General features: G+C 37.0%; 1 protein-coding gene and 1 pseudogene across 1 annotated transcript; both read right to left on the bottom strand.

Moving 5' to 3' along the window:
- Window positions 1–18,189: 18,189 nt before the first annotated feature.
- On the bottom strand, window positions 18,190–18,665 carry LOC133052724 (ferritin light chain-like; annotated as a pseudogene).
- A 34,799-nt stretch (window positions 18,666–53,464) lies between these two features.
- On the bottom strand, window positions 53,465–287,021 carry CHM (CHM Rab escort protein). The gene is made up of 15 exons (XM_061137379.1): window positions 286,952–287,021; window positions 263,236–263,302; window positions 214,166–214,238; window positions 208,495–208,619; window positions 172,773–173,160; window positions 170,368–170,484; window positions 167,688–167,808; window positions 165,725–165,950; window positions 121,468–121,545; window positions 111,833–111,937; window positions 111,364–111,427; window positions 102,044–102,140; window positions 70,759–70,857; window positions 63,087–63,247; window positions 53,465–56,166 (listed from the first exon to the last, which is right to left on the bottom strand). Exons 1-15 carry the CDS (start codon window positions 286,998–287,000, stop codon window positions 55,975–55,977), a joined length of 1,962 nt encoding a protein of 653 aa, XP_060993362.1. The 5' UTR covers window positions 287,001–287,021; the 3' UTR covers window positions 53,465–55,974.
- Window positions 287,022–288,358: the final 1,337 nt, after the last annotated feature.

The following is a 288,358-nucleotide window of genomic DNA, read 5'->3' as shown; positions in this document are numbered from 1 at the left end:
AAGGTAGATGTTGAAATAGTACAAGTGAGCTTTATAGCCTCATCTAGGAGAAGAGAAAGTCAAAACAAAACACATTGTAGAGGCAAAACCATATAATTCAAGCATGGAGGTAAATTCTAAAGAAATAAAAACAAAAATGATTAAAAGTGTTGGCATCTGGGAGCAAGAGTAGAAGTGAGAGGGGCCTATCTGGCAGTTCTTAATTTTCAATATAGTCTTTCCTACTATTTGGTTATTTAACTTTGTGTTACTTTTTAAAAATACTAAAATCTTCTCAGAGGCAAAAGCAGAAATGACATTCCATCTTAGCTTTTTTTTGTTTTTGTTTTTGTTTTTTTTTTTTTTTTTTAGGTAAAAAAAAAATCAAGTTGGTTTTATTTGGAGACCTGAGGGTGCATCGCTGGTAACAGTTTTATTTACTGATTTGAAGTATAGTTGATTTGCAAGGTTGTGGTAATTTCTGCTGTACTGCAAAGTGATTTGTTTATATATATGTATAAAAACACACATTCTTTAGAAAAATTTTTCCTTATGGTTTATCATAGGATATTGAATATAGCTCTCTATGCTGTACAGAAAGAACTTGTTGCTTATCCATTCTATTTAAGAGACACGTACATGCATGTATGCTTAGTTGCTCAGTCATAGGGTTGACTCACTGCAACCCTATGGACTGTAGCCCGCCAGACTCCTCTGTCCATGGGGTTTCCCAGGCAAGAATACTGGAGTGGGTTGCTTTTTACTCCTCCATCGAGAGAGATAAGTAACCTTAAAATAAGTCAGCATACAAAATTTCAGCCTTGATGTGCTGTTTACTGACAATGTTTATTACATGTATTTTAAAATAATTCCATATATTTCTGATAAACTTTTGGCAAATATACTAACAAAAGGGTGCTTCTGCCAAAGCCTGACTTATATTTTGAACATTCTCAGGAATGATGAGAGGGGGGAGCAGAATATACCTACATAAGCAATACTCTACAAAGATAATTCCTCAGGAACAAGGGATATAAGCACATATAGGATAGTTATAATAGTATTTGGTAAGTGCTAGGAAATAAAAGGAGTAGCAATATAGTAACTTCAAATTAGTCAATAACCCTATATACAAAACAGAAAAAGAGACACGGATGTACAGAACAGACTTTTGGATTCTGTGGGAGAAGGCGAGGGTGGGATGTTCTGAGAGAATAGCATTGAAACAAGTATACTATCAAGGGTGAAACAGATCACCAGCCCAGGTTGGATGCATGAGACAAGTGCTCAGGGTTGGTGCACTGGGAAGACCCAGAGGGATGGGGATGGGGAGGGAGGCAGGAGGGAGGATCGGGATGGGGAACACATGTAAATCCATGGCTGATTCATGTCAATGTATGGCAAAAACCACTACAATATTGTAAAGTAATTAGCCTCCAACTAATAAAAATAAATGCTGATTCATGTCAATGTATGACAAAAACCACTACAATATTGTAAAGTAATTAGCCTCCAACTAATAAAAATAAATAAAAAAAATAAAAAATAAATAAATAAAAATTTAAAAAAACAAGAAAAAAATTAGTCATGGGAGCACACAAAATATAATCGAAATTTTGGTAAATATATAAATAAAAAAACCAACAGAGAAATAAATTAGTGCAATTGAGCAATTCCTAGGATTATGTTTTAAAATATGGGTTATATGCCTAATAATATGTTTCCTTTCCTTTATTCATTTTACAAAGGGAAGGGACATAAATTTCAAAGCTAAAATTGTAAAATTCTTAGAATAATAGGGGAAAATATTCACACCATTGAATTTGGCAGTGAGTTTCTCGACTATGACAACAAAAGCATGGGCAGAAAGAAAAAAATTTGACTTCACCAAAATTAAACCACAAAATGGAAGAAAATGTTTGCAAAGCATATATCTGATTAGGGATTAATATCCAGAACATAAAAAAAAAAAAAAAACTCTTACATCTCAACAATAACAAGCAAACAACTGAATTTCAAAAGGCTTGAAGGGATGTATCTCCAAAGAAGATACACAAGTAACTAATAGGAACAGGAAGAAATGCAAATCAAAACTACAGAGAGAGATATCACTTCAAATTTGTGAAGGACAGACTGTTTATGCCTCCCTCCACAATACAAATGTTGAAATATTAACCACCAATGTGGTGGTATTTGGAAGTGGGTTCTCTGGGAAATGATTAGGTCATGAAGTGGAACCCTCATAAGTGTGATTAGTGCCCTTATAAAAGAGGCCTGCCTCTCTTTTGAAAGAGTTTTCTCACCTTTCTACCAAGTAAGGTTACAATGAAAAGACAACCATCTATGAATCAGGAAGTGGGCTCTCACCAGACCCTGAATGTATCAGTGCCTTGATCTAGGACTTTTCAACCTGCAGAACTATGAGAAGAAAATTTCTGTTGTTATAACCCACACACTTTACTGTTCTTTATTTTTTCCCAGCTTTATTGAGACATATTTGACACATAACATTATTTAAGGTGTACAATGGGATGATGTAATACAAGCATATTTTGTGAAATGATTACCACAGTACAGTTAGTTAACATTTTCATCACCTGATATAATAACCATTTTATTTTTTTAATATTTATTTTTAATTAGAGAATAATTCCTATACAATATTGTGATGGCTTCTACCATACATCAACATGAATCGGCCATAGGCATACGTATGTCCCATCCCTTTTGAACCTCCCTCCCTCCACATCCCGTCCCTCTAGGTTGTCACAAAGCACTAGCTTTACATTCTCTGCATCATACAGCAAATTCTCACTGGCTATTTATTTTACATATGGTAATGTATATGTTTCAAATGCTGTTCTCTAAATTTGTCCCACCTTTTCCTCTCCCACTGTGTCCAAAAGTCTTTTCTTTATGTCCAGTCTCCTTTGTTGCCCTGCAAGTAGGATCATCAGTACTATCTTTCTAAATTACATATATATGCATTAATATACCATATTTGTCTTTCTCCTTCTGACTTACTTCACTCTGTATAATAGTATATAGGTTCATCCACTTCATTAGAACTGACTCAAATGCATTCCTTTTTATAGCTGAGTAATATTCCATTGTATACCACAACTTTTTTATCCATTCATCTGTCAGTGGACATCTAGATTGCTCCCACATCCTGGCTATTGTAAATAGTACTGTAATGAACATTGGGGTACATGTGTCTTTTGCAGTTATAGTTTCCTCAAGCTATATATCCAGTAGTGGCATTGCTAAGTCATATGGTAGTTATATTCCTAGATTTTAAGAGATCTCCACACTGTTCTCCAGAATGGCTCCATCAGTTTGCATTCCCACCAACAGTACACCACACCTTTGCACCACACCCTCTCCCACATTTATTGTTTGCAGACTCTTTGATGATGGCCATTCTGACCAGTGTGAGATGATATCTCACTGTAGTTTTGATTTGCATTTCTTTAATAATGAGTGATGCTGAACATCTTTTCATGTGTTTATTAGTCATCTGTATGTCTTCTTTGGAGAAATGTCTGTTTAGGTCTTCTGCCCACTTTTTGTTTGGGTTATTTGTTCTTCTGGTATTGAACTGCAAAAGCTGCTTGTATATTTTAGAGATTAATCCTCTCTTAGTTGTTTCATTTTCTATTATTTTGTTATTATTGAAAGGGTTGTTTTTTCACCTTGCTTATAGATTCCTTCGTTGTGCAAAAGCTTTTGAATTTCATTAGGTCCCATTTTTTAATTTTTAGTTTTTATTTCAATTACTCTAGGAGGTAGGCCATAGAGAATCTTGCTGTGATTTATGTCAAAGAGTGTTCTGCCTATAATTTCCTCTAAGAATTTTATAGTTTCTGGTGCTACACTTGGTCTTTAATACATTTTAAGGTTATTTTTGTATATGGTGTTAGGAAGTGTTCTAATTTCATACTTCTACACATAGCTGACCAGTTTTTCCAGCATCATTTATTGAAGAGATTGTCTTTTTTCCATTCTATATTTTTGCCTCCTTTGTCAAAGGTAAGGTGCCCATAAGTGCATGGATTTATCTCTGTATTTTCTCTCTGGTTACATTGGCATATATTTCTGTTTCTGTGCCAGTACCATACTGTCTTGGTGACCATAGCTTTATAGTATAGTCTGAAGTCAGGAAGGTTGATTCTTCCAGCTCCATTTTTCTTTTTTAAGATTGCTTTGGCCATTCAGGGTCTTTTGTGTTTCCATACAAACTGTGAAATTATAAGTTCTAGTTCTGTGAAAAATACCATTGGTAGTTTGATAAGGATTGCAAAAATCTATAGATTGCTTTGGATAGTGTAGTCATTTTCACTCTACTGATTCTTCCAATCCAAGAACATAATTTATATCTTCATTTGTTTGTATTGTCTTTGATATCTTTCATCAGTGACTTATAGTTTTCTACATAGAGGTCTTTTGTCTCTTTAGGTAAATTTATTAGTGCATATTTTATTCTTTTTGCAATGATGAATGGGATTGTTTTCTTAATTCCTCTTTCTGATTTTCATTCTTAATGTATAGGATTGTAAGGGATTTCTGTGTATCAATTTTACACCCTGCAACTTTACTATATTCACTGATTGGCTTTGCTAATTTTCTGGTGACATCTCTAGGGTTTTCTATGTAGAGAATTATGTCATTTGCAAACAGTGAGAGCTTTATTTCTTCTTTTCCAATCTGTATTCGTTTTATTTCTTTTTCTTCTCTGTTTGCTGTGGCTGGGGCTTCCAAAACTATGCTGAATAATAGTAGTGAGAGTGAGCACACTTATCTTGTTTCTGATTTCAGAGGAAATGGTTTCAGTGTTTCAACACTGAGAATTATATTTGATATGATATGATATTTGATATGAGAATGATATTTGCTGTGGCTTTATTATGTTGAGGTATGTTCTTTCTATGCCTACTTTCTGGAGATTTTTTAAAATCATAAATGGCTGTTGAATTTTGTCAAAGGCTTTCTCTGCATCTATTGAAATAATCAGATGGTTTTTATCTCTCAATTTGTTAATATGATGTATCACATTGATTGATTTGCTAATATTGAACAATCCTGCATCCCTGCAATAAAAGCCCACTTGATCATCGTGTATGATCTTAAATGTGTTGTTGGATTTTGTTTGCTAAAATTTTGTTGAGGACTTTTGCATCTAGGTACATCAGTGATATTGGTGATATTGGCTTGTAACTTTCTTTTTTTTTGGTAGCATCTTTGTCTAGTTTTGGTATCAGAGGGATGGTAGCTTTGTAGAATGAGTTTTTGAGTTTTCCTTCCTCTGCAATTTTCTGGAAGAGTTTGAGCAGGATCAGTGTTTGCTCTTCTCTGAACTTTTGGTAGAATTCTCCTGTGAAGACATCTGGCTCTGGATTTTTGTTGTTGTTGTTGGAATATTTTGGTTACAGTTTCCATCTCTGTGTTTTTCATTGGTCTGTTCACATTTTTTATTTCTTCCTGGTTGAGTTTTGGAAGGTTATACTTTTCTAAGAATTTTTTCATTTCTTTCAGGTTGTCCATTTTATTGGCATATAGTTGCTCATAGTAGTCTTTTATGATCGTTTGTATTTCTGTGTTGTCTGTTGTAATTTCTGCTTTTTTATTTCTTAATTTTATTGATTTGAGCCTTCTCCCTTTTTCTCTTGATTAGTCTGGCTAACAGTTTATCAATTTTATCTTCTCAAAGAGTCAGCTTTTTAATTTTATTGATCTTTGCTATTGTCTCCTTCATTTCTTTTTCATTTGTTTCTGGCCTGATTCCTATGATTTCTTTCCTTCTAACTTTGAGGTTTTTCTACTCTTCTTTTTCTAATTGCTTTAGATGTAAAGTTAGGTTGTTTATTTGATTTTTTCTTGTTTCTTGAGGTAGGCTTGTATTGCTATAAACTTCCCCCTTAGCATTGCTTTTGCTGAATCCAACAGGCTTTGAGTTGTCATGTTTTCACTGTCATTTTTTTCTAGGCATATTTTAATTTCCTTTATGATTTTTTTTTCAGCAGTCTGTTGGTTATTCAGAAGCATATTGTTTAACCTCCATATGTTTGTGTTTTTTTATATAGGTTTTTTGTTTTCCTGTAGCTGATATCTTACAGCATTGTGGTCAGAAAAGATGTTTGAAATGTTTTCAGCTTTTAAAAATTTACCAAAGCTTGATTTGTGGCCCAAGATGTGCTCTATCATGGAAAGTGTTCCATGTGCACTGAGGGAAAAAAAAAGTAAACTGTTGCTTCTGGATGAAGTGCTCTGTAGATATCAATTAAGTACAACTTGTCCAATGTATCATTTAAAGCTTGTGCTTCCTTCTTAATTTTCTGTCTGGATGATCTGTCTATTGGTGTGAATAGGTTACTGAAGTCCCCCACTATTATTGTATTACCGTCAATTTCCCTTTAGTGGATGTTTGCATTTGCCTTATGTATTGAGATGTGCCTATGTTTGATTCATATATATTTACAATTGTTGTATCTTTTTTCTTGGATTAATTCCTTGGTTGTTATGTAGTGTCCTTCTTTGTCTCTTGTAATGGTCTTTATTTTAAAGTGTTATTTTATGTGATATGAGTATCACTACAGCCACTTTCTTTTGATTTATGTTTTCATGGAATATCTTTTTCCAGCCCCTCACTTTGGGTCTGTATGTATCCCTAGGTCTGAAGTGGGTCTCTTGTAGACAGCATATATAGGGGTCTTGTTTTTGTATCTATTCAGCCAATCTGTGTCCTTTGGTGGAAACATTTAGCCCATCTACATGTATGGTAATTATTGATATATGTGAACCTATTACCATTTATTTTATTGTTTTGGGTTTTCTTTGTATGCCTTTTTTCCTATTTAGAGAAATTCTTTAGCATTTATTGTAAAGGTGGTTTGACAGTGCTGAATTCTCTTAACTTCTGCTTGTTTGTAAAGGTTTTGCTTTTTCCTTTGAATCTGAATGAGATCCTTTTGATAGAGTAATCTCGGTTGTACATTTTTCCCTTTCATCACTTTAAGTATATCCTGTCATTCTCTTCTGGCAGGCAGAGTTTCTCTTGAAAGATCTGCTGGTAACCTTATGGGGATCATTTTGTATGTTATTTGTTGCTCTTCCCTTGTTGCTTTTTTTTCTTTTACCTTTTTTTCCATTTATTTTTATTAGTTGGGGGCTAATTATTTTACAATATTGTAATGGTTTTTGCCATACATTGACATGAATCAGCCATGGATTTACATGTGTTCCCCATCCTGAATTCCCCCTCCCACCTCCCTCCCCATCCCATCCCTCTGGGTCATCCCAGTGCACCAGCCCCAAGCACTTGTCTCATGCTCTTAGTGTTTAACTTTTGTTAGTTTGATTAGCATGTCTCTTGGTGTGTTTCTCCTTGCATTTATCTTGTATGGAACGCTCTGGGCTTATTGGGACTTGGGTAGCTATTTCCTTTTCCATTTTAGGGATGTTTTCAATTATAATATCAAATATTTTCTCATGCCCTTTCCTTTTTTCTTCTTCTTCTGAGACCCTTATGATTTGAATATTGTTACACCGAATGTTGTCCTAGAGGTCTCTGAGACTGTTCTTATTACTTTTTATTCTTTTTCCCTTTGTTGTGTTCCACTTCATTTATTTCCACCATTTTATCTTCCAGCTAGCTTATCCATTGTTCTGCTCAGTTACTTTACTGTTTGTTCCCTCCAGTGTATTTTTTTAATTATTTTTTTTATTGAAAGATAATTGCTTTACAGAATTTTTCTGTTTTCTATCAAACCTCAACATGTATCAGCCATATGTATACATATCTTTCCTCCCTTTTGAAACTCCCTCCCATCTCCCTCCCCATTCCACCCCTCTAGGTTGATACAGAGCCCCTATTTGAGTTTCCTAAGCCATACAGCAAATTGTCATTGGCTATCTATTTTACATATGATAATGTAAGCTTCCATGTTACTCTTTCTATACATCTCACCCTCTCCCCATGTCCATAAGTCTATTCTCTATGTCTGTTTCTCCACTGCTGCCATGTGAATAAATTTTTCTGTACCATTTTTCTAGATTCTGTATATATGCTTCAGAATACGATAGTTATCTTTCTCTTTCTGACTCACTTCACTCTGTATAATAGGTTCTAGGTTCATTCACCTCGTCAGAATGGACTCAAATGTGTTCCTTTTTATGGATGAGTAATATTCCACTGTGTATATGTACCACAACTTCTTTATCCATTCATCTGTCGATGGACATCTAGGTTGCTTCCATATTCTAACTGATGTAAATGGTGCTGCAAAGAACAATGGGATACATGTGTATTTTTCAATTTTGGTTCCCTCAGGGTATATGCTTAGGAGTTGGATTGCTGGGTCATATGGTGGTTTTATTCCTAGATTTTAAGCAATCTCCATACCATCTTCCATAGCAGCTGTATCAATTTACATTCCCACCACAGAGTACATCATGGGAAATGCCAGGCTGGATAAAGCACAAGCTGGAATCAAGATTGCCAGGAAAAATATCAATAACCTCAGATATGCAGATGACACCACCCTTATGGCAGAAAGTGAAGAGGAACTAAACAGCCTCTTGATGAAAGTGAAAGAGAAGAGTGAAAAAGCTGGCTTAAAGCTCAACATTCAAAAAACTAAGATCATGGCATCCAGTCCCATTCAGTTCAGTTCAGTTCAGTTCAGTTCAGTCCAGTCGCTCAGTCGTGTCTGACTCTTTGCGACCCCATGAATCACAGCACACCAGGCCCCCCTGTCCATCACCAACTCCCGGAGTTTACTCAAACTCCTGTCCATGGAGTCAGTGATGCCATCCAGCCATCTCATCTTCTGTCATCCCCTTCTCCTCCTGCCCTCAATCCCTCCCAGCAACAGGATCATTTTCAGTGAGTCAACTTTTCCCATGAGGTGGCCAAAGTATGGGAGTTTCAGCTTCAGCATCAGTTCTTCCAATGAACACCCAGGATTGATCTCCTTTAGGATGGACTGGGTAGATCTCCTTGCAGTCCAAGGGACTCTCAAGAGTCTTCTCCAACACCACAGTTCAAAATTACTTCATGGCAAATAGGGAAACAATGGAAACAGAGACAGACTTTATTTTCTTGGGCTCTAAAGTCACTGCAGATGGTGACTTCAGCTATGAAGGTAAAAGACGCTTGCTCCTTGGAAGGAAAGCTATGACAAACCTAAACAGTGTATTAACAATCAGAGACATCACTTTGCCAACAAACGTTTGTCTATTCAAAGCTATGGTTTTTCCAGTAGTCATGTATGGATATGAGTGTTCGACCATAAAGAAGACTGAGCACCAAAGAACTAATACTTTGAACCGTGGTGTTAGAGAAGACTCTGGAGAGTCCCTTGGACAGCAAAGTCAAACTAGTCAATCCTCAAGGTTAATTTTAATACTTGTATTTTATTAATTTTCAGTTCAGTTCAGTTTTGATGTTACTTTAAATGAGATTGTTCTTTTTATTTCTTTTTCAGACATTTTGTTTAGTGTACAGAAATGCAACTGATTTCTGAATCCTGATTTTGAATCCAGAAGTTTAAATTTGTTAACAAGTTCTAGCAGTTTTTTTTTAGTGGAGACTTTATATATGTTCGTCTTCAAACAGAGAAATTTTGCTTCTTATTTCTCAACTTTGACATCTTTCTTTTTCATGCTAATTTCTCTGACTAGGACTTCCAGTACTCTTTTAGATAGCAGTGGTTAGAGTGGGCATCCTTGTCTATTCCCAATCTTAGAAGAAAAAATTTAACATGTCACTGTGGAGTATGATGTTAGCTATGGGTTTGTCATATATATCTTTTATTATTTTAATGTACATTCTCTCTATACTGTTAGTTTCTGCCATGAAAGGCTGTTGTATTTTGTCAAACTCTATTTCTGCATCTACTGAAATGATCATATGATTTTAATATTTCATTATATTAATGTGCTCTGGTGTATCACATTTATTGACTTACATATGTTGACGTTTCCTTGCATTCCAAGGATAAATCTCAGTGGCTGCTATGAATAATTACTTTAATGTGATTTTGATTAGTTTGCTAATATTTGGTTGAGAATTTTTGCATTTATATTCATCAAGGATATAGTGTCCTTATCTGGCTCTGGTATCAGGGTAGAATGCTGGTCTTAAAAATGAATATGGGAATGTTCTCTCATCTTCAGTATTTTGGGAGAGTTTAAGGAGAATTTGCACTAATTGTTATTTAAATGTTTGGTGTAATTTACCAGTGAAACTATCTGGTCTTGCTCTATATTTTGTTGGGTGGTTTTTTACTATTTCCTTGCTCATTTCCTTGCTCATTATTAGTCTGTTCAGATTTTCTCTTTGTTTATGATTCATCTTGGTAGGTTATATGTTTCTAGAGTGTATCCATTTTTCTAAGTTATCCCATTTATTGGCATATAATTGTTCATAGCAGTCTCTTATAATACTTTTTATTTCTGTGCTATCTGTTGTAATGACTCTTCATTCATTTCTGATTTTGTTTGAGTGTTCTGTCATTTTCCTTAGTCTAGCTAAAAGGTTACACAATTTTGTTCTTTTTTTTTTAAGTTCTCAATTTCATTGATCTTCTATAATGTTTTTCTGGCCTCTATTCCATTTATTTATTCTTTGATATTTGTTATTTTTATTTTTTTCTAACTTTGGGTTTTCTTTGTCCTTTTTCTAGTGGTAGTGTTAAGTTTATTTGAGAGCTTTCTTTTATCTTACTGTAGGCATTTCTTGCTATAAACTCCCTCTGAGAACTGTTTTTGCTGTATCTTATAAGTTTTGGTATGTTGTGTTTCCATTTTCATTTGTTTCAAGATGTTTTTCAATTTCAATTTTGATTTCTCTTTTGGCCCATTAGTCGTTCAAGATTTTGCTGTTTAATTTTTGTATATTTGTGAATTTTCCAGTTTTTCTCCCATTATCAATTTCTAGTTTCATACCATTGTGGTCAGGAAGATAGTTGGTATATTTTCAATCTTCCTAAACTTGTTAGGACTTGTTTTGTGACCTAACTTATGGTATATCTTGGAGAATCTTCCATGAGTACTCAAGAAAAATGTGTATTCTATTGTTGATAAGTGGAAAGTTCTATATATAACTGTTAAGGCCATTTGCTCTAAGTACAGCTCAACTCTAGTTTTTCCTAATTGATTTTCTGAATTGATAACCTATCCATTGTTGAAAGTGAAGTATTGAAGTGCCCTTTTATTATTGTATTATTGTCTATTTCTCCCTTCATATGTCTTAATATTTTCTTAATATCTAGGTGCTATTATTTTGGGTATACATGTATTTACAGTTGTTATTATCCACTTGATGAATTGACTATTTTATCATATAATAACCTTCTTTGTCACTTGTTACAGCTTTTGAGGTGAAGTCTATTGTGTCTTATATAAGTATTGTTATATTTTCTTTCTTTTGGTATGTCTATCAATTCATTTTGAGCCCATGTGAGTCTCTTATAGGCAGCATAGAGTTGGGTCTCATTTTTCTATCCACTCAGCCATTCTATGCCTTTTAATTGGAATAATGAATCCATTTATATTTACAGCAATTATTGATAGGTGGGAAGTTACTAATGCCATTTTATTGTTTTCTGACTGTTTTGTTTTTCCCTTGTCTTCTTCTTCCTCTCTTTCTGCCTTCTTTTGTGAATTTGTTTTTCATAGTGGTATGCTTTGATTCCCTTCTCTCTATCTTTTGTGTATCTACTGTAGGTTTTTGTTTTGTGGTTAGCACAAGACTCATATAAAGCATCTTTTACATCTAACAGTCTAATTTTTGGCTGATTGAAACTTAATTTTGAGAATTTCCTGGTGGTCCAGTGGTTAGGATTCCACACTTCCACTGCATGGAGCCTGTTCAACCCCTGGCTGGCAAACTAAGATCATGCAAGCCATGTGGCATAACCAAAGTAATAATAGTAATGATAATAATAATAATTTCAATTGCATACAAAATCTCTGCCCTTTCACTACCCCTTTTATGTTTTTGATATTACAATCTATTCTTTCAGTATATTGCCTCCATTAACTAATTATTTTAGCTATAGTTATTTTTAGTACTTTATATCTTTGGAGTCAGTACTGGAAATTCATTGTGTTTCATTGGTTGTGTCCTATTTTCTTGATTTTTCATGTTCTTTGAAGTCTTACCTTGTTGTCTTCTCATTTGATGTAGCAATCACCTCCTCTAGTCCTAACTGACTGATTTCAAGAGAGAAATGCCTTTCATCAGCTCTGCTAAGGATTCTCAGGCTTTCTCAGACCTTCTGTGGATAGGCCTGCTCCACACTCTTGGCTCCCTCCTGTGGCAGAATTCTTAAGCTTGTGTGCCTTTTCTTGAACCTGCAAAGCCAAGCTTAAGCACTGATTGCTTCCCTTCTGTTCTCCCAAGGTTGATGTTAAATGCTCAAGTTTGTGATCTCTCTCTGTCCCCCAGATCCAGACATGATATCTGCATGTGCAATATTTGTTGTCTGAAAAAAGCTCAATCTTATTTCCATCAAGAGTGCACACAGAGGTCAGATCACAGGTTGGGGGATGTGTAGGGGTGAGCCTAACAGGGTCTTGGGATTTCCTGTAGACCAGTTGGAGGAGGGGGCGAGATTTGCAGGTGACATGTCCTGAGTGGCTTTTGGGAGGCTCTCAATGGAGGCTGTGATATGGCTAGTAGGATCCATGTCCCTTTGATACAGATGTTTCATTCAGAGCACTGGCTTCTGTTCTCCCAGCTTCTCACTGCCCCCAAGTCACACAGCTCATGACTCAGTACTCTGGAAGGGCAGGAGAGAAATGGGCCCCTTTGGCAGCATTCCACATGGCTGAAGTAGCCAAGTACTCATTCCCATGCTCTCATATTCCCCTCTAGAAGAAATTACAAGCCAACAAACACTCTCTTTCACTGAGGTGTGCCAGCCTGGGGGAAGGGTAATGAAGGTAAGATCAAAATATTCCTTTTACTATCTCCAATGTGTCACATCTTTGATTTTTATTTTACTCCTGTGGTATGCTGGAACTTCTCCACTGGACTCCTAGATTTCCACAAATGTCCTCTCATTTGTGGTTTATTGTCTAAATTAGAGTCCTCTGGAGGTTCCTAGATCATGGCTAAGAGGGGCTGGAGTTGGTTCATGGACCACTTTAGGGTCCACATCTGGCACCACGGTCTGCATACCTATTACCTAATGTGTAGGTAAGCAAGAATCCTTCCATGCTCCTTATGTATGGTACTAGATCCCACAGCTCCCTCAAAGGTACTTTTGCTTGTGGGTGGATGCCAAATTTTGTTGTTGAGGGGTAGATACTTGCAAGGAACATCTTGTCCAGCCATTTTGCTGATGTCACTTCTATGTAATTTTGTTATAGCAGCCTGATTAGACTAAGACACTACCCATTTAGGTCACTATTATTTAAGAAAATAGGACAATAACCAGTGTTGGTGAAGATGTGGGGAAATTAGAGGCCTCATGCATTGCTGTTGAAAATGTAAAATTGCATAGCTGTTGTGATAAACAGTTTGGTTGCTTCAAAAAAAAAATAAACATAGAATTACCATATGACCCATCAGTTCCATTTCTAAATATAAATACAAAGAATTGAACACAGCGACTCAGATACATGAACATCCATGTTCCTAACAGCATTGTTCACAATAGACAAAATGCTAAAACAGCAAAATGTCCACCAAAAGACGAATGGATTAAATAAAATGTGGTATAAACATATAATGAAATATTATTCAGGCTTAAAATGGAAGGATGTTCTAATATATGGTGCAACAAGGCTGAGCATTGAAAGCATTATGTTAAGTGAAAGAAGCAGATACAAAAAGACAACTATTTTATGATTCCACTTATAGGAATTACGTAGAATGGGCAAATTCATAGAGACAGAAAGTGGAACAGAGGTTATCAGAAGAGAAAGGAAAGAAAGTGAGGACTTCTTGTTTAATGCGTACAGAATTCCAGTAAGGCATGACGAAAATTCTCGAAATGGATACTAGTGATGGTCATATATATTATTAATGTACCTAGTGCCACGAAATTACACACTAAAAATAGTTAAAATGGTACATATTGCATATTTTTTACCACCGTAAAAAAGAAAAATTTTTAAAGGGAAAAGAATTATTTTTAAATTATACTTCTTTTTCTTTTCTCTTAAGCAGTCTATGGTGTTTGGCTTTGATGTTTTGTGGTATAAAAGTTAAAATATCTAAAATGCTGATTTCAGAAGTTCCCTGGTAGTCTAGTGGTTAGGACTCCATGCTTCCATTCCAGGGAGCAGAAATTCAGTCCCTGGTGGAGGAACTAAGATCCTGCATGCCATTCCATGAGGCTAATAATAATAATAATAAAATGCTGTTTCCTAATGAATTTATTTCATTGTACCTTGGCATTTGTGGATACAGTTCCACTGCTGTGCTGAAAATGGAAAATGGACATATGCTATAAAAAAATAAACAGATAACAACTCTGAAACTGCCTTAGATGTATACTGTGATTGAACAAATAAGCATAAATGAATGATGAATAGTGAGAGTTAGGTTTCCCACTGTTGAAAAGGGGTTTTAAAAGGAAACAAAGGGAGAAGCCCAGAGTGATCCATGTGCTACTGGATTGTGCATGCATGAATGCTAAGTCACTTCAGTCATGTCTAACTCTTTGTGACCCCATGGATCATAGCCCACCAAGCTCCTCTGTCCATGGGATTATCCAGGCAAGAATACTGGAGTAGGTTTCCAGGCCCTCCTCCAGGGGATCTTCCTGACCCAGAGATCGAACCCATGTCTCCTGCATTGCAGGCAGATTCTTTACCCACCAAGCCACCTAGAGTTAGAGATCTCAGTATGAACTCATGCTTTTCTTAATAGATACATATGGATGCATATACGCATATTTATAGATCTGCATGTATAACTGGGCTAGTACGTACACATATATTTTCTTGCTCTGATAGCTGAGAGTGCCTAGAAGCAATGACACCCCAATTAACACACTTAGTGTCTAGAAGTTAATATCATTCTTCAGTGAAAAGAACTGTGAGTCTTTGAAAAAAATAACTGACTGATTCATAGGCGAAGTAGGGAATATACAAGATAAGCCTGAAGCATTTTGTAATACCATAAAGTAAGGAAGTTCTCAACACACTCACAAAGGGGTAGTGGGGCCAACTGAAACAGCTTCCATGCAGTCATAGAAAAACAATCATAAAATGATATTTTTCTAACAACTTTATTGAGATATATATATAGAGAGAGAATTAAAAATTGTCCTAATATTTTCTTCAAACTTTTAATAGTTTTAGCTACTACATTTAGGTCTATGATCCATTTACAGTTTAATTTTTGTGTATGATATGAGATAAAGGTAGAAGTTAATTTTTTGGATGTGGATATCCAGAATCATTTGCTAAAAAAATTATCTTTTTCCTCATTTAATTGCTTTGCAACCTTTGAAAAAGATCAATTGACCATAAAGTTAAGGGTTTATTTCTGGACTCTATTTTTGTTCCATTAATCTATATATTTATTTTTAGGCCAATACTACACTGTCTTCATTACAGTAGTTTTCTAGTAAGTTGAAGTTGGGTAGCTTAAGTCCTCCAACTCCTCTCCTTTCCAAGATTGCTTGGATTTCTGGGTCTGGGTACTTTGTGTTCCCATATAAAATTTTGGATCAGGTCATCAATTTCCTTAAAAAAAAAAAAAAGAAAAAACCTGCTGAGATTTTGATAGGAATTGTGTTGAATATATAGGTCAATGGGGGATGTAAGTCTTTAAGTTTTCTTTGTAATATTGTGTCATTTTCAATGTATATATGTCATATACTTCTTTTGTTAGTTATTTCTAGTTTATTCTTTTTGATGTTATAATGAATAGAATTACATCTTACTTTCATTTTCAAATGTCCACTGCTCATGTATAGAAACACAATTGAATTTTCTGTCTTGTATCCTATGATCATTTTGTGTGCTATTAGTTCTAATTTTTTTTGGTAGACTACATGTAAGATCTTACCACCTACAAATAGAGTTAATTTCACTTCTTTTCAAATTTAGATGCCTGTTACTTAATTTCCTGCCCTTATTGCTCTAGCTAGAATATCCAGCAAATATTGAATAGAAGTGGTGAGAATGTGGATCTTTTCCTCGTTCCTGATTTAAGGGGGAATCATTCAGTCTTTGATCATTAAGTATAATGTTAACCATAGGGTAAACATATTGTTTCTCTGTATATGAGGAGTCATTTGTCTTTTGTTCAAGATTTTGTTCTTGGCTTTCAAAAGTTTAACTACGATATGATTACACATGCATCCCTTTGTGTTTATCCTACTTGGGACTGAGCTTCACTGACCTGCCAATTAATATTTTTCACCAAACTTGGAAAGTTTTTGAGTATTTCTTCAAATATTTTTTCTTTCTTGTCTCCTCATCTTAGATTCCTGTTACATGTATGTTGGCATGCTAGAAGTAGTCACAGGTCACTGAGGTTCTGTTCATTTTCTTCAGTTTTTTTCTCTTTGTTTTTTAGACTGGATGACTCTTCTCTCTGCCATTTCAAATATGATGTTTGAGTAAATATAGTAAACTTTCATATCAGTTATTGTAATTTCAACTGAGCAGTTTCCATTTGATTCTAAATTTCCTTTTTAAAATTGAGATTTGGTCTCTTTTTGTATCATTGTCATCATGTGTTTCTACTTAGGCACTCAGTTGGGTCTGACTCTTTGTGACCCTGTGGACTGTAGCCAGTCAGGCTCCTCCATCCGTGGAATGGGATTTTTTTCAGGCAAGAATACTGTAGTGGGTTGCCATTTCCTTCTCCAAGGGATTTTCCCGAATCAGGGATAGAACCTGTGTCTCCTGCATTGTAGGTGGATTCTTTACCCGCTGAGCCATTGGGGAAGCCCCATTGTCATCATGTTGTTGTTGTTATTGTTCAGTTGTCCGGTCATGTCTGACTGTTTGCAACCCCATGGATTGCATCATGCCAGGCCTTTCTGTCCCTCACCACCTCTGAAGTTTGCCCAAGTTCATGTTCATTACATCAGTGATGCCATCCATTTCATCCTCTGACATCCCCTTCTCCTTCTGCCCTCAATCTTTCCCAGCATCCAGAATTTTTCCAATGAGGCAGCTATTGTCATCACATTTTCCCTTAATTCATAAATAATGGTTCCTTTAATTCTTTGAACATATTTATCAGTGTTTTGAAGTCCTTGTCTGCTAAATCCAACATCTGGGCTCACTCAGGCAGTTTCTATTGACTTTTCCCCTGAGTTTGGGTCACTCTTTCCCATTTCATGTCTTGTCATTTTATCTTTGAAAACTAGACATTTTATACAATGTATTGTAGGAGTTCTGGATTCTTTATTCCTCTAAGGGTGTTGCTCATTTTGTTTGTTTCATTTATTTGTAGCCGTCCTAGGCTTAATCTGTGGAATTTGTCTCCTCCTGCTTTCTGGTATCTAACTGTTCTGCTTATTTTTTTAAATTTCATTTTTCCTTTTGAGTTTGGCTTCCTAGGAGTCACCTCTGTGTTTTCTTATTTTAATGGTTAGAAGCTGTGCTCAACCAAGTTGAGTCAGTAAGGTATCCACCCACTGCTGATGCATTTGCATGTGATTTTAAGTATGTGTACAAATTCAGGACACTTTCAGCTATTAATTTTTATCAGATCTTCTCAGGTCTCCCCATGCATTCATTCAGCCTCCTGGACAGCCAAGGATAGTTCCTCTGTGCTTCTCTCATAACCGGAATTTCCCTATTAAATCTCAGCTTATTAGTTTGTCTGCCACTGACTCCAACCAGGACTTCACCCTGAGGCTAGCATTGTTCCTGGTTTTCCTTGCTCATTTCTGCCAAATTTGGTACTTTATCAACAATACCATTGGACATAGGTTTTTTCATCATCTATTCCAAACCAAGTTAATCCCTTCTACCAGCAAATCTGCTGATTTTTCACTGCCAGCCCCATTGTGATAGAACAACCTCACCTACCTCACCTGATATGGAGGTAGGATGGGAGTAGTTCCAGGAAAGAACACAATAGACTTTCACTGTTCATACCTGAAATTCAGTTTTTCATGAATAAATATTTCTTTCTTTTTTTTTCTTTTCTTCTTGCTTCTGTTCAAGCTCTGAAATGGTGATTGCTTTTTTTTTTTTTTTTTTTTTTTGCTGCTGCAAAAAACTTTATTATTTCCATTGTGTTTGAGACTTGAGAAAGGGCTCCATCTTCTTGATGAGTTTCACCTCCTCATCTAGGAAGTGGCTCTCCAGGAAGTCACAGATGTGGGGGTCTGCAAGGGCAGCACCCAGGCCATGCAGATCCAAAAGGGCCTGGTTCAGCCTCTTCTCTATGAGAAGGGAGGCTTCCATAGCACCCTGGGTTTTACCCCACTCATCTTGGGATGACTTCTCTACATCCAGGAAGAGGGCGAGGCCGCCACTCTGGTTTTGCATTTTCAAGAGACCGCTCTACACCCTCACGCTTCTCCTTGGCCAATTCATAAAAAAAAAAAGTGGCCCACACCCTCCAGAGCAACATTGTCACTGTCAAAATAGAAACCCAGAGAAAGGTAGGTATAGGAAGCCTGCAGGTGCATGTTGAGCAGGCGGTTGATGGCAGCCTCTACCTCAGTGGAATAATTCTGACGAATCTTGGAGCTCATGGTAATAAGCAGTTAAGCTCAAAAAGTGATGGCTGGCCCTGGTGATCACGGACAGCTGAGTGGCTGATTCTGAAGTTTGCAACTGGAAAAAAGGTTGAAGGCTGGAATAAGGGGCATCCCTTGGTCTGTTCTGCCCAAGCACTGTTGAAGCAAGAGACAGATCTGAAGGACCAAGAAGTGCACTTCAATGACTGGTTTTTTGAACAATGTTGTTGAGTTTTACAGTTGTTTGGGGGCAAAGGAATTTTGTTGTCTTCATCACTACATCATAGCCAGAAGTCCCCATGTTTCCTTTTTAAAATAACCTGTGGTTTTGAGCTTTCATTAGTTCAGATGGCTTCTACCTAATTAGTCTGAACTAGTAAGATACTAGTAAGATTTCAATGCATCAAATATTTGTTGAGCACCAACAATGGGCTTGACTAGATTTACATCCCTAATTACAAGCCCAAACACAATAACTTCTCCTAGTATTACAATTCAATGTGTCTAAATAAAATAGAATCATGGTTCTGGAGCTTTAATGTTCTTAAGAATCACCCAGATCACCTGCTAAAAATGTAGATTCCTGGCCAACAGGAATTTGTTTGTAGGTTCATATTTAGCAGATTTAGGATAGAACTCAGGAAGCTATATTTTAAACAAGATTCCAAAATAATTCTGGTTCAGTTGGTCCAAGGACTGTACTCGAGAAATACTAATTAAGAATCATACCTGAATAAAAAGTGGGCATATATTCTTCCTATATTTTATTAATATATCCGGGTAATTGAGACTGAAGTATTTTACTTTGCTTTTTGCTACACTCATATCATATGTGCCCTTATCACATCAACAGTTTGATCATACTGCTGGTGGTATATTGTGTTAGCTATGGTTTTGTCTGCCCAATATGACTTTCTCCCACCTCATTCCTCCTGTAGTATTAGAACCTTTTTTGGGGGTCAGGTTGACTCCTCTAACTGACTACAGGAGTGGTAAGACAATGGGCATTTCCAGTAGTATTTCATCCCCTTGACCCAAATGTTTAGTTCAGGAATGGGCAAGTGATCTTCACCAGTCACTGAGGGAAAGTTCTAGAACTTTTACTGGAACTTAAGTAAGAAATTCTATCTCTGCAATTGAGAGATATAAAGATGGTAGAAACCTATACTTGTTGCTACCATAGGAGATTTCCCAAAAGATAACATACACACACACAGGAAATCAGAGTCAAAGAGGGAAAGTGAGAGCCATCCTTTCAGTGTCTGGAACCAGATCTGCCTAAAGATTTGGACTTTCAGACTTCTGTTTGTACAAACCAATAGATTTCTCTCTTATTTGAACTAGTTTGAGTTGAGATATCCTTCACCTGAAACTGAAATTGTCAAAACAAAACTTGCCTTTGAGTTGAATTTCTCCAATTATACCATCAATTCCCTGCTTCTGATCACACACAGATACACATACTTACTTATTCTCCCTTTGTCAGAAGTTCTGGGACTAGTTTCCATATTAAAGACATACAAGATCTCTGTTTCTCAGATCTTAATACAAGTTTACCAACATATAATTTTGATAAAAATAAATACTAATAACTAATGGCCAAAGATATATAAAAGATTTTAATTCCCCAATTTAGCCCAAACTCTACTCTCTTGAATGCTAAATATTTCATCCTTAATAAATGAAAAGGTGGAGGCATCCAAGATGGTGGAGAAATAGGATGGGGAGATTACCTTCCTCCCTACAAATACATCAGAAATTCATCTCCATATGGAACAACTCCTACAGAACATCTTCTGAAAGCTGGCAGAAGACCCCAGACTTTCAAAAAGGCAAGCCAATCTCCTTAGAAGAAGGTAAGTCAAAAGATGAAGATAAAAAAAGAGAAGGATTTCATGATGGGAACCTGCACTTCAGCGAGAGAGTTGTGAAGGAGTAAAAGTTTCCACACACTCAGAAACCCCCTCATGGTTGGAGGCAGGAGGGAGCTTTGGAACTTCAGAGGGCAGTTCAGCAACAGATGCTCAGAAGACAAAACGGGGAGAATTCACCACAGAGATCGTTGCCAAACAGCACTTCCCAGAAGAGAAGTGGCTCACACGCCTGCGCCAGCAGCAGAGAGTAGGGGCAGGGTGCTGAGGCTCAGTCAGGTTCAGGTATCTGACCCCAGGGAGAGGACCTAGGTTGGGTGCCTCAAGGATACTCTGAGGGGGCTGGTGAGATGCAGCTGAGGGGGTCTAGGGTGGGGATGGGGCATCTCAGAGAGGCAGGAGATTGTAATCACCAGGACACTCTGACTTCACCAGCGGCCACCAAAACCAGCAAAACTGGTGGGAGCACCACCAGCAGAATTGGACACGACTGCAGTTTATGATCCCAGAGGAGGAAATGTAAGCCATTAGCCACTGCCAAAGCAGCTACCACCAGGCTGTGAGCAGACACAGGTTACTGCCCACACCTTACTGGGAGCCTAAGCAGCTTGGCCCTTTCTAGGGACCTATAATCTGGGGCCAATTCTTCTGGGAGAGTACACAACCCACCTGACTATAACAACATTCAGCGGGTTTCTATTGCCTCAGGCACTCCCTGTTACATCCCAGTTGTGGCTGCCATACCCTTCCCTCTCCCCAGCCCAACTGAGCAAGTGAGCCCTAATAAGTCTCAGCCTTTTGCCCCCTCTTGCCTGGACGGGGAGCAGACAGCAGAGGGCAGCCTACAAGCAGAGCTGGGTCCAAAACCAAAGTGCAATACCAGGGGCTCTGTGACCCAAGAAGAGAAAGGGTATTAGCACCCGCAGCCACAGGTGCAGTGGATTAAATCCCCACAATTACCTTGAGGCTATGGACTTTGGGGACAACTATGGACTTTGGGAGCAAGTACAAGCTGGAGTAAGGCCAGATCTGAGACTGAGTGAACCCCACATTGCCCACAACAAGTCCAGAGACCTTCCTAGAAATATTGGAGGACTTTCTGAGTAGGCAGATTGACTGGAACACACCGTGTGGAGTGGAAAAAAAGAGGAATCATGAGGACCTTCTTACCACCACTCTCTATATAATTTCCCCCCTTTTTTCTTTTTCATATTGTTCTAAGGTTGTTCTTTCTATATTATTCCCTTAATTTTTATTTTTATAACCTACTTTTTCCTTTTTTAAAGCATCTTAATTTAAATAAATTCATTTTATATTGTTTACCTCTTATATAGTACCCTTTAACTACATTGCATTTTTTCTATTTTCTAAATTGTGTGTTTTTGAAAGTCTAGTTTTTAGTATTCATTTTTATGTATGGGTTTGTTTATTGGTTTGATTGCTGTCTTCATTTTTGGCTCCTGTTTTTATCATCTTTTCTCTCTTCTTTTGTCTTTGAGAGTTTGAGTTTCTTGGGTATTCTAGGCTATTGAGTGTTGCTTTCACCAATCATCCTGGGGTTTTGTCTTCTGTGCTGTGTAGCCAAAGAAGTCTTGGTGCTACAATAAAGGGTTGGGCCTGAAGCTCCAAGGTGAGAGACCGGAGTTGAGGACTTTGGACCAGAGAAATCCCAACCCCATGGAATATTAATCAGCAGGAGCTCTCCCAAAGGCCTCCATCTCAACACTAAGACCAAACCCTACCTAAAGGCCAGCAAGCTCCAGTGCCAGATGCCCTTTGCCAATCCTTCAGCAAAACAGGAACATAATATTGCATATTAGCAGACAAGCTGCCTAAAGCCATACCAAACCCATAGACACCCCAAAACACACTACTGAATATGGCACTGTCCTTCAGAGAGAAAAAATACATCTCCATCTATCAGAACACAGGTATGAGTCCCCCAACCAGGAAATCTTCACAAGGCACTGGCCCAACTCCACTCATGGGGGTGAGACTTCACAATTAAGAGGAACTATGGCCCACCAGCCTGCACAAAGGAAACTACAAACACAGTAAATTAACCAAAATGAAAAGACAGAGAAACATGCAGCAAATGAAGGAACATGGTAAAAACCCACAAGACCAAAAAAAAAAAGAAAAAGAAAAAGAAAAGAAAAGAAAATAGGCAATCTACCTGAAAAAGAAATCAAAGTATTGATAATAAATATAATACAAAATCTTTAAAATAAAATGCAGGCACAGATAAATAGACTGGAGGCACAGATTGAGAAGATTTAAGAAATGTTTAACAAGGACCCAGAAAAAATAAAGAATAGACAATCAGCAATGAACAACATAAAAACTAAGATTAAAAATACACTGCTGCTAAGCTGCTAAGTCACTTCAGTCGTGTCCGACTCTGTGTGATCCCATAGATGGCAGCCCACCAGGCTCCCCCGTCCCTGGGATTCTCCAGGCAAGAACACTGGAGTGGGTTGCCATTTCCTTCTCCAATGTGTGAAAGTGAGAATTAAAGTGAAGTCACTTAGTCGTGTCTGACTCTTAGCGACCCCATGGACTGCAGCCTACCAGGCTCCTCCATCCATGGGATTTTCCAGGCAAGACTAATGGAGTGGGGTGCCAAACTAGAAGGAACCAATAGCAGAGTAACTGAGGCAGAAGAATGGATAAGTGAGCTGGAGAACAGAATGGTGGAAATAACTGAAGCAGAGCAGAATAAAGAAAAAAGAGTAAAAAGAAACAGGGACAGTCTCGGAGACCTCTGGGACAACATTAAGCTCACCAATATTCAAATTATAGGGGTCCCCAAAGAAAAAGAGAAAAAGAAAGGGTATGAAAAAATATTTGGGGAGACTATAGCCAAAAAAATTCCCTAACATGAGAAACAACTAGCCACCCAAGTCCAGGAATCCTAGAGTCTTAAATAGGATAAACCTTAGGAGAAACATGTAAAGACACATATTAGTCAAACTAATTAAACACAAAGTACAAACATTAAAAGCAGCAAGGGAAAAGAAACAAATAGCATACCATATGGATCCCCATAAGGCTACCAGCTGATCTTTCAAGAGAAACTCTGAAGGCCAGAAAGGAGTGGCAGGATATACTTAAAGTAATGAAAGGAAAAAACCCACAACCAAGATTACTCTATCCAGCAAGGATATCATTCAGATTTGAGGGAGAAATCAAAAGCTTTACAGACAAGAAAAATATAGAGAATAGAGAAATACCAAACCAGCTTTACAACAAATACTAAAGGAACTTCTCTAGACAGAAACACATGAGAAAGAAAAGGTCTACAAAAACAAACTCAAAAGAATAAAGGAAATAGTAATAGGATCATACATGCCAATTATTACCTTAAATATAAATGAATCAAATGCTCCAACCAAAAGACAGAGTGGATGAATAGATACAAAAACAAGACCATATATATACTTTCTACATGAGACACACCTCAGACCTAGAGACACACACAAACTGAAAGTGAGGGACTAGAAAAAGATATTCCACTTAAATGGAAATCAAAAGAAAGCAGTAGTATCAAAACTCATATCAGATAAAATAGACTTTAAAGTTAAGGCCTTTACAAGAGACAAGGAAGGACACTACATAATGATCAAGGGATAAATCCAAGAAGATATAACAATTATAGTTATATATGCACCCAACATAACAGCACCTCAATACATAAGGCAAATGTTAATGACAATTCAAGGGAAAATCTACAGGAACACAATAATAGTGGGGGGGGGGTGGTCTTTAGTAACCTACTCACACCAATATACAGATTATCCAGACAGAAAATTAATAAAGAAACACAAGCTCAAAATGATACATTGGGGAGGTAGGACCTAATTGATATTTACAAGGCATTTCATGGAAAAATGATAGATTTCAACTGTTTTTGAAGTGCACATGAAACACTCTCCATGATAGATCACATCTTAGGTCACAAATCAAGCCTTGGTAAGTTTTTAAGTACTGGTAAATTTTGAAATCATTTCAAGCATCTTTTCTAACCATGATGCTGTAAGATTAAATATCAGGTATGGGGGGGAAACTATTAAAAAACACAAACACATGGAGGCTAAACAATGTGCTTTTGAATAATCAATAGTTCACTGAAGAAATCAAAGAGGAAATTAAAAATACCTAGAAGCAAATGATACTGAAAACAAGACAACTCAAAACTTGTGGGATGCACTAAAAGCAGTGTTAAGAGGGAAGTTTATAGCAATACAAGCCTGCCTCAAGAAACAAGAAAAATATCAAATAAATAATCTAACCTTACACCTAAAGCCACTAGAAAAAGAAGAACAAAACCCCCAAAGTTAGTAGAAGGAAAGAAATCATAAAGATCAGAGTAGAAACAAATGAAAAAGAAATGAAGGAGACAGTAGTAAAGATCAATAAAACTAAAAGTTATTTCTTTAAGAAGATAAAATTGACAAACCATTAGCCAGACTCATCAAGAGAGAAAGGGAGATGACTCAAGTCAATAAAATTAGAAATAAAAAAGCAGAAGTTACAACAGACAACACAGAAATACAAAGGGTCATAAGAAACTACTATGAACAACTATTTGTCAATAAAATGAACAATCTGGAAGAAATGGATCAATTCTTAGAAAAGTATAACCTTCCAAAACTGAACCTGGAAGAAATAGAAAATGTAGAGAGACCAATCACAAAAGTCAAAACTGTAATAAAAAAATCTTCCAGCAAACAAAAGTCCATGGCCAGATGGTTTCATATATGAATTCTACCAAAAGTTTAGGGAAGGGAAAACACTGATCCTGCTCAAAGTCTTCTAGAAAATTTCAAATGAAAACTCATTAATTCATTCTACAAGGCCACCATCACCCTGATACTAAAACCTGACAAAAATGCCACAAAAAAAGGAAAATTACAGGCCAATATCACTGATGAACTTAGATGCAAAAATCCTCAACAAAATTCTAGGAAACAGAACTCAACAACACATTAAAAGGATTATGCATCATGATCAAGTGGGCTTTCCCCCAAGGATGCAAGGATTCATCAATTTACACAAATCAGTCAATGTGATACACCGTATTAACAAATTGAAATATAAAAACCATACAATCATCTCTATAGATACAGAGGAAGCTTTTGACAAAATTTAACATCCATTTATGATAAAAACTCTCCAGAGAGTAGGCATAGAAGAACATAGCTAAACGTAATAAAGGCCATATTCGACAAACTCACAGCAAACATTATTTTCAATGATGAAAAAGAGTAAGCATTTCTCCTAAGATCAGGAACAAGACAAGGTGCTCACTCTTACCACTGTTATTCAACATAGCGTTGGAAGTCCTAAACACAGCAGTCAGAGAAGTAAAAGTAAGAAAAATGACTCCAGACTGGAAAAGAAGTAAAACTCTCACTGTTTGCAGATGACATGATACTATACTAGAAAACCTTAATGATGCCACCAGAAAATTAGTAGAGCTAATCAATGAATATAGTAAAGTTGCAGGATATAAAGTTAATACACAGAAATCCCTTGCATTCCTATATACTAACAGTTAAAAATCAGAAAGAGAAATTAAGGAAACAATCCCATTCACCATTGCAACAAAAAGAATAAAATATCTAGGAATAAACCTACCAAAAGAGATGAAAGATCTGCATGGAGAAAACTATAAGACATGAATGAAAGAAATCAAAGAGGACACAAACAGATGGAGATATATATATATATATCCCATGTTCTTCGACTGGAAGAAGCAATAGAGTGAAAATGACTATACTACCCAAAGCAATCTACAGAGTCAATGCAATCCCTATCAAATTACCAATGATATTTTTTTAGAGAACTAGAGCAAAAAATTTCACAATTTGTATGGAAACAAAAAGATCCCAAATAGCCAAAGCAATCTTGAGAAAGAAAAATGGAGCTGAAAGAATCAACCTCCCTGAATTCAGACTGTATTAAAAAGTTACAGTCATCAAGACAGCATGGTATTGGCACAAAAACAGAAATATAGACCAAAGGAACAAGACAGAAAGCCCAGAGATAAACCCATACACCTATGGGCACCTTATATTTGACAAAGGAGGCAAAAATATACACCGGTGAAAAGACAGCCTCTTCCATAAGTGGTGCTGAGAAAGCTGAACAGCTACACATAAAAGAATAAAGTTAGAACTGTTTCCTAACACCATACACAAAAACAAACTCAAAATGAAATAAAGACTCAAATAAAGGCTGTAAAGTATAAAGCTCCTAGAGGAAAACATAGGTAGATCACTCCTAACATAAATCACAGCAAGATCCTCTATGACCCACCTCTTAGAATAATAGAAATAAAAACAAAAATAAACAAATGGGAAAAAAATAAACAAATGGCATCTAATTAAACTTAAAATCTTTTGCACAGCAAAGGAAACTATAACCAAGGTGAAAAGACAACCCTCAGAATGGGAGAAAATAATAGCAAATGAAACAGCTGACAAAAGATGAATCTCCAAAATATACAAGCAGCTCACACAGCTCGATAACAGAAGCACAAACAACCCAATCATAAACAGATATTTCTCCAAGGAATACATACAGATGGCTAATAAACACATGAAAAGATGCTCAACATCACTCATTACTAGAGAAATGCAAATCAAATCTACAATGATGTATCATCTCACACTAGTCAAAAATAAAAATCTACAAACAATAAATGTTGGAGAGGATGTAAAGAAAAGGGATCCCTCTTGCACTGTTGGTGTGAATGTAAGTTGATACAACCACTGTGGAGAACATCATGGAGATTCCTTAAAAAACTTGGAATAAAACTACTATATGACCCAACAATCCAACTACTGGGCATATACCCCGAGGAAAACATAACTGAACATTATATGTGTTCCACAATGTTCATTGCAGTACTATTTACAATAGCTAGGACATGGAAGCAACCTAGATATCCATCAACAGATGAATGGATAGAGAAGTTGTGGTTCAGATATACAGTGGAATATTAGTCATAAAAAGGAATGCATTTGAGTCCATTCTAACGAGGTGGATGAACCTAGATCCTATTACACAGACCAAAGTAAATCAGAAAGAGAAAAACAAATATCATATATTAGCACATATATATGGAATCTGGAAAGATGATACTGATGAACCTATTTGCAGGGCAGCAATGGAGATGCAGACATAGAGAACAGACTTGTGCGCACAGCAAAGGAGAGTGAGGGACGAACTGAAAGAGTAAAATTGAAACCTACACATTACCATATGTAAAATAGATATCCAGTAGGAATTTGCTGTATGATGCAGGGAACTCAAACCTGGTGCTCTATGACAATCGAGAGGGGTGGGAGGTGGGAGTGAGTTTCATAAGGGAGGGGATATATGTATACCTATGGCTGATTCATGTTGATATTTGGCAGAAACAAACACAACATTGTAAGGAAATTATCCTCCAATTAAAAATAAATTTCCCAGTGCACAACTAATAAAAAATAAATGGGGAAAAAATAAATAAACAAATTTCCTTTAAAACTAACTAAAGATTTAAGAATACGCTTGTTTCAGCTTCCTCACCACCTTATGCTGTTCTTAGTATCCTGACTTTTTTCACTTTGTAAAATGTTTTTTTTCTCCCCTCTGTTTCAAAACCTGAGGATATCTTTCTGTATTCTGGCACATCTTCATCTATATTCTGAGCTCCTCCAATTACTTGACACTATCTTATTCACAGTACCTGAACTCTGGAGGAGGAAAAGCAGTCAAGTTGTAATTTCTTTCTTTCTGTATTATTTCTTCTTTAAAAAGACATGACTCCTTCCTAGTCCCAGAAACTGGAAAATCTTCCCCCATCCCCTCTTATACATACAAAGGTCTATAAATAAGCATGTCTGTGAACCGAAATCTTTTGCATGGTTCTAATAATAGAAAAATATATGAGGCTCAATGGCATTAATTCTCATAAAAATGTCAGTTCATTTCAAATATAAAGTGAATATTTTAAAAAATCTAATTTTCATAGTCATAAATATTGTAGTATAAGAATGATATAACTTTTTTAATCATTTGGTCAAAAACAAGAAAGCTCAAAGCTTTACCAAGCCAAAGTATAATGACATTAGCATTTGGACCTAATTAAAGAATAAAGCAGTTTTCCCTTTGCTAGCAAATCATGTGCAGAAATTAAACATATTTCAATAAATGATCATTTTGCATTGCATTTTAATTACTTCTGTCTTTTAAACCCTAAACAAATCAATGTTTCTGTGAGTCAGTGAAAGTGGCCTAAAAATAAGGAAAGCATTAGTGATGGAAGTGGTACTTGTTCTGGGAAACATCTGCTGTTCTATCACATATCACTACAGCTATATCTGAATTTCCACGCAGAAAATTGTTTGCACCTGTCATCAGTATTTTTTCCAGGACATATTTACAGCATATTGTTAACATTCTCTGTTTCCTCTGCTAAACAACACTTCACACTGTTGAATCAGTGCTGCTATTCATGTCAGAAGAAGATGATTTAGCCATTTATCATTATTCTGGCAGCATTTAAGTGTCAAGACTCAGGTATTCCCTTCAGAAGGCATTAGGATACACTGTTTGCACTGAGTGTTGTAAACCATGCTGTATAAATAAACCAGGCGGAAGAAATAGTTTGAGTTGCATAGTGAGAGCATACACTCTCAAGAACACACTGGTACCATTGGTTGTGTTCTATTATCACATTATAACAGATTAAAGAGCCTTTGGGAAATATAATCTTCATATGCTTGTTTTGAAATCTCCAATTAAGATCAAGTAGTGCCACTTGGACTTCCCAGGTGGCTCAGTGGTAAAGAATCCACCTGCCAAACAAGAGACATGGGTTCAACCCCTGGGCCAGGAAGATCCCCTAGAGAAGGAAATGGAAACCCACTCTGGCATTCTTGCCTGGGAAACCCCATGGGCAGAAGAGCCTGATGGGCTACAGTCCATGGGGTTGCAAAGAATCAGAAATGGGCAGAACTGAGTAACTAAACAGCAACAATAATGAAAATGTCACTTAGCTCAAATCGCATCTTTTTCTCGCCTCTCAGTGCTTTTTTTTTTTTTTTTTTTTTCACTTATTTTTATTAGTTGGAGGCTAATTACTTTACAATATTGTAGTGGTTTTTGTCATACATTGACATGAATCAGCCATGGATTTACATGTATTCTCCATCCCGATCCCCCCTCCCATCTCCCTCTCCACCCGATCCCTCTGGGTCTTCCCAGTGCACCAGGCCCGAGCATTTGTCTCATGCATCCAACTTGGGCTGGTGATCTGTTTCACCCTAGATAATATACATGTTTCAATGCTGTTCTCTCGAAACATCCCACCCTCGCCTTCTCCCACAGAGTCCAAAAGTCTGTTCTGTACATCTGTGTCTCTTTTTCTGTTTTGCGTATAGGGTTATCATTACCATATTTCTAAATTCCATATATATGTGTTAGTATACTGTAATGGTCTTTATCTTTCTGGCTTACTTCACTCTGTATAATGGGCTCCAGTTTCATCTATCTCATTAGAACTGATTCAAATGAATTCTTTTTAATGGCTGAGTAATATTCAATGGTGTATATGTACCACAGCTTCCTTATCCATTCATCTGCTGATGGGCATCTAGGTTGCTTCCATGTCCTGGCTATTATAAACAGTGCTGCGATGAACATTGGGGTGCACGTGTCTCTTTCAGATCTGGTTTCCTCGGTGTGTATGCCCGGTCCAAGAAACCCAGAGAGTCCCAAACATGGTAAACCCAAGGCTAAACACCCCAAGACACATATTAATCAAATTAACAAAGATCAAACACAAAGAACAAATATTAAAAGCAGCAAGGGAGAAACAACAAATAACACACAAAGGGATTCCCATAAGGATAACAGCTGATCTATCAATAGAAACCCTCCAGGCCAGAAGGGAATGGCAGGACATACCGAAAGTAATGAAAGAGAATAACCTACAACCTAGATTACTGTACCCAGCAAGGATCTCATTCAGATATGAAGGAGAATTCAAAAGCTTTACAGACAAGCAAAAGCTGAGAGAATTCAGCACCACCAAACCAGCTCTTCAACAAATGCTAAAGGATCTTCTCTAGACAGGAAACACAGAAAGGTTGTATAAACGTGAACCCAAAACAACAAAGTAAATGGCAACGGGACCATACCTGTCAATAATTACCTTAAATGTAAATGGGTTGAATGCCCCAACCAAAAGACAAAGACTGGCTGAATGGATACAAAAACAAGACCCCTATATATGCTGTCTACAAGAGACCCACCTCAAAACAAGGGACACATACACACTAAAACTGAAGGGCTGGAAAAAAATATTTCACGCAAACGGAGACCAAAAGAAAGCAGGAGTCGCAATACGCATATCAGACAAAATAGACTTTCAAATAAAGGCTGTGAAAAGAGACAAAGAAGGACACTACATAATGATCAAAGGATCAATCCAAGAAGAAGATATAACAATTATAAATATATATGCACCCAACATAGGAGCACCACAATATGTAAGGCAAATGCTAACGAGTATGAAAGAGGAAATTAATAGTAACACCTCTCAGTGTTTTTAAAGAATTGAGCAGGGCCATATATCTTGCACTAAGTGAAGAGGGATGTGATGTGTCTCTCAATTCCTGGATATAATCCAGCCCCCTTAACAAGCAAACGGGGCCTAATTGATTCAGTTTTCCTGTCAGGGGTCCAGTTTTCATGAGCACGATGGCCCACTTAAGATGGGACTCATTTAATGCTGTTGGAATTTTAGACTGAGCATGCATTTATTTGATGGTGTGGTATACTCTACTAGTCTGTGCTAGTGAAAACTATACCCATAAGCCTACGTTTCTTTCTCAGCAGCCTACATTACTAGACTGAAAGATTCTAAATATGATATATGTTACATTCTCTTAATGGAGGTCAAATAAGAGAACTCTGCCACTGTGAGGTTATAGATGGCTATTGTGACATTTCTACTCTTAAGTTGTTGGGTAAAAAATTCTATAGAAATTGCGCTACTAAAATTGTCCAGTATGTTGTGTTTAAATAAGTGAAAGAGATTTGCATCAAATTCAAGCATTTAAATAGTGCTCTCTTTTTAGTTTAACTCCCTGAGCTACCACCAAATGAAGGAGACAATACCAGGGTGGTAGGGGAAAGGGGGCAGGGAATGTGCGTACTCTGCATTTAGATTTATCTGTTGCTTTTATAAAATCCAAATTACCCCTAAAAATCCAAATTACCGTATTTACACATGTGTTATCATTGTCTTGGCTTTGGAATCAGATTGTCTGGGTTCAAACTGTGGCTTTTCCACTTAGTTGTGTTGATATCGGGCAAGTTATTTAATCTGTCTGTGTCTCAGTTTCCTCATCTATAAAAATGGGGATAATAATAGTGTCCATTGATTTGGATTAATGTATATGAAACACCTAAAAAATGCCTGTTACAGTGTATGTGCTATGGGTTAGCTAATAGCTATCTATTAGTTTTAATATTGTAAAATCTAACTAATAAAAGTTAAACTTGGCTTTAAAAGCACATTTTTCATTCTAAAGAGAAGATTGCTTTGCTTGTTGTGTTTTTCCTTTGACCTCATTTATTTACATTTTCTCTGACCTTTCTCCTGCCATCATGTTGAGATTCCCCAGAAATAGAAATCAAATTCCACTTTAGCAAGCTTATCATAGATATCTCTCAGCATGCTCAAGCAGAAAGAGAGCAGCATTTGTAACATACTGACCTCAGTACTTGGATGCTGAGTCTCAAAAACGACAGAATGATCTTTGTTTGTTTCCAAGGCAAACCATTCAATTTCACGGTAGTTAAAGTCTATGCCTTGACCAGTAAAGCTGAAGAAGCTGATGCTGGACGGTTCTATGAACACTTACAAGACCTTTTAGAACAAACACCCCAAAAGACATCCTTTTCATTATAGGGGACTGGGTTGCAAAAGTAGGAAGTCAAGAAACACCTGGAGTAACAGGCAAATTTGGCCTTGGAGTACAGAATGAAGCAGGGCAAAGGCTAATAGAGTTCTGCCAAGACAATGCAATGCTCATAGCAAACACCCTCTTCCAACAACACAAAAGAAAACTCTACACATGGACATCACCAGATGGTTAATACTGAAATCAAATTGATTATATTCTTTGCAGCCAAAGATGGAGAAGCTCTATACAGTCAGCAGAAATAAGACCGGGAGCTGACTGTGGCTCAGATCATGAACTCCTTATTGCCAAATTCACGCTGAAATTGAAGAAAGTAGGGAAAACCACTAGACCATTCAGGTATGACCTAAATCAAATCCCTAATGATTATACAGTGGAAGTGAGAAATAGATTTAAGGGACTAGATTTGATAGAGTGTCTGATGAACTATGGACAGAGGTTCGTGACACTGTACAGGAGACAGTGATCAAGAACATCCCCAAGAAAAAGAAATGCAAAAAAGCAAAATGGCTGTCTGAGGAGATCTTACAAATAGCTGTGAAAAGAAGAGAAGCAAAAAGCAAAGGAGAAAAGGAAACATATACTCATTAGAATGCAGAGTTCCAAAGAATAGCAAGGAGAGATAAAAAAGCCTTCCTCAGGGATCAATGCAAAGAAATAAAGGAAAATCTTAGAATGAAAAAGACTAGAGATCCCTTCAAGAAAATTAGAGATACCAAGAGAACATTTCATGACAATGTGGGCTCAATAAAGGACAGAAATGGTAGGGACCTAACAGAAACAGAAATTAAGAAGAGGTGGCAAGAATACACAGAAGAACTGTACAAAAAAGATCTTCATAACCCAGATAATCACGATGGTGTGATCACTCACCTAGAGCCAGACATTCTGGAATGTGAAGCCAAATGGGCCTTAGGAAGCATCACTACGAACAAAGCCAGTGAAGGTGATGGAATTCCAGTTGATCTATTTCAAATCCTGAAAGATGATGCTGTGAAAGTGCTGCACTCAATATGGCAGCGTATTTGGAAAACTCAGCAGTGGCCACAGGACTGGAAAAGGTCAGTTTTCATTCCAATCCCTAAGAAAGGCAATGTCAAAGAATGCTCAAGCTACCGCACAATTGCACTCATCTCACACACTAGTAAAGTAATGCTCAAAATTCTCCAAGCCAGGCTTCAACAATACCTGAACTGCAAACTTCCAGTAGTTCATGTTGGTTTTAGATAAGGCAGAGGAACCAGAGATCAAATTGCCAACGTCCTCTGGATCATCAAAGAAGCAAGAGAGTTCCAGAAAAACATTTATTTCTGCTTTATTGACTATGCCAAAGTCTTTGACTGTGTGCATCACCACAAACTGTGGAAAATTATTCAAGAGATGGGAATACCAGACCACCTGACTTGCCTCTTGAGAAATCTGTATGCAGGTCAGGAAGCAACAGTTAGAACTGGACGTGGAACAACAGACTGGTTCCAAATATGAAAAGGAGTGTGTCAAGGCTGTATATTGTCACCCTGTTTATTTAACTTATGTGCAGAATACATCATGAGAAATGCTGGGCTGGATGAAGCACAAGCTGGAATCAAGATTGCCGGGAGAAATATAAAAAATCTCACATATGCAGATGACACCACTCTTATAGCAGAAAGTGAAGAAGAACTAAAGAGTCTCTTGATGAAAGTGAAAGAGGAGAGTGGAAAAGTTGGCTTAAAGCTCAACATTCAGAAAACTAAGATCATGGCATCCAGTCCCATCACTTCATGGCAAATAGATGAAGAAACAGGGGAAACAGTGGCAGACTTTATTTTTTTGAGCTCCAAAATCACTGCAGATGGTGACTGAAGCCATGAAATTAAAAGATGATTATTCCTTGGAAGAAAAGTTATGAACATCCTAGACAGCATATTAAAAAGCAGAGACATTACTTTGCTAACAAAGGTCTGTCTAGTCAAGGCTGTAGTTTTTCCAGTAGTCATGTATGGATGTGAGAGTTGGGACTATAAAGAAAGCTGAGCACTGAAGAATTGATGCTTTTGGACTGTGGTGTTGGAGAAGACTCAAGGGTCCCTTGGACTGCAAAGAGATCCAACCAGTCCATCCTAAAGGATATCAGTCCTGAATGTTCATTTAAAGGACTGATGTTGAAGCTGAAACTCCAATGCCTTGGCCACCTGATGCGAAGAGCTGACTTATTTTAAAAGACCCTGATGCTGGGAAAGATTGAAGGTGAGAGGAGAAGGGGACAACAGGGGATGAGATGGTTGAATGGCATCTCTGACTCAGTGGACATGAGTTTGAGTAAAGTATGGGAGCTGGTGATGGACAGGGAAGCCTGATGTGCTGCAGTCCATGGGTTACAGAGTCTGACACAACTGAGTGACTGAACTGAACTGAACTGCCCTCAGCTCACTGACCCAATTTAACTTGAAAGCATAGGCAGTACAATCTTGCCATCACTCTCAGAAATGTTTTTTGGATATGCCTCCTCAGGCAATGGAAACAGAAGCAAAAATCAACAAATGGTAGTTATCAAATGAAAATGTTTTGCACAGCAAAGGAAACTGTCAACAAAATAAAAAGGCAGATTACTGAATGGGAGAAGATATTTTAAAATGATATATCTGATAAAAAGTTAATATCCAAAATACAAAAATTCATAAAATTCAACATAAAAAAAAACTCAGTTGAAAAATGGGCAAAGGATCTGAATAGACATCAAAGAAGACATACAGATGGCCAACAGACACATGAAAAGATGCTTATTATTATTCAACAGAGAAATGTAAATCAAAACCACAATGAGATATCACCTCACACCTGTCAGAATGGCTATTATCAAAAAGACAATAAATAAAAATTGTTGGTGAGGTGTGGGGCAAATGAATACTTACATATTGTTGGTAGAAATATAAATTGGTGCAGCCGCTATAGAAAACAGCATGGAGGTTCCTCAAAAACTAAAGGTAGAACTACCATATCATCCAACAACTCCAGTTATATCTGGAAAAAATCAAAACCCTAATTTGAAAAGATACACAAGCCCCAATTTTCATAGCAGCGCTATTTACAATAGCCATAACATGGAAGCAATCCAAGTGCCCATCAACAGATGATTGGATTAAGAAGATGTGGTATATATACCCATGGAATATTACTCAGCTATAAAAAAGAATGATATAATGCCATTTGCAGCACCATGGATGGACCTTGAGAATGTTGTGCTTAGTTTATTAAGCCAGATAGAGAAAGACAAATACTGCATGGTATCATTTACATGCAAAATCTAAAAATAATACAAATGAATGTATAATGCAAAACAGAAACAGATTCGCAGATATGAAAACAAACTTGTGGTTAACAGAGAGAGAAGGGGAGAGGGACAAACTAGGGGTATGAGAGTAACAGATACAAATACTATATATAAAATAAATAAGTAACAAGGATATACTATATAACACAGGAAATTTGACCCATTATCTTGAAATAAGCTATAATGAAGTATGTACAAAAAATACCAAATCACTACACTGTACACTTGAAACTAACATAATATTGTAAATCAAATATATTCAATAAAAAAAGATTATAAATAACAATTGTTGGCATGAAGAAAAGGGAACCCTAATGCATTTTTGGTGGGAACGTAAATTGGTGCAGCCACTATAGAAGACAGTATGGACGTTCCTCAGAAAAATCAGATAGAGAACTACCAAACAATACAGCAATTCTACTTCTGGATATTTATCTGAAGAAAATAAAAACACTAATTTGAAAATGTATATGCAACCTTATCTTCACTGCAGCATTATTTACAATATCCAAGATAGGGAATAAACCTAAGTGACCATGGATGCATGTGTGCTATATCGCTACAGCCATATCCAACTCTGTGCAACTCTATGGTCCTTTGTCTGTAGGATTCTCCAGGCAAGAAAGCTGAAGTGAGTTGCCATGCCCTCCTCCAGGTGATCTTCCTGACACAGTGATTGAACCCATGTCCCTTATGTCTTCTGCAGTGGCAAGCAGATTCTTTACCACTGAACCACCTAGGAAGCCCACGTGTCCATGGATAGGTGAGTGGATAAAGAAGATGTGTGGAGTAAATAATATTCCATTATAATAATATAATATTTAAATATACTAATATTCCAGGGGAATATTATTAAGCTATAAAAAGAAGGAAATTCTGCCATTTGCACCAACATGGATAGACCTACAGGGTATTATGCTAAGTGAAATAATTCAGACAGAGAAAGACAAATACTATATGATTTCACTTATATATGGAATCTAAAAAACCAAAACAAATAAACAAATGAAAAATAGTCATAGATACAGGAAACAAACAGATGGTTGCCAGAGGGAAGTGGGGGTAAGAGGAGGAGAAAAATAGGTGAGGGAGATTAGGGGTACAAACTTCCAGTTACAAAGTAAACGAGTCATGGGTATGAAATGTACAGAATGGGGAATACAATCAATAATAATGTAATATAAGGTAAATTAGAGTTATTGTGGTGAACATTTTGGAATGTATAAAAATAATGAATCACGATTTTGTACACCAGGAACTAACATAGTGTTGTAGGACAATTAACAAACAAACTTGTAGAAAAAGGGATCAGATTTGTGGTTACCAGGCTTCCCTGGTAGCTCAGCTGGTAAAGGATCTGCCTGCAATGCAGGAGACCCCAGTTTGATTTCTGGGTCAGGAAGATTTCCTGGAGAAGGGATAGGCTACCTCCTCTAGTATTCTTGGGCTTCCCTGGTGGCTCAGTGGGTAAATAATCCACCTGCCATGTGGGAGACCTAGGTTCAATCCCTGGGATGGGAAGATCCTCTGGAGGAGGGCATGGAAACCCACTCCAGTATTCTTGCCTGGAGAATCCCATGGACAGAGAAGCCTGAAAGGCCATACCGTCCATAGGGATGCAAAGGATTGGACATGACTGAGTGACTGGGCACACATACAAAGAGCTAAAGGTTAAACAATATCATAACAGTATTTAAACAACATATAGGACTTATTTTCATAATATCAAATTGGGGAAGGCTTTCCTAAACAAGATGCAAAGCCCAGAGGTCATAAGAGTAAATACTGAGTGATTTGAATACATCAAAATTTAAAGTTTCTATGTAACAAATCACCCCATAAACAATTTTAAAATCCAGAATGGGAGGGGAATATTTACAATGTATATAACAAAAGTAAGTACACAGAATATAAAAGGAACTGTTAACAAATTATAAAAGCAGCAAGGGCATGGGTTGGTAAATCACAGAGGAGGTGATTCAAAATCACCAATAAACATATGCTCAGATGTAAAAGTAATCAGAGAAATGCAAAGCATAAAAATATGATGCCATGTCTTTGCCCATCTGATTGGCAGATAGTAAAGGAATAATAACATCTAGTACAAATGAGAGTGCAAATTGATAAAGTCTTTTTGGAGTACCATTTGTCCATTTCTATCAAAGTTTTAAATGTACATATTCTTTAACCCAGGAATTAAGTCTCTAAGAATTCACTCATCAGAAATATGCATGTGAACAGAAATATGAATATGAAATGTTCATTAATCACTGCTTGCAGTAGCAATAAAACTAGAAACACCTAAATGTTCAATAATAATGACTGGTTAAATGAATTTCATACCATGGAACACTAAGCAGCAATGAAAAAGGGGTAAGTGGTTTTTTATTTATTGGATTTTATGGTGTCCAAGATACATTGTTTTGTAAAAAACTATTACAGAACTATGATATAAGCCAATTTATTTTTAAATTTTTTACAAAGGTTGTGTACCCTATACTGAGTGTGTCAGTCAGTGTGTGCATGTGTGTGTGCATAGAAAAATATCTGAAAGAACAGAGTTACACATCTGGTGAGAAGTGATATTAGAAGTGCTGATGAATGAATATGTCAAAAATGTAGAAAACTCAAAAATTATAAAGGGCAAACATTATTAATATATTTGTACAATTCAAAAATAACTAATGTCACCATTTTGTGTGCATTCTTGTAGAGTTCACACAAACATACACATATGCATGTAGACTGCTCTCTATTCTTTACACAAAATGAGATGTGCTATACATTCTATTTCTGTAACCTGCTTTTTTAATTTTAAAATTAAAAAATTGAAATATAGTTTAACATTGTTGAGTTAGTTCCAGATGTATAGCTGTAACTTGCTTGCTTTTTTTGTTGTTGTTTAACCATATATTGTGGATTTCCCCCGTGACATTAATTACCTATTTATTTATAAAACATTTAGAGGGATTACTACATTTCAATAACTTTCCAGATTGCTTGCTTATATAGACATCTATATTCTTTTAATGTTTTTTTTAAGAGTTTATTTTTATTACTGAAGAAGCATTAACTTTTGTGTATACAATATCAACATTGCTCATTCAGACAAGTATTGTGATATTTGAAGAAGCAGGAGGGAAAGAGTGCCCATTAGTGTGCTCAAACTGAGATATTTTTCAAAGAACTTTCTATGCAGAGGTTGAAGTTTTCATAGAAAATAGCTGTAAAATGTTTTTTTGGTCTGGACTGCAACATGAGCAGAAAAACAAGTCAATGACTCTTGTTACAAAACTTTATTTAAATATATACCACGTTCTTGATATGCATCCAAGTAGATATTCTTACCACAAATGGTGTTGTTAGTCAAATATTTATTGTCTGTCCAAGTTATGGCACATGTAGTGCTTTCTATTCCAGTTCCCTTTGATCAGACCTCCTATGCAGACAGCCACTACATCTGTTTGGATCTTCCTTGTCAAGTTCTAAGTCCCAATTGCTGCTGAGATTTACAGTATTTCCATGAAATTTCCTTTTCAGCTGGTGATGCACCAATCACTATTAGAATATGGGTAAAAGGCCTGTAAATAAAGCTGGTGATGGAATCCATAACAAATGCTTTTCCAACAACAAAAGCTTGAATGTTGCATTCTCCCTGAGTTTCCTGTGTCTCATGACTAAATTTTAGGTATTCAGAAGCAGTTTAGTTTATAAAGTGCAACTTGGAGAGTATATTGTGCTGTTTCTCTTGGGATTGAAACTGAATATTTAGATTTAATTGTCTCTTTTAATGGAATTATAGATGTCACTTTTTATCTTGTAGGTGAAAATATCTAAATCCACTAACTGGTAATGAGAGGAACTCTGGCCTGATTAATGGGGTACAACTATAAAATATATGTTCAAGTTTACTAAAGATTCTCTAGCTGTTATGCTGTTGCAGTCATGGTGAAGAGAACAGTGGCAATTAGGAAACCTGGGTCCTAAACCTGACTCTCATTAATCACATAACAGCAATGCTGCCGCTTATTGAGGGCTTTTCTAAGTGCCAGGCACTTTGTTGAGTGCTTACATGATTTTTCTCATATTCATTCTTACAAAAAGCCTATGCAGTAGGTACTATCGTCATTACCAATGAACAAACAAGGAAATGGATAACCAGAGAGGTAAGAATAGTTTGCCAAGTGTTACAACTAATAAGTGGAGAAAAAAGTGAAGTGAAAGTGTTAGTTGCTCAATCGTGTCAAACTCTTTGTGACCCCATGGACTGTAGCCTACCAGGTTCCTCTGTCCATTGAATTCTACAGGCAAGAATACTGGAGTGGGTTGCCATGCCCTTCTCCAGGGGATCTTCCTGATCCAGGGATCCAACCTGGGTCTCCTACATTGCAGTCAATTCTTTACTGCTGAGCCAGTGGTTGCAAAAGTCACAGCTCATTGAAATCATTCCTTTGATATGCATGTCAGCTACCAGGGGCCAGTATCTGACTTCTCATCCTGAGTCTCCTTAGGGTGCACTGTCTAGGGGGTGGATGCCTCAATTGACTGCTTGATAGTGGGTATCCTGTTTCTATCCCAGGTTCCCTCAGGGCTCACTCTCAAGGCAGCTGTAATATGGTGGCTTGATCGCTACAACATCCTTTGCTTACTGATATGGCAGGCAACATTTTTTTCATTGATACTGCCAAGGTGTTCCTGCCATTGCACCCTCATACTACTTATCACCCGAAGGGTGAAGGTGAAAAAAGAAGGGATATGGCAGGGGCAGCAGAAGCCACCCCAATACTCCATCAAGAGTGGCTACTTAGAATCATATGGCCTGAACCATAACTTTAAGATCCTACCCCCAGCTCTGCTTGGCCCCCTCAATCTTAAGTATATACTGAACATATTATATTTCACATTTACAGAGGATAGTATTCCCTTTTCCATTTGTGAAGTAGGCTTACACAGGCAGACTTCCCAGGTTTTACTGAAGAAGATCAACATTTGCTTATTTATAAGGCCTGAACCATATTGCAAATTCCATGGCTTTACAAATTACTCTTAGACATCTAAGAAAATGAGGGGAAAAACTATTCACCATATAATCTTTTGGTCAAGAAGATTTTGGCCATGCGGTATTAATGAAATATATGAACCAAGTGTAAGGGGTATTTTTGAATGGCAGTTTCATGTAGACTTACTGGGGGCAAACTGATTGATGGGTTCTACTATTAGGAACCCATCTACTATTTGGGGAACTGTAGTCCCCAAAAAATCTTCACTTTAAGTGCAACACATGTTATACCACACATGTATTTCTGCAAAGTTGTTCTCAAACCAGATTTCTGTCAGTCCATATCTTCGCCTTTACTTCCACAATCATTTTAGAATTGCTTTATTCTCAGTTTGATCTTCAGTTGGCAGTGGTTCTACCTACCACACCTACCTCTTTCTGTCTAGAAGTTAATAGAATATGCAGTGTTGATATATACCATCAGGGAACTGCTAGGAACTCCTACTTAAAAGCAGCTTGAATTCTTTGGTAAAACAAAGAACTACTTTGTAATGGGCACAGTCACCCTCCAAAATGTGCATTATAAATCTAGATATTCTTATAGACTCTTCTTTTAAAACAGGATGTATCTGAATATGGATTGTATGCTAAAATCACTTTAGTTGTGTCTGACTCTTTGCTACCCTATGGACCATAGCCCACCAGGCTCCTCTGTCCTTGGAATTCTCCAGGCAAGAATACTGGAGTGGGTTGCTGTGCCCTCCTCCACAGTATCTTCCTCTTCCCGACCCAGGGATTGAACCCACATCTCTTATGTCTCCTGAATTAGCAGGACAATTTTTTACCACCAGCACCACCTGTTAGCATCTCAAATTTAGCAGTCAAAAATTACTTTCAGAATATCTGAAAGACAAGTGATGTTCAAGGTTCAGTTTATATGTCCCTATAATTATCAAATCAAGATTTAGAAAAGGAAAAACCCTTCCTGTAGGCAGTTTTTTCCAGTCATAATAAAGATATATCAAAATAAGTTTTAAGTCCTGCACAAATCTTTTTGTTGCTATTACATAAGCTCAACCAAAGGAAATCACTTTCTGGTACTTTGCCCATTTTTGACTTAAAAATTCTAAGCTCCTTAGGGTATAGCTTATATTTAATGCTTTGCAAATTTAACTATCTGTAAAACTTAAATGTTTATATATTATGCAAATAGCTTCCATACCAAACAAAGGTGAACTTCTGTGAAACTGTAGACCATATTTGAACTTAAGACTCTTGTTTTAAAGTATTATTTTGGAAATATATTTCTAAGATAAATCCAAATAAAAAAGATAACTTCACATCACATGTACTAAAGGTTTAGGTTTCCAAAGTTGACTTCCATCATAACAACAGTTGCTTTTTACAGCACATACTTGTTAGTGAGTATTGCCTCACCTACGGTTTTTCTCAGAATAAAAATAGTGGTTAAAAGTGCCTAGAAGTTAACAAGATAATCCTTTGCTGAAGTTCCCAAGTGTAGATAACATTTTCTTTCTTCCTTAATTTACTCCCCCTTCTGTGTAGAGCTTTGGACCTGAACATTTTATGACATTTCCTAATCAGTAAAAGTCTAAATTCCCATGGTACACAAATGCATTCACAAACCTATACACAGAATTACAGAGATAGAGGTAGTTTGGAAGGCTCTGATAATGACATTTCCCAGGTGTATTTATTTAAAATAAAGATTTATAATTTAGTTTTTGTAAGTATCAGAATTCAACATGTATATCTTGAACATCAAAATAAATCTGATTATAAGAAAGGAATGTCTCAAAAAAAAAAAAAAAAAAAAAAGCAATGGCAAGAATGATACTGGGCCTCAGGGAGGACCTGATTGTGGATTTAGAAAGCTCTCAAAAACCAATTTTAGGTTCATCTGTCAGTTCTGTGTCTCATCACTGCTTCTTTCTTTGCAAACTGTCTTGGCTTTCCTAGCAACACAGTAGAATATGTAGCTCTCCGTAGCTAAACAGTGTCATATATATATATATATATTTTTGCCTTTTCATATTGTTCATGAGGTTCTCAAGGCAAGAATACTGAACTGGTTTGCCATTCCCTTCTCCAGTGGACCACATTTTCTCAGAACTCTCCACCATGAGCCGTCTGTCTTGGGTGTCCCTACACAGCATAGCTCATAGTTTCATTGAGTCAGACAAGGCTGTGAACCATAAAGAAAGCTGAGCACTGAAGAATTGATGTTTTTGAACTGTGGTGTTGGAGAAGACTCTTGAGGGTCCCTTGGACTGCAAGGAGATCAAATGAGTCAATCCTGAAGGAAATCATTCCTGAATATTCATTGGAAGGACTGATGCTAAAGCTGAAGCTCCAATACTTTGGCCACCTGATGCGAAGAACTGACTCACTGGAAAAGACCCTGATGCTGGGAAAGATTGAAGGTAGGAGGAGAAGGGGATGGCAGAGGATGAGATGGTTGGATGGCATCACCAACTCAATGGACATAAGCTTGAGGAAACTCCGGGAGTTGATGATAGACAGGGAAGCCTGGCGTGCTACAGTCCATGGTGTCACAAAGAGTTGCATATGACTAAGCAACTGACCTGAACTGAGAGCTAAACAGAGGGCTTCTCAGGTGGTTCAGTGGTAAAGAATCTGCCTGCCAATGCAGGAGACATGGGTTCGATCCCTGGGTCAGGAAGATCCCTTGGAGAAGGAAATGGCAACTCGCTCCAGTATTCTTGCCAGGAAAATCCCATGGACAGAGGAGCCTGGAGGGCTACAGTCCATGGGGTGGCAAAGAGTTGGAAATGACTTAGCGAATAAACAACAGCAAATAGCTGAAGAGACTTTGTGTTATGGGTCAGCTACTCAGAAAGTCAATCTCTTTATGAGTCTCAATTCCAAAGAGGAGCAGGAGCATGTGTTTACCCAAAATAGAAACCACTGTAGTCATAGAAGCAGGGTTATGCAGGAGATGTATGGCCATAGCCAGGTGTTGTTAGGTGGTATAGATGCAAGGAGGGCACCTGCCCTCAAGTTGCTTACTATCTAGGAGACAGAAACAAAATTAAAAAAACAAACAAACAAACAAACAAAAAAAACTTGGATTCCTATGAGATAAGGGCTTTATGATCAGTTCTGGGTGGGGAGCACAAAGGAAAAAGTAACTTTGATTCCTCCAGCTCCATTCTTCTTTCTCAAGATTACTTTGGCTATTCGAGGTTTTTTGTATTTCCATACAAATTGTGAAATTCTTTGTTATAGTTCTGTGAAAAATACCGTTGGTAGCTTGATAGGGATTGCATTGAATCTATAGATTGCTTTGGGTAGAATAGCCATTTTGACAATATTGATTCTTCCAATCCATGAACACGGTATGTTTCTCCATCTGTTTGTGTCCTCTTTGATTTCTTTCATCAGTGTTTTATAGTTTTCTATGTATAGGTCTTTTGTTTCTTTAGGTAGATGTACTCCTAAGTATTTTATTATTTTTGTTGAAATGGTGAATGGCATTGTTTCCTTAATTTCTCTTTCTGTTTTTTCATTGTTAGTATATAGGAATGCAAGGGATTTCTGTGTGTTAATTTTATATCCTGCAACTTTATTATATTCATTGATTAGCTCTAGTAATTTTCTGGTAGAGTCTTTAGGGTTTTCTATATAGAGGATCATGTCATCGGCAAACAGCGAGAGTTTCACTTCTTCTTTTCCTATCTGGATTCCTTTTACTTCTTTTTCTGCTCTGATTGCTGTGGCCAAAACTTCCAACACTATGTTGAATAGTAGTGGTGAGAGTGGGCACCCTTGTCTTGTTCCTGATTTCAGGGTAAATGCTTTCAGTTTTTCACCATTGAGGGTGATGCTTGCTGTGGGTTTGTCATATATAGCTTTTATTATGTTGAGGTATGTTCCTTCTATTCCTGCTTTTTGGAGAGTTTTAATCATAAATGAGTGTTGAATTTTGTCAAAGGCTTTCTCTGCTTCTATTGAGATAATCATATGGTTTTTATCTTTCAATTTGATAATGTGGTGTATTACATTGATTGATTTGTGGATATTAAAGAATCCTTGCATTCCTGGGATAAAGCCCACTTGGTCATGGTGTATGATTTTTTTAATATGTTGTTGGATTCTGTTTGCTAGAATTTTGTTAAGGATTTTTGCATCTATGTTCATCAGTGATATTGGCCTGTAGTTTTCTTTTTTTGTGGCATCTTTGTCTGGTTTTGGAATTAGGGTGATAGTGGCCTCATAGAATGAGTTTGGAAGTTTACCTTCTTCTGCAATTTTCTGGAAGAGTTTCAGTAAGATAGGTGTTAGCTCTTCTCTAAATTTTTGGTAGAATTCAGCTGTGAAGCCATCTGGTCCTGGGCTTTTGTTTGCTGGAAGATTTTTGATTACAATTTCGATTTCCTTGCTTGTGATGGGTCTGTTAAGATCTTCTATTTCTTCCTGGTTCAGTTTTGGAAAGTTATACTTTTCTAAGAATTTGTCCATTTCATCAAGTTGTCCATTTTATTGGCATAGAGCTGCTGGTAGTAGTCTCTTATGCTCCTTTGTATTTCAGTGTTGTCTGTTGTGATCTCTCCATTTTCATTTCTAATTTTGTTAATTTGGTTCTTCTCTCTTTGTTTCTTAATGAGTCTTGCTAATGGTTTGTCAATTTTGTTTATTTTTTCAAAAAAACCAGCTTTTAGCTTTTTTGATTTTTGCTATGGTCTCTTTAATTTCTTTTGCACTTATTTCTGTCCTAATTTTTAAGATTGCTTTCCTTCTGCTAACCCTGGGATTCTTCATTTCTTCCTTCTCTAATTGCTTTAGGTGTAAAGTTACGTTATTTATTTGGCTTTTTTCTTGTTTCTTGATGTAAGCCTGTAATGCTATGAACCTTCCCCTTAGCACTGCTTTTACAGTGTCCCATACGTTTTGGGTTGTTGTGTTTTCATTTTCATTCATTTCTATACATATTTTGATTTCTTTTTTGATTTCTTCTATGATTGGTTGGTTATTCAGAAGCGTGTTACTTAGCCTCCATATGTTTGAATTTTTAACAATTTTTTTCCTGTGATTGAGATCTAATCTTACGGCACTGTGGTCAGAAAAGATGACTGGAATGATTTCAATTTTTTTGAATTTTCCAAGACCAGATTTATGGCCCAGGATGTGATCTATTCTGGAGAATGTTCCGTGTGCACTTGAGAAAAAGGTGAAGTTGATTGTTTTGGGGTGAAATGTCCTATAGATATCAATTAGGTCTAGCTGGTCCATTGTGTCATTTAAGGTTTGTGTTTCCTTGTTAATTTTCTGTTTAGTTCATCTATCCATAGTTGTGAGTGGGGTATTGAAGTCTCCCACTATTATTGTGTTACTATTAATTTCCTGCCTGACTTCAGACTCTACTACAAAGCCACAGTCATCAAGACAGTATGGTACTGGCACAAAGACAGAAATATAGATCAATGGAACAGAATAGAAAGCCCAGAGATAAATCCACGAACCTATGGACACCTTATCTTTGACAAAGGAGGCAAGGATATACAATGGAAAAAAGACAACCTCTTTAACAAGTGGTGCTGGGAAAACTGGTCAACCACTCGTAAAAGAATGAAACTAGAACACTTTCTAACACCATACACAAAAATAAACTCAAAATGGATTAAAGATCTAAATGTAAGACCAGAAACTATAAAACTCCTAGAGGAGAACATAGGCAAAACACTCTCCAACATAAATCACAGCAAGATCCTCTATGACCCACCTCCCAGAATATTGGAAATAAAAGCAAAACTAAACAAATGGGACCTAATGAAACTTAAAACCTTTTGCACTACAAAGGAAACTATAAGCAAGGTGAAAAGACAGCCCTCAGATTGGGAGAAAATAATAGCAAATGAAGAAACAGACAAAGGATTAATCTCAAAAATATACAAGCAACTCCTGAAGCTCAATTCCAGAAAAATAAATGACCCAATCAAACAATGGGCCAAAGAACTAAACAGACATTTCTCCAAAGAAGACATACAGATGGCTAACAAACACATGAAAAGATGCTCAACATCACTCATTATTAGAGAAATGCAAATCAAAACCACAATGAGGTACCATTACACACCAGTCAGGATGGCTGCTATCCAAAAGTCTACAAGCAATAAATGCTGGAGAGGGTGTGGAGAAAAGGGAACCCTCTTACACTGTTGGTGGGAATGCAAACTAGTACAGCCACTATGGAAAACAGTGTGGAGATTTCTCAAAAACCTGGAAATAGAACTGCCATATGACCCAGCAATACCACTTCTGGGCATACACACTCAGGAAACCAGATCTGAAAGAGACACGTGCACCCCTATGTTCATCGCAGCACTGTTTATAATAGCCAGGACATGGAAACAACCTAGATGCCCATCAGCAGACGAATGGATAAGGAAGCTGTGGTACATATACACCATGGAATATTACTCAGCTGTTAAAAAGAATTCATTTGAATCAGTTCTAATGAGATGGATGAAACTGGAGCCCCTTATACAGAGTGAAGTAAGCCAGAAAGATAAAGAACATTACAGCATACTAAACATATATATGGAATTTAGAAAGATGGTAATGATAACCCTGTATGCAAAACAGAAAAAGAGACACAGAAGTACAGAACAGACTTTTGAACTCTGTGGGAGAAGGTGAGGGTGGGATATTTCAAAAGAACAGCATGTATATTATGTATGATGAAACTGATCACCAGCCCAGGTGGGATGCATGAGACAAGTGCTCGGGCCTGGTGCACTGGGAAGACCCAGAGGAATCGGGTGGAGAGGGAGATGGGAGGGAGGATCGGGATGGGGAATACGTGTTAGTCTATGGCTGATTCATATCAATGTATGACAAAACCCACTGAAATGTTGTGAAGTAATTAGGCTCCAACTAATAAAAAAAAAAAGTAACTTTGCCTCATGGAGCTGCCCAAATATTAGCAATTGAAGCAACATTAGAGCTGGGTTTAAAAGTATGAAAAGAAGGATAAGGCAAAAGGGGTGTGGTGGTAGCACAGAGAGGCCTGGAAATTCCAAAAATGAAGTGATATATTCAAGCAGTCAAAGAGTTTGAAGATACTGAGAAGTTCATCGTGTGAGTTGGGGAGGGAGGTAGAATGATAGATGAAGCCAAAGAGGAATATTTTGGTTTTCGAATGGTGTGGTTTCATATGGTATACTAAAGAGATCAAACTGTATTTAATATGGAAAAAAATTTTAAGGATAAAAATTATAAGATCTGGGATTTTACGTGTATTTATTTTTTAGGTGAAACTCTACCACTAGTAGGGCAAGCAGATACAGCTCATTATGATGAGAAAGAATATAATCTTACTATTAGTAGATCACAAACATGTTTCAGTGCATACTGAATTAGGAGAAACAATCACAGACTTTCTAACTGTGCAGTATTGGGCAAGTAATTTTATCTCTGTGCTTCAGTTTTCTTGACAAGTTCTCAACTGTAAAATGGAGAATGATAATAGTACTCACAGGTTTAAAGTTTTGTTAATAATTGAATAGTGCCTGGTACGTAATAGGCACTACACATGTTACCTGTCAGTTTGTTTTCTACTCTTCTCTCTGCCCAAGCTACACCCTGACACATTTGGTGTAGGTTGGAAATGAATGCCCCCTCAAGGGCTTTATTCTTCCTTAACTTTGGTGTGTTATTGTGCTAAATGGGTCCCTTCTCATGATATTTAAGCAGGAGAAGGAATCCATGCAGTGGTTTCTGCCTCAGTGGGTAGTTGGAATAGAATGAGGAGCCTGGTGTCAGAAAGACCGATTATAATAATCTGAAAGAGAATGAGAATAGAGGGTTGTGGAAATAGAGAGGAGGCTGTGATCGGTAAAATGTAGCTTCAGTGGTGTCTGACTCTTTATGACCCTATGGAGTGTAGCCCGCCAGGCTCCTCTGTCCATGGGATTCTCCAGGCAAGAATACTGGAGTGGGTTGCCATGCCCTCCTCCAGGGGATCTTCCCAATCCAGGGATCGAATCTGTGTCTCATGTCTGCTGCATTGGCAGGTAGGTTCACCACTAACGCCACCTGGGAAGATGTTCTGAGATAAAAATCAATAAGATATGCTCAACTGAATGAGGGAGTTGAGGAAGTGAGGAGTCGTAATTTAACATGTGTGTATTCAAAGCGAATAGATCTTTTGAATCTATTGATTCTATCTTTTAATTCTTCAATTAAAAAATAAGTCCACATTTCAATTTACATACTCATTTGTTCCATCAGTAGCTCTATTTGGATAAAAACCACTGGCATGATCTCCACTCATTAGTTTTTTTTTTTTTTTAATTGAAGTATAGTTGATTTGCTATACTGAAACAGTTTCAAGTGTACTATATAGTGATTCAATATTTTTACAGATGAATAATGAGTCCATTTGAAATCATTACAAAATGATGGCTGTATTTCCCTGTGCCACACAATATATCCTTGTTGCTTATCTATTTTATACATAGTAGTTTGTTCCATATTTCTCTCTTGCTCCACGCCTGATCCCTCTATCCACTGGTAACCAATAGTTCGTTTTCTATACCCAAGAGCCTGTTTCTCTTTCATTGTATACCTTCATTTCTTCTTCTTTTTTCAACAATTATTTATTTTATATTTGTCTGCACTGGGTTTTCATTGATGTGTGTGGGTTTTCTCTAGTTGTGGCAAGTGAGGGCTACTTTTTATTGCGTTGCCTGGGCTTCTCATGGTGGCTTCTCTTGTTGCAGAGCATGGGCTCTAAGCATTCAGGCTTCAGTAGTTACAGCACTTTGGCTCAGTAGTTGTGGCACACAGGCTTAGTTGCTCCGTGGCATGTGGGGTCTTCCTGGACCAGGGATCAAACCCGTATCCCCTGCATTAGCAGGCAGATTCTTAACCATTGGACCACCAGGGGAGCCCCACATTCCTTTCTTTGTCTTATTTCACTAAGCATAATACCCTCTAGGTCCAGGCATGTTGTTGCAAATGGCAGAATTTCATTCATTTTTATGACTCAGTAATATTTCATTGTGTATGTATATCTATATATACCACATCTTCTTTATCCATTCATCTATTGATGGATTAGGTTGCTTCCATGTCTTGACTACTGTATTGAAATATATTGAAATAAATAATTCTGCTATGAACATTGTGATGCATGCATATTTTTGAACTAGCATTTTCATTTTCTTTGGATATATATTAATACCCTGTAGTGAAATTGCTGGATCATATGATCCTTCTATTTTGCTTTTTTGAGGAACCTCCATATTGCTTTCCATAATGGCTGCACCAATTTACAATCCTACTAACAATGTACTAGAATTCTCTTTTCTTCACATCCTCATCAACATTTGTTATTAGTAGACTTTTTGATGATAGCCATTTTGACTGGTGTGAGGTGATAATCTCACTGTTGTTTCGATTTGCATTTCTCTGATGATTGGTGATGTTGAGCATTTGTGTGTGTGTGTGCCTGTTGGCTATTTGCATATCCTTCTTGGAAAAATATCAATTCAGAACTTCTGCCCACTTATAAATTTAATACTTATGCTTTATAGTCTATATATGTATTTTGAATATTAACCTCTTGGTCATATTATTTGCACATATTTTCTCCCATTCCATAGGTTGTCTTTTCATTTTGTCAATGGTTTCCTTAGATGTGCAGCTTTTTTGTTTGATATCTCATTTGTTTGTTTTTGTTTTTCTTGCTTGAGACAGATCCAAAGAAATATTGCTAAGACTGATGTCAAAGTGTGTTTTTACTTATGTTGTCTTCTAAGGGTTTTATATTTTTAGGTCTTACATTTAAGTCCTTAATCCAGTTGTAGTTTATTTTTCTATATAGTGTGAGAATGCCGCCCAATTTTCCCAATATCATTTGTCAGAGGCTCTCTTTCCCCCATTGTATATTCTTGCCTCCTTTGTCATAGATTAATTGACCATGTAAGTGTGGACTTATCTCCAGGCTCTCTATTCTGTTCCATTGATCTATGTTTCTGTGCCACTGTGTTGTTTTGTTTACAGTAGCTTGGTAATATAGTTTGAAACCAGGGTGTGTGATACTTCTAGCTTTGTTTTTCCTTCTCAAGACTGTCTTGACTTTTTGGGGTCTTTTGTGTTTCCATACAAATTTTTGTATTATTTGTTCTAGTTCTATGAAAAATGCTATTGGTGGTTTGAAAGGGATTGCACCTACACGGTATGACACTCAATGAAATAAAGCAGGAATAAAGGTGGGAAATACAAATACTATTTTATTTCACTTATATGTGGAATCTAAAAAACAAATCAAATGAACAAAGATAACAAATAGGTTTGTAGATACAGAGAAAAAATAGGAGATTGCCAGAGAGGAGTGTGGGGAGGATGAGTGAAATCAGTGAGGGAGATTAAGAGGTACAAATTTCCAGTAAAAAAATAAATCATGGGGATGAGATGTATAGCATGGGGAATATAGTCAATATTGTAATAATTTTGTATGGTGACAGTTGATAATGACTTACTACAGTAATCATTTTGCATTATATAGAAATATCAAATCACATGTTGCATACCTGGAGCTAACATAGTGCTGGATGTCAACTATACTTCAACTACAAAATAAAAATAAGTGAAAATAAGAGAAAAATGCTATGTTGATAAGATGAAGAGTAATAGTGTCTAATATATATTTGACTGTGAATAGAAAATATAAGCTAGTATTTCATCTTTTCAAGCTCTACAAATTCTCTGCTGAATTGCTATTTTTTTCCACACATGAACAATTTGAATAGGACAGTTCACTAATGTTTCTAGAGTAAAACTGTCCATCTCTAAAGAATATTTCTTTCATGGGTCAACTGTCTCACTGACAGGAAGAGGATTTACACATGCAAGTCCTATTAACATTAATAGGTGTTACCAACATAAATCGCCCTGTAGTGATAGGCGATAAGACCCTCCAGTCTACTAGAATTCAAGTTCTATTGATTATCTGTCAAATGGTCCTAAGAGTCATCATCACCACAAACAGCAGATGTGGCAACTTGTATGGGAAGGGCATCTCATTGCAGCCCCATAGCTAAACTATAATAGAAGAAAAAAAGTGGTTTTCAAAGTGTGACCTGGGATGTTAAGGGTTAAACCTTTTGCATTTAAAAAAAGGCATCATTAAAGAAATCAAACATATCAAAGCACTTGTTTAAAAAAGTGTGAATACTCTTGAGTTTCAACATGCTTGAAGGATAATATAGTTACTTGTTTAAAAATTCAATTAACTTTACCTTTTAAAAACTTGATTTATTACTAATCACAGATAAATTGCCAGTTTTGAAATACTGATGTTATCTTTTGAATATATCCTGTCTGAGAAGCTTTAGAAACTACCTGGAATTCACAGAAATTGTCACTCTGCTTAAATTATTTGATTCAAGAACAAATCAGTTCAGTGAATGATTTCTGCATGAAAAGAACATCAACAGTCTCTTATCTGTTGTAAGTAAGCTACTGGGGACTCAACCAGCACAAAGAAAAACATTTCAGATTCTCATTCATGAAGTAAATAAGAAAAACATTTCAGAGTCTCATACACTAAGTGAGATGGGGAAACAGTTTGCAGGTAGCGTATTGTAAAGCCATACCCCATGCCTCAGAACACTGATTTCAAACAGAATGAAGTTTGATGCTGGCATCTAGAACAGTTTGCTAAGAAAATCATACCCATGTATCATTTGATTGCCTTTTTCAAAAGCCTGACACAGTCGGCAGATGCCTAGAAATAAAATCAAATATATAGCTGGAAAATTAACTGAGAGGTTAAATAGTAGACCAATATCAACAAATAAATCAATTTCAAGACAATCTTTAATTTCTTGGCATATATACAAAATTTTAATATTAAAAAATAGGATACCACACCTGAAAGGCATTAAAACAGACTTTATTTCCTCTGAAAACTTACTGTTACAGTGTGCAAATTATGAATAACCATATATTCATGCTTTCTGAAATGCACTTAAGAAAACCAATCAAGAGTTGAGAGAAATTATCCTAATAGCAGTAAATGTATGTTGCTATTTTTCAACCATATTAAATATTTTTAAAGAAAAAAAAGATAATTGCTTTGAAGGATCATTACTATTTAGCAGTAATTTCAACAAAAATTTTTTTTTGAGGTTTTTAGGACTTTAGACATACTTTGCTTTCTCCAGAACTATAGCTGTAACAGAAGTTAATCATTAGCACGGCCATTATTTTGGGCAGAGGGCTGCCAATCTCAGAAATTACTATTCCAGAAGTTAACCATTAACATGACCATTTTTCTATAAGCAGCTAAATATAATAGTAGATAGGGAAATTATAACTCAGTTTTCCTGTAGAAAAATATATGTTTATTTTATATATATATATATATGTATGTATGTATGTATGTATGTATGTTTTTCTGGGTAGGCATACCAACTAGACAAAAATACAGTAGCAACATAGGGTTAGTAATCTGTTTTCATATTGATGACTAAACTGAATGGTATTATCACTCTTGGCTAATAAGCATGCATAACACAATATTTTAAACACAGGAATAACAATTCTTTGATAATAGCAATTTTCAAAATTTAAAATTAGCTAATGAAATTTCTGCATCACGTACAAATATCTAAATTTTATTAATATGACTTCAGGCTTACAGTTTTACAATAAAACCAAAAGGCTTTTCTTTAAAGCTATGAAAACAAGTATTTGCAGTAAGACAGCTGAAAAGAATGTTCTTAGAATAATTTCTATTACATTCTGAGGCAAGAGGAAGTATCTAAAGTTATCTAACACAAAGTTTTAAACAGCTGTGTATTATCTTAATCATCACTAATGATGTTCAGGAGCTTTTAAACATTTCAACAGTATTAATAAACAATCCAGAAGAGAAATTCTGATACTGGCTAATGGATGAAATAGGGTACTGTATAGATTGGGCCACAAGACCACAGAGTATCTCCTTCATTGTTCAGAGAACTGTAGTAAAGCTATCAGAATTTTCCTAGTTATTCTGGGTGTACCCTGATTGGCTGTTTACATAAGTGTGCATGATTTAGCAAGAGGTCTTAACTCTAAGACTATAACAAAGTACAATATTTTAATTGGTGCAGCTTACTGCATTTGTATTCAAACTCAATGCTCTCATATAGTGGAAACTTTTATATTGCTGGTACTGCAGGGCAGGGCCAATACCCAGTGCTTATAGGTGTGTATTGTGCATTTAGTGCATGCCATAGTTGGGTTTCAGGAAATATAATTTAAGACAGATCTGAATTCAAATAACGAAGTAGGTTTAATGTAATTCTATTGTCCCTGATTTGTATAACATTATAAATAGGGAAGAGAGGGATAGAGGGGATTAAAGAGATCAGGGAAAGGCTGTGCAATGGGGAGAGGGGTTAGGAGTAGCCTGAGAGGCTTGGGAGGTTTTCCTCTGGATTCAGCTATATCTGCTGAATTTAAACCCTGCTGGGGGTTTAAAAGGTGAGGCAAGAGCTACATTCTTTCCGTTTCTCATGAGTCTGTGACCTGAAAGAGCCGGCTTCCTTTGAGATCGCTGACATCTGGAGAGGTCAAAGCCCTGCTGCAGCTGAAGAATGTAAGAACTATGTGCTTTCCACTGTAGCCATGGCTCTCTGATCAGCAATACAGGCCAGACTGCACGACAATCCACTTTTAATGAATTTATTTATTCAAATAAATTGTTAAGTCCAAACTATTGCTCAAAGAAGGTAAACCATCAGAGCTCAGCATTTGGAAAAATTTTAATATAGGCACTCACTGTACCTAGATTTGCCGTCTATTCACAGCCTTTATATTTTTATGCTAAGTGCATATTAGGGTTTATCAATTGTCATATTCTGTTTAGAGTCCTTGGTGGCTTCAGGTCTAACTACTAGAAAAGGAATATGAAGAGTTTATAGAGTGTTTTCCTTATTAAGATTTAAAACCACAATTCTATATGTTACTTTGTTTACTTTTATATAAGACTATTAAATACTAATTTAAGAAATAGATTTTTATTTTAAAAGCTTAATGCAATAAAAACACTATGATTTATTGTTGGGGGAAGTGACAGCGAACAATTACTTGCTGCATGAGATCTGATATTCACCCCCAAGTCAATGAGAAAATTCTGAAAGAACTTTTATTCCAGAAAAATCATTCTAAGGATAGCACTGCATATATCTTCAAAATCATTCTCACTCAGTAGACATGTAGAGAAACTGAGGTGCAGAAAGTAAATAATTTGCCTAATATTAGGCAATTTGCAAATATCATCAGTTAGCAAATATCATCATCACATTTGCCTAATATCAGCATAGCTAGGATGAAATTAGGTCCATAGACAATCAGGTTAGTGCTCCAGGTACTCAACTAGAAAGAATTTCCAAACACCAAAGGAGCCTATTTAAATCTTTCCTTCCATTTCTCCAGTACTGAGCTTTCGTAGAATGTTCAGGACTCAAATATAAATACTATTAACATTTAAAAAAAAACAACACTGAGTAATAGACTCATGACCTGTTTGTAAAAGTGTCTACTTTAATATAGTATCTTCAATTCTCCTCAAGATAGAGAACAAAACAAACATCTATTTCAAACATAGGCTCCTGCTTGGATTATGACACTTTAATTTTTTTCAACTATATCTACATATACTTTCATCATTTGTGTCACGATGCTCACACCCATAGAGAAAATATAACTCAAACAATCAAAGGAAATTTGTGAGCCAATTCCAAATATGTGGCTTTCAAGCAAAGTGGCAGGCAAAAGCTGTCCTAATACCACAGAATTACTAACAATGCATAGGATCACTTTCATAAACATAGCTGTATTTCTGGAAATCAATCCACTTTATAATTTTTATCTGCTAATTCCACAGATTTGGTATCTTAAAGCAGGCAAGTCAATGTGCTTTACAAAGTATTTTGTGGTCTTAGAATGTCCTCTTTAAGGAAAATCCCCTTTTGGATCTCTTTTATTGTTTTTCTTGGTAATTCCGCATGTTAACTGGCTGCTGTTGTGTAACATTTTTCAAACAGTTCTTCCATCAAGAAGACTCTCAGGCTAGGAGGATTTTCCACAGTGTGGTATCCAGTTTGGTATACACTGGTTATTCAGAGGGCTCCTCTGGGTTTCTCAGATTTGAGCTTTCTTTGGGAGTCTCTGAGTTGGCCTCTGCTAAGGCACTGGATTCTGAAGCCTCTGGTTGTAAACTGTCTCCATCAAGGATAATGTCTTCAGGATTCGGTGGGGGTGGACAGAAGTCTTCATTGGGGCAGATTTGTTGGAAGAGTGCTTCAGCCTGGCCAGGGAAGAAAGGGCACAATAGTTTTTGAACGCTAACTTAAAATGTATGAACCTTTTTGGAACAGTTTAAAAAATGAAGTATCATCCTTATAATCATTAAGTTACAGAACTTTACACAGCATACATAACCTTCTAAAATCTGCTTTCAGAACTCAAATACATTCATTCAGACCCACCCTTCAAATATATCAGTACTTGATCAGGTGCCCAGCCAAGACTTTAAGGTCATTTATTCTATGTGTCAATAGAAATAAAATTTCCTTTAATATTCTTTATATAATTTCTTTTTTTTTTCCTTGTACTTTTTTATTTTTATTTTTTTCTTAATAGAGATTATCTGTGATATCTGTAGTCTAATTTAGCATATACCAATTTTAACAACTGTTCAAATCAAGAACATTCTTCATTGTTCAACTATTTGCTTTTCTAGTTTTCTTCCCTCTGTGCTTTGAGGAGTATTACATAATCCAAGACTATGGACTCTGAATAGAAATCCATGACAAATGCAGTAGTGATGTGATCTAGCTAATGTTTAATTAGCATCTGAGCCTTGCTCTCTTTGTCTAGAGCATAGAAGAGACTAAGCTTCTTTATATGGTAACTGTTATCACTGTTATTAATAATAACAGAAATTAAAATGTCAAGATATAAGCTGAGCTTAGTCTGGCAGGGTAAGAGAGTAAGAAAGTAAACGTGATCTTAATTAACAACAACAAATAGATACACACATACAAGAAAGTAAATGTGGCAAGTAGCATTGCTATTCTATTCTAAACATATTCCTAGTTTTATTTAGATGAATACACTTCTTTGTTAGATAGGGGTCCCTGCCAGGTTAGGTAGCTTGCATGCTGCCCTATTGGTAAAAGAAAGTCATTAAAGGGTTTTAAGATATATGCTTGTTTTGCTTTAAAGTTTACAACATCTGTCTGTACCACTTCAACTCTCCATCCCAATGTACACACAAGGTCGTCCATTAGGCCAGGAGTTGACAACTACGGCCCACAGGCCAGATCCAGCCTGTTGTCTGTTTTCATAAATAAAGCTTTATTGGAACACAGTCACTCTCCTTTATCTATCTATAGCTCCGTTTGCACTGCAATGGTGGAGTCAAGCAGCTGCAAAATACACTATATGGGTTGCAAAATCAAAACTATTTGCTAGCTGGCCATCTATAATTGCATACTCCTGCATCCAGTAAATAGAACAGTTTCTTTCCTTCTTAAGTATAATTCAAGGGTACATTTTTGGACCTGCCATTTAACTATGGTTATTTTCAAATTAAATATTTGAAATGCCTGCTTTGCTTGCTTCCACCCAGGGATCACACCTTTGCTGGAGACACTCAGTCTCTAGAAACAGCAGGACTGGTGTCAGACAGAGCCTCTACCTCACACTTTAGTTACTCTAATAGTCATTTTGTCTTTTATCTCTATCTAGTCTACCTGAAGAAGTTCTTCTTCCCCTTTAGTCTCTGGATGTAATCACCAAATCCTATTGATTTTCTCTTAGTTCTTGACTCCATCTGTTCTTTTCCTAGAGACACAGCCCAGACATGCACCATCTTTCCCTGGGACGCCTGCAACATCTCAGAACTGGACTAGTTACTTTGCCTCTAGGATTTTCCTGTGTAATCCATCTTTATGCTGCCCTCAGACGGGTCAATGGAAAATGAAATTCTGTTTATGCCTTGTGCTTAGTCACTCAGTAGTGTCCAACTCTTTGCAACCCCATGGACTGTGCCCCGCCAGGCTTCTCTGATATGGGAACTTCCAGGCAAGAATACTGGAATAGGTTGCCATGCCCTCCTCCAGGGGATCTTCCCAACCCAGGGATCCAACTCATGTCTCCTTTGTCTCCTGCATTGCAGGCAGATTCTTTACCTGCTAAGCCATCGTGTTCTGCCTTAAAACTCTTCTAATAGGATAAAAATCCAGGATGATTATGGTGAACAAAACTCTTCAGGCCTATCTTCTCTGGTCTCATCATCATCTACTTCACCCCATCTCTGCCTCTCAGATTTTTTGCTACACACTCCTACCTGTTTGTTGGAAGTTTCAACAGTATGTGTACTGTCAACTTCCAGATGTTCAAGCTGGATTTAGAAAAGGCAGAGGAACCAGAGATCAAATTGCCAACATCTTCTGGATCATCAAAAAAGCAAGAGAGTTCCAGAAAAACATCTACTTCTGCTTTATTGACTATGCCAAAGCCTTTGACTGCGTGGATCACAACAAACTACGGAAAATTCTTCAAGAGATGGGAATACCAGACCACCTGACCTGCCTCCTAAGAAATCTCTATGTGGGTCAGGAAGCAACAGTTACAACTGGACATGGACTGACAGCCTGGTTCCAAATTGGGAAAGGAGTATATCAAGGCTGCATATTGTCACCCTGCTTATTTAACTTATATGCAGATTACATCATGAGAATTGGCCATCTGATATGAAGAACTGATTCACTGGAAAAGATCCTGATGCTGGGAAGGATTGAAGGCAGGAGGAGAAGGGGATGACAGAGGATGAGATGGTTGGATGGCATCACCGACTCAATGGACATGAGTTTGAGTAAATTCCGGGAGTTGGTGATGGACAGGGAGGCCTGGCGTGCTGCAGTCCATGGGGTCAGAAAGAGTAGGACACAACAGAGCGACTGAACTGACTGACTGACTTCTTAAGCATACTATGTTTATATCTTAGGCTGGTGCAAATGCTATAATGTATGGAATGTTTCAATTTGACTGTCTTCCATTTGGATGAAGAATTGCTACTCATCTTTTATATCCTTCTGTGTAAGGTTCTCTGACTCCTAGATAGAACTTGTGGCTCCTCTATATTACCTTTGTACTTTCAATATCATTCCTTTTTTTTAAAAATCTATTGTTTATTTGTTTATGGCCTTGCCATGCAGCATGTGGGATATTAGTTCCCCAACCAGAGATTGAACCTGCACTCCCTGCATTGGAAATGCAGTCTTAACCACTGGACCATCAGAGAAGTCCCTCAGTATCATTTGCTTATTGCATATACCACACTGCAATGTCATTTGTTCACATGTTTTTCTCCTTTACCAGACAGTGATTCACCCAGGAATGATGACTAGGTTTTAATTAACTCTGAATCCTTAGTGCCAGGCATGGAATAGAATCTCCCTCTCTCTATATATATGATGTACGCATATGTATGTACATATATGTAATGTATGTTGTAATATTTATATGCAACATCTGTACAATACAGTTTACACACACACACACACACACACACGTAGCTATACATGTAAGTATATATATAAATGGAAGAATTTTAGAAACTGTATGTTGTGCAAATATTGAATATAAATACTATAATTATTATTACTCTTTCTTTTACTTCTACTCCAGTTCCTCTGTATCTTACACCTTGTCTCCCTTTTGCCACCTCTCTATAGGATAGATTCCCCTGAACCCCAGTTTCCGTGGCTAGATCCCACTCAATCTGTTTCTGTATATTCCTGTTATGAACAACGTGTGTCCTAAGACTGCCAAGCAACTACAGGTTTTGCTGTCCTGCCCTTATTTGTACTCTACCTGATGTGGAAATCCCCCTTTAGCCCATCTGCCACTGGCCCCTGCTGTTGTCAATTTCCCACGGCCAAACTCCGGCCTTTCCCAAGTCTCTCCTCTCTTTCCAACTGCTGGAACATTTTAGGGCCAACTGTCACTTTCTGGAAGGTCTTTCTGGAAGCTTCTTGGTGTGCTTCATTTCATTTGCCAACTAAGTCACAATTCTGAGAGTTATACAAAGAAGTTGGTTCAGAGTACTTAACTGTCAACTTTTAATCTTCCTCGTCCTTTTAAAGCAAGGAGTAAGCTTAAAGGGTAATGCTTTCATGTAGTTAAAATAATTAAAAAGGGCTAATTATATTGTGACTTAGTTTCCTTATACTGGGAAGTACAGAGAAAACAAGCTGAGTAATTTAGATATTCCTAATGTTTACTTAACATTGTGTGTGTTAGTCACTCAGTCGTGTCCAACTCTTTGTGACCCCATGGACTGTAGCCTACCAGGCTTCTATGTCTATGGGATTTTCCAGGTAAGAATACTGGAGTGGATTGCCATTCCCTTCTCCAAGGGATCTTCCTGACCCAGGGATCAAACCTTGGTCTCCTGCATTGTAGGCAGATTCTTTACCATTTGAGCTACAAGGAAGTCTAAAAACAAACAAATATTTTGTCAATCTAGCAGTTTAATGTATTTAGGATGCATCTACATTAACAAGATGAAAGCACTGTATACTACATGTGTGTACAAGCAGTGGGGTCCAACAGACCTAAGGTTAAATCTTGGGTCAAAATTTATCAGCTATATGATCTTTGGCCAAGTTATTTAGCCCCTTTGGGCTTTAATTTCCTCATCTGTAAAATGGGGATGCAATAGATACTTACCTCATAGGGTTGTTGTGAGGACCAAATCAGATAATATACATAACATGCTTAGGACAGTGCTTGGTATATAAAAAATGCACAACAATGGAAGCTTCAGGAAATATGACACCTAAAATTGCCCTCTCCCTCAATAGCTTGAGAAAGTAAATGCTACTGCACTATGTGGGCAACTTGACAGTTCTTATAACCAAGAAAGCTCATCTTCAACTTATAAATTATGTACCAAAAGTCATAAGCAATTTGCTGATATCTCCATACAAACAACATTCTAATGGTGGTTATACTGCCAGTCCAGCATCAGCCAATTTAACCCATTTCACACCTGAAGTATAATACGGAGTACAGCACTATTTAACTATTCTTGTTCCTAAGGCAGTGGCGGTTCCAAGGCAATGGGGACTCCTGAAAGAGGAGTGAGCTATCACTGCCTTGGGAGTATAGACCAGTAGGGACTACAGACCAGTCTGCTTATCAGTATTCCTCATATAAGAAAAGAAATATCTATGTGAGGTTCAGAAATAAAATAGAACATAGACCACAAAACCAGCAAGTCACAGAAAGAATTACATAATCAGGAATGTCTTGGTATGCTCCTGCATCCAACTTTAACTTGTGAGTATTAAACACAGATTACTTCCTATTTTTAATGTCTTCAAATCATAGCTTCAAATGAACACAAGGGAGACAGGTCTATGTTATTCAACATCTATACATTTACAAATAAGAACAGCAGATGCAAACTTGACAAATAGTAAAATGAAGCATTTTACTTAAAAAAAAAGGAAAAAGGAAATCTCCAAGTGCTTATGTTCCTACACAGGCAAAACTTAGGTGATATTCTGAGGGTTTTATAGACAATTTGGAAGACAGAAGTCATCAATTAGCATTTGGGATGAACACGGTGTAATATACTAAAATTAGAACACAGTTTCTCTGAATAAACTGGCTATTTTTAAAAGTTATTATTGATGCCCTTTAACGTAGGCATTATAATATTTTTCCTAAAACTTATTTGAGGTTAAGAGCTATATAACAAATATAAGCCTACTTATAATTAATAGCATATAATAATTAGCACCCAAACTAGCATTATTGTTTTCTTCTGTGGTAACATTGTACTCAAGTCTATCTTCTTGGGAAGCAAATTACTTCATGATAAAATTATCCTTTAATTATAATCTTCTAGCTTACAGCTTAGATCACATTAGCATTTCTATACTAAGTCCTTATTTAAGGCCTTTCATTTTGGTTAAAAACATTAAAGTTCACTGAGAAATAAAGTTATCTGGCTGATAACTTGTTGGTAATTTCTGCTTGGGAAAAAATGGAACTTCAAAGCAAAATTATCTGGCCATTTTAAGCCATAAATGTAGATATTGAACTATTCTGGGTTCCTATTAAACTAACAGAACAAAAGATGGATGAGAGACGTGACTTCCTGTTTTTGTTTGTTATCATTGACTAAATCTGATTATCCTGGATTACCATTAGACTCTGAGGACTAAAAACAAAGAATCTGGCAAAAAACTATAAATGTATGGGTCACGGCCTTGCTGCTATGCTGAAAAATTAGATTAAAAGCTTAAAGAAGCCATTTGTTTCTATAAGATCCTTGCCACTAGTGGGAATGAAATTTCCACCTGTAGTCTTAGAACAATGTTAAATTATCCATTTACTGATTCAATAGATAGATGCACTAACTATACTGGTGAAAAGTTTAGACTTACACCTCAAAAACAGTATTTTCTGCTCTTCTTTTTCAGTCAAGTGCAGAAAAGTATATTTGTACATGCATATGAATTTTCAATTTGTAGAGTCATAGTTCACTTTTGGCATTTTGTGTCAGCTACCTTGTACCTCTATAGCCCTGTTCAGGAGCGCTATCACAAATTCCACCCTGATTTAACATACTCCTCAGCAGTTACTATAGTAGCTTTGGGACACCAGCTTGTGTCAAAACATTAAAGGAATCAAGTTCATTGTGAAAAACTGTATGTTCTTTTCCATGATAAGAATGTGCCTTAAAAATGCCATTTAAAAAATACATTTTGTGTGCCTTACCAGTTACACTCCTTTTGAAATGACTCAAGTTTAAAGAGGAAAAAAGTTCATGTATTTCAAAATACACTGAAAGACCACAATTTAAATTAGAAGCAATGTCTCTTTAGAATATTGGCATTATAAATTCATTTTCTGGATATGTATTTCGAAGATCTTCTATCCTTATTCCCACAATGGAACTCATAAACAATCTCTTGTATTTCATCATTATATTCAAGACCATGACAATATTTGATACTACATTTAAAATATATTTAATGTGGCTTTGTTGTTCAGAGAGAAAATGTTTAGGAGCAAATTACAGAGATAGTATTAAATGAGAGAGATGCTTTTTTAGTCTCTTTTCCCACCTCTTAGAGGAAAAAACAATTCACTTTCCCTACCACACCAACTTAATCTAAAACTGAGAAAGACCAACAGCCTTACCTGTTTGACTGCATTATCATTTCCTAAAGCACAGTCTGGGCCAGAGCAGACATAAACGTTGGATGGTAAATCATTATAAGAGTTCCTGCTGACATCTGAAGAATCTCTCATATTGAAGTAAAGACCCCATAGAAGTCTTGGCTTTTCAACTTCTTCATTTTCTAAGTGTAAACATAAATTTTATGTATATCTAAAGCACAGCATACCTCTCAATTACTATAATATGTAGCCAATTACTAACAAAGCCGTAACTATACATTGTAGTAAATCAGAGCCTTGTATTTCAATAAAACTATATCTGCATACACATACTCTAATACATGTATACAATATTTCAAGCAATGATGGCTTTTTAACCTAAGACAAGTTAGATTTAAAATTTATTTTGATTATCAGTAAGTTACTTGGATTTAACTCCAATCACATTTTCTTGGACTTTTCTTATTTCTCATCACCAGTATCAAAGTGCTTATGATCATATTCATCTTTAAATTATGCCAGTGAAGTGAGAAGTTAACATAAACTGATTTTCTTGTTTCACATGGATAAACCAACTTAAAATATTATAAAGTCAATACTATACATAGGATTATGAGATGATCAGAATAGAGAAATCTATAGACAGGGAGTAAGGAAATTCCCTGGCAGTCCAGTGGTTAAGACTCGGTGCTTTCACTGCTGTGCCCCAGGTTCAATCGCCAGTTCGGGAATTAAGATCCCATAAGCGCATGCCACTTACCTAATAAAGAAAACATATGAAGTAGATTAGTGTTACCTTCAGTTGGGGAGGAATTCACGGAAAGTACAGGTTAAAGGCATTGTATAGGAGACAGGAATCAAGACCATCCCCAAGAAAAAGAAATGCAAAACAGCAAAATGGCTGTCTAGGAGGCCTTACAAATATGTGTGAAAAGAAGAGAAGTGAAAAGTAAAGGAGAAAAGCAAAGATATACCCATTTGAATGCAGAGTTCCAAAGAATAGCAAGAAGAGATGAGAAAGCCTTCCTCAGTGATCAATGAAAAGCAACAGAGGAAAACAATAGAATGGGAAAGACTAGAGATCTCTTCAAGAAGATTAGAGATACCAAGGGAACATTTCATGCAAAGATGAGCTTAATAAAGGACAGAAATGAGAGGGACCTAACAGAAGCAAAAGATATTAAGAAGAGGTGGCAAGAATACAAAGAAAAACTGTACAAAAACAGTCATGACCTAGATAATCACAATAGTGTGATCATTCACACTCACCTAGAGCCAGACATCCTGGAATGTGAAGTCAAATGGGCCTTAGGAAGTATCACTATGAACAAAGCTAGTGGAGGTGATGGAATTCCAGTTGAGCTATTTCAAATCCTGAAAGATGATGCTGTGAAAGTGCTGCACTCAATATGTCAGCATATTTGGAAAACTCAGCAGTGGCCACAGGACTGGAAAAGGTCAGTTTTCATTCCAATCCCAAAGAAAGGCAATGCCAAAGAATGCTCAAACTACCACACAATTGCACTCATCTCACACACTAGTAAAGTAATGCTCAAAATTCTCCAAGCCAGACTTCAGCAGTACATGAACCATGAACTTCCAGATGTTCAAGCTGGTTTTAGAACAGGCAGAGGAACCAGATATCAAATTGTCAACATCTGTTGGGTCATCAAATAAGCAAGAGAGTTCCAGAAAAACATTTATTTCTGCTTTATTGACTATGCCAAAGCCTTTGACTATGTGGATCACAATAAACTGTGGAAAATTCTGAAGGAGATGGGAATATCAAACCACCTGACCTGCCTCTTGAGAAATCTGTATGCAGGTTAGGAAGCAACAGTTAGAAGTGGACATGGAATGACAGCCTGGTTCCAAATCGGGACAGAAGTATGTCAAGGCTGTATATTGTTACCCTGCTTATTTAACTTATATGTAGAGTACATCATGAGAAACGCTGGGCTGGAGGAAGCACAAGCTGGAATTAAGATTACCAGGAGAAATGTCAATAACCTCAGATATGCAGATGATACCACCCTTATGGCAGAAAGTGAAGAGGAACTGAAAAGCCTCTTGATGAAAGTGAAAGAAGAGAGTGAAAAAGTTAGCTTAAAGCTCAACATTCAGAAAACTAAGATCATGGAATCTGGTCCCATCACTTCATGGCAAATAGATGGGGAAACAGTGGAAACAGTGTCAGACTTTATTTTTTTGGGCTCCAAAATCACTGCAGATGGTGATTGCAGCCATGAAATTAAAAGACGCTTACTCCTTGGAAGGAAAGTTATGACCAACCTAGATAGCATATTAAAAAGCAGAGACATCACTTTACCAACAAAGGTCCGACTAGTCAAGGCTATGGTTTTTCCAGTGGTCATGTATGGATGTGAGAGTTGGACTGTCAAGAAAGCTGAGTGTCGAAAAATTGATGCTTTTGAACTGTGGTGTTGGAGAAAACTCTTGAGAGTCCCTTGGACTGCAAGGAGATCCAACCAGTCCATCCTAAAGGAGATCAGTCCTGAGTGTTTATTGGAAGGACTGACACTGAAGCTGAAGCTCCAGTACTTTGGCCACCTTATGCAAGAGTTGACTCATTGGAAAAGACCATGATGCTGGGAGGGATTGGGGGCAGGAGGAGAAGGGGACGACAGAGGATGAGATGGCTGGATGGCATCACCAACTCGATGGACATGAGTTTGAGTAAACTCCGGGAATTGGTGATGGACAGGGAGGCCTGGCGTGCTGTGATTCATGGGGTTGCAAAGAGTCAGACACGACTGAGCGACTGAACTGAACTGAAGTGAATACAGAATGTAGTATACAACAGATATTCAATGAGTAATTCTTTTTTTTTTTTTAATGAGTAATTCTTGAACTAATTTTAATTCTGTTTTCAGGTACAATCATAGTATGATATTTTTATTAAATGTTATTAATCTCAATAACTAAAGCCTATTCCTTGCTTTCAAACTGTGAAATGATGCTTCCAAACTGTGGTGCTGGAGAAGACTCTTGAGAGTTCATGGGCAGCAAGGAGATCAAACCAGTCAACCTTAAAGGAAATCAACCCTGAATCCTCTTTGGAAGGACTGATGCTGAAGGTGAAGCTCTGAAGCTCCCATACTTGGCCACCTGATGTGAACAAATGACTAATTGGAAAAGACCTTGATGCTGTCCAAGACTGAAGGCAGAAGGAAAAGAGGGGACAGAAGATTAGATGGCTGGATGGCATCACTGACTCAATGGACATGAACTTGCGCATACTCTAGGAGATGGTAAGGGACAGGGAATCCTAGTGTGCCACAGTCTATGGGGTTGCGAAAAGTCAGATATGACTTGGTAACAGAACAACAACATTCCTTGCTATCTTAATAATTATTTTTATGCCACTCCTCCTTGGAAATGTTATAATTACATTTTCTTTGGTTGAAAACAGAAAACATTACTGTTAACGTATTTATTGACTACAGTGTTGTCTTAGCCCGAATTTGAAGAAAAATGGTAATAATGGATGTACATGACAATTATCCAAGACCATGAGGCACTATGGGAATCATAAAGAAAATTCTAAAGGTATAATTATCTAGTTAATTAAATCTTATTTGTTAATTTATAATCAGTGTGGAGAAGTTAGCTAATTGTAGTATTCAGTTAAAAAGAATATCCCATCCCCCAATTCAGGACAAACAGGCATTTATTATACTTAACTCAAAATATCTCCACTATAAGAATACCAAATATGCTCTTTTCCTTGTTCATTCTGAATAATCCATAATTATTAATGTGATAGGACACAGAAACTTTGGATGAATTGATTCTTTAACATGTCTGTTTTTAATGCCAAGATCTATGAGTCTAAGGTATCACCAGCTTTGTGTAAGCACACAGAAGATGGCAAAGACTACTTACTAACAAAATAAAGGAACATAAGATACTCATATTTCACAGCTAAAACCATACGGCTCTTGGTAAGTTTATTGGTGAGTTTAGTTTCATTAAATGTTACAGAAGATAATTAAACATAGCGCCTAAAACTTGTGAAACCAGACTCTAGGAGCATTGAAGAAAAGTGGGCTAAGATCTGGAAGTCCCTTAATATTGCTCATTCCATTTCTAAGCATATACTAAGAGAGCTTATCTTATATTTTATGAAAGTTCCAGCTCAGAGGAGGGCTTTCACTCAATACAAGTTGGGGAAAATGAATAATCCAATCAATTTAGGAAAGGAATTTCATAGAGGTTGAAGCTTTGAAAAGAAACCAAGAAGATGAAAAGTTAACATAGGCTGAAGATAAATGATCTAGATACAAGGGACTTATTGGGCTTTGACCTTAAAAGCCTGAAAGAAACATATAATTGCTTCATCTTTCTTTGAGGCCAGCTTGAAGGCAGAGAGCTGGAAAAATAACATGCAATTGTGCAGTGCACAACTGTCAAAAAATATTAAAGCTGCCAAGGTTTGGATAGGAATACATCACTTGGCCAGAAATAGAACTGGTTTTCTGTAAAAGCTCATTTCATTCAATTAGACTGTACAAAGACTAAACAAGGGATAGGTAATTTAGAATAAAATCTTGCACAAATTAAACTGAGGCAAGTACAGAACAAAGTAGCCCAAAGAAAATCAACAATGGCACACCAAATAAAAGCAACAAATAGTCTACAGTTGCATGTCATGTTTAGGGAGAGAGTGAACTACTTTAGCAACATAGCTAACATGAGACCAAGACAGTAGGAGACTACCACAGATACCACCTAGACTCAACACAGCAAAATACAAAAAGGAATTAAGATAAGGCATTTGACTTCTCAGTCCAGCAATTCTGAACACCCTCATCAGCCACCTTTTTCACAATGACATCTATAAGGGGAATTCCTGTTTTTAGGCAGTGCTGCTTTTTGAGATAGGAACTGAATGAGATGGAATGAGGTAACTCCACATGTTGTGCCCAATGTAGGGAAAAACAGAAAGAAGATGGTACAAGTCATGATACTACATTGCACACATTTGAAGATACTGTACTAATGAAATTCCTGCTTCAGTTTGTATGGAAAAGTATTAATTTTCTGAGTAAAATAAGTAATACTTAGGAAAATTCTACCAGTGCTTAGAAGGATATTATGGAATCTAGGGACTTCCCAGGTGGCGCTAGTGGTAAAGAATCTGCCTGCCAATGCAGGAGACGCAGAAGATATGGGTTTGATCCCTGGGTTGGGAAGAATGCCAACCCACTCCAGTATTCTTGCCTGAAAATTCCATGGACAGAGAAGCCAGGCAGGCTATAGACCATGCGGTCACAAAGAGTCAGACATAACTGAGCGACTGAGCATGCACGCATGCATGGATTATTGAAGAATTAATGCACCTATGAATGGTGAGCAATCACCTCATTTTCTCACTCATAGAATCAGGTTTATTAAGCATAAAACATCTGAAATGTCCTTGCACTGTGAAGCAGGGAAGAATTTAGAGATCTCTGATGTTCTTAAAGGAGCCTGGGAAGTAGGGCTCTTGGAAGTATTACTACAACTGCTTCTTTAAGGCATAGCATATGATAAGAGCTCCAGCAGAAACCTTAAACATGAACAAGGAAGAAGGAGAGAGAATAGAAGGCATACCTTCACATGGACATTGAATTTTTCAGATACAAAGGAAAAGAAGTACTGTGTTTGAGAAGAGAACATTACCTTTTACAATAAATAAACTTCATTAAAGTGACTAGACTGACTTTCACAGAAGCTTATGAAGCACAACACTACACAGAACATAGAACTTGAATAAAAAGAAAATAAGTTAAATAATGTTATTCTTCTGGCATGCATTTTAAGACACAATATTTATAAAGCTCTAAAGCATAAGGTTTCATAGCATTGTCAGATAATTAAAACATTAACAATACAAGCCACCAATCTGTGAAAACAGGGGCTTTTGCTACAGAGAATAATGTGCTTTAATGTATTAAAAGTTCATATTGTTCATAAAGTTCCTTCTTCCTCATTTAGGCAGGAAAATGAATTGAGTTCTCTTCTCCAGGTGACTTTGCCTCTTTGACCTGCCATGGCCCAGTGCTCACTTTATCTGGTGATTCATTTTCAATAACTCCAACAGTATTTGTTCTGACATTTTAATTAAAATATGACCACTACCTCATCCTGATGATAAAAAGGCCTATGTGTCAGTGAAAACTAGCTTTTCAGTGCCTCAGTGCACCTGACGACCCCTCTGAGCACATAGTTCTTACTGAAGAATTTCACTCAGGTTCTGAACAATACATCATTTCAAAATGGGATCACATTAACCATTAAGATTAATGTTTAAAAATCTAAAATGGCTAGAAGATGCTAAGGAATGAACATGTAATTTCCCCATTTTGACTTTTAAAAAAGAAAATTATATGCATTTATAAAATGAAGAGCAATGACACAAGACTCAAATTTAGTGTATTATTTGAGACCACCACACAATGAAATTACAAAAAAATTATGAAAAACCTCAGAAAAAAGAAGGAATTCAGAGTTGTTATAAGCAAGGTAATTAAAGCCAAAGATAAAACTGATTTCATATTACAGTTAAGAATATTATTGTGTACCATAACTCTGCAATAAAATTTTTAACAATAATACTAATATTTATATGGGATGTTTAATTAAAGAAAGTAAATATGGAACAAATTAAATTCTAAACTAAAGTGAAATAAATTTTCAGGTTGCAGGATTTGATTCAGACAGCTCGAAATGAAATTAATTATATTGATATTAGCTCCTCAGAATGGATCAGTTTGTTTTCCTATGTAAATGCCCCTTTATGCACTATCTCTGCAAAGAAAACAAGCAAGACACACAGGAGATGAACTAAAAGGAAACACAATAAGTAGAGAGTAAATAAATTGTTGCCTGAACAAACATAGCATTCAAAGAAAATGAAGACATATGAATCAATGAGGAAACTGGCCAGAATTCAACTGGACATGCTAATCCTATAAAGAAAATCACTATCACTTCATATAAATGAGTAAGATCCATTAGGCTATGTTTTGATCAATTATATACAAGATTCACTACAATTTGCTCCATTCGTATCTATAAGAACTGCCCTATGATGTGGGGAGAAAAGTTACAAAATTTATGGCTGAACAGCATTTTTCCACCATGAGTAAGTAGCAAAGTGATATATATATATTTTGAAAGCTAAATGTCACATCACTAACATACTATACATTAAAAGACAATTATTGGTCAGGAAGGATTCCTGCATTTGCCAATTAAGAGTTTAATCTCTCAGTCGAACCAAGTTTTTTTTCTTAATAAATTAAGAAAACTTGCTCTGATAAAGGAATATATGCTTGCTGTACAACATCTATAAAATAAAGAAAATTAAAAAATAATTACCTATAATTTCACCAAGATTGACAGATTTCCTGACAGTCTTTTTCTATGCAAGTATGTACACATATAAATGTATAATTTTGCACTTAATATATACATTGTGTGTGAGATGTATATTTTCCTTTATCCTTACAGACACTACCCCATTTTTAGGAAGAGAATATGCTTAATCATCCTAGTAAAACATGTAAGTACTGGTGCGGAATACAACATATTTCAGTTCAGGCTACAGAAACCTTCAAGATATCTCTAAGAAGAGTAAAGCGGTCACATTACCTTTCCATCATGAATCACTGATTATGGTTCTTACCTATCTCCGTTTCGGTATATGGAGTAAACAATTTCTGCACAACTGGTTCTAAATCTTCTCTTGCTGTTTTAGAAGATGTACAAGTCAAATGAACCAAATCTGTTTAAAAAAAAATATTTTGAGTTCCTGCATATCACAAATTTCACTGTGTACTAATATTCAAGGCACTAAGCTGGTGTCATGGGGGAAGAGTCAAGTAAGTCATGGCCCCTGCCTTTAAGAAGTTTATAATCTAGTGATGGGGACATGTAAAAACCAAAGCAATAGGCTATGTGTGTTAACTGTATAGCGAAAATACATGTTAACTAAGAGGGAGCCTATTGAGACTCAAGAAGTACCAGTGGATGGTTTTGTCAAATCAGCACAGTAAAAAAGCTTAGGAAACCATGTGTTCATAGAAAGAGCTTAAGCTATCCTTAAAACAGTCCCAACGAGAGTGGATAAAGGATTGCTAAGCAAAATATTGTATTAAAAAAAAAGACTAAAAGTGGACTATCTATTTACTTTAGAGGACACACTTCATATTCTTCAGACTGAAAAGACTATTTATGCAAACTTTACTGATAAGTTAAGAACAAATCATCTATTCATTACAGGGTTCTCTAAGAAAGCTTTTGGGGAACACTGTTAGCTTAGTTTAAATCATACATATATTTAAAAGTCTATAATATTGCACAAGTCAAAACAGTCTGTAATATTTTCAGGATTTCCAAATCATTTTGTTTTGCATTTACAGATTCATGAGGCCTAGACCTCAAAGAATGTTTGGATTAGAATATCATGTACAAAAAGGCCCTTCACAGAAGTGAAATACTGCAGCCTAAGGCACTTAGAATTCCTAAAGGCCTACATATTAATACATAGGGTAAAGGAAGGACAAAAGGGTCTATGTACTGAAAGGAAGAACTAAGGGGATCCCTAAATGGGAGTAATTCTTTGGTTCTGGAAAGGGCTTAGGGCAGAACAGAACTATGGAAGAAGAAAATACATATTAGAGAAAAGTATAAGAACTGAGACATTCCTGCTCCTAAAACCCTAGTAGAGAAGTACATGTGCTTCTTTTCTAAAAGTTTACTTTAGGCTAGTAGACTTTTTTAAACCTCAGGAAGATAGTTCAAAGTTTACAACAGAAGTGTAACATCAGAATAGAATTCTCTTTAAATATATCTAAGCATAGAGGGACTTTTAATAACCACGTGAGCTAAAATCAAATTTTGTAGTATTTTTTCCCGGTTTACCAACTAAAATGATATTCTAAGGAAGTTCCTGTTTTATGTATGGCCAATAAAATACCCATCCTATTTAAGCAATGTTTTTATATGAATGTAATAATGATTCCCATTGGTTCTGGGATATTGACAGATATATGGTACTAATTACTTAAAAAGGTAAACAACCTTCACAACAAAATTATTCCTAATGAAATTAAAATTTTCAACTGTTATATAACTTTGGTGGGAAGTTTAAAGTCCCTAGATAAATTCTAAATTAAACAGAATATATAACTATAAAGGTAGAAATCTCTGATGTAACACTCAACAGAAGTTGTCCTGTCTCTCATCTCAGTCTCACAAAATACTAACATTCATATCCAAGTTCTCAATTTTCCAGTTCTTTCCTATTCAATTAATGTGTACTAGAGGAAAAGCAGGTGAATATGAATATAAATTAAAAAGTATATTTAAAAAATATCTTAATAGTAAACTACTAGTTTTGTAAATCAGGATATATAAAAGAAATACACCAAGTAACTATATCCTTATGTTTCCTAACAATGTAAGAGAGTTTAGTTCATGCTACGATAGCAAAATTTTCTAGCAATAAAGTCAGATTAGCATCTTGTACTTAACAAGTTTTATTACAATTCTAGAAGACAAAATTAAAGACACCCATAATTTGAATGCTAATATATATACCTTGATTCTGCTTAGATGCTACATTGTTATTAATAAATGATTTACAATTTTAAGGTGTGAACAACTGTTTTTTCGTCCTGCTTCTTGTTACCTGCTTTTCCTGTTATCTATATTACTTTCTTCTTTAGGTCACTTTGAATTTACTGCTTCTTTTCAAATCAGAGAGGTTGCAATTTTCTTTTTTTTAATTCAAATTACTTTCAAAATTGGCTTATTAATCTTCATACATCTCATAAGTCTTTAGTGAGGGCAAGTTTTAGAGTCAGTTTTCCTCTTCTTTGTTAAATATAACTTTCACTTTTCAATGGGTGTTTAACAAATATTTGTGGGTAAAGACAATTTGCTTCCCTGCCATCAGTAGACATTTGCTTCCCTGCTATCAGTAGACATTTGTTTCCCTGCCATGAGTAGACATTAAGTATTCACAGTCTTAAGAAGACATATGTGTGCATACAAATATATGTATGCATATACATGCATTGGAAAACTTTACTAGCTTCTTGTACAAAATGTGGAAAATTATTTGACCGATCAGGGTAGAAGTAAGGAAAGTATTAGTGGATAATCCTTAAATTATTTAAATCTGCCTGAGAAATGCTCACAGACACTTTAAGATACTTACATGAAACTCTCAAAAGAATTGAAAAGATCATCAGAATTTACTGTACAGCAAACTTTCATATGTCAGACACTACCCTAAGCATGTCTGATGTATTATTTCATTTTACCCATGCAACAGTCAATCACTATTTTCATTTTACAGGTAAGAGTTAACAGTGGAGTTAAGCAGATCTCCCAAAGTCTGCAATTAGTAAAAGGAAGAGCTGAGGCTCAGAGCTGAAATTCAAGCCCACATGGTCTGCCCACTCTCAGTCACTAAATGATGTTGAGTAATTGTAATAATATCTTGTAGAAGATGCTGCAAGTAACTTAAGGCAGCAATCTTTAAACTGGTATGTGTATAAAGATACAAGAGGACTTTTCACAAGGTAAAATAACTCCTGTGGTGCTGGAGAAGACTCGAGAGTCCCTTGGACTGCAAGGAGATCAAACTAGTCAATCCTAAAATCAACCCTTAATATTCATTGGAAGGACTGATGCTGAAGCTCCAATACTTTGACTACCTGATACAAAGAGCTGACTCATTGGAAAAGACCCTGATGCTGGGAAAGACTGAAGACAGGAGGAGAAGGGGATGACAGAGGACGAGATGGTTGGATGGCATCACCGACTCAATGGACATGAGTTTGAGTAAACTCCAGGAGATGGTGAAGGACAGGTAAGCCTGGTGTGCTGTAGTCTATGGGGTCGCAAAGAGTTGGACACAACTGAGTAACTGAACAACAACAAAAAAAATAACTCAAAGAAAGTCATTGTCTAAATGCTCAACTTCTTCTCCTTCCACTTTATTAAGCAATGCATTTCAAGAAATTTAATTTGTGTTTAATCATTTATCAAAACTGTAATGTATTTATGATACTTTGATTAATTTTACACAAATAATAATTGGAATTACTGAATCCAGAAGACAGTTTTTTTAATACTGAGAAACTGTCTTAAGAAATTTTTAAAAAATCTGTTTCCATTAATTATTTGAAATGGGTGATAGTGGCAATCAAATATTTCTGATACTTAAATCCCATTGAATATATTTAAAGGGGTGATGTTACTGTTTTATTATGCCACATCAACATTTGTACTGTTAGAAACTACATTCTTGGTAATTATTTGAATCTTATGATGAAAAATTATATAGGCCAACTTCTAAGTGTTTGAGGGGTACATGAGCAAAAAGGCTTCAAGACCTTAAGGGGTTAAAGTAATCACAAAACCATACCCAGAACATGTCATATTTCTATTAAAATTTGAATCTCTATGTAAAATGCTCCTTCCTATTCTGTGACCAATTCTAATTCCTTTCCATCAAACTAATTTGCTGAATAAATGCTAAAAATGATCACAAATTAGATCAGTGGGCCAACTGTTTTCCTAAAAGTATTACATTCATTAGTACCAATTAACAAATATAACTTAAGATTCTGGAAGATGCAATAGGACTGGAAATGTTGCCCACTGGCGTCATGTGAGATTATAATTGACTTGAAAATTGGTTTAAATCATGAATCTACCTTTTATAAACTAAGTTCCTTTTTACTTTCATTGGCCACGTAGCTTAGTGGTGAAGAATCCACCTGCCATTGCAGGAGACACAAGAGACTTGGGTTTGATCCCTGGGCCGGGAAGATCCCTTGGAGAAGGCAACAGCAATCCACTCTAGTATTCTTGCCTGGAAAATCCCATGGACAGATAAGCCTGGTCAGCTACAGTCCATGGGGTCGCAAAAGAGTAAGACATGACTGAGCACAGCTCAGCATAGGAATAAAGGCTTAATGGCATAAAAGATGACAAAATGTGTTCTCTGTCACAAATTCCTCTCTTGGCAATATATTTACCTTTGTATTGGAATTAAAGAAACTGCAAAATATCCTAATGAAATTTTTCACAGCAAAGAAAATCACAAGCAAATTGAAAAGACAACCTATGGAATGGGAGAAAATATTTGAAATGATGTGCCAATAAGGGCTTAATTTCCAAAACATATGAAAAGCTCAAACAGCTCAATATCAAAAAAAACAAAAACAAAAACAAAAAACAAACAATAAAAAATGGGCAGACCTAAATAAACATTTCTCCAAAAGACATACAAATGGTCAACATGCACATGAAAAAATTCTCAACATCACTACTTAGGGAAATTGAGGATCACCTTGACATATAAGCCAAAGGTTAGTAACCATAAAAGGGAAAATCAACAGTAACACAATAGTGGATGACTTTTTAATGACCCATTTACACCAATGGACCCAGACAGAAAATCAGTAATGAAACATTGGCTTTAAATGACCCATTAGATCAGATGGAATTAATTGATATTTTTACATCATTTCATACACAAGCAGCAGAGTACACTTCTCAAGTGCACATAGAACTTCTCTAGAATGTATCACACACTAGGCCACAAATCAAGCTGCAGTAATTTAAAAAAATTAAGATTGTATCAGGAATCATTTCTGACCACAACATTGAGATTAGAAACAAATTACAGGGAAAGATAAACTGTAAAAAACACATACATGTGGAGACTAAACAACCAATGGATCACTTAAAATCAAAGAGGAAATAAAAAATACTTAGAGACAAATGACAATGAAAACACAATAACCCAAAACCTATGGGATGCAGCAAAAGCAGTTCTAAGAGTAAAGTTTACAGCAATACAACCTCAAGAAACAAACAAAAAAGCCTCAAACAACCTAACCTTATACCTAAAGCAACCAGAAAAATCCAAAATTAGTAGAAGGAAAGAAATCATAATGATCAGAGCAGAAATAAAAGAAATAGAGACAAAGACAATAATAGAAAAGATCAATGAAAAGTAAAAGCTGGTTCTTTGAAAATATTAAAAAAAAAAAAAAATTGATGAACCTCTAGCCAGACTCCTCAAGAAAAAAGTGAAAGGGATAAAATCCATAAAACTAGAAATAAAAATGGAGAAGTTACAAAAGACACCACAGAAATACAAAGGATCACAAGAGACCACTACAAGCAACTTTATGTCAATAAAATGGATAACCTAGAAAAAACTGACAAATTCTTAGAAAGGTACAATCTTCCAAGTCTGAACCAAGAAGAAACAGAAAATATGAACAGACTAACAACAAGCACTGAAATTGAAACTGTGATTTAAAAACTTCCAACAAACAAAAGTTCAGGATCAGATGGCTTCACAGGTGATTTCTATGAGATATTTAGAGAAAATTTAACATCTATCCTTCTAAAACTCTTCCAAAAATTTTCTGAAGAAGGAAAACTCCCAAGTTCGTTTTACAAGGCCATCATCACTCTGGTAACAAAATCAGACAAAGATATCAGAAACAAAGAAAATTACAGGCCAATATCACTGATAAACACAGACATAAAATTCTCAAAAAAATATTAGCAGATCAAATCCAACAACATATTAAAAGGATCACACACCATGATCTAGTGGGCTTTATCCCAGGGATGAAGGGATTCTTCAATATATGCAAATCAATGTGATATACCACATTAACAAACTGAAGAATAAAAATCATATGATCATCTCAATAGATGCAGAAAAAGCTTCTGACAAAATTCAATACTCATTTATGACAAACTCTCCATAAAGTTGGGCAGAAAAAGCTTCTGACAAAATTCAATACTCATTTATGACAAACTCTCCATAAAGTTGGCATAGAGGGAAACTGCCTCAACATAATAAGGATGATATATGACAGACCTTGAAGAAGAAAATGGCAACCCACTCCAGTATTCTTGCCTGGAGAATCCCAGGGACAGAGAAGCCTGGTGGACTGCTGTCTATGGGGTCACACAGAGTCGGACACAACTGAAGCAACTTAGCAGCAGCAGCAGCATGACAAACCTACAGGTAACATCATACTCAATGGTGAAAAAATGAAAGCATTTCCTCTAAGATCAGGAACAAGACAAGGAAGTCAACACTCATCAATTTATTCAATGTATTTTTGGAAGTCCTAGCCATAGCAAACAGAGAAGAAAAAGAAATAAAAGGAATTCAAACATAGAAAGAAGTAAAACTGTCACTATTTTCACATGACATAATACTATACATAGAAGACCCTAAAGATGCTACCATAAAATTACGAGAGCTCCTCAACAAATTTGGTAAAGTGGCAGGATACAAAATGAATACACAGAAATCTCCTGCATTCTTATACACTAACAATGAATGATCAGAAAGAGAAATTAAGAAAACAATCCCATTAATCACTGCATCAAAAATAATAAAATATCTAGGAATAAACCTACCTAAAGAGACAAAAGAACTGTATTCCAAAAACTATAAGAACCTGATGAATGAAATAAAAAAATGACACAAACAGATGGAGAAATATACTATGTCCTGGACTAGAGAATTAATATTGTGAAAATGACTATACCACCACAAGCAATCTACAATTTCAATGCAATCCTTATCAAACTACCAATGGCATTTTTCGCATGTCTAGAACAAAAAAAAATTGAATTTTGTAAGGAAACACAAATGACTCTGAATAGCTAATGCAATCTTGAGAAAGAAAAATGAAGTGGGAGGAATCTGGCTCCCTGACTTCAGACTATACTGCAAAGCTACAGTCAACAAAACAGCATGGCACTGTCACAAAAACAGAAATATAGATCAATGGAACAGCATAGAAAGCACTGGGAAGACCCAGAGGGATCGGGTGGAGAGGGAGGTGGGAGGGGGGATTGGGATGGGGAATACATGTAAATCCATGGCTGATTCATGTCAATGTATGGCAGAAACCACTATAATATTGTAAAGTAATTAGCCTCCAACTAATAAATATAAATGGAAAAAAAAATAATATTGAATAGCTTAAAAAAAAAAAAAAAGAAAGCCCAGAGATAAACTCATGCACCTATGGTCAACGAATCCATGACAAAGAAAACAAGAATATACAATGGAGAAAAGACAGTCTTTTTAATAAGTGGTGCTGGAAAAACTGAATAGCTACATGAAACAGGGACATTCTCTAACATTATACACAAAAACAAACTCAAAATGGGTTAAAGACCTAAATGTAATGATACATAATACTACACAACTCTTAAAGGAAAACATAGGTACTCTCTGACATAAATTACAGATCTTTTTTGATTCACCTTTCAGAGTAATGAACATAACACAAAAACAAACAAATGGGACCTAATTAAACTTAAAAGCTTTTGCACAGCAAAGGAAACCAGAAACAAGACAAAAAGACAACCGTCAGAATGGGAGAAAATATTTCCAAATAAAGCAACCGACGATTTTGGATTAACCTCCAAAATATACAAACAACTCATGCAGCTAAATAACAAAAGAAACAAACAAAACACCCAATCAAAAATGGATGGAATATATAAACAGACATTTCTCCAAAGAAGGTATATTGATGGCCAAACTGTACATGAAAAGATGCTCAATGTCACTAATTATGAGAGAAATGCAATTCAAAACTACAATGAGATACTACCTCACACTGGTCAGAATGGCTATCGTCAAAAAAATCTACAAACAGCAAATTCTGGAGAGAATTCTACAGTGTTGGTGGGAATGTACATTGGTATAGCCACTATGGAGAACAGTATGGAGGTTTGTTAAAAAGCTAATACAGAGCTACCAAATGATTTAGGAATCCTACTCCTGGGCATGTACTTGGAGAAAACAGTAATTCAAAAAGATGCATGCATCACAATGTACACTACAGCACTATTTACAATAGCCAGGACATGGAAGCAACCTAAACTTTAATCAGCAGATGAATGGATAAAGAAGTTGTGGTATATATACACAATGGAATATTACTTGGCCATGAAAAAGAATGAAACCATGCCATTTGCAACAACATGGATGTTCTTGGGAGATGATCATTCTAAGTGAAGTATGTCAGATAAACATAAATATCATATGATATCACTTTATAGAGGAATCTAAATAATGACAAAAAACAACTCATTTACAAAACAGAAACAGACTCACAAACATGGAAAACAAACTTAAACAAACCAAAGGGGAATGGTGGGGGAGAGATGAATTAGGAGCTTAGAATTAACAGATACAGACTATGAATTATAAGACAGATAAATGACAAGGTTTTCCTGTATAGCATAGTTAACTATATTTAATAGTTTGCAATAACCTATAATGGAAAAGAATCTGAGAAAGAAGATGTATATATGTGTTTGTATGTATATGTGTATGTGTGTGTATACACACATCTAAAACTAAATCATTTTGTTGTACCCCAGTAAAGAACACATTATAAACCAACTATCCTTTAATCAAAAAAAGAAGCTGCAAAATAAGCTTTAATTCATTTAGTTCATAAGGATAATAACTGAAAAATTTAGCGAATCAAGTGCCAGTCACAACTAGCACTACTGAAACAAGAGCATCTGAAACTCAGATGTCAGATGTTACTCAACACAAAAGTAGAAATAACAACACACTTTTGGTACTTTAAAATTGGGTTTGGAATACCCATTTCTCACATAAGATACTGCCTTCTTACAAGTTGTTGTTTTGAAACACACGAGAAGTGGGATTTCTACTCAGAATTTGCACATCAATAAAAATGTATGCACTTAAAAGTGACAAGTCTAATGTACAGTAGCAGGGTGACACAGTAGAGGATGGTTATGCAGGTCTGGTATTACTTCTGCCCTTTGTATCATGGCATCCAGTCCCATCACTTCATGGCAAATAGATGAGGAAACAGTGGAAACAGTGACAGACTTTATTTTCCTGGGCTCCAAAGTCACTGCAGATGGTAACTGTAGCCATGAAATTAAAAGACGCTTGCTCCCTGGAAGAAAAGCTATGACCAATCTAGACAGCATATTAAAAAGCAGAGACATTACTTTGCTAACAAAGGCTTGTCTAGCTAAAGCTACGGTTTTTCCTATAGTCATGCACGGATGTGACAGTTGGGACTATAAAGAAAGTGGAGTGCCGAAGAATTGATGCTTTTGAACTGTGGTGTTGGAGAGGACTCTTGAGAGTCCCTTGGACTGCAAGGCGATCTAACCAGTCCATCCTAAAGGAAAGGTCCTGAATATTCATTGGAAGAACTGATGCTGAAGCTGAAACTCCAATACTTTGGCCACCTGATGCGAAGAACTGACTTATTGGAAGAAACCCTGATGCTGGGAAAGACTGAAGGCAGGAGAAGGGGATGACAGAGGATGAGATGGTTGGATGGCATCACCAACTTGAAGGACATGAATTTGAGCAAGCTCTGGGAGTTGGTGATGGACAGGGAAGTCTGGTGTGCTACAGTCCATGGGGTCACAAAGAGTCAGACATGGCTGAGCGACTTAACTGACTGGCTGATGAAACCATGACCACAGAAAGACAAAGACAGTATCACCATGATATTAGACTCCAGAGAAAACTGATTAAAATGAAATTTTTTATTTCTTGGGAACTGCAGAATCAGTTCTTTATTGCATATGTACTTAAAAATAGTTAGCTTGTTTAAAAGGCCTGCCTAGGGAAAAGCTTGAAGTTAACCCTTGCCATGTCCTTGAAATACACAGCCCAGTTTGCCTGAGACCTTACTCTTGGGCAAATTAGAGATTCAAGCTAAAAAAAAAAGTGGGGAGAGGGCAGAGAGACATTTTAAATCTCAAACAGAAAACTAAGAGATCTCTGTAATTATGTATGCTTCAGTGTGTGTCTTTGTTTTTGGATAATATTGCTGAGATCAGTTTGTAAATGAGCTGCAATCTAACTGGCCTAAAGAAAAGTAAGTGCTTTTAAATCAAATAATTCTAAACACAAGAGAAATTAACCTAAATGAATTTCAGGTTCATGTGAACTAGGGAATATTCAGTATTAAATATTTGGTATTAATGTTTGTTTGTTGATCTATAATATAGATATGTCTAAGAATCATTAACATTAGGCAGAATATTTTCATTGTGCCTAGGTTTAATATAAGTTAAATATTATTATATCTGTTACAAGATTGTCAACAAAGAAAGTTCCTCAAGTACAGAAACTTCTAAAAAATGCAAATAAGATATGAACTTTTAGATAGATAAACTCTATTAAAAATAAGTATGCTTTAGGAATGTCTGTCTAAAACAGTCTCTCCAGATTGAGGTAACTTGAATTTCTAAGGGTTGTGGTAAACTAAGTGATGAAAAGTCTATTGAATAGTTAGGTCATTTCCAAATAAAATAAGAGTTTTAAATATTTATTACTAAACATTAATTTTCTCTTACAGAGAATCTAAAGAGATTTGGGACTATTAATGAATAATGTTTGGTGCCATCTTGAGATTTTCTCTATAAAAAAGCAAATATTTTTAGAAATTATCACTGGTATTTATGTGCACCAATCTACAGAATGCTAATATAAATGTCAGTTCTTGGTTGCTTAAGGAAAATAGAATGTATGTTTTCAGTAAAAAAGGTATGAGGAATGGAATTGGATTTTATGAGGGGAAAAGGAAGTAGGTCTGACTTACAGGTAGCTCTTTCAGGATGGGAGAACAAAGTAATGGGTACAGAAAGTGGTAAGAAGGTTTGTGGAAAGTAGACCCTGAGAAAAGTTTTGTGCATGGTCAGGACTGACTAAGTTTAAAATAAATTTAATTAAGTTTATTTTTAAATGAGCTTAAACCTAAGCTGGTGCAAAAACTTGAATTTGGCTTTTCTCTCTGTGAAGAAGACATCTTTTCTTCAGATATTGAACTGCCTTTGATAACAAATTTACGTTTATCTCTTAAATGATCTGTTCTGAAATCCTTTATTGTTACTTAGGTTAAGTGAATAGCTATTGTTTCACAATGACCTATAATCCTATCTGACTGAGTGTTCTAAATCTGTTTGATATTTGTTGAAAAATTTCGTGAACCATTCTAATGAAGCACTTTTGACTTCGAGCTAACTTTGGGTTGCTTCAGAGGGCCCCTAAAAAATCCCAAAGAGAGATATTACACTAATTAGGTTAATTTTGAACGCAGAATTACATGGGAAGTATTGTCAAGTGAGTAATAAGTTTCAGGTTACATTGAATCTGCCTGTAATGCAGGAGACCTGGGTTCCATCCCCGGGTAGGTAAGATCCCCTGGAGAAGGGAATGGCAACCCTCTCCAGTATTCTTGCCTGGAGAATCCCAGAGGAGCCTGGCGGGCTACAGTCCATGAGATGGCAAAGGGTCCAACACAACTGAAGAAGTAACTACCTACATAAAATTCTTGATTATCAAGTATACATATATATACATATATATATATATATAATACATATATGTATATATATTCACACTGCTGTTGCTGCTGCTAAGTCACTTCAGTCGTGTCCATCCCATAGACGGCAGCCCACCAGGCTCCCCCATCCCTGGGATTCTCCAGGCAAGAACACTGGAGTGGGTTGCCATTTCCTTCTCCAATGCATGAAAGTTGAAAGTGAAAGTGAAGTAGTACCTCAGTCGTGTCCGACTCTTTGCGACCCCATGGACTGCAGCCTACCAGGCTCCTCCGGCCATGGGATTTTCCAGGCAAGAGTACTGGAGTGGGGTGACACTGCCTTCTCTGATATATTCACACTATGTATTCATAAATATATAATAATGTCACAGAAAAACAATACCCTGTAACATCAAATCTCAGAATAAGACAGCTGTTACTGATGGATTATTTATAAAAAAGAGATTTCAAGTGGCTTAGGATACGAATAAGCACTGTAAAGAGTGTGAAACTGTTAAATGGAAGGGCTACAGAGATGATGCTTTGCACATTTACAAATTATTTTAAAAGAAAATAATTAGAATCATTTAGGATATAAGGTGGAGAAGGCAATGGCACCCCACTCCAGTACTCTTGCCTGGAAAATCCCATGGACAGAGGAGCCTCGTGGGCTGTAGTCCATGGGGTCCCAAAGAGTCGGACACGACTGAGAGACTTCACTTTCATTTCCCACTTTCATGCATTGGAGAAGGAAATGGCAACCCACTCCAGTGTTCTTGCCTAGAGAATCCCAGGGATGGGGGAGCCTGCTGGGCTGCCGTCTGTGGGGTCACACAGAGACATGACTGAAGCAACTTAGCAGCAGCAGCAGCAGCAGGATATAAGGAAGGATGAGTAGACAATAAAGATGTAAGGTATGTTCTGAAAGATGCATTATGTATACAAAAAATATACTTTACCTTTGGAAAACACAATAAGTAAATTTCAAATATTCAACAAACTTAAAACTTGAACCAAATTATCTGTAGGGAAGGGAAGTTAAATTGACTTATAGATTTTAGAAAAATGTAACGTTACTACTTTAAAAAGATAAAATAACTAGACTAACCTAGATTTGCTATCAGTGTATCAAATACACTTAGCTAATGCTGACCACTGTTTATATAACAAATATAGTAATACCTCATCTATTCAGAAGTCTTTTATCTACCATCAAGAAACAGGAAGTGTGCACCCCCATTAAAAAAAAAAGGCTTCAGCACCCAAGGTAGATGTTATAATACGCACAGACTAACATGACCAGTTTGGCTAACTTTTCTGGCCCTCTGCAGATTCCAAGTAGGAAATAAGGGGGAAGGGAAGTCAGTGGAAAGAGCTGCCAGAAAGAACATCCTGACTGCTGTATGAAAACAGCTGGAGGAAGACATACAAAATGTAGATGCAAGAAATGATAAATGCTTGACAGAACAGGGGCATTTAGCATAGGAACAAGTAGACCTAAACCCTTCAACAGGCCTTAAGGGCATTGCTAGATTACAAGGAAATACAATAAATAATGTTCATAATATTCCTAAATTATAAGAAAAAAGTCAACTATATATAAAATGGATAACTAATAAGGACTTACTGTATAGCACAGAGAACTCTACTCAATACTCTGTAATGGCCTATATGGGAAAATAATCTAAAGAAGAGTAAATATGTGTTTACATATATATGCACATAACTGATTTACTCTGCTGTACAACTGAAAATAACACAACATTGTAAATTAACTATACTCCAATAAAAACTTAAAAAAAGAAAACAGTTGGGACCAGAAAACCAAAAGAGAGAAAAGAAAAAGGTTAAAATGTTTCATATATTTAGTAATAGTATGGTGAAGGAAATGTGTGAAACACGCTAGGAAGGTTAATTATTTAAAAACTCCAACCCTAATAAATTTCAATCCTAAAAGGATACATTTCAAAAGAAAGTATTTGTGGAGACTACAGCACCCTACTAGGTACTAAATAAACAATGTAATATTGACCAGTATTTACAAGCTAATGGGTATTTCTAACCGGCTCTCAAACTTTTCCTGTTTAGCATCAATTTCATTGTAATGAAAATTCATTTAACAAATCACTTAAACTATTTTCATTTTGAACAATAGGTATCCCCAGTTTCGGCATCTCTGCTAGCCATTTCTGGTCTGTACACAGATCAGAAGTCTACTTTTTGACTAGGATATTGTACTATGCTTTCACTTCAGTCATATCCAACTTGTTGTGACCCTGTGGACTATAGCCCGCCAGGCTTCTCTGGCCATGGGATTCTCCAGGCAAGAATACAGGAAGAGGTTGCCATTTCCTTCTCCAGGAGATCTTCTTGACCCAGGAATTGAACCCTCATCTCTTACGTCTTCCGCATTGGCAGGTGGATTTTTTTTTTCATTTATTTTTATTAGTTGGAGGCTAATTACTTTACAATACTGTAGTGTTTTTTTGTTTTTGTTTTTTTTTAAACAATAGTGCCACCTGGGAAGTCTCGAGTAGGAAATTATTCTGAAATAAATACAAGATAATCACTGGCTCAGCTCACCAAGACATGTGTCTAACTTTTGGAACACATCTCTATGATTCTTAGAGTTCTCTCTAACTCTGGTGATCAGTATTTAAGTGAAAAGTAGTATATATTGAACACTTATAAGTGCCATACACTATTCACATGAATTTGATTCTGATAACAATCCAGAGGTAGGTACTTCCATCATCCCTATTTTATAGATAAGGAAGCTCTGGTAAAGAGAGATTAAGTAACTTGCCTAAAGTCAATCAAACTAGAAAGACTTGGGATTTAAACCTAGATTGTTCTTAACTGCAACATAATACTGTATCATTAGAATGCATCTTTCTTGTTAACTGAACTATTTAGTTGCCTTGCAACTACCTTTCATAAACACCATCCCCATACTGTATGAAGATTAACTTCAATTGCACACTTACAGTTTTACAAATTCTAAATCAAGCCAAATATAAGCCATGAAAAATGTTAAATTAAGGAGACTAAAAGGTGAAAGTGAATTTAAAGTATTTGCCACATACTTAGGACTATGGTGCTGCTACAGTACTGACACAGCATTAGATGAAGAATTAAAAAGTCTAAAGCATGTGATTTATAAAAAATAAAAACTAAAATACAAATTGAAAACACTGAGAAAATTATATATTCTAGCTTATTTCATAATGTCTAAAACATTAAGATTGTCTTTAACAAAGATAACAAAATCAATTTTATGTCTACTTCACTGAATGCAATATAGCAATTGAATACTATTTATTAGGTTGGTGCAAATGTAATTGTGGTTTTGGACTGTGAATTTTAAATCATTATAACTAGACTCAAGTAAGTTTGAGTAAACTCCAGGAGTTGGTGATAGACAAGGAGGCCTGATGTGCTACAGTCTGTGGGGTCTCAAAGAGTCAGACACAACTGAGCGACTGAACTGAACTGATCTAGATTCAAATACATCTTTATTAATGAAATCAGGAACCATTACAATCTTCACATTTGTTTCTTTATTTTCTGTAGTGTAAAAATCCATGCTTCAGGATTTGACGAACTCTTGGAAAACATTTTCTGCCTCCTGCTGGTTGTGGAAGCATTTTCCCTGCAAAAAGTTGTCAAGATGCTTTAGGAAGTGTTAGTTGGTTGATGAGAGGTCATGTGCATATGGCAGATGAGGCAAAACTTTGTAGTCCAATTCTTTCAACTGGTAAAGCGTTGGTTGTGCAACGTGCAGTCAGGCACTGTCATGGAGCAGAATTGGGCCCTTTCTGTTGACCAATGCCAGCTGCAGGCACTGCAGTTTTTGGTGCATCTCATCGATTTGCTAAGCATACTTCTCAGATGTAATGGTTTTGCTGGGATTCAGAAAGCTGTAGTGGACCAGACAGATAGCAGACCACCAAACAGTGACCATGACTTTATTTTGGTGCAAATTTGGTTTTGGGAAGAGCTTTGGAGCTTCTTTTCAGTCCAACCACTGAGCCGGTCACCACTGGTTGTATAAAATCCAGTTTTTGTTGCATGACACAATCCAATCAAGAAATGGTTCATTGTTGCATAGAATAAAAGAATACTTCAAAATGACAATTTTTTTGATTATCAGTCAGCTCATGAGGCGCCCATGTATCAAGCTTTTTCACCTTTCCAATTTGCTTCAAATATCAAACCATTGTAGAATGGTTGACACTGAGTTCTTTGGCAATTTCTTGTATAGTTGTAAGAGGATCAGCTTTGATGATTGCTCTCAGTTGGTTGTTGTCAACCCCCAATGGCCAGCCACTGTGCTCCTCATCTTCAAGGCTCTTGTTTTGTTTGTAAAACTTACTGAACCACCACCACACTATATGTTCGTTAGTAGTTTCCGGGCCAAATGCATTGTTGATGTGAGTTGTCTCTGCTGCTTTACAATCCATTTTGAACTTGAATATGAAAATCATTTGAATTTGCTTTTTGTCTAACATCATTTCCCTATTCTAAAATAAATATAAAATACACAGCAAGTAGTAAGTCATTAGCAAAAAAACATAAAGCAAGAAATGCACACTAAAATGATGTATAACATAACCACACTTATTTAAGAATGTATTCCAAACTCAAACGGCAAAGTTCAACAATGCAAAACTGCAATTACTTTTGTACCAACCTAATAATATAAAGTACAAAGCAACTAAACAACAGAAAACCATAGTACTGGTCAACCGTGAATTATACTATAAAAGGTCTAAAATGTCTATCCTGTTCTTAGCGGGAAGAAAGTGAAAGTTAGTGCTAATTCAAGAATGAGAGTTTGATTTTTTTTTTAATTTAATTATTTTAATTGGGGGCTAATTACTTTACAATATTTTAGTGGTTAAAAAAAACAAACAAACAATGAGAGTTTGATCAATAGATATTGAACAGAGGTAACAATGAATTCAGTACCAGAATTAGTCAACAAGTACTTAGTATGTGCTCACAAATAACATAAAATCTTCCTTAGCTAAGAGCACAGTATCTGTGACAAATTTAAATTCCTTTGTCTTCTCATGTTTACTTAAATGGAGAAAAACACTTTTGAAATCAACAACATCATTAAAAGGAAAATAAATCTTCACATATAGATTGTAATGGCTAATGAAGAATTGATTATACTAGAGTTAGACTTTAATAAAACCCAAAATTTAAAGTAAAAAATACTTAACAATGACTGACTGTATCATACAGGGAACTATATTCAATATCTTGTAATAACCCATACTAGAAAAGAATCTGAAAAAGAATCACTGAATCTCTTTGCTGAACTTATGAAACATTGCAAATCAACTATATTTCAATTTAAAAAGACTTAAATTTTAACTAAACGATTTCTATTTTTTTCTCTAGAAGCCATAATTTTTTTTACAAGTATGTCTTACAAACAAGCTAGTTTGCTCATCAACAATGTATCTTTAAAGTATTTCACTGTTAAAAAACTAAACTATAAATCACCAAACCTTAAAGGCGGCTTTTTCACATACATGCAAAATCTGGAGCATTGAGGGTGTTCCATTTGTATTGTAGCAGACTGGAAATAAACACTTCAAACTGTGGATTCAACTGTACACAGTCAAAATTATAATGAACATCTGGTATAGTATGTTAAATTTTGGTCATACTATTATATGATCCTTTATCCTTGTGGCATAAACAGTTAAATCTGTTTTTAATTCATACTGTAGAAAAATCAGAAAATCAAGGTAAATAAACCAAAAAACCCTAAAAGTTAGTTTACCTGTCTTCCCATCATTTAGGGATAACCACTCTTATCCACTAAACATTCACTAAACATCATGTAGTGGATAACCATTATTTGGCATGTACTCTCTGGAATTTGTAACCTATAAATACACTGATGTACTTATAAATACACACATATGTGTGTGCATGTATATATATAAACTCATACAAATATGCTCATCCCTCACAATACAAAATTAGTTAAAAAAATTTACTGATAACATAAAACTTATATAAGCAAGCTTTATATTATCATTATACTTAACATGAAACCACAAAGTTTCTTTTTTTTTTCCCCACAAAGTTTCTTATATACCATTTTTAAGGCAAGGATCATATTCCATAATTTTCTTGAAGAACTCGTAGATCATATTAGACCACAATGGCTTCTCCTCCCTTTAATATTCATTGCTTGCATCCTTAGTTTACCCTACTGTGCTTTGCTTACTGTGTTTTTGTTTTCATTTTTAGCTTATTTGTTGTTACTTTGCTCTTCCCCCATAAAATCAAAGCTTTTGGAGATCATGAATTATTTATCATTTTCTGCCTTATTCCCAAGACCTAGGGTAATGCCCTCTATTTAACCTATGTTTTAAAAAATGCTTAGTGAACCAAGAAACAAACTTGCAATACATAAGACAAAGGGTTGATACCCTTAATGTTTATTTATTTAATTTCCTACGGTGAAATTATCAGGCTTACTTTTTATTTTTTAACTTAATTTTCTTATTGGCGTACAGTTGATTTACAACATTGTGTTAGTTTCTGCAGTAGAGCCAAGTGAGTTATACATACATCTATATCTACTCTTTTATAAATTCTACTCCCATATAGGGCATTAACAGAGTATTGATATGTGCTACACAGTAGGTCCTTATTAGCTATTTATTCTATATATAGCAATATGTATATGTTACTCTCAATCTCTCAATTTATTCTCTCCCTTCCCCCCCTGCCCCATTGGGCTTCCCTTGTGGCTCAGCTGGTAAAGAATCCACCTGCAATGAGGGAGACCTGGGTCCAATCCCTGGGTTGTGAAGATTCCCTAGAGAAAGGAAAGGTTACCAACTCCAGTATTCTGGCCTGGAGAATTCCATGGACTGTATAGTCCATAGTGTCACAAAGGGTTGGACATGACTGAGCAACCTTAACTTCCACCACTGCCCCGACACGTTTGTTGTCTCCATCTGTGACAGAGAGTCAATTCCTAGGAAGATTGATAAGAACTCCAGGGTCACCAAGGAGGAGAAAGGGGTGAGGGCTCTCAAAGTGGAGATAGGGGTCTGGAATTCTCGAGGAGGAGGAAAGGACAAACTTTTTTTGTCTACATTCCTTCAGTTCAGTTCAGTTCAGTTCAGTTCAGTTGCTCAGTCGTGTCTGACTCTTTGTGACCCCATGAATCGCAGCACGCCAGGCCTCCCTGTCCATCAAAAACTCCCGGAGTTTACCCAAACTCATGTCCATCGAGTCGGTGATGCCATCCAGCCATCTGATCCTCTGTTGTCCCCTTCTCCTCCTGCCCCCAATCCCTCCCAGCACCAGGGCTTTTTCCAATGAGTCAACTCTTCACATTAGGTGGCCAAAGTATTGGAGTTTCAGCTACAGCATCAGTCCTTCCAGTGAACACCCAGGACTGATCTCCTTTAGGATGGATTGGTTGGATCTCCTTGAAGTCCAAGGGACTCTCAAGAGTCTTCTCCAACACCACAGTTCAAAAGCATCAATTCTTTGGCGCCCAGCTTTCTTCACAGTCCAATTCACATCCATACACGACCACTGGAAAAACCATAGCCTTGACTAGATGGACCTTTGTTGGCAAAGTAATGTCTCTGTTTTTAATATGCTATTTGGGTTGGTCATAACTTTCCTTCCAAGGAGTAAGCATCTTTTAATTTCATGGCTGCAATCACCATCTGCAGTGATTTTGGAGCCCCCAAAAATAAAGTCTGACACTGTTTCCCCATCTATTTCCCATGAAGTGATGGGACCAGGTGCCATGATCTTATTTTCTGAATGTTGAGCTTTAAGCCAACTTTTTCACTCTCCTCTTTCACTTTCATCAAGAGGCTTTTTAGTTCCTTTTCACTTTCTGCCATAAGGGTGGTGTCATCTGCATATCTGAAGTTATTGATATTTCTCCCAGCAATCTTGATTGCAGCTTGTGCTTCCTCCAGTCCAGCATTTCTCATGATGTACTCTTCATATAAGTTAAATAAGCAGGGTGATAATATACAGCCTTGACATACTCCTTTTCCTATTTGGAACCAGTCTGTTGTTCCATGTCCAGTTCTAACTGTTGCTTCCTGACCTACATACAGGTTTCTCAAGAGGCAGGGCAGGTGGTCTGGTATTCCCATCTCTTTCAGTTGTGGATGTGACTGGTGATAGAAGCAAGGTTCGATGCTGTAAAGAGCAATATTGCATAGGAACCTGGAATGTTAGGTCCATGAATCAAGGCAAATTGGAAGTGGTCAAACAGGAGATGGCAAGAGTGAACGCTGACATTCTAGGAATCAGAGAACTAAAATTGACTGGAATGGGTGAATTTAACTCAGATGATCATTGTATCTACTACTGTGGGCAGGAATCCCTTAGAAGAAATGGAGTAGCCATCATGGTCAACAAAAGAGTCCAAAATGCAGTATTTGGATGCAATCTCAAAAATGACAGAATGATCTCTGTTCATTTCCAAGGCAAAGCATTCAATATCATGGTAATCCAAGCCTATGCCCCAACCAGTTATACTGAAGAAGCTGAAGTTGAATGGTTCTATGAAAACCTACAAGACCTTTTAGGACTAACACCCAAAAAAGATGTCCTTTTCATTATAGGGGACTGGAATGCAAAAATAGGAAGTCAAGAAACACCTGGAGTAACAGGCAAATTTGGCCTTGGAGTACAGAATGAAGCAGGCAAAGGCTAATAGAGTTTTGCCAAAAGAATGCACTGGTCATAGCAAACACCCTCTTCCAACAACATAAGAGAAGACTCTCATAATACATATGAACATCAACAGATGGTCAACACCAAAATCAGATTGATTATATTCTTTGCAGCCAAAGATGGAGAAGCTCTATAACAGTCAGCAAAAACAAGACTGGGAACTGACTGTAGCTCAGATCATGAACTCCTTATGGCCAAAATCAGACTTAAATGGAAGAAAGTAGGGAAAACCACTAGACCATTCAGGTATGACCTACATTCCTTCAGTTCAGTTCAGTCGCTCAGTCGTGTCTGACTCTTTGCGACCCCATGAATCACAGCATGCCAGGCCTCCCTGTCCATCACCAACTCCCGGAGTTTACTCAAACCCATTTCCATTGAGTCAGTGATGCCATCCAGCCATCTCATCCTGTTGTCCCCTTCTCCTCCTGCCCCCAATCCCTCCCAGCATCAGGGTCTTTCCCAAAGAGCCAGTTCTTCACATCAGGTGGCCAAAGTATTGGAGTTTCAGCTTCAACATCAGTCCTTCCAATGAACACCCAGGACTGATCTCCTTTGGGATGGACTGGTTGGATTTCCTTGCAGTCCAAGGGACTCTCAAGAGTCTTCTCCAACACCACCATTCAAAAACATCAATTCTTTGGGGTGCAGCTTTCTTCACAGTCCAACTCTCACATCCATACATGACCACTGGAAAAACCATAGCCTTGACTAGATGGATCTTTGCTGGCAAAGTAATGTCTCTACTTTTTAATATGCTATCTAGGTTGGTCATAACTTTCCTTCCAAGGAGTAAGCCTCTTTTAACTTCATGGCTGAAATCACCATCTGCAGTGATTTTGGAGCCCCCCAAAATAAAGTCTGACACTGTTTCCCCATCTATTTCCCATGAAGTGATGGGACCAGATACCATGATCTTAGTTTTCTGAATGTCGAGCTTTAAGCCAAGCGACCCCATGGACTATACAGTCCATGGAATTCTCCAGGCCAGAATACTGGAGTGGGTAGCCTTTCCCTTTTCTAGGGGATCTTCCCAACCTAGGGATCGAACCCGGGTCTCCTGCATTGCAGGCAGATTCTTTACCAGCTGAGCCACAAGGGAAGCCCCAAGCCAACTTTAGTTTTAGTCAGTTACACAACTCAGTTTAAACTCTGTACTAGGGATTATACACCAACAATGTATCCTGCTTGAAGACAGTTTCTCCTTTCTGAAAACCTTCTGACTAATCCTGATATCGCAGAATGTATGTTATGGGAGTGGATCTGGTAAAATTTTCACAAACTTGAAGACATTCTTTTGATTCATTGTAATAACTAATTAAAAGGTATATAACTCCATTGCTAACCCTAGCAAGGGGGTATTCTTTCTGCCCCCTTCTGATGTCTATGTCAGAAGCTTTCTCTGTCTCTTTCATACTTTAATAAAACTGAATTACACAAAAGCTCTGAGCAATCAAGCCTTGTCTCTGGCCCCGGATTGAATTCTTCTCCTCCAGAGGCCAAGAATTCCAGTGTCTTTTGTGGTTCAGCAACAACCTTTCATATCTTAACTTCTCTTTTGTAAATAGGTTCACCTGTACCATTTCTTTACATTCCACATTTAAGTGATACCGTATGATACTTGTCTTCCTCTATCTGACTTACTTTACTCAGTATGACAATCTCTAGGTCCATCCATGTCACTTCAAATGGCATTATTTCATTCTTTTTTTAAGGTTGAGTAATATGCCATTGTATATATGTATGTACCACACCTTCTTTGTCCCTTCCTCCAGCAATGGACATTGAGGTTGCTTCCATGTTCTAGCTTTTGTAAACAGTGCAATGAACACTGGGGTACATCTATCCTTTTGATCTGTGGTTTTCTCCAGGTATGACCAGGAGTGGGGTTCTTAGATTATACGGTTGCTCTACTTTTAGTTTTTTAAGGAACTTCCATACTGCTCTTCATAGTAGCTGTACTAGTTTACATTCCCATCAACAGTATAAGAGGGTCCCCTATTCTCCATACCCTCTCTAGCACTTACTGCTTGTAGATTTTTGATGATAGCCATTCCGACAAGTGTGAAGTGATACCTCATTGTAGTCTTGCTTTGCATTTTTTTTAATAATTAGCGATGCTGAGCATCTTTTCATGAATGTTTATTTTTATTATTCTTCTTTTTTACCCTTCATGTTTATATTGTTTTTATAAGGTGATAAGAAAAGAATAACCAATACAATAGACAAATTAAATGAATAAGTAATTCACAGTAAAAGGATAAATACCCAGTAAACACTATGAAAGGACGGTCAACCTCATGATTTATTAAATACACATTTAAACAAAATATCATTTTCTACTTTCAAACTGGCAATGGAGATTTGGTAAGATAATATGTAATGCTCTTGTATGTTTGGAGAAACAGACATATTTGCTTATAAACTACCATTGGATATGTAATTTGATATACCTTTGGAAGAGGGGCAAATGCCCTAAAAACTCCAGAAACTTTCAGAAACTTTGGGACACTCATTTATAGAAAGATGGAGTAAAGGTACGTTTCTCTATTGGTCTTGCTAAGTAGAGTTAAAAATCTTCGATATAATATATAAAATGAACATGAGAAAATTCTGAAGTAAAGAAATAAAGCAGACCAGCAAGGGACCTTGACACCAAAGGAACAAAATGGCAGAGTTCCCTGAGTTTTCTTTTTGCCTCATATATCCCAGAGTAGTTACCAGAGAACCTGGCAACCCAGAAACATCAGTGGACTCAGACAAACAAAGCCCCAACAAAAGCCTGCTTCTCTCTAGTCAAAAGATCAGGAAAGGAGAAACTTAGCAAGACAGAAAACTTTTATATAGCAATTGTTCTATCCCAGCTGAACACCGCAGAAAAAAAACAAGGCTCCACCTCTACATTCATTAATGCCTGAATGGGGAGTGTATGTAGACTTCCATTCTTCATCAGGTTATAACGAGATGTCCCAACATCCCTGGTAGGGTGGTGTTAAAGGCCAAGTAGGGAGCCAGTATTTACCAGGAGAAACAGTCCCCCCATCCTTTACCATATCAGCAGAGACCAGGATGGGATCCTGGATTTTCACCCCCTATCCAGCAGTAAAGAAGGCAGCTCCTCAGCTCCACTGGGGTGGTGTCAGAAGAGGCCACCAATGCCTGAGTAATGAAGCCACATCCTGTCCCCATGGTGTCTTTGAGGCCATGTGGAGCAGTATCGAGGCACTGCTGCTCCTCCTACCCAGGGTGGAAACAGTGAGGCCTACTGGAGATTACAATCACTGAGCAGTAATAAGGAAGTATTCCAATTTCTGCATGCCAGCAGGGGCCAAGCAGGGAACCAGGACTTCCACTACCAGCTAGCAGTAACAAGGGAACACTCACTTTCACTACCAGAACAGTGTCAGAGAAAGCCTAAGAATAAGATCTAAGTCCCATTATATAACAAAAATACCTGGGTAGCAATAAAAAATTATTCATTATACCAAGAACCAGGACAACCTAAACGTCAATAAGAAAAGACAATCAGCACAACACAGCTGCTGTATTTGTCTGAAGATTTAATGTAACCATCATAAAAATGCATCAGTGATTGATTACAAACATGTGGGAAACAAATGAAATCACAGTCTCAGCAAAGAAAGAGAAAGCATTAGGAAACAAGTAAAGTTTTTTTCTTGAGAAAAGATAAATTGTTCATATCTGTTTACAAAAGCACAATATATATAATCATTATAATTTATAGATAGCTTATGAAAAAAAGGATTCCTTCAATCCAGAAAAAAACAACATTAAAACATCAATAGTATTCTAAAAAATAAAAATAAAAGTCACAACCATCACTCATTAGTTCATCTTGGTAATGATAATTCTTGTTTTTATCTATCTTGGATTAGTAGTCTCTTGGTATCTCTTTCTTGATTAGAGTTCTGAAAATCCTGATGCATTCCACAAGCATCAAGTAGATTTAAAGAAGAATCAAACAGAAAATTTTAAACTAAAAAATATAATAATCAAAATTTTAAAACATACTGGATAGGTTCAACAGCAGAATGGAATGTACAGAGAGGAAAGAATCATTGAACTTAAAAGTAGAACTGTAGAAATGGCACAATATGAACAAAACAGAGAAAACAGACTATATGAACATGAACAGAGTACATGTACTTTCCATTCTTCTTGCTTGTACTATCTTAGTATTGCTACCACTTTGGCTATATTCCTTCCTATAATCCACTGTGTCTAGCAGGGTACATTGCTCTCAATAGGTATCAAAATATTTTTGAATAAAAAAAATGAACAGAGCCTCAAAGACATATGGAAGTATAAAGAAAAGATCTAATAGACAAGAGCAGTCCTAAGATAGCAGATGAATAGGATGGGGAGATCACTTTCTCCCCCACAAATTCATCAAAAGATCATCTGAATGCTGAGCAACTTCCACAAAACAACTTCTGAATGCTGGCAGACGACACCAGGCAGCCAGAAAGGCAGCCCATTCTCTTGGAAAGGAGGTAAGACATAATATAAAAGACAAAAAGAGAGACAAGAGTTAGAGATGGACACCCATCCCGGGGAGGGAGACATGAAGGAGGAGAAGTTTCCAAACACCAGGAAAGCATTTCAGCGGCGGGTCTGTGGGGAGTTTTGGAATCTCAGAGGGCAACATAATTGGGAGGAAAAAAAAAACAAAAACACAGAATATGCGCCTAATGGCAACTTCTAGCAGAGATGTGGCCCAGATGCTCACACCTGCCACCAGTGAGCAGGGGCTGAACAGGGAGGCACCAGTTGCACGCTTAGGGTTAGGACCCAGCCTGAATGCCCTGAGGACAATCTGAGGGAACTAACGTGAGATAGCAACCCAAACTGTGGGGTAGTCAGAGAGAAAAAAACAAAAAAAGAGAGAGAGAGAGAACACTTTCCTATGATAAGCTCTAACCTAAGGCACAGCCTGGCCTGCACACAGAACAAAGGACTGAGCGAATACCAAAGGAGAGCTAGCCAGCTGCAGACAGGCCCCGCCCACCTGACAGAGGCAGAGAGGCAGGCAGGCTACAACTAGAGCCTGAAGGCAAGGGGCAATCTTGGCCCCAGAGACAGCATCCTCCACCAAACTGTGAGCAGGCTCCCAGTTGCTCACAGTTGCTCCGAAGTCTTCCTGGGCTCCTGGACTGTTGATACCTGCCAGGAGGGTCACAGCTAGAGATCAGCTCCCCAGAGGAGACACATGGCACACCTCAGACAGCACCCTTGCTCTGCACCCAGGAAATGGAGGGGCTGGGACCTGGGAGGTGATTAAGATGCACAGCCCACCTGGGACAGTGAGTTGGCCAAGCACCTGGTCACCTGAGCTGCCCGGACCAGAGAAGGGGACAAAATGCATTCCTAACTGAGTCTGTGCCTTTGTGGAGTACCCGAGAACCTAAACCTGAGCAGCTTAGACCTGGGAAGTGCATGCAACCCAGGGCCCACTTTGGAGAGCTCCTCTGCAGAGTAACCTGGAGGCTGAGCAGTGTAGACCGGGAAAGCACACACACTGCGCGCTGGGGCAAACCCAGTGTGGCCCATACATTGCGAGCACTCCCCAAACATGCCAGTGATATATGTTTGCAGGCTTCCTCCCTCTCCACAACACAACAGAACAACTAAGCCTAAATAAGTGATCATCTTCTCTCCCCCTTGTGTCAGGGCAGAAATTAGACACTGAAGAGACTTGCAAACGGACAAAGCCAAAATAAACAAAGAAGAGGGAACTGCTCTGGAAGTGACAGGTACAACAGATAAAAACCCTGTAGTTAGCATCGACTAAGCATTGGAAGGAACCTACAGACCTTGAGAAGTATAAGCTGTAACAAAGAACTATCTGAAACTGAACTGACCCCACATTGCCCTCAACAACTCCAGAGAAACTCCTAGATATATTTTAATTATTATCATTTCTTAATTTTTCTTAAATTTTAAGTTCTTTATTACCCCTTTAATTTTCATTTTTATAACCTATTATTACATTGCAAAAAAATTCCTTATTTTTAAAGCAAATTTCATATTTTTTTTACATTTTTTCTGATTGACTTTGCTTTGCATTTTTAATATTGTATTTTTCAGAGTCTAACCTCTACTCTAGATTTTTAATCTTTGCTTTTTTGGTATCTGTTATCAATTTTGTACCTTTAAAGAGAAGAGTGAGAAAGTTGGCTTAAAGCGCAACATTCAGAAAACTAAGATCATGGCATCCAGTCCCATCACTTCATGGCAAATAGATGCATAAACAGTGGAAACAGTGGCTGACTTTATTTTTCTGGGCTCCAAAATCACTGTGGATGGTGACTACAGTCAAGAAATTAAAAGACGCTTACTCCTTCGGAGGAAAGTTATAACCAACTTAGCATATTAAAAAGCAGAGACATTACTTTGCCAACAATGGTCTGTCTAGTCAAGGTTATGGTTTTTGCAGTGGTCATGTATGGATGTGAGAGTTGGACTATAAAGAAAGCTGAGCACTGAAGAATTGATGCTTTTGAACGGTGGTGTTGGAGAAGACTCTTGAGAGTCCCTTGGACTGCAAGGAGATCCAACCAGTCCATCCTAAAGGAGATCAGTCCTGGGTGTTCACTGGAAGGACTGACGCTGAAGCTGAAACTCCAATACTTTGGCCACCTGATGCAAAGAGCTGACTCACTGGGAAAGACCCTGATGCTGGGAAAGATTGAGGGCAGGAGGAGAAGGGGACGACAGAAGATGAGATGGTTGGATGGCATCACCGACTCAATGGACATGGGTTTTGGTGGACACCGGGAGTTAGTGATGGACAGGGAGGCCTGGTGTGCTGCGGTTCATGGGGTTGCAAAGAGTTGGACACGCTGAGCGACTGAACTGAACTGAACCTTTAAGAATCTAATCTTCAGTATCCATTTTCACTTATGGATGTGATTACTGGCTTGACTGCTCTCTCTCCTTTTGACACCTCCTCTTTTCTTCCTGGTCACCTCTATCTCCCTCCTCCCTCTTCTCTTGTCCATGTAACTCTGTGAATCTCTTTGGGTGTCCCTCACTGTGGAGAATTTTTTCACTATTAACCTAGATGTTTTATCATCTGTGCTATATGGATGGAGAAGTCCTGAGGCTACTGTAAGACTAAGACTGAAAGCAAGAGGCAGGAGGCTAAAATCCAAACTCGAAAAATCAAAAGCTTTACTGACAAGCAAAAATAAACTGAAAATGGATTAAAGATATAAATGTTAAGACCAGAAATTATAAAACTCTTAGAGGAAAACATAGGCAAAACACTCTGACATAAATGACAGGAGGATCCTCTATGACCCACCTCCCAGAATAATGGAAATAAAAGCAAAAATAAACAAATGGGACCTAATGAAACTTAAAAGCTTTTGCACAACGAAGGAAACTATAAGAAAGGTTAAAACACAGCCTTCAGAATGGGACAAAATAATAGCAAACGAAGCAACTGACAAAGAATTAATCTCAAAAATATAGAAGTAGCTCCTGCAGCTCAATTCCAGAAAAATAAAAGACCCAATCAAAAAATGGGCCAAAGAACTAAACAGACATTTCTCCAAAGAAGACATATAGATGGCTAACAAACACATGAAAAGATGCTCAACATCACTCATTATCAGAGAAATGCAAATCAAAACCACAGTGAGGTATCATCTCACACCGGTCAGAATGGCTGCTATCAAAGAGTCTGCAAACAATAAATGCTGGAGAGGGTGCGGAGAAAAGGAAACCCTCTTATACTGTTGGTGGGAATGCAAACTGGTATAGCCACTATGGATAACAGTATGGAGATTCCTTAAAAAACTGGAAATAGAACTGCCATACAACCCAGCAATCCCACTGCTAGGCATACACACCGAGGAAACCAGAATTGAAAGAGACAAATGTACCCCAATGTTCATCACAGCACTGTTTACAATAGCAGGACACGGAAGCAACCTAGATGTCCATCGGCATACAAATGGATAAGAAAGCTGTGGTACATATACACAATGGAATATTACTCAGCTATTAAAAATAATGCATTTGAATCAGTTCTAATGAGATGAATGAAACTGGAGCCCATTATACAGAGTAAAGTAAGTCAGAAAGAAAAACACCAATACAGGATACTAACGCATATATATGGAATTTAGAAAGATGGTACAATGACCCTATATACGAGACAGCAAAAGAGACACAGATGTAAATAACAGACTTTTGGACTCTGTGGGAGAAGGCGAGGGTGGGATGATTTGAAAGAATAGCATTGAAACATGTATATTATCGTATGTGAAATAGATTACCAGTCCAGGTTCGATGCATGAAACAGGGCGTTCAGGGCTGGTGCATTGGGATGACCCTGAGAGATGGGATGGGGAGGGACGTGGGAAGGTCTTCAGGATGGGGAACACATGTACACCCATGGCTGATTCATGCCAATGTATGGCAAAAACCACTACAATGCTGTAAAGTAATTAGCCTCCAATAAAAAAAATAAATTAATTAAAAAAAAGAAAAGATCTAATAGACATGTCATAGAAGTCCCAGATGGAGAAAGAATGTTCGCTGAAAAATACTCAAAGAAATAAAAGACAAAAATTTCACAAATTTGAAAAAAAAGATATAAACCTGCAGATTCAAGAAACTGCATAAATTTCAAATAGAATAAATCCAAAGAAATAAATGCCAAGAGACATCATAATCAAAATTCTATAACTCGAAGACTAAGGAGAAAAATCTTGAATGTAGACTTGAGAGAAAACCAAAAAACATTATCTATATGGCAAAAGCATACACACATTGTACCAATGTCAAATTCCTGGTTTTGATATTGCACTATAATTTGGTAAAATTTAACTAATGGAAAAAATTAGATGAAGGACACATGCGACCTCTGTGTACTATCTTTGCAAATTCTATGAATCCATAATTATTCTAAAATTAAAAAAAACTACTTTGACCCAATAATTCCACTCAAAAAAATCTTACAAGAAACAACTGATGCTCATAAATATTTACTTATAAAAATGGCTGGTTTTTTATAGGACTATTAAGCAAAATTTTTCAAAACAATCTCAACATCATGGGATTAAATAAAAATGGTATATCCACAATCATTGAAAATTATATCATAGAATTACAAAAAGATTTTTGCTGTATTAAAGTCTTTTTAAAAGGCAGGTTATAAACAGTATATAAATAGTATTGCATTCTAATGAAAATATATATGCATACACATCTAAAAAATACAAACATAATCAAGTGTTTATCATTTCTAAGGAGAAGGATATACTAACTTTACTTTTTTTACATCTTCCAAATTGTCAACAGTGAATATATATTATTAAGACTGGGAATATAAAATATTTCACATAGAAAAATAATCTATAAGAGTAAATTTTAAAAAATATTCACAAACATAAAATAAATGCAATTTATAAAATTCAAAATGAGTGCAGTTTTATATTTTAGATGCTAACATAGATAAACTGATACACACAAAAAAACTGGCTAAAATAATAGGGGGGAAATAATATGGTAAACATTTACCTATATCACTATAAAAGGAGAAAAACTTGAGCTACTTTTTCAAATGGAAGTTTAGGATTATAGCAATATTGGGTAAGTTTGCTTGCCTCTCCCTGTTGGCATCACGCTCCCACTTCTCTTTGACCATATTTTTACCATTTTTTAGGAAGCAACAGTCCTACACTTGTAAGCATAGTCAAATATTCCTTGACTAGGCCAAATCAGATTAGTCTTTGGATTTTCATAATTCATGTTAACAGTTGCAGTAAAACTCAATATAAGTTTACATAATTTAAAATAATCATAACTGATGATACTGTTATGTTTTCCTTCTAGGACTATCTAGAGTCTAATTTGTTAGTATCTCTCTTGTGATATTTTAATAATCTGCCTCTTACAGCTACTTCTGTATTTGTCATATCTGTCCCACTAGACTGTGAGTCCCCCAAGTTCAGGCCCTATATTGTATTCATCTTTAGCTACCCTGATATGCCTACCAGAACACAGTGCACTCAGTTAATATTGTCTTGTTTCACTGGATGTGCAGTAAGATTATGAATACTTCAAATCGGGAATGTCAGCTGTTCTTAATAATCCCTATGAACACACAGTTTAGGTCTAGGCATAGTGATGGCCAATGTACACTTGCTTATTTTACTTACTGAAACATCTTTAAGAAATATGTTGTAGGCGGCATGATATCTGACAGTGCTGAGACAGAAATTTTGACACACACAGGTAGAAGAACAGATAGATAGCTTAACAATGGTGCATGTGAAGATTTAGTTTTAGAAATGTTCACAGGCAAGGGGAAGGTATGAAATGACTTATTGTATGACTTACATGATGTGAACAAATACTATGAATTAAAAAAATATATATGTAGCAAAACTCTATTAATACAATCCTGACAACTGTAAGAATTGCTGTCCCTCTTTACTTCCTGTTGCTGCTGCTGCTAAGTCGCTTCAGCCGTGTCCGACTCTGGACTTTGTATGACCCCATAGACGGCAGCCCACCAAGCTCCCCCGTCCCTGGGATTCTCCAGGCAAGAATACTGGAGTGGGTTGCCATTTCCTTCTCCAGTGCATGAAAGTGAAAAGTGAAAGTGAAGTCGCTCAGCTGTGTCCGACTTTTAGCAACCTCATGGACCTCAGCCTACCAGGCTCCTCCGTCCACGGGATTTTCCAGGCAAGAGAACTGGAGTGGGGTGCCATTGCCTTCTCCGCCCTTTACTTCCTAAACAAACACAAAAGACAAACTACCAGACTCTATTGTGCTTACATGAGCCTTTCATGCATGTCATTGTTGACGAACATAACTCAATGACTCGAACAGCAAAAGTTCCTGGTTCCTCTGCTGGCACTGTCAAAATGGAAATCTAAAGAGCAGAAACAAAATATCAAACATAGCTGTTAGATCTCATTTTCATTCTTTTATCATTAGAGCAAACTGAGCGTCTTTTTTCAAACACTCACTGATGTTTGAAAAAACTTTAGCTGGTGGGACTGATTTTAGAATAAAATTTGAAACATAAAGCATGCACATGTGTCAAGTTATTGATATATTTATATATGATACATATTGCAGTCCTAAAACTCATGGACAATGAATATTTCAAATATATTTAATATTAATTAAATCTTTCACTTACTACATATTTTCAAAAGATGTGATTAATTACTTCATTTTGTTCCAAAGGCTTAAACAATTTATTGTGCCCCCTACCAAAGGCACAATAAAGGCACAATTCATTATTTCTGGATTGTATGCACTTCATTGTTTCAATCACAGCACATTAATTAATTTTGATTATTCATGATGGCTAAAAATAGAAGTTATAGAGTACTAAAAATTTGAAATGTAACCTAAAAAAAAATTGCAAAGCTACTGAAATAAGCAAAGCATATGTCAACATATACTAAAGTATAGCTAAACAAATACCAAAATATTTCAAAATGAATGGCTTCAAATTAATTTAAGGACTCCATTAATATGCAGTATGCTGTGCTAGGCACCACTAATATGCTATATGGCTTTATATTTAAAAACTTTAAATAACCGTCAGGTAAATATTTCTCTACAGAACCAAAAGCATCAATACCAATTCTGAGTTTAATCTTCAATCTGAGGAAAATGTATTGTTTTGCATAGGAAATATTGCCAAAAAGTAAAGCCCTACTTGTACTTTTACCTGTGAGCATTATGTTTAGATTTTAACTGGCAACATCATATTGATAGCCAACAGAGGAAATGCTTTTATGTTCTGAAAATAAATTTTTTTTTGATAATCATGACCTTACTATCACTACCTGTATATACATTTGGAGATTTACAATGTCTCAAAAACAGTGTTCTCCATATTCCTCAACTCCTTTTGCTGCTATGATAAAAAATGTTGTACTGAAGCATTAAAGAGAGAGGAGCCACTAAAACATGGATTAAATGTGTGCATGCGTGCTCAGTAATGCCCAACTCTAAGAATCTGTGGACTGTAATCCACCAGATTCCTCTGTCCCTGGGATTTCCAAGGCAAGAATACTGGAATGCATTGCCATTTCCTCCTTCAGGATTTTCCCAACCCAGGGATCCAACTCACATCTCCTGTCTCCTGCATTGCAGGACGATTCTTTACCACTGTGCCACGTGGGAAGCCCCTAACATTGCACAATTATTATCAAACAATTAAGACTAAAAACATGTATATAACTGAAAAGGTATCTTAAGGATTGGACCAACATCTAAGTACTTCTTTTGTTTAGGACAACTATCACGTACAATCAGGCCCCCTACTACAGTGCCTTCTGTCTCAACTCTTGAAAAGGTAAATATCTTAAATCACAGAGAGATTATAAAAGCCATCAAAAGGTAATTCCTTCAATTCTTGAAAACGCTTTCATAAAATTTACCTAAACAAACACTTACTCTTTCCTCTCAGTTCAGTTCAGTCAGTTCAGTTGCTCAGTCGTGTCCGACTCTTTGCAACCCCATGAAGCACAGCATGCCAGGCCTCCCTGTCCATCACCAACTCCCGGAGTTTACTCAAATTCATGTCCATCGACTCTGTGATGCCATCCAGCCATCTCATCCTCTGTTGTCCCCTTCTCCACCTGCCCCCAATCCCTCCCAGCACCAGGGTCTTTTCCAATGAGTCAACTCTTCACATCAGGTGGCCAAAGTATTGGAGTTTCATTTCCAACATCAGTCCTTCTAGTGAACATCCAGGACTGATCTCCTTTAGGATGGACTGGTTGGATCTCCTTTCAGCCCAAGGGACTCTCAAGAGTCTTTTCCAGCACCACAGTTCAAAAGCATCAATTCTTCGGCACTCAGCTTTCTTCACAGTCCAACTCTCACATCCATACATGACCACTGGAAAAAAACATAGCCTTGACTAGACGGACCTTTGTTGGCAAAGTAATGTCTCTGCTTTTTAATATGCTGTCTAGGTTGGTCATAACTTTCCTTCCAAGGTGTAAACATCTTTTAATTTCATGGCTGCAATCACCATCTGCAGTGATGTTGGAGCCCCCCAAAATAAAGTCTGACACTGTTTCCACTGTTTCCCCATCTATTTCCCATGAAGTGATGGGACCAGATGCCATGATCTTAGTTTTCTGAATGTTGAGCTTTAAGCCAACTTTTCACTCTCCTCTTTCACTTTCATCAAGAGGCTTTTTAGTTCCTCTTCACTTTCTGCCATAAGGATGGTGTCATCTGCATACCTGAGGTTACTGATATTTCTCCTGGCAATCTTGATTCCAGTTGTTGTTCCATGTCCAGTTCTAACTATTGCTTCCTGACCTGCATACAGGTTTCGCAAGAGGCAGGTCAGATGGTCTGGTATTCCCACCCTGTTCAGATTTTTTCACAGTTTATTGTGATCCACACAGTCAAAGGCTTTGGCATAGTCAATAAAGCAGAAATAGACATTTTTCTGGAACTCTCTTGCTTTTTCAACGATCTAGCAGATGTTGGCAATTTGATCTCTGGTTCCTCTGCCTTTTCTAAAACCAGCCTGAACATCTGGAAGTTCACGGTTCATGGATTGCTGAAGTCTGGCTTGGAGAATTTTGAGCATTACTTTACTAGTGTGTGAGATGAGTGCAATTGTGCAGTAATTTGAGCATTCTTTGGGATGCTCAGTGTTTTTCCAATGAGTCAGTTCCTCACATCAAGTGGCCAAAGTATTGGAGTTTCACCTTCAGCATCAGTCCTTCCAATGAATATTCAGGACCGATTTCCTTCAGGATTGACTAGTTTGATCTCCTTCCCGTCCAAGGGACTCTCTCAAATCTTCTCCAACACCACAACTGAAAAGCATCAGTTCTTAGGCACTCAGCTTTCTTTATAGTCCAACTCTCACATTCATACCTGACTACTGGAAAAACCAGAGCTTTTACTATATGGACCTTTAGCACTTTATCAGCAAAGTGATGCCTCTCCTTTTTAATTTGCTGTTTAGGTTGGTCATAGTTTTTTTCCAAGGAGCAAGCGTCTTTTAATTTAATGGCTGCAGTCACAATCTGCAGTGATTTTGGAGCCCAAAAAATAAAGTCTGTCACCATTACCGTTGTTTCCCCATCTATTTGTCATGAAGTGATAGGACCAGATGCCATGATATTCATATTCTGAATGCTGAGCTTTAAGCCAGCTTTTTCACTCTCCTCTTTTACTTTCATCAAGAGGCTCTTTAGTTCTTCTTTGCTTTCTACCATAAGGGTGGTCTGCATATCTGAGGTTATTGATATTTCTCCCAGCAATCTTGATTCCAACTTGTGCTTCATCCAGCCTGGCATTTAACATGATGTATTCTACACATAAGTTAAATAAGCAGGGTGACAATATATAGCCTTGAAGTACTGCTTTCCCAATTTGGAACCAGTCTGTTGTTCCATGTCCAGTTCTAACTGTTGCTTCTTGACCTGCATACAGATTTCTCAGGAGGCACGTATGGTCGTCTGGTATTCCCATCTCTTGAAGTCTTTTCCAATGTTTGTTATGATCCACAGTCAAAGGCTTTGGCGTAGTCAATAAAGCAGAAATAGATGTTTATCTGCAACTCTCTTGCTTTTTCAATGATCCAGCAGATGTTGGCAATTTGATCTCTGGTTCCTCTGCCTTTTCTAAAACCAGCCTGAACATCTGGAAGCTCACGGTTCACATATTACTGAAGCCTGGCTTGGAGAATTTTGAGCATTACTTTACTAGCGTGTGAGATGAGTGCAATTGTGTGGCAGTTTGAGCATTCTTTGGCATTGCCTTTCTTTGGGACTGGAATGAAAACTGACATTTTCCAGTCCTGTGGCCACTGCTGAGTTTTCCAAATTTGCTGCCATATTGAGTGCAGCACTTTCACAGCATCATCTTTTAGGATTTGAAATAGCTCAACTGGAATTCCATCACCTCCACTAGCTTTGTTTGTAGTGATGCTTCCTAAGGCCCACTTGACTTCATATTCTAGGAAGTCTGGCTCTAGGTGAGTGATCACACCACTCTTTCCTCTAAGTCTCATCAATTTATTTATGATTCAAAAATTCAGAAAGAGAAAAAAGAAAACATATAGGAAACAGCACACCAGATATACATTTTAGACTGATATCTCTGATGGCTGTGTAAGAGGACAGATTTAAAGGAGACAAGATGAGAGGCAGGGTGATCAGTTAGATGGAAGAGGTGATGAGCTCTGAAACCAGAGCAGTTAGAAGAAGGATTGAGAGGAAAGCAGACTTGGGCAACTTCAAGGAAGTATGCTGACCAGGACCTAGAGGTTCACGACATGTCCGAGATGGGAGTAGATGTTGGAAGGACGTCAGTGCTTTCATGGAAGTAGGAAGCACTGGATGAGCAGTTTTGAGAGGGAAGATGGTGAGTTCAGCCCTGAGTATGTTCAGTTTGAGGGGTCCTTGGGATAGATGTACAGTAGGAAATTTGGCCTTTGGGCTAACAGTCCCAGGAGATATAGACAAGGAAGTCTATGCAGAGTTGGAAATCATAAAAGTACATGGAGTCAAGTGGCAAGCATGCAGAATAAGAGGTATGGTGGACTATACTCAGAACCCTGAGGTGGCCTGATATTTAGGAAGAGGATAGAGCCCACAGAGGAAGTCAAGAGGAAATAGCCAGAGAGTTATGAGGAGAACCAGGAGAACAAAGTGTCATGGTAGCCAAAGGAGTAGAGTTTCAAGAGAAAGGGAATTGTCAACACTGTCAAACATACCAGAAATACTTAGGAAACAAAACCCAAAAATGTCCTGTGGTCCTGACTAATATGAAGTTATTAATAAACTTATGAAGAGAAGCTGTAGTAGGAATTTGATAATAGAAGCCAGGTTGGTCTAGAAGTAATGAGAGGTAAGGAGCTGGAGGCAGCAAGCAGAGATACCATCTCAAAAATATTGATAAGGGCAGGGGAGAGATTGGATACTAGCTGCAAATAGGTACAGACTCAAAGAGCATTTTTTTTTTATTTTAATTTTTGGAACAGAAAATGCTAATACATGTGTACAGGTTGAGGGGAAGGTGCCAATAGTTGGGAGAGGCTGAAGATGTAGGAGAGAGAGCAGGCATATTGGGTGGTGTGGGCACATGTGTGTGTCAAAGGTGCTTGTAAAAGGGATTGGCCTTGGATAAGGAGGGGGAGCCCCCTCATTAGTCTCTATGCTCGTGTATGTAAGTTGTGGGTGGTGGGGCAGGAGATCAAGGGCCACTGAGCTTTGTAGGTGTCCTTACTTTTCTTAGTAAAGTGATGGGGGAGAAGTTAGAGGACTAAGGGTGGGTAAAAACAGTGAAAACTTAAGACTAGCTCTGAGGTGAGAGGGAGCTGTCTGAGGCCAGTGAGGAGCTAACTGTTGGTAGGTACTCAGGGTTCTGCTAGATGAGGTTGGTGCCACCAACACTGTGGTGGTGCCAGTCTATCTGGATGTATAGTTTCCCAATCAGCCCTTAGTGCTCCAAGTGCAGATCTGAGCTTCATCCAGGGATGGGACTTTCCTCTGTGGATACAGAAGAACATTACATGGGAATTGAAGGTTTTTAAGGAAGAGCAGTTAGTAAGATCTACCATGTGGTCTAGGACATGGAAAAGGAAGAGGGCAGGAGGGAGCTGGTAATCTGGGAGGAAACAGAACAAGGAACTGTAGGTCTCTCTTAACATGTCAGTGAGCAGGCTAGGAAGGGGTAACAGAATGAAAGAGCTGAAAGGATGGGAGCAGATTAATGTTACTGTAAACCTACGACCTCCAGACTCAGCTGGACCCCTCAACACTGCCCAGTCATTTGACCATGAGACAGGTCACTTTCCACAGTGATTATTTTACTCCTTTCCTTGAGCTCTGACCCATTCCCACACCCCTATTCTCAGGAGATGACCTCACCTTGTAATTTTAAAAAGTAAACAGAACCCATCAGATGGGAACTCCCAAGTCTACAAATGTTCCCAGATTCACTTTTTTTTTCCCTTTAAAAAATTTTTTTATTCTGTGTTAGTTTGATTTTTTCTCTTTATTTTTTAAATTATGAAAGAATGATAATACATTTATAGGAGATATGGAATATACAAAGTTACATACAGTTCTACTTTATATTACAACTATTTAAGTAGATAAATTAAGATTTTTGGTTGGAGTTTCAATATCAAACTCTTAAAAATTAAGAAAATGAATATACAGAAAAGTAGAAGGAAAAGCACCATGAACTAATTCACCACAATTAAGATTTATACAATTTTCACACAACAGCAAGATACAAATTCTATTCAAGTTCCCTCAGACTATAAACTAGGAGACACTGGAACATATCCAGGGACATAAAACAAGGTGCAAAAATTTTATAGTCTAAAGGTATTAAAATCACACAGAGTCTGTTCTTTTATCACTGTGAAAACAGGCCAGAAATCAATATCAAAAGATATTTGGAAATAAGCCACATATTTTTAAGCACAATGTGACATTTACCAAGAGAGATCTTTGACTTAGCCATTGAAAGCCTCAATGAAGTTAGAAGACTGAAAAAACACGCACGGTGAATGCAGAGAATAAAGCAGAGAATAAATGAGAAATTAATATCAAAGATACTTAAAAAACCCCATGTAGGACCTCCCTGGTGGTCCAGTGGTTAAGAATCCATCTCCCAATGCAGGGGACACAGGTTTGATCCCTGGTCTGGGAAGATTCCACATGCTGTGGGATAACTAAGCCCATGCACCATAACTACTGAGCCTGTACCCTAGAGCCCACGGCCCACAACAAGAGAAGCCACAGCAATGAGAAACCCATGCACCACAACTAGAGAGTAGCCCTCACTCACCGCAAATAGAGAAAGCCCACATGCAACAACAAAGACCCAGCATAGCGAAAAATAAATGAATACATAAAATTTAAAAAAACACATATTTGGAAATTAAATGTCCATTTTTTTAAATGATGGGTGTATCTAAGAAGCCATAAAAAGGAAAATTAGAAAATATTTGTAACAGAACAAAAATGAAAAATTAATTACCAAATTTGTTGCATGCAGCTCAAGGTGTTCATGCATTCACCCTCTTATTTCAAAGTGTCATATATCCCATCTAAGGACAATGTTTCTCACCAATTCTCTGAATCCCATCCCCCCTAGCCTTTATCTGGACCTTGCTGCATCAGTTATCTTCCTTTTCTTCTGGGAATCTTCAACCTGTCCTCTGCTGGCCCCATTCTCAACAGCTGAAATATACTGTAACACTTCAAAGAAATGCCCTCTTCACTTCCACATCCCTCAGCAGAGATCACTGTCCTCTCTCTTACTCTTCCCAGCTTAGCTTCTTCAGAAGTTCTTTGCTTTCTTCACTTTTCTGCCTCTGTCACTCTTCAACCCATTCACAAAGCTTATGGTTTACTGGGAGATAGACAAGTAAACTGGTAATTACAGGACAGTGTTATGAGTGCTACGATTTTACAACTTCTTGTTCACACTTGCCATGCTGAACTGCCCTTCCTATTTATCTGTCTGTATCTGTATCTGCAGGCTTCCCTGGTGGTTCGGCGGTAACGAATCTACCTGCAATGCAGGATACGTGGCCAGAGAAGTGGCTTAGGTGTTTTGCTTGTCCATCCCTATGCTTCGTTGTGTGCAGGGGGCATGCTCAGTACCCTGCTTTTGCTCCCAACACCCTTTGTTTGCTCCAGGCTCTTCAAAAGTGGCAGTTGGGTTTTTTGGTTTCTTTGTATTTTGGGGGTCCAGAATTTGCCCCAACTGTGTATGAACACAGTCCCATATAGTCTCTCTGTATTTTGCTGATCAAGGAGAGGTGTGTCCAGGTGCAAGCACTGCAGCAAAGGGTCCCAGGTCCCAGCCTGCCTCATTCCCCCTGAGGGATCTACATCCTTATTCTTAAGGAGTAATTAGTAGCAAAGAATCTGCTTGCCAAGCAGGAGACACAGGTTCGATCCTTGGGTCAGGAAGATCCCCTGGAGGAGCTCATGGCAACCCACTGCAGTATTCTTGCCTGGAGAATCCCATGGACAGAAGAGCCTGGTGGGCTATAGTCCATGGGGTCGAAAAAGACTCGAACATGACTTAGCGACTAAACAACAACAGACAATCTCTATCCTACAGACTGCAAGCTATGAGGGGACAGATGCTATCATGGTCAGCACTATCTCCTCAGAATCTAGCACACTGGCTGGCATGTGAAATGTACTCACTCTCTGTTGAATGATTAAATGAAAGAATTTGCACTCACACTTAAAACTAACATATTTGTCTAATAAAATAGAAAGTTTCCAACTTAAGGAAATTTCAGAACCTATCTTAAGCAGTAGCATACAGGCTAGATCTGACATTCACGCTTACTGAGTAAGCTCATTTTATCAGTTCTGTAAACTGTTGTCAGAAGGAGAAGAGGGCATTCTTTTGGAATTTATGTGTTCAGATTAAGGAAAAACCACAGGTATAAAGATTCCACTGATAGAATCAGTGGTTATGAGGAGGAAGAGGGTACCAAAATGAACCATGGTGATGAGGAAAGCCTGAAGTGAAAATGTATGCTGATGCTCATTCACACTAGGCCTCTAACAGTGAACTTACCACCACTGCTATAGGACTGGTTACCATTAAGCCTTTTCCTTCAAGATTTTTGTTGTTGTTGTTGTTCAGTTGCTAAGTCGTGTCCAACTCTTTGTAGCCCCATGGACTGCAGCATGTCAGGCTTCCCTGTCCTTCACTATCTCCCAGAGTTTGGTCAAATTCACATTCACTGAGTCAGTGATGCGACCTAACCATATCATCCTCAACTCATCCAAGATTTTTAAATGTTTCTAAACGCTTTTCTTCCCATAATAATATATTTTCAATTCCATAGTTGTAAAAAAAAAAAAAACTAGGATGATTTCAATATTCCTAGAATAAATCTGTTACATAAGATGCAATTAGTTGTTCCACTGGAAGGAAATCTCTAAGAAACCAAAATTATTACATAATTGCCATTATGTATTTTTAAAATGTATTAAATATATTACTAGAACATATTTTTTAATATATTTTATTTCACCTATATTAATTTACAATATATTACCATGTAGATTAAGTTAGCAACATGTTACCAACAAGTACAGGACTATAATTACCTGTTGATCTGAATCTGTTTTGAGAACAGATCTATCTGTAATCAAGACTGCCCTGGAGATCTGCCTGTAATGCAGAAAAGTTAATCAGTGACTCAGAGTCCATGGATAAATCTCATTTATATAGCTATATGACCACCATAAGGTATGTTTGAAAGACTTAAGTCATGATAAAAGTGTCACCTCCCCGAACCAAATCAAGTTCTGCTTTAATCTTTTCTTGGCTCAGGAAAGGAGAATATGTGACCCACAGACAGACCCCCGCTGATGCAATGGAGTCAACATTAGGCTAGGTTCCCCTCAAACCAGACCTTATAAGAGAACAGTGGTAACAAACTGAATGTATCTTTGGTTTGGTATACATTTGCATCTTACTTGAAGAACAGACCATACAGAATTGTCAATGTAACCACACAGATGAATTTCCCTAAATTTCACCTTCCCTTGTAGAGTGGCTGGAGGGGTGCCTTACCTGTATTGCACATGTGAGCATGTGTTCTCAGACAAATAACTGTCTTCCACAAGGAAATGCTTAGAGATTATTCTCTGACCATACTGATCTATGATTGCTTTACATCTACAAAGAAGATAAGCACAGAAAAAAGTTCTCATTGATGTTTACATAATAAAGAAAACAAACATAATCAGCTAGCTACCAATCCTGAATCTAAAACTAATTTGTGAAAAGATTTTAAAATTGCCCACAAGTACACATTTCTGACACAAAACTTACACTAAATTGCCGGATATATATTCTTGTCACTATTTTGAAGCATTTTAAACTATTAAGTGTGGACTAGAACTTAAATATTTATTTTGAATGCTATTAATAGTAAGAGTAAAGTTAGGACAACTATTATGCTATAAGCTTTTCTAATGTTTAGGAACATAGAAGATTTTTCTTTGTTTAGAAAATAGGCTCTTTTTTTTTTCTTAACAGATCTAAGAAAAGGGGGAGGAAAAGTTAAGTATCTTGTTATATCATTCACAGCCTATAAAAGCCACGAAAGGCTTATTTTTCTGTTAAGTGTCTCTTTCTCTTTTGTTCAAGAATAGCTATCTTGCAACAAGTGTGATAATGTTTTAAACCAAAAAACACGGGGGGAGGGATAGAGCATTTTTAATATCTGTTTTCAATTTACTTCAGAGGATGATCATAGAAAGATGTCTTTCAAGTGTTGTTTCCAAATAAAGAAAACACTTATGCATGGACATTATCAGGTCTCTGTCATCTGATATGTGTTGGGACAATGAATCATATAGTACCCTCCATTGACCTTCTCTCAGTGTGTCTAGATAAAAGGATGAAAATTAGAATCCATCTCCTTGCAGTGCCACAAGTTATAAATGTACTTTATAGGGCTCATTATCCAAACTAATGGACTAAGGGCAACATCCTTGAAATGGATTTACCAGCACTGACAAAGACAGTATGCAATATTTCAGGAACTATATGCAAATACCTGCATGTTTCCTATATATTTTTATTATGGAAATAACACAATTTACTTTGTCATAGCTTTCCTTTTGAGACTAGAATTATTTTACTTGAAAAACACTTATGTGTTACTCCTCATAAAATACAAACAAGTAATATCAAATGGATGCCATATTTAAAGTACATTAGCATAAATTAAAATATGCTACCCTAAATAACAGCTATTTTTAAAAAAGAGCTATTTGCGAGGCATAAAGGCATTAACAGTAAAATGACAAATACTCAAGACCAATAGTGAGAGGAATTTAATGTGTATTGTCCTAAAGGCAGATTATGATATGCTGATATTCTTGAATAAATAGCATGACACTGCCATCGGGCTAAACTATATCTTGTGATGTTGGATACACATATTTTTAATCAATTGACTACATATTAATAAATATATCAATATTTATGTGATTTTTTTTTCCCCATCTCACTTCTACTTCCTTTCTCTTTCTCAGTTATATTTTTATGCATATAGCCTCACATTTCATCAAACTGGAGCTCCTGCTTTATAAAATACTTAACTAACAAAAGTATTTATATCTATTTTTAAAAATAAGTACTTAAAATCAGAAAGGCAAGTTAGTTTCCTGGTTTATGTTTTTATTAAAAAAATTTTTTTTCTCTTTCTGGGCCATGACATGTGGCTTGTGAGATCTTAGTTCCCCAAGCAGGGATTGAACCAGGGCCCCCGCTGTGAAAACTCCAAGCCCTAACCACTGGACTGCCAGAGAATTCCTTCAAGTCTTCTGTTTTAAAACATTCATACACAATTTAAAACACAAGGTACTTTGGCAAGGGAAAAAGAGAAATCTGTCGATCCATCATGAAGCATCAGTCCCTATTTGTCCTGGAAACACTGACAAGCCTCTTTCTTACCTTTAACTCAGAGACTATAGAAAGTCAAGAGGGAATAATCTGGGCAGAAAAAAAGAGGGTGTTAAAATCTCCTGTATTTTGACAAGGATTTGGGTTATACAGATTTTATCATTTGTCAACACTCAGATAATGAGCACTTAAGATTTGGGCACTTTACCACATGTAAATTTTACATCAGAAGAAAAAGCTATAAACAAATATTAAACTCCAGTTAATAATATGCATACTGAAGTATTTAGGGGAAATTATACTGCTATTTGGAATTTACTGTGAAATGCTTAAAAAACGGTGAATAGGTGAACAGAAGGATAAATATTTGGGTAGACATATGATTAAGCAAGCGTGTTAAAATGTTAATTGTAGAATCTAGGTTGTGGATACACAGGTGATCACCCTGAAATTCTTTCCATGTTGCTGTAGAGTTTAATATTTTCACCATAAAATGTTGGAATCAAATTGGAAGAGGGAGTGATGTTAGTATAAACCTTGGACTCCAATCTAAGTCTTTGCAAAGGGCTCCCATTTAAGTAAACCACATAATTAAACCTGGCCCTGAAGCTTGTGGAGACCTCCTTGCTTGTAGGTTTCCAAACACTAACCGGGCTGCTTTCGTGATAGCTACAGCTTTGGTGAAAGGCAGACAGTGTTTTCAGAAGTTATGGTATTAGCACTACTGGGGATCACTCAGAAGGGAAGGATGGGTATGGACACTGGGGAGAGCAACTATGCAAGGATAATATGCCAATAAATGTGCCTATCTATGCTGAAGCTTCTGGATTAAAAAGTGATTCTCACAGGAGGAGGAGAAGGAGAAGGAAGCAAATCAGAATCACACCTGGGGGACTTTTTCAAATTATAAGTACCCCTGGAGATTCTGATAAACTCCCAAATCCCAGGGAAGAATCACCATGGAGTGTGTCACAGCTACTGTTGTATCTTTACGCTATCCTAGGTGGAAAGTCAAGATTATTGCTATAGAAAAAAATACTGATTTCTACAGAAATTGAGGTGACAGTCACATATGCCTAGTCAGCTTCATAGATGATAACAACACAACTTACCTGATAGTCTCATGCTAAAGTACTAAGGCTCTAGGCCTGAGTAAAGCTGTTCAAAACAAGACATATTTAAGTAAGTGATAAGATTTGTTTTCCCCTCACATACTTACTGTCATATATTAGGCCTAATTGGGAGAACAATGAAGGAAGAAAATAGATTTGGGACCTAGACTTAGACTCTGCAATATAAAGATTAATATAAAAAAATGACATTCAAGTAATGGAAAACAACAAAATGAGACATTAAAATAGACTCTGTTCACCCCTCTAACATGAACTTGGGGAAGCCATTAAAGATTAACAGCATTCTGGATTTAGGTGAGGACCTTGCTGAGCCCCATAAATAGTAAATTGAGGAGGAACATGATAGGAGTTCTCAGTTACAGAGCGCAACAACCAAGCTGATCATAAGAATCAGTGAAGTCAGACAGAACATTTCTAGAGCTGAGCTTTCTAAATCAACAAATCACAACAGTTATACAGTTCTTGGTTCAATAAGACGAGGGCATAAATAGCAAAATTATGGTAAGACAGAAGGGAATCAGCAAGATGAAAACTCTTTATCTGGAATTTGGTCCAGGAGATAAAAATAATATTAAAACAGCTATCCATTCTCTATAATCTTCAGGTTAATATCCCAATTACTTTTATAAGGAATACATAAATCACACGTGAAATCATTAAAAGGAAAATACATTAATTAAAGGAATTAGAATTCCCAGTAACTGAAGGAGACAAAATAATCTCCCCTGCTCACCACGCCCTTTTGAGCTTTCTCAAACATATTATTTCAAATGCCACCTTTTCGATGAAACTATTCCAAAACACCTATTACTCATTTTTCTTGGGTAAATATCTACTCCAACAGTCTCAAACATGATTATAACTCCAAACCTATGGCTCTTTGTTGTAATCAATCCAAAGCTCTGTATTCACGTCTTTAACTACTATCTACTTTTTTTCTGGATAGATTCCAAATGCCTTTTTAACCTAGCATGCCCCAAACCTGAATTCTTCATGGCTCCTCACCTGCTTCCCTTCTTGGAATCCCAGTCTCAGTTAATGGCATGACCAGCAGTTACCAGAGTTTCCTTAGCTTAGAATTTCTTTTCCCACATCTAATCTGCTACTCAATTTTGATTTCACCTTATAAAGACTTCTTGAAACTAGCCTCTCCTCAACATCTCCACTGACACTGCCCTAGACTCTTGTTAAATCTAATAAGACAATGAATGGATTGTTAGCACACTGGTAGTTCATTTGTTAAACATAAGTATGTGGCATAACAAGCATGTACCAAGCACTGTTCTAAGAGGTGAAAGTTTGGTGGTGGGGGGAGCAGCAGAGTATTAGGGAATGTTCATTGGAGGAAGTGATACATTAGCTGCTTTTAAAGCAGTTAAAACCAGTTAAAGCAAGCAAATAACATTTCAATAGAAGCTCAGCACTTGCAGGGGAACAGAGGCAAGTAAGAGAAGTACAGGGGACCAAATAGGGAGAGAAGACAGATGAACTGAGAGAGGCAGGCAAAGGTCAGACCCCAGAGTCTCACGTGTCACGTTAAAGGGTCTTAGACTTCATTCTGAAGTGATATAAAGTCACTGAAACTTTTTACATAGGGAAGGACAGAGCCAGATCTGCATATTGATACCCCAGTAGACTCTAAGCTCTATGAGAACAAAGACCATGATTGTCTTGTACTGTGCTATACCTCCAGTGCCTGGCACACAGATGACAACTGTGCATGGATGACTGAATAAGTGATGGATGATGGAAGAATTCAGTGTGTGTGAATAGTGCAGAAATAGAAACAAAGATTACAGAATCTCTGATTTAGCAGGTAAAGAATCTCTTCCCATCACAGTGCTTTTTCCAAATCACTTCTAATCACAGAAATGGAATGTAAAAGTAACAAATCTAATCTTGTTATTCACCCGTTTATAACTACACTACCATATGTAAAACAGATAGCCAACAGGAATTTGCTGTATGGCTCAGGAAACTCAAACAGGGGCTCTGTATCAAACTAGAGGGGTGGGACGGGGAGGGAGATTCAAAAGGGAGGGGATATATGTATACCTATGGTTGATTCATGTTGAGGTTTAATAGAAAACAACAAAATTCTGTAAAGAAATTATTCTTCAATAAAAAAATAAATTAAAAAAACTACATTATAATCACTTCTCGGCCTTTTGGCTAAGATCAAGTGTAAAAAACTACATTATAATCTGAACTACCATTAATTATAATCTGAACTCCTTAGCATAACACAGAAGATCTTCCTAATATATCTCCTCTATGGGATTCTAAAGTATCCAATTACATTAATAACTACTATTAGCTAACAGGTACTAAGCTCTTGCTATATGGATTCTACACACTTTATCTGTTCAATTAATACTCATAACAACCAAATGAGATAGGTGCTGTTGTGTCCCACTTTAAAGATAAAGAAACTGAAGCAAAGAGAGGTTAAACAACTTGCTAAAGTTCACTCAACTAGTAAGTGGGGAAGCCAGGGCACAGATCTAGGCCTACATGACTTTAGAGCCTGTAATCTTTATATACAAGGGCAAGATTCATGTTTTATTCATCTCTTTATCCCCATAGCAACTAGCATGTGATTAGTGGAGGTTAAATATCTAGAATATTACCACTACCATCTTGCAAATGGGACATACTAAAATATGAAATTCAGCGATTTTCTTATTTAATGACAAATGGTGTTAAGAATCAGTCACCTCACCCTGAGTTTAACATACTATTCATTACTAACTTCCAAATACCTGCGAAAGGTACAGTTATTCCTGATATCAGGGAAAAAAAAAAGATATCTCCATGAAATAGTAATAGCAGGAAATCTAGTAAGTGAGATAGCTGAAGTTCAGAAGAACACTAGCAGAAGTAATTAGATTCAGACTATTGGTTACAGACATGTCTGGCCAAGGTCATCCATACCCTACGCTAATATCAAGTACAGCATTGCTAAATGGTGAAATCAAATTTAAGGAGTTTTACATGGTCAGCATTCCTACAAAGGAAAAGAAAGCTGCTCAACAACAGCATTCAGTGTTTCCAAAAACAGTCAACAGAGGGCTTCAGTATTAGAATTTAATGAGAGTGTATAGAAAAGAACTCCTGATATATATGTCCTCTGAAAATTAAGAAAGCAGAGTCAAGGATAACATAGCCAAGAGAGCACAAAGTGGGTCTCAAGAGAGTACATTAAACAAAAATGAAAAATAAGATATAGCTCAAAATAAGTATGAATTTAGTTACACATTCCATATTTCTCCTCTCAAAGTTTGTACAACACTTTGATGTATAATCACCACACTAAACTCAATGCTATGATCATTTATGCTTCTATTTGCTTTCCTCAATGAAAGATGAAAAGAAAAACACAAAAAAGCTATCATCAATTTTTAATCTTCATTCATTTTTTAAACTTAAATCTATTGAATATAATGGATGATAGGAACCTGCCTTGATTCTGGGGATACTATAGCAGTCAGATCCTGCCTTTTCTTACAGAGAATTTACAATCATATGGGGGGACCTTAGTTGTGGGGTTGGCAGAGGGTTCTGATCTAGTCTGTGGGATCAGGAAATAAACTTAGACCTCTGAGGTCTGAGCATGAGGTCTAAGCACCTGAAGCATGGGTAGCTCTTAACACACCAAAGAGGAAAGAGGATGCCAAGTGTTCCATACAGGAAAACAGGGGAGACAAAACAATCTAAAACCATAAGGAGACAAATGCAAATATTTGCAAATTCCTTGATTAATAAGCCTATAAAACTTAGAATAAACAATTGTTTGAGTCAACCTGGATTGCTTAAAAAGAAATGTATGCTGGATATGCCCAAATATAAACTCAAGGTTTTTCCCTCAAAAAATTATCCCTCACTTTATATTCAAATCCTGACAAAATATCTATTACTGGTAGGTCTCTCAATTATTTGATTTTGAATGACAAAGTAATAGTATTTGGGAAAGATAAATTAGCCTGAGTCAACTTCAGTCAATGCTTGCTTTAGATGCTTATAGAGACTCTTTGACTTGATAAAATGGATTTTTAGTGAAGATATGAATTTACAGTTTTGAAGTATTGGTTGTCTCTTAAAAGAAACTTTTTAAAGATCACTTATACAATTTAATATAGTGAGAATACTGTACCTATCATGAATATTATAAATGCAGGAAAAATTTTTAACTGTCCCACTATTAAGGAAATATTTATGGCTTGGAATAAGTTTTCCAATATGAGAATCATGCACAGAATACAAAATGGCTATATCTTAAACACCCAAGATGGACAATAAAAAGATATTCATTGGAAAATTGACATTCTAGTAAAGTAATAATAAACAGCGTTAAGTAGCCATTTTGCTATTTCATTTACAATCATTAAAGTAGACACATACAATCTGTTCTAACATTTTTTAAAATTTTTCACTGGACTTAAGGTTACCCAATATGTGAGAATGGACTATATTTGGGCATATAAAACATTTTAAGATAATTTATTTCTAAGTGCTAAGGAAAACCAAGTACTTTCTAAGTACTTTCAGTAACTCAACTAAAGCATGTCATATCTGGGAAGAGACCTGAAAACTACCACAGAGTCCATCTAACTCATAGCCAAAGGAACTGGCCCAGAGACAAGTGACTTGCCCACTGTCCCTCATGGCAGTGACAGAGTTCCAGGTCTCCTTTTACTCCAGGGTTACCTGACCATTGCATGCCTTAAGAGTTGTTAAAGAATAATTATTACGTTTAAGGTCTTTCTACAAAGATACAAAAGAAATGAATTAAGACCTAGAGTCCCTAGTCCATCATGGAACATAGTACCACTGGCTAAATCTTGAACTTTACCTTACAGATCAGTGTTTCTTGGTTTCATCTAAGGAGCACCTACATTATATTCAGCTGAAGGTGTCCCTTAAAACTGCAAATTTCCTGGCTCCACTCTAAGCACATTATCCAATTTCACTCTGCCAGCATGAGGCACAGAAATGGGCATTTCGTTTTACAAGTTTACCTATTACCTAGTGATTTACAGACACATTAAAATTTGAAAACTACCAAACTTTGGTCTTCAGAGCCTGGGCCCTCAGCTATCTGTTGCAGTCCAAAATCTGCAGCAGACCACACAGAAAAATTCCTCTTTTTAGAGTTTGTAATAAAAACTAAGTCAAAGTTAAGGTAAATGCAGCCTTTAGTGCAACAGATGCTTTTTACTGTACTAACAGATCCTTTAAGAAAAACAAAAAACAAACATGAGCCATGCAAATTCTTTATGTCACTAAGAGTAACATGTGGGACTGGAATGAGGCCTCCAAAAGGTAAAAGAATCTAAGTAAATAAGCACCAAACAAGCAATTCATTATCTAGCTTTCTATCATGGATACATAACTCATGCTTCAAAATGAATGCATAAGGGAAAATGACTCTAAGAATCATAAAGACAACTATTCCTTCATGAACCTCCAGAGAGTCCTCACGTATCAATATATCTTGGTCCTGTGGGGTAGATTTTTCACTGTAAATTATTAATGTTTCACTTATGTAGTACCTTTCTGTTAAAGTGCTAAAGATAATTATATGCTTTTAAACCATGTGCCTATTTTATCTTATACTAATTACTTTCCTTGTCTAAATATTATATATTCTAGTTGAATTTGTTCTCCACCATATCTCAAAATATTAGTTATTGCACTATAACTGGCCTATAAGAAATTAACACCTTATGCTGCTTAGACTATACAAAATTATTGTAAAATGAAAAAACAGCTTAAATTTTATATTTTTAAGCTTCTAGTTCCATATATTAAGATATTTTATGACCTGAACAATACTACTTCTTTATATATCCCTAAAAACAGTCATACAAGAGATATAGGTCAGTAAATGCTTAAAAAAAGAAAAATACATAGCAATTTAAACAGCTCCTAAAATTTGATGCAGTTAACCCATTTATGTTTAAATGTAAAGCCCAGAAATAAAAAAATACTACTTAGTGTAATTTAGATAAGAACATATTTTAGTAACTGAATAATAAGTCCTAGAAAAATATAACTGAAATATAAAAATGAAGAGATAAAGCGATCATGTTCAGCTTTCTTTAAAAGTAGGTACATTCTTATTTCAATCCTAAACCAGCCTGCAAGCCTGATACGGTTGTAAAGGAATTCATCCTCAGATAACAGGGCAGCATAGTTTATGACAACAATCTACCTAAAAATCATTAAAGTATTTTCTCTTGGAGTGACATGCATTATCAGCAGAGATTAATCTGATGAGTCTTTAGGTGAGATCCATTTTTAAAAATGCAATAACAGAGGGCTTTGTTGTCATCTGATGAAAATCAATTAGAGGAGGTAAGGCCACAAGGAAAACTAACATCACTCATCACCCACCCCCAGCAGCTGAAATGATTTGTCTTCCGAGCTTGGATGATCAGGAGCTATAGCCATATTGCAGGGAAATTAATTTAGTTTCTATATTCTGAACTCACTTTCCTTGTTCTGGAGGATCTAAACACAAATTACTTTTAATCAAGGTTGATATGTTATTAACACCAAGGAGGATCTTTGAAGAATCATTTTTAAAAAATCGACTTTAGCATTTTTCACTTGTGCTTGGGGGTGCAAATATAGGAAGGTAACTTATATCATCCTTACTTTCCAGATTCTTTGTCCACTACAAGGCATTGTACTGAATGGCGAAGACAATAGATTCCACCAAACACTGCACACATTCTAGGAAGAGAATAGGAAAATGAGGATTAGAATTCTTGAGTTGAAAATTAAGGTAAAATAATGTTTTTTAAAATATCTAACATCTAATAAATTTAACTGGTCTTAGAGAAAAAAAGATTTTGATAATTTATTATCTTTTCTATCATGGTATTAAGAATATCTCAGAGATAAGATTAATATTTTAATGCAGCAGAGGTATTAGTGCTAATAATACAACATGAAAACCTAGAATTGTGACCAAGCTGAAAGTATCCCTAAATAAAACTCAGTTATCCCCGACTCCCAAACCAGCCACTGACTACCTAAAGTATATAGGCTACAAATAGCCTCAGGAGGTGATGGATGAGACCCCCCCACAACAGAAGTGACCATAAAGAAATGCTAAGGAAAAAACAAGCTGGGAAGGCCCTGGAAATTTTACTTACCATAAAAGTAAGCACAAATTAAATCAGGAACTGAAAACCAGAGCAATAAGCACAGGAGTTAATGCTACAGAAGCTCTAATGAGTTTGCCTAACTCAAGAATCTAGGGGCTGGAGTTTTAATGCCCATGTAGGGAAAGGAGAAGCCTTAGGATTCAAACAAGGCAGGGAATAGAGAATGAGATATTCTCTAAAAACATCTGGATCCATAAAGGACTATACTTGAGTGAAAAGGTGATCAAGGGAGAAAATCCATTGACTACAAGAGAGAGAAAACGTTAAATTGTTTTATCTAAAGCCCTGTGTGGGTTTCCACAATGGCTCAGTGGTAAAGAATCCACCTTCAAGGATGTATATTCTTCTGTATTTATAACCAGTGGTCTTCTCTCACACAGACTGGAAATCTGAAATTACACTACTACATGATTTGAGAAACTCTGAGCAACTTCACTCACTAACCAATAAAACATCATGAAAAATGGCTCTGTGCCAGTATGTGTGCTCAATAGCTCAGCTGTGTCTGACTCTTTGCAGCCCCAAAGACTGTAACCTGCCAGGCTCCTCTGTCCATGGAATTCTCCAGGCAAGAATACTGAGTGGGTTGCTACTTCGTACTCCAGGGGATCTTCCTGACCCAGAGATAGAATCCATGTCTCTTGTGTCTTCTGCACTGGCAGTCTGATTCTTTACCACTGGCCCCACCTGGGTCAGTAGTACCCTGGGAAATTTTGTGGAAGCAACTGCTAAAACTTTCTAGAACAATATGACCTCGATCCAGGCTACATGAAATTATCAAAGACAGAGTTCCCTTATGATGAGCTTATAATCTAATACAACAGATGAAGAAATACATCTTATCCTGAGTGAGAATTAATGGACATAACAAACAGAAGGATTAGATTCCCACAAAACCTTATTCAGATAGTTAAAATGAGTATGCTAAAAAGGGATGGATTAAAAACATTAAGAATGATGGAACGTCCAGGAAGAAGCCTGTGGTAGACTGAATAATGCTCCCATCACAGATGTCCACATCCTAATCCCTGGAACCTGTGGCTACAGCAAGAGGAACTCTGAAGATGTGATTAAATTAAAGATCATGAGATGGAGAAATTATCCTAGATTATCCCAGTGGATGCAATGTCATCAGAAAGGTATCTTAAAAGAGGAAGCAGAAAGGTCAAAGTCAGTGAAGATTTGCAGATGGAAGCAGAGGTCAGAGTGATGCCACTGCTAAAAGGGGGTCACAAGTCAAGGAATGCAGGGGGCCTTTATAAGCTGGAAAAGACAAGAAATAGATTCTCTCCTACAGCCCCAAGAGAGAAGGAGCCCAGCCTATTCATTTTAGGCTTCTGACACCCAGGACTGTGAGATAACATACTTGCATGGTTTTAAGCTAATAAGTTTGTGGTGATTTATTATGGCAGTGATAGCAAACTAATATAAGACCCATAAGTATATGAAAATGATTATGGCAGAGGTGGCATTACAGACCAGTGGGGAAAGAATGGATCACTGAACAAGTGGTTTTGAGACAATTGTTTTATACCATATACAGAATCAAGCCCAGGTAGATGAAAGTATAAATATAAAAAGACAAAGCTTCTAGAATATATGAGGATATATACTTGAGTTCAGGGGAAAGAAACATTTCTTAAATAAGATACAAAAAGCTAAATCGTAGAGAAAATGTTGAAAAAAGTATTTTTAAGTGATAAACATCTGGACAATAAAAGAAAGTGAAAAGCCATGGACTAGGAAAGATATATACAAATATCTTACAAATTATTTTAAAACTATCAGTTTGGATAATAATTTGGCCATGTCTAATAAAGTTGAAGATGCATATGCCTACAGTGCAGCAATTTTACTATTAGGCATAAATCTTACAGACTCTCAGATATATATATATACAAAAGATGTGCATAAATATATTTTTGCTGTATTGTTTTTTAGACAGCATATCATAGTGGTTATGAGGAAGGATTCTGACTGCCTGAGTTTATATCCCAGCTAGTCCATCTAGCGGTTATGTGACCTTTCAGTATCCTATTTTCATCTGTATAATGAGAATAATAGCATTTATCTCATATAGGATTCTTCTGGGAATTAAATGAGTTACTATTTGAAAAAAAGTTACACAGTGCTTGGCACACAGTATTACATAAAGCACTCATTCATTAAAGAAATAGGTACTATTTGATATACATCACATGTAACAGAAATATCCATCAAGAGGACAATGAACCAAAGAAAATATAGTACATTCATATGTGTGATAAAGAATTTAACCTGGCCCACAAAGACATCTAGCCTTTGTCTTTGGCCTCTCAGAAGTGATCTCTAAGCCCTTGAAATGTCAAGCCTGAAAGATATGTCTTTGTTTGTCCGTGGACCTTGGGTCACCAGACAGTCTAACAGTATGACTGACGGTGGGGACTGGCCATACCAGAGAGTCTTAGGGTACGGACTAGTCTAAGACTAAGAAAGACCGAAGTTTGATTTAGGATGGAGACTTTGGGAACTGTGATATCAGTTAACCTCTGGTGGGGCTGGAGACTGAGATCAGCTCCATGGGTAAATCAGTCACACCTGAGTGATGGAGCTCCAATGAAAGTTCTGGACAGTTGAAGCTCAGCTGAGCTTCCCTGTTTAGCCATCCTTTGTGAATACTTCTATACAACAATGCCAGGAGAGTAACACTGTCCTGACTCCATGGGGAGAAGACAACTGAAAGCTCTACATGTGGAGCCACCCTGAACTCTATCTTACACACTTCTTCCCTTGACTGATCTCAATTTATACCCATTCCCTGCAATAAAGCATAACTGTGAGTTAACAGCTTTTAGTGAGTTCTGGGAGTCCTTCTAATGAACCACCAAAACTGAGACTGGTTTTGGGAATACCCCAAATGTGTAGATTGTGTCAGAAGTACGGGTGGTCTTACAAGGACTACAACATCTAACTGTACAGTTGGCTTAATTTCTCACATTGCTGGAACGTTGTTGTTCAGGCACTAAGTTGTGTCCAACTCTTCAACCGCATGGACTGCAGCACACCAGGCCTCCCTATCCTTCACTATCTCCTGGAGTTTTCTCAAACTCATGTCCATTGAGTCAGTGATGCCATCCAACCATCTCATCTTCTGTTACCCCTTTCTCCTCCTGCCCTCAATCTTTCCCAGCAGCAGGGTCTTTTTCAATGAATCAGCTCTTCACATCAGATGGCCAAAGTATTGGAGCTTCAGCATCAGTCCTTCCAATGAATATTCAGCATTGATTTTCTTTAGGATTTACTGGTTTGATCTCCTTGCTGTCCAAGGGACTCTCAAAAGTCTTCTTCAGCATCACAGTTCGAAAGCATCAATTCTTCGATGCTCAGCATACTTTATGGTCCAACTCTCACAACCGTACATAACTAGTGCAAAAACCACAGCTTTGACTATATGGACAAAGTGATGTTGGCAAAGTGACGTCTCTACTTTTTAATAGGTTGCTCAAGTTAGACATAACTTTCCTTTCAAGAAGCAAGCGTCTTTTAATTTTGTGGCTGCAGTCACTGTCCACAGTGATTTTGGAGCCCAAGAAAATAAAATCTGTCAGTTTCCACTTTTTCCCCTTCTATTTGCCATGAAGAGATGTGACCAGATGCCATGATCTTAGTTTTCTGAATGTTGAGTTTTAAGCCAGCTTTATCAGTCTCCTCTTTCACCTTCATCAAGAAGCTCTTTAGTTCTTTGCTTTCTACCATTAGAGGTGGTATCATCTACATATCTGAGGTTGTTGATACTGAGTATGACAATCTGCCTCTAGGTGTTCAAGGCCTGTATTTTCTTCTAATACAATTTAAGCAACTTGGGTACCTGGTCAAGTCAACTACCTTCCCCAGAGGAAACTGTGACAGTTGCAAGTGAACTGCTGATGCTGATAAGCACTGAGATTTACCTCTTCATTCCCAAATATTTATGAAACTAGACCTACTATGTATCAGCTATAGTTCTGGATATCAGGGATACAAAGTCAACAAGACAAATGCTGTCCTGTTGACACACAACTTATCTAATGCACAACAGAGACAATAAACAAGAAATAAGGTAATAGAAGATAGTGATGTGTTCTGAAACAATAAAACAGGATAATGTGAGGGTGATGCAGGGATTTGAACATTAGACAGGATAATAAGGATTAGACAGGATAATTCTTTGAGGAACTGACATTTGAGTTAAGACCTAGGTGACCAGAAGAAATCAACCACATGAAGATCTGGAGGAAGAATATACTTAGCAGAAGAAACAGCAAATTTGAAAATGTAGAAGTGAAGAGTAGCTCAGTGTATTTGAGGGAGAGAGACAGAGAGCAAGCAGGGCTGGAACACAGTGACTAGTGAGAAATATCACAGGAAATGGGGTCACAGAGATAGTCAGGGGCTTGACCATGCAGGGCTTCAAAGGTTAAAGGGAAGACTTTAAATTTTATTCTAAGTACAATGAGAAACCACCAGAAGATTTTGAGCAGGACAGTGACATAATCAGATTTGTATTAAAAAAAAAAAAAAAAAAGATGAGCCTGGCTGCTGTTCAGAGAATTCTCAATGGGGCAAGAGTAGAAAAGGGGAGGCCAGTTATGTCTGCAGTAGACCAGTGAGAGATGATGCTGGCCTGAAGTAGGGTCATGGCAAGAGAGATGAAGTGGAGAGACTGGGGACATATTTAAGACATAACTCTGACAAGAATTGCTGATGGACTAGATGTAGCAGGAATATGTCTTCCTGAAGACAAATTTAAGGTAATATACCTATCCATGAGAGCAGTCTCCCCTCTGAAATGTGTGACCATCAAATGGTACTGCTCAAGTCTGATAAGAGTATTGCTGTACAATAAGTGCTTTGAAGGGCTTCTGCAGAAATGCTCTTCTTCCACCTGGTGTGTGGTTATTAGGGTCAGCTAAGTCTTACCAACTCAGTGACCACAACTCCTGAGCATTCTTCAAAATTACTATTTAATACTAATTTCTGCATGGGAGGGCATAATGAAGAGATTAGTTTCTGTGCTTTCAAGGAGTTACCATGTACTTGGAAGGGCATAGCACTGTTGATAATTCAAGAAATTATATGATACAAGTATCTGAGTCCAGTGGGTCTTTTGATGCAAGTTTCACACTCACTGAGAAGGCTGTGGGCAGATGGATTGCCCTTTAGGCACTGGTATCACTCTGGGAAGGCATTATCATCATGCTTAACTTAGAAAAAGCTGTCAAAAAGCAATACATCGCCTTCATAAAGCTCACTCCCAGAAACTGTCCCTATTTTATAGATCTCAGCCATATATCTAGCTTTCTCTGTTCTTGGTGACATTCTGTGGATGATATATTCTCTTTTATTTCCCCAGCTTTTCCACCTGTCCTTAAATTTAACCTTCTATAGGAAAAGTCACAATAAAACTATGTATTGGATGACAGAAACAGATCTGTATTAATAACTGCACCAGGGGCCAAGAATAAATTAGCACAAATTATAGAGTACAAGTCATCATTCAATTTTTAAAAAATAAAGTCTTCCCAAAGTATTGGGGGTCAATTTACGTGCTTGGGTCACAACCTAGGTTCTGTATCTACAGTTCTTGTATAAAATGGCTCCCTGGTTTATATAAGGGTCAGAATCACTATGCCAATTCAATGATTCTTCAATATAGCCTATCACAATGATATCCACAGAGCTTTTGATGAGAAAGCACTGACTGGTATTTACTGACTACTCTTTAAACAAATTATAATTTAAACTAAGTTGTTGATAAACTAGAACTTTTCAGTCTGAACACTCAGGCTAATAGCCTCATGTTTCTTATTTGCCACATGTCTGCTAAAGCAAATTCATTTAAAAACAGATCTTTCAAATTCAAAAGAAAGCCTTTTGTTCAAACTTTTGGGATGTAGCAAACAAGTCTACAGTAAACCAACTTATGCTCTTCATGAGATTTCTTTTAATTTCCTTTCTCAGACTTTCTCTGCTGATATACTCGGGCTTCCTAGGTGGCTCACTGGTAAAGAATCTCCTCTGCAGGAGACGCAGGAGACATGGGTTAGCAGGTTCGATCCCTAGGTCAGGAAGATGCCCTGGAGGAGGAAATGACAACCCACTCCAGTATTCTTGCCAGGATAATCCCATGGACAGAGGAGCTTGGCAGGCTGGACTCTATGGGGTCCATGGGGTCGCAAAGAGTCAGACATGACTGAGCAACTGAGCTACGTTTGATATGATATACTCATCTCTTATTTGAATAATTCTTATTCAAATCCTTGATCCATTTGCCACCTAATCTTCAAAACTCAAATTGTACAAATAACACGGGTAAAGAGGCATCAATTTTCAATCCAGCAATAACAGATTTTTATGATTACATCCAGAATTATGTAGGTCCTTCTGAATGCAGATACATGAATATCCAAGGCAAGTATCTTCAGAGATCCCTACATAATGACTCCTGGATCTCTTCCATGAGTCGAAATATATGTGTGCAGCCATCTTCTTAGAGATATAGTCTTGCATTCCATTTTTCTGCCTTCTCACACTGCCTTCTAAAACAGTCCTTCAGATAATACTCTTCAGCTTAGTATTATATTTTACTATCTACAAGCTCTCAATGTCAACTATAAATTGAGAAGCAACCGGAGTTACTGTGTTGACTCTTCAATTATTTATAAAAATGCTAAAAACAAACAAAGCCTACTGTAAAAAACTCTCCATGAAGGTAAGAGCTCATTTTAAACCACCCATTTGTTCCTTCCTTCTATTTAAACTAGATCTCTGCTGCTGCTGCTGCTGCTCCTGCTAAGTTGCTTCAGTCATGTCTGACTCTGTGCGACCCCATAGACGGCAGCCCACCAGGCTCCCCTGTCCCTGGGATTCTCCAGGCAAGAACACTGGAGTGGGCTGCCATTTCCTTCTCCAATGCATGAAAGTGAAAAGTGAAAGTGAAGTCGCTCAGTCGCGCTGACTCTTAGCGACCCCATGGACTGCAGCCTACCAGGCTCCTGCATCCATGGGATTCTTCCAGGCAAGAGTACTGGAGTGGGCTGCCATTTCCTTCTCCAAAACTAGATCTCTACACATGACTAAACAATATTCCCAACCCCATGGTGAGAGGACATTTCTTTTTCTTTACTAATTGGAGGCTAATTACTTTACAATATTGTAGTGGTTTTTGCCATACACTGACATGAATCAGCCATGGGTGTACATGTGTTCCCCATCCTGAACCCCCCCTCCCACCTTCCTCCCCATCCCGTCCCTCAGGGTCATTCAAGTGCACCAGCCCTGAGCACCCTATCTCATGCATCGAACCTGGACTGGAGATCTGTTTCACACATGATAATATACATGTTTCAATGCTATTCTCTCAAGTCATCCCACCCTCACCTTCTCCCACAGAGACTGTTCTTTATATCTGTGTCTCTTTTGCTGTCTCGCATATAGGGTCATCGTTACCATCTTTCTAAATTCCACATTAGTTAGTATACTCTATTGGTGTTTTTCTTTGACTTACTTCACTCTGTATAATAGGCCCCGGTTTCATCCACCTCATTAGAACTGATTCAAATGCATTCTTTTTAATGACTGAATAATATTCCAATGTGTATATGTACCACAGCTTTCTTATCCATTTGTCTGCTGATGACCACCTAGGTTGCTTCTATGTCCTCGCTATTGTAAACAGTGCTGCAATGAACATTGGGGTACATGTGTCTCTTTCAATTCTGGTTTGAGAGGACATTTCTTAAAGCAGTCATTGGTACAAAATCTATCAAAGGCTTTTTGAAAATCTGAAGTTCACTGGCTTCTTCTTGTACACACTTTTTTTACCCCTCTCAAAGAACCCTGTTAGATGATGAGGTATAATTACCTCACAAAACCATATTCTTTCCTCCTGTGGGTTATATGTTCAATAACTTCACCCTTTAGCTATTTATCACAAAATTAACTCTCAGGTCAAATAGTTAGCCTTATTCCTCTGTGGTTCCTTGGGCTCCTTCTTTAAACTATGTACCCTCTACACCTTCTCTATACCCCAAGGCAACTGATTTTCTTCAACTGCCCTTCCCAAACTAAACCTCTGCTCAAGTCTCTCACATTTTAAACTGAGACAGTTCACACACAAAAGTGACCCAGGTCTCTGCAATCCAAGATACTCACTTTTTCCTTTGTTGGCACATAGCAATTCATATAGTAAAATAAAACAAAGGATAGTCACTTCTGTTAGACAAATCCTAGAAAAGGCTTGCAAACCTTTTCAGTGCAAAGGTTAACAGTACTGGCTGGGACCTGAGGATAGAGCTATCAGCCATGATTCACCTCGGGCTGTGTAAAAGACTGAGAGTGCTCAAATTAACCAACTAGTCACCTGCACTGCATTAATTTACAATAGATGCAAAAGTATAAGGTACGGACTCAGCCCTTTGTTAAGCATGTGAGACAAATGACATTATTAAGTGTAATAATGAGAGAAAAACTGAAGATTATATGGTAGAGACTAAAAGCATTATAAAGGAGCTTAGAGAAGAAAAAAGTCAACATGTTTAAAGATATGGGGTTAAAGAATGTCACAACCAGAGAAAATCTTTACAAGAGCTGGATCAATTTCCTGTTATAGAATCAGAGAAGTTAAACTACTTGCTGAAAAGCACAGCACTTCTTGCAGCCAGAGGTAGTGGAGGGAGATCTGATGGCTAACCTTGAATCAAGCCTTGAAAAGGAGTAGGTTAGGCTGTTGAGGGTGAGGGCACGTTTCTCTCTAAAACATGAGAAAATATAAGGAAAGGTGAGAATGCACATAGATATCTAAATAACTGAAAGTAAAGTGAAAGTTGCTCAGTCATCTCCAACTCATTGTGACCCCATGGACTGTAGCCCGTCAGGCTCCTCTGTCCATGGAATTTTCTAGGCTAGAATACAGAAGAGCGTAGGCATTCCCTTCGCTCGGTGATCTTACCAATCCAGGGATGGAACCCAGGTCTCCTGCATTACAGACAGATTCTTTACCATCGGAGCGACTAGGGAAGCCCTAGAATACTGGAGTGAGTAGTCTATCTCTTCTCCAGGGGATCTCAATTCCTGACCCACCAATTGAGTGGGTTTTCCTACATTGCAGGCAGATTCTTTATTAGCTGAGCTACCAGGGAAGCCCAATAACTGAATGGACAGACAAATTTGGAAAAGACAAGAAGGAGTTGAATGATCACATGATTATGGAATGTGATAATAGAAGCCTTTGGACTTGATGTAGCAGACAACAGAATGCCACTGGAAGTGACATGTCAGCTCAAAGAAGGTGGTAGATACTGGGAGCAGGAGAGCTGCCAGGGGTTACAGCAGGAATTCAGTTAAGTGATAAGTCCTGGATCAGGACAGAACAGTGCAAACTGAGGAAAGCATATCTCCAAGAAATTGAGAAGAAATAACACAGTAATTAGGACAGAGTCAAAGGTTAACCCCAATATTTCTAGGCTGTCAATTTGTGACAAGAAAAATTCCACTGGAACACTTGTGGTTTCCTTAAGGGCTGTTCAATTTATATAGTAACTCAAAATACAGAGGATGAGACTGTTGGATGGCAACTCTGACTCAATGAACATGAGCTTGAGCAACCTACAGGAGATAGTGAATGCCAGGGAAGTCTGATGTGCTGCAGTCCTTGGGGTCGCAAAGAGCTGGACATGACTTAGTGACTAAACAACAACCATAATAAAATCCAAGCCTAGACTTAGGGAATGGTATGTGCGTGGTATAAATACACTACCTACCACAGTTGTTAACTATGATGATGTGGTGAAAAATTGCAATAAAGATGATGCAATGAAGAATGAATTGATGCAATGAAGAAAAATTGTGGAATGGCTATAATAAGTTTTAAAAAACTCAGTTTGGTGAAAAATATCCTCCTCTTAAATGTACATGTAAAAATTGTCATTTATCTACAACAAGGAGTTGCCAACTGGAAGTCCATGGGATAAATCTGCCTATAGATAAGTTTTGAATGACCTCACAATTAAAAAATATTCCCCTGGCATACACAATCTGGACCTCTGGCATCTTTGCATAAGAGAAAATTTGACAACAATGGGTTTGCAATTAAGACTAATGGTCGTATAGCAGCTGCTTCCTCTAAATGTGCCCTATGCTAAAGAGTTCACTGTGATCGCTACCATTCCCTCCATCTCCTCCCCTAGTTCGCTTCCTTTCTATGACTTGACTGGTCCCTGGAGACATTTGTCATTGCAATACAATGCCTCAGTTATTCACTAAGTCTTCTTTTGAAATTTTTATTTACCTTGTTATGAACGCTCTATGTTAAACAACTATTATTCAAGATGTTGTGCATTACAATTTAAAATATGGATCTTCTTGAGTATACTACCCAAAGCAATCAATAAATTTAACGAAATGCCTATCAAGCTACAAAAGGTGTTTTTCAGAGAACTAGAACAAATAATTTCAGAATTTATATGGAAATACAAAAAACCTCTAATAGCCAAAGCAATCTTGAGAAAGAAGAATGGAACTAGAAGAATCAACCTGCCTGACATCAGACTATACTACAAAGCTACAGTCATCAAGACAGTATGGTACTGGCACAAAGACAGAAATATAGATCAATGGAACACAATACAAAGCTCAGAGATAAATCCACGAACCTATGGACACCTTATCTTTGACAAAGGAGGCAAGAATATACAATGGAGAAAAGAGAATCTCTTTAACAAGTGGTGCTGGGAAAACTGGCCAACCACTTGTAAAAGAATGAAACTAGAACACTTTCTAACACCATACACAAAAATAAACTCAAAATGAATTAAAGATCTAAATGTAAGACCAGAAACTACAAAACTCCTATAGAAGAACATAGGCAAAACACTCTGACATAAATCACACCAGGATTCTCTATGACCCACCCCCCAGAGTAATGGAAATAAAAGTAAAAATAAACAAATGGGACCCAATTAAACTTAAAAGCTTTTGCACAATGAAGGAAACTATAAGCAAGGTGCAAAGACAGCCTTCAGAATGGGAGAAAATAATAGCAAACGAAGCACCTGACAAAGAATTAATCTCAAAAATATACAAGCAGCTCCTGCAGCTCAATTCCAGAAAAATAAACGACCCAATCAAAAAATGGGCCAAAGAACTAAACAGACATTTCTCCAAAGAAGACATACAGATGGCTAACAAACACATGAAAAGATGCTCAACATCACTTTATCAGAGAAATGCAAATCAAAACCACAATGAGGTACCATCTTACACCAGTCAGAATGGCTGCTATCAAAAAGTCTACAAATAATAAATGCTAGCGAGGGTGCAGAGAAAAGGGAATCCTCTTACACTGTTGGTGGGAATACAAACTGGTACAGCCTCTATGGAGAACAGTGTGGAGATTCCTTAAAATACTGGAAATAGAACTGCCACACAACCCAGGAATCCCACTGCTGGGCATACACACCGAGCACCAGAATTGAAAGAGATACGTGAATCCCAATGTTCATTGCAGTACTGTTTACAATAGCCAGGACATGGAAGCAACCTAGATGGTCAGCAGCAGATGAATGAATAAGAAAGCTGTGGCACATATACACAATGGAATATTACTCAGCTATTAAAAAGAATGCATTTGAATCAGTTCTAATAAGGTAAATGAAACGAGCCTATTATACAGAGTAAGTCAGAAAGAAAAACACCAATACAGTATATTAACGCTTATATATGGAATTTAGAAAGATGGTTAAAGTTAAGTCACTCAGTCGAGTCCGACTCTTTGTGACCCCTGTGGACTGTAGCCTACCAGGCTCCTCCGTCCACGAGATTCTCCAGGCAAGAATACTGGAGTGGGTTGCCATTTCCTTCTCCAGGGGATCTTCCCAACTCAGGGATCGAACCCAGGTCTCCCACATTGCAGGCAGACGCTTTAACCTCTGAGCCACCAGGGAAGCCCAACTAATTTGAGTTCTGTCAGTTTAAAATGTCTATTGTTTGGGGTTAATGGCATCAAAGAGTTAGATTATACTACAAATATACACAATTATCTGAATAATAAAATAAAATATAAATATAAAAAAATAAAAATAAAATAGATATTATGTTGCTTTTGTGAATTTTACTTGAGCTTGTTATAAAGAAGTAATAAAAGTGGCAGTTTAATATTTGAAAAAAAAAAGATATGTTATTGGACTCAGTGCTTATTTCTCAGAAACTTTTAACTTGGATTTGTATGTTCTTTTTAACTTAATTACAGTGGGACACATGTAAAATTTCTTGCTTCTGAGCTTTGTACTTTTTTACAGTTTCATGTATGGGAATGGTAGATCTCCATCACTCATGTCCTATAGCTGATGACAGCTAAATTTTAACTGCAGCTTTATGCAGTCAGGCATTACATCTGTCAGAGCCTATTAAAATAGAGTAAATTTATCTTTGAAAAAAATCCAAGACTTTGTGAATTTAGAAAGCAAGTTGTCATTTTTTAAATTAAAATTCAGTATGCACTGTAATTATTTTATTTTGTTTCTTTGAAAGTGACATTGTCTTTCTTTTCTCTAAATTTGACAAAAGGAAGACAAGTTCATAAGTGAGAAAAATTTGTCTTTACTCTCAGTCATTAAACAGACCTGATATTAATTTCACGTGAATGACCGTTGCTTATTTTTCAAGTTTATATTTTCACTGTGATAATTTAAGTATCTGAAAAGTATTAGGAATACCTCTATATTATTAAATAGTAAATAACCAAAGTATAATGTGTTAACATTCTAAGTAAGAGAAATGATTCAGATTTTACTGAAAGAGGACATACCAACACTGTACTCGCTTTCGACTTTGCCCTGGTGACATCGAGTTGCATTACAGATAAATTAACAGTTGTTAAAATTTCAGGCTGGTAGCCCATATCCTACACAGTCTTTAAGAAAGCAATTTCAGCGCCTATCAAGGTAGGTTGGAATTAGCAGTTGTGATATTTTTTAATGTACCTGTAAAACAACAGGACCCATTTTAGGTGAACTTTTTGATAGCACTATTCATGATTTATGAATTTGTATATAATTTAATTATTCTATTAATTCTGCTGATTACTGCTTCAGCTAATAAAGTGAAGGTCACTTCCAAAATAAATCTTCATAGACGGTAACTGCCTCTGACTAGTTGTTTTGTTTAATTAAAAACTAATGTAACAAGAAAGAAAACAGACTTCAGGGTTACTGCATCTGTTGCTATAAGAGAAATGTACTGTGTGGATATAATGTTCCCAAGACAAATCCAACAGAACAGAAAGTATCTCTTCATCTAATTTCTTTACTTTCAGAATGGAAGAACTATTTTAAACATATTCATTTATACTAATTTTGAAACTGCAAGAATAAAATCTGAACTGTATTTGTTTTAGAATTTCAAAACACAAAAAAGTGAATCTCTGAAAATATTCCTCAAATTCTGAAATGTAAAATACAAGGCAATGTTTTCATTTCTAAAATTATGCATGTGGGATTCTATATATGAAAAATGAACAGTAGGTCTTTGCTTTAACCAGTTTTTCCTGAAGGTGACAAAAGACCTTCTCTGCCTTCTGAAGATAAATAAGGCTCAGACAGCTTTGCAGGGAGATCAGGGAGGAAAATGGCAAGGGTTCAAATTAATATATTAGTCTTGTTTAATCTATTTTTACACACAGAACATTCTGTGTCCTGGCTTTAATTCTTCATTTTATTATTTTTTAAAAAGTTTTCTAGACCTTCAGCTGAGGTCCTATCATCAAAGCTGTTTAATCATACAAGAACATCAAACTAATAAAGAAAAATAAACATGATGTACTTTTTCCACAGAAGTAAAAAAGCAATCCTCAGAAGGAAATCATATTTCAAAAGATAGAAAGTTTTCATAAAAAAATTATTAGGATGCAGAGATGCTACAAAGAGCAGGTAGCAATCATTTGTATGCTCACCAAGGTCTCAATGGGGTACTGTCACAATTGCCACTCCTGACCAACTTGCTCACAATGTCCCACTCATATTAACCTTACTATATTTCAAAAGATCCCACCTTAGACCCCTGACACAGTTCCAGCTGCCTAGGCTCTTTGCTCAAATCATCAAAAGATTAAGCAGTGCCATCTCTGGCGGCACTCAATTGCCATATAATTCTCTTAAATTTTGTCTACTGTCTCTCCATCTGTAACACTCTTCAACATCCCCAAGCCTCAACCAGAGACTTTCTCTCTTTTCAACAATATATGTGTAGCACCCACAGAAGAGCCAGTATAATATATCCAATACATGTATTTATTAAATGAATTCTAACTTTTCTTCTAAATATGCATATGATAAAACAGAGAGCCCAAGTTTATAGTCAATGCTCTCCTAACTTTTCACATAAAAACGTATTCATTTTAGGTCTCTGGTAAAAAACTCAGTAAGTGTGACCCAGTCAGTGAGTGTGTGTGTGTGTGTGTGTGTGTGTAACTGCGTTTGAGTGCATGGATATTTAGACAAAATGCATATGGCTATCAAAGAATGCACAAAACTTGCCAGTGTATTGATAGTAACAAACATAATGAATACTCTTACTAGGTTCTTCTTATGATCAAGAGTATACATTTGCAAGACAGGTTTAGTGGCTCGACCTTTGGCCAGGGAAGATATACGTTTCAAAGAGGACATATTCAGTGGAAAGGGAAAAAAAAAAATGAGATCAGAACCAGTTTAAGTCTCCAAGATCTCAGAAACTTTTTGTATTTTATTGGTTTATTTATAAAACTTTCTAATGTAGAAAAACTAGTTTAGTGAAACTTCTAGTTTCTAGTTTAATAATCATAACAACTAGTATTCTTTCATCTTGTAAAAGGGTAGTACATAAACGTATAAACACTGAACTAGTTTCTATACTGTTCCCACATTCTGGGGAAAAACACTTCAACTTTGGTAATTTGACCTCTGAAATATACTCTCTTCTTCCCAATCCCCACTGGAAACTTATGAAAACAATTTAAAAAAATACAGGGTGTGTGTAATCTTTTTCCATAACACAATTCCCAATATATGGACTCAAGTTTATCTCTTATATAAACTCTAATGGGAAATTCAATTTTTTTCAAGCTATTTACAGAAGGATCAGATTTTGCCTTTGTCAATAAACAATTCAAATACTTAAAAAGGCAAAATGTGCTTACAACACTAGAAGCTGCGGTAGGGAAAAAAAAAAAGCTTTGGGATTCTCAGACAACAGCAACAAATTTGTTTATACAGTGATACCATATTGAGCAATCTGGAGGAGCTGTTTTAGTTTTCGAGTATTAGAGTAGTTTTGACACTATGCATAAATTAAGGCTGGGATACTAAGTAACTAACTGGATGGTCAAAGTACAGATGATAAACCTTATGAAGGCCATTTTTAAACCAAACAGAAAGGATTCAAGGGCTTCCCTGGTGGCTCAGTTGGTAAAGAATCCACCTGTGATGTGGGAGACCTGGGTTCGATTCCTGGGTTGGAAGATCCCCTGGAGAAGGGAACGGCTACCCACTTCAGTATTCTGGCCTGGAGAATTCCATGGACAGAAGAGCTACTGTGCATGGGGTCACAAAAGGATTCAAACTGTTTCTGATTTAAAAAGATTATCTAATCAATTTAAATTTTGCATTCTTCATATCTTCTGTACTGTCTACATTTCTTATCATAAGCATGGCTGTTCTGATAAGCAGGAAGAGAAAAAAAAGTATTTCCTTTTAGGAAAAAATAAAAGTCAATGTGCTGCAAGGTATAACCAGAAAGTATACAGTAGAAAGTTAGGAAAGAAAATATCAAAAGGGTAAACAGAATCCTATGCTTACTGATAGATGCACTGCTGAAAATACATCTGTTCAATTGGCTTTATGAAATTAAAAATACATTAAAATCTAGAATCACAGAGAGCTAAAGTTTATGTATCTTATATAGTACTTTTTTCTTCTGAACAAGAATTGTTTTCCCTTTTCCCTAAAACACAAGGAAACATACATATTGGCTGTTAATAAGCTATCTTTCATTTAACAAGATAAAAGTGATAAAAGTCATCACTTATAGATGAATTCCAGATCTCTTATGAATTTTATACTCATATAAAACATGTTATTATGTTTAATAACATAACTGTTCTCAATCTTAATGTTCTGTGAGACTATGTGTCTTAAGTTTGTGGGAGAAAAAAAAAGGGTGGTGTTTACAGTGGGACCTATGCAGAGACTACAGCCTCTCTTACCTATGCCAAGAGAGACTATGCCTCTCTTATCTAGATCTTCCCTGGTGGTAGCTCAGTCGGTGAAAAGTCTGCCTGCAATGCAGGAGACCCAGATTCAACCCCTGGGTCAGGAAGATCCCCTGGAGAAGGAAATGGCAACCCACTAAAGTATTCTTGCCTGGAAAATCCCATGGACAGAGGAACCTGGCAGGCTACAGTCCTTGGGGTCACAAACAGTCAGACACGACTGAGTGACTAACACTTTCACTTTCACCTATGTCAAAGCCTTTAAAAATTCCCAGGGTATGTCCCTGGGAATGGGTCAAACATACAAAAGGATGGATGCATAATGTATGCTGACAAAGAAAGGGGTTGAGAACTACTGGTTGTCTAAATATCCGATTCTTAACAAAACAAGAGGGCATCCCACAACACAGAGAACCTCAAAGCTGCCCAAGGACCTTTCACTATGCTTTTGTGCTTTGCTGTCTTGGCATCCTTCTTTTTGCTATCTAGCTTTTATTTCCCATAGACGTTATGTGTTTTTCTTATACCATTTCAACGTATTAACTACATGTTCCAAACTGACATTAAAGAATTAAACTCACATAGATTTACAAACTCAACTTGGTATTTCTAAAGAAAACATTCCTACTTATGGGGAGGTTTTACTCATGGTCTGACATCTTCCAGGGGGAACAAAATGCACACAAGCTCAAGTTTAACCTGCAAGGTTGACAAATTCATTTTTTAAATCTAATTATGTATCATATATGAGGATATTTTTAAAAACCTTTCTAAATGCAATGATCAGGCCGACTTTATTAGTATATTTTATTATTTATTTATTAGCATATTTCTGTGACTAAGAAATATTAGTATTTTGACTAATTAGTATTTTTATTAGTATATTTTTGTGACTAAGATCATCTCCATAAAGAATGGTTAATAGCAAAAACATTCATTCTGCTTAACTGACTGAATATCAAGAGCATCAGTATGTTTACTGGGCCTTGAAAATACCAGCTCCAAAGTTTACATTCCAAGCAAAATTCTTTTCTACCCCAGGAAGTATTCAGGAATAAAGCAGTATTTCTTTTCTCATGTAAGTTTGATAATATTTGATATTTAATTATCATTAAGCAAAAACTATTGGAGATAAGTAATACAATCTCATTATGGCCAGAATTATTTAAGTTGAAATTTGAAAGTAGGTGACCAAATGGTTCTGCTTTACACTTGATTTATCTGTACCATACAGACACTGTCTTATTCTGCTGATCTTAAAAGAGTCCATTTTAGGTATTAAAACATTCATGTACTAAACAGAAGTTCAATAGTAGTTTTTACTTCTACTTTAGGGATACGAAGAAAAATAACATTTGTTTGCAATTGATTTGTTTGTGAAAGAAGTATATCATAACATACACGACTGCAAGGCAGGAAAAAGTCAGGTCTAACCTCACACACACACAAAAAAAGGACAAGTACCTTTCGCTATGCTTTTGTGCTTTCCAGGCATGGGGGGGAAATACTGCACTAGATTTCAGACAGCAGTGGTTCTGATCTTGGTACACCCACCTCTACCCTAAGACCACTACAGGATGACAGGTAAGTATTGATTTTGAAGACATCATGGAAGGTGGAAAAGTTCAGTCAGAAATTTGGATCTCAATTCATTAAGCATTTGGAACCCCTCCACTATACCTAACAACCTGAAATCACATATGCACAACTTAACAAAGCTTGGAAATTATTTTATTTTATATAACAAAGGCTCGTGTAGTGCTCATTATGTGTCAGGTACTGTTCCAAGGTGTCCCAGACTGCTCAGCGGGTAAAGAATCTGCTTGCAATGCAGGAGACACAGGAGACGCAGGTTCGAACCCTGAGTTGGAAAGATCACCAGGAGAAGGAAATGGCAACCCACTCCAGCATTCTTGCCTGGAGAATCCCATGGACAGAGGAATCTGGTGGGCTGCAGTCTGTAAGGCTGCAGAGTTGGACACAACTGAGCGACTGTTCTAAGAGCTTTGCAAATATTGATTTCCTTAATCCTTGTAACAGTCCTATATTGTTATTTCATTTTTACACCAGGAGGAATCTAAAAACAGAGTGGTTAACGAGGAGGTAAGTGGCAGACGCAGGATTCAAACTCAGAATGTCTGGCATCAGGGTCTCTACTCTTAACTACTATATACTATATTATGCCAACTCTAGGAATATGATATGTTAAAACATAAGATCAGGATCAAAGTTAATTGTTCATTCAATAAATGTGAATTATTTAAAAGGGTTTATTTTATAGTTAAATCCTTCTATTTGTAAATGCACCTGAAGAATATGGGTCTATGCATATGGTTCAGTTCAGTCACTCAGTCGTGTCTGACTCTTTGTGACCCCATGGACTGCAGCATGCATATGGGACCATGCATATGCATACAGGATCACAATTAGATTGTACATTCAAAAATGAGTATTTTCAAAGTCTAATATAGTCAAAAGAGATTTACTTAAGAAAAACAGCTACAGCGTGATTCCATTTTTCTTTTAAAAACTCCAGTTGGGAAACCAAAAAGTTTGAAAAATATGACTACTTACAAATACATGTGCATCTGAATGAAAAAAAAAAGGAAGGATACCAGTCTAAAAATAAATTACAGGTTTCTGATATTCAAAGTATATGAATTAAAAATTGTAGGAGTAATAAAAAAATTAGTTGAAACTAGTTTGGTTTCTTAAGTAGGCTAAGTATACCTTACTGTTTATGCTACTCATTTGTTTAGCAAACTTTGTTTACATACAGAGTATAAAGTAAAAACATTCAAATTGTTGTGAATGCTAAAGTGGTTGAGATTAAAATTGATGAAGTTTTGCCATATGGAAGTGGGGTGTTTTTTGGCAAAACTTTCATTTTATGCCAAAATATCAGGCAAGTAAGAACCTATTGCTTAATTTGGGGAGAGGGGAGAAGATGAGGCATGAATAAGTAGAGAAATAAGGAGGAGGAATGGTTAAAAACTAAATTATTTCAGCCCCAAGAGAGTTCTCTTTTACAAGTTATTTCTCTAGTACATGAAAGAACAGTTTCTATTCTGCAGTATTTAATTTCTTTCCATTGTAGTTTCTAATTCCATTTTCAAAATATTTAATCTATTAAGCACCTATTATGTGCCAAAGTTCTAAACAGTTAACTATGTATGAGAAAAATATACCAAATAGTAAAAAAAGAAAAATTATGGAGTACCTATTTATGTGCTAGTAACTACAGGAGACATAAAGATGACTCAATTTTATACCACAAATCTATCTATCAACAGACACAATTATTAGGTAATTTAATTACATAATTAAATTCCAAATACCAGATCTAGTTTGTATAAACTGAATGGTCTATAGTATATAGATTAATATTTCAGTAATTGCAAAAACATTCTATATTCATTCTAAGTACCAAAACTGTGAAATCATTCACAGTTATTTTTGTTATAATACACTACATTGGTGCTAGACAATTTTCAATGTACTTTCCCTAACATGATCACATTTAAGTCTCACAATATTTCTGGTCAGGAGTTACGATTAAATTTAATTAGCTATAATGCAGGTAAAACAATTGAGGCTCTGAGAATTTAAATGACAGGTCCAAGTTTGTGCAAACAATAACAATTTTTGAGCACTTAGCTTTTGAGCACTCATTGCCAAAGTTGAATATAAATTGGAAATGAAAGCTTTGTTACAACTGTATACAATCACATTAATTAGATCAATCTGGAACAAAACCAAATTAAACAAGAGACGAGTAGAGAATGCATGGAAATCCAGCTATCTAATGTAGCTGGCAAATAAAGCCTTAGATCTTTAGAATCTGGTTTGCTCTTTGAACTGGCTTGAAAATAAACACATTTCACATATTGTATCTATTACAGTTGCATAATAATATAAGGTTGGTGCAAAAGTAACTGTGGTTTTGCATTGTTGAACTTTACTGTTTGATACTGGAATACATTCTTAAATAAATGTGCTTATGTTATACGCAATTTTAGGGCATATTTCCTGCTTTATGGTTTTTTTCTTTACCAACTGAGCTATCAGGGAAGCCCAATGATTTATTACTTGCTGTTTATTTTATATGTATTTTAGAATATGGAAATGATGTTAGAAAAAAGCAAATTCGAGTGATTTTCTTTTTTTAATGTATTTATTTTTTAATTGAAAGATAATTGCTTGACAGAATTTTGCTGTTTTCTGACAACATCAACATGAATCAGCAATAGCTGTACATATGTCCCCTCCCTCTTTTCTTATTCAAGTTCAAAATGGGTAGTAAAGCAGCAGAGACAACTCACAACATCAACAACACATATGGCCCAGGAACTGCTAATGAACATACAGGGCAGTGGTGGTTCAAGAAGTTTTGCAAAGGAGATGAGGGCCTTGAAGATGAGGAGCACAGTGGCCAGCCATTGGAAGTTGACAATGACCAACTGAGAGCCTCATTGGTCATCCTCGTACAACTGCATGAGGAGTTGCTGAAGAAATCAACATGGACCATTCTATGGTCATTTAGCATTTAAAGCAAATTGGAAAGGTAAAAAACCTCAATAAGCCAGTGCCTCATGAGCTGACTGAAAAAAAAAAAATTGCTTTGAAGTGTCGTCGTCTCTTATTCAATGCAACAACAAATCATTTCTCCATAGGATTGTGCCATGCAACAAAAAGTGGGTTTTATACAACAAACAGCAAAGATCAGCTAAGTGGCTGGACAGAGATGAAACTCCAAAACACTTCTCACAGCCAAACCTTCCACCAAAAAAAGGTCATGGTCAGTGGTGGTCCGCTGCCAGTCTGATCCACTACAGCTTTCTGAATCCCAGCAAAACCATTAAATCTGAGAAGTATGCTCAGCAAATCAATGAGATGCACCAAAAACTGCAACGCCTGCAGCAGGCATTGGTGAACAGAAAGGGCCCAATTCTTCATGACATCGCCTCACAAGTCAACAAATCGGGCTATGAAGTTTTGCCTCATCTGCCATATTCACCTGAGCTCTCGCCAACGGACTACTACTTTTTCAAGCATCTCGACAACTTTTTTGGGGGGAACGCTGCCATAACCAGCAGGAGGCAGAAAATGCTTTCCAACAGTGTGTGGAATCCTGAAGCATATATTTTTACACTACAGGAATAAACAAACTTATTTCTCATTTGCAACAATGTATTGATTGTAATGGATCCTATTTTGATGAATAAAGATGTGCTTGAGCCTAGTTATAACTGGCTTTAAATTCACAGTCGGAAATTGCAATTACTTTTTCACCAATGTTAATATATTGGTTCCAAAGAGATGGGTTAAGAATCATTTTGAATGCTCTTTAAAGCTAGTTTATACAATCACACAGTGTTACCTTTCCATTTAATCAAACTAAAATTTCAGCTCTAAACATGGACTTATGTCAAATACCACTGGACTTAACTCAAATATCATTCTTGCCCTCTACGTAGTCAGTCACCTTTCACTCTAATACAAGTTATTAGAATTACTCTAAGACTTGGAATAATACATATAGATCTGGAATAATTACTCGAGGAGAAAATGATTGGGTGAGTTTCTGTACCTACCTATGATGATAATCTAGTATCTGAATTAGTTAGCATGGAAGAAATGAAGGTGCTAGTCGTGTGCAACTCTCTGCAATTCTGTGGACTGTAGCTTACCAGGCTCCTCCGTCCATGGAACTCTCTAGGCAAGAGTACTAGAGTGGGTTGCCATTTCCTTCTCCAGGGGATCTTTCTGACCCAGGGATCGGACGTGGTTCTCCTACATTGCAGGCAGATGCTCTACCCTCTGAGCCACAAGGGAAGCCCATAGTTAGCATGGAAGGGTGCTATTATTAAAGTAGCAACTGTATAATTTGGGTAGCCAATGTAATACTAATATATTAATGAGAGTGACAATAAATCCTCTAGCACCACACACTTAAGTGTAATATAAGTTTTAGTAAGAGGTTAATCTCAAATTAAAAGAGTTTTCCTGTCAAAACCTGAGGAATAATGCAGGCAAGGACACAAAAGCATTCCATTGTTTTATTAACAACAATGCTCACTGATCTGTGACTAACCTGGAAAAAAATGAAGAGTATTGAGTTATTTTACCAATCTATCCATCCATCACCAGAGAACAGGTTTCAAAATGATGGATTATATCATCACCTTGCAGTTTATCCCACACAACATTCTCTCCTCAAGGGAAAAACAAACAGGTGATCATACAGACATCATCACACTTACACTCTACTTTATGTATCATCTCCATGCCAGTATCAACTATTAACTAGAGGGAAAACTGTCTTGAAAACCACATACAAAAGATTCAGAAAATGAGGTTTGTCACTGTTTATTTTACCCTCTAGTATTTTACTTCCCCGGTGGCTCAGACAGTAAAGCATCTGCCTGCAATGCAGGAGACCTGGGTTCGATCCATGGGTTGGGAAGATCCCCTGGAGAAGGAAATGGCAACCCATTCCAGTACTCTTGCCTGGAAAATCCCATGGACATAGGAGCCTGGTAAGCTATGGTCCATGGGGTCGCAAAGAGTTGGACACGACTGAGCAACTTCACTAAGTATTTTACAGTTTATAAAAATTCTGTTCAAACAATAGTTCTCAAAATTCATAGAGACAAGTTTTCTTGTCTAGTTAATCTACTCCACAATGCTATTCTAATAAGGGCAGTTCTCAACTGAAATTGTACATTTCAGTGGTTCCTAACCTTTTTAAGGGGTGATACACTCCTTGAGACACTGAAAGAAACTAGGAATCCCCTAAAAATGAAGCTATGCACATTACACACACAAAATTTGACATGCAATTTCAGGGTGTTTACTCCCAAATTCCTGAAACCTAGGTGATTTATTCCAGGCACTGGGTGCCAGGTTAAGAACCCATGAATTTGAAGAACTCCTATTATTTGATCCAGCCTTCCACTGCTGTCTATTTAAGCTAACATATGTATTTTTAAGATGATGGCTATAAGTTGTCTTATGCTATAATTCAAGATGGCCAAATAAAAAAAAATAAGGATTGTTATTACTTGTAGTCTTTAAATGTGTAGATTGAAAAAAGGGGAAAGAAAATACAGTGTGATTATTGTTAACAGATGATGGGATTTAGTTAATTATAATAATAAATAGTAATACTTCTGTTTCTGCTTTCCAAAAATTCTGTACATAAAATTATATTTTTTAAATAATAAAGACATAATTTCATTACATATGATGACAACAACAACAGGAGAATGGTTAAATAAATTATGGCACATAAGTCCATATACCAGAGAACTATTCAGCCCCTTACATTTTAAGTATACATATATATACATGTTCATACATAGACATCTGGGAAGATATGCAACTAACTTAACAATGGTGGAATTCAAGGTAGGAAAAAGGACTTCCATTTCTTTATAAAAGTGAGTGTGTATGTGTTTTCTTTCCTTTTTTTTCAATATTTTCTTTTTTTTCCTAACTACTAAAAATGTTATATGTTACCCCAGAATTTGCTTTTCAGTAGATACCTAACATCTCCTGACAGGTACTTTGCTAAATGACCTACATGAATTACTCCATTGGTCCAAATGCCAAGAGATTTTGAACTGCTCTGTTCTTTAAAGAATTTTTACATAGTTCCAGATCATAGAATCAAAAATTGAGAAGTAAGATTTATTCTCCCTGCTTATCAACATTTAGCTAGAGTAGACTACACCAAATTATATACTGAGTTGGACTAAATCAGTACTTCTCAAATAGGCATTATTTTGCCCTCAGGGACATTTGGCAACGTCTGGAGATATTTTCATCTGTCACAAGTAGGTAGGTGAAGGTGGTGGCATCCAGTGTGTAGAAGCCAGAGACACTGCTATACATCCTAAAATGCACAGGTCAGCTCTTACAACATCACAGCAAGAATTATCCTGTCAAAAAAGTCAACAGTACTTTGATTAAGAAACTCTGGCCTAAACCAACAGCCTCTGGAATAATTACGCATCTCACAGAAATGGACCCTGTTCAATGACAGGGTAGGGTCAGACCACTAATGGTTCTTGGCACAGACTGAAGCCAAATCTTCTTGATCTTTTCTAGATGGGTTAACAGAGCAGTCTGAGATTTCTGTAACTTCCTAAGTGTCATCTGTGTGCCTTGATTAAATTAATTTCACATCTTATCTATTTAGGCTCCTTCAAATAATTTCTGGGTACTGATGGCACTCATTCCTACATTGCACATTCTGGAACCTGATGAAATATATTTTCTTATTCTTTAACTGGTCCATGAGGGTGCATTTTCTTTTCTTTCCTCAACTGCGGTAAACACTACTGACACTGCCATCAAAGTCTATGTCATATTCTTTTTCATATGTATCCACTATTCACTATACCTAGGAGATTACTAAGCAGAGAACAGATGCTTAAAACTAGCTGTTGAATTAAATGGGAAGAAATGAAAATATCAAACTTACAACAAATGACACAGATGCTTCATCGCAAGCTTTCTGTCACTTTAACTAAATCCTTCATATTGATTAGAATTAGGCACAGAGAGCAATTCCCGTAGTTGCTTCCTCTTCAGCAGTGTTCCCTAAACAAGCAGCATCAACATCTGGATATATGTTAGAATGCAAATTTCCAGGCCCCACTTCAGATATGCAAGTCAGAAACTCTAGGTATGAGACACAGTAATCTTTTAAATTCTGACATAAGTGAAAGTTTGAGAAACTCAGCTCTATGAGTCGTTTAACACGCAATTTTTACAGCAATTCATATATATTAACTATTCACTCAACTTATCCATCAAATACTTAATGAATGACTAATACATATCAGGCATTGCGATGAGGCAATTTTGTATAACTTCCTAATATCAGGGTTTTAAAAAAAATTATTATTATGTTTTTGTAGGCACAAGTCTACCCAGTTGATTACACTAGGGTCAGAAAACCTGCCACCTACTTATGTAAATAAACTTTTTTTTGAACACAGCCATGTCCATTCTTTTACATATTGTCTAAGACCACAAACAGTTTCGACCAAACCCATATGGCTTGCAAAGCCTAAACATCTGACCCTTTACAGAAAAAGTTTGCTGACCCTCTGGATTAGAACACAAATCTGGCTCAGTCCCTAACTTGGTTTCATATTTGCCCTCATGGCATTCTAAAACAGCAGCAATAGCAATAGCAGTGATAATTATCACAATCTTAGTAAGAGTAATAACACCTAACACTTCCGTAGTATTTACTAAGACTAGTTTAAGCACTTTCTAGATACTAATTCATTTTAAACCTCACAACTTATGAAGTAGATACTATAATTATTATCCCCATGGGAAAAAAATGAAAAAATGGGACCACAGAGAGGTTAAAGAACTTTCTCAATTATACACAGCTAGTAAATGGTGAAACCAGGATTTGGCCCCATTGGTCTGGCTTTAAAATGTACACTCTGATTCAGTGCACTAAACTTACCTCTCCTTCACACCACTAGAACACAGATATCTGCTTTCATCTACCCAAAGAAGTACCTGTAAATAACAGTTCCAATAGCAGTATTTTCCAAATTTTCCCATCTCTCTCTGGTCTTTAGAGCCTAGAAGCACCTTGGCTATTCACTCTTTAGAGCCTCTTCCTTTTATAAGCTCTTAAGGAATGAGTATCTGAGTGAAAAAAAAAAAAAAACCTATCTTTTCTAAAAAACTCCAAACAATGGTTCTCAACCCTTGTTATTAAGGTCATGGATGTCTATGAAAATTTGATGAAATTATGAATATTTTATATTTTATAAAGATATATGTATAATCTGCTATGTATAAATTCCAAAGTTCAGTGCACCCTAGGTTAATAAGAACCTTATCATATTTCAATGCAGTTCTATTCAGCTGCAGTGTTACGAAAAGAAAAATGGGCAGTGATCCACTATGAAAATATTTCTTACTTAACCATAGGATCTATATACTCAATGTTCAATTAATTAGTACATTTCTTTTTAATTCACTCTGGCAATTTTTGAACATTTAATTTCAAATATTGAAGGCTTGATTCAATAATCAAGCTTTACACAAACACACACATACACACACTCCATTTGTCAAACATACCAATTAGACACAGGGCCAGATTTTGCACCTAGTTGTATCATGGGTTCTACTTATGACACTGTGGGAGGAAATCAACAGGATTTGGAGCATAAAACAGATCAATGCTAACTAGTCTGAAAAATGTGTAAAACATAATGGCTACCAGGCTTATCTGCATTCAGTTCAGTTCAGTCGCTCAGTTCTGTCTGACTCTTTGCAACCCCATGAATCACAGCACGCCAGGCCTCCTTGTCCATCACCAACTCCCAGAGTCCACCCAAACCCATGTCCATTGAGTCGGTGATGCCATCCAGCCATCTCATCCTCTGTCGTCCCCTTCTCTTCCTGTCCCCAATCCTTCCCATCACTAGGGTCTTTTCCAATGAGTCAACACATCGCATTAGGTGGCCAAAGTACTGGAGTTTCAGCTTCAACATCAGTCCTTCCAATGAACACCCAGGACTGATCTCCTTTAGGATGGACTGGTTGGATCTCCTTGCAGTCCAAGGGACTCTCAAGAGTCTTCTCCAACACTGCAGTTCAAAAGCATCAATTCTTCGGCTCTCAGCTTTCTTCACAGTCCAGCTCTCACATCCATACATGACTACTGGAAAAACCATAGCCTTGACTAGATGGACCTTTGCTGGCAAAGTAATGTCTCTGCTTTTAAATATGCTGTCTAGGTTGGTCATAACTTTCTTTCCAAGGAGTAAGCGTCTTTTAATTTCATGACTGCAGTAACAATCTACAGTGATTTTGGAGCCCCCCAAAATAAAGTCTGGCACTGTGTCCATGTTTCCCCATCTATTTCCCATGAAATGATGGGACCAGATGCCATGATCTTAGTTTTCTGAATGTTGAGCTTTAAGCCAACTTTTCACTCTCCTCTTTCACTTTCATCAAGAGGCTTTTTAGTTCTTCTTCACTTTCTGCCATAAGGGTGGTGTCGTCTGAATATTTGAGGTTATTGATATTTCTCCCGGCAATCTTGATTCCAGCTTGTGCTTCTTCCAGACCAGTGTTTCTCATGATGTACTCTTCATATAAGTTAAATAAGCAGCATGACAATATACAGCCTTGACGTACTCCTTTTCCTATTTGGAACCAGTCTGTTGTTCCATGTCCAGTTCTAACTGTTGCTTCCTGACCTGCATATAGGATTCTCAAGAAGCAGGTCAGATGGTCTGGTATTCCCATCTCTTAAGAATTTTCCACAGTTTATCTGCATTAGTATTTATCAAATGCATGCATACAAGTTATAGGGGTGTGAGTGAGATTGATTTGTTCATGGTCTGTTTTTCCTTTATCAATTACATAAATTTGGGAAGTTGAAATAATTGCTTTATTCATCTAAACTGGTATTATCTATTGGGCATAGAATTGGAACATGTTTCTAGAACAATAAGAATAGCCCTTATTCTCTTCTGCCTTTTTTTGAAGGGGCAGTGACTACGTACTGACAGTACATAGGAGAAATCATAGCAAATTACTACTTGTTAAACAATGAATATTTAAAAATCCCCCCAAATAACAATATTTGTATTAACTTTCTCTTAATTTTTTTTTTCAGAAAACTTTTAAAGAAACACTACATAAGAAGAGAATTGTGAAGAATGCATATCAGGAAATTTGGATTCTAACCTCAGCCTCTTTTTATTTTAATTTCCCTCATTTGTAAAATTAGACAACCAGTCAAAACAATTTAAGAGCATTCTTCCAACTTTAATTTTTTCTGTTCCATCACTAGTAGAATAGTAGGGAGGTTTTTACAAGATGTATTAAGGAGAATGCTGTTTAGGAGGAAAAAATGTAGTGTTAAAGAACCTGGATCCATAACCTAGTCCACACTTGGGTGAAGGGGAAAGAACATTGAAAGCAGACACTTTAAAAAGCATCTCAAATGTTGCTCTTTCTGACAACATGCAGTTGAAGTCATAAACTCGTAAAATTTTCCATCAGTATAATCTTTGGTCAATTTTAAGGCTTCTCTTAGTTTTCAAATATGTTGACCCAGTTTAGCAAACATCTCTTAGATTTCTGAAAATTCTCTGAATAAAAAAAAATTTGGTTATTACAGAATAAATAAGCAGGTTACTTTGGTCTGAGAGATGTTTTGTACTATGAGTTCTCCAAATGGAACAATATGATATTCAGTAAAGCGTACATTTTGATCTTTGACTTTAGACTAAAGAAGGTATTTTCTTAAAGCAGAAGAAAGAGACAAAGCAAATTCCATGTTTACAAGAAAATCATAGTAGCATCTATGTGGCCCATTTGGGGCATCATTCTTTCTGCCATTACTGACCGAATGTATCAAACGGGAGATTTCCTTTCCAGCATTCCGTGCTATTCCTATAATCTTGAGCAAGTTACTTATGTTTTAGACCTCTGGCGTTCTGTCATTCTCTTTTTATTAAAAAAAGCTATAAGTTAATCAAGGTGTGCTGAAAACTTCCTGAGATAAATGGCACATCTATTCAATTTTCTACATATAATATTCAGGAAAATGCCATTTGAATGCAAATACCTGGCACCTGATTTTACACACACACACACAGTTTATATTATGTGTTGAAAGTAAAATGGACTCATTCTTTATGTTTTAATAATCTCATTACATTAAAGGGAAAAAAGAAATAAAAAAATAAAATCTAGGCTGAAACCTGAAGAACGGAAGGCTGAATTACCCAGTAAACTATCAGTTAAATACTCTCTCTTTATAAAAAACAAGTAACAATCTCCAGGCAGTCTAGGTTTATTTATAAAAAAAAGAAAAAAGAAAAAAATGTAGTTTGTTAGGTCCCATCGATACTGCTTTATTTCTTACACTATAAAAACATGACACAGTATATGAAACCTATTCTGAGCTAGAAAGTAGTTCTAAAGGCTACTATGCTACCAACCACACAGATAACAGAAATAAATTAGTTGGTTAGGGCTTAAAAAGGACTTCTGTCTGGCAGATATAGTGTGAGAGTTTAAAAAACTGTATACTGCATACATATCCTGCACAATGTGCCAAAAAAATTATCAACCAACTAATATACAGTAGGGGAAATTCTATGGCTTGCTAGACTAGAAAAATATATAGGTTTCATAATGACTTTTCTTCTAGTATGGTCCAATTTATGTATCTTGACAAATTAATGGGTAGTAGATAGTACAATAAATAAGCTTAGTTTTCTTTGCTGAAAAGAAAAAAAAAAACCTACTGATTTAAATTGATAAAAACCTCAAAGGGCGTTTATTCATGAAAGTTATCTCCAGTAGTTAAAATGTTATATGTTTATGCAGAATACATTGAAAATGCAAGGATATGACTTACAAAAGTCTTTGAATCCGCCACATAAATATGCATGTATGTCATTTATAACAGTAGCCTTGATGAGAACACACTGTAACTGGCTGTGAGAAATGCTTAAGAGGGCTATATTAAAACAGAATACAGAATGGTGGTTAGAAATCACAGAACAGGTGACACCTAATTCTGATAACCTTGTGATAAAAAGTGTTGACTATGATGTATAGATGGTGATAGTGTTAGTACTTCAGGATATAAACAGAACAATATTTATATGAAATTATAAAGCATTATGCAAGGAATCAAATATAAAATTAAAAGTTAATATCCCTAGGCCAAGTAAATGCATGTTTTAAATTTATAACCACATAGATTCATACATATAATATGTAAGAAGAACTCAGAGTTGCCTTGATTACTACAGAATCACCCAAAAGTTTAATATACTATTTCAAACATAAGTCTTTTGTTGTTGTTGTTAATGTCTATCTGTACATACACATTTAATTATATCATTCTTTGAAATCTGAATTCACTTCGAATTGGAGAGAGTGAGATATAATTTTTACAACAAACATTAAATATGAACGACATACAAAATTCTGAGCTAGGCTCTGCAGAGGATAAAAAGATATAGAGGGCTGAAAAAAATATATATTGAGAAGATTACAATCATCTTTGAGGAAAAATGTTTTGTCTTGAATTCAACACAAGAATCTCATTCAAATTTTTATCAGTACAGGACAAACAAATGAAACATTTAAATGTCTTTTCTCTATAATATTGTAGTGGTTTTTGCCATACATTGACATGAATCAGCCATGGATTTACATGTATTCCCCATCCCGATCCCCCCTCCCACCTCCCTCTCTACCCAATCCCTCTGGGTCTTCCCAGTACACCAGGCCCGAGCACTTGTCTCATGCATCCAACCTGGGCTGGTGATCTGTTTCACCCTAGATAATATACATGTTTTGATGCTGATCTCTTGAAACATCCCACCCTCGCCTTCTCCTTAAAAACAAGTAAACAAGTACTACATAAAGACTTACAAATGTATAAATTAGGAAATGAAATTAGGGATTCTGTGATAAAATAAGAATGAGGTTAAATATTCTATTTCCATAAAGTCCTGGTAAGGAAGCCAGTGAGCTTCTGCTCATTCCCAGTGATCTGTTCATTCTGTCCCTATTCCTTATCCTAATGTTGTGTAGGAGTAAGTGGCAAGTGGGAACACAAGAGAAAGTATTGTGCCTCCTTTTGAATTAGGCAATGCCATAGGAAGAGGAAAAGAATAAGAAACCCACGTGTGTCCATCCTTAGTCGCTCAGTCGTGTCTGACTCTTTGTGATCCCATGGACTGTAGACTGCCAGGCTCCTCTATCCATGGGGATTCTCCAGGCAAGAATACTGGAGTAGGTTGCCATGCCCTCCTTGAGAGGATCTTCCCAACCCAGGGATTAAACGCAGGTCTCCCACATTGCAGGCAGATTCTTTATCATCTGAGTCACCAGGGAAGTCCAAGAATACTGGAGTGAGTAGCCTATCCCTTCTCCAGAGGATCTTCCAGACCCAGGAATAGAACCGGGGTCTCCTGCATAGCAGGTGGATTCTTCACCAGCTAAGCTACAAGGGAAGCCCAAGAAACCCACAGAACTCCCCTATTAGTTTTAATTGATAGGAACAACTCTGGTCCTAGGGGACAAGACACTCCCCATTCATCCCTACTTTGGCAAGCAACTGGAGGAGGAAGAACTTGTCTGGAAATACACAGATCTATCTTTCAGAATGAAGTTACTTTCAAATTCATAACCTTCTTACCACCATAAACAAAATTACACAGTTAAGACATGCAGATTTGAGAATACCTACTTCCAGTAGTATATTTGACTAGATACTGTAAAGGGACCCTTATTACTAACAAAAGACTATTTCTTACATTAAATATAATTTTTATTGCACTGCTGAGAGTAAATGAAATAAGAGAAATATCCAGAGGAAATCCCCAACCCCAAACATACATAGGCACTGTATAAATCCTGAGCTGAACTCAAAGTTTTGAGCAACAAACACTGCAATTAAAAAAAAAATGTCACAGTGCCTGTATCAGTATGAGAGCTGTATCTGCAGTTCCTTTATTAAGCAAAGACCCCCTGAAGGGAGTCAGAATGGTCTCAAGTCTTACTGCCTTCTGGCTGAAGCAAAAGACATAATCCTTGAAGGAAAGCGTACTTAATTTGGGCCCCCAGATTTCCACAGATTAAAATCAATCAAATACAAATTATCAATCAAAAATAAGCATGACAAAAGTAAATAAATCATTAATACAAATCAACAGAAACAACACATGGCAGAATATAAAATATCTGTATATGAAAGAAAGGAAAAAGCAAAAGAGAATATCAAACAATGACAAGAAAGACTTCGAGGGGGAGAAACAGAACTTCTAAAAATGAAGGATAAAAATACTGAAGTAAAAAAATAAAGAGTTAAACTGCAGATTAGTTACAAGTGAAGAGAACTAATAAAATGGAAAACAGACCCATATAAGGCACTCAGAATGTAGCAGGAAGGATAAGGAAATAGAAAATATGGAAGATTAAAAAATATGGAAGGGATAATGCTAGGTTTTAAAACATATCTATTTGTGGTTCCAAAAAGGTGAGAATAGAGACAGAGGACAAAAACACATTTGAAAGATACTGACTGATAGATTTCTACAATAATAAATGACAATTCACAGACAGAGGAAATTAATGCAGTTGTTTGAGCCATGCAGAATTATAGGTTGAAAAGTTTTAATATTGTTAATTTCATATGGTTTGACCTAAGAGAAAATAGATAACACTTATAAAGAAACGACAACTAGGCTACATCAAACTTCTCAATGGCAAAAATGGAATTCAAATTTTAAAGTACTGAGAGCCAACCTAGAACTCTTTAGCTAATAAATATTCACTCAAGACAAAAAGGGAAAAAAAAAGTTATTTTCATGTGCACACAAACTAGAAAGCATTAACTACTCAGAGCATAAACTAGTAAATTTTTTAAATTGTACACTTCAGAAGAAAGGAACACACTCCTGTTAACCGCATTTACCCTGTTTGGTAAAAGACAGAGATTGTCAGATAGAATTAAAAAAAATGTTAATAGTCTCCTATTAAGAGCTCTAAATTTAGTTGAAAAATGAAGGGATGGAGAAAGATATAATAGGCAAATACTAAAAAGTTGGAGTAGCTACTTGATATTAGGCAAAATAGACTTTAATGGAAAATGTACTATTAGGGATGGAGAAAGCAGACTATGCAAAATATAAAATTCATCATAAATATTAAACAACTGGAAACATATACAATCTTAATAAATTGACTCAAAATAAATATAAAATAAAAACTGACAGAATTATAGGGAGAAACTGACAAATCAAAAATCATAATGGGAGATTTCAAAATATTTCACTCTATTACTGATCAAAGATAAACTCTTCAAGTAATGCTTGAAAATTACAACTCAAAGCTTTACCTGTCAGACTTCAAAACCAATAATTAGAGAACACTGGAATAGAATATATTAAGAAGAGGTGGAAAGAATACACAGAACTGTACAAAAAAGATCTTCACGGCGCAGATAATCACGATTGTGCAATCACTCACCTAGAGCCAGACATCCTGAAATGTGAAGTCAAATGGGTCTTAGGAAGCATCACTACAAACAACGTTGGTGGAGGTGATGGAATTCCAGTTGAGCTATTTCAAATCCTGAAAGATGATGCTGTGAAAAGTGCTGCACTCAATAGGCCAGCAAATTTGGAAAACTCAGCAGTGGCCACAGGACTGGAAAAGGTCAGTTTTCATTCCAATCCCAAAGAAAGGCAATGCCAAAGAATGCTCAAACTACTGCACAATTGCACTCATCTCACACACTAGTAAAGTAATGCTTAAAATTCTCCAAGGCAGGCTTCAGCAATACGTGAACCATGAACTTCCAGATGTTCAAGCTGGTTTTAGAAAAGGCAGAGGAACCAGAGATCAAATTGCCAACATCCGCTGGATCATCGAAAAAGCAAAAGAGTTCCAGAAAAACATCTATTTCTGCTTTATTGACTATGTGAAAGCCTTTGACTCTGAGGATCACAATAAAGTGTGGAAAATTCTGAAAGAGATGGGAACCAGACCACCTGACCTGCCTCTTAAGAAAACTATATGCAGGTCAGAAAGCAACAGTTAGAACTGGACATGGAACAACAGACTGGTTCAAATAGGAAAAGGAGTATGTCATGGCTGTATATTGTCACCCTGCTTATTTAACTTATATGCAGAGTACATCATGAGAAACACTGGTCTGGAAGAAGCACAAGCTGGAATCAAGATTGCCGGGAGAAATATCAATAACCTCAGATACGCAGATGACACCACCCTTATGGCAGAAAATGAAGAATAACTAAAGAGCCTCTTGATGAAAGTGAAAGAGGAGAGAGGAAAGTTGGCTTAAAAGCTCAACATTCAGAAAACTAAGATCATGGCATCTGGTCCCATCACTTCATGGGAAATAGATGGGGAAACAGTGGAAACAGTGGCTGACTTTACTTTGGGGGGCTTCAAAATCACTGCAGATGGTGATTGCAGCCATGAAATTAAAAGACGCTTACTCCTTGGAAGGAAAGTTCTAACCAATGTAGACAGCATATTAAAAAGCAGAGACATTACTCTTGTCAACAAAGGTCTGTGTAGTCAAGGCTATGGTTTTTCCAGTGGTCTTGTATGGATGTGAGAGTTGGACTATAAAAGAAGCTGAGAGCTGAAGACTTGATGCTTTTGAACTGTAGTGTTGGAGAAGACTCTTGAGAGTCCCTTGGACTGCAAGGAGATCCAACCAGTCCATCCTAAAGGAGATCAGTCCTGGGTGTTCAGTGGAAGGACTGATGTTGAAGCTGAAACTCCAATACTTTGGCCACCTGACGCGAAGTGCTGACTCACTTGAAAAGACCCTGATGCTGGAAAAGATTGAGGGCAGGAGGAGAAGGGGACGACAGAGGATGAGATGGTTGGATGGCATCTCCGACTCGATGGACATGGATTTGGGTGGACTCTGGGAGTTAGTGATGGACAGGGAAGACTGACGTGCTGTGGTTCATGGGGTTGCAAAGAGTAGGACACGACTGAGCGACTGAACTGAACTGTACCTAAAAACTAGATAAACACATTCTTCTTGAACACATTCTTCTTGTGGAAAAATGACAAAAATTGATGATGCACTAAGTCATAAAATTCAAAGAGTTAGTACCATAAATATATATTTTCTAAACACAATAGAATTAAATTAGATGGTAAGAGCAGAAGAATCAACCATATTAGCTATTTTAAAACGCATAACTCATGGGTCAATGAAGAATACACAGTGGAAATTAAGATAGTTAGGACTATCAGAGAAGGCAATTGCACCCCACTCCAGTACTCTTGCCTGGAAAATTCCATGGATGGAGGAGCCTGGTAGACTGCAGTCCATGGGGTCGCTAAGAGTAGGACATGACTGAGCGACTTCACTTTCACTTTCACATATTGGAGAAGGAAATGGCAACCCACTCCAGTGTTCTTGCCTGGAGAATACCAGGGACAGGGGAGCCTGGTGGGCTGTTGTCTATGGGGTCGCACAGAGTCGGACATGACTGAAGTGATTTAGTTAGTAAAAAATAATCAAAATAATATGCAATAACTGTGAAAGATTCAAAACAATAGTTAGAACTTTGCCATATTAATGCTTATATTAGAAAATTAAAACAATGAACATGAGGAGGCAGTCCCAAGATGCTGGAGGAATAAGACAGGGAGACCACTTTCTCCCACACAAATTCACCAAAAGATCATTTGAATGTTGGGCAACTTCCACAAGACAACTTCTGAATACTGGTGGAGGACACCAGGCACCCAGAAAGGCAGCCCAATCTCTTCGAAAGGAAGTAAGACAAAATATAAAAGACAAAAAAACAGTCAAAAGTTTTAGGGAGGGAGACCCGTCCTGGGGAGGGAGTTGTGAAGGAGGAGGAGTTTCCACACAGTAGGAAAACCTCTCACAGATGTGTCTATGGGGAGATGTGGAATCTCAGAGGGCAACATAATGAGGAGGGAAAAAATAAAAACACAGAATACGCACCTAACTGCAACTACAAGTGGAGACAGAGAAGTGGCCCAGTTGCTGGCATCCAGAACCAGTGAATGGGGGTTGGACAGGGAGGAGTGGGCTTACATCAGCAGTCCTTAGGGTAAGGACCAGGCCTGAATGCCTTGAGAACAATCTGAGGAAACTAACATGAGATAGCAAAAAAAGCCATTGCAATCCCAGAAAGACAAAAAAAAAAAAAAAGACCTTTCCCGCAAACGGTTCTAATGCTGCACAGTGACCCCTGTCACTCTCACAAAACAAAGGATTGAGCAAATACCAAAGGAGAGCAAGCCGGCTGCCATATAGGGCCCTTCCTCCCCAGAGGCAGAGAAGCAGGCATGTGACAGCCAGAGCTGGAAGGCAAGGGGCTGCTGCAATCTAGACCCCAGATACTACATCTTCCACCAAACTGTGAGCAGGCTCCCAGCTGCCACCCAGGTCTTCCAGGGATCCTGGGCAGTTGACATCTGTCAGGAGTGTCACAGCCTGAGATTAGCTCCCCAGAGGAGACACACAGCACACCTTGGACTGTGCTCCTGCGGCTCACCCAGGAAACCAACTGGCGAAGACCGGGGAGGTGAATAGGAATCATGGCCCCCCGGTACAATGCACTTGCCAAGCACCCGGTCGCCTGAGCTACTCAGACCTGGGACGGACACAAAATGTACAGCCCATCTGGGTCTGTGCCCCTGTGGAGCACCCGAGAACCTGAATGGCTTAAATCTGGGAAGTGCACAAAATGCAGGGCCCATTTGCGACAGTGTCCTTGCAGAGCACCCTGGAGCCTGAGCAGCGTGGATTCAGAAAGTACACACAGACTTGAGTTGTGACAAACCCAGTGTAGTCCATCCACTGCAAGCACTGACCACATATGCCAGTGATATTTGTTTGCAGTGTCCCTCACTATCCACAACACAAAAGAACAAGCAAGCCTAATTGAGTGGCCACCTTTGCCCCCTTGTGTCAGGGCAGAAATAAGACACTGAAGATACTTGCAAACAGAGGAAGCCAAAATAAAAAAGGGGGAACTGCTCTGGAAGTGACAGGTGTAACAGACTGAAACCCAGAAATTGATACTGAGACTGCATTTGGGGTATGCCTATAGACCTTGAGAACAAGTACAAGCCAGAACAAGGGACTATCTGACACTGAACTGACCCAACACTGCCCACAATAGCTTCAGAGAAATTCCTAGATATATTTTAACTATTATCATTTTTTAGTTTTTTTTAAAAATTCTGGTTATTACTCTTAACTTTCATCATTATAGCCTACTATTACCTTTCAAAAAATCCTTATTTTCTTTTAAAACAAATTCCATATATATATATCAGAGAAAGCAATGGCAGCCCACTCCAGTACTCTTGCCTGGAAAATCCCATGGACAGAGGAGCCTGGTAGGCTGCAGTCCATGGGGTTGCTAAGAGTCAGACACGATTGAGCGACTTCACTTTCAGTTTTCACGTTCATGCACTGAAGAAAGAAATGGCAACCCACTCCAGTGTTCTTGCCTGGAGAATCCCAGGGACAGGGGAGCCTGGTGGGCTGCCATCTCTGGGGTCGTACAGAGTCGGACGACTGAAATGACTTAGCAGCAGCAGCAGCCATATATATCTTAATTTTTGTGACTGATTTTGTTCTGTATTTCTTATATTGTATTTTTGAGAGTCTAAACTCTACTCTAGTTTTTTTTAATCTTTTTTGTATTTGTTATCAAATTTGTACCTTTTAGAATCTAGTCTTCAGTATCCATTTTCACTTAGAGGGATTACTGGCTTCATTGCTCTCTCCCCTTTTGACTCTCCCTTTTCTCCTCCAGGTCAGCTCTATCTCCTTCCTCCCTTTTCTCTTCTCTACATAACTGTGAATTGCTCTGCGTGTTCCAGGCTGTGGAGAGTACTTAAGGATCTGATTACTGTCTACATTGCTCTCTCCCCTTTTGACTCCCCCTTTTATCCTCCTAGACACCTCTATCTCACTCCTCCATCTTCTCTTCTCTATCAACTCTGTGAATCTCTCTGAGTGCTCCTGGATGTGGAGAATTCTTTCACCAGTAACCTAGAGCTTTTATCTCCCGTACTGTATAGATGGAGAATTCTTGAAGCTACTGTAAGAATAAGACAGAAAGCCAGAGACAGGAGGCTTAATTCAAAAACTTTAGAACACCAGAGAACTCCCCACTCCAACATTAAAAGACAAGAGCTCACCCAAAAGTATCCATCGCTACACTGAAATGAAGCTCCACCCAAGAGCCAACAAGTTCCAGTGAAAGATGCAGCAAGCTAACTCTCCAGAAAAACAGGAACACAACCCTGAACATTAAAAAACTGGCTGCCCAAAGCCATGCCAAACCCATGAACAGCCCAAAACTCACTACTGGACATTTCAACCCCCTACAGAGAGAAGAGATCCAGCTCCACCCACCAGAACACAGACACAAGTTCACCCAACCAGGAAACCCTGACAAGCCATTAGTCCAATCCTACCCACAGGGAAGAGACTCCAGAGTTTAGAGGAACCATGAACTTCCAGCCTGCAGAAAGGGCACCCCGAACACAGTAATCTAAACAAAATGAAAAGGCAGAGAAATGCTCATGAATATCATAAAAGGCAGACAAATATAATAAAAACCTACCATAATAAACAAAAGAGAAGAGATACAGAGTCTACCTGAAAAAAATTCAGAATAATAATAGTAAAGATGATTCAAAATTTTGAAAGCAAAATGGAGTTACAGACAAATAGACCAGAGACAAGGATTGAAAGATGTAAGAAATGTTTAAGAAGGGTGTAGAAGAAATAAAGAAGAGTCAACTAATAATGAACAATGCAATAACTAAGATTAAAAACAGTGTGCAGGAAACCAACAGTAGAAGAACTGAGGCAGAAGAGAGGATAAGTGAGGTGGAGGATAGAATGTTAGAAATAAATGAAGCAGAGAGGAAAAAAGAATTAAAAGAAATGAGGACAACCTCAGAGACGTCTGGGACAACGATAAACACCCCAACATTCGAATGATAGGTCTCCCAGAAGAAGACAGAAAGAAAGGGCATGAGAAAATACTTGAGGAGATAATATTTGAAAATTTCCCTAAAATGAGGAAGGAACTAGCCACCCAAGTTCAACAAACTCAGAGAGTCACAAACAGGATAAACTCAAGGTGAAACACCCAAAGACACATATTAATCAAATTAACAATGATCAAACACAAAGAGCAAATAATAAAAGCAACAAGGGAAAACCAACAAATAACATAGAAGGGGATCCTCATAAGGATAACACTTGATCCTTCAACAGAAATTCTTCATGCCAGAAGGGAATGGCAGGACATACTTAAAGTGATGAAAGAGAAAAATCTTCAACCAAGAGTACTATACCCAGCAAGGATCTCATTCAGATACTAAGGAGAAATCAAAACCTTTACTGACAAGCAAAAAATAAGAATTCAGGACCACCAATCCAGCTCTTCTACAAATGCTAAAGGATATTTTCTAGACAGGAAACATAGTAAAGGTTTATAAAAATGAACCCAAAACAACAAAGTAAATGGTAACAGGATCAGACTTATCAATGATTACCTTAAATGTAAATAGGTTAAATGCTCCAACCAAAAGACAAAGACTGGCCAAATGGATACAAAAATAAGACCCTAATATATGCTGTCTATAAGAGATGCACCTAGGGACACATACAGACTGAAAGGGAAGGGCTGAAGAAAGATATTTAATGCAAATGGAGACCAAAGGAAAGCAGGAGTAGCAATCCTCATATCAGATAAAAGAGACTTTGAAATAAAGACCATGATAAGTGACAAAGAAAGACACTGCCTAATGATCAAAGGATCAATGCAAGAAGATATAACAATTATAAATATATGTGCGCCCCACATAGGAGCAGCACAACACATAGTTCAGTTCAGTTCAGTCACTCAGTCGTGTCCAACTCTTTGCAACCCCCCATGAATCGCAGCACATCAGGTCTCCCTGTCCATCACCAACTCCCGGAGTTTACTCAAACTCATGCTCATCGAGTTGGTGATGCCATCCAGCCATCTCATCCTCTGTCATCCCCTTCTCCTCCTGCCCTCAATCCCTCCCAGCATCAGGGTCTTTTCCAATGAGTCAACTTCGCATGAGGTGGCCAAAGTATTGGAGTTTCAGCTTCAGCATCAGTCCTTCCAATGAACACCCAGGACTGATCTCCTTTAGGATGGACTGGTTGGATCTCCTTGCAGTCCAAGGGACTCTCAAGAGTCTTCGCCAACACCACAGTTCAAAAGCCTCGATATTTTGGCACTCAGCTTTCTTCACAGTCCAACTCTCACATCTATACATGACCACTGGAAAAACCATAGCCTTGACTAGATGGACTTTTGTTGGCAAATTAATGTCTCTGCTTTTTAACATGCATAAGACAGATGCTTAACAAGTATGAAAGGGGAAATGAATAATAACAAGATAATAGTGGAGAACTTAAATACCCCACTCACACCTATGGACAGATCAACCAAACAGAAAATTAGCAAGGAAATACAAGCTTTAAATGATAAAATGAACCAGTTAGACTTAATATAGATATTTATATATATAATATTTATTAATATATAATATTAATATATTAACATATAATGTTAATATATAAAATATATATTAATAAATATAATTATATGTATTTTATACAGGACATTTCACCCCCAAAATATGGATCTCACCTTTTTCTCAAGTGCACATGGGACATTCTCCAGGATAGAGCACATCCTGGACCATAAATCTAGCATTGGTAAATTTGAAAATGGAAATTATTTCAGGCATCTTTTCTGAACACAATGCAGTTAAGATTAGATGTCAACAACAGGAAAAATACTACTAAAAATAAAAATATATGGAAGATAAACAACACACTTCTGAATAACCAACAGATCACAAAATAAACCAAACTGAAAATCAAAATATACATAGAAACAAATGAAAATGAAAACACAACAATCCAAAATTCTATGGGATTCAGTGAAAGCAGTGCTAACAGGGGTGTTCACAGCAATACATGCCTACCTCACGACACAAGAGACACATCAAATAAGAACACTAAAGGCCAATATCACTGATAAACATGGATGCAAAAATCTTCAACAAAATTCTAGCCTACAGAATCCAAAACCATACTAAAAAGATCATACATCATGATCAAGTGAGCTTTATTCCAAGGATGCAAGGATTCATCAATATCTGCAAATCAATCAATGTGTTACACCATATTAACATATTGAAAGATACAAACCATATGATAAATCGAACAGATTCAGACAAAGCCTTTAACAAAACTGAACACCCATTTGTGATGAAAACTCTCCAGAAAGCAGGCATAGAAGGCACATACCTTAACATAATAAAAGCCACATATGACAAACCAATAGCAAACATTATCCTCAATGGGGAAAAACTAAAAGCATTTCCTCTAAAATCAGGAACAAAACAACGGTTCCCATTCTCACTACTACTTTTCAACAGAGTTTTGGAAGTCCCAGTCACAGCAATCAGAAAAGGAAAAGAAATAAAGCAATCCAGAATGGAAAAGAAGTAAAACTCTCACTGTTTGCAGATGACATGATCCTCTACAGAGAAAACCCTAATGATATCACCAGAAAATTACCAGTGCTAATCAACAAATATAGTAAAGTTGCAGGATGTAAAATTAACACAGAGAAATCCCTTGCATTCCTATACAATGATAGTGAAAAAAGAGAAAGAGAAATTAAGGAAACAATCCCATTCACCATTGCAACAAAAAAAATGAAATACTTAGGAAAAAATTTACCTAAAGAACAAAAGAGCTGTATATACAGAACTATAAAACACATATGAAAAAAATCAAAGACGACACAAATAGATGGAGAAATACACCATGCTTGTGAGTTGGAAGAATAAATATGGTGAAAATAAGTATCCTGCCCAAAGCAATCTATAGATTTAATGCAACCCCTATCAAGCTAACAAAGGTATTTTTCACAGAACTAAAACAAATAACTTCAAATTTGCATGTAAAAATAAAAAACCTTGAATAGTCAAAGCAATCGTGAGAAATAAGAATGGAACTGGAGGAATCAACCTGCCTGACTTCAAACTATACTACAAAGCTACAGTCATCAAGCCAGTATGGTACTAGCACAAAGAAAGACATATAGATCAATGGAACAAAATACAAAGCCCAGAGATAAATCTACGTCCCTATGGACACCTTATCTTTGACAAAAGAGGCAAGAATATACAATGGAGAACAGACAATCTCTTTAACAAGTGGTGTTGGGAAAACTGGACAACCACTTGTAAAAGAATGTCACTAAAACACTTTCTAAAACTATACAAAAAAATAAACTCAAAATGGATTAAAGATCTAAATATAAGACCAGAACTATAAAACTCTTAGAGGAAAATTTAGGCAGAACATGCTCTGACATGAATCACAGCAGGATCCTCTATGACCCACCTCCCAGAGTAGTGGAAATAAAAGCAAAAATAAACAAATGTGACCTAATTAAACTTAAAAGTTTATGCACAACTAAGGAAACTATAAGCAAGGTGAAAAGACAGCCTTCAGAATGGGAGAAAATAATAGCAAACGAAGCACCTGACAATGAATTAATCTCAAAAATATACAAGCAGCTCCTGCAGCTCAATTCTTGAAAAATAAACGATCCAATCAAAAAGTGGGCCAAAGATCTAAACAGACGTTTCTCCAAAGAAGACATACAGATGGCTAACAAACACATGAAAAAATGTTCAACATCACTCATTATCAGAGAAATGCAAATCAGATCTCACGCTGGTCAGAATGGCTACTATCAAATAAAGTCTATAAACAATAAATGCTGGAGAGGATGTGGAGAAAAAGGAACCCTCTTACACTGTTGGTGGGAATGCAAACTAGCAAACCCACTATGGAGAAGTGTTCAGTAGAGTGTAGTTCAGTTCAGTTGCTCAGTAGTGTCCGACTCTTTGTGACCCCATGAATCTCAGCACGCCAGGCCTCCCTGTCCATCACAAACTCCCAGATTGTGGAGATTCCTTAAAAAACTGGAAATATAACTGCCATACGACCCAGCAGTCCCAGTGCTGGGCATATAAACTGGAGAAACCGGAATTGAAAGAGACACGTGTACCCCAATGTTCATCACAGCACTGTTTATAATAGCCAGGTCATGGAAGCAACCTAGCTGGTCATCAGCAGACGAATGGATAAAGAAGCTGTGGTACATATACACAATGGAATATTACTCAGCTATTAAAAATAATGCATTTGATTCAGTTCTAATGAGGTGGATGAAACTGGATTCTATTATATAGACTGAAGTAAGTTAAAGAAAAACACCAATACAGTATATTAACACATATATGTGGAATTTAGAATGACCATAATGATGACCCTATATGCAAGACAGCAAAGGAAACACAGATGTAAAGAACAGACTTTTGGACTCTGTGGGAGAAGGCGAGGGTGGGATGATTTGAGAGAATAGCACCGAAACATGTATATTACCATATGTGAAACAGATCGCCAGTCCAGGATCGATGCATGAGAGAGGGTGCTCAGGGTCGGTGCACTAAGATGACCCTGAGGGATGGGATAGGGAGGGAGGTGGGAGGGGGGTTCAGGATGCAGAACACATGTACACCCATGGCTGATTCATGTCAATGTATGGTAATTATCCTTCAATTAAATAATAAAAAAAAAAGATGAACATGAATTCATTAGGCTTCAGCCTACGAATTAGCAAGGGCCAAAGAGGGGAGGGGTGAGTTGAATAACAAATAGTATGTCTGAATATACTATATCTTAACTAAATTTCATTTTTGTCTTTCTAATTTTCATCTGTTATTGAAGTATCATTTTAAGAAGAGATAAGAAAGCCAATGCCTGTCTTACCTGCAGAAACACTGAGGGAGTTCTCCTTGACCATATAAAGGAAACAAAAATGGAGTGTTGCCATATCGCCCAAGACAGTGAAGAAAGTTTTTGGTAGCTTTGAGACCATCTATGGTACTGCTGCCTGTCTCTGATGTCATTGCAATTGAGTGCAGGACAAAATATTGGAGGTTGGGGGTTAATTTTTGAGTTTTTAAATATTCAGAAAATGTAATTTCCTCAAAGTCTATGGAAAGAAAGAGGAAAAGTTATCAGTTAAAATCAGAACCAAACTTCCATTTAAAAGCATTGTACAAAAATGAGATCAAGTTTGCTTAAAACACTTAGCAAAGGACATAGTTGGTGGTAGTATTACTAAATTTTGGACTGAGACCATTGATTTTAGAGGGAAAAAACTAGGAACAGCCTCACTACCCTAACTGGATTGATGACACAATTTTTAACCTTTAAATGATGATTCTGTGGTTAGTATTTTATGGATTCAAAAAATTAGAAAAGCATTAAATAATTCATTAACCACCACAATAGCTTTCCATGGTTGGCAATAATCTTACTTTACTATCAACTGCAGACTAATGTCAGTGATTACACTTTGAAATATTAAATATGACTAATGGTAACTTTTTGGTGAAAACAATGATATAGTAGTACTTGATTTTTTTGAATTGTTTTTCTTTCCTAAAACTTGGAACAGTGAACTATGACTAAAAAGTAAAGAAACTAATTTCTGTATGGCTAGTGGTATCAATCCCACTGCCTTATAATCTCACCTCAAAACATAACAATCCCCTAAATACTATTCCTTTAAACCAAGAACAGAAAAAAATGTAACTGAGCTGTTGTTAGTGGAAGAGAAAAACTTTTTAGAATATAAACAAATAAAAACTATAAAAACGGACACAGAATATAAGTTTATGCTACTATGAAGAAAAAAATCTGGCAGTAACAAATAGACTTGAAACTTTAAGAACAAGAGTTAGACTTTGAATATTCCATATAGTAAAAAAAAAAATTGTCCTATTTCTCAATTTTGTAAGTGAATTGTCATTATATTCCTATTTTGGATAACTTTTTCAGCTCAATGCACTTTTAAGTGCAAAACTCTTGACACTAAAGTGGTGTATTCAACTTTCAACAACCTTTGAAGTAACTGGCCCCAGATCACACAGTGAGATGGGTCAAAGCCAAGATTAGAAACCATATCTTCTTCTAATCCATGAGATCCCACCCATACCATCTAGCTTCCTTTTAACCAGTCAAATTATATAATTCAATATTCCAAGCAAAAGTGATTCTTGAGAAATGAATAAAATATACAAATCTTTAAATGACAGATAAATTAATAGATGAGGGTCAGAGAGAGTAAGATATATGTACCACTATATGCAAAATAGATAAACAACAAGGATATACTGTATAGTACATGGAAATGTATGCAATATCTTTTAATAACCTATAATGGAAAAGAATCTGAAAATGTATATGTGTGTGTGTGTGTGTTTATATATATATATATATAAAACTGAATCACTTTGCTGTACACCTGAAACTAGCACATTGTAAATTAACTATACTTCTATTTTTAAAAAATGGTTAAAAAAACTAGATAAAGAAAAAGGAGTATTATCTATGAAGAACCAGTTGATAACAATGTTTAATTAGCAAGAATAAAAATTAACATCATAGACTGCTGTCATGATGAAAATGTCCCATAGCTGCATAGTACCATTAGTAGCCACTAGCCACGTGTGGCCACTGAACACTTGAATGTGTGGGTACTATAACTAAATTTTAATTAATTTAAATTTAAACAGGTACTTGTTGCTAGAGGCTAACCTACTGGATCATGCAAAATAAAAATATTTTAAAAGCATAGCAAGTGGCTCACTAAATCAGAGAAAGCATATTAAAATAATAAGAATCTAAAATAATGTGAGAACACAAATTTATTAAAAAACAATACCTTTATATTCATCAGGATGTTCCTCATACTCCATACAAAATGTGAGAAACTTCATTAGCATTCGCTTTTCTACCATAGTAAGTTGTTTGCTATTAAAGACATCTGCTCTGGAGCAAGGAACCTAAAATATATGATTTAAAAGTTAAGAAACTGCTTCCTACTGATACAAGTATTCCAAATGACATTTTTTTTCCCTTTAAGTATAACAAGATCATTATTTCCTTTCTAGTCAGGCTGTTTGATGTTACTTTCCACCAGTTCTAATGGCATCTCTGTTGACTTCAGAGCTAATTAACTCATGAGGTCCCTTACTTAATTCTGCCAAGTTGCTCCTTATGCTATTAAAAGGCCACCGGCATGGCACCCCTAACTGGGAACAAATGACAGCTCAAATCTAGCAATGTTGTCTGAAATTAACACTTTCTCAACATGAGCAGCAAGCTACAGAATAAATTATGAGAAAATTAACATTAGACATTTTAATTGGCAATCTCTTACAATCTACATTTGTTAAAAACCATCAGTTCAGTTCAGTTCAGTTGCTAAGTCCAGTTTGACTCTTTGCAACCCAATGAACCACAGTACGCCAGGCCTCCCTGTCCATCACCAACTCCTGGAGTACACCCAAACCCATGTTCATCGCGTCAGTGATGCCATCCAACCATCTCATCCTCTGTCGTCCCCTTCTCCTCCTGCCCTCAACCTTTCCCAGCATCAGGGTCTTTTCAAATGAGACAGCTCTTCGCATCAGGTGGCCAAAGTATTGGACTTTCAACTTCAGCATCAGTTCTTCCAATGAAAATTCAGGACTGATTTCATTTAGGATGGACAGGTTGCATCTCCTTGCAGTCCAAGGGACTCTCAAGAGTCTTCTTCAACACCACAGTTCAAAGCATCAATTCTTCAGCACTCAGCTTTCTTTATAGTCCAACTCTCACATCCATACATGACCACTGGAAAAACCATAGCCTTGACTAGATGGAACTTTGTTGACAAAGTCATGTCTCTGCTTTTCAATATGCTGTCTAGGTTGATCACAGCTTTCCTTCCAAGGAGTAAGCATCTTTTAATTTCATGGCTGCAATCACCATCTGCAGTGATTTTGGAACCCCCTAAAATAAAGTCAGCCACTGTTTCCACTGTTTCCCCATCTATTTGTCATGAAGTGATAGGACTGGACGCCATGATCTTAGTTTTCTGAATGTTGAGCTTTGTGCCAACTTTGTCACTGTCCTCTTTCACTTTCATCAAGAGGCTCTTTAGTTCTTCTTCACTTTCTGCCTTAAGGGTGGTATCAACTGCATAGCTGAGGTTATTGATATTTATCCCACCAATCTTGATTCCAGCTTGTGCTTCCTCCAGTCCAGCATTTCTCATGATGTACTCAGCACATAAGTTAAATAAGCAGGGTGACAATATACAGCCTTGGTGTATTCCTTTTCCTATTTGGAACCAGTCTGTTGTTCCATGTCCAGTTCTAACTGTTGCTTCGTGACCTGCATACAGGTTTCTCAAGAGGCAGGTCAAGTAGTCTGGTATTCCCATCTCTTTCAGAATTTTCCACACTTTATTGTGATCCACACAGTCAAAGGCTTTGGTATAGTCAATAAAGCAGAAATAGATGTTTTTCTGGAACTCTTTTGCTTTTTTGATGATCCAGCAGATGCTGGCAATTTGATCTCTGGTTCCTCTGCCTTTTCTAAAACCAGCTTGAACATCTGGAAGTTCATGGTTCATGTATTGCTGAAGCCTGGCTTGGAGAATTTTAAGCATTACCTTACTAGCGTGTGAGATGAGTGAAACTGTGCTGTAGTTTGAGCATTCTTTGGCATTGCCTTTCTTTGAGATTGGAATGAAAACTGACCTTTTCTAGTCCTGTGGTCACTACTGAGTTTTCCAAATTTGCTCGCATATTAAGTGCAGCACTTTCACAGCATCATCTTTTAGGATTTGAAATAGTTCAACTGTAATTCCATCACCTCCACTAGCTTTGTTCGTAGTGATGCTTTCTAAGGCCCACTTGACTTCACATTCCAGGATGTCTGGCTCTAGGTGAGCGATCACAACACCGTGATTATCTGGGTCATGAAGATCTTTTTGGTACAGTTCTTCTGTATATTCTTGCCACCTCTTCTTAATATCTTCTGCTTCTATTAGGTCCATACCATTTCTGTCCTTTATTGAGCCCATCTTTGCATGAAATGTTCCCTTGGTATCTCTAATTTTCTTGAAGCGATCTCTAGTCTTTCCCATTCTATTCTTTTCCTCTATTTCTTTGCACTGATTGCTGAGGAAGGCTTTCTTATCTCTCCTTGGTATTCTTTGGAACTTTGCATTCAAATTTGCTGCTTTACCAAGAAAATAACAATCTTATTTGCTTATCCTTCCCAAACAAAACGGGGCTTCCTTTGTGGCTCAGAAGGTAAAGAACACTTCTGCAATGTGGGAGGACCCAGGTTTGATCCCTGGGTTGGGAACATCCTCCAGACAAGGGAATGGCTACCCATTCCAGTATTCTTGCCTAGAGAATCCCATGACAGAGGAGCCTGGCAGGCTACACTTCAAGGCGTCACAAAAAGTCGGACACTACTAAGCAGCTAACATTTTTACTACTAGTTTCCCAAACAAAACATAGCAACTTAAATTCATACTCAGTTGTAATCCTTGCTCAGCACAGTACCTGTTTCACTCTTCCTTCTCGAAAGGCAAGAATCCTGGTAATATTTTTGAACTCTGCATATCGACTAACATTAGATTTGATTAGAAGATCAATCAGCAATCCTCGAGAATACAATAGCTGTACAAAGAAAATATTTTAGAGAATGAAATAAAAGGTGAAAATAGTGGAAAAATTGATAAAAACAGAATAAAGATATATAATTTTGCTATATTTTACATTATTTGTAAAAAGTATTCTACCTGTTAATATTATAACACATAATATAATTTATTACAGGTTCACAACTAATTATCTGACATTCAAAATCCAAATTCTGGAATCCAAAGTTTTTTCCACAACTGACCCAAACTGATACAAGGCTCTTACACCTGTTTGTTCTAGTTAATGTGAATATCCATACATATTAATATGTTTAATTATAAAGCACCTCTTCAGACTCTAAGAACATTATATCATATGTAAAGTATCAGCCAGCATATATACTGTATTAATTTCTAAAATCCAAGTAACTAATTCAAAATGAAATTTTCAGTACAAAACCTATTTCTTACTTTACTACTTCAGTGTTCTTCTTTTTTAAAAAAAAAAACTCTTTCCTGCTCATGAGGACAAGAAGACTATGCGTGAGCTATGATTAAACTTCCACCCAGAAACTAACTGCCAAGGTAACATGGAAAGAATGGTGAATTTCAAAGCGTGGCAGGATCAAATTAGGTGGAATAGATAGTTCAGAAATATGAGGAAGGACCAAGGCAGTAGCCAACTCAGACCTAGGCAGAATCAGGCACAGAGACCTACATCAGAAAGAAACAATGAGTAGTAAAAAGATATTCATATATTCAAGCATCTGGTTCAAAGAGATCAGCAGGATGAGGATGTTTGATTAGATCAGCAAAATGTGAGGAGCATTAGTTCCTCTCTTTATAACTTGGAACTTCAAGAGAGCACATTAAATAAAAATCCTAGTCTGATGTTATTCACTACCCTCTCCAACTTCTTTCCAATTTCTCATCATTTGCCCTCAACTCATGGTATTTGGTCTCTCAACTTTTTTTTTTTAATTTATTTTTTCAGTGGGTTTTGTCATACATTGACATGAATCAGCAATAGATTTACACGTATTCCCCATCCCGATCCCCCCTCCCACCTCCCTCTCCACCCGATTCCTCTGGGTCTTCCCAGTGCACCAGGCTCGAGCACTTGTCTCAAGCATCCCACCTGGGCTGGTGACCTGTTTTACCATAGATAATATGCATGCTGTTCTTTCAAAACATCCCACCCTCACCTTCTCCCACAGAGTTCAAAAGTCTGTTCTGTACATCTGTGTCTCTTTTTCTGTTTTGCATATAGGGTCGCCATATGACCCAGCAATCCCACTTCTGGGCATACACACTGAGGAAACCAGATCTGAAAGAGACACGTGCACCCCAATGTTCATCGCAGCACTGTTTATAATAACCAGGACATGGAAGCAACCTAGATGCCCATCAGCAGATGAATGGATAAGGAAGCTGTGGTACATATACACCATGGAATATTACTCAGCCGTTAAAAAGAATTCATTTGAACCAGTTCTAGTGAGATGGATGAAACTGGAGCCCATTATACAGAGTGAAGTAAGCCAGAAAGATAAAGAACATTACAGCATACTAACACATATATAAGGAATTTAGAAAGATGGTCTCTCTACTTTTATCTAGTCCTGTATCATAACCTTTTGGGGCCATTATATTTTATCTTACTAGTGTTTTCTCTTCTTTTGCACTAAATTTGCCTTGCTTCTTATAAACCTCGTGCAACATTGTATGCTCCAAAGACTCAGGGACAACCTCTGAATTCAGGTTGATCTAACATTAGAGGTAAGAATGGGAAAAAAAAAAAGAAACTGAAGACAACAGCATCCTTTCCAACCTCCCTGCCCTAATTACTATTAAATTATCTTCCAAAGCCCTCACATCTCAACCAATGATTTTTGAAATGCTTCGGTTATTAAAAATGTTCATCATTATAGAGATGCCAAAATAGTTACTATATAAATAAGGGCTAAAAAGAAGTTTATTTAATACATTGACCAGAATAACATAGACCTGTAATTAGATTCATTAGACTTTTTTTCTTGATAGAATTCATAGTGTCCACATAATAGGAGAATATTTGGGTGGAGTACATGCTCCAATACAGAAGTAACCCTGTGATACAGTAGTGAGCATTCTTGTGTTTTTAACCTAGGTTTAAAGAATATTTTAACAGAACTATAAATTTCAGATACTATGTGTTTATAAAATAAATGTTCTACATTTCAGAGAATAAAATAATGAAAATTGGGTTTATGGACTCAGATGCTATTTTCAATCAATTAGAAATTAGTACTGTTGTATGGTAAGATGGGTAAAACTGTTACTTACCTTTGATACCAAATCGATATTAAACCTCCTGCCTTCTTTAATGATTTGAGAGTAAGTAATCCGATTTTTCTTTGGGTGTTCTGCTGTGTCTTCAGCCACAGGCACATTTTCACTTGTTTCTTTTTCTGCAGTTGAGGGCACACAAGTTTTATCATCACAGTGGTTTTCTTTTTCCCCTGTCACTTGAACATCATTTACTTCTACGGGTTTCTCTGGATCACTGCTTGGAGTTTGTTCTGTGTGTATTTCACAGCTTGTAGTGCTTAATGACTCATCTTCTGTAGGCAGGCAGGCAGAATCTGCAGCTTTCGTGGAGTTCACAGATGTCACAGAAGCGTGATTTTTCTGTAGTGCACCAGCTTCTTCAACATCTTCATGCAAATCCTGACTGATGAGAAATTATAATAATAATCCATACCAATAATCAAAGTGATAATTGTACTCGGCTACATTTTTATATCATTTTAACGTTTAATGGCAATTTTTATTTCTTTACCTCATTTATTATATCAAATTCAGTGGATGTCTTGCTTTATGTGACAAACACATTAAACATTCATCTGTTTAGGTTTTGACACAATATGAAACATATTAAGATCTGAAAAAATATACATAAAGATTTCAGGGATCAGCAGGCATGTCATATGTGTATGTGTATCTGAAAAGCAGATTCTTATTATTATTTATTTCTGTTTATCTCGGGGTATAGTTGATTTACAATATTGTGTCAATTTCAGGGGTACAACAAAGTGATTCACTTATACATATACATATATTCATTTTTTTCAGGTTTTTTCCCCATATTACAGAATACTGAGTGCTATACAGTATGTATGTATATATTAATCACATGTATATTTTTTAAGAAGTTAAGGCAGACAGGGGAATTGAACTTTAGAAACAAATCAACACAGTGTTTACAAGCGCTTCCTTCAGAATAAATAGATTGAGGTTCAAACCCAGACTCTATAACTAGATAACTTTGTGAATGTAGACAAATTTATTAATCCTCTCTGACCCAAATTATCCATTTATAATGTAGAGATAATACCAACTACCTCACCATGTTGTTTTGAAGATTAAATGAGGTATCACATGTGAAGAACCTGGTACAGTGCCTGGCACATAAATGCTCAACAGATTATTACCATTATCTGAGGTGTGACAAAGCTAAAAAACTGCTATAAAAGTGTACGTTGACATATCACAATGTGGTATCTAATAGGATCTTTCTGAATTGATTCTTGCTGTTTTCAATTAATGTCTATTACTTTACTGGAAGCCCCACTTCCAATATTACTACTAGAGTTAACATTCTCAGTTCATTATTGCCTTGATTGACACAAAAGGTTCCTGTTCAGTGTGCATCATTATCTCTCCATGATGTGCTTTATCCTCTACAGAACCTACATTTTCATTGAGTTGCCCTACTGTTCAACAATAAACTTGCCTTCTACATGATAGGCTGTGGGAAATAAACATCTGCTAATTGACTGCTTGAGAACTAACAGCAGTTCTTAAATCAAATCTCAAGTCTACCCCTATAAAATCTTCCTCTATCAGTCTCTAAACAAAATCACCGTTTTTAGTTACTATCTTTTGTCTCATCTCACCTACTTTCCAACATGGCATCTCTTAAATCCTAATTTGTCAACTCAAAGTCTCCATAATTCGGCTCATGTTAACTGTTTCTTCAAGATTGCAGGGAGAAATATCAATAACCTCCAGTATGCAGATGACACCACCCTTATGGCAGAAAGTGAACAGGAACTAAACATCCTCTTGATGAAAGTGAAAGAGGAGAGTAAAAAAGCTGGCTTAAACTCAACATTCAAAAAACGAAGATCATGGCATCTGGTCCCATCACTTTGTGGCAAATAGATGGGGAAACAATGGAAACAGTGAGAGACTATTTTCTTACACTCCAAAATCACTGCAAATGGTGACTTCACCCATGAAATTAAGACACTTGCTCCTTGGAAGAAGACCTATGACCAACCTAGACAGCATATTAAAAAGAAGAGACATTCCTTTGTCAACAAAGGTCCATCTAGTCAAAGCTATGGTTTTTCCAGTAGTCATGTATGGATGTGAGACCTGGACCACAAAGAAGGCTGAGTGCCAAAGAATTTATGCTTTTGAACTGTAGTGTTGGAGAAGTCTTGAGAGTCCCTTGCACTGCAAGGGGATCAAACCAGTCAATTCTAAAGGAAAACAGTCCTGAATATTCATTGGAAGGACTGATACTGGAGCTGAAGCTCCAATACTTTCACCATCTGATGCTAAGAATTGACACGGTGGGAATGACCTTATGCTGGGAAAGACTGAAGGCAGGAGGAGAAGGGGAAGACAGAGGATGAGATGGTTGTATGGCATCACCGACTTAAGAGACGTGAATTTGAGCAAGCTCCAGGAGTTTGTGATGGACATGGAAGCCTGGTGTGCTGCAGTCCACGTGGTCACAGAGTTGAACACGTCTCAGTGAATGAACCAAACTGTTTCTTCTGGTCTGTTCTTCCCACTTCCCATAAAATCACAAATCCCCCATTCCCAAAAAAAATCACATACTGCAGCAATTAAGAAAATGTTTAAATTTCACTTTGAAGAAGTCTTCCTTAATCCAACCACAATCATTCTGCTATACCATGTACCACAGTACACACATGTGGTTTACCTTGCATTTATTCATCAGTTTCTTTCGAACAGTCCTTTGGTTTATCTTCAACTTTTACTTTATCTTCAACCAGACTTTCATTTCCTTAAGGGAAGAGCCTAACATATATTCTTCTGTGCCTCTCACAATACCTACTGTACTTCACTATAAATGTGATATTTAATAAACACATGATGAATAAATGTTTAACACATGCAAAAAATGGAGGTATAAATATATTATCAAAAAATTTATAAACCAAACAAATATTTGTAAAAAACACAAACAACGAGGCAAAGAAAGAACAATAGTTTTTTAAAAGCCTGGGTTCATTGAACAAAAAGTGCCCCATTAAAATTGACACATTAAGCACTACAATAAGAAAGGTACAAGTAAAGAATAACATTTTAAATGTCAAGAAATAAAATATCAAAAATTAGGGCAGAAATAAATGAAAAAGAAAAAAAAGAGACCATAGCAAAAATCAACAAAGCCAAAAGCTGGTTCTTTGAGAAGATAAATAAAATTGACAAACCATTAGCCAGACTCATCAAGAAACAGAGAGAGAAGAATCAAATCAACAAAAATAGAAATGAAAATGGAGAAGTCACAACAGACTTCACAGACAACACAGAAATACAACAGATCGTAAGAAATTACTATCAGCAGCTATATGCCAATAAAACGGACAACTTGGAAGAAATGGACAAATTCTTAGAAAAGTATAACTTTCCAAAACTAAACAAGGAAGAAACAGAAAATCTTAACAGATCCATCACAAGCATGAAAATTGAAACTGTAATCAGAAAACTTCCAGCAAACAAAAGCCCAGGACCAGACGGCTTCACAAATGAATTCTAACAAAAATTTACAGACGAGCTAACACCTATCCTACTCAAACTCTTCCAGAAAAGTGCAGAGGAAGGTAAACTGCCAAACTCATTCTATGAGACCACCATCACCCTAATACCAAAACCAGACAAGGATGCCACAAAACAAAGAAAACTACAGGCCAATATCACTAATGAACATAGATGCAAAAATCCTTAACAAAATTCTAGCAAACAGAATCCAACAACACATTAAAAAGATCATACATCATGACCAAGTGGGCTTTATCCCAGGAATGCAAGGATTCTTCAATATCCTCAAATCAATCAATGTAATACACCACATTAACAAATTGAAAGATAAAAACCATATAATTATTTCAATAGATATAGAGAAAGACTTTGACAAAATTCAACATCAATGTATGATAAAAAAAAGACCTCCAGAAAGCAGGCATAGAAAGAACATACCTTGACCTAATAAAAGCTCTATAAGACAAACCCACAAATTTTATCCTCAGTGGTGAAAAATTGAAAGCATTTCCCCTAAAGTGAGGAAAAAGACAAGGGTGTCCACTCTCAACAGTACTATTCAACATTGTTTTGGAAGTGTTGGCCACAGCAATCAGAGCAGAAAAAGAAATAAAAGAATCCAGATTGGAAAAGAAGAAGTAAAACTCTCACTGTCTGCAGATGACATGATCCTCTACATAGAAAACCCTAAAGACTCCACCAGAAAATTACTAGAGCTAATCAATGAATATAGTAAAGTTGCAGGATATAAAATCAACACACAGAAATCCCTTGCATTCCTATACACTAACAATGAGAACACAGAAAAATAAATTAAGGAAACAATTCCATTCACGATTGCAATGAAAAGAATAAAATACTTAGGAATATATCTACCTAAAGAAACAAAAGACCTATATATAGAAAATAATAAAACACTGGTGAAAGAAATCAAAGAGGACACAAATAGATGGAGAAATATACCGTGTTCATGGATCAGAAGAATCAATAGAGTGAAAATGAGTATATTACTCAAAGCAATCTATAGATTCCTTGCAATCCCTATCAAGCTACCAACTGTACTTTTCAGAGAGCTAGGACAAATAATTTCACAATTTGTATGGAAACACAAAATAAAACCTCGAATGGCTAAAGCAATCTTGAGAAAAAAGAATGGAAATGGAGGAATCAACCTGCCTGACTTCAGTCTCTAATACAAACCAGTCATCAAGACAGTATGGTACTGGCACAAAGACAGAAATATAGATCAATGGAACAAAACAGAAAGCCCAGAGGCAAATTCACACACCTATAGACACCTTATCTTCGACAAGGTATGCCACTGCTGGGCATACACACCAACAAAACCAGAACTGAAAGAGACACGTGTATCCCAGTGTTCATCACAGCACTGTTTATAATAGCCAGGAAATGGAAGAAACCTAGATATCCATCAGCAGACGAATGGATAAGAAAGCTGTGCTACATATACACAATGGAACTTTACTCAGCCATTAAAAAAAATTCATTTGAATCAGTTCTAATGAGGTGGATGAAACTGGAGCCTATTATACAGAGTGAATTAAGCCAGAAAGAAAAACACCAATACAGTATACTAATGCATATAGATGGAATTTAGAAAGATGATAATGATAACCCTGTAGGTGAGACAGCAAAAGAGACACAGATGTATAGAACAGTCTTTTGGACTCTGTGGGAAAGGGCGAGGGTGGGATATGGTTTGGGAGAATGGCACTGAAACATGTATATTATCATATATGAAACGAATTGCCAGTCCAGGTTCGATGCATGATACAGGGTCCTCGGGCTTGTGCACTGGGATGACCCAGAGGGATGGGATGGGGAGGGCGGTGGGAAGGGGGTTCAGGGTGCGGAACACATGTACACCCGTGGTGGATTCATGTCAATGTATTGCAAAACCAATACAATATTGTAAAGTAAAAAAAAAAAAAAAAAGAAAAAAATTTAATTTTAAAAAATAGAAATAAAATATCACGCTCCTTATTGTTATAATCTAGTAACTTCAATTAAATATAATGAAAAAGGATGATATCATTAATGTCAAGATTTTCAGATTTAGGAAACTGTAGTGGGTAAAGTTGTAGTTCTGGATCTGTTACTTAGTAGATAACAGGCAAGTCATTTAATCCCTGAGATTCCCCATCTATGAAATGGAAGATCATTCATTTACCTTAACTTTCATAAGGCTAGTGTAAGATTAATGACCTAAAATATCTGAAGAGTATTTTCCATGAGCGCTAAAGTGAAAGTGAATGTCGCTCAGTTGTGTCTGACTCTTTGCGAACCCATGGACTCTCCATGGAATTCTCTAGGCCAGAATACTGGAGTGGGTAACCTTTCCCTTCTCCAGAGGATCTTCCCAACCCAGGGACTGAACCCAGGTCTCCCACATTGTAGGTGGACTCTTTACCAGCTGAGCCTGTAGGGAAGCCCCATGAGTTCTAAAAGGTTAATCAAACATAAGATATTAAGCAAATGTAAGATACTGTTAAATTTCCCAGAGGTCAACAGGCAATTCAAAACATGTGTCCTTAGGTTTTTCTGAGATCACATGTTGAAAGCTCTTTGGCCACATAACCACATAACAGCACAATTGCCATTAAGAAACATTAAAAATGAAAAGTGATAATATGAAATGGGATTTGTGTATTTTCCATAGAATTGTTCATGCTTTGTATTCACTTTCATTATTTTGAAAACCAGGAAACCAAAGTGTGTTGCATGAGGTGACAACTTTCAGCAAAATGTTGCATGCCTAACCATTAAACTACGAAATGATAGGATAATTAATTATACTTACAGATAAGACAGAATGATGATGACAACATGGAAATTGAGCACACCAATTGATCTGGTCAGTAGCTCTCTATTATATTCTTAGAAAGGGAGCTTTCTAGAGTGAATGAAATGCATTAACCAGTACTAGACAATCTGGAAAACAGAAGTCCAAATACTTAATTAAGGGTATAAGTTTAAGAAAAGGAGTTATTCTTTGTAAATATGTTCTATATCCATAAGTTATTAAGTTTTCCTATTCTGAACATCATAATCTGGTGAAATACCTAGCACTATGGAAAACATATGCAACAGAAACACAATACCATACCTACTTTTCATCAACTACAATATTTTTAGAGTTCTGCCAACCCTGAATTTAATACCTAACTAGAAGTTATAAAGACACCAGAAAACTCTCCAAACTCCACTTAATTTCTCATCATGCAAAATTCTATTCATCAAAAAGACTTAGCTTCCCTCAAATTAAAAACTTTGTACTTTGGTTAAAAAAAAGTTTTCTTAAAATAATTCAACCTTGGTTTCGCCCAAGATGGAAGAAGAATAGGACAGAGAGACCACTTTCTCCCCCACAAATTCATCAAAAGATCATTTGAATACTGAGCAACTTCCACAAAACAACTTCTGCTTGTTGGCAGAGGACATCAGGCACCCAGAAAGGCAGTTCATTCTCTTCGAAAGGAGATAGGGGAAAATATAAAAGACAAAAAGAGAGACAAAAGAGTTAAGGATGGAGACCCATCACGGGGAGGGAGGCATAGGAGGAGAAGTTTCCAAACATCAGGAAACCCTCTCACCAGCATGTGTGTGGGGAGATTTGGAATCTCAGAGGGCAACATAACCAGGAGAAAACACACACACACACACACACACACACACACACACACACATACAAAATATGCACCTAACCACAACCGCCAGCAGAGAAGCAGCCCAGATACTTGTGTTTGCCACCAGTGAGTGGGGTTTGGACAGGGAGATGCAGGCTGCATGTTTACAGTAAGGACCAGGCCTGAATGCCCTGAGGACAATCTGAGGGAGCTAACATCTGAAAGCAACCCAAACTGTGGGATAGCTGGAGAGAAAAAAAAAAAGAGAGAGAGAGACAACTTTCCCCAAAAGACTCACAGAACAAAGGATTGAGCGAATACCAAAGGAGAGCTAGCCCGCTGTGTACAGGCCCCTCCCCCCTGCAGGAGGCAGAGAGGCAGGCATGCCACAGCCAGAGCCTGAAGGCAAGGGGCAATCTCGGTCCCAGAGACCTGCATCCTCCACAAAACTGTGAGTAGGCTCCCAGTTGCTAACCACATCTTCCTAGGATCCTGGATGGCTGACGTCTGCCAGGAGGGTCACAACCTGAGATCAGCTCCCTAGAGGAGACACACAGGACGCCTGAGACAGGGCTCTTGCAGCAAACCTGGGAAACCAAGCAGCTGGGACAGGGGAGGTAATTAAGATGCACAGTCCACCTGGGATAGTGTGCTCACCAAGCACATGATCGCCTGAGCTGCTCGAACATGGGAAGGGCACAAAATGCATGCCGAACCAAGTCTGTGCCCTTGCGGAGTACCCGAGAACCTGCAGCTGAGCAGCTTAGACATGCATGAAACACAGGGTCCGCTTTGGACAGTACCCTGGCAGAGAACCTGGAGCCTGAGCTGTGTAGACCCGGAAAGCACAGGCCGCTGTGAGCTGGGGCAAACCCAGTGTGGCCCATACACTGCGAGCACTCCCCACACATGCCAGCGATATTTGTTTGCAAATACTGTGTTCCTCCCTCCCCACAACACAACTGAATGACTGAACCTAAATAAATGACCACCTTCACCCCCTTGTATCAGGGCAGAAATTAGTCACTGAAGTGACTTGCAAACAGAGGAAGCCAAAATAAAAAAAGAACAGGGGAAAGCTCTGGAAGTGACAGGTGCAACAGATTAAAACCCTGTAGTTAACATTGAGTAAGCATTGGAAGAGGCCTGTAGACCTTGAGAACAAGTACAAGCTGGAACAAATAATTTATTACTCCTTTAATTTAATTTTTATAACCTACTATTACCTTGCAAAAAAGACCCTATTTTTAAAACAAATTTCATATATATATATATTATTTTTGTGATTTTGTTTTGTACCTTTAATATTATATTTTTGAGAGTCTAACCTCTACTCTAGATTTTTTAATCTTTGTATTTGGTATTTATTATCAATTTTGTACCTTTAAGAATCTAATCTTCAGTATCCATTTTCACTTATGGATGTGATTACTGGCTTAATTGCTCTCTCTCTCTTTTTGACTTCCCCTCTTCTCCTCCTCTTGGACACCTCTATCTCCCTCCTCCCTCTTCTCTTCTCCGTGTAATTCTGTGAACCGCTGTGGATGTCCCACACTGTGGAGAATTATATTTACCAATAACCTAGATGTTTTATCATATGTGCTGTATGGATGGAGAAGTCTTGAGGCTACTGTAAGAATAAGACTGAAAGCCAGAGGCAGGAGGCTAAAATCCAAACTCGAGAACACCAGAGAATTCCTGATTACAGGGAAAATTAAGAGAAAAGAGCTCATCTAAAAGCCTCCATGCCTACCCTGAAACCAAGCTCCACCCAAGAGCCAACAAGTTCCACAGCAAGACATACCAGGCTAATTCTCCAGCAACACAGGAACACAGCCCTAAGCATTAAAGTACAGGCTGCCCAAAGACATGCCAAAACCATAGACACCCCAAAACTTACTACTGGATCCTTCATTGCACTCCAGAGAGAAGAGATCCAGCACCACCCACCAGAACACAGATGCAAGCTCCCCTAACCAGGAAACCTTGACAAGCCACTCGCCCAACCCCACCCACAGGGAGCAACCTCTACAATAAAGAGGAACCACAAACTTCCAGTATACAGAAAGGCCACCCCAAACACAGCAATCGAAACAAAATGAAAAGGCAGAGAAATACTCAGCAGGTAAAGGAACATGATAAATGCCCACAAACACAAACAAAAGAGGAGGAGATAGGGAGTCTATCTGAAAAAGAATTCAAAATAATGATAGCTAAGATGATTCAAAATATTGAAAACAGAATGGAGTTACATATAAACAGACTAGAGACAAGGACTGAAAAGATGCAAGAAATGTTTAACAAGGACCTAGAAGAAATAAAAACGAGGCAATCAATAATGAATAGTGCAGTAACTGAGATCAAAAGGACTCTGGAGGGAACCAACAGTAGAATAACTAGGGAGAGAGAAGATAAGTGAGGTGGAAGATAGAATCGTGGAAATAAATGAAGCAGAGAGGAAAAAAGAAAAAAGAATTAAAAGAAATGAGAACAACCTCAGAGACATCTGGGACAATGTCAAACACACCAACATCAACCTGCCTGACTTCACACTATACTACAAAGCTCCAGTCATCAAGAGAGTATGGTATTGGCACAAGGACAAAAATATAGATCAATGGAACATAATACAAAGCCAAGAGATAAACCCACACACTTATGGACACTTTATCTTTGATAAAGGAGGCAAGAATATACAATGGAGAAAAGACAATCTCTTTAACAAGTGGTGCTGGGAAAACTGGTCAACCACCTGTAAAAGAATGAAACTAGAATACTTCTAACACCATACACAAAATAAAACTCAAAATGGATTAAAGATATAAATGTAAGACAGGAAACTATAAAACACCTAGAGGAAAACATAGGCAAAATACTCTGACATAAATCACAGCAAGATCTTCTAGAGTCACCTCCCAGAGTCATAGGAACAGAAGCAAAAATAAACAAATGGGATCTAATTAAACTGAAAAGCTTTTCCACAAAGAGGAAAACTATAAGCAATGTAAAAAGCCATCCTTCAGAATGGGAGAACATAATAGCAAACGAAGCACCTGACAAAGAATTAATCTCAAAAATATACAAGCAGCTCCTGCAGCTCAATTCTGGAAAAGAAACGACCAAATCAAAAAGTGGGCCAAAGAACTAAACAGACATTTCTCCAAAGAAGACATACAGATGGCTAACAAACACATGAAAAGATGCTCAACATCACTCATTATCAGAGAAATGCAAATCAAAACCACAATGAGGTACCATTACATGCCAGTCAGGATGGCTGCTATCCAAAAGTCTACAAGCAATAAATGCTGGAGAGGGTGTGGAGAAAAGGGAACCCTCTTACACTGTTGGTGGGAATGCAAACTGGTACATCCCCTATGGAGAACACTGTGGAGATTTCTTAAAAAACTGGAAATAGAACTGCCATGCAACCCAGCAATCCCAGTGCTGGGCATATACACCAAGGAAACCAGAATTGAAAGAGACATGTGTACCCTAATGTTCATTGCAGCACTGTTTACAACAGCCAGGACTTGGAAGTAACCTAGATGCCCATCAGCAGACGAATGGATAAGAAAGCTGTAGTACATACACACAGTGGAATATTACTCAGCCATTAAAAAGAATTCATTTGACTCAGTCCTAATGAGGTGGATGAAACTGGAGCCTGTTATACACAGTGAAGTAAGTCATAAAGAAAAAGAGCAATATAGTATATTAACACCTATATATGGAATTTAGGAAGATGGTAACGATGACCCTATATGCGAGATAGCAAAAGAGACAGTAGATATAATGAACAAACTTTTGGACTCTATGGGACAACACGAGGGTGGGATGATTTGAGAGAATAGCATTGAAACATGTATATTGTCATATGTGAAAGAGACCACCAGTCCAAGTTCTATACATGAAACAGGGCACTCAAATCCAGTGCAATGGAACAACGCTGAGGGATGGGATGGGGGCTTCAGGATGAGGGACACATGTACACCCATGGCTGATTCATGTGAATGTATGGCAAAAACCACCACAATACTGTAATTAGCCTCCAATTAAAAAATTAAAAATAAAATAATTCAACCTTTTGAAGAACACTTCTAAACAATAACTCAATTATATTAACTTTAAAGTACCTAAAAAGTATAAATACACATTTGCCAGTTGTAAATGAATGTGGCTGGATTATAAATTCTCAAAAAAAAAAAATGTTGAGTTCTAAAACACTACTGATTTTAACATATAAATGGGAAAAATATGCACCATTAGTTCTTATGAAAATTTTCAATATGAAAATAAATTGACAAATGAAATCCAATGTCATTTATATTGATAATTTGAATTTCAAGGGACATTTACAATAAAGTATAACAATATTTTTGAGATAATTTTACCTAATTTAAACTCTGAATAAGTGCTTAGATGAACGCATTAGGAACAATCTGAATTTAGGAGAGACTTAGGGGTATAAATTCTGATATCGTCTAGTGTTTTTACCAATTAATGGTAGCAACAAGGGAATGCCTCAAACTGAATATGCCTTATTAATGCCTTGGTAACAGTCACACTTTCAGATAAGTCAAATGAAAAATTGTCAACCAACTGGTTAATGTATTCAGCACAGGTGTTCATTATTTATTTTTCAGTTATTTGGACCTTTCCTCCTTGCAGTACAGCTTGTTACAGAAATTATATTTTTTATTTTGATATATGCACTTTATTGTAAGGTCATTCATTTTCTTCTTGTTTTAATTTTTTGGCCACATCACATGGCATGTGGAATCTCAGTTCCCTGATAGGGATCCAACTTCTGCCTTTTGCACTGGAAGCATGGAGTCTTAACCACTGGACTGTCAGGGAAATCCCAAGCCATTTACTTTTGATTTGCACAGTATATGCTACACAGTTACCCATCTGTTAATTTCTGCAAATAAATGTTTAATGATTATGAATAAGATTTACAAAAAATCAGACTGTTCAAAAGTTGCTGTTCCAAAAACCAGGAATATAAAAAACCCACTGTAATCAATTTTAAATTGATGCAATACAACATACTGATAGATTTATTCCCTTATTTGTAAAAAACTTAACATGTTAACAGCACAGTAGAATATAGCTGAAATGTCAATCTCTTGTCATATTTCTCCAAGGAAAAAATATAACGTGACATAGAGCAGATACTGTTGGCTGTCTTTTTAACAACCATATCCTATTCCTCAGCACCATAACAGTTGCAATTTTGATCCAATATTAGGCACCCAGAACTAGGGGATGGATCATGGCTGATTAAAACCAACTTTGGTAATTTTACTGTCCTTTGTTAGTGACTGATTTAAAAGTGAGCAGGTTATCCAGTTTAAGCCAATGAGATAAGGGTGAACCTGGGGCTTTGGTAAAGACTCCCCAGTATAACATTATAACAGAAAAAAACAACACACACACACACACACACACGTTAGGAAAAAAAACTCCCCCCACCCCTTGTTTCACATTTAGAGGTTTCTGTTGTGCGAAAACCTGTTCAGAATCAAGGCAATCATTTTGTAACTCTGGACGGAAAGCTAAGAAAAGTTCAAGGCAGCTACCCCAAGATGGATGTGATTAAGATTCTCAATTAGCAAATTATGTAACAACCAACCAACCCACCTACCAGCCTACCGTCCCAACTACCCATATATCTACTCATTTAAACCACTTTTAATTGGACACTGTGTCACTTGTAGTCTAAAACAAACTTGCTATTACACAGTGGTAAACCATAGATTCCTGTAAATAATAAAACTTACAAGTGATTTTCAGTTTTTAAAATTTTGTATTTCTTTCTTCTTACTGGTATTATTACATTTTTGTCAAAGAGGCTCATGCTACATTTATAAAATTCTAAATCTAAAGTAAAATAAGTAGAATTTTAGATGACCATCACAATGTCTTTATTTTAGTATCAATCCATGAAAGAGTTGGTTCGTTTATAAGTCTAACAAGCAAGTTTTCATCCTGCTTTAATATTATCATATCAGAAAAGGGGAAACGATGTTCAGGATTATTCAAAAATGAAACAGGGCAGAAAAAGCACAAGTTCTTCCAAATATTTTAGAAACATAAAATCTCTTCTCACTAAAGAAACTATATGACATTATGCAATTAATAAGCAACCATCTTTCACCCCGAGCAAACTCCAGGATATGATGAAGGACAGGGGAGCCTGGCATTCATGGGGTCACTAAGAGTTGAACACACCTGAGAGACTGAACAACAATATCTTTCACCTAAGAACTCTTTGGGTTTTTGTGAATTAAGTGTGAATTAATGTATTGTGCTTTTTCATAGTCTGTTGAATGTTTAAAACCAGAAATAGTAGTTGTTTTTATTCTCTCACATAAACTACAAAAATATCCTGTGGGGTACTAACAACAGTCACAACAACTAAAGGATATTGGATTTATCCCTCATCTTCTATACACTGGAAGTTAGGCACTTTAATTCCCCATTATAGATATAACTACTTTACACTACTAAATAATATTCTAGCAAGTTAAACAAGTAAATGTACTTCTTTACGTGCTAGTCTTCACAAAGAAAATACTTTATGCACTTGGTTTAATGGTTCCCTTGATGCACATACATGTATTTATCTGATGCCTGATATATACTTTGATATAATGGAAATAGCACAAACTTTTGAGTTAGATAGATGTGGGTTCAAATCCTGCCTGTCCTATCTCTGACTCTCCCTGATGTAGCACAGAGTAAGTGAAACTGAATGAAATAAAAAATGTAAGGAACTGAGTTATAGCAGTTGTCAGAAAGATAATATCCAATAAATGCTATAGTCCTTTTACTCTTTCCTTCAATAAGTCAAATGTAATAATCACACTATTTGTTTCAAAGAAAAATAATCTATGTATAGCAAAAGAATTTCTAGCCCAAATTACAGATTATCTAATTTATTACTAGCAGCATCCAAGGTAAAAAAGCACTCATAAAGCAAAACAATCTGGGTAGTTCTTTATAGTATTTCTGAGAATTGAACTTAAGCTATTTTATTTTAATATACAGCCTAACTATGTTGTTATTATTGCTGTTTAGTCACTAAGTCATGTCCAACTCTTTGGTGACTCTACGGACCGTAGCCTGCCAGGCTCCTCTGTCTATGAGATTCTCCCGGCAAGAATACTGGAGTGCATTGCCATTTCCTACTTCAGAGGATCTTCCTGACCCAGGGATCAAACCTGCGTCTCCTGAATTGGCAGGCAGATTCTTTACTGCTGAGCCACCAACTATGCAATAACGAAAAAGTACTAACTTTCATAGTCAAAAGATCACTAAAACTCTTAGACTGAACACGTAAGAATTACTTCTGAAAATAAGTAAAGTCAGCAATGACAAACAACGTGCTATCCAGTATGTTTACATTAGAATATGGTGTTACTTGAGGAGCTAAGATGGCGGAGGAATAGGACAAGGAGACCACTTTCTCCACCACAAATTCATTGAAAGAATATTTGAATGCTGAGCAAACTCCACAAAACAACTTCTGAATGCTGGCAGAGGACATCAGGCACCCAGAAATGCAGCCCATTGTCTTCGAAAGGAGATAGGACAAAATATAAAAGATAAAGAGACAAAAGAGCTAGGGGTGGAGATTCGTCCTGGGAAGGGAGTCTTAATAGAGGAAGTTTCCAAACACCAGGAAACCCTCTCACCAGAGGGTCTGGGGGAAGTTTTTGAATCCCAGAGGGCAACCTAACTGGGAGGAAAAATAAATAAATAAAACCCACAGATCACATGCCTAAAGACAACTCCCAGCAGAAAAGTACCCCAGATGCTCGCATCCGCCACCAGCAAGTGGGGGCTGAACGGAGAGGAGCGGACGGCATTGCTTAGGGCAACCTAAACTGTGGGATAGCAAGAGAGAGAGAGAGAGAATTAACCTGCAAAAAGCCCTAACCCAAGGCACTGCCAGCCCGTTCACAGAACAAAGGACTGAGCTTTACCAGAGAAGAGCTAGCCGGCTGCAGATGGGCCCATGCCCCGCCAGAGGCAGGGGGGAGGCGGGCGCCAACTAGAGCCTGAAAGGGGCAAACTCGGCCCCAGAGAGGGCATCCCCTACCACTGCAAACAGGCTTCCAGTTTCTAACCAGACTTCTTGAAATTCTGGATGGTTGACATCCACCAGGAGGGTCGCAGCCAGAGATCAGCTCCCCAGAAGAGACACAAGGCACACCAGGCCGGGTGCACAGGGAAACTGAGGCTGGGACTGGGGAGGGGATAAGTCGCACTGCACCTGAAGAGAGTGCGCTCGTCAAGCACCTAGTTGCCTGAAATGCTCAGATCAGGTAAGGCACAAAACGCAGGCCCAACCAAGTCTGCGCCTTTGTGGAGTACCCAAGAACCTGAACCTGAGTGGCTTAGACCTGAGAAGTGCACGCAACTCAGGGCCCGCTACCTGTAGAGCAACCTGAAGCCTGAGCAGTGTAGACAGGGAAATCACACACACCGTGAGCGGGGGCAAACCCAGTATCGCTGAAACACTGTGAGTACTCCCCACACACACCAGTGATATTTGTTTGCAGTGTTACTCCCTCCACACAGCACTGAATACAAGTGAACCTAAACAAGAGACCACCTCCAATCCCTTGTGTCAGGGCGGAAATTAGACACTGAAGAGATCAGCAAATAGAAGCCAAATAAACAAAGGGAACTGCTTTAGAAATGACAGGTGCAACAGATTAAAATTCCTGTAGTTAATACCAACTACACTGGAAGGGGCCTATAGATATTGAGAAGTATAAGCTGGAACAAGGAACTATCTAAAACTGAACTGAACCCACACTGCCCACAACAGCTCCAGAGAAATTCCTAGATATATTTTTACTATTATTATTTTTTTTAATTAAAACTTTTTTCTTCTTCTTTTTTAAGTTCTCTATTACTCCTTTAATTTTCATTTTTATAACCCACTATTACCTTGCAAAAAAAAAAAAAAAAAAGACCCTATTTTTAAAGCAAACTTCATATATATTGCTCATACTTTTTGTGTTTCGGTTTTTTTAATAATGTATTTTAAGAGTCTAACCTCTTCACTAGATTTTTAATCTTTTTTTTGTTTAGTATTTGATATCAATTTTGTACATTTGAGAATCCAATCTTCAGTAACCATTTTTACTCAGGAGTGTGCTTACTGGATTGATGACAGTCTCCCCCTTTTGACTCTCCTTTTTCTCTGCCAGATCATCTCTATTTCCTCCCTCCCCCTTCTCTTCTCAATCCAATTCTGTGAATCTCCGTGGGTGTTCTGGGCTGCGGAGAACACTTAGGGAACAGAGTACTGCCTACATCTGTTTCTCTCCTCATGATTCCCTTTTTTTTCTCCTCCTGCTCACCTCTATCTCTTTGCTCCCTCTCCTCTTCTTCATCTGTGAACCTCTCTGGGTGTCCCTCAGAGTGGAGAATCTTTTAACCATTAACCTAGAAGTTTTATTATCAGTGCTGTATGGATGGAGAAGTCTTGAGGCTACTGGAAGAATAAGACTGAAAACTAGAGGCAGGAGGCTTAAGCCCAAAACCTGAGAACACCAGAGAACTCCTGACTCCAGGGATCAGTAATTAATAAGAGATCATCCAAAAGCCTCCATACCTATACTGAAATAAACCACCACCAAAGAGTCACCAGAGCAAGACATAACATGCAAATTCTCCAGTAACATAGGAACACAGCCCTGAGCGTCAATATACAGGCTGCCAAAAGTCACACCAAACCCATAGACATATCAAAACTCACTACTGGACACTCCATTGCACTCCAGAGAGAAGAAATCCAGATCCAGCCACCAGAACACTGGTGCAAGTTCCCTAAGGAGGAAAACTTGACAAGTCAATTTTCAAACCCCACCCACTGGGAGGACCCTCCACAATAATGAGGAATCACAAATTACCAGAATACAGAAAGGCCACTCCAAATACAGCAATCTAAACAAGATGAAAAGGCAGAGAAATACTCAGCAGGAAAAGGAACATGAAAAATGCCCACCAAGCCAAACAAAAGAGGAGGAGATAGGGAATTTACCTAAAAAAGAATTTAGAATAATGATAATAAAAATGATCCAAAATCTTGAAAACAAAATGGAGTTAGAGATAAATAACCTGGAGAAAAGGATTGAGAAGATGCAAGAAATGTTTAACAAGGACCTGGAAAAAATAAAAAAAGAGTCAATTAATAATGAATAATGCAATAAATGGGATCAAAAACACTATGGAGGGAACCAACAGGAGAATAACTGAGGCAGAAGATAGGATAAGTGAGGTACAAGATAGTATGGTGGAAATAAATGAAGCAGAGAGGAAAAAAGAAAAAAGAATCAAAAGAAGTGAGGACAACCTCAGGACCTCTGGGACAGTGTGAAATGCCCCAATATTCAAATCACAGGAGTCCCAGAAGAAGAAGACAAAAAAAATAGGCCATGAGAAAATACTCGAGGAGATAATAGTTAAAAACTTCCCTAAAATGTTGAAGGAAATAGTCACACAAGTCCAAGAAAACCAGAGAGTCCCAAACAGGATGAACCCAAGGCAAAACACCCCAGGACATATATTAATCAAATTAACAAAGATCAAACACAAACAACAAATAATAAAAGCAGCAAGGGAAAAACAGCAAATAACACAAGGGGATTCCCATAAGGATAACAGCTGATCTTTCAATAGAAACTCTTCCGGCCAGAAGGGAATGGCAGGACATACTTAAAGTAATGAAAGACAATAAGCTACAGCCCAGATTACTATACACAGCAAGGATCTCATTCAGATATGAAGAAGAATTCAAAAGCTTTACAGACAAGCAAGAGCTCAGAGAACTCAGCACCACCAAACCAGCTCTTCAACAAATGCTAAAGGATCTTCTCTAGACAGGAAATGCAGAAAGGCTGTATAAACGTGAACCCAAAACAACAAAGTAAATGGCAACGGGACCACACCTATCAATAATTATCTTAAATGTAAATGGGTTGAATGCCCCAACCAAAAGACAAAGATTGGCTGAATGGATACAAAAAAAAAGATCCCTATATATGCTGTCTACAAGACACCCACCTCAAAACAAGAGACACATACACACTAAAAGAGAAGGGCTGGAAAAAATATTTCACGCAAACGGAGAACAAAAGAAAGCAGGAGTCGCAATACTCATATCAGATAAAATAGACTTTCAAATAAAGGATGTGAAAAGAGACAAAGAAGGACACTACATAATGATCAAAGGATCAATCAAAGAAGAAGATATAACAATTATAAATATATATGCACCCAACATAGGAGCACCGCAAAATGTACAGCAAACACTAATGAGTATGAAAGAGGAAATTAATAGTAACACAATAATAGTGGGAGACTTTAATACCCCACTCACAACCATGGATAGATGAACTAAACAGAAAATTAACAAGGAAACACAAACCTTAAATGACACAATGGACCAGCTAGACCTAATTGATATCTATAGGACGTTTCACCCCAAAACAATCAACTTCATCTTTTTCTCAAGTGCACACGGAACCTTCTCTAGAATAGATCACATCCTGGGCCATAAATCTAGTCTTGGAAAATTCAAAAAATTGAAATCATTCCAGTCATCTTTTCTAACCACAGTGCAGTAAGATTAGATCTCAATCACAGGAAAAACATTGGTAAAAATTCAAACATATAGAGGCTAAATAACACGCTTCTCAATAACCAACAAATCATAGAAGAAATCAAAAAAGAAATCAAAATATGCATAGAGATGAATGAAAATGAAAACACAACAAACCAAAACCTATGGGACACTGTAAAAGCAGTGCTAAGGGGAAGATTCATAGCATTACAGGCTTACATCAAGAAACAAGAAAAAAGTCAAATAAATCACCTAACTCTACACCTAAAGCAATTAGAGAAGGAAGAAACGAAGAATCCCAGGGTTAGTAGAAGGAAAGAAATCTTAAAAATTAGGGCAGAAATAAATGCAAAAGAAACTAAAGAGACCATAGCAAAAATCAACAAAGCTAAAAGCTGGTTTTTTGAAAAAATAAACAAAATTGACAAACCATTAGGAAGACTCATTAAGAAACAAAGGGAGAAGAACCAAATTAACAAAATTAGAAATGAAAATGGAGAGATCACAATAGACAACATTGAAATACAAAGGATCATAAGAGACTACTACCAGCAGCTCTATGCCAATAAAATGGACAACTTGGAAGAAATAGACAAATTTTTAGAAAAGTATAACTTTCCAAAACTGAACCAGGAAGAAATAGAAGATCTGAACAGAGCCATCACAAGGAAGGAAATCGAAAATGTAATCAGAAATCTTCCAGCAAACAAAAGCACAGGACCTGATGGCTTCATAGCTGAATTCTACCAAAAATTTAGAGAAGAGCTAACACCTATCTTACTCAAACTCTTCCAGAAAACTGCAGAAGAAGGTAAACCTCCAAACTCATTCTATGAGGCAGTAATCACCCTAATTCCAAAACCAGACAAAGATGCCAGAAAAGAAGAAAACTACAGGCCACTATCACTAATGAACATAGATGGAAAAATCTTTAACAAAATTCTAGCAAACAGAATCTAACAACATACTAAAAAAATCATACACCATGACCATGTGGGCATTATCCCAGGAATGCAAGGATACTTTAATATCCACAAATCAATCAATGTAATACACCACATTAACAAATTGAAAGATAAAAACCATATGATTATCTCAATAGATGCAGAGAAAGCCTTTGACAAAATTCAACACCCATTTATGATTAAAACTCTCCAGAAAGCAGGAAGAGAAGGAACATACCTCAACATAATAAAAGCTATATTTGACAAACCCACAGCAAGCATTACCCTCAATGGTGAAAAATTGAAGGCATTTCCCCTGAAATCAGGAACAAGACAAGGGTGCCCACTCTCACCACTACTATTCAAGATAGTGTTGGAAGTGTTGGCCAGAGTAATCAGAGCAGAAAAAGAAATAAAAGGAATCCAGATAGGAAAAGAAGAATTGAAACTCTTGCTGTTTGCAGATGACATGATCCTCTACATAGAAAACCCTAAAGACTCTACCAGAAAATTACTAGAGCTAATCAACAAATATAGTAAAGTTGCAGGCTATAAAATCAACACACAGAAATCCCTTGCATTCCTATACACTAACAATAAGAAAACAGAAAAAGAAATTAAGCAAACAATACCATTCACCATTGCAACAAAAAGAATAAAATACTTAGGAGTATATCTACCTAAAGAAACAAAAAACCTAGACATAGAAAACTGTAAAACACTGATGAATGAAATTAAAGGGGACACAAACAGATGGAGAAACATACCGTGTTCATGGATTGGAAGAATCAATATTGTAAAAATGGCTATTCTACCCAAAGCAATCTATAGATTCAATGCAATCCCTATCAAGCTAACAACGATATTTTTCACAGAATTAGAACAAATAATTTCACAATTTGTATGGAAATACAAAAAAAACCTCAAATAGCCGAAGTAATCTTGAGAAAGAAGAATGGAACTGGAGGAATCAAGCTGCCTGACTTCAGACTCTACTACAAAGCCACAGTCCTCAAGACAGTATGGTACTGGCCCAAAGACAGAAATATAGATCAATGGAACAGAATAGAAAGCCCAGAGATAAATCCACGAACCTATGGACACCTTATCTTCGACAAAGGAGGCGAGGATATACAATGGAAAAAAGACAACCTCTTTAACAAGTGGTGCTGGGAAAACTCGTCAAACACTTGTAAAAGAATGACAATAGAACACTTTCTAACACCATACACAAAAATAAACTCAAAATGGATTAAAGATCTAAATGTAAGACCAGAAAATAGAACATAGGCAAAACACTCTCCGACATGAATCACAGCAGGATTCTCTATGACCCACCTCCCAGAATATTGGAAATAAAAGCAAAAATAAACAAATGGGACCTAATGAAACTTAAAAGCTTTTGCACAACAAAGGATACTATAAGTAAGGTGAAAAGACAGCTCTCAGATTGGGAGAAAATAATAGCAAATGAAGAAACAAACAAAGGATTAATCTCAAAAATATACAAGCAACCCCTGTAGCTCAATTCCAGAAAAATAAATGACCCAATCAAACAATGGGCCAAAGAACTAAACAGACATTTCCCCAAAGAAGACATACAGATGGCTAACAAACACATGAAAAGATGCTCAACATCACTCATTATCAGAGAAATGCAAATCAAAACCACAATGAGGTACCATTACACGCCAGTCAGGATGGCTGCTATCCAAAAGTCTACAAGCAATAAATGCTGGAGAGGGTGTGGAGAAAAGGGAACCCACTTACACTGTTGGTGGGAATGCAAACTAGTACAGCCATTATGGAGAACAGTGTGGAGATTTCTTAAAAAACTGGAAATAGAACTGCCATATGACCCAGCAATCCCACTTCTGGGCATACACACTGAGGAAACCAGATCTGAAAGAGACACGTGCACCCCAATGTTCATCGCAGCACTGTTTATAATAGCCAGGACATGGAAGCAACCTAGATGCCCATCAGCAGATGAATGGATAAGAAAGCTGTGGTACATGTACACCATGGAATATTACTCAGCAGATAAAAAGACTTCATTTGAATCAGCTCTAATGAGATGGATGAAACTGGAGCCCATTATACAGAGTGAAGTAAGCCAGAAAGATAAAGAACATTACAGTATACTAACACATATATATGGAATTTAGAAAGATGGTAATGATAACCCTAAATGCAAAACAGAAAAAGAGACACAGATGTACAGAACAGACTGTTGGACTCTGTGGGAGAAGGCGAGGGTGGGATGTTTCGAGAGAACAGCATGTATATTATCTATAGTGAAACAGACCATCAGCCCAGCTGGGATGCATGAGACAAGTGCCCGGGCCTGGTGGACTGGGAAGACCCAGAGGAATCGGGTGGAGAGGGAGGTGGGAAGGGGGATCGGGATGGGGAATACATGTAACTCCATGGCTGATTCATGTCAATGTATGACAGAACCCACTGCAATGTTGTGAAATGGTTGGCCTCCAACTAACAAAAATAAATGGAAAAAAAAAATAAGCCATGAGAAAATATTCGAGGAGATAATAGTTAAAAATTTCCCTAAAATGTTGAAGGAAATAGTCACACAAGTCCAAGAAAACCAGAGAGTCCCAAACAGGATGAACCCAAGGCAAAACACCCCAGGACATATATTAATCAAATTAACAAAGATCAAACACAAACAACAAATAATAAAAGCAGCAAGGGAAAAACAACGAATAACACACAAGGGGATTCCCATAAGGATAACAGCTGATCTTTCAATAGAAACTCTTCAGGCCAGAAGGGAATGGCAGGACATACTTAAAGTAATAAAAGACAATAACCTACAGCCCAGATTACTGTACCCAGCAAGGATCTCATTCAGATATGAAGAAGAATTCAAAAGCTTTACAGACAAGCAAGAGCTCAGAGAACTCAGCACCACCAAACCAGCTCTTCAACAAATGCTAAATTATCTTCTCTAGACAGGAAATACAGAAAGGCTGTATAAACGTGAACCCAAAACAACAAAGTAAATTGCAATAGGACCATACTTTTCAATAATTACCACAATCAAAAACAAAGACTGGCTGAATGGTTACAAAAACAAGATCCCTATATATGCTGTCTACAAGAGACCCACCTCAAAATAAGGGACATATACAGACTGCAATTGAAGGGCTGGAAAAAAAATATTTCACACAAACGAGACCAAAAGAAACCAGTAGTCACAATACTCATATCAGAAAAAATAGATTTTAAAATAAAGGCTGTGAAAAGAGACAAATAAGGACACTACATAATGATCAAAGGATCAATCCAAGAAGATATAACAATTATAAATACATATGCACCCAACATAGGAGCACCACAAGATGTAAGGCAAATGCTAAGAAGTATGAAAGGGGAAATTAACAATAACACAACAATAGTGGGAGACTTTAATATCCCACTCACACCCATGGATAGATCAACTACATAGAGAATTAACAAGGAAACAAAAACTTAAAATGACAGAATGGACCAGCTAGACATAAATGATATCTACAGGACATTTCACCCCAAAACAATCAATTTCACCTTTTTCTCAAATGCACATGGAACCTTCTCCAGAATAGATGACATCCTGGGCCATAAGTATAGCCTTGTCAAAAAAAATGAAATCATTCCAGTCATCTTTTCTGACCGCAGTGCAGTAACATTAGATCTCAATTACAGGAGAAAAAGTATTAAAAATTCCAATATATGCAGGCTAAATAACACACTTCTGAATAACCAACGAATCATAGAAGAAATTAAAAAAGAAATCAAGATATGCATAGAAATGAATGAAAATGAAAACACAACAACCCAAAACCTATGGGAAACTTTAACAGCACTACTAAGGGGAAGGTTCATAGCAATACAGGCTTACCTCAAGAAACAAGAAAAAAGTCAAATAAATAACCTAACTCTACATCTAAAGCAACTAGAGAAGGAAGAAATGAAGAAGCCCAGGGTTAGGAGAAGGAAAGAAAGCTTAAAAATTAGGGCAGAAATAAATACAAAAGAAACAAAAAAGAACATAGCAAAAATCAATAAAACCAAAAGCTGGTTCCTTAAAAAGGTAAATAAAATAGACAAACTGTTAGCCAGACTCATCAAGAAACAAAGAAAGAAGAAACAAATCAACAAAATTAGAAATGAAAATGGAGAGATCACAACAGAAAACAAAGAAATACAAAGGATCATAATAGACTACTCCCAGCAGCTATATGCTAAAAAAATGGACAACTTGGAAGAAATAGACAAATTCTTAGAAAAGTATAACTTTCCAAAACTAAACCAGGAAGAAACAGAAAATCTTAACAGATCCATCACAAGCAAGGAAATCGAAACTGTAATCAGAAATCTTCCAGCAAACAAAAGCCCAGTACAGATGGCTTCACAGCTGAATTCTACCAAAAATTTAGAGAAGAGCTAACACCTATCTTACTCAAACTCTTCCAGAAAATTGCAGATGAAGGTAAACTTCCAAACTCTTCTATGAGGCAGCCATCACCCTAATAGCAAAACCACACAAAGATGCCACAAAAAAAGAAAACTACAGGCCAATATCACTGATGAACATAGATGTAAAAATCCTTAACAAAATTCTAGCAAACAGAATCCAACAACGTATTTATTTTTTTTTCTTTTTTTTTATTATTATTATTTTTTTTTCCACTGGGTTTTGTCATACATTGATATGAATCAGCCATGGATTTACATGTATTCCCAATCCCGATCCCCCCTCCCACCTCCCTCTCCACCCGATTCCTACAACGTATAAAGATCATACATCTTGACCAAGTGGGCTTTATCCCAGGAATGAAAGGATTCTTTAATATCCACAAATCAATCAATGTAATACACCGCATTAACAAATCGAAAGATAAAAACCATATGATTATCTCAATAGATGCAGGAAAAGCCTGTGACAAAATTCAACATCCATTTATGATAAAAAAAAAACTCCCCAGAAAGCAGGAATAGAAGGAACATACCTTGAACTAATAAAAGCTATATATGACAAGCCCACAGCAAACATTATCCTCAATGGTGAAAAATTGAAAGCATTTCCCCTGAAATCAGGAACAAGACAAGGGTGCCCACTCTCACCACTACTACTCAACATAGTTTTGGAAGTTACGACCACAGCAATAAGAGCAGAAAAAGAAATAAAAGGAATCCAGATAGGAAAAGAAGTGAAACTCTCGCTGTTTGCAGATGACATGATCCTCTACTAGAAAACCCTAAAGACTCTACCAGAAAATTACTAGAGCTAATCAATGAATATAGTAAAGTTGCAGGCTATAAAATCAACACACAGAAATCCCTTTCATTCCTATAAACTAAAAATGAGAAAACAGAAAGAGAAATTAACGAAACAATACCATTCACCATTACAACGAAAATAATAAAATACTTAGGAATATATCTACCAAATGAAACCAAAGACCTATATATAGAAAACTATAAAACACTTATGAAAGAAATCAAAGAGGACACAAATAGATGGAGAAATATACCATGTTCATGGATTGGAAGAATCGATATTGTGAAAATGACTATACTACCCAAAGCAATCTATAGATTCAATGCAATGCCTATCAGGCTACCAACAGTATTTTTCACAGAACTAGAACAAATAATTTCACAATTTGTGTGGAAATACAAAAAACCTCAAATAGCCAAAGTAATCTTGAGAAAGAAGAAAGGAACTTGAGGAATCAACTTGTCTGACTTCAGGCTCTACTACAAAGCCACAGTCATCAAGACAGTATGGTACTGGCACAGAGAAAGAACTATAGATCCATGGAACAAAATAGAAAGCCCAGAGATTAATCCATGTACCTATGGACACCTTATCTTCGACAAAGGAGGCAAGGATATACAATGGAGAAAAGACAAACTCTTAAACAAGTGGTTCTGGGAAAACTCATCAAACACTTGTAAAAGAATGAAACTAGAACACTTTCTAACACCATACACAAAATAAACTCAAAATGGATTAAAGATCTAAATGTAAGACCAGAAACTATGAAACTCCTAGAGGAGAACATAGGCAAAACACTCTCCGACATAAATCACAGCAGGATCCTCTATGACCCACCTCCCAGAATATTGGAAATAAAAGCAAAAATAAACAAATGTGACCTAATGAAACTTAAAAGCTTTTGCACTACAAAGGAAACTATAAGTAAGGTGAAAAGACAGCCCTCAGATTGGGAGAAAATAATAGCAAATGAAGCAACAGACAGAGGATTAATCTCAAAAATATACAAGCAACTCCTGCAGCTCAATTCCAGAAAAATAAATGACCCAGTTAAAAGTTGGGCCAAAGAACTAAACAGACATTTCTCCAAAGAAGACATACAGATGGCTAACAAACACATGAAAAGATGCTCAACATCACTCATTATCAGAGAAATGCAAATCAAAACCACAATGAGGTACCATTACACGCCAGTCAGGATGGCTGCTATCCAAAAGTCTACAAGCAATAAATGCTGGAGAGGGTGTGGAGAAAAGGGAACCCTCTTACACTGTTCGTGGGAGTGCAAACTAGTACAGCCACTATGGAGAACACTATGGAGATTTCTTAAAAACCTGGAAACAGAACAGCCATATGACACAGCAGTCCCACTTCTGGGCATACACACTGAAGAAACCAGAAATGAAAGGGACATTTGTACCCCAATGTTCATCGCAGCACTGTTTATAATAGCCAGGACATGGAAGCAACCTAGATGCCCATCAGCAGATGAATGGATAAGAAAGCTGTGGTACATATACACAATGGAATATTACTCAGCCATTAAAAAGAATACATTTGAATCAGTTCTAATGAGGTGGATGAAACTGGAGCCCATTATACAGAGTGAAGCAAGCCAGAAATAAAATACCAATAGAGTATACTAACGCATATATACGGAATTTAGAAAGGTAAAGGTAACCCTATATGCAGGACAGTAAAAGAGTCACAGATGTATAGAACAGACTTTTAGACTCTGTGGGAGACGGCGAGGGTGGGATGATCTGAGAATAGCATTGAAACATGCATATTAATATGTTGTTGGATTCTGTTTGCTAGAATTTTGTTAAGGATTTTTGCATCTATGTTCATCAGTGATATTGGCCTGTAGTTTTCTTTTTTTGTGGCATCTCTGTCTGGTTTTGGAATTAGGGTGATGGTGGCCTCATAGAATGAGTTTGGAAGTTTACCTTCATCTGCAATTTTCTGGAAGAGTTTGAGTAAGATAGGTGTTAGCTCTTCTCTAAATTTTTGGTAGAATTCAGCTGTGAAGCCATCTGTACTGGGCTTTTGTTTGCTGGAAGATTTCTGATTACAGTTTCGATTTCCTTGCTTGTGATGGCTCTGTTAAGATTTTCTGTTTCTTCCTGGTTCAGTTTTGGAAAGTTATACTTTTCTAAGAATTTGTCTATTTCTTCCAAGTTGTCCATTTTATTGGCATAGAGCTGCTGGTAGTAGTCTCTTATGATCCTTTGTATTTCACTGTTGTCTGTTGTGATCTCTCCATTTTCATTTCTAATTTTGTTAATTTGGTTCTTCTCTCTTTGTTTCTTAATGAGTCTTGCTAATGGTTTGTCAATTTTGTTTATTTTTTCAAAAAACCAGCTTTTAGCTTTGTTGATTTTTGCTATGGTCTCTTTAGTTTCTTTTGCATTTATTTCTGCCCTAATTTTTAAGATTTCTTTTCTTCTGCTAACCCTGGGGTTCTTCATTTCTTCCTTCTCTAATTGCTTTAGGTGTAGAGTTAGGTTATTTATTTGGTTTTTTTCTTGTTTCTTGATGTAAGCCTGTAATGCTATGAACCTTCCCCTTAGCACTGCTTTTACAGTATCCCATAGGTTTTGGGTTGTTTTCATTTTCATTCATATTAAAAAAATCATACACCATGACCAAGTGGGCTTTATCACAGGAATGCAAGGATTCTTCAATATCTGCAAATCAATCAATGTAATACACCACATTAACAAATTGAAAGATAAAAACCATATGATTATCTCAATAGATGCAGAGAAAGCCTTTGACAAAGTTCAACACTCATATATGATTAAAACTCTCCAAAAAGCAGGAAGAGAAGGAACATACCTGAACATAATAAAAGCTATATATGACAAACCCACAGCAAGCATCACCCTCAATGGTGAAAAATTGAAAGCATTTGCCCTGAAATCTGGAACAAGACAAGGGTGCCCACTCTCACCACTACTATTCAACATAGTGTTGGAAGTTTTGGCCACAGCAATCAGAGCAGAAAAAGAAGTAAAAGGAATCCAGATAGGAAAAGAAGAAGTGAAACTCTCACTGTTTGCAGACGACATGATCCTCTACATAGAAAACCCTAAAGACTCTACCAGAAAATTACTAGAGCTAATCAATGAATATAGTAAAGTTGCAGGATATAAAATTAACACACAGAAATCCCTTGCATTCCTATATACTAACAATGACAAAACAGAAAGAGAAATTAAGGAAACAATGCCATTCACCATTGCAACAAAAAGAATAAAATACTTAGGAGTATATCTACCTAAAGAAACAAAAGACCTATACATAGAAAACTATAAAACACTGATGAAAGAAATCAAAGAGGACACAGACAGATGGAGAAAGATACCGCGTTCATGGATTGGAAGAATCAATATTGTCAAAATGGCTATTCTACTCAAAGCAATCTATAGATTCAACGCAATCCCTATCAAGCTACCAACGGTATTTTTCACAGAACTAGACAAAGGAATTTCACAATTTGTATGGAAATACAAAAAAACCTCGAATAGCCAAAGTAATCTTGAGAAAGAAGAATGGAACTGGTGGAATCAACCTGCCTGACTTCAGACTCTACTACAAAGCCACAGTCCTCAAGACAGTATGGTACTGGCACAAAGACAGAAATATAGATCAATGGCACAGAACAGAAAGCCCAGAGATAAATCCACAAACCTATGGACACCTTATCTTCGACAAAGGAGACAAGGATATACAATGGAAAAAAGACAAACTCTTAAACAAGTGGTTCTGGGAAAACTCGTCAAACACTTGTAAAAGAATGACAATAGAACACTTTCTAACACCATACACAAAAAATAAACTCAAAATGGATTAAAGATCTAAATGTAAGACCAGAAACTATAAAACTCCTAGAGGAGAACATAGGCAAAACAGTCTCCGACATAAATCACAGCAGGATCCTCTATGACCCACCTCCCAGAATATTGGAAATAAAAGCAAAAATAAACAAATGTGACCTAATGAAACTTAAAAGCTTTTGCACTACAAAGGAAACTATAAGTAAGGTGAAAAGACAGCCCTCAGATTGGGAGAAAATAATAGCAAATGAAGCAACAGACAAAGGATTAATCTCAAAAATATACAAGCAACTCCTGCAGCTCAATTCCAGAAAAATAAATGACCCAGTTAAAAGATGGGCCAAAGAACTAAACAGACATTTCTCCAAAGAAGACATACAGATGGCTAACAAACACATGAAAAGATGCTCAACATCACTCATTATCAGAGAAATGCAAATCAAAACCACAATGAGGTACCATTACACGCCAGTCAGGATGGCTGCTATCCAAAAGTCTACAAGCAATAAATGCTGGAGAGGGTGTGGAGGAAAGGGAACCCTCTTACACTGTTGGTGGGAATGCAAACTAGTACAGCCGCTATGGAGAACAGTGTGGAGATTTCTTAAAAAACTGGAAATAGAACTGCCATATGACCCAGCAATCCCACTTCTGGGCATACACACTGAGGAAACCAGATCTGAAAGAGACATGTGCACCCCAATGTTCATCGCAGCACTGTTTATAATAGCCAGGACATGGAAGCAACCTAGATGCCCATCAGCAGATGAATGGATAAGGAAGCTGTGGTACATATACACCATGGAATATTACTCAGTCGTTAAAAAGAATTCATTTGAACTGGTCCTAATGAGATGGATGAAACTGGAGCCCATTATACAGAGTGAAGTAAGCCAGAAAGATAAAGATCATTACAGCATACTAACACATATATATGGAATTTAGAAAGATGGTAACGATAACCCTATATGCAAAACAGAAAAAGAGACACAGAAATACAAAACAGACTTTTGAACTCTGTGGGAGAATGTGACGGTGGGATATTTCAAAAGAACAGCATGTATATTATCTATGGTGAAACAGATCACCAGCCCAGGTGGGATGCATGAGAGAAGTGCTCGGGCCTGGTGCACTGGGAAGACCCAGAGGAATCGGGTGGAGAGGGAGGTGGGAGGGAGGATCGGGATGGGGAATATGTGTAAATCTATGGCTGATTCATATCAATGTATGACAAAACCCACTGGAAAAAAAAAATAAATTAAAAAAAATAAAAATAAAATAAAATAAAGTAAAAAAAAAAAAAAAAAGAAAGAAACATGCATATTTTCAGTTGTGAAACAGATCGGTAGTCCAGGTTTGATGCATGAGAGAAGTGCTCAGGGCTGGGACACCAGGATGACCCAGAAGGATGGGATGGCGAGGGAGGTAGGAGGTGGGTTCAGGATGGGGAACACATGTAAATCCATGGTTGATCCATATCAATGTATGGCAAAAAACACTACAATATTGTAAAGTAATTAGCCTCCAACTAATATAAATAAATGAAAGAAAAAAATAAAAAATAATATGGTGTTACTGACTTGCCATGTATCAATACTTTGAGGTATTTTCCAAAAAGTGGTGATGATTTTGCACTGATCTACTTGCATCCTTGCCCTATCCTCCCTGTAATCAAAGATTAAAAATCAAAAGGCTACTGGTTGTAGCTATAATACTGTTTGTAGCCAAGAGACAGTCACTGTTCTTCCTTGATGAAATATCATGCAACATATATGAGAATCAAATCACAGATTTTATCCTAATAAACGTCAACTCCATAAGCCTACTCATCTGGTCTAAAATGGGAACAGAAGTAATAACACTTCTGCATTCATATCATTACAAAGCTATCTTTGCATGGTATTTTGGAAATTTACCAAAATATTAAAAACAATATTCTACATAGGAAATATACCAGGGATTGAGGTTTGACTTCTGTCTATGCTTCATGTAGCTAAATACAATAATCGCTTCGTGTCAGTGACCATTTAAGTATAAGATTTTCAATATTTTGACATTTGGTCAGACTGTGAGTTTGACTTGCATATGCTGAGAGAGTAGTGTACAAGATCAAGATAATTAATAACAAATTAAATGATTGCCCAGCATTTGCATATAATTACAAGATACTCAGAAGTGATAATAACTTCCTTTATGAAAAAAAAATGCTCATTAAGTGAGCCTAAGGATAAGTAGAAAATTACCATTAACTTGTGGTATATGGCTACGGACAGAAAACACATGACTCTAAACAGAAAACAGACTCTTAAAAAAAAGTCAATGGAAAGGAAGACATAAAACTGTTCCTCTTTGCAGAAAACAGCTGTCTATGCAAAAATCCCAAGGAATCTACACAAAAATTCCTAGAATAAGCAAGTTAATTAACATTTCAGGATACAAGATGAATGCATAAAAACCAACTGTATTTCTAGATACTAATAAGGAACATGTGAAAACCAAAATGAAAAAGGCAATACAATAGTACTTGCTCCACACATGCTACACAACTGTGTACTTAGGTACACAATTAAAAAAAGATGTACAGAACTGGTATGTTGAAAATTACACAATCTTATAGAGAGAAATCAAGATGACCTCCCTTAATGGAGAGGCATAACTTGTCAACAGATTGGGAAACACAAAATAATAAAGATGTCAATTCACCCCAAGTTGATCAGTAACTTTAATGCAATTCCTATCAAATCCAGCAACATTTTCTAGACATGATTAAGCTTATTAAAACATTTATATGGAAAGGCATAAACTGCAGAACAGCTAAAATAATCTTGATTAAAAAAAACAAGGTTGGGGAAATCATTCTAACAGATATTAAGTCCAACTTACAGCTGCAGTAATCAAGAGAGTATGATACTGGTATGGGCAAAGACAGAAATCAATGGAAAAGAAAACAGAATCCAGAAAGAGACCCATCCAAGTACAGCCAACTGATTTTTGACAAAGTTGCAAAAGTAACTCAATGAAGGAGAAATAGCCTTTTCAACAAATAGTACTGAAGGAACTGGATATCAGTAAAGGAAAATAAACATGGATCTAAACCTCACACCATAAACAAAAATTTAAAGTGGATCGTGTACTTAACATATAAAACATAAATCTATGAAACTTTTTTTTTAAACAGAAAAAAATCTCCTGGCTCTATAGCTAAGCCAAGAGTCAAAAGAGTTAAAACATTTGTTCTACAAAATATCATGTGTAAAAAGGATGAAAGACAAGCTAAAGACTGGGGGATATATCTGCAAACTAAAGAACTCTTAAATTTCCACAGGAAAAAAAAAAATCCACCCAATTAAAAAATGAGCAGAAGATAGAGCAGATATCTCACAAAAAAAATATATATGGATGGCAAACAAGCACATGAAAAGATACTGAAAATCAAGCACCAGGGAAATACAAAATAAAACTGCAATGAGATATCACTACTACACACCTATAAACATTGGCTACACTGAAGAAGTTATACCACCAAATGATGGTGAAGATATGGAAAAACAGTCACTCGCACATGCCTAGGGGCAATGTAAAATGTTACAGCTTCTCAAATTGCCAATATACGTAGGATTATAGAAAAAGCAAAAAAATTACAGAAAAACAACTACTTCTGCTTCATTGACTATGCTAAAGCCTTTGACTATATGGATCACAACAAACTATGGAAAATACCAGACCACCTTACCTGTTTCTTGAGAAACCTGCATGCAGGTCAAGAAGCAACAGTTAGAACCGGACTTGAAACAAATGACTGATTCAAAATTGGGAAAGGAGTTCTACAAGGCTGTATATTGTCACTGGTTTATTTAACTTCTATGCAGAGTACATCATGCAAAATGCCAGACTTGATGAATCACAAGCTGGAATCAAGACTGTTAGGAGATATATCAACCACCTCAAATATGCAGATAACATCACCGTTATGGCAGATAGTGAAAAGGAACTAAAGAGCCTCTTGATGAAGGTGAAAGAGGAGAGTGAAAAAGTTGGCTTAAAACTCAACATTCAAAATACTAAGATCATGGCATCGCACAACCAATGCTTCACAAGTTGAATGAATTGGGCCACAAAATTTTGCCTCATCCGCCATATTCACCTGACCTCTCGCCAACCAACTACCACTTCTTCAAACATCTTGACAACTTTTTGCAGGGAAAACGCTTCCAAAACCAGCAGAAGGTAGAAAATGCTTTCCAAGAGTTTGTCAAATCCTGAAGCATAGATTTTTATGCTATAGGAATAAACAAACTTATTTCTCATTGGTAAAAATGTGTTGAAAGGTAATTGTTCCTATTTTGATTAATAAAGATATGTTCTGCTACTGCTGCTAAGTCACTTCAGTCGTGTCTAACTCTGTGTGACCTCACAGACGGCAGCTCACCAGGCTCCCTTGTCCCTGGGATTACTTCAGGCAAGAATACTGGAGTGGGTTGCCATTGCCTTCTCCAGTGCATGCATGCATGCTAAATCACTTCAGTCGTGTCCGACTCTGTGCGACCCTATGGACAGCAGCCCTCTAGGCTCCTCTGTCCACAGGATTCTCCAGGCGAGAATACTGGAGTGGGTTGCCATTTCCTTCTCCAAATAAAGATATGTGTTTAATACTAGTTACAATGATTTAAAATTCACTGTCTGAAACTACAACTACTTTTTCACAAACTAATCACTTTGGGAAGTTCCAAAAGTGAAACTGAAGAGACCAGGAATCAAAAACAAGATGATTTCCTCTACATTCAAAATGTATCATATCAGTCATTAGAAATCATAAACACTAATTGCCATGAAGAGTAGAGAAATCAGAGACCTTGAAACAGCAAAAGTACCTCTCAAAGGGCCTGAGTATGACGGTCACTATATTCTAGTCAAGTAGTATTCATAGACACACAATAAAATTACCAAATATTTATTCCTGCTTTTGCTAAAGCATATGACTTTATAGCTGAGATCATCTTTTGTTCTAAATCAGTCTACACTGGCTCTGAACAGTATCAGAGTTATGCTTTTCTTACTGAATGCCATTTAGCATATGCAAATTATAATCTGTACCTGACATTTCAAAGACTGTCCTTTTACATAAAATCATAGAAAATTAACTGTGTATTAATGGCAGAAAATGCTAGTTACCTGACAGATATGAATATAGGTTAAGAAATCAATGACAAGTACCCCAACTTTTCAAGGGCTCAGGTCATACTTACCACTGTGCCACAACAAGGCTATGTATAATGACAGTACACATCCTAAAAAATCTGTAGTATCTTGGATTTTAAGTTTTAATTACTATTATAGAGCTTGACATTGATGTTCTAAATCCCTTGACTTTCTAACTACTTCAAAAATTGCACTCAACTACGTGATGGTTAACTTTCAGCCCATTAACCATGTAATCTGAAAAAAAAATTCTAATTATTTTAAAACAATGAATTCTTTCACTTAGAAGGAGACACTGAGAGCATTACTTCCCCCATTGTCTCATGATTTACAAAAATATGCCCCAAAATGTTACCGCCACTGAATTTGATTTTTTTAATTCAAAATTATAATTTTGCATTTTGCTATACTGAATATTATCTAAGAAGAGTTAGAAGAACATCGAACTAGGATTAAAAAACCCTGGGTTTTAATCTAAGACTCCACTGCTACTTAGGGCTTCCCTGGTGGCTCAGTGGTAAAGAAAGAATCTACCTGCCAATGCAGGAGACGTGGGTTCAATTCCTGAGTCCGGAAGATGCCCTAGAGAAGGAAATGGCAACCCACTCCAGTACTATTGCCTGGGAAATCTCAGGGACAAAGGAGCCTCATGGGCTAGAGTCTGTGGGCTCACAAAACAGTCGGACACGACTGAGTATGTATGCACGCCACCACTAACTAGCTTAGATATGGATCTGACATTTATCAAGCCAGATGACCTTCAGCAAATTAAACTCTTTGAGCTTCACTGAGGACTCTAAAAAATCTAACTATTTGCTCTATACTAGCATAGGACTGTTGTAAGGATCAAACAAGAAAATGTATTTAAAGAGCTTGGTAAATTACAAATTATTAATGTAAGATTATCTTAACAAAGAAAACTTAAAGTTACATTTTAGTGTTTTCTTCCAGTTTTACTGCAATATAACTGACATACATCACTGTGTAAGTTTAAGGTGCACAGCATGATTGATGTACTACATACATCATGAAGTGACTATCACAATAAGTTTAGTGAACATTCATCATCTCATACAGATACAAAATTAAAAATAAATAGAAAAAAAAATTTTTCTTGTGTTGAGAATTCTTGGGATTTACTCTCTCAACAACTTTCATATATAATACAAAGCAGTGTTTATTATACTAATCATGTTGCAAATTATGTCTCTAGTAGTTGTAACTGAAAGTTTGTATGTTTTGATTGTCTTCATGCAATCCTCCCTGTATCCTGCTGCCACCCCTTACTACAATGTCACTGGTAACCACAAATATGATTTCTTTTTCTCTTTTCTATGAGTTTGCTTGTTTTTGAAGTTTAGTTACAATGATACTGATGAACCTAGAGGATATTATGCTAAGTGAATTAAGTCAGACAGAGAAAGATAAATACTGTATACCACTTACATGTGAAATCTAAAAAAAAAAAATACAAATGAACAAACATAACAAAACTGAAAGTTATATGTTTTAGAAGGCAAGTCAGCATATCAAGGAGACTTGTAGCAACCAATGCCAAGTAAATTCTTACTGTTGGCTTCTTCTGAAAAGATGTGAATATGAAGTCATTAATGTTGTTTATTGTAAATAAATACTTATCATACCTTGCATAACAAAACACTTCCACATGTTGAATGGTTTTGTCTGTCCTGCTAAGAGCAATAGCTTCTTCATTTTCAAGGATCTTCTCTTGCCATGCTGGGCATTCATTCACAATATCACTGTTTTCCTAAACAAAATACAGAGAAGAAATTCTAATTAAAATGGGTAATCTGAACTTCTACTTTTCTGTGAAAATTTATATCTGTCTAAATTCATGCCTTTCCCTCCAATCCATCAAAACTCAAAGGATATCGCTTCAGAGTCATTGAAGCAACTCCAGCATAGTGTGCAACTTTAAAGGAAGGGAAGGAAAATAATGTATAAAAATCTATCCTAAAAAAAAAAAAATCTATCCTATCAAAAGCTAATTCTGGTTTACCAATTTCTATCAGGATATGTGACGTTTTGATGCAGCCATTTGGATGTGGCTGTTGTGACACTGCTTAAGAACTAGGACAACAAACCCTTCATCTGCTAAGACTTAACCATATCTGATGCACACTGTGCAGGCTAAGTCACTTCAGTTGTGTCTGATTATTTGTGACACTAAGAACCATAGCCCTCCAGGCTACTCTGTCCATGGAATTCTCCAGGCAAGAATACTAGAGTGGGTTGCCATGCCCTCCTCCAGGGGATCTTCCCAACTCAGGGATCAAACTCATGTCTTTTATGTCTCCTGCATAGAAAGGCAGGTTCTTTATCACTAGTACTAACTGTGAAGCCTGGTGCACATATTACTTGTTACTAAAAAAGCTTTAAAATTTTGTTGTCAAAACAGCAGGCCCCAAATTACTTCATTCTACTTAATTTCAGATTTTTAAAGGTTAGTCAGTAGCTGTGTCAGTTCTTGATTATACGTAAAAGTATGTTTGAAAAGTACTCAGCCCAGCATAACTAAAGACTTTATAACAATGAACCTAAAATTTTATATTTAGAAATACACTAAAAATAAGAATGCATAATAAAGTATATAAACTCTTACTAGGGCTTCCCTGGTGGCTCAGATGGTAAAGAATCGACTGCAATGCGGAAGACCTGGATTCAATACTTGGTTGGGAAGATCTCCTGGAGAAGGAAATGGCAACCCTCTCCAGTATTCTTGCCTGGGAAATCCCATGGACAGAGGAGCCTGGCAGACTACAGTCCATGGGGTCACAAAGAGTTGGACACAACTGAGGAGCTAACACACTTTCAAATTCTTACTAAGGATTGAAAGTGGCCCTTTAAATTTTTCAATAATTTCCAATTATATTCTATGGAGAAAATCACATGATACAATATTCAAATACAGGGGATTTCTGAAGCTGTCAAGACATACTTTTCCAAATCTCAAGGGTCAATTTTTAATCTGTTCAAAATTTTATTCTACTTGATACACATCTCTCAGAGAAAAAACAATATTTAATGTATTATATATACTCAATAAACTAGTAGTGAGATATAACTATAATAGTCTTTGTTTTAAGTAAATTCACCTCAGAAAATTTCAAAACTTACAGATCACAAAGTAGGCAATAATTATTTTTAAAAGGCTCCACTGTCTTGAATTTAACATTTTAAATCAACAAAAAGTAGCAGCAGACAGTTCTTATTATCAAGTGTAATTATTAGATAATCATTAAACATCCCAACACAAATAGACAGGGGTGAAGTACAGGAGCTATGAACAGGGTTACCAACCTGAAAAAAAGAAGTATGTGAAGGGAAAAAGGATAAGATAACAAAGTCAAGATGCTGGAGTAGTAAAAGAAGCATTAAAATAAATGTCTACAAAAATACCTTGTTTTAATAAATCTAATCCATTACCAAAATTTATTTTTTAAAAAATCCCTTCACTCACCCAAAATTTTCCATTCAGACATTTAAGATATTTATATTTAGGTTGCTGTTGTTCTGAGAATCTAGGCTAAATTTTCTCATAGAAGGACTGAATATGCTTCAATATAAGGTGACCCTCGCACACACTTGCCAAGGATTACATTCAAAAAATGGTTCCTGATCAACATAAAATATTTGAGGCATATTGATAAAAAATAGCTAAATGAATATATTTATATCATTTACTTTCTTGATTTATACATAGCTGAATTATTACATGAAATGTCACTTCACAAATATTGCTTGTTTTTCCACAGTCTAGTTGCATACTGAATTGCATTCAAACTGAACCTTCAGTACATCTTCAATGTCAATTTCTTTATCATCACTACAGGTACTTTTTGAGTCACTTATTAAATCAATCAAGGAAACTAAAATGTTTAGTTTGGTACTTGGTACATGGTAAGTAACTGAATACAATGTTCTAGAATCTACCATCCTTCTTCCCCAAAAGTCTAAACCCTTTTGAGATACAGCAGTTTCTTAGTCTATGTATGATGCTCTCAGAAGGAATTCCATGTCAAGCTACACGTACCATTTATAGAAAATTAAGACAGTTTTTAATGTCTCATAAAAATTGGTAAACTCCAAGACATAACCAACTCCGCATGTAAAATGTATGCTGTAAGTGATATTATAAAAATTATTTTAGAATGATGTCTAACATTGGAGTAGTGAAATTCTATTCTGGGGGGTGGGGAATTACTAAATATATATGAAATTTCTTGTTGTTTTTTGTTTTTAATGATTCTGTCAGATGACTTCTATATAAGCAAAACCACCAATGACAGATCATTTCAAATTAATCTATCTCCCCAAAATATTTAGTTTTTTCCCCAAAACATACTAACTGAAAGAACTAGTAATATGTGAGATTTTCTAAGGATAGAAATATTTTTTTGAAAGAATATTTTGGAGAAAAAAAACTTGTCTGATATTTGGGTATACAGAGTAATTAGAACATGGTATCAAACATATATGATTTATTCTTCAGTCAACATATTTATTTATGCTTAAAAAGGGATGCTACTATATTTTAGTAGCATTGGGATAATATTAGCTAAAAAGGTGACTACAGAATTTTTGTTAAATAAGTAAATAAAAATTATCAACCCTATAATACAGATGAACCTTCATGTCTTCTTCAACATGGAGTAATTATATGACAGAAAATACAATCTAGTAAATTAAAAAAGAAGATAAGGGAGAACAAGATGGCGGAGGAGTAGGTGGACATGCAGTACATCTCTCTCCATGGATACTTCATGAATACACCTTCAGACACGGAAGTGCATTCAGAATACCAGCTGAGAGTAGACAGGAGTATCTGACCAGCAGAAAAGAATATATAGAACCACGCAAAACTCGCAGGAGAAAGGAACTAGGGGAAAAAACAGGAGTGTTAGTAGGACTGAACCTCCCCTCCGTGGGTGGGGGAACTGAAGCAGGGGTCCGATTCCCACATTGGGGCAATTGTCTGAGTCAGAGGAGAAACATTTAAGGCTGAGAGTGAAACAACTGATCTGTGGCAGCCTAAATGGAATGAGAATCAGACAGTCCCTGCCACAGCCATACATACCCCAGACAGGGACGCAGATCACCTAGAAGGTGCAGCCACTGGGAGCTGTAGTTTAGGAATTGTGGAGCAACCCCAGGTCGAGGGCTGCTGTTGACTGTGGAGAAACAGATTGAGGGGATGTAAGGGAGGAGATTGTGATGGGAAATGCTTGTGGAGGAAAGCCAGGCAACCATGGAAGCAAGGCAATATTGCTGAGTCACACGTAGGGGGTGGAGCCATCACCAAAGCCTCTCTCTCTCTCCATGCCAGGATCCAGCAGCTGAACAATACAGAGGCTGACCCATTAAATGCCTAACACACTGAACTACAGAGTAGGACCCCACCCAGGGTGCTCCTTTAAGTGCCTGACAGGCTGATCTAGAAAGTAGGACCCCAGCCAGGGGGGCCCCCTCTATGTGCTTGACACACCAATCAACAGAGAAGGACCCCAGGAAAGGGAGCCCTGTAAGTGCCTTAACGGTCAGAGATATGGAGAAAGACTGGCCAAAGAGGCCTTCTGATTGCCAGCCTCAAGAGGCTCGGAAAAAGACTCTGATAGGGCCATAACTCCTGTGGTGGAGGCAGTCCATGTCCCTGAATACTTGGTACTGCCAGGGTCTCCACAAGCCAATCAGCTGTGCCACCTTCACACATAACTCGCACTGGGGCAGAGCTGTCACAGGCAAAAAAAAAAAACTCTTGCGTCTATGCACACAGGGTCACTTTGGTCACGTCTAACTCTTTGCGACCCTGTGGACTGTGGCCTGCCAGGTTTCTCTGTCAGAGAGGGGGGTTCTCCAAGCAAGAATACTAGGGCGTATTGGGCAATACTGGTTGCCACACCCTTCTAGAGCACTATATTTCCTGCTGCCCTAGCTGCCAACTCCCCTGAGTACCTGGTGCTGCCAGTATCTGTGACCCAAGCAGTTGCACCACCTCCACACCTGGTCCTCACTGGGGCAGACCCAAGTCCTCCAAGGCAGCCTCGGGAGCAAACCCCAGTGGACGACACGCATGCAGAGGTGGAAGTAAAACCACAGTTGAAACCCAGGGGCAGTGTGGCTATGGTAGAAGAGGCAAAACCTTCCCACCAGCTGTACAAGCTGCAGATTAACTCTACATGATCAACTAGGCAGACTCTGTGTCCAGGAATATATAAAAGGACACTGAGAGCTTCCACAAAAGAAAACACACTAGTTCTGATACTATGGACACTGGCGGCAAGAACACCTAGAAGTAGGACCAGATTAGAATCTGAACTGCCCCCACAACAGGTTCAGAGGTCAGCACAGTGTTGGAGGGCATCCTAGGGAGGTGAGATGGACTTTTTCCAGAGAGGGAAAGGACTCTGACAGCAGTGACTCAATAAAAAACTTATTATTCTTATGTTTTGACTTGTTCTGTAGAATCTTACTGATTTTTATGTTTTACTTTTTTATTTTTAGTTTCTTTTCTCCCCCCTCTGTTGTAGTTGTTGGTTTTACTGGCACTATGAAATCTAAGTAAGCTTCTGAGCTTTTTTATTTCTCAGTCACACTTTTATTGTTATTTTAAACCTCTGCCTCTATGTTGGGCTTTTGCAGTTCTGTGGAATTTTCCTTGTTTTTTTCTTTCATCTTCCTTTTTTTCTCTCCTTTTTAACTTTTAATTTTTTAAAACCTATTATTATTTTTTCTACATTTATTCCTTTGTTTGCTTTTCCTACTGTTCTTTTCCCCTTGCAGTTAATCTTTAATGTATATAAATCTTTATCTTCCTCTATTTAACTTTGCATATCTATTCTTTCTTTTGTTCCTTTCCTCTCAACATATTGTTAGTTATGTTTACATTGCTTTATTCCCCACTTGGCACCTTGCTTTAATTTTGTTTTCCAATTTGTGCTTTAGTTAGTTTTGTTCTTAACTGGAAGATATAATTTTTAGTTTCCTTTGTTCGCCATGTCAATCTATTATACTTTATTTTTGTTGGACTGTTTTGATTATGCTTATGTGTATATATATATATGTGTTTATTCAGTCACACTTTTTATTGTTGTTATAAATCTCTACCTGTTGGGCTTTTGTGGTTCTGTGGGATGGAGAGGGAGATGGGAGGAAGGTTCAAAAGGGAGGGGATATATGTATACCTATGACTAATTCATGTTGAGGTTTGACAGAAAACAACAAAATTCTGTAAATCAATTATCCTTCAATTAAAAAATAAATTAACTAAAAAAAAAAGTAAGATAAGAATTTTACCTGGTGTTCCTTTAGCCAGGACAACAGACCTGAAAAGCTAAAACTGGCCCAGTTTCCTCCATAGTAGCTTCTTCTGTAACAATAAAAAAAAAAAAAGAGTAAATGAAAGGGTATAAAAAATCTAATCACGGATCTTCATCCCATTTCATTTTTAACATTGCTACCTCAGAGTTCAAAAGCACACATAATTGCAATGTGGAGAATCAGAGGAGGTAACAGAACAAAATAAATGGAAGTGGGACTTTCAGGCCTCAAAGGTAACTTTTCATTATATAAGGAGTTAAAAAATTTCTTTGGCTTCCTTGGAACTTTCTGCACTGATCAAGTGTCTCTGAGCAGGTGATAATGAACAAATTTTACTTCTGAGTTAATAAAAATGGCTGGGAAGAAAATCTTGGTAGATCTCAAAGAAGGCCACTGGAAAAAACTGCTAAGTTTTCCACAAGCAGTAAATATCCACTGCCAGCACCACCGGAGAACTCATCTCACATGCATAAATACATAAATAAATTTATTTATACATACACATATTACTGGCTACTCTAGTGGAAGGCCCTGTGCCATTCTAAGCCTTCAGGGCCAAAAATAAAAGTAAATCCTGAGACACAGTTATTCACAAGACTTCTGTAATAAGTATAAGAAGAACAATATTTCTACTGATAACTGAACTATTCTTCACTCCACAGCACTGTGAAAATCACTCCATTTTATAAAACCCAGAGATCTTCTAGGATCTGATAAACCCTGTAGACACTGGACTCCTACTTAACTTCTGATAGTAACAGACTTCCTCTAGAGAAGGAAATGGCAATCCATTCCAGTATTCTTGCCTGGAGAATCCCTGGCAGACTACAGTCTATGGGGTCGCAGAGAGTCGGACACGACTGAGTGACTAACACACACACACACACACACACACACACACACACAGTAGCAGACTTCTGGCAACCAGAACTCTCAGCACTATATACTGGGCTTCCATATCCTTACAAAATTCATCATGTTACATTGATTCTTTGTATGATGAGCCCCCAAGTACACTAAAATCCACCTATAATATTCACTCTGGTTCTGAGACATTGTTGGTTTTGTTTTCATTTTTGCTTCTCCAGATCTTGCTCTAAGGAAATAAGAATTTATAAAAGGCCTTTTTAAAACAAAAACTAAAACCTCTAATAGGATATCTAAAATTATTCATCCATAATACTACTGAATAGCCTCTCAAAATACCGGTATAGGTTTCTCTTCAATCAACTCTTGATTGGTCTTAAGAACAATCAGTTTTACCCTCAAATTTTTTACCAAAAATCAATGCTTGCTCTAACAGAGAGAATGATTAAGCCAAACAACTGTGAAAGTAGGCCTATTAATAACAGATCACTACTTATAATCTGATAGTTCTCTTGGGGATAATGCAAATTCATACACTGTCCATATCCTGAAAAAGCTTCAAAATTTAGATAGAATTTCAGCTATACTCTCAATTCTAGAAGTTGGAATCAAGAAAGCCTAGAAGCAGTGATACCTTGGATCAGAGACAACAGGAGAAGAAAAAGGTGGGCAATAGCCAGTATAGAAGAGAAGGAGGGCAAGAGAAGGATGTTAGATTTTCCAAAGCAACTTTATACTCTCTTCTCCCTTGCCTGATAATAATACACTTCTGTCATCCCTTCCTATCATCTAAACATCAATATAATACTCAACAAAATTATAAAATGCCCTAAGTATTAAAACAAACAAACAAACAAAAAACCCTGAAGCAGTGATAAAAAAAGCCCCACTATGTTTATATATTTTGCTGAGATATTTAGATTTCTTTTCATTGTTATTCTTCAGTTGCTAAGTCGTGCCCAACTCTTTGTGACCCCATGGACTACAGCACACCAGGCTTCCCTATGCTTCACTATCTCCCAGAGTTTGCTCAAACTCATGCCCACTGAGTCGGTAGTGCCATCTAACCATCTCACCCTCTGTCACCTCCTTTTCCTCCTGCCTTCAATCTTTTCAAGCAAAGGGGTCATTTCCAGTGAGTTGGCTCTCTGTATCAGGTGGCCAAAGTATTGGAGCTTCAGCTTCAGCATCAGTCCTTCCAATTATATTTATGGCTGATTTCGTTTAGGATGGACTGGTTGGATCTCCTTGCAATCCAAAGGACTGTCAAGAGTCTTCTCTAACACCACAATTCAAATGCACCAATTCTTCGGCGCTCAGCTTTCTTTATGGTCCAACTCTCACATCCATACGTGATACTGGAAAAACCAGAGCTTTGACTAACAGAACCTGTGGGCAAAGTAATGTCTCTGCTTTTTAATATGCTGTCTAGGTTGGTCATAGCTTTTCTTCCAAGGAGCAAATATATTTTAATTTCATGGCTGCAGATATTCCCATCTCTTTAAGAATTTTCCATAGGTTGTTGTGACATTGCAGTCAGAGGTTTTAGTGTAGTCAATGAAGCAGAAGTAGACATTTTTCAGGAATTCGCCTGCTTTTTCTATGATCCGATGGATATTGGCAATTTGATCTTGGTTTCTCTGCTTTTTCTTAATCCACCCTGCACATATGGAAGTTCTCAGTTCACGTATTGCTGAAGCCTAGCTTGAAGGATTCTAAGCATTATCTTGCTGGTATGTGAAATGAGTGCAATTATGTGGTAGTTTGAACATTTTTTGGCATTGCCTTTCTTTGGGATTGGAATGAAAACTGACCTTTTCCAGTCCTGTGACCACGGAATTTTCCAAATTTGCTATAATATTGAGTGCAGTGCTTTAACAGCATCATCTTTCATCTTTTGAAGTAGCTCAGCTGGAATTCCATCACCTCTACTAGCTTTGTTCATAGTAATCCGAAGGTCTACTTGACTTCTCACTCCAGCATGTCAGGCTCTAAGTGAGTGACCACACCATTATGGTTATCCCAGTCATTAAGACCACTTTTGTATAGCTCCTTCATGTATTCTTGCCACCTCTTCTTAATCTACTCTGCTTCTGTTAGGTACTTGCAATTTCTGTCCTTTATTGTGTCCACCTTTGCATCAAATGTTCCCTTAGTATCTCTAATTTTCTTGGATATATCTCTAGTCTTTCCCATTCTATTGTTTCCCTCTATTTCTTTGCATTGTTCACTTAAGGCTTTCTTGTCTCTCCCTGCTAGTCTCCGGATCTCTGCATCCAGTTCGGTATATATTTCCCTTTCTCCTTTACTTTTCACTTCTCTTCTCAGCTATTTGTAGGGCCTCCTCAGAAAACCATTTTGCCTTCTTGCATTTTTTTTTCTTTGGGAAGGTTTTGGTCACAGCCTCCTATAGAATATTGTGAACTTTGGCCCATAGTACTTTAGGCACTCTGTCTACCAGATCTAATCCCTTCAATCTATTCATCACGTCCACTGTATAATCATAAGGGATTTGATTTAGGTCATACCTGAATGGTGTGGGCTTCCTCAGTGACTCAACTGTAAAGAATCTGCCTGCAGTGTAGGAGACGGGTATTTGATAACTGGGTTGGGAAGATCCGCTGGAGGAGGGAATGGCAACCCAATCCAGTATTCTTGCCTGGAGAATCCCATGGATAGAGGGGCATGGGGGGCTAGAGTCCACAGAGTTGCACAGAGTTAGACATGACTAAAGCAAATGAGTACACATGCATACCTGAATGGTCCAGTGGTTTTCCCTACTTTCTGTAATTTAAGCCTGAACTTTGCAATAATGAGCTCAAGATCTGAGCCAAAGTCAACTCCAGGTCTTGTTTATCTTCAGCTGAGTTTATCTTCAGCTGCAAAGAACATAATCAATCTGATTTCATTACTGACCATCTGGTGATGTTCACATGCAGAGTCATCTCTTGTGTTGTTGGAAGAAGGTGTTTGCTATGATCAATGTGTTCTCTTGGCAAAACTGTTAGCCTTTGCCCTGCTTCATCTTATATGCCAAGGCCAAACCTGCTCTTTACTACAGTTATCTCTTAACCTACTTTTGCATTCCAACCCCCTATAATGAAAGGAACATCTTTTTTTCTGTGTTAGTTCAAGAAGGTCTTATAGGTCTTCATTGAACTGTTCAATTTCAGTATCTTTGGAATTAGTGGTTGGGACATAGACTTGGATTACTGTGATGCTGAACAGTTTGCCTTGGAAACAAACCAATATCATTCTGTCATTTTTGAGACTGCACCCAAATACTGCATTTGGACTCCTTTGTTGACTATGAGGGATACTCCATTTCTTCTAAGGGATTCTTGCCCACAGTAGTATACATAATAGTCATCTGGACTAAATTTGTTCATTCCCGTCCATTTTAGTTCAGATTCCTAAAATGTCAATGTTCACTCTTGCCATCTCCGGTTTGACCACTTCCAACTTACCTTGATTCATGGACCTGATACTCCAAATTCATATGCAATATTGTTCTTTATAGCATCAGACTTAAAGAGATGGGAATACCATACGACCTGACCTGCTTCTTGAGAAACCTATATGCAGGTCAGGAAGCAACAGTTAGAACTGGACATGGAACAACAGACTGGTTCCAAATAGGAAAAGGAGTACGTCAAGGCTGTATATTGTCACCCTGCTTATTTAACTTATATGCAGAGTACATCATGAGAAACGCTGGGCTGGATGAAGCACAAGCTGGAATCAAGATTACCAGGAGAAATATCAGTAGCCTCAGATATGCAGATGACACCACCCTTACGGTAGAAAGTGAAGAAGAACTAAAGAGCCTCTTGATGAAAGTGAAAGAGGAGAGTGAAAAAGTTTGTTTAAAGCTCAACATTCAGAAAACTAAGATCATGGCATCTGGTCCCATCACGTCATAGCAAATAGATGGGGAAACAGTGGAAACAGTGTCAGACTTTATTTTGGGGGGCTCCAAAATCACTGTGGATGGTGATTTCAGCCATGAAATTAAAAGACACTTACTCCTTGGAAGGAAAGTTATGACTAACCTAGACAGCATATTGAAAAGCAGAGACATTACTCTTGTCAACCAAGGTCTGTCTAGTCAAGGCTATGGTTTTTCCAGTGGTCATGTATGGATGTGAGAGTTGGACTATAAAGAAAACTGAGCACAGAAGAATTGATGCTTTTGAACGGTGGTGTTGGAGAAGACTCTTGAGAGTCCCTTGGACTACAAGGAGATCCAACCAGTCCATCCTAAAGGAGATCAGTCCTGGGTGTTCATTGGTGGGACTGATGTTGAAGCCGAAACTCCAATACTTTGGCCACCTGATACAAGAGCTGACTCATCTGAAAAGACCCTGATGCTGGGAAAGGCTGAGGTCAGGAGGAGAAGGGAATGACAGAGGATGGGATGGTTGGATGGCATCACCGACTCAATGGACATGAGTTTGGGTAAACTCCGGGAGTTGGTGATGGGCAGGGAGGCCTGACGTGCTGTGGTTCATGGGGTTGCAAAGATTCGGACACGACTGAGCGACTGCACTGAACTGAACTTACTTTCACCACCAGACACATCCACAACTGAGCATTGTTTCCTCTTTGGCCCAGCCTCTTCATTCTTTCTGGATGTATTTCTCTGCTTTTCCTCAGTAGCATACTGGATACCTAAAGACCTGGGGGCTCATCTTCTGGTGTCATCTCTTTTTGCCTGTTCATACTGTTCATGGGGTTCCCAAGGCAAGAGTACTGCAGTGGGTTGCCATTTCCTCCTCCACTGGGCCAATTTTGTTCGAACTCTCCACCGTGACCCATTGATCTTGGGTGGCCCTGCACAGCATGCCTCATATCTTCATTTAGTTATACAAGGCTGTGATCCATGAGATCATTTTGGTTAGCTTCTGTGATTGTGGTTTTTGTTCTGAATGCTGTGAGAATTCTGTTTTTGCTCCTTCTGTCTGCCCTCTGATGGATGAAGAAAAGGCTTTGGCAAGCTTCCTGATAGGAAAGACTTCTTTTAAGCCAGCATATGTCCTAAGTGAGAAGTTCTGGCTACTGGGTGAAAGCTTTAAGATCTAAGTAAATTTTTAAATGGCTACATCAATTTATAAGTAATAAATATATACCAGAAATTTGACAATCAGGGTAGACAGAAGGTTTTTCAGAAAGGGCATAGAAAGCAATAAAAACTATCAATAAATTAGCATTCATCAAAGTGAAAAACTTCTCCACAAAATACATCACTTTAAAAAAATGAATGAGCTAGGCACAAAGTAGAAGAAATATTCACAAAACATATCTGACAAAGGACTAGTATCCAGGTTGTATAAAAGAATTCTCTCAACTTAAAAATAAGACAGATATTCAAATTTTAAAGTGAGCAAAGAGATTGAACAGACATTTCACAAAGGAATATGGATGTGCTTAATGAACACATGAAAAGATGCTGAACATTATTAGTCATTGGGTAAGTATACATTAAAATTGAACATGATGAAATACCACTACACACACTAGAATGGTTAAAAGGAAAAAAGATTTACAAAACCACGTGTGGGGATGGATGGGCACAATGCTCTGGCATTTTGGTGGGAGTAAATAATAGTACAAAAACTTGGAAAACTATAAGGAACTTTTTTATAAAACAAAATGTGTACCTATCCTATGATCCAGTGATTCCATTCTTAGGTATTTTCACACAGGAAAGCACATGTTCACAGAAGACTTGTACAAGGTTTTTCATAGCATCTTCATTTGTTAATAGCTTCAAACTGGTAACAACTCAAATATCCATCAATAGGAGACTAGATAAATAAGTTGTGGTATAGCCATATGATAGATACTATTCACCAATTAAAGGAATAAACTACTGATATATATATATATATATATATATAACAACATAAATGAATTTCAAAAAATGTTACGATAAGTGAAAGAAGTTTTGCCCCAAAAGAGTGCATTCAGCATGACTCCTTTTATATGAAGTTTTAGAACAAGCAAAATCAATTGATCTATGGTGAAAAACATCATAAGAGTGGTTGCTTTTGAGGGTGGGAGTAATGGCAGAAACTGACTTTGAAGAGGCATGAGGGAACTTTCTGGAGTGATGGCAATATTCTATATCTTGATAAGGTTCTTAGTTACACAAGTATATGCATTTGCTAAGAACTTATTAAATGGTACGCTTAAGATCTGTGCATTTTACTGTAATTTTATCTCAAAAAAGAACTATAAATAACTAGCTAATGATAATGCATGCTGAAGGGTTTCAGACTGAAGGTACTGGACATATTACAACTTACTGTGAAATGTCTAAAACAATAAGATGCAACAGTAGACAGAAAATTAATATATGGATAGTTACATAATAAAGCAAATACAGCAAAATGTTAGGGGTAGAATCTGGGTAGTGGATACACAGGTATTCACAGTGCAATTTTTTCACCTCTTCTCTATGTATGAAAATTATCATAATAAAATCTTAGAAAAACAAAAATAACCCAACACTGACCATAATGTGCCAATTTCCAAAATATCTTCTGCTATTATTAAAAGTCAAAAAAAAAAAAACAAAAAAGGGCTATCTTTCTGTTTCTTTCCACTAGTAAATGACCTGATGTCAGTTCACAGTCAAAATCTAATTTTTCCCCCTGTATTTGGTCATATGGTTTTTGACAGAGGTTCTAGTATTTTTCCATGTAGCACCTATTTTCAACTTTTCCTGTGGATGTGCTCTTTAATATGAGTATCTGGTGACATCATCCAATTATGCATGTAAAAGGTGAAATATGGTCTTCACTACTGGGTCTTGCTAACAAAAGAAGGTAACATTAATAAAACTCACTATAAAACCAAAGCAGATTTTAACTAAATTCATTTTGGTGTTTGCATGGTTTTAAATATGGTTTATAATACCCTAAAGAGAAAGCCAAAGACTTTAAGTATCAAAATTAATATGACAAAAAGAAAAATAAAAAATCAATACATTGTAATATGCACTCTAGAACAATTCTGCAATAGAAATAGTAATAATTAAAGCTTACCAAATACTTTCTTATTTTTAAAGATGTAGCTTCAGAATTCTGACAATGAAATTCAATTTATAAAATACTACTTCTATACTCTTTAAAACTGTTTCTGTAATGAATAACAAGTTTAGGTTACTGGTTTTGTTTTTAAAACTCACAGATACAATTTATTTTAAGGACAAAGTGAGAACCTCCCGACTGACAAAAAAGAGGAATGGAACATTTTCTGCCAATCTTGTGTCACAACTGTCTCTGTACATTAAGTAAAGGAAAAAGTAGTTTATGATGAAGGATGATGTTTATCTTTATTGCCAGGAACACTATTTTATATGATGAAAAGAATTCCTTAAAATTGGAGTCTCTGTGAAACTAGAGAGTATTTATAGTATTTAGACAGCAAATATAAAACTATTATCAATAGCCCTCTCAAGTCTCATGAAGGAAAAGTGACCTACAATTTTCAGCTAGAATAGTAAAAATCACAAATGGACATTTTTATTTTCAAAGACAGAAAAGCCCAATTATCACAATACTGAGGTACAGCTTGGCACTGTGTGAAATGTTGACTTTACAATCATGGAAAACATGTTTTAATCTTTCTAAAGGTTCACAAATCTTACTCAAAGTACCACCTAAGATTTTCCAGACACAGAAAGGAAATGAATTATACATTCATTGGTCTCCATTAACACCAACCAATAAAGCAACAGAAAAAAACAGTATTAAAAAGAGTTAATAATAAGACTTCTCTTAATTTACATAGTGTTTAATACTAAAGCAACATTATTTTGTTTAATGTCTACTAACAGAAAAAAAAATATTACAGGTGTAAATAAAGTTGAACTGTAATAGAAGGCTGAGGATTAAATCTATTAATTAGAGAATATTAATTAAATCCCAACAATCTTTTCTCCTGTGCATCATAATTACAAGTCAGTATTGAATATTTAGCAACAGCCATAGTTACATGATGCTAAATTACATCATGTATTCGGAAATGGTGTCTCTAAACAGGTACGAAAACACTGACAAAAGATAGAGTTACTGATATACAGGCATATTCATCTGGGAATCATTTTTATTATTAAGAAAGCGAGGGGTTGAAATGTTTTCAGGCAGGTAGCAGATGGAGTCCAAACCTGCTCAAAAGAGAAGCAGCATATCTCAAAAACCCCCTATTCTCTATTCACTGCTCCTAAATTCTTTTTCCTGGGATAGTAGTAACACTACCTTCCACTGACAGCATTTTTCAATTTCAAAACTGTTTTCACATGGATTCTTCCAGCAATCTTGTGAGGCAGATCAGGTGCTATCTTATCGATGAAGAACCTGAGAACGATCTATGCAGAGATTAAGTCCATTCAGGGCCATACCACTACAGCTGGCAGGACTGCCACTGAAACTTGGCCTTCCAAACCCTAATCCTGTCCACTGCGACATAAACAATCCCAAACTTCTAAGCTGGCCTAGCATCAATGAGAACATAGGATATTACAATGGTAGCTGTGGTTCAATGAAGCCAAACATTTAGAAATCAAACAGCATCTGGACCCAATTACTAAATTCACCTTTTCCAAACTATATCCCATCAATAAAATCTACTGTTAACAGGCATACCAAAAAGTTGCAATGACACAATAAATTTAGAAAATGCTAGGTGTGAGGAAGTAAAACCACCAGAAAATGGTTTAAGAAAGAGCTCATCAGCACCATTAAATATGTTAACACCTGTTCTTTTCAAGAAGGAATAATTTCATTTAACTAATGAGCATTTTTTTGAAACAGCATTTGGTTCAACAGAACATATTTTGAGAAATGCTGGTTTAAATCATGTTAAGGCGAAAAAGAAAAATAGGATACTCTATATGTTGAGCTTATCATTTTCGATTCACTATCTCATTTAATCTTCATAAGAATCCTGACAGACTGGTGCTATAATTATCACCACTTTAAAATTAGAAGGAAATAATAACAACCATGAAGATCAGTGTCTTGTTTTACTCATATAGCTAGGAAATGGCAAAGCCTGCACCTAATTAAGCCTAGCACTTAAGGCGCCTAAGCCTATGCTCTTTCCATTGTCATAACACTGTCTGCTATAATAAACAGTATTGGAATATTTAAAGTTATAAACCTAAGCACATAATACAAATCTTGGAATCTGACTTACTATAAGTAAAGGCAATGGGATATATTTACAGACACTAGATGGGATGAAGTCTAATTTTCGTTTCACTTCTCGAACACACTTGGATAATGAAAATTAAATAATAATTTCATGACTACATCTATTCCAATGCCAAACCTGGAAGGATTATTCATTTCTAGGACCCCAAATACAATCAGATTTATTACATATCTCATATTGAATGCGCACATATAAAGTTAAAACATGCTTGCTCCTTCGAAGAAAAGCTATGACAAACCTAGACAGCACATTTAAACAGAGACATCACTATGTTAACAAAGGTCCATATAGTCAAAGCTATAGTTTTTCCAGTAGTCACGTACGGATGTGAGAATTGGACCATAAAGAAGGCTGAGCACTGAAGAATTGATGCTTCTCAACTGTGGTGCTAGAGAAGACTTGAGAGTCCCTTGGACAGCAAGATCAAACCAGTCAATCATAAAGGAAATCAACCCTAATTGTTCCCTGGAAGGACTGAGGCTGAAGCTGAAGCACCAATACTTTGGCCACCTGATGCAAATAACCGACTCACTGGAAAAGACCCTGATGCTGGGAAAGATTGAAGGCAGAAGTTAGAAGGGGGCGATAGAGGATGAGATGGTTGGATGGCATCATCAACTCAATGGACATGAGTTTGAGCAAACGCCGGGAGATATGAAGGGCAGGGAAGCCTGGCGACCTACAGCCCATGGGGTCAAAAAGAGTCAGACTGACTGAGCAACTGAACAACAACAACAAACAACATATTAATGTGGACAGATACCTTTCTCTATATGCTAGGAGTAGGAAAATAATAGTGTGGCAGGTCTACTTATATCAATTTGCACACTGAAAGAGGCACTATTCTATTTAATTTTGGCTGGAGTATTACAAAGAACCATGACATCTTTCTGTTTTCCTGCTTGACAAATAACAGAACAGGCTAGGGAATATAACAGACTTACCCCTACACAAACTCTCATTTACTAAAAGCCCCACATACTTGATGGGGCTTTCCAGGTAGCTAATGGGTAAAGAATCTGCCTGCCAATACAGGAGACACAGGAGATGCAGGTTCAATTCCTGGGTCAGCAAGATCCCCTGGAGGAGGAAATGGCAACCTACTCCAGTATTCTTGCCTGGAAAATTCCATGGACAGAGGAGCCTGGCAAGCTACATTCTATGGAGTCACAAAGAGTTGAACATGACTGAGTGACTGAGCACACACACAGAAGATAGAATTGGGATTCGCTGGTGGCTCAGTGGTGAAGAATCCCTCTGCATTGCAGGAGACCTGGGTTATTCAAGTTCGATCCTTGGGTTGGGAAGATCCCTTAGAGGAGGAAATGGCAACCTACTCCAGTCTTCTTGCCTAGAAAATTCCATCGACAGAGAAGCCTGATGGGCTACAGTCCATGGGGCTGCAAAGAGTCAGATACAACTGAGCAACTGAGCACAGATGCACACACCACATATTTGATGCACAAGAAAGTTGAGCTCCTTTCACTATACCCTCATCCTAAGATCAAAGAAGGTCAGTCTCTTTGATAGAGTATGCAGGTACAATTCTAATGTGAGAGAGAAAGACCAAGCCCTTACTTGATTTTTAGAGTCCTATATAGCTACAGAAAGTTCCTTTGGCAATCAGATCAATCTACCAGAATGAAATGGCATGGTGTGTTCCCAGTCGTTAGGGCTGGAGAAGAGACCTTCCTGTGTTTAGAGTTATTAGTCATTCCACATTAGTCCACCCATGCAAATCCATTTTTGACAACCAAGCCAAATAGATGAGTGGGTAATGTACAAAGGTTGTCCTATCATCTATTCCTACTGACTCAATTATTAACCTTCTACCAATGACTCTGAAATTGTTCTTTCAAATCTGGGCCCTCTGAGGAGAGCTCCAGACTCATACAATACTGAAGATAGGTATCATGAGCCACTTAGTTTATTGGACATCATCCACTAAATATTTCAGATTAACTTTAATCTCTACATGTCCAAAAGACAAATTTATTATCTGTCCCAGGCCCCCAATTTGGTTTTCCCTCTTGGTTTCCCCATTTCATTAAATACCAATACCATTCTTACAACTGCCAATGCTAGAAAGCCTTGAACTCTCTTATCATCTCTCTCTCATTTTTCAATTCTAGTTAATTTCTCAAACCCCTTCTACCTTTGCCATCCTTACCAATGCTAACTTATTTCACATCCTCTCTCTTATTGTTTTGTTTTTGTTTTTTTTAATTAGCCTCCTCAACGGTTTCCCTGCCTCTAGTTTCTCCCCTTCCAACCTCAACTCCACATTACTGCCATTGTGATCAGGTCTTGGCAGACCACATTATGTCATTCCCTCACATAAAGATGTTTAATGGCTTACTAATGCCTCTACAGTACTGTCTAAAACCTTAGCATCACTCTAAGGCCCTTCAAAACTTCAGTTCAGTTCAGTTCAGTCACTTAGTAGTGTCCGACTCTTTGCGACCCCATGAACCTCAGCACGCCAGGCCTCCCTGTCCATCACCAACTCCCGGAGTTTACCCAGACTCATGTCCATTGAGTCGGTGATGCCATCCAACAATCCCATCCTCTGTCATCCCCTTCTCCTCCTGACCTCAACCTCTCCCAGCATCAGAGTCTTTTCAAATGAGTCAGCTCTTCACATCAGGTGGCCAAAGTCAAAACTTACTTCCAACTTAATTCTCCAGCTTTATCTCTGGACATCATTCTTCTCTGTCATGCATCAGCCACACCCACGCAGTCAACATTGCCTGAGTGAGTCAAGTGTCTGCATGTCTCTCTGCTTTTATTAAAATTATTCCCTATACCCAATGCTTTTTTGTGTGTGAAGTTGCTCAGTTGTGTCTGACTCTTTGCAACCCCATGGACTGTAACCTGCCAGGCTCTGCTGTCCCTCAGATTTTCCAGGCAAGAATACTGGAGTGGGTTGCCATTTCCTTCTCCAGGGGATCTTCCCAAACCCAGGTCTCCAGCACTGCAGGCAGACTCTTTACAGTCTGAGCCACCAGGGAAGCCCATACCGGTACTAGTCAAACCAGTTAGAGCAACTCAAATCCAGTATCATTTTCCCTGTGAAGTCTTCAGCTCTCCAATATATAATCAGAACTGATCTCTGTGTTGCAAGAGTTCTGCACATACTTCTGTAAGAACTGTCATATTGTCTTTTTTATGTGGAAAAAAACACACATTTATTTACAGGTATAACTCATGCATTGATAACAAAGAGGCAGCAATATGATCGCTTTATGATTGCCCAGTATAATCAATACAATTGCTTCACCGTTGCCTAGCCTATACACTAATGAATGAATCAGTATACAATTTTTATCTATCATACTGTCTTGTCATTAAATTGCATGAGTGTTTCCTCTGACTAGACCAGGAGAAACTTAAGGGCAACAGCAGCAGTTTTGGTCACCTTGGAACCTTTAATGCTAAGAGAATTAAACGTACTGCTATTAACCAAAGGCTTCAGGATCAGATGGACCTGGGTTCAAACTCCAGCTGTGCCTCTTACTAGCCGTGCGACCTCAGCCAATAACCTTACAGTTATTCTTTCAAGCCTCAGTTTATCATTAAAACAGGAATGAAAGCACTTAAAGCAATGGCTAGCACACAGTAAGTTATCATCCTCCTCCCCTCTTCTATGCCAAGTGTGGACACAGGAGAACACATCCACAGGAGTCCCCAGTGCCCTTTTCCTTTTCATTGGCAACTACCAGAGTCCAGTGCCAGCCAGGAATAGCTAGGTTCGCTGACAACCCTGCAAAGGTAGAAGAGAGACAAGAATGCAGAAGCTGCTGAGAGAACAGCAAAACTGACAGATCAAAGGACTGAGGATTGCTGACTCCCTCTCCCTTTTCCCCTATCTTCTGCTTCAGAGTAGTCACAGATCCTAAAATTTAACCCTTGCTTTCCCATGGAAAGGCAAATCAAACTCCAGTTTCATTTTGGGAGCGGGGGTGGGAGAAGGTAAGTTGGAGAGACAGGAAAAAGCTTTAAGTTTTGTTGCTATCGATCACTCTGATTCTAGCTATCAAGCTGATTCATAGTCTTCAAAGTGCCAAGGAGCTGGTAAGGATAGTTGCCATTTCAAAGTAAAATACACACAGACACACACACACACACACAAAAAAAAAAAAAAGGAGGAATAAAATATGAGAGAAATCTTTTGGAGGAGGAAGAATGATAAAGAAATTGCTCAAGACTAAGAAAGTGAGGGGAGGAGGGAAATGCAGTGGAAAAATGCGTATGTACATTCAATTATCTTTGCTTGGAGTTTTTCTGGTTTGTGTGAAAGCTTATCCTCATTCAAACCCACTGACTAAAAGAAGTCAAAGTTAGTAATACTTAGAGAAATGCTGATATATCATGATTTCTGCAAGGAGCTGTCTCAATCAATCTAGCCTCTGTTTGAGCACTATGGGCAAAAATCCTCCTTGTGCAAGAATTGTCATCTGCAAATGAAGCTCCTGTCATACAGATTTCAGTGACCTAAAGACAAAATGACATTTTTGTTCCAAACCCATAAAAATTTACAAATTGCTTCCAAGGATTTGTTCCCCCCCGCCCCCACACTGCCCTCCAAAACAAAGGCTTAATGTATTTCCAGTGATTCCAAAGTAAAAGCCTTTTAGTGAACCTGCTACATAACTGTCAGATCTTCTGGCCACACCTCAACATTTTACATGTATCTCACTGGTCCCACACAGGGATTCTTCAAGGTAGGTTGTACACTAGGCCCATTTTACACTTGAAGAAAACAATATAAGTCACATAACTAATCAGTGACAGAGTAACAGTGTGAATTGGGTCTCCTGACCATCAAACTCAGGATTTCTTTGTCTTCCAACCCTACACACAGCTTATCTTAGTGAAAGAACACAGGCTCTGCAGTCAAAGGAACCTGGCTATAAACCTTAGTTCATTCCCTGAATAGACATGTGACGTTTGACAAGTGATTTCAATTCTGAATTTATGTCTTCATCTGCAAAAGGAGAGAATTTATATTTCTTTTAGAGAAATAGAATAGGAATTAAATAGCTTAATGTTTCCAACGTATCTAAGAGAGTAATGAGCAAATATTCAATAAATGGTAGATATGTTTACATTACACTCTTTGTAACAGCATACACTGTCCTGAATACTAGATTATCTTAAGCAACTGAAAACTACTACTTTCACTCATTTAGTGCTGTAAACCTAATGAAATGTCTTTAACACGGTGAAATACAGAGGGGGGAAAGGTAGGGTAACACTTGCTTCTTTGATACATTTTTCTCATCCTACCATCCTACAGGAGACAGAACAAGGTTTCTTCCTTTCATCTGGATATTGGAAGGTAAAAATAAATAAAAATGTTCTTCTAAGTTAGGTTACATTTTCTTTTATTTCCCTATCCCTTTATGGCAGTCTTAAACCTAAAACCTTTCAAATACTTATCTTTGAGCTACCTTATTCACATATGAGCAAGTATTCCAGTGTAAAAGAAAGAGCTATGTTGTTATATTTTTGTGTTAAACAAAACATAAACAGATCTGAATTAGCACAAACAAAAACTACTAAAGAGAAACTTCACAATAGGAGTAGCTACTGAATCGATACTGGTTTCTACTTTGTCAAGAGCCACAATTACTGAACATCTGAACAGAGTATTTTTGTTCTTCCACTGCAGAAACAAGGCATTGAACCAAATTTTTCACTCAATTCCATGTACGTAAAGTTAATTTCCAGGGCAGAAAAATATCATAAAATTGATTTGCCACACAACTTCGGATGCAATTTCTGAGGTAACTCAATGACGTACAGCTTTATTAAGCCACACCGGAAAAAAAAAAAAAAAAGAAAGAAAGAAAAAGCCTCTAAGAAGAAATCAATTTAACTCTTTCTTTAAAAGAAAAATGACATTGGTTCTCAAAGATATTTATAGTTCCATATCCACAGTATAATATCTAAGAAGTTATTATAACCGCTTCCATGTAAACCACCCTCCTATCACCATATCTAAATAATCTAAGTAATCCACACTACTCTTATAGCACTACTGTTTTCTTCTTCATGAGCACAGTTTATAAAATCAAAGCATGTTGAATGCTTATTTCCCCCTACTAGGTTTCCAGGTTATCATGAAGGCAAGAATCACTCTGTTTCGCTGTTAACCTCTCAACACTCTGGGACCAACAATACCCATAATCTCATCTGGTTTTATAACTGGTCTCTAATTGTAATGAATGTATTTCTTCGGTTCAGTTCAATTGTCACTCAGTTGTGTTCGACTCTTTGCAACTCCATAGACTGCAGCACGCCAGGCCTCCCTGTCCATCACCAACTCCCAGAGTTTACTCAAACTCCTGTCGATTGAGTTGGTGACAGCCATCCAACCATCTCATCCTCTTTCATCCCGTTCTCCTCCCGCCTTCAATCGTTCCCAGCATCAGGGTCTTTTCAAATGAGTCAGCTCTTCACATGAGATGGCCAAAGTATTGGAGTTTCAGCTTCAACATCAGTCCTTGCAATGAATATTCAGGACTGATTTCATTTAGGATGGACTAGTTGGATCTCCTAACAGTCCAAGGGACTCTCAAGAGTCTTCTCCAACACCACAGTTCAAAAGCATCCATTCTTCAGCACTCAGCTTTCTTTATAGTCCAACTCTCACATCCATAAATGACTACTGGAAAAACCATAGCCTTGACTAGACGGACCTTTGTTGGCAAAGTAATGTCTCTGCTTTTTAATATACTGTCTAGGTAGGTCATGAGTTTTCTTCCAAGGAACAAGCGTCTTTTATTTCATGGATGCAGTCACAATCTGCAGTGATTTTGGAGCTCAAAAAAATAAAGCCTGCCACTGTTTCCCCATTTATTTGCCATGAAGTGATGGGACCGGATGCCATGATCTTAATTTTCTGAATGTTGAGCTTTAAGCCAACTCTTTCACTTTCCTCTTCCACTTTCACCAAGAGGCTCTTTAGTTCTTCTTTGCTTTCTGCCACAAGGGTGGTGTCATCTGCATATTAGATGTTATTGATATCTCTGCCAGCAATCTTGATTCCAGCTTGTGCTTCCTCCAGCCCAGCATTTCATATGATGTACTCTGCATATAAGTTAAATAAGCAGGGTGACAATATACAGCATTGACGTACTCCTTTCCCTATTTGGAACCAGTCTGTTGTTCTATGTCCAGTTCTAACTGTTGCTTCCTGACTTGCATACAGATTTCTCAAGAGGCAAGTCAGAGGGTCTGGTATTCCCATCTCTTGAAGAATTTTCCACAATTTATTGTGACCACACAGTCAAAGGCTTTGACATAATCAATAAAGCAGAAGTAGATGTTTTGTCTGGAACTCTTTTGCTTTTTTAATGATCCAATGGATGTTGGCAATTTGATCTCTGGTTCCTCTGCCTTTTCTAAATCCAGCATGAACATCTGGAAGTTCACGGTTCACGTACTGTTGAAGCCTGGCTTCAAGAATTTTGAGCATTACTTTGGCCTGTAAGATGAGTGCAACTGTGTGATAGTTTGAGCATTCTTTGGCATTGCTTTTCTTTGGGATTGGAATGAAAACTGACCTTTTCCAGTCCTGTGGTCACGGCTGAGCTTTCCAAATTTGCTGGCATATTGAGTGCAGTACTTTCACAGCATCATCTTTTAAGATTTGAAATAGCTCAACTGGAATTCCATCACCTCCACTAAGCTTTGTTCGTAGTGATGCTTCCTAAGGTCCACTTGACTTTGCAGTCCAGGATGTCTGGCTCTATGTGAGTGATCATACCATCATGATTATCTGGGTTGTAAAGATCTTTTTGTATAGTTCTTCTGTGTACTCTTGCCACCTCTTCTTAAGATCTTCTGCTTCTGTTAGGTCCATACCACTTCTGTCCTTTATTATGCCCATCTTTGCATGAAATATTCCCTTGTATCTCTCATTTTCTTGAAGAGATCTCTAGTCTTTCCCATTCTATTGTTTTCCTCTATTTCTTTGCAGTGACCACTGAGGAAGGCTTTCTTACCTCTCTTTGCTATTCTTAGGAACTTCACATTCAAAAAGGTATATCTTTCCTTTTCTCCTTTGCCTTTCACTTCTCTTCTTTTCACAGCTATTTGTTAAGGCCTACTCAGACAGCCATTTTGCCTTTTTGCATTTATTTTTTTGGGGATGGTCTTGATCCCTGCCTCCTGTACAACGTCATGAACCTCCATCCATACCTCTTCAGGCACTCTGTTTATCAGATCTAATCCCTTGAATCTATTTCTCACTTCCACTGTATAATCATAAGGGATTAGATTCAGGTCATACCTGAATGGTCCAGTGGTTTTCCCTACTTTCTTGAATTTAAGTCAGAATTCGGCAATAAGGACCTCATGATCTGAGCCACAGTGAGCTCCCAGTCTTGTTTTTGTTGACTATACAGAGCTTCTCCATCTTTGGCTGCAAAGAATATAATCAATCTGATTTCGGTACTGACCATCTGGTGTTGTCTATGTGTAGAGTCTTCTCTTGTGTTGTTGGAAGAGGGTGTTTTCTTGAGAAGTAACAATTCTTGACAAATTTTAGTGTCTCCCACCTCAGTGCCAAAACATAAAGATGGACAATGATATACAGGAAAAGGTGATGTCAAAATAATGTCAAGTCAGTGGTGGAGAAACAGTGAACATAGAAAGTGTCCTTTGACATCATGGTCAGTCATAGCTGTGCAACTCTCAAGAAACTTACTGGGATGAATTTTCCTGAAAGTGAAAGTCTCTCAGTCATGTCTGACTTTTGCATCCCCATGGGTATAGTCCATAGAATTCTCTAGGCCAAAATACCACAGTAGGTAGCCTTTCCCTTCTTCAGGGGATCTTCCCAACCCAGGGACTGTACCCAGGTCTCCCACATTGCAGGCAGATACTTTACCAGCTGAGCCACAAGGGAAGCCTAAGAATACTGGAGTGGGTAGCATATCTTTTCTCCAGCAGATCTTCCCAACCCAGGAATCAAACTGGAGTCTCCTGCGTTGCAGAAGGATTCTTTACCAACTGAGCTATCAGGGAAGCCCTGGTACAATCCTATGTGATCTCATTTAGTTTTGATCAACTATTTGTCTGTTTAAAACTTGTTTTTTAATTGCTTTTTCCCACTATTACCACTACAACATAATATTATTAAAAAATATCCTTAAATGAGAAAAGAATGTGCAAATAGATAGACTTGATGATGAGACACTATTACTACATATTTTCACCTCATCAAATTCAGTTCATTTTATCCTTTCACTCATGCATTAATTAATCCTCATAAAACTATCTTTAATTCCACCAGATAGAATGTAACACACCAACCGTGGTCCCTTGGGAATGATATGTGGGCAAACCAACATGTATATTTTCATGTATATGTGCATGAAATATACAGACATACACATTGCTTGAATTTTTATGACAAGCATATGTAAATTTTTATGATTAAGGGCAAAAAGTTTCTTCAAACAAACAAAACAAAAACATTTAAACCAGGGACAAAATAATTGTTTACTTCTCTTTATCACAATTCCTAAATAATTCTTAACTAGACAGTTTCTAAATAGAAAAAAATTTTCATCTGTCAGGCCAAAGACAAATCTAGCCCACAAACTGATAGACATGTATGGTGTCATCAGTTTTTAACTACACAAGGTAATACTATTTAGATTAACATACTTCTTTGGTCAAATTAGTAAAGTATAACAATGTTTTCAACTTTCAGGAATAAGAATATGGTCATTACATAAGACTAAAACATCAATAGCTGTGTCTGTGACATTCATTTGGGTTGACATCAGAAATCCACTAAATAATAGCATGAGGCATAAAGACAATGACTACTTATTTTTAAAAAAGATTCTAAGAAATCATGAATTTAATGCAGTGAGGTAACATCATCATTTTCAATTTATTTTGTTTATCTTCTTTTTGTCCGAAGCAGTTATAGTAGAAAGTAAAGATATATAGGAAACAAAACTAAACAATGATATATCTATTAGAGAAAAAGACTGAGGCTGTGAAGATGAACAATTATTGGTAGAAATAGATTCTGTTAAAGTATAAACTTTTGGTCTTCTTGCACCCCTTTCAAATAACTTCAAGATTAAGGTAAATGCCAATCTCCACATTTTGAACTGCAAACTGTTTTTCTAAATCACAACATCTATTCTTGAAATTTCACATGTCAAGAGCTCATTAATATCTTGAAATTTCACATGTCAAGAGCTCATTAATATCTTGAAATTTCACATGTCAAGAGCTACATGTAGCTTTCTAAAAAGAACCACAGATTTTACATTTATTTACACAGATAACTGACACACAAAAATACAGCTCCTTCAATCGCAATTTGGAAGAAGTTAACTTTGGTTTAAAATCTGCCTGCAAAATTTATGACAAAAGAGCAATGAAAGAACTATTTTAAATGAGATTAGCTGCTGTTGATAGGGATAATGCTTGGATAGAGTTTATAAATCAACAGAGGTTGTACTTAGGATTTATAATGAGTCATTTCAGAACTATCATCACTTAAATGGTATATAAATGTAAACAGTAGCAGGCGGTTAAAGTACTAAGTTGATCTTCACAAAATCATGGATGAAATCCATACACATAAAAAACCTCAAAGTGCATTTTTGACTGCTGTTGTCTGTAAGAAAATCTATAATCAAGATTAGAAAAGCAATACCACTCAACAGTTCATCAGGATGAAATAATGAGATCGGGTCACTTATTCTGCTGGCTAACTACATAAATCTTCCTGCAAAAAAGAGAAAATCTTACCTAATTCCTTATCATAAAACTTTAGTTTACCAAGGCACAGAAGTTATACAAGCACATTAAAGTCACTGAAATTGTGTATTTTTAAATTAGAGAGAAAGAAAAAGATCATAAGGTGATTTTGCAAACATGGCAAAAATTTAGAACACTACCTTTTCCCCAAAATATTAGATATTTAAAACCAGAAGTTATATGTATATAGATGCCTACATTTTGTTTATCATAGGAAACTGGAAGCAGTCTCAAATACAGCAGTAGTGAACTGAACATAAATTACAGTGTTTGATTGAAAAAAATAATACATATCCCATTACAATTAATCAGAAAATTGTATTTTTGGCTAGTTAAAATGTTGTTCAAGTAAAACACATAAAAAAGTACATCTTCCCAAGGATGCAAAGATTTTTCAATATCCATAAATCAACCAATGTGATACACACATTGACAAATTGAAGACTGAAAATCATATGAGCATCTCAGTAAATGCAGAAAAATCTTTTGACAAAATTAAGGATCCATGTTCAATGAAAACCCTGCAGAAAGTGAACATGGAGGGAACATATCTCCATATAATAAAGGCTACACAAAACAAACCCACCTAAAATCCATACTCAATAATGAAAAGCTGAAAGCATTTCTTCTAAGATCAAAAACAAGACAAGTATGTCTACTTTCACCATTTTCTTCAACATAGTATTGTGAGTCCTAGCCATAACACTCAAATATAGAAAGAAATAAAAGGAATTCAAATTAGAAAAGAAGTAACACTGTAATATGTTTGCAGATTACATAATACTAGAAACAGAAAAGCCTAAAGACACCACCAGAAAACTATTAGAGTTCATCAATGAATTTGGTAAAGTTGTAGAATTCAAAATTAATAAACATAAATCTGCTCTATTTCTATACACTAACAATGAACTATCAGAAAGAGAAATTCAAAAGCAATCTATTTACCATTACATAAAAAAAAATACCTAGGAGTAAACCTACCTAATCATCAGAGAAATGCAAGTCAAAACCACCATGAGATAGCACCTCATACCTGTCAGAATGACTGTCATCAAAAAGAACACAAATGATGGAGAGGAAGTGTAGAAACAGGAAGCCTCATACACTGTCGGTGAGAATGTAAACTGGTACAAGCCACTGCGGAAAACACTATGGAGGTTTCTCAATAAATTAAAAACAAAACTATGGAGAACAAGATGGTGGAGGAGGAGGTGGACGTGGAGTACATCTCTCTTCACAGATATATCAGGAATAAACCTTCAGACACAGAAGTGCATGCAGAACACCAGCTGAGAGCAGACAGGATTACCCGACCAATGGAAAAGAATATATAGAACCACGCTAAACTTGGTAGGATGAAGGAAAGAGGGGGAAAAACAGGAGTGTTAGTAGCACTGGACCTGCACCTGGCGTGTGGGGGAACTGAAACAGGGGTCCGATCCCCACAATGAGGCAATTGTCTGAGTCACAGGAGAAACATTTAAGGCTGAGAGTGAAACAGCTGATCTCTGGCAGCCTAAATGGAATGAGAATGAAGAGTGTCATTGCCACAGCAATATATACCCTGGACAGGAACACGGGTCCCCTGGAAGGTAGAGCAGCCGGGAGCTGGAGTTAGCAATTGTGGAGCAATCCCAGGGTGAAGGTTGCTGTTTACTGCAGAGAGATGGATTGAGGGAATGTGAAGGAGGAGATTGTGGCGAGAAATACCTGTGGAGGAAAGACAGGCAGCCTTGGAAGCAAGGCGATACTGCTGAGTCACGCGTAGTGGGTGTCCACCATAGCCTTTCTCTCCCCACAGGCCAGCATCCTAGTTGAACAATAGAGAGGCTGGCCCATCAAACGCCTGACCCACTGAACTACAGAGCAGCACCCCACCCAGGGTGCTCCCTTAAACGACTGATACCCCGAACTACAGAGGAGGACCCCACCAAGAGTGCCCCTTCAATTCCCTGATGTGCCATCTACAGAGGAGGACCCCAGCCGGGGGGTCCTCTCTGTGCCTGACATGTGGCACAACTGAGAAGGACCCCAGGCAAGGGAGCCATCTAAGTGCCTGAATGGGCGGAGCTACAGAGAAAATGGCCAAAGAAATCTTCTGATCACCAGCTACGAGAGGCTCTAAAAAAGACTCTGACAGGGCCTTAACTCCTGTGGCAGAGGCAGTCCATATCCCTGCGCACTTGGTGCCACCAGGGTCCCTGCAAGCCAAGCAGCTGCGCCACCTTCATGCTCAACTCACTGGGGCAAAACTTCCACAGGCAAAAAATGTCTTGTATGTATGTGTACTGGGTCGCTTCAGTCTTATCTGACTCTTCATGACCCTGTGGACTATGGCCTGCCAGGTTTCTCTGTCAGGGAGAGGAGTCCTCCAGGCAAGAATACTGGAGCGTACTGGCCAATACTGGTTGTCATACCCTTCCAGAGCACTATATTTCCTGCTTTCCTAGCTGCCAACACCCCTGAGTACCTGATGTTGCCAGACCCCTGGGACCCAAGTAGCTGTACCAATTCCACATTTGGCCCTCACAAGGGCAAACCCAAGTCCTCCAGGGCACCCTCAGGAGCAAACCCCAAGGGGAGACCCAGATGTAGAGGTGGAAGTGAAGTGAGTGAAAGTCGATCAGTCATGTCTGACTCTTTGCAACCCCATGGGCTGTACCCGCCAGACTCCTCTGTCCATGGGATTCTTCAGGCAAGAATACTGGAGTGGGTTGCCATTTCCTTCTCCAAGAGGTGGAAATAAAACTACAATTAAACCCAAGGGGCAGTGTGGCTAAGGAAGACCCAAAACCTTCCCATCAGCTGTACAAGCTACAGATTAAATCCACACAATCAACTAGGCAGACTCTGTGTCCATGGAATATATAAAAGTACATTGAGAGCTTCCACAAAAGAAAATGCACTAGTTCTGATTACTGTGGACACTGGAGGCAAAATACACAGGAGTAGGACCAGATTAGAATCTGGGCTGCCCCCACAGCAGATCCAGAGACCAGCACAGTGTTGGAGGGCATCCTACGGAGGTCAGATGGACTGTGATTCCCAGTGAGGGAAAGGACTCTGACAGCAGTGACTTAAGAAAAACTTTTATTATTCTTATGTTTTAACTTGTTCTGTACATTCTTTTGGATATGTTTTTCTTTTTTCTCCTCTTTTCCCCCCCCTGTTATAGTTGACAATATTATTGGCACTAAGAAATCCAACTAAGCTTTTAAGTTTTGTTTTTTTTTTTCAGTCACATTTTTATTGTTCTTATAAACATCTGCCTCTAACGTTGGGCTTTTGCAGTTCTGTGGAGTTTTCCTTTTTTATTTCTTTGCTCTTTTTTTTAATATTAATTTCTTAAACCCATTATTATTTTTTCTACATTCATTCCTTTATTTACTTTTCTTATTGTTCTTTTCTCCTTGCAGTTAAACTTTAACATATATAAATCTTCTTTATCTACCTCTATTTAACTGCATATCTATTCTTTCTTTTCCTTTCTCTGCTTTTCTCTCACTACATTTGTTAATTTTATTTTCATTGCTTTATTCTCCAATTGGCACCTTGCTATAGTTTTGTTTTCCAGTTTCTGCTTTACTTAGTTTTGTTCTGGTAGATATAATTTCTGATTTCCTTTGTTCACCAGGTCAATCTATTGTACTTTATTTTTTGTGGACTATTTTGATTTTGCTTATGCATGTATATGTATGTCTGTATGTTCAATCACAATTTTTATTGTTGTTGTAAACCTTTGCCTCTATGTTGGGCTTTTGCAGTTCTGTGGAGTTTTTCCTTTCTTATTCCCCCTTTTTCTTTCTTCTTCCATTTTTTTTCTGCTTTTTTATCATGTTAATTTTTAATTTTTTAAACCTATTATATTTTTTCTACATTCATTCCTTTGTTTGCCTTTCCTACTTCTCTTTTCCACTTACAGTTAAACTTTAATGTATATAAATCTTCTTCATCTACCTCTATTAAACTTTGCATATCTATTCTTTCCTTCTTTGCTTTCTTTCCTTCTCTCTCAACGTATTTGTTAGTTTCATTTTCATTACTTAATTCCCAACTTGGCATCTTGCCTTAGTTTTGTTTTCCAGTTTGGGTTTTTGTTAGTATTTTTCTTAACTTGTAAATAAAAATTTTGATATCTTTTGTTCCTTTGTTCTCCAGGTCAATCCACTGTACTTTATTTTTGTTGGACTGTTCTGACACTGCTCATGGGTGTATATGTATACTCAATTACTTTAATTACTATTTGCCAGATTTTGTATCTGCCATTTTATCTGGGGTTCATCTCTGGTTTCTTGTTTTCGGATATTCATTTTAATCTCACTTAATGCCATAACAAACCACTTGTGAAATCTTTGTTCCTGACCAGAGATCAAGCCCTGAGCCTTTGGAGGGGGAGCACTGACTCAAAGACCCTAGACTACCAGAGAACTAACTCTCAGTTCAGTTCAGTTCAGTTGCTCAGTCATGCCCGACTCTTTGCGACCTCATGAATCACAGCACGCTAGGCCTCCCTGTCCATCACCAACTCCCGGAGTTTACTCAAACTCATGCCCATCGAATCGGTGATGCCATCCAGCCATCTCATCCTCTGTTGTCCCCTCCTCCTCCTGCCCCCAATCCCTCCCAGCATCAGGGTCTTTTCCAATGAGTCAACTCTTCACATCAGGTGGCCAAAGTACTAGAGTTTCAGTTTCAGCGTCAGTCCTTCCAGTGAACACCCAGGACTGATCTCCTTTAGGACGGACTGGTTGGATCTCCTTGCAGTCCAAGGGACTCTCAAGAGTCCTCTCCAACACCATAGTTCAAAAGCGTCAATTCTTCGGCGCTCAGCTTTCCTCACAGTCCAAATCTCACATCCACACATGACCACTGGAAAAACCACAGCCTTGACCAGACAGACCTTTGTTGGCAAAGTAATGTCTCTGCTTTTTAATATGCTATCTAGGTTGGTCATAACTTTCCTTCCAAGGAGTAAGCATCTTTTAATTTCATGGCTGCAATCACCATCTGCAGTGATTTTGGAGCCAAAAAAAATAAAGTTTGACACTGTTTCCACTGTTTCCCCATCTATTTCCCATGAAGTGATGGGACCAGATGCCATGATCTTAGTTAGGGAGTATCAAATACTGAGAACTCACAAAAGAGAAACCACTTGAATACATCACTCAACTACAAGTATCACCCTGTATAGGACTCTTCATCAAAACAACAAACAAAACAAAAACACAAACCCAATTATCAGCAGACAGGATTACCACCTCACTCAGCCTTGCCCATCAGAGGAAAAATAAACAAACAAAAAATCAAAAACTCAGCACAAATCTGACCCTATAGGAAGTTTACACAAATCATTGGAGCAACCTTAGGAGGGCAGAAACCAAAAGGAAGAAATAATTCAACCTACAAGGAAAGAATTCAACTTTCCTTGAAGCCTGGGGAAAGGAGAACTCTAAAAAAAGTAAGTAAAAAAAAAATGAAAAGGCAGAGAACTACAACACAAATGAAGGAACAAACTAGAAACAGAGAAGTCCAAATAAATGAAGAGGAAATAGGCAAAGTACCTGAAAAAGAATTCAGAATAATGATAGTAAAGATGATCAAAAACGTTGAAAACAAAATGGAGAAAATGCAGCAATTAACAAAGACCTAGAAGAATTAAAGAATAAACATGCAGAGACAAACAATATAATTACTGAAGTTAAATATACTCTAGAAGAAATCAATAGCAGAATATCTGAGGCAGAAGAACGATTCAGTGAGCTTGAAGATAAAATGTTGGAAATAACTTCAGAAGAGCAGAATCAAGTAAAAAGAATGAAAAGAACTGAGGACAGTCTCAGAGCCCTCTGGGACAATATCAAATGCACCAACACTCAAACTATAGGGGAAATTATAGGGGTCCCAGAAGGAGAAGAGAAAAAGAAATGTACGAGAAAAATTTTGAAGAGATTGTAGCTGAAAATTTCCTCAACATGGAAAAGGAAATAGTTAATCAAATCCAAGAGGCACAAAGAGTCCCATTAAACCCAAGGATAAACCCAAGGAGACACAGGACAAGACACATACTAATCAAACTAACAAAGACTAAACACAAAGAAAGAATACTAAAATCAGCAAGGGAGAAGCAGCAAGTAACATACAAGAGAAACCCCATACACTTAATAGCTGATCTTTCAGCAAAAACTGTGCAGGCCAGAAGGGAATAGCAGGATATATTTGAAGTACTGAAAGAGAAAAATCTACAACCAAGATTACTGTACCTGGCAAGGATCTCATTCAAAATTGATGGACAAATAAAAAGGTTTTCAGACAAGCAAAAGTTAAGAGAATTCAGTATCACCAAACCAGCTTTACAACAAATGTTAAAGGGACTTACATAGTCAAGAAACACAAGAGAAGAGAAAGATCAACCCCAAACAATTGAGAAAATGGCAATAGGAACATAAATGTCAATAATTACTTAAAATGTAAGTGGATTAAATGCTCCAACCAAAAGACACAGACTGGCTGAATGGATACAAAAACAAGACCCATGTATATGCTATCTATAAGAAACCCACTTCAGACGCAAAGACACATATAGACTGAAATTGAGAGAATGGGTGCAAATGGGAAGCAAAAGAAACCTAGAGTAGCAATCCTCCTATCAGACAAAATAGACCTTAAAATAAAGAAGATTACAAGAGATAAGAAAGGACACTACATAATGATCAAGGGATCAATCCAAGAGGAAGACATAACAATTGTAAATATCTATATACTCAACATAGGAGCACCACAATACAGAAGACAAATATTAACAGACATAAAAAGAGAAACTGACAGTAACACAATAAGAGTAGGAGACTTTAACACCACACTCACACCAATGGACAGATTATCAAAACAGAAAATTAATATGGAAACACAAGTCTTAAACAACACATTAGATGAGATGGATCCCATTGATATTTTCAGGACATTCCATCCAAATGCAGAAGAATACACCTTCTTTTCAAGTGTACATGGAACATGCTCCAGGATAGACTACATCTTGGGTCACAAATAAAACCTCAGTATATTTAAGAAAACTGAAATTGTATCAAGCATCTTTTCCAACCAGAATGCTATGAGACTAGATATCAATTACAAGAAAAAAATGTAAAAACCACAAACACAGTGAGATCAAACAACACATTTCTAAATAAGAAACAGGTTACTGAAGAAACCAAAAGGGAAATCAAAAAATTCCTAGAAACAAATGACAATGAAAACATGACAACTCAAAAACCTATGAGATGCAGCAAAAGCACTCCTAAGAGGGAAGTTTATAGCAATACAATCCTACCTCAAGAAACAAGAAAAACATCAAATAGACAACCTAACTTCACACCTAAAACAACTAGAAACAGAAGAAAAAAAAAAAAAGAAAACACAAAAAATAGTATAATGAAAGAAATCATAAAGATCCAAGCAGAAATAAACGAAAAGAAAATGAAAGAAACAATAGTAAAGATAAATAAAACTAAAAGTTGGTTCTTTCAGAAGATAAACAAAATTGACAAACCTTCAGCCAGACTAATCAAGAAAAGAAAGAAGAATAAACTCAAGAAAATTAGAAATGAAAAAGGAGAGGTTACAACAGACAATGCAGAAATACAAAGGATTATAAGAGACCACAGGGAGCCTGGTGGGCTGCCGTCTATGGGATCACACAGAGTCGGACACGACTGAAGTGACTTAGCAGCAGCAGCAGCATGAACAACTGTACGGTAATACAATGGATAACCTGGAAGAAATTGACAGATTCTTAGAAAACTTCAACCTTCCAAGATTGAACCAGGAAGAAATAGAAATTATGAACAACCCAATTACAAGTACTAAAATTGAAGCAGTGATCAAAATCTCCCAAAAAACAAAAACCCATGACCACATGGCTTCACAGGAGAATTCTATTAAACAATTAGAGAAGTTCAGTTCAGTTCAGTTCAGTTGCTCAATCGTGTCCAACTCTTTGCAAGCCCATGGACTGCAGCATGCCAGGCCTCCCTGAGTTTACTCACATTCATGTTCATTTAGTCGGTAATGCCATCCAACCATCTCACTCTCTCTTGTCCTTTCAAATCAGGGTCCTTTCAAATGAGTCAGTTATTCCCATCAGATTGCCAAAGTATTGGAGTTTCAGCTTCAGCATCAGTCCTTCCAATGAATTAAGGACTGATTCCCTCTAGGATGGACTGGTTTGATCTCCTTGCAGTCCAAGGGACTCTCAAGAGTCTTCTCCAACACCACAGTTCAGAAGCATCAATTCTTCAGTGCTCAGCTTTCTTTATGGTCCAACTCTCACATCCATACATGACTACTGGAAAAACCATAGCTTTGACTAGACAGACCTTTGTTGGCAGAGTAATGTCTCTGCTTTTTAATATGCTGTCTAGGTTGGTCATGACTATTCTTCCAAGGAGCAAGCATCTTTTAATTTCATGGCTGATGTCACCATCTGCAATGATTTTGAAGCCCCCAAAAATAAAGCCTGTCATTGCTTCCACTGTTTCCCCATCTATTTGTCATGAAGTGGTGGGACTAATTCCATGATCTTAATTTTCTGAATGTTGAGTTTTAAGCCAACTTTTTCACTTTTCTACCCATCCCTCTCTTTTTTCTTGGGGATGGTATTGATCACTGCCTCCTATACAATGTCACAAATCTCCATCCACAGTTCTTCAGTCACTGTGTCTATCAGATCTAATCCCTTGAATCTATGTCTCACTTCCACTGTATAATAGTAAGGGATTCGATTCAGGTCATACCTGAATGGTCCAGTGGTTTTCCATACTTTCTCGAATTTAAGTCAGAGAAAACTACAGCCCAATACCGCTGATGAACCCAGATGCAAAAATCCTCAACAAAATTTTAGCAAACAGAATTCAGCAATACATCTAAAAGCTCATAGACCACGATCAAGTTGGGTTTATTCCAGGAATGCAAGGACTCTTCAATACATGCCAATCAATCAACGTGATATACCATATTAACAAACTTAAAGATCAAAACCAGATGATAATCTCAATAGACGCAGAAAAAGGCTTTGACAAAATTCAGCACCCATTTATGATTAAAATAAATTAATATTCCTTATGATTAAAATAATTTATGCACATTCAAAAAATGTGCATAAAAGGAACCTAGCTCAACACAGTAACGGCCATATATGATAAGTGTATAGCAAACATTATTCTCAATGGTGAAAAACTGAAAGCATTCCACCTAAGATCAGGAACAAGTCAAGGGTGTCCACTTTAACCACTATTATTCAACATAGTTCTGGAAGTCCTAACTATAGCAATCAGAGAAGAAAAAGAAGTAAAATGAATTCAGATCGAAAAAGAAGAAGTAAAGCTCTCACTGCTTTCAGATTACATAATACTGTACGTAGAAAACCCTAAAGATAGGGTCAGAAAATTACAAGAGCTAATCAGTTAATTTAGCAAAGTCACAGGATACAAAATAAATACACAGAAATCATGTGCATTTCTATATAAAAACAATGAAAAATCAGAAAGAGAAATTAAGGAATCAATCCCATTCACCACTGCAACAAAAAGAATAAAATATCTAGGAATAAACTTACCTAAGGAGACAAAAAACTGTACACAGAAAAGTATAAGACACTAATGAAAGAAATCAAAGATGACATAAACAGATGGTGATATATTCCATGTTGCTGGGTAGGAAGAATCAATATTGTAAAAATGACTATACTACCCAACAAAATCTACTGATTCAGTGAGATCCCTATCAAATTACCAACTGCACTTTTCATAGGACTAGAACAAAAAATTTCACGATTCATATGGAAACACAAAAGACCTCAAATAGCCAAAGCAGTCTTGAGAAAGAAGAATGCAGCTGGAGGAATCAACGTTCCTGACTTCAGATTATACTACAAAGCTACAGTCATGAAGACAATATGGTACTGGCACAGAAACAGAAATATAGACCAATGGAACAAGATAGAAAGTCCAGAAATATAGCCATGCCCCTATGGGTACCTTATTTTTTACAAAGGAGGCAAGAATATACAATGGGCCAAACACAGCCTCTTCAATAAATGGTGCTCAGAAAACTGGACAGCTACATGTAAAAGAATGAAATTAGAATACTTCCTAACACCATACACAAGATGAACTTAAAATGGATTAGAGACCAAAACATAAGACCAGAAACTATAAAACTCTTAGAGGAAAACATAGGCAGAACACTTGACAACATAAGTGAAAGCAAGATCCTCTATGACCCACGTCCTAGAGTAGTGGAAATAAAAACAAAAGTAAACAAGTAGGATCTTATTAAACTTAAAAGCTTTTGCAAAGCAAAGGAAACTATAAGCAAGGTGAAAAGACAACCCTCAGATTGGGAGAAAATAATAGCAAATAAAACAACTGACAAAGGATTAATTTCCAAAATATAGAAGCAGCTCATACAACTCAATACCAGAAAAACAAACAACCCAGTTAAAAAGTGGGAAAAAGCCCTAAACAGATATTTATCCAAAGAAAATATACAGATGGCTCACAAACACATGAAAAGATGATCAACATCACTCATTATTAGAGAAATGAAAATCGAAACTACAATGAGATATCACCTTGTACCGGTCAGAATGGCCATCCATCAAATAGTCTACAAACAATAAATGCTGGAGAGGATGTGGAGAAAAGGGAACACTCTTGCACTGTTGGTGGGAATGTAAATTGATACAACTGCTATGAAAGACGGTATGGAGATTCCTTAAAAAACTAGGAATAAAACCACCATATGACTCAGCAATCCCACTCCTAGGCATACACCTTAAGGAAACCAAAATTGAAAGAGACACATGTATCCCATTGTTCATTGCAGCACTATTTACAACAGATAGAACATGGAAACAACCTAGATGTCCATTGACAAATGAATGGATAAAGAAGTTGTGGTACATGAAATATTATTTAGCCATAAAAAGGAACATATTTGAGTCAGTTCTGATGAGGTGGATGAATCTAGAACCTATTATACAGAATGAAGTGAGTCAAAAAGAGAAAGATAAATATCATATTTTAACACCTAACGGAATCTAGAAAAATGGCACTGAAGAATTTATTTACAGGGCAACAATGGAGAAACAGACATAGAGAATAGACTTATGGACATGGAGAGAGGGCAAGAGAGGGTGAGATGTATGGAAAGAGTAACATGGAAACTTACATTACCGTATGTAAAATAGATAGCCAACAAGAATTTGCTGGGATGGCTCAGGAAACTCAAACAGGGGCTCTGTATCAACCTAGAGAGGTTGGATGGGGAGGGAGATGGGAGGGAGGTTCAAAAGGGAGGGGATATATGTATACCTATGGCTGATTCATGCTGAAGTTTGACAGAAAACAGAAAAATTCTGTAAAGCAATTATCCTTCAAAAAAAATTAATTAATTAAAAAAAAAGACAGAACTACTTTATGACCCATAAATTCCACGCCTGGGTATATATCCAAAAAAAATACCAAAAACACTAATTATAAAGATACATGCACCCTAATACTTACAGCAGCATTATTTACAATTGCCAAGTTAGGGAAGCAAACTAAGTGGCCATCAACAGATGAATGGGTAAGGAAGATGTGGCACACACACATGTCCGTGTGTGTGTGTGTGTGTGTGTGTGTGTGTGTTTAATGGAATTACTACTCAGCCAGAAAAAAGAATGAATTGTTGCCATTTGCAACAACATAAATGGACTTGGATGGGTATTATGCTAAGTGGAATAAGTCAGACTAAGAAAGACAAATACTGTATCACTTTATATGTGAAATATAAAAAAATATAACAAACTAATAAATATAAAAAAGACTCACAGATATAGAGAACTAGTGGTTACCAGTGGGACAGGAAAGTGGGAAGGGGCAATATAGGGGTAGCAGATCTAGAGATATAAACTATTATGTATCAAATAAACTACAAAAACACATTATACAACACAGGGGATATAGCCAATATTTTATAATAACTGTAACTGGAGTATAACTCAAAAATGGTCAGTCACCATATTATATACCTGTAACATGTAATACTGTACCTTAATTATACTTCAGTTGTTTTTAAACATACATCTTCTGTAAGAAAATTATAGAGACTATGACCTGTTCACTAAAATCTCCCATTCTCCTCTTAGCTGGGAGTAGACATGTGGCCCTCAAACTAGAGATGAATTTCGTACCTCCGTATAACTCTATAACTATATGTAGATATCCAAGGGAATGTAGATGTGTGTCCAGGGAATAGGAACAATCGTGATATATGCCACTCCAAGCCTTAAAAGGACAAAGGTCTATCATCCATGCTCTATCTCCTTTCTGGAAAGTGAAACCTGAGCAAACCTGCAACCCTGTTTAGAGCATGCAAGCAAGGAATACCCCAGGGGATGATTTTTCAAGCCAGTGGATTTTGAGTCTTTTTATTATAGCCCCTTATTCTTTCATTCTAAGCAATGCAGCATGGCATAGAAAAATGTCATAACTAATGTTTATGGCAGATATAAAATAACAAGTGACAGCAGTTATTTTAAGTGCTTTTGTATTTTTGCTTTCATAATACACTGTATACATAGTACTTTTGTAATAAAAGAAAGTAAAAGCAGGATTTTAATGAATTTTAAAATATAAATCATTATTTCTTCTCTGATCCTATCTTTGCAATTTTCCCTTAATACAGAATTTAGCTATTGAACAAAACAGTTAAACTATATATGTATATAGACTAAAAATATTCTCTATATTGGGGAGGTGGGGGCTGTAAACTTTTTCTTTAAAGGAACTGACAGTAAATATTTTACTTTCTGCAGGCCATTAGGTTTCCGTCACATCCACTCACCTCTGCCACAGGATAATAAAGGCAGACATAGACAATATATAAATGAATGGGCGTGACTGTGTTCCAATACAACTTCATTCACAAAGACAGGCAGCTGGCCTGTGGACCATAGTTTGCACACCCCTGTCTATAGTATGATCCTCAGTGTATCATATTACATAGCTTTAGTTCAACTCAGTTGCTCAGTCGTGTCCAACTCTTTGCGACCCCATGAATCGCAGCACGCTAGGCCTCCCTGTCCATCACCAACTCCCGGAGGTTACTCAAACTCATGCCCATCGAGTCGGTGATGCCATCCAGCCATCTCATCCTCTGTTGTCCCCTTCTCCTCCTGCCCCCAATCCCTCCCAGCATCAGGGTCTTTTCCAATGAATCAACTCTTCACATCAGGTGGCCAAAGTATTGGAGTTTCAGCTTCAAAATCAGCCCTTCCAATGAACACCCAGGACTGTTCTCCTTTAGGATGGACTGGTTGGATCTCCTTGCAGTCCAAGGGACTCTCAAGAGTCTTCTCCAACACCACAGTTTAAAAGCATCAATTCTTCGGTGCTCAGCTTTCTTGACAGTCCAACTCTCACATCCACACATGACCACTGGAAAAACCACAGCCTTGACTAGACGGACCTTTGTAGGCAAAGTAATGTCTCTGTTTTTTAATATGCTATCTAGGTTGGTCATAACTTTCCTTCCAAGGAGTAAGTGTCTTTTAATTTCATGGCTGCAATCACCATCTGCAGTGATTTTGAAGCCCCAAGAAAATAAAGCCAGCCACTGTTTCCACTGTTTCCCCATCTATTTGCCATGAAGTGATGGGACCAGATGCCATGATCTTAGTTTTCTGAATGTTGAGCTTTAAGCCAACTTTTTCACTCTCCTCTTTCACTTTCATCTTTCACTTTCATCAAGAGGCTTTTCAGTTCCTCTTCACTCTCTGCCATAAGGGTGGTTTCATCTGCATATCTGAGGTTATTGATATTTCTCCCGGCAATCTTGATTCCAGCTTGTGCTTCTTCCAGCCCAGCGTTTCTCATGATGTACTCTGCATATAAGATAAATAAGCAGGGTGACAATATACAGCCTTGACGTACTCCTTTTCCTATTTGGAACCAGTCTGTTGGTCCATGTCCAGTTCTAACTGTTGCTTCCTGACCTGCATATAGGATTCTCAAGAGGCAGGTCAGGTGGTCTGGTATGCCCATCTCTTTCAGAATTTTCCACAGTTTATTGTGATCCACACAGTCAAAGGCTTTGGCATAGTCAATAAAGCAGAAATAGATGTTTTTCTGGAACTCTCTTGCTTTTTTGATGATCCAGCAGATGTTGGCAATTTGATCTCTGGTTCCCCTGCCTTTTCTAAAACCAGCTTGAACATCTGGAAGTTCACGGTTCACCTATTGCTGAAGCCTGGCTTGGAGAATTTTGAGCAATACTTTAGTAGCATGTGAGATGAGTGCAATTGTGTGGTAGTTTGAGCATTCTTTGGCATTGCCTTTCTTAGGGATTGGAATGAAAACTGACCTTTTCCAGTCCTGTGGTCACTACTGAGTTTTCCAGATTTGCTGGCATATTGAGTGTAGCACTTTCACAGCATCATCTTTCAGGATTTGAAATAGCTCAACTGGAACTCCATCACCTCCACTAGCTTTGTTCATAGTGATACTTTCTAAGGTCCACTTGACTTCACATGCCAGGATGTCTGACTCTAGGTTAGTGATCACACCATCGTGATTATCTGGGTCATGTAGATAGTTTTTGTACAGTTCTTCTGTGTATTCTTGCCACCTCTTCTTAATATCTTCTTCGTCTGTTAGGTCCATACCATTTCTGTCCTTTATCGAGCCCATTACATAGCTTAGATTGTTTTAAAACATTAAAGAAAAGTAATAGCAACTTTCATTCTCCATGACTGGAAAAATCTTTCAAGAAAACTGAGTATGTGAAAAATGCAAAATAAACATGTTCTGTAAAAACTTTCTTATCCCATTCTTTCAAGAAATGAAAAGTAAGCTCTCCTGAACCCTAAACAATCAACATATAGCATTTATGAAGTGTCTACACACAGATGTTATTCAGGATACAAAGACAAGGTCCTTAACATGCTGACATGATGGTAGGCTATGTGGTAGGATATGTTTGTTATTATTGAATTGCAAGGGTTAATTTACTTTATCTCCAATCTCCTGTATAGTCAATGATACACATCCGGCAACATGGCTAGGTTACAAACGCTGACCATGGACTATTAATATGAGTTCCTGACCTCTTCACATTCATACATTCTCATATTGAGTCATTTACCCAAAAATTATTTACTAAGCAGCTGTGTACCAAGCATCCAAGAGCAGATACAGTATATAGCATGAGACTTCTTGAAATTTCTTTTGAAACAGCTCTCATGGCTTAAGAGAAAGTTTATGTTAAGGGAAGTCAGGAGATAGCTTAGAGTAGTCCTACATAAGCACACTGCTGAATTTTCATGTCATCTTTAAAAATTCTGGTACATTTTATATCTTACTCTATTATATATCCATTTTAAGTAATATTTTTAAATGCTCTCCATTCAATTGAAGGTATTGGTATTTAAATATATATATGTATTATATTCATATTATATATAATGGCAACCCACTGCAGTATTCTTGCCTGGAGAATCCCCATGGAGAGAGGAGACTGGTGGGCTACAGTCCATAGCATTGCAAAGTCAGGCACAACTGAAGCAACTTAGCATGCACAGGTAGACAGACAAAGAAACATAGATGTGTATGAATGGCTTAATATACATTAATAGATTAACTAGCTCTGTCCACTGAGAGGGCCTAGAAACCATAACACTCCAGTAAGAATGACATCTAGTACTCTGAGCATGGTTTCTAAATCTTATTCTCAAATACACAGAGAGAGCTCATGGATAAGTGATTGTTTCTAAGGCTACAGCAGGGAAAACACAAGATGAGCCTGGAGCATCTTGCAGTGTCAGAAAGTAAGGAAGTGCTCAAACAAGGATTGGATATTTCACAATGACACAGGAACCAACTGAAAGGAACTCACAATGACCAAAGCTGGAACAATTTGAGCAACAAAATAAACAATGGCAACATGATATTATAACCTAGAGAATAAAATATCCATTAACCCACAGTTACACATATATAATTTAATAAATAAATGAGGAAGAAGAAACAGTTCTTATTTATAGAAGAAACGCAATAAATAAATGAAGATAGGAAGAGGAAAATAGATAATTACCATTAGGCAAACATTAGTATACCTTGGGGGAGACAATTTGAGACTATTAACAACTAAAACAAAGTGGGCACCTGGACTAGATCCTGAAGCAGAAAAATAACATTACTGAAAAAAACTAGTGAATTTCAAATTAGGTCTACAGTTTAGTGGTTAGTATTCAGCAATATTCATTTCTAAGTTTTAACAATGGTACTATGGCTACAGAAGATATTAACATAAGGGGAGCTAAATAAAGTGTATACAGAAACTCTCTGTATTAATTTTGCAACTTAACCACAAATCTAAAATTTGTTCAAAAAATCTTAATACTTTAATGCATTATATTGTTTATAAAATTTATACAAGAGGAAGATGCTCCACTGTCTATCCCTTGGCTTCAAATGCCACCACCACCTAAAGTACCAGAACACCACTACAGTTTGAAAAGCATGATTCTAATCTATTCAACAGTAGAACTTAATTGAGAAATAAGCAAAAATGCAAGGTAGTGATTTTCTACTGTCTACAAATTAACATTAGTTAGAATAATTCAATTAATTTATTTTTAATAAATATATACAGGTACATCAACAACAAAGACAGTGTGGTATATTTTGAAGAACGCTGGAATAGGAATAAGATCTGACTTTTGCCCCAGCCATCTGCTTGTTTGACTATAGGCAAACCTCAACTTTCTCATCAACAGATGACTCTCTTACAAACTACTGTGAATCTACCTCCTGTAGATCAGCAAGGACCAATGTTGCACTGAGTATGTATGAGGTAATTCTAAATTCCCATCACTAGAACAGTGGCTTGGCAAATATAATATTTATCAAATATTTAAGTACTGCTATATTCCAGACCTCTCAAGCACTGGGGATATAAAGATGACTAAGACCTGATCCCCAATTTCTAAGAGTCTAACAGGGCCAACAGATTTATAAATAATAATAATACTGTATGTAAAATATTACAAGGATATACCGGATACTTGAAAGTACAGACAAATAGAAAAATCAATACTACTTGATCAATACTACTACTTCAAGGAAGAAATCACTAGAAAGTGGTATACTAGCTATGTCCTAAAGGAGGAGTACTCTATTTGCATAGAATAGAGGCCAGCATGAAAAAAAGGCATAAAGATGTAAGAGAATACTGTATACTTCGAGTGTATATGATGGAATATTGCTGAAGCAGCTGGTAGGTGGCAGGGAAAATTTCTCTGAGACTTTACAACTGCATATTTGAACTACAGGTGACTATGATGTTCTAATGCATACTACTCACATAAACCAAGAATCATCAAACTGAGAAATTAACATACAAATTGTTTTGAGCCAGGGCAGTAGACAGAATAATGGGGAACCATTATTCCCCAAAGATGTCCATATCCAAATCCCCAGAAGCTGTGAATAAGTTATCTTATATGGCAAAAGGGACTTTGCTAATGCATAAATTAAGTATCCTAAGATAAGAGGAACATCCTACATTATACATGTAGGCCCCAATGTAAACAGAAGGTTCCTTATGAGGAAGGCAAGAAGGTCAAAGGCAGAAAAACAAAATGGCATGACAGAGGTTGAACTGAGGCTCTTGAAGACAGAGCAAGGGGACAAGAGCCAAGGAATGCAGGTGCCTCTGGAAACTGAAAAAGATAAGGAAACAGATGTTCCCCTGAATCCTCCAAAAGGAATGAAACACTGCCTGCTTATGACCTGATTTCAGACCCGTAAAATTCATTTCATACTTCTGACCTGCAGAACTGTAAAAGAATAAATTTTGTGTTGTGATACGATACTACATGGGATATCCCAGGTGGTGTAGTGGTAAAGAATCCACCTGACAATGCAAGAGACAAAGGAGATGCTGGGAGATTCCTGGATTAGGAAGATCCCCTGGAGAAGGAAATGGCAATCCATTCCAATATTCTTGTCTAGGAAACTCCATGGACAGAGGAGCCTGGTGGACTACAGTCCATGGAGTCGAAAAGAGTTGGACATGACTTAGTGACAAAGAGCAACAGCAGCAAGCTACTACATATGTGACAATTTGTTACAGGGGCAACGGGAAACTCATATAGTCAGTAATAGCACCAGGTGACCAGGCAAAAGAAAATGCGAAACCACTTAGTACAAATATACCCCATCAGCCAGGTCACAGAGCATTCCCATGGATAAACCGCCACTAAAAAAAAATCTGGAAAAACATTTTAGGGAAAGAAAAGAAGAAAAAGTACTGACCCTGAAGATAGAAAATGACAAACAGGAGTATTAAACCTCAAAGAACTTCACATAAAACTTCACATGCTTTAAAAAAATGAATTGAAACACACGGGAAGAACATGACAACTTTTAAAAAAATTACTCAATGAAAGTCATTTAAGAAAACAATAGCTAGGTTAAATAAAAAACTAGACATATTTCAAGACAGAATTGGGCTTTCCAAGTGGCACAGCGCCAACTAAGGAGACACAAGAGACATGGGTCAGGAAGATCCCCTGGAGTAGGAAATGGCAACTTGCTCCAGTATTCTTACCTGGAAAATTCCATGGACAGAGGAGCCTATCGAGCTACAGTCTATGGGGTCGCAAAGAGTTGGACATGACTGAGTAACTGAGCACACATACAAGACAGAACTGGGATTCCCTGGTGGCTCAGTAGTAAAGAATCCACCTGTAGTGCAGGAGATGTGGGTTATGCAAGTTTGATCCCTGGGTCAGGAAGTTCCCCTAGAGGAAAAAATGGCAACCAACTCCAATATTCTTGATGGGATAATCCCATGGACAGAGGAGCCTACAGTCCATGTGGTTGCAAAAGAGTGGGACATGCTTTAGCAACTAAACAATAACAACAACAAGACAGAACTAATGAACTAGAAGTCTGCAAACATTTTCTATAAAGGGCCAGATAGTAAATTTTTAGGCTTTGCAGATGACACAGCTTTTGCTGAAGCTACTTAACTCTGCCTTTGTAGTGTAAAAGTAGCCATAGTCAATGTCACTATGTAAACAGGTGTTAAGTATATAATCATGGTTGTATTCCAATAAGACTTTATTTTAAAAAACAAGTGGAGAATTCTCTGGTGTTACAGTGGATGGGAATCCATCTGCCAGTGAAGGGGACACAGGTTCGATCCCTGTTCTGGGAGGATTCCACATGTCATGGGGCAACTAAGCCCATGAACCATTAACTACTGAGCTCATGTGTCTAGACCCCATGCTCTGCAACAAGAGAAGCCACTGTAATGAGAAGCCCATGCACCGCAACACAGCACAACCAAAAATAAATAAATAAAAACAAGTGGCTAACCTGTGGGCCATAGTTGGTAACCCCAGAACAAGAAGATAAAGCTGAGGAAACTACTCGGAATGTAGTATCAAAAGGTAAAAAGATGAAAAATATGAAAGAGATATTAAAAGGCCTTTCCCTTCTCCAGGGGATCTTCCCAACCCAGGGATCAAAGCCAGGTCCTCCCACGTTGCAGGCGGATTCTTTATGAGCTGAGCCACAAGGGAAGCCCTTAAAAGGCCTAAAGGATAGAATAAGAAGGTGCAATATATAAGAGAATTTCTAAAAGAAAGAAAAAGAGAGAACTAATATTTGAAGAAACAGTTGAGTGTTTTCCCACCAACAAAAGGCATAAATCATCTGATTTCAAGAAACAAAACAATTTCTGAACAAGTATAAATAGAAATAAAATCCACACCTCAACAAATTACTATACAACTATAAGGACAAACAGAAGAATATTAAAACAATCAGAAAAAAAAGAGAATTCATCTAACAAAGAATGACATTTCTCAACAACAAAAGAAGCTAGAGGACAAAGTCTGAAAGAAAATTACCTTCAGTGTGTAATCACAGAATCAACTAAACTATAATTTGAGATTGAGAGTGAAACAAAAGCATTAACAGACAAAGACACTAACATTCAGGTTGAAGGAACTTAAGGAAGCAGGATATTGTCTCCAGGTAGTAGCAAAGACAAAAAATAAAAAAATACTGACAAACACAAGGGCATATCTAAACAAGTATTTAGTACAAAAAATAAAATGAAGTGTTAGTCACTCAATTGTGTCCAACTCTTTGTGACCCTATGGACTGTAGCCCACCAGACTTCTCTGTCCATGTGGGATTCTCCAGACAAGAATACTGGAGTGGATAGCCATTCCCTTCTCCAGAGGATCTTCCCAATCCAAGGAGCAAACCTGGGTGTCCTACATTGCAGGCAGATTCTTTACCATATGAGACACCAGGGAAGCACATCAAATATTAATAAAAAAAATATATAAGATCAAAGTATTACCAAAATGCTAGGGAGCAATAAACATGAGGGGGTGGTCATTGTATTGCTTGAAAAGAGTAAGCACTTTGATGATTCTGAAAGTATAATTTGAATATATATGCCAAAAGTTTAAGCATATTCTAGACCAAAGGAAGAGAAATTTCATCTGTAATTCCAACCCAGTTGTGAGGAGGGAAAAAGTACAAATATACCTCTACTCAATACAAGACAGAAAACTAAGAGAAGGAAAAAAAGGAATGGTACAGTAAAGAGAACACACAAATAAGATAGTAGAAATACATGTAAATACTAGTAAATACTAGTAAATCATGATAAATATACTAAATTCAGTTTAAAAAGATTGCCAGATTGAAGTAATAAAGTAAAATCTACTTATATGCTATTTGTAAGATGTATACATATTAAGATGCAGAAAGACTGAAAATAAAAGGAGAAGAAATCTTGGGGGGAAAAACAAGAAAACCTCATATTGCTATGTAATATAAAAAACAAACTTTAAGGCAAAAGGCATTAGCAAGGGGAAAAAACATAAGGTAAACTACATGGGGATATCATTAATTCTAAATCTACATGCTTTTATGAATACTCAAGAATACATAAAGCAAAAATTAATAGAATTATAAAGAAAAAATAAGAATGCCACACTCAATAAAAGTGATATCTAATAAACACCTCCCAATTAATAGAGCAATCAGATAACAGATATTCTGAACCAACAAAATTAACAAGTTTGATTTAATGAAGAGATGGATCTCCATATCCAACAATCAGCAAAAATTTTCTCTTTTAGTTTTATTTCTACATTAAATTTACTCATAAAAACATTCTAAAAACATACAAAATTTTCCTTTAAACAAAGTATACTAAAACATAAAAAAAACCTTTTAAGTCACATGGAGTCATATAATTATAAACCATAAAACAATTCTCAAAAATACTACATAACTGAAATCACACAGAGCTAATTATCTGACATTAATGTAATTAAATTAGAAATTGGTTATTCAAAAAAGAATAGTTAAAAATTATATTTGGTAAGAAATGTATGAAGAACTCTCAAAACTCAACAGTAAAACAATCCAAATTGAAAACAGTCTAAAGACATGAAGACATTTCATCAAAGAGAATACACAGATACCATATAAGCACCTGAAAACTGGCCAACATTATTAAACAATAGGGGATCGGGATGGGGAATACGTGTAAATCTATGGCTGATTCATATCAATGTATGACAAAACCCACTGAAATGTTGTGAAGTAATTAGCCTCCAACTAATAAAAAAAAAAAAAGAGAGAAAAAAAAAATAAACATTAGGGCAGCGTGAAGTAAAACTCCAATGAGATATCACTACACACTAGCCAGAATTGAACTCTCCTCACTCCTCCACCAAAAAGAGTTAACAACAACAAATGCTGTCAAAGATAACAAAGAAACTGGAACACTCATACATTGCTAGTGGGACCGTAAAATGGTATAAGCACTCTGAAAACTTGACTGCATTTCTTAATAAACTAAAATAAACATGCCATTACCATATGACCCAGCAAGTGAACTACTGAGCATTTATTGCAGAAAAATAAAAACTTAAGTTCACGCACACAAAAACCTACAGATGAATGTTAACACAACAATTCTATCAGAGCCAAAAACTAGAATCAGTTCAAATGCCATTCAACAGGTGAATGGTTAAACAAACCATGATACATACAGAATACAGAATACTATTATACAGTATAATAGTAATTATATTACTGTACAGAATACAGTAATAAAAAAGGAAAAAAAAACTATTGACATATATAACAACTTTGATAAATCTCCAAGTAACAACGTTGATGAATTATGCTGAGTGAAAAAAGACAAGGCCAAAATGCACACTGTACAGTTTCATCCTCAAAATGATAAAATTATACAGCTAAAAATCAAATCAGTGGTTGCTGAGGCTAGAAATAGGGGAGGTAGAGGAAGGAGGTAGGTACAGACATAGAAAGGCAAAATGAGCAATCCATGGTGCTGGAACTACTCAGTATTCTGAATTTTTTCTATACTGAATCAAATTTAAACATGATAAAAACTTACATATTTTCTCCTCATCCTCTTTTTTTGGTGAGCATATTGTAGGACACATAAAAAGTTAACAGTGGGTTGCAGGCAGGAAGATTAAAGAGGCACACTAGAACTTTACATTCTCACTTCCCTGTTTTGTCACGAGTGTTCAAAATTATAAATATTGAAATAAAAAATGTATATAGAAATCTAAAAACATATTTCTAAATAACTAATGGATCAAAAAAGAGATCATAATGGCTATAAGACTTAAAACTTGTACAAGATAGCTAATGTGATCCTAAGAGGGAGCTAGAATCATAAACACACTAAACATAAAGCTAAAATACAAAGAACTAAGAATTCAATTCTAGAAGTTAGAAAAAGGACAAGACTAATCTCAAGCCAAAGAAAGAAGGACGGAAACAATAAAGATAAGCATAGATATTAATTAGATAGAAAACAAAGATAACATAGAAGGTTACAACAAAGCAAAACCTGGTTCTTTGAAAAGACTAACAATACAGACAAATCTCTACCAAGACAGAGCAGGGAGAAACAGAAAAAAGGAACATGTAATACTAAGAATTTTAAGTTTCCATTGCTATCAAGAATAGTATGGCAGTTTCTCAAAAAACTTAAAAATAGAATTACTATATGATCTAGTAATCCCAATTCTGGGTATATATCCAAAAGAACTGAACACAGGATCTTGAAGATATTTGCACATTCATGTTCATAGCAGTATTATTTACTATGTGCCAGAGGTGGAAGTGAGTCAAGCATTCATCAACAGATGAATGAATATGTTGTATTGTGTAAACATACAATGGAATATTATTCAATCTTAAAAAGGAAGGAAATTCTAACACATGATACAAAATAGATGAGCCTTGAGGACTTATAAGTCCTTGAGGACTCATACTGTATGAAATAAGCCAGTTACAAAAAGACAAATAATATCTAATTCCCACTATATGAGGTATCTGTGTGCATGTGTGCTAAGTTGTTTCAGTGGTCTGACTCTATGCAACCCCACATACTGTAGCCCGCCAGGCTCCTGTTTCCATGGGGAATCTCCAGGCAAGAATATTGGAGTGGGTTGCTGTGCCCTCCTCCAGGGGATATTCCCGACCCAATGATTGAACTCCTTGTCTCATGTCTACCACTAGCACCACCTGGAAGCCTATATGAGGTATCTAGAGAAGTAAAATTTATGGAGACAGAAAGTAAAATGAGAGTTGCCAGGAGCTGGGAGGAAGAGGAATGGGGAGTTATTGTTTAATGGGCATAGTGTTTCAGGTTTGTAACATCAAAAGAGTTCTAAAGATCTGCTATACAACAATTAGGAATATACTCAACACTATTGAATTGTACATGCTTAGAAATAGTTAAGATGGCAAGTTTTATGTTACTTTTTTTTTAAACTACAATTTAAAGGTTATTTTTTTATAAAGTATGGGAAGCTATGTACATGGAACAGGGATATATGGTACTATTGTAGATATAAAGCACAAATAAAAGGACTAGGCATAGGAAAAAAGGTATCAGATTTCTGGTGCCAAAGGCTGGAGGTGGGGCAGCTGTGGGAGGGGGTACTGTATGAAGGCAGTCAAAAGGTTCAATAGGGATATTACATCCCTAATACTTATAACTAAGTACTAGGGACATAATCTACAACACGACAAATATAACTTAACACTGCTTTATGTTACACATGAAAGTTAAGACATCTCATCACAAGGAAAATTTTTTTCTATTTCTTTAATTTTTAATTTAATTTTTTTTATTTCTTTAATCTATGTGAGATGATGAATGCTCACTGAACTTATTGTGCTAATCATTTCATGATGTACAGTACTGTATGTCAATTTTATCACAATAAAACTCAAAGGAGAAAACTAAAATGAAAAAAAGGAAATAAAAGGACTAGGGAAAGACTGAATCTTCTTTCCTTATGAATCTTCTATTTATCTTCTCCTTTCCCTATGAAGAAGTGAAAGGCAGAGGAGAAAGGCGAAGATAAACCCATCTGAATGCAGAGTTCCAAAGAATAGCAAGGAGAGATCAGAAAGCCTTCCTCAGTGATCAATGCAAAGAAATAGAGGAAAACAATAGAATGGGAATGACTAGAGATCTCTTCAAGAAAATTAGAGATACCAAGGGAACATTTAATGCAAAGATGGACACAATAAAGGTCAGAAACGGTATGGACCTAACAGAAGCAGAATCTATTAAGAAAAGGTGGCAAGAATACAAAGAAAAACTATACAAAAAAAGATCTTCATGACCCAGATAACCACGATGGTGTGATCACTCACCTAGAGCAAGACATCCTGGAAAGCGAAGTCAAGTGGGCCTTAGGAGCATCTCTACGAACAAAGCTAGTGGAGGTGATGGAATTCCAGCTGAGCTATCTCAAGTCCTAAAAGATGATGCTGTGAAAGTACTGCACTCAATACACCAGCAAATTTGAAAAACTTAACAGTGGTTGCAGGACTTGAAAAGGTCAGTTTTCATTCCAGTCCCTAAGAAAGGCAATGCCAAAGAATGTTGAAACTACCACACAATTGCACTCATTTCATACACTAGCAAAGTAGTGCTGAAAATTCTCCAAGCTAGGCTTCAACAGTAAATGAACTGAGAACTTCCAGATGTTCAAGCTGGTTTTAGAAAAGGCAGAGGAACCAGAGATCAAATTGCCAACATCATTGGATCATCGAAAAACCAAGAGAATTCCAGAAGAGCATATACTTCTGCTTTATTGACTATGCCAAAGCCTTTGACTGTGTGGATCACAACAAACTGTGAAAAATTCTGAGAGATGAGAATAGCGGACAACCTTACCTGCCTCCTGTGAAACCTATATGCAAGTCAAGAAGCAACATTTAGAACTGGACATGGAACAACAGACTGGTTCCAAATTGGCAAAGGAGTACATCAAGGAGATATATTATCACCTTGCTTATTTAACTTATATGCAGAGTACATCATGAGAAACGCTGGGCTGGAAGAACCACAAGCTGGAATCAAGATTGCTGGGAGAAATATCAGTAACTTCAGATATGCAGATGACACCAACCTTATGGCAGAAAGCAAAGAGGAACTAAAGAGCCTCTTGATGAAGGTGATAGAGGAGAGTGAAAAATCTGGCTTAAAATTCAACATTCAAAAAACTAAGATCATGGCAACTAGTCCTATCACTTCATGGTGAATAAATGGGGAAACAATGGAAACACTGAGAGACTTTATTTTCTTGTGCTCCAAAATCACTGCAAATGGTGACTGTAGCCATGAAATTAAAAGACGTTTGCTCCTTGGAAGAAAATCTATGACTAACCTAGACAGCATATTAAAAAGCAGAGATGCTACTTTGCTGACAAAGGTCCATATAGTCAAAGCTATGGTTTTTCCAGTAGTCATGTGCAGATGTGAGAGTTGGACCATAAAGAAGGCTGAGTACCAGAATTGATGATTTTGAACTGTGGTGCTGGAGAAGACTCTTGAGAGTCCCTTGGATGCAAGGAGATCAAACCAGTCAACCCTGACGGAAATCAATCCTGAATATTCATTAGAAGGACTGATGCTGAAGCTGAAGCTCCAATACTTTGGCCACCTGATGCAAAGAGTCAACTCATTAGGAAAGACCTTTATGCTGGGAAAGATTGAAGGCAGGAGGAGAAGAGGACAACAGAGATAGTTGGATGGCATCACCGACTCAATGGACAGGATTTTGAGCAAGCTCCAGGAGATGGTGAAGGACAGGGAAGCCTGATATGCTGCAGTCCAAAAGAGTCGGACATGACTGAGCAACTGAACAACAAACAGCAACATGAAGAGCCATAATGGCAAAAATGAATAAAAATGAGAAAATATTTAAGCATGGCATAGAGCAGAAAACCATCTTATAAATCAACATCCAGATGTATCTAAACTCTCAAAAGCTACCAAGTATGAGGATCTAAAATAGAAGAAAAAAGTTTTGTCAGTTTGAAATACTATTTATTAAGGTATAAGTTTTTAACATTATCAAGTCTTTCTAACTGACTCACTGCTTATCAAAATTAGATTTAACTTGTTATATTCCTAATCAAAACTTATTTTATATTATCAGTACACCCTATGTGATTTATAAAATATTCTTCATTCTGGGAAGATCTCAGGTTTTAGAAAAAAACATGCACTAGCTGGGTAAAGTTAGAATTATTACTTAACCTCACTATGCCCCACATTTCCCATTTGTTAAATTAGGATAACACCACCCTCACTTGGCTGTGATGGGAATTAAATTACATATGTAAAGAAGGTGATACAGGAAGTACCTTACAGTGCAAACACAAGAGATCACTTTGGGAAATTTGAGATTTTATTTTCAGTTTTAGGTTAATTAATGTTATCAGAAACAAATTTGAATTTATGTTCTTATTAAGCCTTTTTAAAGCATACTAGTCTAGTACCTCAGCGTTCAAGGCAGCACCTTTTTTGGCATGTGAATCCCTATGTCAAAAAGACTGAATTAAGACATTAACACAGCAGTTGCACACATAACAGATTTCCCTGGTGGCTCAGATGGTAAAGAATCCATCTGCAATGCAAAAGACCTGGGTTAGATCCCTGGGTCGGGAAGATCCCCTGGAGGAGGGCATGACAACCCACTCCAGTATTCTTGCCTGGAGAAACCCCATGGGCAGAGGAACCTGGTGGGCTACAGTCGCAAAGAGTCAGACATGACTGAGCAATTACTGTGGTGTATGTGTGTGCATATAACAGTGAAAGAGAATTCCAAGGGCAGGACTTAAGAACAGAAAGTAACTCAATTTAGAAATTTCATTCAATGACTGGGGAATTAATATATTTTGAAAATAACTTTAGAAAGGGTAAATGAACTAATACCACTTTTGGATTCCTACATACTTACAATGGAATAATATGTGAGAAGGCACTGTAAGCTGTAACAAATCTAGCTATTCTTTGCATTCTGGCATTTTGAAAAACCTGTTACTATCAAACAGAAAATACAAAGTCATTATTTCGTGTTTCCTTTCTACTCCAATTTAATGAACAATTAAAGTACCAATACAAAGGTCAAAAGCATTAAATAGATAGGTGGAAAGTTAAGAGTTTGTTTCTGAAGGAAGCAGGAATGGAAAGATTTATACTTTACCTTAAAGTTGAATTTTCCATTTACTTCCTTTTTATCATCACATTTAAGGAAAAGGGGGAAAAATTCTAAATATTTTAGAAAACTCTTAGTTAAGATTTTTCAAGCAAACCACATACTCTATTAGCTGATTTCTTCAACTATCATATGCCACATCTAAAATACAACAGCATATACAGGATTTACATACCCACATACATATGATTAAAAGGGTAAGTATGTTTCCAAGCTTTGTGGAAAATTACTTATCATTTAGAAAAACAAAATCATTAATGTTAAAAATAAAATTATGGTACATTTGGTTTATACTCAAAGGAAAGAGATCACTATTTCACAAACTATAATAGGAGAACCCATACATTATATATTTCACATGTTTTTTGTGAAAATTAAACAATTCTAATAATTTTTCTAACTTTAAAAGTTTATACTGGACATATACATGTACACACATGTGTATGTATATTTAAATTTTAATTTTGTATAGAGATATTTAGGAAGTATCAAATGCTACCACTGATAAACTTACGAATCAACATGCAGAACCCTCTGGCCACTTCTTGAACATGCAGCCGCAATGATGGATTCAGGCAAACCTATAAAAACATACACCTATATCATTTAGGATGTAGAAAATATATATATATATATAAAGCACAAAAAATGTTCAATTCATACCACTGTTGTATAGAAGAGTTTAACAAAAGAGGCTCATTCTTATATTCAAAATTATAAACTTTATATTATATTTGAATGATGCTTCTTGAACATATACTAGTAATACTGAAAATGTTATCATGTGGAAGGGAGATTTTTTAAAACTCAAGTACTTAAATTCTTTTTATCTGCCAATTACCATAAATGAGCAACTGTTAAAATATTGTTCATATAAGCACTTTGTTTCAGAAACTATGTTCACATACTAGCTGATCGGCTTCTCCCAAATGCACTGACAGAAAAGGATATGCATGTACATTTTAAAGATGAAGAAGAAACTGGGGTGCAAACTGGTTAACCTGCTGCCCAATGCTTTAAAAAAAAAGCTCTAGAATTGAAATTTTAACATAAATCTAACTTCAAGTCACAGTGTCTCTCAGGGGTAATGGCATATATTTTTTCAGTTTAAGCAATAGGCTAACTAATTTTAAAAAACGTCATTTACATGATACATTATTTCACTTTTGCTTAATACAGTAGTTTGATAAGAACATTACTGTTTTGAAATTAAATTAAACCATATCATAAAGTTTGTTATCATAAAGTGAAAGTGAAGTCGCTCAGTCATGTCCGACTCTTTGCGACCCCATGGACTGCCAGTCTCCTCCGCCCACGGGATTTTCCAGGCAAGATTACTGGAGTGGGTAGCCATTTCCTTCTCCAGGGATCGAACCTGGGTCTCCCACACTGCAGGCAGACTCTTTACCATCTGAGCCAACAGGGAAGCCCCTTTGTTATCATAAAGGGGAATATATATTACTACTATTAATACCAATACCAAAAAAATATTTACCAAAGATAATTTTATAATAAAAAATTCAGATGTTCAGCTACATCAGGTAGTTAACACTCTGTGTTATAAATTCAAGACTCTTCCATAACTTTTTATTGTAAGAGCTACCATTTCAACAGAGACTAAAATATTTTATATCAGTCAAATGAACAAAGCTAGTTTAGTGTAATTCTATAGTGCTGCTACAGACTCTTTCACTACAATGAGATACCATAGTCCTCTTGGATTTTTACCTAGTAGAAAAGAAAGAGCATCCTTCTGGCAAGAGTTTAAACAAAACACTAACCATCAACGATTTCAAGAAAAGAGAATGCTTATCTTCTTCATGTAAAAAGGCAACAAGTATATGGAAGCAACTAATGTAGTCAATCTCTAGTTAAAACTCACATTAAACAAAAGCTCCATCTGCATTCATGGAAGAACTAGTTTTCCAGTGCTGAGCACTTTGTGGGTATAAAATGTTTGGTTCAAAAAAGAAGTTCTGACCAAATGTACTAGATATAGCCATTACATATCAACTACTGGAAATCAGCCATTATAAAATTGCAACCTTAACTTAGGATATAATTCAAAGGAAAAAAAGTGAGTTTGTAGTGTAGAAGGAAATAGGAGGAATGAAAGGAAAATTCTAAATAGCTAAGTATGCTTAGTTCTTCATAATGGTAAAAACTGTATTGTTCTAATGTTTTAACTCTTTATACATAAACATGTATACGTAAACTCTTTATATATAAAAAAAAATTTTCTTTATAAAGAAATGCAGTCACTATGGTACTTTACAGGTTGCTAAGTGGTTTAGTGGGCTTCCCTGGTGGCTCAGATGAGAAAGAATCTGCCCGCAATGCAGGAAACCTGGGTTCGATCCCTGGGTCAGGAAGATCCCCTGGAAAAGGGAATGGCTACCCACTCCAGTATTCCTGCCTGGAGAATTCCATGGAAAGAGGAGCCTGGTGGGCTGCAGTCCATGGGGTCTCAAAGAGTTGGTCATGACTGAGCGACCAACACTGACTGACTAAGTGGCTTAGTTAAAAAGGACAACAGCAAAGAAATGTTCAGGAAGGAGAATTAGTATGTTTAAGTGTGTAATAAAGACAGCATTAAAAATATATCACCAAATATCAGTATAGGGCTTTATGATTCACAATGTATTTTCATATACATCAGCTCATTTATTCTTCATTATAACCCTGGGAGGCAAGCAGTATTATCCATGTGAAAATAATGGGATGAGAAATTTTAAATTACTTGCCAAAGATCAAGCAATTCAGTAATTTGGCATCACAAATTCAAATTACCATGATGAATTCACTCTCTCCAATTTGGACTTGAGACTGAGAATGAGGATGTAAGGGCAGGATGGTAACATAATGAAACAGGCATGGTCCCAGTCTGACAGAGCTAAGTTTGAATTTTAGTTCTGCTGCTTAACAAGCTCTGCGACCTCAGGCCTTTACTTCTTCATCCATCAATGGAAATACCACCATCTACCTTGGAGGATTGTTAATTGTTAGCAGAGGGTATTTGCTCTATAAAGAATACCTACTTTTATTCTCTTCAGAGAGGTATTTTAGAAGCAGTACATTTTCACCTAAATACTACTCCAAACATACACCCACTTTTACCAGATGCCAACTCCAATGGCAGACAGTAATAAAATTACTCTCCTCTGTCTGGCTCAAATTAGCTGTTACCTTGGATAGGCAAATAGGCATGTAGTTATTTCCAATGCTGCAATCAACATTGTCAGAAGTCATGTCTCTACTGACAAAGCAAAGCCAAGAACAGATTTCAATACTGAACATGATCTGAATCCAAATCACACAAAACCAAAATGACCATCATTTGTGTTTTCCCTTAATAGTCCCACACAAGTTGGTGAAAGCAATAGACCATTTCAATGTTAAATGGCAAGGGCCTATTATCCTCATGCTTAGAATGATTAAAACAACAGGCTAATAACACAGCTAAAGTTTTCCTGGCCAGGATTTCATACTTCTTCCCACTAATTCAATAAACACCAAGTGCCTTGAACAGAGGAGGCACACAGTGGATTCTCTATAAACATCTGTTTGAAGAAAGAAAAGGAAGAGATAAGGTAATGGGAAAAGGGAGGGACAGAACAGACTGTGATAGGTAGTGAGAAAAATAAATAAATAAAGGTAATTTCTAGCCTAAAAGAGCTCAGAGTCTAAACAACAAGAATTTAAAAGGTTTAAAATAATAAATGTAATTAAAACCGTTAAAGGAACACAAAGGAAAGAAGCATTCCCTCTGTAAAGGATAGTCATGGAAAGCTCTGAAGAGCAGGGGACATAAACCAGCTTGGTCTTTCAGATCTATAATCACTCAACTGAAAACTGTAGAAGAAGAAAGTGGAAGGGAATACTCTTGGCAAAGGGTGAAGGAAGAAAGTATCAAAAAGTAATGCCCCAAAGAGTAGCTGGAGCCAAACTGTGGCATCTGAACTTGAACCTGTAAGCAATAGGGAGTATAAGATTTTAGCCATAAGAACAAGATCAAATCAGCATTTCAGAAAAATATCTCTAGTCACAGCATGAAGGATGAACTTGCATAAAACTGGAGCTTTAGCTTTCACATTTCTTAAATTCCTGTTTTGGAAAAGTTTACATAATTAAACTTTTTGGTCTTACTTACAATTTAGCAAAATATGTAACTGCTTGTTTTGTTTAAATTAATATTTATAAGCTCAATTTTAATAGCTGTTAAACCCTTGACTAATTTCAAAACAATGCTTTTTTTAACACTTGGCACCATAAAAAGTGAACTACTTACTTCTGAATCATTACTCAAATTCACACAACATCCCTGTGAGGCATTTTTATATGGAATATACATAGGCTTACAATGAATTATACAGTCTCTCCCACAAGGGAAAGCCAGACATGAGTTAGAAACAAATACCTTAGATCAGCTTCCCTGGTGGGCCAGCTGGTAAAGAATCGGCTTGCAATGCAAGAGACCTGGGTTCAATCCCTGGCTTGGGACGATCCCCTGGAGAAGGGAAAGGCTACCCTGGCCTGGAGAAATCCATGAACTGTATAGTCCATGGGGTTGCAAAGGGTCAGACACGACTGAACGACTTTAACATACACCTTAGATCAGGGTCAAATCACACAGCATTACACTGGAAACACACTGTAAAGCCTTTGAGTACAAATATACAAGTACAATGTTTTCAACCATAATATGGGGCTAATAATTATCTCATAGGGGTATAGGGAGGAATAGGGTAAAAATGATATAAAACACCTTACACAGGGCCTCCAAGCATGTTGCTTATATTCAATAAATGTCAGTTCCCTTTCCTTCTCTTCCCATCCCTTCAATAACAAACCTGAAGTTATCTAGTTAGAGTTATTAGGTTGGTACAAAAGTAACTGCAGTTTTGCATTGTTGAACTTTCCTGTTTGATACTGGAATACATTCTTAAATAAATGTGGCTATGTTATACATCATCTTAATACACATTTCTCACTTTATTTTTTTTGCTAACGACATTGTTTATTTTGCATTTATTTTACACTACAGAAATGTTAGACAAAAAGCACATTTGAGCGATTTTTTTATTAAAGTTCAAAATTGGTCGTAAAGCAGCAGAGACAATTCGCAACATTAACAAAGCATTTGGCCCAGGAACTGCTAATGAATGTACAATGCAGCGGTAGTTCAAGAAATTTTGCAAAGGAAACAAGAACCTTGAAGATGAGGAGCACGGTAGTCAGCCATGGGAAGCTGACAACAACCAAGAGTCATCACTGAAGCTGATCCTCTTACAACTACACAAGAAGTTGCCCAAGAAATCAACATCAACCATTCTACGGTCGCATGGCATTTGAAACAAACTGGAAAGGTGAAAAAGCTCGGTAAGTGGGTGCCTCATGAGTTGACCAAAAATCAAAAAAATCATTCTGAAGTGTCATCTTCTTTTATTCTAACAACAACGATGAACCTTTTCTTGATCTGATTGTGATGTACAACAAAAAGTGGGTTTTATATGATAACCAGCAATGACCAGCTCAGTGGTTGGACTGAGAAGCTCCAAAGCACTTCCCAAAGCCAAACTTGCACCAAAAAAAGGTCATGGTCACTGTTTGGTGGTCTGCTGCCCATCTGATCAACTACAGCTTTCTGAATCCTGGCGAAACCATTACAACTGAGAAGTATACTCAGCAAATCGATGAGATGCACCAAAACCTGCAATGCCTGTAGCCGGCACTGGTAAACAGAAAGGGCCCGATTCTTCTCCACGACATCACCCAACTGCATGCACCACAACCAATGCTTCACAAGTTGAACAAATTGGGCTACAAAGTTTTGCCTCATCTGCCATATTCATCTGACCTCTCACCAACCAACTACTACTTCCTCAGGCATCTCAACAAATTTTTGCAGGGAAAATGCTTCCACAACCGGCAGCAGACAGAAAATGCTTTCCAAGAGTTCGTCAAATCCCTAAGCACAGATTTTTATGCTACGGGAATAAACAAACTTATTTCTTGTTGGCAAAAATGTGTTGACTGTAATGATTCCTAGTTTGATTAATAAAGATGTGTTTGAGCCTAGTTACAATGATTTGAAATTCGTGGTCCAAAACTGCAATTACTTTTTGTACCAACCTAATATTTGATGGGGGAAAATAAGTCATTTGCTTATTATTAAGTTATCCTTGAAGATCTAACAACTTAAAATAGTTTTTTTTTAATCCAATAACCTTTTCTATATGTATACTATAAGCCTTTCCTAGATTTATGCTATAGAAGTTCATCAAACACGATTTCATTTAAACATTTCACAACATTAAATATGATCATTAAATTCATTCATGAGGCTGTTTCAAATAAATAATCTGCCAAAGGATTATAGGAAAATTTATAAATCTGACGCAAGATCAACAACTTTTACCAGCAAGTTAATTCTGTCAAACATAGTTAAATATTAGGTATTACATTAGCATTTCATAACAGCTTGCAACAGGGCAAACTGAGGTTTCTAACATCACTTCCTTCTCAGCTGAGGTTGTTATACAGTTGGCAACTAGAAAAAATATATTAGAAGTTTGTAGAATGTTTTGTGATCATATAACAAATATGTATAGTCCCATCTTCCTATAATTTTCCAAAATACATCTAGATAAAATAGAAATGTTTCACTACCAAACAGGGCTAAGCTAAAATCAGCATCAAAAAGGTACGAAATTAGTATTTTCAAGAATCTCATCTAAAATATTTTATAGGAATGCAACTATTATTTATTCATTTTTCAAAAACCCTTTAATCCAAATCCTTAATGTTGAACTTCATCCCTTACAACTATAATATTTAGGTTAGTTCCCTATGATCTTTCTTAAAATTGTATCATACCTGGAATTGATTTTTCCTAACACTGTACTTACATAAGATAAACATTAAGTACTTACACCACTCCCAGCATATCAAACAATAAATAACAGATTCCCCGGACAGGACTCTGATGACCTGGCAAAGCCTGAGTGCTTGCAGCCCAAATCATATGAAACTATAAATCACTCTTTATTTTCTAGAACATTTCTAAATGGATTCTTACTTTCTACCTTGGAAGTCACTTCATGTGTTATTTATAACTAGTAAAGACCAGAATGGAAAGAAAATTACACAGAACTAGACTGGTTTCAACTGCATATCTGAGGTTATTTATATATCTCCCAGCAATCTTGAGTCCAGCTTGTGCTTCATGCAGTCTGGCATTTTGCAAGATGTACTCTGCATATAAGTTAAACAAGCAAGGTGACAACACACAGCCCTGTAGTACTCTTTTCCCAATTTTGAACCAATCAATTGTTCCATGTCCAGTTCTAACTGTCACTTCTTGACTTCCATACAGATTTCTCAGGTGGCAGGTCAGGTGGTCTGGTATTCCCATCTTTTGAAGAATTCTACACAGTTTGTTATGATGCACACAGTCAAAGGCTTTAGCGTAAACAATGAAGTAGATGTTTTTCTGGAATTCTCTTGCTTTTTCGATTATCCAACGGATGCTGACAATTTGATCTCTGGTTCCTCTGCCTTTTCTAAATCCAGCTTGAACATCTGGAAGTTCTTGGTTCACCTACTATTGAAGCCTAGCCTGGAGAATTTTCACATTACTTTGCTAGTGTGTGAGATAAGTTCAAACTACTGCAATTGTGTGGTAGTTTGAACATTCTTTGGCATTGGAATGAAAACTGACCTTTTCCAGTCCTGTGGCCACTGCTGAGTTTTCCAATTTTGCTGGCATATCAAGTGCAGCACTTTCACAGCATCATCTTTCAGGATTTGAAATAGCTCAGCTGGAATTCCATCACCTCCACTAGCTTTATTCATATGAATTTTTAAGAATGTCTAATAAGAGCACTGTGAAGTGAAAGTTGCTCAGTCGTGTCCAACTCTTTGTGACCCCATGAACTATAGAGTCCATGGAATTCTCCAGGTCAGAATACTGGAGTGGGTAGCCTTTCCCTTCTCCACAGGATCTTCCCAACCCAGCGATCAAACCCAGGTCTCCTGCATTACAGGTGGATTCTTTACCAGCTAAGCCACAAGAAGGAGAAGGGAACGACAGAGGATGAAATGGTTGGATGGCATCATGAACTCAATGGACGTGAGTTTAACCAAGCTCTAGGAGTTGGTGATGGACAGGGAAGCCTGACATGCTGTAGTCCATGGGGTCGCAAGAGTTGGACACAACTGAGCAACTGAACTGACTGACTGAATAACAGCACTGTTTCAATATTAGGAAAACTGGATTCTTTTTTTCAGACTTATAGTAAATAGCTGAAAAGTCACTTAGCCTCTCTGGAATTCAGCTTCCTTATAAATATCCTTATAGATAAAATGAAGAACTGGAAGTAAGTGACCTGTAAGGTTTGTTGCAAGTTCTCAGAGGTGAATGTTAGCGACAGATCAACAACTTGGCCTCTGTTCTTATACAAATGGTTTGAACTTAAAAACAGGATTCAGGGAAGATGGCATTAGGAGCAAAGTTTCTGAATCTCCCCCTTGAGACCCCCATAAAAATAGACAGTGCAACCAGGATACCAAAACCAAACACCCAGGGACAATATCTACAACAAAGATAGATGACAAAATATTGTGATGAACTCCAAAATACAAGTGGGTCATTAGGAACTTTCAATTGCTATAAAATCCGCATGGTATAAGAAACTGTACAAGGAAAATGACCAGAAGACAAAGAAATGTGTGACAGCATTGGTGGCCAGAAAACCTCAAAATTGCTATCAGGTACTCACTGGAAGCTTGGGAGGTCATTCTGAGAATAACAGCAGCAAGTGGGAGAGGACATTACAGACTCCAAGCTGTGGATGAGTGCAAAGGAACCCCTGGGAATGCTAGAGAGGTGAGAAAGTGGGGATGGGGTTGGGCCTTAGGAACTCAGGAAAATGAAAAACTGTCCTTCTAGGTAAATTCCTGCATGGAGGAGTAACTATTGGGAGTGAGTGAGTGAGTGCTCAGTCATGTCCAACTCTTTGCGACCCCACAGACTGTAGCCCACCGGGCTCCTATCTCCATGGAATTTTCCAGGCAAGAATACTGGAGTGGGCTACCATTTCCTTCTCCAGGTGATCTTCCCAACCCAGGGATTGAATCTGCGTCTCTTGCATTGGCAGGTGAATTCTTTGCCACTGGGCCACCTGGGAAGCCCAGTCCAAAAGAACTGTAGTTACTTTTAAAAAGCTGAGCCCTTATCTTTTAGATACATATTGAAATATTTACAGATGGAACTATATGACATATAGGATTTTCATTAAAATAATCCAGGATTTGATGCTGAAATGAGAAGGTGGACAGTACCAAATGAAAGAGATAGGCCACAAATTGATAAGAGTTGATACTGGGAAACTGGTACATGAGAAGTTCTATTATTCTATTTTTTTTATGTTTGAAACTGGCCATAATAAATCATTTAAAAAATAAAATTTAATACCAAATTTAGTGAGATAATGAAAGGCTGGGTCTATGAAATAAAATAATCCCTTGGAAAACAGACATTTAGTATTTTGTTATTTAAACTGAGAAAACTGTATCAACTCAAATCTCTTAATGAAAGTTTTACTAAGTAATGTAAACATTTGACAAAAACCTATTTCATACCAGGAAATAAAATAAGCAGATTCCACTACAATTAACTTTCACTTGATTTTCTTAATGCTAGTATTTCTGTTTTATCAATTTAAATTTTATCAATTTAAATGACTAAAATCATCTTTCACAGCAAAGGATATCCCAGCTGAGCTCTCTTCAAATTTAATAGCAATATTTAACTTGTGATAAGGAAAATAAAGTCTCTTGTTCAGAACATATTTTACTTAGGCGTCACAGAAGAAAAATGATCTTTAGTGTATTACTTATAAAGCTATGAGACTAAAATAGATAAGAGAGATTGTGCTTATTCCAAGATCAAGCAACAAATAACCTTTCTTCCTTATACGAATCCTTTCATGAAATCCATTTTTTTAAAAAGTAGAGAGAAAAACCTTATGATCCTTATGAACTAAATTTTGAAAGAGTCTATGAATTTGTTACTATATATCATTCCTTGAGGTAAACCACTTCAAATTAAGTTTTAAACTTAGTCTTATTATGTATTTAAGAAAAAAATGGCTACATTTCATTGAGAAAACATTGAGGATAATATTTTATACTATTTATTAAAAAGCTGAACAGTGATTATACTGAGTTTACTAAAATAAAACATAAAATCTTATCTAATGAAAATAACAATTTTATTGCATTAAGAATTTCTAAAACACTGTAACAAGAGGGATAAACCAAAATCAATGTAAAAGGTTTGTGAGTCATTTGTCAATGATCTTGCACTTGAAAATACACATTGAAAACATCTAAAAATCAGCATGACTTTTCTCTCTTACACTGCAAATATGACACAATGCTAAGGAAAATATTTTACTCACCCATAACCCAACCCCTAACAATTTTTTTTTTTCATTTTTCCTTTACTTACTATTCTTTGTCCACAGGTATACATTAGGCAGTAAAGGATGGGAAAACAGACAACAGGGCTTAAGTACTGTACCCAAAGTCACAAACCCAGTAAATGGCAAAGTTAATATTGGAACCTATCTAGTCTGGCCCCAGAGTCTATGTTCTTAAGTACTATCCTGCCTCAGGACATCTAAATCTCTTTGTCCATCTCCATTAGGTAATCTTACAATTAATTCAGTTTCCCAAATGACTTGAATCTTGGAAATAGGTACTTACTGGTAGATACCAATAATGCTATAAAGGGCTTCCCAGGTGTCACTAGTGGTAAAGAACCAACCAGAAAATGCAGGAGACAATAAAACGGCAGGTTCAGTCCCTGGGTCAGGAAGATCCCCTGGAGAAGGTCATGAGAACCCACTCCAGTATTCTTGCCTGGAGAATCCCATGGACAGAGGAGCCTGGCGAGCTATGGTCCCTGTGTTCGAAAAGAGTCAGATGCAACTGAAGCGACTTAGCACAGCACAATAATGCTATAAAGGTATGTTCCTTTTTGTAAACTAAGAAATTGGCATTCAGTGGTAGCTATTAAATGTAGAGGGAATCAAAGACCTAAACAAAAACATCATTTTGCAAGTACTAATGAAAATACTTACTCATATAAGGACTACCAATCAATTTTAAAACAATGCTGTGAATACCTGGTATCAAACAATGTTTTTTGCATAGTGCCAGAAGCAACATACAGATTATTTTCAATACACAAGGGAAAACTACATCCATACAATGGAGGCATCATATTGTCATCATCCTAATCCTGGGTCAATCTTAGCAACACTCACAGTGGATCAACCAGATATTTTGTGTCTTCTGATATGATTCAACATGATATCTATATCACCAAAGATGTCCTAGCCAAAAATGTTAACCTTGAATCCACCAAGCCTTTAGATATATATTTCAGTTTATAGGAAAGACAGTCTAGAGGAACAAGGTAAATGATACTATGAGCAAGAAAGCAGCCAAATTTAAAAGGGAAGGATCACAGGCCTAGTCTCTGACATCTCAGTCATCACTTAAAAAAAAAGCCAGAATAAAATAAGCCAGAATAAAACAGATTTACAGGACACATCAACCAGAAGCAATACATAATAATGAATTGAAAACAAGTTTGTATATACCAGCTGTAAAGGGTATTTTGGGGTGGGAAAATGTGGAAAGTTGAAGGAGTCTTTGGGCCTAGAAAAGAAAACAACAGTCTCAAAGGCCCTTGCTGAATCACCTAACTTCAGAGAAAACAAAATTGAACTTTAGGTCCTGCCCTGATGCTCCAGACCAGTTGTATCTATCTGGGACTTATCACCCCCTGTCCAGAAACCTTCCACCCCCTACATCTGCCAGAGACGTATCACCCCCTACATCTGCCAGAGACGTATCACCCCCTGCCCAGAAGACTTGTCACCCCCTGCCCAACTATAAATGCCATCTCAACTAAAGAATACCCAAAAAAAGCCTGATTAACATTTCCCTCATTGCTTCCACAAATCTTCCTTTAAATATGAAGCCTCCCTGATCCCTCTTGCGCTCAGCCTGGTCGTTAGGCAGACTGTCGCCCTCCTTGACTGAATAAAGGTAACCTACTTCCGTTGAGGTAGTCTCTCAATCTTTTCTGCCTGGGCCTGAACTATACCTTACAAAAGTTAAATACAGTCTGTGTGCTAGATAAGATAAAACTACTGGAATGAAAAGAAAGGTGAGAATTATGTACTGAAAAAGTTGCAGAAAAACACGTACTTAATGATCTTATTGTGTCGTGAATGTGTGAGTGTGTTCACGACTTTATATATTTCCTAAGGGAGACAGGGGCTTGAAAAGCTGAAAACTGAAGGGCAAATAAATACAATTATTTTGGTGAATATGCATGACCGACTGAAGCTGAAGATTTGCAATCCTAGAATACTACGAAATACTAATAGCTGTGGGTAGGAGAGGGGGAGTTACCACTAAATGCATCTGTACAGCTGAATCTCACAAGCATAACATTTATCAAGGAAAGCACGTCACGGAAAGAATACACAGAATTTTTGACAAGTGTCAAAAACAGAAAAAAACTAACAACATGTGGTTTGGGGATATACACATGTAATATAAAACACTTCACAAAAAACAAGAGAACAATTAAAGCACTTTGTCATAATGGTTATGGCATGGGAAAGGAAGGGAAGATGGACAGTGATACATATACATACAGGGAGCTCCCAAGGTTCTGGTAATGCTCTTTTTCTTCAGCTGGGTCATACATACATGTCACTCACTTTGCTATTGTTCATTGAAAGAAAGAAATTATAATATATATATAGATATAGATATATAGATATCACACACACACATTTCATTTGTATGTATGATATCTTGTAATAAAAAATATCCTGAGCAATATTATAAAACTGCCTACTCCATCCACCCACCAGACTCCTTTGAGACACTGGGGCTCTCCAATATACAACATTATATTATTTACAAATTTTACTATGAAAAGCAGCTTTAAAATAGATGCTGTCAGCCTTGTAGCTTTTTACCTCTATTAAGTGATTTTCTCACAATAAATTCTCAGATCTGGAGTTACTGAGTCTAATAGAATACACATATGTACAATTCTTAGGACAAATCATTGTATTACTTTGCCAAAGCATTGTCCCAATTTATAATATCATCAGCATTTCAACTGAATACAACTTTATCAACAATTAGTTGATGTTAATGTTTTTAAAAGATTAAATTTGTAAAAACTTTTTGTGTTTTTAATTTGTGTGTTTTTAATGTTTTTAACTATTAGGTTATTTTGCACTTGACTACTGATCAGGAAAAATATTTTCCCCACAGTTTGTCAACTATCTATAACTCCTCTTGTCTGTTTACATTTTCTGCCCATCTCACCTGTAGAGATCTTGATGTTTTTCATACAAATTTGAAGGTATTATTTGTATGTGATTAGTCCTTTGTTATGAATTACAAATATTCCTACTCTGTTTTCCTTTTTCTTTTAGTTTGCTATTTTTCAGAATAGATGCTATAATTTTTTATATATTCTAACATTTTGTTTCTTGAGATTTCAAAGAGGAAAAGTTATCATTTCTCTACAGATCAGATGATTCATCTGTTTCCACTTAACAGTTCCAACTATACTCAAAGAGACACTCAGATTACTGGCAGAAAGGTCAAAAATTGTTCCTATAATGAAAAAATAAAGGCAATATTTCAATTAGTGGAGTAAAAATAGATCAATGGTGTTAGAATAATAAGTTAATGATTTAGGATGAAAAACCCTCATATTCTAGAATAAAGTAAATCTCAGGTGTATTAAAATTTAAATGTAAGATATAAAATATTAAAAAGAAACAGAGTCAATATTTACTTAATCTTTGAGGGGAAGGCTTTTCTATGCATACCTCCAAAGGCAGGAACCATAGAAGAAAAAAAAATTGATAGATACTTAAAAATTATCAAGTTTCACACATGAAAAACTGCCATGAAAATAGAAGGCAAATTTATAAAATACCTAACAAAGAATTAAAGCTTTTAATATATAAAGAATTATTACATATTGAAAAGAAAAAAAATCACACAATAGGAACATGGGTAAAAGCAATGAATAAAAGAAACATAATTGACCAACATACCTATTAAATAATCTCACTTATAATCTGAAACTGTAAATTCAGACAAGGAAATATTTTCTGGCTATGATGTTGACATTCATAGAAAATACTGAAAGACTATGGGAAAGTAAGCATTCTCATACTCCGCTAAGTGATACTAGATTAGCAAACTTTCCTTAAGGTAATTCATCAATACAAATCAAAATCTTTACATAACCACCCTCTAAAATTCAATTTAACATTTACAGTTCTAGGTATTTATCCTAAGGAAGTAACTAAATATATACAAAAGGTTTAGGTACAGCATGTTCATCATAGTATCACTTCATGAAAGTGAAAAACTGAAAACTTTAAATGTCCAAAAAAAGTTGATAATTTAAATAAATGACAGGACATCTATAGAAATACTAGTGTATTTACTAATCATCTACTAAAATGACATTTAATAAGCTTTTGGAAGTGACATAATCATAGAAATGAAGAACAGATAAAGCGTTGCCAGGATTTAGAGACGTAGGAAGGATGGAAGTGTTTGTGGCTATAAAAAGATATCATGAGAGACTATGATGAAACTGTTTTGTATCTGGATTTGACAACAATCTACACATGTGATAAAATTACACAGAATTGAATACACACACAAGTATATGTAAGACTGGTGACATCTGAATAAGGTCATTGCATAAGGTCAATTACCTGGTTGTATTACACATATTTATGCAAGATGCTACTTACCACTTGGGAACACTGGATGAAATATATACACGATCTTTCTATACTATTTCTTACAACTGCATATGAATCTAAAATTATCTCCAAATAATAAGTTATTTTTTTAAGACACTGAGGATGAAGATTTGGTTATTATGAAATGATATTCATAACGCTGTGAACTGAAAAACAGAATAGCATACACACATCTATACACACAAAGTGAGAAAAGGTCTGGAAATATAAACATAAAAGTGTTAGTTATTATTATTATTTGTTAATGACAGGGCCCTTGGAGGGAAAAGATATTACCACATCCACTCTGTCAATTATTAACAGGATGAGTCCACTGAAAGTGCTGACAACTGTTGACAATTATAGGAACCAAAAGAACCAACCAACCAAAAAAAAAAAAAAGCTTCATGAACAGAACAATAAGTCCCATACTTGATCTTGAAAACTTAATTTACAAGTGCATAAAACTAAAAAAACAATTTAAATGACAAAATGGCAAACCCTTGCACACACACAAATAACCTATAGGGCATTTCTAACAATGATTTTATTTCTGTGGAAAATTATGTATCTTGTAATCAGTGAATAATTCCTAGGGAAACAGATTTTCAAGTGGAAATATGACTGTATTCTCTGACCCCATTTCTTGCCATTACTTCAGTGGCTGATTCTGTTTTTTCAGTTTTAAGGGATAAACACAACCAGGTCATTTGGTTCACCTTCATCAAAAGGTTTGCAAGATGGCAACAGACGTCATGATGCTGTCAATAATGAGTTAACATCACAAGGCTTCTCTGGCATCAGGACTTTAACGCCAACAACAGTAACACCCCAAAATGAAGCAATTGCCAACCACTAAAGTAAAACACAATAATCTAACCTTGACAATATAAGATATTTTTTCACATGGAAAAATACAACCAGTTCAATCTAACAACACCTAGCCAGAGCAACTTCAGTCTTAACAGTCTGACCTCAGTCAAACTTAACTAAGTCTTAGGTTCCACATTTGTAAAGTGGAGATAACAATAAGCATGTAGCAACAGACAAGGTTACTGTGAGAATCAGATGAGATAATGTACTTTACGGGCTTAATAGAGTACTCACATATAACAAATGCTAGAAATAATTTCATACATTTGTTTAACAGTGTGTTGTATATACTAAATTTAATTTTCTGTCATCTATTTAGCTTAGATAGCTCATGCCAAACATAGAAAACTAAGGATTAGAACACAACTCAGCATCTTCCTAATGTGCTTGGTATCTGTATGTAAAATATTATATCCCTACACGTTATTTTGTGCAAGCTTTTCCATCACAATTATTTTAAATGCATATATATCAAAAAGCAGTTTAACAAATATCCAAATTCAGATCACAGATACATGACAATAGTTCAAAGCAATACAAAATGACTAAAACTGCCATTAACCAAAAGCCACTGTAACTCAACATGAACACTGGGCTGGACAAAAAAGACATGTATGAACACTACTCAGGAGAAAAAGCAGATACTGGTACTTTTATAAATGTGATATAAATGAAATCAGTCAAATGGTATGACATTATTCACTTAAACTCTTGGTAAAAATCCAATATAAGATCAAACACTCATGTGAAGCACCACACGGGCAAAGTTTCCCCTGGTCTCTTCACCTGTCTATTTTCAAACTAGTTTTTAAATAGTCTCATTATGAATAACACAATAGTTCTCATGATCATACTTGGAGAAGTCACTATCTGTGATAAATTCTCATCTTTTACACTGCCTTTTAATAAGATTATCAGGAAAGCAAAAATGACAATAAATCAATCTTTCAAAAGTATCCCTATTTTGTTTGTCACAACTAAATATCCCCCAAATGTTTCCAATCTCTCTAGCATTTATGCATAATATATGTGTACATATACATATATATAGTTTGTAATATACATATGAATATAAACTGAGAAGTGTTAGTGATTTTTAAGCTGTTCTAGGTTTTAAACCATTTACATAGACCATTTTAAACCATTTACATAGTTACAAAGCCTAACTTTTCAGTTAGAAGATTGCACTGAAACTTAGCAGCGTGAGTAACAGGTCAATTATATGGAATTATAATTGTTTCTGTGCATTGGAATTTTATGTTAAACATGAGAATGTGATGGCAAGCAGCCGTATTTGATTTTAATTGCTGTAGCCTGAGTTACCCAAAACATCATGAGAACACTGGAGAAAACGAGAAAATGACATGAGGCACGGGAGATGAAAATGATGCTGCAGAGAGAACTCTGGTTACAGATGCAGCTCTCTCTGAGAGACTGGTTCAAACTTATGATTTACAGGGAAGAGTAAGCCTCTCCCAAAGAATCTTCTCCACAGTTATATAATTCCCTTTACTTTTCTAGGTATTGACAACACAAAAGACATACTTCTCCATCAATAAATGGCTGAAGAATTGCAAAGCATTTTTCCAGCAGCAAAACCTCTAAGCTTTCTTTAGTTCCTTCAGCATTTTACACTGACAAGAGTTTCATACTATGCCTCAAACAAGATAAACCTGTTCAAAACCATCAGGCAAAACAAATAACAAATAATGCAAGCTGGTGAACAAAACAGAGAAAAGAAAATGAAAGAAAATCATCAGTTAAGAAGTCTGATAGAAATAGTGGTAATAGACACACAAAGGTCTTTCCCACCAAACAGCCAATGAGAAAGACAATGACGCAGACACCTGAATCTTTCCGCTGCTCTCCATGGAAACCATGAGCCTTTCCTAGGAAGCCTTCACTCCTTGACAGCAGTGGTGATAGAAGCCTCTCAATACAACAGTATGGGCTATAAATTTCAACTACGTTTTCTGAACACCTACTAAGCATTTTAAATAATTATTCCACTGAATCCTCAACACAGCTGTCTGAGGTTTACTCTCTTTTAGAGCTAAGAAACTTAAGACATTAAAGAACATGTGTAAGGTGGCACAAGAGTCATAACTGATTCAAACACAGTCTGTCCAATTTCAGAGCCACACTGTCAATCACTAAACCAGGTTATCCCACCTCTGAGATCTAACGCCTGGTGATCTGAGGTGGAGCGGATGTAATAATAATGGAAATAAAGTGCACAATAAATGTCATGCACTTGTATCATCCCCAAACCATCCTGTCCCCCATCCATGGAAAAAATGTTTTCCACAAAATCAGTCCCTGGTGCACTACATGATACTCTCAAATGAGATATATACATGTCAAAGTAAACAGAACATATGGATGGTATAGCATTTATACAACAAAAGGACTTTTAAAATACTACTTTCATTCCTACCATGTTATTCAGTTAATCAATATTCTCTAAACTTTAAAACTTTTTGCCCTTAGCCAATCCCCTTAAATATATACAAATATATGTATGTGGGTGTGCTTCAGTGATACACACATGAAATATGTTCCATAAAACTATACTCATCCTTATTACATATAATATATTCTAATACACATTCTATTCTACCTGTTTTTTTAAATGCTGGAATTGATTCCATGACCCACAAATAGGTGGCATCTTGCAAATTAAAAAAAAAAAAACTCTGCTCTAGACCACAGGTTCATGGATTTTTGGAAATACAGGCAAAAAAAAGCATAGACATCCTCTGATGTTAGAACCACATACAGGCATTCCAGGAAAGGACTAAATAATACACATATATGAGACATCACTTGGCAGGAAGTCTGGCATAAGCAGGTATTTAGTAAAAATCAGTTTCAACTATACCCCCGACAACATTACTGCCCCCCAATGTTTCAAGAAGCAATAGTTAGAACCAGACATGAAACAATGGACTAGTTCAAAATTAGGAAAGAGGTACATCAAGGCTGTACATTGTCACTCTGTTTATTTAACTTATATGCAGAGTACATCATGCGAAATGCCAGGCTGGATGAAGCACAAGCTGGAATCAAGACTGCTGGGAGAAATATCAATTACATCTAATATGCATATGACACCACCCTTATGGCAAAAAGGGAAGAGGAACTAAAGAGCCTCTCTGATAAAGGTGAAAGAGGAGAGTGAAACAGGTGGCTTAAAACTCAACATTCAAAAAACTAAGATCATGGCATCTGGTCCCATCACTTCATGGCAAATAGATGGGGAAACAATGCAAACAGTGACAGACTTTATTTTCTTGGGCTCAAAAATCACTGCAGATGGTGACTGCAGCCATTAAACTATAAGACCCTTGATCCCTGGGAGAAAAGCTATGACAAACCTAGACAGCATATTAAAAAGCAGAGACATTACTTTGCCGACAAAGGTCTGTCTAATCAAAGTTATGTTTTTTCTACTAGTCATGTATGGATGTGAGAGGTGGACCATAAAGAAGGCTGAGCACCGAAGAACTGATGCTTTTGAACTGTGGTGTTGGAGAAGACTCTTGAGAGCCCTTTGGACTGCAAGGAGATCAAACCTGCCAATCTAAAGGAAATCAATCCTGGATATTCACTGGAAGGACATGCTGAAGCTGAAGCTCCAATACTTTGGCCACCTGATGAGAAGAACTGACTCATTAGAAAAGACCTTGATGCTGGGAAAAATTGAAGGAGGGAGGAGAAGGGGACAACAAAGGATGAGATGGTTGGATGGCAGCACCAACTCGATGGACATGAGTTTGAGCAAGCTCCGGGAGTTGGTGATAGATACGGAAGCCTGGTGTGCTGTAGTCCATGGGGTCGCAAAGAGTCGGACACGACTGAGTGACTGAACTGAACTGAACATCAAGAAATTCAGCTGTGCTACCTACATGATCTTTCCTGATGAAAGCAGTTAATCATTTCCAAGAAAATGATTCTTTATAAGCTGCTTTGATAGAAAAATTTCTGAAAACACTGACTTGACTTCAAATGAGGACTATATAAAATTTAGTCTTTTCTCAAGGACCCAGTGTCATAATTATGCACATACAATGGTAAATTTTAGAGTTGGGAGATGCCTATCTTAGAGGTCACCTAATTCAAGTCTCTCACTTTACAGATGAACAAATTGATGTTCCAAGATGTTATGCAACTTGCCAAAGTCACCTAGAAGGAAGGTTAAGTGATTCCCTTTATGCCAGATTGCTACAGTGACTGATTCTGGACTATGCTGAGCATGATATAGCAAGGCAGTCAGGATTTACGAGCAATATCCCTGTAATTTCTCCCATATTTGTTATTTTTATCTCATTTCTTTCCCCATAATCTTTAGCAATAAAATTCTTAAATGAAAAGGATCCATGAATTTATCCTCTGCAGGAAAAATGTTTAAGCTAGTCTACTCCACAGTTTATTTAGGCAAAGAACTCCAAAATATAGTATGTGTGATGTACTTTAGAAAGGAAACGGATGCTGAATGAATCTCTCTGTGGTCTTCAGAAAGCAAGAAGGATGCAACAAAAAGCCCACATTGGCTTAGAACAGCTCTGAGCATGTGACTGTCAGGAACTCCAAATAGTTCCTCAGAATAGGTAACACAGTAAACATCACAAGAGCAGGGACTAGGTTCTCAGTAATTCTGGGCTGAATATTCTAAAAAATATGTAGTCTGTCATTATGCCAAATGGTCCCAGATCGTTGTTGTTGCCTGATGTAGGTTTGCATTTTAGGTGTTTGTCTCTCCCCTTTCACATTAGGATATAAACTGTCACTTACGTCTAATGACACCCTCCAAACACAGCTTTTGCAGAAGTTGTTAACATTTCCTGTGTCTTCTCTAGAGGAAGAAATGCCAACCCACTCCAATATTCTTGCCTGGAAAATCCCATGGACAGAGGAGCCTGGTGGGTTACAGTCCAAGGGGTCACAGAGACGGACACGACTGAGTGACTAACACTTAATATGCTCTCAGCATGCTAGAATTTTCTCAAATAAGAATGAATATGCTCTAAGTGAGAGAATGAGGGATTCCCCTATGTAAAAATGATGCCAATAATATCCCATGATGCTTGTAACTTCCATCTCACCTGCCCTTATGTTGAGTTGATGGCTCTGCTGCAGGTTACAGATTATACAAGATGCCAGATAAGTCACCTCCAGTGAGGTGTTATTATGTTGTTACGTGACTAGGACAATTTTTAACCTGTGACAAATGATACTTCTCTGTAACCTACAAAGTTATTATTCAAATATCTTTATAAATGGCAAATGTCTTAAAAATGACAACCGTGCACCCAAACTAAAGGCCACTTTCTAGACACTTATCTCTACATCCATTTTTTAAGATAATTGTCATGATTTTTTTTCACTTTAAAATTTTTTTTAATTTTATACTGGAGTCATTATTCCATTTCTGTCCTCTCCCTTGAGGCTCCATTTGGCCCTCCTTCCTTATTTCAGTTTCTTCTATATTTTGCATGGTTTAAGTACTTTATCTTATTCTTCTGTTTTCAGGTGTTTGAGAGATTATTTCCTGTATTCTGTAACCAGGAGGAAACGGGCTTAACTAAGAAAATACATACAAATCTTTATTTTCCCATAATCTCTTCAAAACATGACCTTAATGAAAATGTTATATTATGAAGAATGAAGAGGAAAAACAAGTTAATCAAGGCCAAAAGGATTTAAAATAATATCCACAGGTTATTTTACTTGATAAAGCAACTGTTTCTTAATGACATTTTAACTAAAACTAAATCTGCTAAAAGAAAAACTGCATCTCATAGCCCATTTCTTCATGTTTCTGATACATACATGATTAATTCTGCTTTTGTTATCAAAACTGAATCTTTGAAACACTGATTTTTCTATGATTGACTCAAGCTAGTACACTTAATAAGGCAAACACATCTTAAAGGCCACTTTCAGCATGCTATTTCAGAAGAAAAATATTCCAAACACATTAAAAATCACCTATTCAATTCAATAGTGATTATAATTATTGAATTCATTTATTTGAGAATGACTTTTATCTAAATACAAAGCTTCAAATCATAAATGTAAACAATGTGCTTGAAAAGTTAAACAGTGTTCACTAAGTGATATGAAAACCTCTAACTCAAATAAGTTCTTCCCATACTTTGAGAAGTAACATTAATCTCATGGAAATAAGTCTAAAATGAATCTTTTTCCAAATACACCAGATGCTTCCTGATGCAATTTTCTGGATCACCCACAGACTCTTCCTACCTCTATCATAACAGACTCCAAGAAGACAGATATAGTCCATATTACAAACTGAAATAAGCAAAAAAAGTCGCTCAGTCGTGTCCAACTCTTTGCGACCCCATGGACTGTAGCCCACCAGGCTCCTCCATCCATGGGATTTTCCAGGCGAGAATACTGGAGTGGGTTGCCATTTCCTTCTCCAGGAGATCTTCCCCACCCAGGGATCGAACCCGGGTCTCCCACATTGTAGATAGACGCTTTACCATCTGAGCCACCAGGGAAGTCTTATATAAGAATTAACAGCACTTAATACTATGAATTGCCACTTATCAATTAAAATTTGAATCAAGAAACAATATTTTAATGATACAAAATAATTTTTAACACGCCCTAATTTCCAAAGTACAACAAAAAAAGGGAGTAACACAGGACCCAAGTATGCTATAACAACTATTCTAAAATGGATATTGTTCTAAGTTTTAGGATAGACTGGAGAGAATAAATAGAGTCTACTGACTCCTTCCAGCTGTCACCCAAGATCTGTTCATAGCAGCTACATCAAGGTTATTTGTAGCCATGCAATTCTCAGGTTGAGAAGAAACATGTCCTTGCTGTTTTGAGAACAATCACCCATGTAGAACTAGAATAAGAGAACTTTTTGTTAGACAACACTGAAAAGGTTACTTAGTTCACACTGCCTATATTCAAAACCAAGGAAACTGAGGCTCTGAGAGATTAAGTTCCTAACCCTAGAAATTCACACAGTTGGTTAATGGCCAAGCAAGGTCTACAACCAAGTTTTCCCAGTTATTTCTATTAATATGGTTTAATTCTGAGTGTCAGAACTACTGATTCTCCTTTTAGTATACAATGGACTTTTGGAAATTTACCAGCAGTGTGATCTTGAGCAAACTGCAACCTTTTTAAGAACTTTTTCCTCCTCTGTAAAGTGTAGAGAATACCTACTCTAACAAAGTTGTGAGGATTATATACCATTTGTAAAGAGCTTAGCACATGGATTAATAATCACTCAAAATAGGCAGTTATTTTTACTCCCGACCTGGAAACATGGCTGCTCCTACCCTTTGAGAAGACAATGAGCTGAATTTATTAACACAATGGACAGGCTCTCATTCACCAGAGGTTCTCCAGCCTACCACATTCTGTAGACAGGACAAAACCCCACCCAAAAAATTATTTCATCCCATCTAAAATTCACCCTTTACACTGTCAAGAAAAAATAACAACTTTTTCCAAATGTTTTCTGCCACGTGTTGTACGTGTAATTTGTCAACTAGAAACTGCAGAGGGAGTTCTGGCACCACCCAAACCATGAAGAATCAACGATGGGCAAGCAAGAGAAAGATATGATCACACATTAGAACTGGACTCACAGACCTTGTTTTCAGCTCATTTAGCTGTGGGTAGATAGGTGGGTAGAAGAAAGCAAAATGATTTCTTTCAGCACCATCAAGCAAGAATAATGGCTACCTCAACAAATTACAACCCCCTAGGCTTCGGACAGGACTGAGCGACTTCACTTTCACTTTTCACTTTCATGCATTGGAGAAGGAAATGGCAACCCACTCCAGTGTTCTTGCCTGGAGAATCCCAGGGACAGAGGAGCCTGGTGGGCTGCTGTCTATGGGGTCGCACAGAGTCGAACACGACTGAAACGACTTAACAGTAGCAGTAGCAGGCTTCTCAACACAACAGAAAAGAATCCACTTGCTCGCCTTAGTACATTTAAAGGTAAATGGGTAACAACTGAGTAACAAACTGTATCCGAGATGCACTGAACCCTAGGATTATATAAATATATGAAAAATTCCTATGAAATGGCGAGACAAAATGATGGGGAATATCACTTCGAAATCAACGAGGAAATCATGTCATGCCACGGTGTCTCCATTGATAAAATTCCCACCCTCCGTTCTCTTGACACTGCAAACCTTCCTCCCTCGAAGGAAATTACAGGAATCCCCCGCAGCAACCAACCTCAGCAATCGGCATCAACCAGATCGACCCCTACTCAAATGGCGCTAAGCACCGCGAGTCCAAGCCCCTCCCTGGAGCGCCAAGTCCCGCGTTGACTCCAGACTACCTCACTTCCTTTCCGTCCTCCCTCCCACACTCGACCCCAACATTTCTCGCCGACCCTCACCCCTGACAGAGAAGGTAGGAATGGGACAGACTTCCTACACTTTGTCCAGGTAGTACCAGAGCCACACATACCCGTCCCTATTACGATCACATCAAACTCCGAAGGGAGATTATCCGCCATCTTGACAGGAAATGTGTCATGTGACTGTTCCTTGTGCAAATAAGATCAGGTTCGGCGCTGCCGCGGTAGGAGGTGGAAGGGAAACAGTGCATTCTGGGTATTGTAGTTCTCGAGTGGTGGGTCCAGGCAGGAGGCTACAGCATTATATTTGAAACTTTTTAATCGAACGTTAAGAGCTCCATTCCTTTTCCAGGCTGAGTACTGTAGCGCATTTAGCCTGCAGTTTTGAGGTAGAAAAGAGTTGTAGATTTTTACTCTGTTGGCTAGGATGAATGGTGGGAAGACCTGCGAACTGCTTGACAATGATGAAGCAAGAATTGTCAGGAGACACGAGGGCGGAGTGAAATTGAAAGGGAATTGCTCTGTGAACAAAGGAAATTTTCATTTTAGTCTGGAAACTGTTTCCCTTAGCGTGTCTATACTTTCGTTTTGGCCCCCGAAGCATAATTTTTCACACCGATATCTTCACACTCTATTCCTTATCTTTTTTTGTCTTTGTCGCCCCGATAAAAATCCACAAAAAAATCTCTCCGTAGCTTCGCCGGAATGGAACCTCAAAGCATCTGTATTTGTTCTAGTTAGTCCAAACAGCCACCTTGCATATGTATTAATATTGGTTGCAAGAGGGAAAAAAGAGGAAAGCACAGTAGTTGGTTGATAGGCGTTAACAGATTCTGAATCTGGTTTCATACGCGTATACAAGGAGTTCATACAAGATTTTCCTAATAAGGTACTGCAGAGGTGATCTAGGTAAAGTGGCCTTTGTATTCAAGTGATTGTATTTGATGAGGGTTAGATTGCCTCTGCCAAGCAGCTAATACAGCTTTCGTAGTATTTTCAAGGTCGGCCTCCTCCCACCTGCACCCTCACCCCCCCCTTATTTAAAATGCTTTGCTGTCAGATAATACCAAAGTAAAAAGAGAGGGAAGGTGCATGGGAGTGAGGGAGGGTACTTTTTTGATCCCATAAATTCATCGTGTTGTTATTTTACCAAAGTTTCAAAATAATTTAAATAAAGTGCCACGTTGAACCATTCATTACACCACCTGTCTGACCTCTGAGCTGTTTGTAGTTCCCCAGTCACACTGTTGTTCCTCCAGCATGGAATGATCTTCCCATTCTCCAGGTAATATTTATCCCCAAGACTCAGTCAGTCATTTCCACCACCTCCTCCTTGCATTTCTTCCCTATATGGGGTTAAATTTCCCTACATTTTGCTACCACTCTGTCATAACCTCCCATGTTGCACTGAAAATTATTTGTGTTTATATTGGTTCCTATACTGGACACATAGCCCCCAAAATATGCACCCAGATGCACCATACCTTAAATTATAAGCCCCTAATGACAGGGGTTGT

Source organism: Dama dama, chromosome X, assembly GCF_033118175.1.
Source record: "Dama dama isolate Ldn47 chromosome X, ASM3311817v1, whole genome shotgun sequence".
NCBI classification, from domain to species: domain Eukaryota; kingdom Metazoa; phylum Chordata; class Mammalia; order Artiodactyla; family Cervidae; genus Dama; species Dama dama.
This window is presented reverse-complemented; position numbering and strand designations above follow the sequence as displayed.

What these genes read in the sequence shown, in the direction of transcription:
- CHM (XM_061137379.1), bottom strand. Translation starts at nt 287,000, where the DNA reads ATGGCGGATAATCTCCCTTCGGAGTTTGATGTGATCGTAATAGGGACG. An exon ending in GAGAAGGAAGAGTGAAACAG is followed by an intron (nt 167,809 to 170,367) that starts GTACTGTGCTGA and finishes CATATATTTTAG; the next exon opens with GTTCCTTGCTCCAGAGCAGA. An exon ending in AAACAGATTCAGATCAACAG is followed by an intron (nt 102,141 to 111,363) that starts GTAATTATAGTC and finishes TCTGCTCTTTAG; the next exon opens with ATTTCCATTTTGACAGTGCC.